Raw genomic sequence first — 288,358 nt, 5'->3', positions numbered from 1 at the left:
GATTCATTTATTACCAAAGTACACAATTCTGAGATTCTTCTTCTCCAGGTAGCCACGAAACCAAGAAAAATAATGAACAGCAAAGCGATCATCAACCCCCCCCCCCCCCAAACACCCCTGCCCCGCACAAAATGCAAAAAGAACGTCAGCTCCCAAAGCCCTCCCCCACGCGAAAACTCAAGGACATTGACCAAAACACAACAAGAACATCAACCGTCCCACCAGACACCCTCCCTCCTCACATGAAATGCAAAACGAACAACTGCCTCCAAATCCCCCGCTCCCCGCACAAAGAAACGAACTAAAAAAAGGCAACAAGAAGTTCGACATCCCCTCCCAGACCCCCTCCTCCACACAAAACACCACAAGAATATCGATCCCCGCTGCCCCCGCCCTCGCGCAAAGTAATGAGAAAGAACGGATGCAAAACACAGAACGTAAAAAACTATAAGACTGATAAAATAGTCCATAGTCGAAATCCATGTCCAAAACGCAGTAACGTCCTGTGCCACCACCACCTGAAAGATGGTGTGGAGATACTTTGTCCTGTTTCCAGGTGGCATACGTGGCCTCAGTGGGAACTGCAAACACTCCCACAGCCAGGGCAGGTGTGTCCTCAGGGTGAGGAGATGGTATGTTTGATGGTGATGTCCTCAGGGTGGGGAGGTGGTATGTTTGATGGTGATGTCCTCAGGGTGGGGAGATGGTATGTTTGATGGTGATGTCCTCAGGGTGGGGAGATGGTATGTTTGATGATGGTGTGTCCTCCGGGGGGGGGAGATGGTATGTTTGATGGTGGGGAGGTGGTATGTTTGATGGTGGTGTGTCCTCAGGGTGGGGAGATGGTATGTTTGATGGTGGTGTGTCCTCAGGGTGGGGAGATGGTATGTTTGATGATAATGATGTCCTCAGGGTGGGGAGGTGGTATGTTTGATGGTGGTGTGTCCTCAGGGTGGGGAGGTGGTATGTTTGATGGTGATGTGTCCTCAGGGTGGGGAGATGGTATGTTTGATGGTGGTGTGTCCTCAGGGTGGGGAGATGGTATGATTGATGATGGTGATGTCCTCAGGGTGGGGAGATGGTATGTTTGATGATAATGATGTCCTCAGGGTGGGGAGGTGGTATGTTTGATGGTGGTGTGTCCTCAGGGTGGGGAGGTGGTATGTTTGATGGTGATGTGTCCTCAGGGTGGGGAGATGGTATGTTTGATGATGGTGTGTCCTCAGGGTGGGGAGATGGTATGTTTGATGGTGTGTCCACAGGGTGGGGAGATGGTATGTTTGATGGTGATGTCCTCAGGGTGGGGAGGTGGTATGTTTGATGATGGGGAGATGGTATGTTTGATGATGGTGATGTCCTCAGGGTGGGGAGATGGTATGTTTGATGGTGGTGTGTCCTCAGGGTGGGGAGATGGTATGTTTGATGATGGTGATGTCCTCAGGGTGGGGAGATGGTATGTTTGATGATGGTGTGTCCTCAGGGTGGGGAGATGGTATGTTTGATGATGGGGAGATGGTATGTTTGATGATGGTGTGTCCTCAGGGTGGGGAGATGGTATGTTTGATGATGGTGTGTCCTCAGGGTGGGGAGATGGTATGTTTGATGATGGGGAGATGGTATGTTTGATGATGGTGTGTCCTCAGGGTGTGGAGGTGGTATGTTTGATGATGGTGATGTCCTCAGGGTGGGGAGATGGTATGTTTGATGGTGTGTCCTCAGGGTGGAGAGATGGTATGTTTGATGGTGGTGTGTCCTCAGGGTGGGGAGATGGTATGTTTGATGGTGTGTCCTCAGGGTGGGGAGATGGTATGTTTGATGGTGGTGTGTCCTCAGGGTGGGGAGATGGTATGTTTGATGATGGTGATGTCCTCAGGGTGGGGAGATGGCATGTTTGATGGTGGTGTGTCCTCAGGGTGGGGAGATGGTATGTTTGATGATGGTGATGTCCTCAGGGTGTGGAGATGGTATGTTTGATGGTGATGTCCTCAGGGTGGGGAGATGGTATGTTTGATGATGGTGTGTCCTCAGGGTGGGGAGATGGTATGTTTGATGATGGTGTATCCTCAGGGTGGGGAGATGGTATGTTTGATGATGGTGTGTCCTCAGGGTGGGGAGATGGTATGTTTGATGATGGGGAGATGGTATGTTTGATGGTGGTGTGTCCTCAGGGTGGGGAGGTGGTATGTTTGATGATGGTGATGTCCTCAGGGTGGGGAGATGGTATGTTTGATGATGGGGAGGTGGTATGTTTGATGATGGTGTGTCCTCAGGGTGGGGAGATGGTATGTTTGATGATGGGGAGGTGGTATGTTTGATGATGGTGTGTCCTCAGGGTGGGGAGATGGTATGTTTGATGATGGGGAGGTGGTATGTTTGATGATGGTGTGTCCTCAGGGTGGGGAGATGGTATGTTTGATGATGGGGAGGTGGTATGTTTGATGATGGTGTGTCCTCAGGGTGGGGAGATGGTATGTTTGATGATGATGTGTCCTCAGGGTGGGGAGATGGTATGTTTGATGATGGTGATGTCCTCAGGGTGGGGAGATGGTATGTTTGATGATGGTGTGTCCTCAGGGTGGGGAGATGGTATGTTTGATGATGGGGAGATGGTATGTTTGATGATGGTGTGTCCTCAGGGTGGGGAGATGGTATGTTTGATGATGGTGTGTCCTCAGGGTGGGGAGATGGTATGTTTGATGATGGGGAGATGGTATGTTTGATGATGGTGTGTCCTCAGGGTGTGGAGGTGGTATGTTTGATGATGGTGATGTCCTCAGGGTGGGGAGATGGTATGTTTGATGGTGTGTCCTCAGGGTGGAGAGATGGTATGTTTGATGGTGGTGTGTCCTCAGGGTGGGGAGATGGTATGTTTGATGGTGTGTCCTCAGGGTGGGGAGATGGTATGTTTGATGGTGGTGTGTCCTCAGGGTGGGGAGATGGTATGTTTGATGATGGTGATGTCCTCAGGGTGGGGAGATGGCATGTTTGATGGTGGTGTGTCCTCAGGGTGGGGAGATGGTATGTTTGATGATGGTGATGTCCTCAGGGTGTGGAGATGGTATGTTTGATGGTGATGTCCTCAGGGTGGGGAGATGGTATGTTTGATGATGGTGTGTCCTCAGGGTGGGGAGATGGTATGTTTGATGATGGTGTATCCTCAGGGTGGGGAGATGGTATGTTTGATGATGGTGTGTCCTCAGGGTGGGGAGATGGTATGTTTGATGATGGGGAGATGGTATGTTTGATGGTGGTGTGTCCTCAGGGTGGGGAGGTGGTATGTTTGATGATGGTGATGTCCTCAGGGTGGGGAGATGGTATGTTTGATGATGGGGAGGTGGTATGTTTGATGATGGTGTGTCCTCAGGGTGGGGAGATGGTATGTTTGATGATGGGGAGGTGGTATGTTTGATGATGGTGTGTCCTCAGGGTGGGGAGATGGTATGTTTGATGATGGGGAGGTGGTATGTTTGATGATGGTGTGTCCTCAGGGTGGGGAGATGGTATGTTTGATGATGGGGAGGTGGTATGTTTGATGATGGTGTGTCCTCAGGGTGGGGAGATGGTATGTTTGATGATGATGTGTCCTCAGGGTGGGGAGATGGTATGTTTGATGATGGGGAGGTGGTATGTTTGATGATGGTATGTCCTCAGGGTGGGGAGGTGGTATGTTTGATGGTGGGGAGATGGTATGTTTGATGATGGTGTGTCCTCAGGGTGGGGAGATGGTATGTTTGATGATGGTGTGTCCTCAGGGTGGGGAGATGGTATGTTTGATGATGGTGTGTCCTCAGGGTGGGGAGGTGGTATGTTTGATGTTGGGGAGATGGTATGTTTGATGGTGGTGTGTCCTCAGGGTGGGGAGGTGGTATGTTTGATGGTGGTGTGTCCTCAGTGTGGGGAGATGGTATGTTTGATGGTGGTGTGTCCTCAGGGTGGGGAGGTGGTATGTTTGATGGTGGTGTGTCCTCCGGGTGGGGAGGTGGTATGTTTGATGATGGTGATGTCCTCAGGGTGGGGAGATGGTATGTTTGATGATGGGGAGGTGGTATGTTTGATGATGGTGTGTCCTCAGGGTGGGGAGGTGGTATGTTTGATGGTGGGGAGATGGTATGTTTGATGGTGGTGTGTCCTCAGGGTGGGGAGGTGGTATGTTTGATGGTGGTGTGTCCTCAGTGTGGGGAGATGGTATGTTTGATGGTGGTGTGTCCTCAGGGTGGGGAGGTGGTATGTTTGATGGTGGTGTGTCCTCCGGGTGGGGAGGTGGTATGTTTGATGATGGTGTGTCCTCAGGGTGGGGAGATGGTATGTTTGATGGTGGGGAGATGGTATGTTTGATGGTGGTGTGTCCTCAGGGTGGGGAGGTGGTATGTTTGATGGTGATATGTCCCCAGGGTGGGGAGGTGGTATGTTTGATGGTGGTGTGTCCTCAGGGTGGGGAGGTGGTATGTTTGATGGTGATATGTCCTCAGGGTGGGGAGGTGGTATGTTTGATGATGGGGAGATGGTATGTTTGATGGTGATGTGTCCTCAGGGTGGGGAGATAGTATGTTTGATGATGGTGATGTCCTCAGGGTGGGGAGATGGTATGTTTGATGATGGTGTGTCCTCAGGGTGGGGAGATGGTATGTTTGATGATGGTGATGTCCTCAGGGTGGGGAGGTGGTATGTTTGATGATGGGGAGATGGTATGCTTGATGATGGTGTGTCCTCAGGGTGGGGAGGTGGTATGTTTGATGGTGGTGTGTCCTCAGGGTGGGGAGGTGGTATGTTTGATGATGGGGAGATGGTATGTTTGATGGTGGGGAGATGGTATGTTTGATGATGGTGATGTCCTCAGGGTGGGGAGGTGGTATGTTTGATGATGGGGAGATGGTATGTTTGATGATGGTGATGTCCTCAGGGTGGGGAGGTGCTATGTTTGATGATGGGGAGATGGTATGTTTGATGATGGTGATGTCCTCAGGGTGGGGAGGTGGTATGTTTGATGGTGGTGTATCCTCAGGGTGGGGAGGTGGTATGTTTGATGATGGGGAGATGGTATGTTTGATGATGGTGTGTCCTCAGGGTGGGGAGGTGGTATGTTTGATGGTGGTGTGTCCTCAGGGTGGGGAGGTGGTATGTTTGATGATGGGGAGATGGTATGTTTGATGATGGTGTGTCCTCAGGGTGGGGAGATGATATGTTTGATGGTGATGTGTCCTCAGGGTGGGGAGATGGTATGTTTGATGATGGTGTGTCCTCAGGGTGGGGAGATGGTATGTTTGATGGTGATGTGTCCTCAGGGTGGAGAGATGGTATGTTTGATGATGGTGATGTGTCCTCAGGGTGGGGAGATGATATGTTTGATGGTGGGGAGATGGTATGTTTGATGATGGTGTGTCCTCAGGGTGGGGAGATGGTATGTTTGATGGTGGGGAGATGGTATGTTTGATGATGGTGTGTCCTCAGGGTGGGGAGATGGTATGTTTGATGGTGGGGAGATGGTATGTTTGATGATGGTGATGTCCTCAGGGTGGGGAGGTGGTATGTTTGATGATGGGGAGATGGTATGTTTGATGGTGATGTGTCCTCAGGGTGGGGAGATGGTATGTTTGATGATGGTGTGTCCTCAGGGTGGGGAGATGGTATGTTTGATGGTGATGTGTCCTCATGGTGGAGAGATGGTATGTTTGATGATGGTGATGTGTCCTCAGGGTGGGGAGATGATATGTTTGATGGTGGGGAGATGGTATGTTTGATGATGGTGTGACCTCAGGGTGGGGAGATGGTATGTTTGATGGTGGGGAGATGGTATGTTTGATGATGGTGTGTCCTCAGGGTGGGGAGATGGTATGTTTGATGGTGGGGAGATGGTATGTTTGATGATGGTGATGTCCTCAGGGTGGGGAGGTGGTATGTTTGATGATGGGGAGATGGTATGTTTGATGATGGTGTGTCCTCAGGGTGGGGAGATGGTATGTTTGATGGTGGGGAGATGGTATGTTTGATGATGGTGATGTCCTCAGGGTGGGGAGGTGGTATGTTTGATGATATGGAGATGGTATGTTTGATGATGGTGTGTCCTCAGGGTGGGGAGGTGGTATGTTTGATGGTGGTGTGTCCTCAGGGTGGGGAGGTGGTATGTTTGATGATGGGGAGATGGTATGTTTGATGATGGTGTGTCCTCAGGGTGGGGAGATGGTATGTTTGATGGTGATGTGTCCTCAGGGTGGGGAGATGGTATGTTTGATGGTGATGTGTCCTCAGGGTGGAGAGATGGTATGTTTGATGATGGTGATGTGTCCTCAGGGTGGGGAGATGATATTTTTGATGGTGGGGAGATGGTATGTTTGATGGTGGTGTGTCCTCAGGGTGGGGAGATGATATGTTTGATGGTGGGGAGATGGTATGTTTGATGGTGGTGTGTCCTCAGGGTGGGGAGATGATATGTTTGATGATGGGGAGATGGTATGTTTGATGGTGGTGTGTCCTCAGGGTGGGGAGATGGTATGTTTGATGGTGGTGCGTCCTCAGGGTGGGGAGATGATATGTTTGATGATGGGGAGATGGTATGTTTGATGGTGGTGTGTCCTCAGGGTGGGGAGATGGTATGTTTGATGATGGTGATGTGTCCTCAGGGTGGGGAGATGATATGTTTGATGGTGGGGAGATGCTATGTTTGATGGTGGTGTGTCCTCAGGGTGGGGAGATGATATGTTTGATGATGGGGAGATGGTATGTTTGATGGTGGTGTGTCCTCAGGGTGGGGCGATGGTATGTTTGATGGTGGGGAGATGGTATGTTTGATGATGGTGTGTCCTCAGGGTGGGGAGATGGTATGTTTGATGATGGGGAGAATGTATGTTTGATGGTGATATGTCCTCAGGGTGGGGAGATGGTATGTTTGATGGTGGTGTGTCCTCAGGGTGGGGAGATGGTATGTTTGATGGTGATATGTCCTCAGGGTGGGGAGATGGTATGTTTGATGGTGGGGAGATGGTATGTTTGATGATGGTGTGACCTCAGGGTGGGGAGATGGTATGTTTGATGGTGGGGAGATGGTATGTTTGATGGTGGGGAGATGGTATGTTTGATGATGGTGATGTCCTCAGGGTGGGGAGGTGGTATGTTTGATGATGGGGAGATGGTATGTTTGATGATGGTGTGTCCTCAGGGTGGGGAGATGGTATGTTTGATGGTGGGGAGATGGTATGTTTGATGATGGTGATGTCCTCAGGGTGGGGAGGTGGTATGTTTGATGATGGGGAGATGGTATGTTTGATGATGGTGTGTCCTCAGGGTGGGGAGGTGGTATGTTTGATGGTGGTGTGTCCTCAGGGTGGGGAGGTGGTATGTTTGATGATGGGGAGATGGTATGTTTGATGATGGTGTGTCCTCAGGGTGGGGAGATGGTATGTTTGATGGTGATGTGTCCTCAGGGTGGGGAGATGGTATGTTTGTTGATGGTGTGTCCTCAGGGTGGGGAGATGGTATGTTTGATGGTGATGTGTCCTCAGGGTGGAGAGATGGTATGTTTGATGATGGTGATGTGTCCTCAGGGTGGGGAGATGATATGTTTGATGGTGGGGAGATGGTATGTTTGATGGTGGTGTGTCCTCAGGTTGGGGAGATGATATGTTTGATGGTGGGGAGATGGTATGTTTGATGGTGGTGTGTCCTCAGGGTGGGGAGATGATATGTTTCATGATGGGGAGATGGTATGTTTGATGGTGGTATGTCCTCAGGGTGGGGAAATGGTATGTTTGATGGTGGGGAGATGGTATGTTTGATGGTGGTGTGTCCTCAGGGTGGGGAGATGATATGTTTGATGATGGGGAGATGGTATGTTTGATGGTGGTGTGTCCTCAGGGTGGGGAGATGGTATGTTTGATGATGGTGATGTGTCCTCAGGGTGGGGAGATGATATGTTTGATGGTGGGGAGATGCTATGTTTGATGGTGGTGTGTCCTCAGGGTGGGGAGATGATATGTTTGATGATGGGGAGATGGTATGTTTGATGGTGGTGTGTCCTCAGGGTGGGGCGATGGTATGTTTGATGGTGGGGAGATGGTATGTTTGATGATGGTGTGTCCTCAGGGTGGGGAGATGGTATGTTTGATGATGGGGAGATGGTATGTTTGATGGTGATATGTCCTCAGGGTGGGGAGATGGTATGTTTGATGGTGGTGTGTCCTCAGGGTGGGGAGATGGTATGTTTGATGATGGTGTGTCCTCAGGGTGGGGAGTTGGTATGTTTGATAGTGGTGTGTCCTCAGGGTGGGGAGATGGTATGTTTGATGATGGGGAGATGGTATGTTTGATGGTGGTGTGTCCTCAGGGTGGGGAGATGGTATGTTTGATGGTGATATGTCCTCAGGTTGGGGAGATGGTATGTTTGATGGTGGTGTGTCCTCAGGGTGGGGAGATGGTATGTTTGATGATGGTGTGTCCTCAGGGTGGGGAGGTGGTATGTTTGATGGTGGTGTGTCCTCAGGGTGGGGAGATGGTATGTTTGATGATGGGGAGATGGTATGTTTGATGGTGGTGTGTCCACAGGGTGGGAAGATGGTATGTTTGATGGTGGGGAGGTGGTATGTTTGATGATGGTGTGTCCTCAGGGTGGGGAAATGGTATGTTTGATGGTGGGGAGATGGTATGTTTGATGGTGGTGTGTCCTCAGGGTGGGGAGGTGGTATGTTTGATGGTGATATGTCCTCAGGGTGGGGAGATGGTATGTTTGATGGTGGTGTGTCCTCAGGGTGGGGAGATGGTATGTTTGATGATGGGGAGATGGTATGTTTGATGGTGGTGTGTCCTCAGGGTGGGGAGATGGTATGTTTGATGGTGGTGTGTCCTCAGGGTGGGGAGGTGGTATGTTTGATGATGGGGAGATGGTATGTTTGATGGTGGTGTGTCCTCAGGGTGGGGAGATGGTATGTTTGATGGTGGTGTGTCCTCAGGGTGGGGAGGTGGTATGTTTGATGGTGATATGTCCTCAGGTTGGGGAGATGGTATGTTTGATGGTGGTGTGTCCTCAGGGTGGGGAGGTGGTATGTTTGATGGTGGTGTGTCCTCAGGTTGGGGAGATGGTATGTTTGATGGTGGTGTGTCCTCAGGGTGGGGAGATGGTATGTTTGATGGTGGTGTGTCCTCAGGGTGGGGAGATGGTATGTTTGATGGTGGGGAGATGGTATGTTTGATGATGGTGTGTCCTCAGGGTGTGGAGGTGGTATGTTTGATGATGGGGAGATGGTATGTTTGATGATGGTGTGTCCTCAGGGTGGGGAGATGGTATGTTTGATGGTGGTGTGTCCTCAGGGTGGGGAGATGGTATGTTTGATGGTGGTGTGTCCTCAGCGCGGGGAGATGGTATGTTTGATGGTGGTGTGTCCTCAGGGTGGGGAGATGGTATGTTTGATGGTGGGGAGATGGTATGTTTGATGATGGTGATGTCCTCAGGGTGGGGAGATGGTATGTTTGATGATGGGGAGGTGGTAAGTTTGATGATGGTGTGTCCTCAGGGTGGGGAGGTGGTATGTTTGATGGTGGGGAGATGGTATGTTTGATTATGGTGTGTCCTCAGGGTGGGGAGATGGTATGTTTGATGGTGGGGAGATGGTATGTTTGATGATGGTGATGTCCTCAGGGTGGGGAGGTGGTATGTTTGATGATGGGGAGATGGTATGTTTGATGATGGTGATGTCCTCAGGGTGGGGAGGTGGTATGTTTGATGATGGGGAGATGGTATGTTTGATGATGGTGATGTCCTCAGGGTGGGGAGGCGGTATGTTTGATGATGGGGAGATGGTATGTTTGATGATGGTGTGTCCTCAGGGTGGGGAGATGGTATGTTTGATGGTGGTGTGTCCTCAGGGTGGGGAGATGGTATGTTTGATGGTGGGGAGATGGTATGTTTGATGGTGGTGTGTCCTCAGGGTGGGGAGATCGTATGTTTGATGGTGGTAGTTTTAACATGGAGTCGTTTAAAGGATCAGCACATCATTATGGGCCAAAGGGCCTGTACTGTGATGTACTATTCCATATCCCGGGGAGAATTCACTAAGTATTTAAAACAACGTTGTTTGAGGCTTTATGAAGCATGTTTACAGATACCGTTTAAAATGTTTTTGTCTAGCAAAGGAGTTTAGAGTTGGGGTGACAATCATAGTGTTTATTTTGTACATGACGTTAACTGGTTCCTCTCATTGTCTTTTGTTCCAAGGATTCCACCAGAACGGGGTCCTCAAGGGTCCGCAGAACAGCTCACAACGGCAACCTGTAAGCAACCGAGCCACCCAGCGAACCCCCCACCAGAACACAGCAGCGACAGGACGACCGGCTTTGCCAAGACCGGGCACTCAGCTCAGAGACAGGAATGTCCGCGCCCAAAATAACCTGGATTTCTTGAATGTGCCTGAGCAGGGAGCTGCAGGGTAAGAGCTCCTGCTCCCTTTTCCTGACTCTGGGGGCATCCACGGCTTCTGATTGCATCTTGCTGCACCGTTGAATGTGTTAGGATCCCACTTATGGGAGAGACTCGAGCTGATGTAGAAACCTCTGCACACCAAGTGTTGAATACTCGCAGGTGCTCTCTCCATCCCTGGGGTATACCTGCTTCTCTGCAAACTGTGGCAGCCTCTGTCGACATTCCCGATGCAGCCTCCACTCCGTTAATGAGACTGCCGTGAGTTGAGGGACCACTTCGTCGAGCACCCCCGCACCATCCGCCACAAGCAGGGCCCCGGTGGCCAAACGTTTTATTTCCCATTCCCATTCTAACATGTCGGTCGATGGCCTCCTATTGTGCCAAGATGAGGCCACTCTTGGGGTGGAGGAACAACACCTTATATTCTGTCTGGTAGCCTCCAACTTGATGGCATGAACATTGATTTCTCCTTCCGATGAACAAACTTTCCTCCTCATTCCCCACTCTGACCTTTCCCTTCTCACCTGCCTATTATTTCCCCCAGGTCCCATTCTCCTTCCCTTTCTCCCCGGTCCACTTCCTCTCCTGTAAGATTTCTTCTTCTCCAACCAGAAGGGAGCCTCCTTCCCCTCCCCCACTTTTTCATTCTGGCATCTTTTCCCTTCCTTCTCAGTCCTGATGAAGGGCAAAACATCAACTGTTTACTCTCTTCCATGGATGCTGCCTGACCTGCTGAGTTCCTCCAGCATTTTGTGTGTGTTCCTTTCCTGTCACCACAGTATCTCTGTGTCACTGTCCTGCCCAGTGAAGACCCCTCATGCTGTGGGATCTGCGATACAGATGAGAGCTTCTGCAACATCGAAATGTGATATGTGGAACAAAACCTGTTATCAAAGCACAGACTCATCTCCCACCCCATACCCTCAAATTGCCTTGAGGAGGAAATGAGTTTCAGTGAACAATGTCATCATTCATACGAGCCGGTTTACTCCTGGTACCAGGAGGGTAGACACTAGTGTTTCCCCCTCTTCCTGTCCTGCAGACTCTTGGAACTAACTTTTACCAATGTCACTGGCATCAGTACAGACTTTATCCTGTCCCAGCCACAAGTGGAAGAATTGCGCCCCCTGCTGCTGTACTCCATTGGTACCGCTGCTAGACTGAGAGAGTCTGAAATCGGTGAAAGTCATCTTTAGAACCCTCATGTTAAATTAATCCAGTTAGTAGCAATGATGAGAGAATCTTTAATAGAAAGATATTTTTGTCTCATCACAAACAAGAGGAAATCTGCAGATTGCTGGAAATCCAAACAACACACACAGAATGCCAGAGGAAGTTGTTAGGCCAGGCAGCATCTATGGAAAAGAGTGTAGTCGACGTTTCAGGCCATGACCTTTCATCAGGACTGAAGGGTAAAAAGAGAGGAAGGGTCAGGATTAGAAGGTATGGGGGAGGGGAGGAGAAACACAGGGTGACTGGTGGAAATGGGAGGGGTGAAGTAAAGAGCTGGGAAGTTGATTGGTAAAAGAGATACAGGGCTGGAGAAGGGGGAGTCTAGTAGGTGAGGAGAGAAGAAAGAGAAGGGGGAGGAGCACCAGAGGGAGGTGATGGGCTGGTAAGGAGATAAGAAGATGGAATGGAGAGCGGTGAGGGGGGGGCATTACAGGAAGTTCAAGAAATCAATGTTCATGCCATCAGTTTGGAGACTGCCAGATGGAATATTAGGTGTTGCTTTTCCAACTTGAGTGTAGCCTCATTGCGACGGTAGAGGAGGCCATAGATTGACATGTCCGAATGGGAATGGGAAGTGGAATTAAAATTGGTGGCCAGTGGGAGATCCCGTTTTTTCTGGCGGGCAGAGTGTAGGTGCTCAGTGAAGCAGTCTCCCACTCTATGTCGATATACAGGAAGCCACACCGGGAGCACCAGATACAGCAGATGACTCCTACAGGTGAAGTGTCACTCACTTGGAAGGACTGTTTTGGGTCCTGAGTGGTAGTGAGGGAGGAGGTGTAAGGGCAGACGTAGCACTTGTTCTGCTTGCAAGGATAAGTGCCAGTATCAGTGGGGAGGGACGAATGGACAAGGGAGTCACATAGGGAGCGATCCCCGCGGAAAGCAGAAAGTTGTGTGGGGGGGGGGGGGGGGGGGGAGGAGCGTGCTTGGTGGTCGAATCCCGTTGGAGATGGCGGAAGTTATGGAGAATGACGCGCTGGATACGGAGGCAGGTGGAGTACTGGTAGGGTGGCGGGATGATGACGTGAGGGTAGACGTGCATGAAGTGGAAGAGATGTGGTTGAATACAGCATTGATGTTGGAGAAAGGGAAGCCCCTCTCTTTAAAGAAGGAGGACATCTCCTTCATTCTGGAATGAAAAGCCTCATCTTGAGAGCAGATGTGATGGAGACGGGGGAATTGAAAGAAGGGGATGGCATGTTTTTTTACAAGTAACAGGGTAGGAAGAGGTAGCTGTGAGAGTCCGTGGGTTTATAATAGATACCGGTAGATAAGCTGTCTCCAGAGACAGAAAGATAAGGGAGGTGTCAGAAGTGGGCCTGGTAAATTTGAGGGCAGAGTGGAAGTGGAAGAACTCAATGAGTTCTACATATGTGCAGGAAGCAGCGTCTGTGTAGTGTAGGAAAAATTGGGGAGTGAAACTAGTGCAGGCTTGGAACATAGACTGGTTCATGTAGCTGACAAACAGGCAGGCGTAGCTGGGAGCCATGCGAGTGCCCATGGCTATACCTTTTGTTTGAAAGAAGTGGGAGGAGGCAAAGGAGAAATTATTGAGATTGAGGACCAGTTCCGCCAGACGGAGGAGAGTGGGGGTGGAGGAGAACTGGTTAGGTTTGGTGTCCAAAAAGAAACGGAGGGCTTTGAGCCCTTCCTGGTGGGGGATGGAGGTGTATAGGGACTGAAATCCATAGTGAAAATAAGACGCTTGGGGCCAGAGAACTTGAAATCATTGTAAAGATCCAGAGTGTGTGAAGTGTCACGGACGTGGGTAGGAAGGGACCGAACCAGAGGGGATAAAGCTGAGTCACGGTATGCAGAAATGAGTTCAGTGGGGCAGGAGCAAGCTGAGACAATGGGTCTACCTGGACAGGCAGGTTTGTGGATCTTGGGTAGGAGGTAGAAACAGGAGGTGTGGGGTGCTGGGAACTGAGATTGGTTGCAGTGGATGGGAGATGCCCAGAGTTAATAAGACTGGTGATGGTGTGAGAGACAATAACCCAGTGCTGCTTCGTGGTGTCCTGTTCAAGAGGTAAGTAAGAGGAGGTGTTTGACAGTTGTCACTGGGCACGGATGTAGGCTGGGAGATTTTTGTCTCGTTAGTTTTGCTGTATTAACTTACAGCAGTTACAGGAGTGTGCATGTGTATATTAAAATCTCTTCCTTTTTATAGTAACCGCACTGGAGGGATGCGACCAAGTGAAGGAAAGTGAGTGAAGAATGATGTAATTGGGTGGTGGTTTGGGTGCTGTGCTTCAGGGATAAATTCTGCTCTTTTTTCCAAATTAATACTTACAATTGTGCAGCAGTTTGATTGTTGATCAAAGGTCGAATTTCTAATGGTGACATCAATTTTGATGCTACGTTAGACAGCCAGGAGAATAGAAGAGCAATATTTCTGATGTTAATGAAACACTAATATCAGTAGTAGCAATCATCAACAATATGATCACTTGTAGAGGAGATGGAGAATGTGTGAGTTTAGTTTAACAGTACTCTTCCTCCTCTACCCAGCTTCCTTTAAATAAAAACCATGAGGTCTTAAATGTAACATGAGAAAAGTACTAGAGATTGGTTCTGTAATGTCAGACAAATGTCCTTCTTAGTTTTGCCCTGGTAATGCAGTATTTATTGGCGTGATGCATCAAGCATAACGTTATTCAGGCTCCCCCCAGGAAACTGAAGGTTAAGATGAATGTAAAAGACTACAGGTTTACTTTGTGTGGGCTGGAAGGAACTGTTTCTCCCACAGAAAGCTTAGTCTCTAGGTTTACACTGTTTTCAGGTGAACTTATTAATAAAATAGAACATAGAACAGTACGGCACACAGTGTTGTAGCTAAAAGTAAATTTTAAAAATAAAAACGAATCCCTCCTACCTACACAATGTCCATATCCCTCCATTTTCTTCATATTCATGTGCCTCTCTTAAAAGCCTCTGCTGTGTTTGCCTCTGCCATCATCCACCACCTTTCCTCACATTCCCTTTGATCTCTCACCGTCAATGCCTGCCCTCTGGTATTAGACCAGGTTGAGAAAATGGACATGCATGGGAAGGGAAAAAAATACTTGCATCAATTTGCACAAACAGCGCCGATTAATATTAATAGTAAATAAGACAGTAGAACCTCGATTCAGCAGTTGAAGGAAAGTTTACTTTTTGTGTTTAAAGAGGACATTAACAATTCCACAGGAAGCTTCAGATATCAGTGTCAATGTTAGGAGTGAGAAAATGGAAGCTTTTGGGAGGCTTGAGTGTGTCAGAACATGTCTGGGTGTGGAGGGGGTTGAAAGGAACAACAAGGATCAAGAATTGCTCCGGTGGAAGTATTCAGGGAGTTGTGAGAAGAGGTGGAGCTGGAGTTGGGATTGGTCAAATATAATACAGTCCAAAATGCTTTTAGTCAAAGGCTTCATGCTTTGGGACTTGGTCACACTAGAGACTTGCTTTCTGTGTAGATTGTTGCTGATTGTTTGCAACTGGAGTGTCCAAACCCTTTGCCACAGTTGAATATAACAAAGCCAAACTCAAGCAGTTCTGCTTGCAGTTTGTAATTGTGCCTACTGACTCACTACAGATCAGGGCACCTCCACCACGTTGTCTCCAGCTGTGGTCTAGGAGTTGCTGGAGACCTTTGGAAACGACTGGGCATATTACTTAAATCTCTTATGGAGGGTGGGTGGCAAAGAGCTTGGACACTCTAGATCTGGAGTCGTTCCTTCCCTCGTCTTTCATTCTCACAAGTGGAGGCTCAGTGCGGAGAGCAGCAACCCCAGCCTTTCTGTTTTGCTTTGCTTTAGGGCGCACAGGCAGATGACAAATCGGCCACCCCCTGCAGGAGGCCGGCCAAAGCCCCAGCCCAAGCCCAAGCCTCAGGTACCACAGTGCAAGGCGCTGTATGCATACGACGCTCAGGACACAGATGAACTTAGCTTTAATGCTGACGACGTGATAGAAATCGTAAAAGAAGGTAAGTCCTTTAATGCAGCCACGCTCTCATTTCCCCAACTCATCCTTGGGGTGTCACTACTGTCTCAAGGTTAAAAGACCAGGCTCGGTCTCTCCTTTTTTAAGTGATTATTACCTGCAGACTGGACCCTCATGCACTGGCCCTCCTTAACCAACTCTAACAATGAGTATTATTTACACTTCCAATAAAGAAACATGGGCTGCCAGTGTCTTTGTAGTTTATTTACTGGGGTTACGGACAGATTTGACGCATCCTCCATATTTGATCTTGCGAAGCAATATCTCAAGGCCACCTTCACTTACCTCGATTTTAACCTGAAGAGCAGGAGGATAACTAGAGTGAGGGCAGGTCTGCTCAGGGATGGAAGGGGAAACGTGTGTCTGGGGTCGGAGAAGATGGAGAGGTCCTTACTGAATATGTTTCACCAGTGAGAGGGACCGTGCCATTTGTGAGGACAAGCTGATACGCAGGAGTGTGTCAGTGTTAGTAACGTGAATGTGCTGGAACTATTGAAAAACATTAGGATAGTTAATCCCCAGGGCTAGCCAGGAAGTAGAACACAGAACACAACAGCAAAGTACAGCCTACAATGTTGTGCCGACCTTTTAATCAATCTAGCCATTCCCTCCCACATAGCCCTTTATTTTTCTATCATCCAAGTGCCTATCTAAGAATTCCTTAAATGCCCCCTCATGTGCCTGCTCCACCACCTCCGGCAGGATGTTCCATGCACTCAGTGCTCCCTGTGTAACGAATCTTCCTCTAACATTTGCCCCCCCCCCCCCCCCCACCGTACTTTCCCCCAGTCTCCTTAAGATTATGCCCTCTTGTATTGGCCATTTCTGAACAGGTAAAAAGTCTTGGCTATCCACTCAATCTGTTCTTTTTATCATCTTGTATACCTCTATCAAGTCAAGAGAAAAGCCCTAGTTCTCTCAACCTATCTTGGACCTATCAACTCCCCCACTATAGAAAACTTCCTCTGCATATCCAGTCTGTCTAGGCCTTTCAATATTTGATAGATTTCAATGAGATCCCTCTTCATTCTTCTAAACTCCAGCAAGCACATGCCCAGAGCCATCGCACAGTCCTCATCTGTTAACCCTTTCATTCCTGGGCTCACTCTTGTGAACCTCCTCTGGACCCTCTCCCGTGCGAAAACGTCCTTTCATAGATAAGGGGCCCTTCATAAGACATGTTTTCTAATCCAAGCAGCATCCTGGTGAATCTCTTCTGCATCCTCTCCAAAACTTCTACAGAACCAATCAGAATTTTGCAAGTGTGGTCTACCCAGAGTTCTGTAGAGCCTCTATTCGTAGCTCTTGAACTCATTCTTCCAACCAAAGAAGGCCAACACACTAACCACCCACTCAACTTGAGTGGAAACTTCGAGGGATCTGTGGACATGGACCCTAAAATCCGTCTGTTCTTCCACACAGAATCCTGCCATTGCCCCTGTATTCTGCCTTCAAATTCGACTTTCCAAACTTCTCCAGTTTGAACTCCATCTGCTACTTTTCAGCCCAGCTCTTGTCAATGTCCCATTGTAATCTATGATAACCTTCTACACTATCCACAACTCCACCAACATTAATGTCATTGGCAAACTTACTATCCCTCCCTTCCACTTCCTCATCCAAATAATTTATGAAAATCACAAAGAGCAGGGATACTAAAACAACACTGGTCACTGATACATTCCATCTACAACCACTTTGCCTTTATTGGGCAAGCCAGTCTGGATCCACACACCCAAGATTCCCTGGATTCCTTGCCTCCTGACTTTCTGAATGAGTCTTATCAAACACTTTACTCAAATCCATAAACCCTGTTCTATCTTCATCAATGTCACTTCCTCAATGAATTCAGTCAGGCTCTTGAGGCCTCTCACAAAGCATTACTGACTATCCCTAATCGGACAATGCTTCTCCAAATACTTGCAAATCCTCTCTCTTAGAATCACTTGATTCACTTAAATAATTTTGGAAGGTTGAATTTGAAGGATACTTAGCAGTGTGGAGGAACAGATGGATGGATCTTGAGGTCAATTTCCATTGATCCCTCAAAGTTGCCGCACAAGTTGAGAGGGTGGTTAAGTTGTATGGTGTGCTGGACTTCATTACTCAGGAGCTACGAGGTAGCGTTACAGCTCTATAACACCCTGGTTAGACCACACTTGCAATATTGTGCTCAGTTCCCAGTTGTTACAATTTTACAAAATCACTTGAGCCCTAAACCACTGCAGTAGCTGAGAGATTTAGATTTTACGAAAGGAATGAGTCAAAGGATGAAACCATTTCTGAATATATTGCAGAACTGTGCAAACTTTCCCAGTACTGTGACTTTAGAGATGGATTTTCTGATGTATTAAGGGATAGGCGTAATATGATATGCATAGTCAAAGCATTCAAAAGAGACCTAACCTTAGAACGGGCATTGACCATTGCAATATTGTTAGAGATGGCAACAAAGGATGCAGCAGAACTACAGAAAAAGTATGTGAAATGCACAAAATGTCCCTGAATGGTGCAAAAAGCCAAAAATGTTACCAATGTGTGTGGCAAATCCTCCCAGGATGCAAATGACTGTAGGTTCAAAGAAAAGGTTTACAGGAAATGTCACAGACAAGGTCACATAGAGAGAGTGAGCAAGGCAGACAAAAAGCACAAGCACCGAGAAAATCCACACCGAGTGAGGAGTTTCAAGCACAAAACTAAGCAAATACATAAAGTGACCGAATGCGAAACAGAATCAGACAACACAGAGTCTGACAAAGGTGAGCTGTCATGCATTACTAAAGCCAATCTCAACATCACATGGATCTCAGTAGATGTATCTGGTGTAAGACTGAAAATGGTGCTCAATACAGGGTCAGCTTTGTCTATAATTTCAGAGGCTGACTGCAACAGACTGTTCTCTAAGATACCATTAGAGAAGACCTCAGTGATACTAAAGACCTGCACAAGCAAAAAAGTGTCTCCCAAAGGCTAACTGGAAGTGAATGTGGCATACGGAGGCCAAACACAGCTGTTAGAGCTTTATGTACTGAAAGGGCCAGCACTTTCAGACATGAATGTTTCAGAAAAACCCAACTAGACTGGCACACAAAGTTCTCAATGTGTCAACAGGCAACTGCAGCCCAAAAGCTGGCACTAGCCAGAGACTGTCACAGCTGCTTAATGCTTATGAGAATGTGTTTGAGAAGGGGATTGGTAAATTCAAAGGCATGAAGGCCAGAATTGAACTGGATGAAGTAGCAACACACCGAGATTCCATAAAGCGCATCCAGTGCCTTACGCACTATGTCCTAAAGTGGATGTGGAATTTCAGAGCTTGGAGGCTTCTGGAATTGAGTGCAACAGTTGGGTTGGGCCACGCCTATTATCCTGGTGATCAAGAAAGGGAAGGCTGGAGCCATTTGCGTATGAGGGGATTTCAACGTGAGTACCAACCCAGCGTTACACACTGTGATGTATCCCCTACCACGAAGAGAAGACATTTTGACATCTTCGGCAGGCAGGGAGAGGTTTACCAAGATTAATTTGTCACCAGCCTATCTGCAAATGGAGATTGAGGAGCCAAGCATGAAGTTCCTCACAATCAACACTCACAAGGGACTGTTCCAGTATTAACGTCTCATCTTTGGCATCACATCAGTTCCAGCAATTTGGCAAAGGGCAACGGACCAAATGCTCCAAGATGTCTCAGGAACACAATGTCACCCTGATGACAACATTGTGACCGGCAAGAATATTGAAGAGAACTTTGGTAAAGTGCTTACCAGGCTGACTCAGAATGGTCTCTGTGCAGAAAGAGAGAAATGTGAGTTTTTCAGGAATTAAATCTCATATCATGGACATCATTGACAAGCAGGGCTTCCATTAGTCACAAGAGAAGATTGAAGCAGTGCTACAGGCACAAAGCCGAAGAAGTGTCACAACTCGGATTATACTTGAGCCTTGTAAACTACTCCCACTGTTTTCTCCTAAACATTACTACAGTGCTGCACCCACTGAATGCACTGTCATAGACAGGAGCAAAGAGGGAATGGTCAGAAAGACATTCAAGGAAACCAAGAGACTAATAACATACAATGAACTGCTCACCCACTATGACCCATCCCCACCCATCAGACTGGTGTGTGTTGCATCCCCTGATGGCATTGGAGCCGCTTTGTCACACATTATGAAAGGTGGATCTGAATGCCCGATTGCATTTGCTTCAGGATCACTGTTGAGCGCAGAATGCAACTACACACAGATCGACCGAGAGGCTGTTAGTCTAATATGTGTAATAAAGAAGTTCCACCACTACCTCTACGGATAAAAGTTTACACTAGTGACAGATCACTTGTGTCCATTTTTAATCCCAGGAAGGGATTCCAGTGACGATTGCTACCCGGTTACAACGTTGGGCACTGTTCCTAGGAGAACACACTTATGACATAGAGTTCAAGGGTATCAAACAACACAGCACTGATGGCTTATAACGCCTTCCACCTTCGGTAACTGAATAAGAAAAGTCTTTGTACTCTGACACAGCAGAAGTGGGCCAGTTGTTGATAACAAATTCTGAAATACAAAGAGAAACAAGGAATTGTCAAAGGTCTATGAAATCACCATCAGCGAGATGAGACCTACTGTCTATATGTCAAAGAACACTGAGGTATGGTTCCCTCTAACCTGCACCAGAGTGTTAGAGAATCTGCATGAAGGACAGCTGGGTACAATCAAGAAGAAGAGTCTCGTCCGGAACTAAGTGTGGTGGCCGGGAATAATTAAACAGATTAAAGACTTGGCCAAAAGCTGTTTGGGATGCCAAAATGTTCAAAATGCACACCCATAGGCACCGTTACACCCGGAGGAGTGGCTGTAGTCACCGTGGTAAAAAGCACATCTTGACTTTGCTGGGCCTTTCATGGACTCCATGTTTCTGATTGCTGTGGATGCTCATTCGAAGTGGCCGGAGGTCAAACCAGTGAAGTCAACCACCTCAGCAAAGGCTGTCTCCGCTCTGAGAAATGTGAGTGACAACGGACCACAATACATGTCAGAAGAATTCAGACTGCTCATGAAGAAAAATGGCATCAGACATTTCAAGTCAGCTCCTCACCAACCAGCAGCAATTGGGTTAGCTGAAAGATTTATCCAAACCTTCAAGAAGTACATTAAAGCTATGACAAGGAGGACATTTTTCTTTAGCACGAGGTGGACAACATCCTTTTTGTGTATCGGAACTCTGTTCATGCGACGACAAATCAAACACCTGCATTGCTGTTCATGAGCTGTTCTGAGATCTCAAATAGACCTCCTGAATCCAGACCTCCAGACAGAAGTACAGAATAAACCGTTCAGCCAGTTGCCAAGTAAATCAGCAAGGAGTTTCAAGGTTGGACAAGAAGCCCCAGTGCATGACAAGTGGACACCAGTAGGATATCTACGAGAGCTGGATCACTGATGTACACAGAGGATGTTGGAGATCAGACACGGGACCGTCGTGTGGACCAGATACAGGACACACCCAAGTCGATTGATCCAACAAGGTGGATACTTTATAGCCACTAGACTTGCCTCTCAGTGACCATCATGTCACTGACAGCAACGTGACACTGGCAGTCAAGAGCCTTGTCTTTGACAGGACAGCTGCCAAACCTGATGTCACCTCACAGGACCAGAGGTGCTGTCAGTGCCACCGAAAGGAATGAATCTGTAGTATAGGGAAGCTAGTTATGGACCATTATTGTGGCAGCATGCTTATTTGGAATATGGCTTGTAAAAGGGAAATTGAATGTTTTGTACGTATACCGTTTTATATTACATTGATCTAAAGGGTAATATAAAGATATATTTAATGTAAGGGTAATTGTAATGTAAGGATATATTCCTCTAACACTACGTCTGGACGGTTTCTATACATGTGCATCGGACCCTCTGCCACTCTTTCACTGCAATGTGAATACACCAGTTAAGGCCATCTCTCATGTGCATATTTTTATTTAATTGATATGTAGTTGCAAAGACACAGCAAGATTCACCCTTCATTCCAAACTCCACCAAGTAAAGGCCCAGAGCCATCACTCACTCCTGATACGATAAGCCTTTCAATCTCGGAATCATTCTCGTGAACCTCCTTTCTTAATTAAGGGGCCCAAAATTTCCCACAATACTCCAGGTGAGGCTTCACCGGTGCCTTATAAAGCCTCAGCATTACAAACTTGCTTTTATATTCTAGTCCTCTCAAAATGAATGCTAACATTGCATTTGCCTTCCTCACTACCTATTCAACCTGCAAATGAACCTTTAGAGAATCCTGCACGAGGACTTCCAATTCCCTTTGCACCTCAGATCTTTGCATTTTCTCTGCACTTAGGAAATAGTCCACACTTTTACTCCTTCTTCCCATACACTTCCCAACACTGTACTCTTACCTACTACCTCTTTACCCATTCTCTTAACCTAAGTCCTTCTACAGCCTCCCTGTTTTCTCATCATGACCCGCCCCTCCACCTACCTTTGTATTGTCTGCAAACTTGGCCACAAAGCCATCAAATCCATCATTCAAATCATTGACATATAACATAAAGAGAAGTGGTCCCAACACTAACCCCCGCTGAGTAACACTAGTCTGTGGCAGCCAATCAGAAAAGAATCCCTTTATTCCCACTTCTTCCTGCCAAACAACCAATGCTCTATCCGTGCTACTATCTTTCCTGTAATACCATGTTGTATTTGTTATTTTGTTAAGCAGCCTCGTCACCTTGTCAAAGGTCTTCCAAGCACACAACATCCACCAATTCTTCTTTGTCTATCCTGCATGTTATTTCCTCAAAGAATTCTAACAGGTTTGTCAGGCAAGATTTTCCCTTAAGGAAATCGTGCTGACTTTGGCCTATTTTTTCTTGCACCTCCAAGTAGCTAGAAACCCCATCCTTAACAATCGACTCCAACACCTTCCCAACCAGCCCCTGATGGGAAGAAGTCACCAGAGATTCTTAGAATGCTCTCTACGGTAGAAATTTACAACTGCTTGCATTACCATCTGCACAAGATCGGAATAAGGTACAAAATGTTGCAAACTCAGTCAGCTCCGTCACGGGCACTAGCAATGAGGACATCTTCAAAAGGTGATTCCTTAAAAAGGTGGCATCCATCATCAAGGATCCCCATCACCCAGGACATGGCCTCCTCTCATTGCCACCATAAGGGAGAAGGTACAGGAGCCTGAAGAACAGCTTCTTCCCTCCGCTGAATGGACAATGAACCCATGTGATTTTCTTTTTTTCACTCTTTTTGCACAACTTATTTTGTTTAAATTTATATAAATATATATATTTATTATTGTAATTTGTAGTTTTTTTAAATTATGTATTGCACTGTACTACTGCTACAAAACAACAAATTTCACAACCTATGCCAGTGATAACAAACCTGAGTTTGGTTCTAAAACTCTGGGATCTGGCTAATATTTATCACTCAGCTAATCACAGAGAGAAACACCAACTGGTTATTTAATAGTTGTCTGTTTGTGGGCTCTTGCTGTTGGTCAGAGAAGTGCAAGCTTCATTGCAGATACATGATAGTATGGTGAGAGCTTAGCCCCAGAGTACAGCTTCATGCAAATGTTTTTTGTGTCAGCTCTCTAGCAGAATCAGGAATTAGAAAGGTATAAATGCCAAGCTTGTGCATACACAATCTGACCTTGTGACAGACTTTTTCTTTTGATACAAGGTCCTGGTCTATTTGTATGTACTGACGTTCTGACTCAATGCTCTCTTTTCATCATAGATCCCTCGGGATGGTGGATCGGACGACTGCGAGGGAAGCAAGGATTGTTCCCCAACAATTATGTTGCCAAGATATAAAACTGTCATTATTAGAATATACAGAGAAACCAAATGAAGTACAGTATATCACAGTCAGCAATCCTACAGTGACAAGGACTGTATATGGTTGTAAATGTATGAACCTGCACAAATCTGTAGTCTGGAGCTACACTCGCATTAGAACTGAAGGATCTGTAATTTATTGTATTTATACATTTTCCCCTCGATAAGATGTAGTGTAGAAGAATATTGCATAAAATACCTGTAAAGGATTCTTAATTTTGCTTTGTCTATTCACCAAATAGTTTTACTCTTTTATAATTTTAGTAATCTGCTATCTCTTCAGTAAGTTCTGAGTTGGGACAGACACTGAACTTTGCTGCTGACTCATGTACGAGGAATGTTTGCTGCACTTAAATGCCCAACAGAATGGGATGATTTGTTTTGAAAATAATTTAAAGCTATCAAATTTTCTAGCAGGGTCCTCAGGAGTACCGTAGGCTGCATTGGTGACCAATCTATATAAACAAAGCAATTGTATTTTAGTGCCTTATTACATAAATGTGGCTGGTCCATATTAAATACTGTATTGATGTAAAGTTGAGGTTAGAGAAATGTTTCACTTTCCCCGTTTTATTGTGTTAACCCAATTCAATGACTCGTGTCTATACACATACTCCACTGCACTGATTTTTTTGCTGTTAGAACCTGGAAACATTGTCAGATCTTCACTTTGCATTTTCTCTTTGGCCACCCTGTTAACTTTATAGATTTATATGTACAAACTCTTAAAATGTAGGATTGATAAATAAACAATATATCCAAAACAAACAATTATGATGAATTGTTTGACGCTGCTCAAGGTGGGAAAATTGGTTTAATACTCATTTCCTGCATTTCTGTTATAATTACACAACAGAAGCACATTGCCGATTCCCAACCACTGTTGCCCAAAGCTGTTTTAATCCTCCCCCGCCACCAACATTACAGAACCACATGCAGTATTCAAAGAAATTGTTTTCAAGATGTAGAGCTGGGCTGAGAGGTAGCAGGTGGAAGGTCAACCCAGGGAAATTTGTAAGGTTGAATTTGAAGGCAGGATGGGGTCCACAGCCATAGATCTCAGAAAGTTGCCAGACAAGTTGATAGAGCTGTTAGATGGTACATTGGCCTTCATTTGTCAGGGGAATTGATCTTAAGAGCCACAAGATAAAGTTGCAAATCTCCAAAACCTTTGTTGGACCACATTTGAAATATTGCATTCACTTCATCATAGCAAGGATGTGGAAACGTAAAGGGCGCAGAGATTTACCAGGATGCCGCTGGGATTGGAGTACGTTTGATGGGAAAGATGAGTGAGCTGGGGGAACACCAGGATGCCGGTCGGATTGGAGTATGTTTGATGGGAAAGATGAGTGAGCTGGGCGACACCAGGATGCCGCTCGGATTGGAGTACGTTTGATGGGAAAGATGAGTGAGCTGGGGGACACCAGGATGCCGGTCGGATTGGAGTACGTTTGATGGGAAAGATGAGTGAGCTGGGGGAACACCAGGATACCGCTGGGATTGGAGTACGTTTGATGGGAAAGATGAGTGAGCTGGGGGACACCAGGATGCCGGTCGGATTGGAGTACGTTTGATGGGAAAGACGAGTGAGCTGGGGACACCAGGATGCCGCTGGGATTGGAGTACGTTTGATGGGAAAGATGAGTGTCTATCCAATTGATCTTAGCATCTTGTACACCTCTATATAAAGTCACCTCATCCTCCTTTGTTCCCTAGCTCAGAGACATTTTCCCCACGGCAGAAAAAGTGATGAGTGAGTGTAAAGCTCTAGTGCGGGTGGTGATAGAAGCAAATACAGGAGGGGCATTTAAGAATTTCATAAATAGACACTGATTTTTTTTTAAACTGGAGGGGTATGTGAGAGGGAAGTGTTAGATTGATCTTGGAAAAGGTTAAAGGCTCAGCACACATTGTGGGCAGAGGACCTGCATGGGCTGTGATGTTTTAGAATGAAACAGTAGAAGCATTTGGCTTTCGAGATTTGGTCCTTGATTCCTGCTTTGGAAAGCAAGAATAACACACTGCTGCATCACACCGGTGACAAAATAGTTCACATTGTTGAGCTGACACGGTAATTTGGACAATAACTTACTACGCAAGTCATGAAAACCATCAAATGGACCCTTCTTGTATAGATTTCTACTGTTGAACCACAACTGAAGAGCCAGTGTGTAATTGCCGATACAATAGAGAGATTTAAGAGTCCCTTTGAGATCCATGAGCAGCAGGGTCGGAATCAAAAAGTACAACTCGACCTCCAATTGCAGAGAATTTAAGTGCAGGATGTGACATCAAGCTATGCAAACTAATGGAGAGGAAGGGAAGGGAAAAGAAATGGAAAGGACAGAAACCAACCAACTTCCTTAGTCCCCTGTGGCTAGAATTGTAATGTTGCATTACAAATAGAATTAATTGCCAATCAGCTAACAAATTGTTCATAAAAACCAAGGGACTATTTAGAGCAAGGATCATAAGCATAGACGCAAACAAATCCTAGATCTAAAACAATTGATTATGACACAAGTAATACAGTGAATTGAGACAGCCATTTATTTAAGACCACTCTTAAAGAACAAAATACCTGGGATTCCCTTTGTTTATTTGGAATGCTACACCACTTATTTGGGATAGGAGACAGTTTACAAACTTTCTAACTAGCATCAGACATGTGCTCTTGGGTGGCTTTTAACCACTACACCATACTTGGTGCAATCAGTTAATTAAGTAGCCATACGCCATGTGCATTTGTGCTCAAAAAACAATGATTGGCAAGAATTAAGCAGCAGGACATTTCAGAACTGGCATATTCACGGGTTTCAAGCATGAAATGGAGATGACAGTGAAAATGAAGTGCTTTCACTATTCCAAGTTAGAAATTACAGAAGGTACTGATGATCATCTTGAACTTTACAATAAAAATGAAGATTGAGGATGCAAACTTCTAAAGCATTATATGAAGGTAGTCCATTGTCTGTACGAGGTGTCTGCACTGTTCATTTACAAACCCCATTTCCAGAAAAGTTGGGATATTTTCCAAAATGCAATAAAAACAAAAATCTGTGATGTGTTAATTCATGTGAATCTTTATTTAACTGACAAAAGTACAAAGAAAACATTTTCAATAGTTTTACTGACCAACTTAGCTGTATTTTTTAAATATTCACAAATTTAGAATTTGATGGCTGCAACACACTCAACAAAAGTTGGGACAGAGGCATGTTTACCATTGTGTTACATCACCTTTCCTTTTAATAACACTTTTTAATCGTTTTGGAACTGAGGATACTAATTGTAGTAGATTTGCAATTGGAAATTTTGTCCATTCTTGCTTGATATAAGACTTCAGCTGCTCAACAGTCCGTGGTCTCCGTTGTCTGATTCTCCTCTTCATGATGCGCCATACATTTTCAATAGGAGATAGATCTGGACTGGCAGCAGGCCAGTCAAACACACGCACTGTGTCTACAAAGCCACACTGTTGTAGCCTGTGCAGATTGTGGTCTGGTATTATCCTGCTGAAATAAGCATGGACGTCCCAGGAAGAGACGTCGCCTTGATGGCAACATATGTCTCTCTAAAATCCTAATATACGCCTCAGAGTCAATGGTACCTTCACATACATGCAACTCACCCATGCCGTGGGCACTGATGCACCCCCATGCCATCACAGATGCTGGCTTTTGCACCTTTCGCTGATAACAATCAGGATGGTCGTTTTCATCTTTGGCACGGAGAACTCGACGCCCGTTTTTTCTGAAAACTAGCTGAAATGTGGACTCATCTGACCACAGCACATGGTTCCACAGTCTTTCAGTCCATCTGAGATGAGTTCGGGCCCAGAGAACTCGCTGGTGTTTCTGGATAGAGTTGATGTATGGCTTCCTCCTTGCATAATACAGTTTCAAGTTGCATTTCTGGATGCAGCGACGGACTGTGTTAAGTGACAATGGTTTTCCGAAGTACTCCTGAGCCCAGGTGGCTATAATTGTCACAGTAGCATGACTGTTTCTTAGGCAGTGCCGCCTGAGGGCTCGAAGATCACGCGTATTCAACAGTGGTTTCCAACCTTGCCCTTTACACACTGAGATGTCTCTGAATTCTCTGAATCTTTTCACAATATTATGTACTGTAGATGTTGAAAGACCTAAATTCTCTGCAATCTTGCGTTGGGAAATGTTCCTTTTGAACTGACAAACAATTCTCTCACTAATTTTGGCACAAAGGGGTGAGCCACGACCCATCCTTGCTTGCAAAGACTGAGCCTTTGATGGACGTTACTTTTATACCCAGTCATGATACCTCACCTGCTACCAATTAGCCTGCTTAATGTGGAGTCTTCCAAACCGAATATTCTGTGCACTTTTCAATCTTATTTTAACTCTGTCCCAACTTTAGTCGAGTGTGTTGCAGCCATCAAATTCTAAATTTGTGTATAGTTACAAAATACAATTAAGTTGGTCAGTAAAACTATTGAAAATGTTTTCTTTGTACTTTTGTCAGTTAAATAAAGATTCACATGAATTAACACATCACAGATTTTTGTTTTTACTGCATTTTGGAAAATATCCCAACTTTTCTGGAAATGGGGTCTGTACAATTAATCAAGACAGCAGCACAATTCCTACATTCATTACTTTAAAACTTGGTTCCTAATAGTTGAGGTATTGGTAGTGTTCTAATTTGTTTTATATTTTGTTTAAATATATGAACTATTGCTTAACTGAGTAACAAATTACTTTTTTTACATCTTAACTTTCTATTGAACTCTGGCTAATTGGGGTATCTACCAAATTGGGCCAAAATGTACTGGACCCAATGTGTCCCATTTGGCTCAGTGGGAAAGGATATCGGTTCACACCCATTGAGGGTGGAGATCAGATGGAGGTTTGAGGTACAAAATGAATGGACTCGTTAATTAAACATTGTCAACTGCAAACCAGCAAGTTTCTCCACGACTAAAGATTTTGAACTATTTGTGGACAGGAAGGTAGAGATGAAGACACTTTACATCTGCCGCAATAATTCATGTCCATGTTCAGGGTAACAACCATCAAGGAGTTGTTAACTATCCATGGCTCTGTAATGAAAAGGTCACTTACATTTCATTAAGATTATGCCCAGAGCCTGGATGAATGTGAACAGCTGTAATACCATTTCCTGCCACAGTATATAGCCATGCTCACTGGCTAACACTTAGAGCAACTTCAGGTTACTGGTGAAGCTCTGGAGCTGCTGGCAAGAACAGTTTTAGATGCCGTAGCTTTGAAGTTAAGCTAAGTACTAATGGCAATAAATATTGCCAGTTCCAGTTAAGGATCTATTGAGAAAGAATATCCCTGGTTTCCTTTAGGCTGCTTCACATTAAGAGCATCAGTTTTACTTTGAGCGTCTTCGAGCAAGGAGGAAGGCTTTGTCGCTGGTAACAGCAGTCTCGGTGCAGTACAAGTCATTATTACATCCCAAACTCATATTTATAACTTCAAGGAAGCACTTACGTTTGGGTATCTGAGCCCGAGTTTCAAAATTCCACAACTTAAATTTTATGAAATGTTTAGTTTATTAAACCTGTTACACCAATTTGGCACAAAATGAAACTTGGATTTTATGGCTATAGAAAACAAAGCAATTATGGTACAGTATAAATCTTATATGTTCAGGCTTAATATCCAGCAATACCACAAGAATCAAATGCCCAAAATTTTCACTGTAAAGCAAAAGATGAACTTGACCAACTAGCTTTGCTGATTTTCTTACAAAACCAAATTAATTTAGTATTGATAGTGACAGAATGACCGAAATAATTGCAAAATTAAGACAGTTTGGATTAAAATCTGCACTGGATGCTTGTTTAATAGGAAAAGTGCACTAGATTCCCTTCCAACCCAGTCATAAATTGAACATTTGACGGGCCCTGCCCGTTACAAATTTCATTCTGTCTAGCCCAGTTTGTAATTTCAAATTAATTCAGCTAGATAGGCAAATTGAATTCCATTCTGCACTTGTAGATTGAACACTAACACATGATGCAATTTCTGACTGGCCATATTCACCAAAACTGAATTACTACCAACATGATGAACTACTAGGCTGCAAAACTGAAATATATGGCTCTATAACCAATTCAAGTATCAAGTTCAAAACCTAAAAAATCAAGTAGCCAATATTTTACGACTGATTAAGATGCAGCCAATCTTGGCTTGGCAGTTTGTATTTAAAACATTCTACAGGTGAACACCAAAAGCAAGTGCTCCAACCATGGAAGGTATTTTAAGAATCACCCAAGCTTAAAATTAGAAGTTTTAATTTCTTACTGAAATAATCTATACAGGAGGCACAATTTTAGACCAATAAAATATTACATATGTTTAAAGCATTAAACTCCCAATACTTTAGTTATGATCAAGTGTCGTAACCATTGGGTCCATCGCTGATGAGACTGACCATGCAGGGAAACTCTTACAAGAGCTGAAGGTAAAGATCAGAAAACATATTGGAGTGACTAAAACAGACGAAGTTCACAGAGCACCTGATGTACGACAGTTCACATTTCTGAACAGTGTAAAATAGCAGCGATCCATTAATAGTCTCCAAAAGTGCAAAAAGAAAGTGTGTCCATTCTGATGGCTACAATAGAGAAGCAGCAAGCTCTTTGATCATTGGTGACTTTAGTTGAGGAATTGTGCTTATTTTCAGCAGTTTCGCACTTGCGTATTTGTTCTTTATAGCCTAAGATGGAAACAAAGATCATTACATTCAGGAAGATGCTCCATTTAAAAATATCAATTAGGTTTGTACTTACAACATGTTTGGTGAGCCCCTCATTCACTCTAACCACGTTCTTGGCCATGTGTTTCATAGTCGAAAGCAAGGATTCCTCCGAGTAGCCAGTGTAGTACTGTTGAACTGGAGTCTAAAAAAGTACAATCTAGATGTTAAAATTTATTAACTTAGATAGTCCAGGCCTCTTCAATATTATAGCAGTGACAAACTAATTCCAAGAGAATAGACAGGAAACTCCCATCTCTAGATAGGTAGCTCAAATTCTACTGTGGCAAGTGGGAGTAAAGTACTAGATTTTATAAAAGCTATGGTCCCCACTCTTCAAGGTCTCCTTAACCCACTGTGAAATCTTCAAGCAAACCACTGTTGCCAATACCCCATGTAAAATGGCACCCCTAATGGGAACCATTTGGTTAGGTCAAATTCAAACTACAGGGAAAGGTGTTAAGGCCAATTAAAGCATCAATTCTCCCAAAATAATTAAGGCATGGAAAGAAAAGGAAATGGTACTTCAGGCCTTCCACTGAAGGCCCTGGATTGACAAGTCTGTGGCATTTAAGCGTTCACTCAAATGCAAATCCATGGGAATACAACTGTAGATACAGACATTAAAACATGTTAAAACCCAAGCAAACCCACCCACTTACGAGGAAATCTGAAGATGCTGGAAATTCGAGCAACACACACACACAAAATGCTGATGGAACGCAACAGCCCAGGCAGCATCTATAGGGAGAAGCGCTGGCGACGTTTCAGGCCGAGACCCTTCGTCAGGGCTAAATGAAAGAAAAGATAGTAAGAGATTTGAAAGTGGGAGGGGGAGAGAAGAGGAAAATCCAAAATGATAAGAGAAGACAGGAGGGGGTGGGGTGAAGTTAAGAGCTGGAAAGGAGATGGGCAAAAGGGATACAGAGCTGGAGAAGGGAAAGGATTATGGGACGGGAGGCCTAGGGAGAAGAAAGGGGAAGGGGAGCCCCAGAGAGAGATGGAGAACAGGCAAAGAGTGATTGTGAGAGCAGCAGAGAGAGAAAAAAGGGGGGAGTAAATAAGGGATGGGGTAAGAAGAGGAGGAGGGGCATTAATAGAAGTTAGAGAAATCAATATTCATGCCATCAGGTTGGAGGCTACCCAGATGGAATATAAGGTGTTGTTCCACCGACCTGAGTGTGGCATATCAGAATGGGAATGGGACGTGGAATTAAAATGTGTGGCCACTGGGAGATCCTGCTTTCTCTGGCGGACAGGTCGTAGGTGTTCAGTGACACAGTCTCCCAGTCTGCATCAGGTCTATCCATGGCCGCCTCTACTGTCAAGATGAAGCCACGCTCAGGTTGGAGGAACAACACCTTGTATTCCTGGCCTGCTGCGTTCCACCAGCATTTTGTGTGTGTTGCTTAAACTTACCCATTTACTTTGATCCAGGACTTTGAGAGCAAGGCAAAGAGCAGCTGCAGCAATTTCAGAAGGGTAGATGTGCACCATACTGTAGTCTATAACTGTCAGCTCCATCAGGTATTTGGCAAGGGTGTGTTTTTCAGCATCAACCTGCTTATCAGAATAAAAACACTTAAAGCAGTGGCTTCTCCAAACCGAAGATTGTGAAATGATGATCAAATTAAAATTAGGTCCAAAATCTGATGCTGAGATGGTGTTTGTAGCCAAGTCAGACACCAGCTGCTGTACTTACATTAGCAGCCTTTGAAGCACGCCTCAAGAAATGCAGAGGAAGTGGACGGCCCAAATTAAACTCAAGCTCTTTGAGAATGAGGATTTCCATTTGTCTGATTTGGGCCTTGGTGTATGCATTGTCTGTGATGTAAACAAAGTCTCCAACGGTAGGTGAATACATCTCCTCGTACTTGGACGCTAGCAGCATGGCAGTCACAGCAACTAACTGGAGCTTCTTCCGAGAAACTGGCTGGCTCTGAAAAGATGGATGGCCAAATATTAAGGTCAGGAAGAACAACTCCAAATCAGACAGATTCAACAGGCTTCTTTTAGCATTCGATCTTTCTTCTAGGACAAGTTAAAGGTGTTTGCCAGAAATATGGAGTGAAGATGGAGACAACTGTCCCTGCCACTTCCATCCAGGAAACACACCACCACTCAAACCCACAAAATAAATGAATTGCCTTCAAACTTTAGTGTGGGCCTCAGCTCAGGAGGACAATGAAGACACTAGCTTAGCCTTGTGCCACTTAGATCACAGCTGATACCCCCACAATAAGTCATCGAGAGTAATGAGGACTTCTCGTGACTGAGTGTCATGGGGTGGATCCTAGACTCACTTTCATAGCCCCAAGACCACATCCAATTTAAGATCACATCTGCCAATACAATTAGCTCCAAATCCACCACCATTAAGAGTCAAGTCATACATTCAAAAATGGTATCTTAACAAAATCTGCAAACGCCAGCAATTCTGTCCAAAGGAAGGCTGGTACAATGGAAAGGTTAATTGCGCACAAGTGGTTTGTTAATTTGTGCAGTGACAATCCATTACAGCATGGTCTTCAAACAATCACGCAAGTACACGTGCAACCTCCAATGGCTGAGGTGTAGCAAGCTATTCAGTACATTTAGATTTAGAGCCCATAACCATGAGTGATTGACTTCATCCCCAGTGCCCAGATGATTACCATTGGTGTTCATGTGGTTCATATTTTCTAGTTTGGTAAGGAAAGCATCCAAACCACCTGATCAATTCACAAACCTATTTGACCCAGTGAAGTTCAGAACATGATACAAATGCACATGGCACTACAAAACTATCCCATCTCTGTTGCAGCATTTACTTGTAGAAAACGGTCCATTATAGCCAGGGTCATGTAGAGAGTTTCTTGGAGCAGGTGGAACCTTGAATGGACTTGAACCAGCCAGTCAACCAGGATGGCCCGCATGCGTTCGTTTATTTCTTGCCCCTCCAGGTAATGAGGTCTGATTGTTTGCTGCATCTGCCATGAAGGAAAATGACAAGAATTATGCAAAACCAAGCACCAAGGGAGATGGAAGTCAAATGCACACGCCAGCCAACATTTGAAACAACAGCTCATACTGCAAGTGGTCTTTATGATTGTAATGTGGCTTTCCGCTGGTAGCCACCACCCCATTTTCTCACTGGGTTTGACCCGGGAGGGAAACAGGCAGGATTCAACAGCTGAATGTATCCTTCGGTAGAAGGTACTCGATTATGGTTGGATAAGGGCTACAATTGACAACCAGCAGCGTGAGAATATTGATACATGTACCATGTTAGGGTAGCCTCGGTGTCCCAATGGGGTGGCTGCCTTGGGAAGAGAGTCTGTTTAGGTGGGCACTGCATCATTCTTAGTAGTAGCTGCAGGGATCTGTGTGGAACCGTAATCAAGTGAACTGCTTCACCCTTGATTGTTGAAGAGGCTGCACTTCATCCAGACAGATTTCCATCTCTTGAATGCTGCAGAAGGCAGCAAGTTTTAGTGAACTCAGACTCAAGCTAACCTGGGATTCTCAATAGACAATAGGTGCAGAAGTAGACCATTCGGCCCTTCGAGTCTGCACCGCCATTTTGAGATCATGGCTGATCATCTACTATCAATACCCGGTTCCTGCCTTGTCCTCATATCCCTTGATTCCCCTATCCACAAGATACTTATCTAGCTCCTTCTTGAAAGCATACAGAGAATTGGCCTCCACTGCCTTCCGAGGCAGTGCATTCCAGACCCCCACAACTCTCTGGGAGAAGAAGTTTTTCCTTAACTCTGTCCTAAATGACCTACCCCTTATTCTCAAACCATGCCCTCTGGTACTGGACTCTCCCAGCATCCGGAACATATTTCCTGCCTCTATCTTGTCCAATCCCTTAATAATCTTATATGTTTCAATCAGATCCCCTCTCAATCTCCTTAATTCCAGCGAATACAAGCCCAGTCTCTCTAACCTCTCTGCGTAAGACAGTCCTGACATCCCATGAATTAACCTCGTGAATCTACGCTGCATTTCCTCTACAGCCAGGATGTCCTTCCTTAACCCTGGAGACCAAAACTGTACACAATACTCCAGGTGTGATCTCACCAGGGCTCTGTACAAATGCAAGAGGATTTCCTTGCTCTTGTACTCAATTCCCTTTGTAATAAAGGCCAACATTCCATTAGCCTTCTTCACTGCCTGCTGCACTTGCTCATTCACCTTCAGTGACTGATGAACAAGGACTCCTAGATCTCTTTGTATTTCTCCCTTACCTAACTCTACACTGTTCAGATAATAATCTGCCTTCCAGTTCTTACTCCCAAAGTGGATAACCTCACACTTATTCACATTAAACGTCATCTGCCAAGTATCTGCCCACTCACCCAGCCTATCCAAGTCACCTGGAATTCTCCTAACATCCTCATCACATGTCACACTGCCACCCAGCTTAGTATCATCAGCAAACTTGCTGATGTTATTCTCAATGTCTTCATCTAAATCATAAACAGCTGTGGTCCCAATACCGAGCCCTGTGGCATCCCACTAGTCACCACCTGCCATTCCGAGAAACACCCATTCACTGTTACCCTTTGCTTTCTATCTGCCAACCAGTTTTCTATCCATGTCAATATCTTCCCCCCAATGCCATGAGCTCTGATTTTACCCACCAATCTCCTATGTGGGACCTTATCAAATGCCTTCTGAAAATCAAGGTACACTACATCCACTGGATCTTCCTTGTCTAACTTCCTGGTTACATCCTCGAAAAACTCCAATAGATTAGTCAAGCATGATTTACCCTTGGTAAATCCATGCTTGCTCGGCCCAATCCTATCACTGCTATCTAGATATGCCACTATTTCACCTTTAATAATGGACTCTAGCATCTTCCCCACTACTGATGTTAGGCTGACAGGTTGATAGTTCTCCTGCATTGATATCCTGAGCAGATGGAATGGACCCAACACATGCATGGTAAAATTCATACCAGGTTCCCTCTTTCAGAGAGGAGTTTAGGTATTCCAACCTGCCCATATTGTTCACATCAGGCTCCCCAATCCTCCATCTGTAGCCTTACCTTCCTGCAACTGCCATGCTACTAACCATCAGCTGGGGTTAACACTCCTGCACTCCAATCTAGTTCCATCGATCACTTCTTTCACTTGTATCTTGGCCATTTTCCCTCTTATGGTCCTGATGCAGGTCACAACCCAACACCATTGACCACCCCTTCCCCTGCCACCATCGCGGCCGATCTGCAGAGTTCTTTCGCTGGCTTGGCCCTTGCTCCAGATCTCAGCATCTACCATTCATCTCCAGTTTATCATCTCTATCTACTTCAACTTTGATTTGAAACGTGTTCCACGCCTGGGATTAAATCCTCACCTCTCAGTTCAAGGACTTCAAACAAAAGCTGGAATAAGATTCAGGCAGGGAGTCATGGTAAAGCTAGGAATAGTTGAACAAAACTGATTCCAAATTTCTAATTGATAGTCAGCACTCAATGCATGTGACAACACTGATTAATCAGATCAAAAGATCTGCTTTGGGCACAACACCCATGAATTTAAAGCCAATTTAACAGGTTGACCAAGAGGTGCATGTTGCTCCCCAACACACCAGCTTGGATGTTTATTCAGCTTCTCCTGTACCCCGCTCCACAGAAACCTTGCCCGTATCCTGTGTTGGCCAGTTCTCTACTCAAGATCTCAGACAAGTGAGTGATGAGCTACTCTTCCTCCAGCAGGCAGGATGAGTAGTAACCTGTCTGAGGAAAAGCATCTATCATGTTAGTCTATTATACTTGGACTCCATGTGGCAGGCAAGTAAAAATCAAATCTGAGGTGTTGATTGCAAGATGGCTGGGCTTTCTAGCCTTTAGTAAGATTGAAAGTGTGGATAGGCTATAAATGCAATCAGTTGGATGGGTTCATGTATTTTCTTTATGCAAGTATCTAGAACAGGCTTGGAGCATGGATCAGTACGTGGAATCATGTTGTGACCTTGGTTGTCAAGGATAGGGGCTGGCTGGTGTTCTAGGGTTTAGATGTTTCAAAAGGATAGCAGGGAGGCAAGGGTATTGCTGATCAGGGGCAGTGTCACAGTGTAGACCAGGAGGACATCATGGTAGGATTGTCTACTGAGTCTATGTGGGTGGACGTTAAACAGGAAGGGAGCTAGCACTCAATTGGGAGTAATCCATAGGCAGCACAATAGTATTAAGATATTGAAGAGCAGACAAGCAAGCAGATTTTGGAAAGGTATAAAGACAAAGGCTAAAGTCAAAGGTGACTTCAACTTCCCTAATATAATTGGCACCTCCTTCATGAAAAAGGCATAGATGGAGCATAGTTATGTCCCAAAAGAATGCGAACAGTATGTGGACAGGCCATACAAAGTACTAGGTAATAAACCTGGTCAGGTGGCAGATTTGTGGGAGTGCATTTCAGAAACAGTGACCATAACTACTTGGCCCTTAGCACAGCCATGGACAAAGATAAGTGCAGATGGAATGGAAAAAAAAACATTCAGTTGTATTAGGCAAGAAGCACAGACTGGAAAAGCACTCCCCAAAAAATAAATAAAACCATAAAAATATTTGAAGGTTGCAAAGGGTTTGCCCTATTGAGGCAAGGAAAGGCTGGTAGGATGAAGGAACCATAGTTGATAAGAGATGGAGCATTTAGTCAAAATGGAGGAAGCACAGGTTTAGGACTCAAGAGTTACAAGGTAGCCAGGAAGGACCTTAAGGGAGTTAGAAGGGGATGCGGAAAGGCCTTGGCAAGTGGGTTTAGGGAAAACCAAGGTACTCAACATATAAATGAATAACAGGATGATTAGAGGGAGGGCAGGAATGCTCAGCAATAACAGGGAAACTTGCCTGGAGCAGAGGAGATAGGTGAGTTCTTACTGAATGCTTTGCTTCAGCATTCACAGTGAGAAGGACTTTGATGGACAAGGTCAGCATAGAACAGGCACTGAAGAGACAATGTTTGAACTTTTGAAAAGCATGAGGATAGACGTGATTTAATCAAAGTAAATTTGATTATCAAAGTATATATGTGTCACTATATACAACACCCCAAGTCCATTTTCTTACGGGCATACTCAGTAAATCCATAATAGAATCAATGAAAGACCACACTAGCTGGGCATTCAGCCCAAGTGCAAAAGACATCAAACTGTGCAAATACACAAGGAAAAGAAAGAATAATAAATAGGCATTAAATAGAGAACATGAGATGAAGCATTCTTGAAAGCAAGTTACTACAGGAAGTAATGCAAAACTTCCGGAGTACTGACGATTTCCATATCCTCACTAGCCACAGAAGTAGTACCAGAGTTTTTGGAATATGGCGAATGTTATTCCATTGTTCAAGGTAATAGGGATAACCCTGATGTTCTGCAGGCATCTATTCTGAGACCCCTGTTTGTGATTTTTATTAATGAATTGGATGGGAAATTGAAGGGTGGGTTAGTAATTTCATAGATTACACAAAGGTTGGTGACAGCAGGACATAGACAGGTTAGAGTTCAATCCAGAAAATTGTCAAATGTTGAATGTGAGGAAAAGTTTAATGGCAGGATTCTTAGCAGTGCAGAGGAAGAGAGGGATCTTGGGGCCCCAGATCCATAGATCCCTCAAAGTTACCACGCTCTGGCAGCATTTGGTGTGTTGACCAATATTAATCAGGGGACTGAGTTCAAGAACCACAAGGTAATGCTTTCAGCTTGATGAAAGTATCTAGACTACACTTTAGACCACAATTTTTTGAGTTCCATTTATCTCACTAAAGGATGTGGAAGCATTAGGAAAGGTGCAGAGGATATTTACCAGTGCTGTCTGAATTATGACAGAAGATTCTTTTTCCTTTGAAGCAAAGCAGGACATAAGGAGTCTTGACACAAAGTATTAAAGATGCATAGATAGAATGGAAAGTCAGCACACTTTTCTCCCCCCACCAGTGCTGCATTGACTAATACTCAAGACATCTTAATTGGAGGTATGCTTAGAGATGTCAGGAGGTAGGTATATTTTTAGGTAAGGTTTAAAGATAAGTGGCTGGAATGCACTGCCAGGGGTGGTAGTAGAATGAAGAGGCTGTTACATTAGGGACATTTAAGGGACTCTTACTCTGTGCAATTCATTGCCATGGATGGTTATAGAGGCCAAGTCACTGAGTATATTTAAAGTAGAGGTTGATCGCTAGGGCATTAAAAGTTACAGGGAGAAGGCAGGAGAACGGGATTGAGAGGTGTTAAGAGTGATTTTTGAGTTTAGGTCATTACATTTAGCAAATGGCTTTGGCTACCAGTCTTCTGTTCCTTGATAATGTATTGTTGATTCAGTTTGGGACAATACATTCCTAAAAGCTGTGGATCCCAGTCCAGGCACTGCTGGCATCTGTGAGATGGATGCGAAGCAGAAGATGTGAAGTTTGTATGTAGCTTCAAAAAGAAAGCATTGTCTATACTTTGTAAATATGGAATTGTCCTTCGCGTTTAGCAAATAAATATTGAGCCCCACGTTGGGCCAGCAGACCTTTCCACTGAAAGCGTCTCCATATGATGCCTGCTGTACCTTGTTTTGTCGAATAAAGAAGCAGCTTTGTATCTACCAGTAAATCCCTCCGGCAATTTCATTCAAGCAACAAGAGGGATAATAAATCAGACATGATGGAATGCCAGAGCAGACAGCTTAATTTAGCTCCCATGTCTTTTCAAGATGACATCTTCACTCAACCAAGTCAGGATCACATTTCCATTGATTCAATTCTTATTAAATTCAGAAGAGGACTTGCTTATCATTGGCATCTACTAACCTCAAGTTGGTGCAAGTATTTGTAAATGTCCTTAATATATTGACTGCACAGCTGAGGATTACCACCATCTTCAGCATCAATATCTTCTATTTCCAATAGCGTGCCAGAAAAAGCCTGGCAGAGGTCTTCCTCCTTCATTGACACATCCATAGGCGTTGGAGAGAGAGGGACCTTTAAAAGAAAATAGAAATGGAAGCAAGGGACAGCTTAGCTTTTATTGAAGAGAGAGAAATAAAGGGCGTTTCTCATACCTCAGGAATTGGCTCCTGAACACACGATGTCACTTCTTGAACCATTGGTCTCAACTGCTGAACAGCAGGTTTTAAGATATTATTGTGCAAAACATTGTCTTTTGGTTTGGATGATACCGGCTTGGACGCCATAGGTTTGGATACCGGTTTGGACACTGGTTTGGACACCACAGGTTTGGACACCGGTTTGGACACCACAGGTTTGGACACTGGTTTGGACACCGGTTTGGACAGCTTCATATTGTTAGCTCTCTGCAAAACAAAAAGACAAAGTTAACATCTGGATGAACTGCCAGTGTCACGTTCTGTTGAAAGGACACTTTACCTGCTTAGCTCCCCGAGTTACAACGCAATTGGCCAGATCTCCCAAAGCAGGCCGGCAGGATGCCCCAGTCAGATTAGACGCTGGTTCCATGTTTTCCAAGTTTTGAAGAGCCTAACATTAAAAAAAAAATACAAGAGCTTAAATGGAGACCAGTTTCTCCCTACCCTTCCTCAATTTAGATCAATGGTCAAAACTAAACGAATCAAACTGTAGATGCTGGAACCCAGGTTAGTATTTGTGGAAAGGTTTATGATGAAAACACAACCAATAGCATCGAGGCATTTCTACTACAGTGAAGTACTCTGCTTTTTAATGACTTGTTAAATGACTGTCTAGTGGTTTTCAATTAGAAAGTACTGCAGAAGAATGCCAATAGCCAGTTAGTCTCCTGCCCCCCCCCCCCCCAATTCTAGTCAAGGAAGGATAGTAGAGGCTGAGGTAGGATTGTGTGTGTGTTGGGGGGGTGGGGGGGGAAGACCCGGGGCTCATGGTGACTTGACAAATTGATTATACTGATTAAGAGCCCCAAATTTACCTTTATATTCAGACTAGAACTGTAAACAGCTGCGTAACTCAAGTGCCGTAGGTGTCTATGGATCAGGGCAAACTTTCAAAACTAGTTGGAAATCAGCAACATTGGTGGGTATGGAACCAGACCTGATGAACATGGAAAACCTACAGCACAATACAGGCCCACTGGCCCACAATGCTGTGCCGAACATGTACTTACTTTAGGAATTACCTAGGGTTACCCATATACTTGTACCTATCCAGAAGTCTCTTAAAAGACCCTATTGTATCCACCTCCACCACCATCACCAGCAGCCCATTCCATGAACTCACCATCGGTGGCATCCGTCGGTCTCGAGAGACCATGGATCTGCGCCTGGAGTTTCCAGGGTGCAGGCCTGGGCAGGGTTGTATGGGAGACCAACAGTTGCCCAAGCTGCAGGCCTTCCCCTCTCCACGCCACCGATGTTGTCCAAGGCAAGGGCACTAGGACCCATGCAGCTTGGCACCGGTGACGTCGCAGAGCAATGTGTTGTTAAGTGTCTTGCTCAAGGACACAAACACGCTGCCTCAGCTGAGGCTCGAACCAGTGACCTTCAGGTTACTAGTCCGATGCCTTACCCACTAGGCCACACGCCAACTCACCACTCTCTGCGTAAAAAGAAACTTACTCCTGACATCTCCTCTGTACCTACTTCCAAGCACCTCAAAACCGTGCCCTCCCATGTTATGCTTAATAGCAGAATTACTCCCGAGAGGAACATCAGCAAACCTAGTTACAGATAAGTGATTAAAAACCAGATGTTAAATACCCAAACTGCAGAATCGGGTTTATTATCACCGGCATGTGTCCTGAAATTTGTTAACCTAGCAGCAGCAGTTCAATGCAACACATAATGTAGCAGAGTGAAAAAAATTTAATAAGTAATCAGTTACAGTATACATATATTTAATAGATCAAAGATCGTATAAAAACAAAAAATAATACACATTTTTAAAGTGAGAAAAGTGAAGTAGTGTTCAAGGGTTCAGTCTCCATCTCGGAATCAGAGTCAAAGTACAAGGCCAAGTAGAATTATAAAAGGAAGGGTTTACTCTTGACTTCAATGGCTGATGAGGAGGCTGAGTGCTGCCCAGGGCAACCCAGTAGTGGTGGTAAACTGAAAAGAGGTAGAGGTCCAAGTTTTTGTACCAAGACCAGAGTGGGTAGAATCATCGGAAAAGACGCGGATTTCAACGTGATTGGATCAGTAAACTTGAAGTTTGTACCATAAAGTCACAAACCAAATTAGCTCTAACTACAGTACCTAAACATAACCGTGAGGATGGGGTGGGAGGGAGGGTGGCAAGAGCCTTTGGTAACGTGGGCTAGCGGTCAAATACCTTATCACACACAAGTGTTTAAAGCAGAAGTTACCTTTAAATGCGTAATTACTAAGATTTGCCGCGAAACACTCAGGACATTAAAATCGAAACCATATTGAAAGAGACATCTGATTAAAAAGATCCTACACCGAAAGTTGAAATAGCAGTGAAAAATGGATCTTGCTCAGATAGGAAGGATTTAAAGACTCGAGGTTCGGCACGATTGGAACCATCAAGACCAGGGCCGTCCGGAAGGAAGAAGTACTTTGCGGGTGGGTGTAAAAGGAGCGTGCACTATAAGTAATTTACCATACACGGGGGAGAATGGGGGGAGAAGGGGGGGGAGAGAGTGGGGGGAGCAAGAGCTAACTTCGCCCAGTGAACTAACAGCTTCGCTGGACACTTACAACAGCCCGGCGGGTTAAAGCCATGGCCAGCAGCAAGAGCCGGGAAAACAGCGGGTTCAAAGCTTCGCTGCTCGCTCTCTAAGTGTGGCTGGTGGATCCCGGATCGCTCGTTGGCCTCCGGCAGTGAAACTCCCCAACTCGGAGGATGTGGCCCCGGCTCTGGGTCGCTGACGATCCGGCCCTTGCTTCGCTTTCCCTCCCGGCTCTGGCTTTCTCGGAGTCTGCAGTTCTACTTCCTTCCCCGCGAATCTTTCAAATATCTCTTCTCTGCTTCTCATTGGCCAAAACTTGAAAGGATGCGTCTTTCTGATTGGCTGTGGGTCGCACTTTGGAATGCGTTGCCCGGGTGACGCCTCGTTTGAGGACTGGACCTTTAACAAGTATAGAAATAAGAGATAGCGGAAAAGTTTGTACGGTGATGGGACGCCGGCGCCTGGTTGAATTGTTGAATGTGAGGTCTTCATGTTTTAAAATGTGCGAGAGCAGTCAGCGGACTGCAGGCCGGTGAATCTGACACTAGTGGTGGGCGAGTTACTAGAGGGGCAGGATCTATCAACGTTTGGAACTAATTAGGGATAGTCCGCATGGCTTTGTGTGTGGAAAATCATGTCTAACAAATTTCGCAGAGTTTTTTTTAAAAGAGGTAACCAAGAGGATAAATGAAGCAAACACGAGGAAATCTGCAGATGCTGGAAATTCAAACAACACACACAAAATGCTGGTGGAACACAGCGGGCCAGGCAGCATCTATAGGGAGAAGCACTGTCGACGTTTCGGGCCGAGACCCTTCGTTAGTCCTGACAAAGGGTCTCGGCCCGGAACGTCGACAATGTTGCTCCATAGATGCTGCCTGGCCTGCTGTGCTCCACCAGCATTTTGTGTGTGTTGTTAGGATAAGTGAAGGCAGGACAGTAGACTTCAGCAAGTGCTTTGTCAACATGGCCCCACAAACAAGATAAAATCTGCAGATGCTGGAAACCCAAGCAAAACTCAGCAGGCCAGGCAGCATCTATGGAAAAGAGTAAACAGTCGCTGTTTAGGGCCGAGACCCTTCATCAGGACTGGAAAAAAGATGAGAAGTCAAAGCAAGAAGGTGGGGGAGGGGAGGAAGAAGTACCACCAGAGGGAGTAGTGAGAGAAGGTTTCACTAAACACCCATTGAATTAGAGCTTCCACCTTGCTTACAATCGAATTCCAGTTCTTACTCACTAAGTAAGAATTGGAATTCGATCGTGAACATGGGAGAGCAGAAACCTAATTGGATGAGGACTAACCAATCAGAAGGGACAGACTACAGAGGTACAAAATACCACTGAGCAAGATGTGCCCAGGCATCATTGTTGATGAAGATGGCAGAGTCTGTCATTGAAACATCAGTTAAAATCGATACCTGTACCTGGCTGGAAGCACAAGAAGAGTTTATTCATCATGTTCTGGAGCATGTTGATATTAAGGGAGAGGAGGTGTTGGAGTTGTTAAAATACATTAGGACGGATAAGTCCCTGGGGCCTGAAGGAATATTCCCCAGGCTGCTCCACGAGGCAAGGGAAGAGATTGCTGAACCTCTGGCTAGGATCTTTATGTCCTCGTTGTCCACGGGAATGGTACCAGAGGATTGGAGGGAGGTGAATGTTGTCCCCTTGTTCAAAAAAGGTAGTAGGGATAGTCCAGGTAATTATAGACCAGTGAGCCTTATGTCTGTGGTGGGAAAGCTGTTGGAAAAGATTCTTAGAGATAGGATCTATGGGCATTTAGAGAATCATGGTCTGATCAGGGACAGTCAGTATGGCTTTGTGAATTGCAGATCGTGCCTAACAAGCCTGATAGAGTTCTTTGAGGAGGTGACCAGGCATATAGATGAGGGTAGTGCAGTGGATGTGATCTACATGGATTTTAATAAGGCATTTAACAAGGTTCCACACGGTAGGCTTACTCAGAAAGTCAGAAGGCATGGGATCCAGGGAAGTTTGGCCAAGTTGATTCAGAATTGGCTTGCCTGCAGAAAGCAGAGGGTCGTGGTGGAGGGAGTACATTCGGATTGGAGGGTTGTGACTAGTGGTGTCCCACAAGGATCTGTTCTGGGACCTCTACTTTTTGTGATTTTTATTAATGACCTGGATGTGGGGGTAGACGGGTAGGTTGGCAAGTTTGCAGACGACACAAAGGTTGTGGTGTTGTGGATTGTCGAAGATTGCAGAGAGACATTGATAGGATGCAGAAGTGGCAGATGGAGTTCAACCCGGAGAAATGTGAGGTGGTACACTTTGGAAGGACAAACTCCAAGGCAGCATACAAAGTAAATGGCAGGATACTTGGTAGCATGGAGGAGCAGAGGGATCTGGGGGTACATGTCCACAGATCCCTGAAAGTTGCCTCACAGGTAGATAGGGTAGTTAAGAAAGCTTATGGGATGCTAACTTTCATAAGTCGAGGGATAGAGTTTAAGAATCGCGGGGTAATGATGTAGCTCTATAAAACTCTGGTTAGGCTACACTTGGAGTACTGTGTCCAGTTCTGGTCACCTCACTGTAGGAAGGATGTGGAAGCATTGGAAAGGGTACAGAGGAGATTTACCAGAATGCTGCCTGGTTTAGAGAGTATGGATTATGATCAGAGATTAAGGGAGCTAGGGCTTTACTCTTTGGAGAGAAGGAGGATGAGAGGAGACATGATAGAGGTGTACAAGATATTAAGAGGAATAGAGAGAGTGGACAGCCAGCGCCTCTTCCCCAGGGCACCACTGCTCAGTACAAGAGGACATGGCTTTAAGGTAAGGGGTGGGAAGTTCAAGGGGGATATTAGAGGAAGGTTTTTCACTCAGAGTGTGGTTGGTGCATGGAATGCACTGCCTGAGTCAGTGGTGGAGGCAGATACACTAGTGAAATTTAAAAGACTACTAGACAGGTATATGGAAGAATTTAAGGTGGGGGGTTATATGGGAGTGTGGTAAACTATGTGTATACCTGTCTGGACACGCCCCTCTGCTGACTGCTCCTGTGGCTCCTCCCACAGACCCCTGTATAAAGGCGATTGGAGGCACTGCTCCTCCCTCAGTCTCCAAGATGTTGTGGTCACTTTTGCTGCTAATAAAAGCCTATCGTTCGCCTCCCGTCTCCGAGAGTTATTGATGGTGCATCAGGGAGGCAGGGTTTAAGGGTCAGCACAACATTGTGGGATGAAGGGCCTGTACTGTGCTGTATTGTTCTATGTTCTATGTACGCTGGGAAAGCAATAGATCCTTTTACCACAGTTAGTAAGTTTGTAGATGATATTAAATTTGATGCTATCATAGACAGTGAAGAAGTTTTTCAAAAACTACTGGACAATCTTGATCAGTTATTTTGATGGGCCAAATGGCCTGACTCTGCTCCTATATCTTATGGTCTTATGTTCTTAACTCGACATGACATCAAAGGTTATGGGGAGAAGGCAGGGAATGGGGTTGCAGAGAGGAAAAAAGGATCAACCATGATTGAATGCTGGAGCAGACTTGATGGGCCAAATGGCCTGACTCTGCTCCTATGTCTTATGGTCTTATGGTTATGTAAGTAGGCCAAGGACTGGCAAATAGATTTCATTTCTGATAAGTGCAAAATATCACATTTTGGGAAGTTAATCCAGGGTAGGACTTGCACAGTGAATGTTCAGACCTTGAAGAACGTTGTTGAACAGAGGGACCTGGGAGTACAAGAAGGTAGTTCACTCATCACAGGTAGACAGGCAGTAATGAAGGAGTTGAACACACTAACCTTCATCAGTCAGGAGACAGAGTATAGGAGTTGGACAGAAGTTGGTAAGACTACACTTGGTGGATCATAGACAGTTTGGTCAATCTTTTGAAGAAAGACATAATTAAATTAGAAAGCGTGCAGAGATTTATGAGGATACTGAAGGGACTGGCCTCCCAGATGACCACAACCTTGTCATGGTTTGGAGGCTTGCGTGCCTCAATGACCCAGAGAGCTGTGTTGGCTGGAATCAGAGTTTTATGCTTCAGCTCTTGGTAGGGTCACCCATGCCAAACAGGTCAAAGGGTATAGACCAGACTAAGAATGGTCCACGAATCCTCCTGAAAATAGCAATGAAGAATCCTTCTACATCTGAATGCAATGCTATTCCTGAGTCTTACATGGCGAAATCCTGAGAGGAAGCTATTGACATAATGACGGAAGCCCTAAACTTGGTCATAGATGGAGGATCCCATTGTTCCAGTGGTGTAGTGGGCTGTAAGTAAGTGAAGGAACTGAGTTCTGGGGTGAGGTGGAAGGACTTGATTCCTTGGAATGTAGGAAAATTTGGGAGTGATATGAAAGTGTATAAAACCATCAGGGATATATTTAGGATGAACACATATAGATTTTTTTTCATAGGGAAGGGAAACTAAAAATTAAAGAGATTGGTGAAAGATTTAAGAGACCTGAGAGGTAACACTTTCACAGAGTTCATATACAGAATGTGCTACCAGAGAAAGTGGTTCAGGCAGATACAATAAATAGAATTCGTAGGATATTTGGATAAGTACAATGCCCATAAAAAGTATCACCCTCTTGGAAATTTTCATATTTTATTGTTTTACAAGTTTGAATCACAGTGGATTTAATTTGGTTTATTTTTTGACACTGATCACCAGAAAAAGACTCTTTCATGTCAAAGTAAAAACATTTCTCTACAAAGTAATCTAGATTAATTACAAAGGTAAAGCACAAAATAATTGGTTGCATAAGTATTCACCCCTTCAAGTCAGTATTTAGTAGATACACCTTTGGCAGCAATTACAGCCTTGAGTCGTATGGATAGGTCTCTATCAGCTTTGCACATCTGGACACTGCAATGCTTCCCCATTCTCCTTTACAAAACTGCTCAAGCTCTGTCAGATTGCATGGGGATCGTGAATGAACAGCCTTTTCAAAGTCCTACTGGAAATTGTTGATTGGATTGAGGTCTTGCCCACTCCAGGACATTAACTTTGTCGCTATATTTAAATAATTCCTGTGTAGGATTGCTTTAAGTTTGTGGTCATTGTCTTGCTGGAAAACAAATCTTCGCCCAACTCACAGTTCTCCAGGATTTCCCTGTATTTTGCTGCATTCACTTTACGCTCTGTGTTCACTAGCCTTCCAGGATCTGCTGCAGGGAAGCATCCCCACAACATGATATAGCCACCACCATGATTCACAGTAGGAATGGTGTGTTTTTGATGATGTGCAGTGTTTGGCTTACATCAAACATAGCATTTAGTCTGATGGCCAAAAAGCTCAATTTTGGTTTCATCAGACAATAGAACCTTCTTTCAACTGACTTCAGAGTCTCCCATATGCCTTCTGGAAAACTCTAGCCAAGATTTCCTGCAAGGCCTTTTCAACAGTGGCTTTCTCTTTGCCACTCTCCCATAAGGCTGCAACTGGTAAAGCACCTGGGCAACAATCTCTCCCATTTCAGCCACTGAAGTTTGTAACACCTCCAGGATTGTCTTAGGTCTCTCGGTGGCTTCTGTCACTGGTTCCTTTCTTGCACGGTCACTCCGTTTTTGAGGACGGCCTGCCCTAAGCAGATTCACAGCTGTGCCATATTCTTTCCATTTCTTGATGATTGACTTAACTATTCTCCAAGGCATATTCAGTGACTTGGAAATTTTCTTGCATCCATCTCCTGACTTGTGCTTTTTGATAACCTTTTCGAGCAGTTGTTTGGAGTGTTCCTTTGTCTTCATGGTGTACTTTTTGCCAGGATACTGACTCACCAGCAGTTGGTCATAGAAACACAGAAAACCTACAGCACAATACAGGCCCTTCGGCCCACAAAGCTGTGCCGAACATGTACTTACTTTAGAAATTACCTAGGCTTACCCATAGCTCTCTATTTTCCTAAGCTCCATGTACCTATCCAGGAGCCTCTTAAAAGACCCAATTGTATCCGCCTCCACCACAGACGCCGACAGCCCATTCCACGCACTCACCACTCTCTGCGTAAAAAACTTACCCTTGACGTCCCCTCTGTACCTAATTCCAAGCACCTTAAAACGATGCCCTCTTATGTTACCCATTTCAGCCCTGGGAAAAAAAGCCTCTGATTATCCACATGATCAATGCCTATTGTCAAGTCAAACTAGAGTTTCTAGAAAGTATTGGGACCTAGAGGTAAAAGAAAATAAAATTTAAAAGTAATAGCAAGAATCCACTGATAGACCGGATAGAACCCATAGCCTGAGTACTGCTTCTGCCCGGATCATTGGGGGGACCCCGCAGTATCACAGCGGCAGTCCGGGAGCAGCGTTGGAATCTGCGGTAAGATGCTGAACTTTAAATAACTTGAGAGACTGTTTCATGAAAAAGAACACTGCTGTCACTATGTTTGGGTTAGCGCTAGCTTCGTCACGGGGCACTTCTGGGAAATGGCGCGAGGTTTAAAAAGAGCTCGCGAACCTTCGGGAGGGTTCACCGGTCTGAAAACATAACGGTCTATTAGAGAAACGGAGACTGTGCAGGTCGGAATCCGTCTACAAAGTCCGGAGAGACCGCCAGTTTTTTTTTTACCCAATGACTAATGACTGATGGAACTAATGGAACTATCAAACTGCCACACTTGCGAAAAATAAAAGGAGGAAAAAGGAAAAGTTGTTTGGTCATTGAGTGGAATCCAGTTAAAAAACCTTCGGGTAGACGCATTCAATCTCTTTCAAGTGGGGAAGCTGCACATGTCCAAAGAAGAAGAAATTCAACTTGACAGCTATCATAATCTTATACACCTCTATCAGGTCACCTCTCATCCTCTGTGCTCCAAAGAGAAAAGGTCGAGTTCACTCAACCTATCCTCATAAGGCATGCTCCCCAATCCAGGCAACATCCTTGTAAATCTCCTCTGCACCCTTTCTATGGCTTCCACATCCTTCCTGTAGTGAGGCGACCAGAACTGAGCACAGTACTCCAGGTGGGGTCTGACCAGGGTCCTATATAGCTGTAATATTACCTCTCTGCTCTTGAACTCATTCCCATGATTGATGAAGGCCAATGCACCGTGTGCCTTCTTAACCACAGAGTCAACCTGCGCAGCAGCTTTGAGTGTCCTATGGACTCGGACCCCAAGATCCCTCTGATCCTCCATACTGCCAAGAGTCTTACCATTAATACTATATTCTGCCATCATATTTGACCTACCAAAATGAACAACCTCACACTTAATCTGGGTTGAACTCCATCTGCCACTTCTCAGCCCAGTTTTGTATCCTATCAATGTTTCTGCTGTAACCTCTGACAGTCCTCCACACTATCCACAACATCCCCAACCTTTGTGTCATCAGCAAATTTACAAACCTATCCCTCCACTTCCTCATCCAGGTCATTTATAAAAATCATGAAGAGGAGGGGTCCCAGAACAGATCCCTGAGGCACACCAGTGGTTACCAACCTCCATGCAGAATATGACCCGTCTACAACCATTCTTTGCCTTCTGTGGGCAAGCCAATTCTGGATCCACAAAGCAAGGTCCCCTTGGATTCCATGCCTCCTTACTTTCTCAATAAGCCTTGCATGCATGGGGTACCTTATCAAATACCTTGCTGAAGTCCATATACACTGCATCTACTGCCCTACCTTTATCAATGTGTTTAGTCACATCCTCAAAAAATTCAATCAGGCTCATAAGTCACAACCTGCCTTTGACAAAGCCATGTTGACTATTCCTAATTATATTATGCTTCTCCAAATGTTCATAAATCCTGCCTCTCAGCATCTTTTCCATCAACTTACCAAACACTGAAGTAAGACTCACTGGTCTATAATTTCCTGGGTTATCTCTACTCCCTTTCTTGAATAAGGGAACGACATCCGCAACCCTCCATCCTCTGGAACCTCTCCTGTCCCCATTGAAGATGCAAAGATCATCACCAGAGGCTCAGCAATCTCCTCCACTGTCACACTTGATAGGTCCTATTCTCTCATGTCTTATCCTCTTGCTCTTCACATACTTGTAGAATGTGTTGGGGTTTTCCTTAATCCTGCTCTCCAAGGCCTTCCTGCTAGTCTTATAATTTTCTAGATCTCTATCATTACCTAGTTTTTTGTACCTTTCATAAGTTTTTCTTTTCTTCTTGACTAGATTTTCAACAGCCTTTGTACACCACGGTTCCTGCACCGTACTATCCTTTCCTTGTCTCATTGGAACATACCTATGTAGAACACCATGCAAATATCCCCTGACATTTGCCACATTTCTGCTATACATTTCCCTCAGAACATTTGTTCCCAATTTATGCTTCCAAGTTCCTGCCTGATAGCTTCATATTTCCCCTTACTCCAATTAAACACTTTCCTAACTTCTCTGTTCCTATCCCTCTCTAATGCTATGGTAAAGGAGATAGAATTGTGATCACTATCTCCAAAATGCTCTCCCACTGAGAGACCTGACACCTGACCAGGTTCATTTCCCAAAACCAGATCAAGTACAGCCTCTTCTCTTGTAGGCTTATCTCCTGCCCCTGAGACATCCAAGTCTTTGTAATGGCCACAACATCATAGCTCCAAGTACTGATCCAGGCTCTAAGCTCATCCACTTTGTTCATGATGCTTTTTGCATTAAAATAGACACATCTCAAACCATTGGTCTGAGCGCACCCCTTCTCTATCATCTGCCTATCCCCTCTCTCGCACTGTCTCCAAACTTTCTCTATTTGTGAGCCAACTGCCCCTCCTTCTGTCTCTTCAGTTCGGTTCCCACCCCCCCAGCAATTCTAGTTTAAACTCTCCCCAACAGCATTAGCAAATCTCCCTGCCAGGATATTGGTCCCCCTGGGATTCAAGTGCAACACGTCCTTTTTGTACAGGTCACTTCTGCCCCAAAAGAGGTCCCAATGATCTGAATCTCTATCCCCTGCTCCAATCCCGCAGCCACGTATTTAACCTCCACCTCATTCTATTCGTATACTCACTGTCATGTGGCACAGGAAGTAATCCTGAGATTACTACCTTTGTGATCCTGCTTCTCAACTTCCTTCCTAACTCCCTGTAGTCTGCTTTCAGGACCTTCTCCATTTTCCTACCTATGTTGGTACCAATATGTACCACGACCTCTGGCTGTTCACCTTCCCACTTCAGGATATATTGTGGACACAATCAGAAACATCCCAGACCCTGGCACCTAGGAGGCAAACTACCATCTGTGTTTCTTTCCTGCATCTGCAGAGTTGCCCGTCTGACCCCTAACTACAGAGTCCCCTATTGCTGCTGCCTTCTTCCTTTCCCAACTTGTCTGAGCCAGAGAGCCAGACCCTGTGCCAGAGGCGCAGCCATTGTTGCTTCCCCTAGGTAGGCTGTTCTCCACACCCCCCCCCCCCCAACAGTACTCAAACAGGAGTACTTATTGTTAAGGGTACAGCCACTGGAGTACTCTCTAGTATCTGACTCTTGCCCTTCCCTCTCCTGACTGTTACCCACTTACCTGTTTCCCGAGGTTCCATTGTGACTACTTGCCTATAGCTTCTCTCTATCACTCCTCACTTTCCCTGACCAGATGAAGGTCATTGAGCTGCATCTCCAGTTCCCTAACATGGTCCCTAAGGAGCTGCAGCTCGATGCACCTGGCACAGAGGTGGCCATCTGAGAGGCTGGGAATCTCCTGGACATCCCACATCTGATACCCAGTACAGAACACCTACCTCACAGACATACCTCCTGTTTCTATTCCTCACCTCGACCGAAGCCCCTTCATGCCAATGTCCTCTGACACTGACTCCTCTACTATGTTGCCCACTCTATAAAGCTGTCTTTAAACTCTTCCCGCCGGTCTAACTTGCTGACGTACACGTGCCTGTGCCTTCTAGATACAGGTGCATTTTTACTCCAATCAATTGAAGCTCCTTGACTGCATACAGATCTCCATTTAATTAATTATGTGACTTCTAAAACCAGTTAGTTGCACTGGTGATGATTTGATGTGTCATATTAAAGAGGGATGAATCATTATGCAATCAATTATTTTGTGTTTTATATTTGTAATTAATTTAGATCACTAATTTAGGGATCTGTTTCCACTTTGACACAAAAGTGTCTTCAATGTTGTAAAACAATAAAACATCAAAACTTTCTGGGGGGAATACTTTTTATAGGAACTGTGTATGGATAGGAGGGGTTGGGCCAAATGCAAAAGGGACTAGCTTGGTGGGTAGCAAAGTCAGTATTGATAAGATGGGCTGAGGGGTCTGTTTTAATGCTGTATTATTCTATAACTCGATGTTAGACCTATGACCAATTTCCAGTGGGCCAGGTAGATTGAACTGGTGAGCAAAGGAAGCAGAGAACTGGTTAGCCAGATTTCAAAGCAACGAAACGATCGGCGGGAGGAACTCAGCAGGTCAGACAGCTTCTTTAGGAGAAGAGGGACTGTTGACGTTTTGTGTTGAACCCCCACATCAGGATTCCATTCCATTCATAGATGCTGTTTGACCCACTGAGTTCTTCCAATCTGTTGTTCATTGCACCAGATTACAACAGCTCCAGTCTAGTGTATCTCTACTGGAATTTCTGAATGGTTGGATCGTGGTCTGTCTCCACTTGCAATACAAGAAAAGTCCAATATGAGACTATAGCCTTGCAACACCAGGTTCAGGGGCGGCTACTTTTCTACAACCATCAACCCTAAACCTAGCCTAGCAATAGAACATTACAGAACACCTTTTGTCTCTGACTGCCTCTTCTTTTGCATTAAGGTCTTGTTTCTATTTCTCTCTCTTTACTATCTTGTATAATTTATGTGTAATTTCATTGTCTGTACCTATGTGCCTATGATGTTTCTGCAGAAGTGGTAGTGGCAAAGCCTCTCACAACTTTCAAGATGCAAACTTGATTACCTCAGCTAAAGTTAATGTAGTTTAATCTGCTCTCTGTTTTCTGTCTGTTAACCCAATCCTCAGTCCATGCTTGCATATTACAGACCTCACCACCCCTCTCCATACTATGCTCCAATCTTGTTGGCATCGTGTACATGGTCTTCTTTAAGTCCAAGTTCAACCTATTGTAAAGTTTGCAAGGAGTTGAGGACCTGAGTTATAGAGAAAGGTTGAATAGGTTATTACTTTACTCCCTAGAGAATAGGAGAATGAGAAGCGATTTAATAGAGGTATAAAAATTTGAGGGGTATAGATAGAGTAAATGTAAGCAGGCTTTTTCCACTGAGGTTGGGTGAGACTAGAACTAGAAGTCATAGGTTAAAGGTGAAATGTTTAAAGGGAACATGAGGGGAAACTCCTTCACTCAGAGGGTGGAGCTTAGGAGGAGACAATGACGCTTAATGGCGACTCCTTTGCTTGCATCTTCAGAAACAGCACTATTTCTATCTTTAATATCTCTGTTTTTCCTTTTCAGGGTTCTTTTGAAGACACTGGCCTGGAGTCACACGCTGACTTCGGTTCTTTGCAGGAATGGGACCTGCTCTCGGGATCTCACGACTGGCTGTTATTCGATATGCTAAGGATGCAGCCTAAGAGATTAGCTCACCTTCAGAGTTCCAGGACCTGACGGCTCTGGAGACGGGCGGACCGAAGGTCGGTGTCTCTGCAGGAATCCAGTGTGTCATGGGAGGTAGAAGATCGAAAGCAGCGAGCTGAATGCTGGCTGTGTGCCCAAAGACCCGAGATCTTTGTCACAGAGCTCAGAAAAAATGACGCAGTGGACTTTTAACATCATAAATCAGCAAGTTGTTTAAGTGTCCCCTCTCGCTGTGAAACGGAGACATCTCTTTTTCTCTTATTAGGGGGAGAGAGAGGGCCTGTGGTATGTCGAATACCGGGTGAACAAGTAGTCTTTGGGGTACTGCAAGTCTGTGTCTTTGCTGTTGCTTTGCTGCAGGCTGGAGTGCTCGGTGGGTGGGTGCCGATGCTTTTTTTTGCTGGTGGGGGAGGAGGGATCGTCGCTTTGCCGCTGCTTATGCGTGGGACGGGGGAGCTTGGGGGAGGCTTTGGGGTTCTAACATTTAACTGTCTTTCATTCTTTGGGGGCACTCCTCTGTTTTCGTGGATAGCTGCAAAGAAAAAGTATTTCAGAATGTATACTGTATACATTTCTCTGACATCAAATTGAAACCTTTGGTGAGAGCTGAGCTGTCAGTGGAAGTAATGGATGTGAGTTTGATTTCAGCATTAAAGAGAAATTTGGATATGCACATAGATGAGATGGGTACAGGTCAATGGGACTAGACAGATTAATGGTTCAACATGGATTAGATGGGCCAAGGGTTGTAGTGTTCTATGGCGCTATGACGGTCTATCAACTGGAAGCAAAGGATGCTTCCAGTTGTGGCAGGGCTTGAACATGGTCATCTCTTATAAGGACAAATCAAGCAATATAGGCAACAGGGCTTCGCTTCCAGTTGAGCTCAGTACCTTCTATGCTTACTTTGACAGTAAAAACATGGAGGAACTGTCAGGAATCCCCACAGCCCATGATGATCCTGTGATGTCAGTCTCTGAAGTAGCCTTCAGGAGGGTGAACCCACAAAAACATCCAATCCCGACAGGGCACCTGGCCAAGTAGAAAAGACCCGTGCTGATCAACTGGCTGGAGTGTTCTCTGAGATCTTTAACCTCTCGCTCCAGCAGTCTGAGGTACCCACCCGCTTCAAATAGACTTCAGTTATACCGGTGCCGAAGAGGAATGTGGTAACCTGCCTCACTGACTATCATCCAGTAGCCCTTACAACCACAGTGATGAAGTGTTGTGAGAAGTTGGTGATTAAACATATCAGCTCCTCCCTGAGAATGACTTGGATTGCTTCAATTTGCCTAATGGTGCAACACTGGCTCTTCACTCACCCTTGGAATATCTGGGCATCAGGATGCTCTTTATTGACTACAGCTCAGCATTCAATACTATCATCACCTCTTAACTAATTCTCAAGCTTCAAGTCCTTGGCCTAACTACCTCCTTGTGCAATTAGATCCTCGATTTCCTCACTTGCAGACCCCAGTCAGTTTGGACTGGCAACATCTCCTCCACAGTCTACATCAGCACAAGCTTGTGTGCTCAGCATCCTGCTCTACTTGCTTTACATTTACAACTGGGAGGCTAAGCACAGCTCCAGAGCCATATTCAAGTTTGTTGATGACACCGTTCTAGTCGGCTGAATCGAAGGTGGTGATGAATCAGCATAAAGGAGTGAGATTGAAAATCTGGCTGAGTGGCGCCATAGCAACAACCTCTCACTCAATGTCAGCAAGTCCAAGGAACTGATAATTATTTTCAGGAGGAAGAAACCAGGGGTCCATGTGCCAGTCCTCATTGGAGGATCAGAGTGGAGAGGGTCAACAACTTTAAATTCCTCAGTGTTATTATTTCAGAAGACTTGTTCTGGGCCCAGCATGTAACTGTAATTAAAAAATAAAGCACGAGGTGGCTCTACTTCCTAAGGAGTTTGCAAAGATTTGGCATGACATCTAAAACTTCAACGAACTTCTACAGATGTGTGGTGGAAAGTATATTGACTGGTTGCATCACAGCTGGGTATGGAAACACCAATGCCCTTGAACTGAATATCTTGTGAAAGGTAGTGGATATGGCCCAGTATATCATGGGTAAAACCCTCCCCACCACTGAGCACATCTATATGAAATGCTGTCACCGGAAAGTAGCATCCATCTCAAGGACCCCCACTACCCATGCTCTCTTCTCACTGATGAAGGGTCTCAGCCCGAAACGTCAACAGCACTTCTCCCTATAGATGCTGCCTGGCCTGCTGTGTTCCACCAGCATTTTGTGTGTGTTGTTTGAATTTCCAGCATCCGCAGATTTCCTTGTGTTTGCTCTCTTCTCACTGTTGCCTTCAGGAAAGAGGCACAGGAGCCTCAGAACTCACACCAGCAGCTTCAGAAACAGTTACTACCCCTCAACCATTCAGGCTCTTGAACCAAAGAGGATAACTTCACTGAAATATCCCCACAACCAAAGACTCTCCATCTCGTGTTCTTGATATTTATTGCTAATTTATTTATTATTTCTTTCTGTTTGTATTTGCACTTTGTTGTCTTTTGCACACTGGTTGAACACCCAAATTGCTGCAGTCTTTCAGTGACTCTGTTACGGTCATTATTCTATGCAGTTAACAGAGGAATGTCATGGAACGAAACAGCTTAATTACTGTTCTCTGTAAAATGTATAAAAGTGGTTTGTTTGATAAGATTTAAGCTATTTTCTAGACGATAATGTGTGGAGTAGCTTCACTTGTAAGTGAATAAAATGTATCTATAATTTGATCCACTCTGAATTTGTTGTAGTTTCTTGCTGTATATTAGAAGACCTAGCTGAAGAGTACACAACAAATCCAAATGATTTCTCTAGTACTAATTGTTCACTCAGTGCTGTCTCACTCTGTGACTCAATACTTTGACCTTGCCACAACCACCCAAGGCACAAATTTTAAGGGTGTGTGCCCAATTTGGCGATAATCTTCTAAAACTCTCTCATGTGCCATGGTAATTTTGAGCAGAGATCATCACTGATACATAAATTAGTACAAAAAATTATGTATCTTTTTTAAAAGGCGAAAGGATGAGTTTTGTTTCTTTATTTACATGTTTTCATTGTTTTACTCTGGAAAATCTCTGCTATTTCTTTCATCATTTGAATGTTTTTGTTTCTTCACTGGTGAACAAGCAACATTCTGAACAAGCTGAAAAAGTAAACAATTTAAAAATATCTCTCTGATAAACTTAAATAAATTTTCCAGACTTTAAAATATTTATTGCAAGAAATAATCATGGAGGTGCTGAACTACACACAGTATTTCCTGTTGTTATCTCTGAATATCCAGAGCAGATGACACAAGAAAAAAAAATATAAGCAGAACAAAGCTGAGGTCAACTACCCCAGCCATTAACTATCCAAATACTGATGTGTACACCAGGTCTGCGAGAATTTCAAAATGTATCATTGAAAATAACTGCCCTTGCAACAGTCTAGCTGGTGCAAGCAGGCTTGAGACATTTCCTGTGAAAACATCCCCATGCTCGAGTTGTGAAAAAACACGGTGCTTTACTTAGCCCAAAAGATAATCATTTTGTATGTTCTTTATTAAAGCATAGAAAATCTACAGCACAATACAGGCCTTTCGGCTCACAAAACTGTGCCGAACAAGTCCTTATCTTAGAAATTGTTATTTAAAGTAAAATTGGATAGGTATATGGACAGGAAAGGAATGGAGGGTTATGGGCTGAGTGCAGGCCAGTGGGACTAGGTGAGTGTAAGCGTCCGCATGGACTAGAAGGGCTGAGATGGCCTGTTTCCATGCTGTAATTGTTATATGGTTATATGATTAAATTACCTAGGGTTACCCGTAGCCCTCTATTTTTCTGAGCTCCATGTACCTGTCCAGGAGCCTCTTAAAAGACCCTATCATATCCACCTCTACCACCATCGCTGGCAGCCCATTCCATGCACTCACCACTCTCTGCATAAAAAACTTACCCCTGACATCTCCTCTGTACCTACCTCCAAGCACTTTAAAACTGTGCCCTCTCATGCTAGCCATTTCAGCCCTGGGGAAAAGCCACACGATCAATGCCTCTCATCATCTTCTACACCTCTATTAGGTCACCTCTCATCCTCCGTTGCTCCAAGGATATTATGGGTGGTGCTTAAAGAATCAAGGGTTGGCACAACATGCCATGTGCCAACAAAATTTTGGTACGTGCCACTGATTCGCCACCCCTGACCTAAAGGGTGTTACCAGACATTTTGCTAAAAGTCATCTAGGTAAAATCACAGCATCAGAAACTTGGTTGGAAGAAGTCAAACAATATCTGGGAACATTGGGTGCATATTTGAGAAGTGACATATTTGAGGAAAAGGGGGTGCAAATGGAGCAGAGGTTTGCAAACAAGGAGTGATCAAGTATTTACAGTGCCTATAAAAACTATTCATCCCCCTTGGATGTCTTCATGTTTTATTGTGTTACAACATTGAATCACAGTGGATTTAATTGGGCTTTTTTTTTACCGTGATCAACAGAAAAAGGCTCTTTTGTGTCAAGGTGAAAACAGATCTCTACGAAGTGCTTTTATATTCTAGTCCTCTTGAAATGAGTGTTAACATTGTATTAGCCTTCTTCACCACCAATTCAACCTGCAAATGAACCTTTAGGGAATCTTGTACAAAGACTCCCAAATCACTTTGCATCTCGGATTTTTGAATTTTCTCACCATTTAGAAGATGGCCTCTGCTTTTATTCATTCTACCGAAGTGTATAACCATACACTTCCTGACATTGCACTCCATTTGCCACTTCTTTGCATATTCTCCTAACCTGTCTAAATCCTTCTGCTGCCTCAAAACTACCTGCCCCTTCAACTATGTTCATATTAACTGCAATTTAGCCACAAGGCTATCAATATCATCATCCACATCATTGACATGCAATGTAAGATAAGCGGTCCCAACCCAGACCCCCGTGGAACCCAGCCTCCAAATCTGGATGGGGAAGAAGCAGTTCCTAAAATGCTGAGATTGAGTCTTCAGGCTCCTGTACCATGTCTTTGATAGTAACAAAAGAGGGCATGTCCTAGATGCTAGGGATACTTAATGATGCCACCTTCTTGAGGCAGCAACTATCATTTCCTAAAATGATATTTTACCTTGAACACTATCTTGTTTTTCCTTTTTTTCACTATTTATTTTTATAGGAACTTACAGTAATTTGTTATGTCTGTTCTGCATTGCACCACTACAAATACCACTACACTGCAAAACAAATTTCACCACTAATGTAAATGAGATTAAACCTGATTCTGACTTCCATCAAGTTGCCTCCAGATTCTCCCACTCACCTCTACACCAGCAGCAATTTATAGCAGGCAATTAACCTGCCCAATTAGACATCTTTGAGATGTGGGAGGAAACTCGTGACCACAGAAGGACTATGTAAATTGTAGATGGCAGCAGATGTTAGGATTGAGCCAGGTTTGCCAGAGCTTCATCATGCCACCTCTTCTCAAAGGAATTGTGCTGATGTGATCTTTTTGAATTTTTCTCATCTGATCATCCTGCAGTCAGCCTTGGTCCAGTTGCTAGACTGCCACCTCTGAAGCAGATGGTTGCGGGTTTTAGTCCCACCTCATAATCTGCAGCAAAGATCTGGTCTCACTCACTCCTGCAGCACGGTATTGTCGGAGATTAGACCTCCCAGCTAAGATATTTGGTCAGACAGTGGCAAGGCTGACAGAGCTGGTCTCACAGCTCCAGCGAACTGGGTCTAATCCTGATTTGGCTGCTGTCTATGTGGAGTCTACACATTCTTCCTGCAACTACGTGGGTTCCCTCTCACATCACAAAGATTTGTGTAATGATAGATTAATTGGTCACTGTAAGTTGTCCCTAGTGCATTGATTGGTATTAGTGTATTGATAGGTTCCTATTGTATAGACAGGTTAATTGGTCACTGTAGGTCGTCACTTGTGCGTAGGTGAAAAGTAGAATCTGGGTGGATGGATGAGATGAAGGGACAGTTGATTTGCATGGAGGAAATAAAAATGGGATTGGCAAGGGTTCATGCATAATTGGATACTTGAAGATCAATGTTGACCTGTTCCATGCTGGATCACTCTTATAATGTAAATGGCTTCAGAGAAAGGAAGAGATCCCCAATGCTGTTTCAGAGCAGCACAGGGTCTTTCTCCCCATTATACCGGCCTATATTTTGAGGCTGCACATTTGCTGCAACAATAATTACCCTTCACTGCCTGTGAAATATTTCAGATGATTTGAGGTCCTGCCCATGGAAGGTGCAATAGAACACATGCACCTCCTTTCTCCTTGGGGTCAATTTGCAAATATTTATCAAATCCTTCGCTCCTTTATGTGAGTTTTGAATCACTGATTTCATTTCTAACTTCAGTCTAGGTGAGAGCCGAATGTCACGATACAGTGCTCTCAGCATAAAGTTAGTTGTGAGCAAAAGGTTCATCATCATCAGCTTGCACGTAACACAATTGCCCCAAGGTGATTTGAGTGGAATTATTACAAAAACAAGGCATGACATTGTCTTTATCACATAGAACAACTTTTTGTTGATTAATTTTTAACATTTTGTCTGTTGATTGGTGCCTGTAGTGTTGTCACAGTAACATTACAGTAATATACTGTAAGTGGAAGGACAGGTTAGTAAGCTTGCAGATGATACAAAGGTTGGGTGTTCTGGATAGTGTAGAAGGTTGTCATAGGTTACAACAGAATATTGGCAAGATGCAGAGCTGGGCTGAGAAGTGGCAGATGGAGTTCAACCTGGAAAAGTGGAAAATGATTCACTTTTGAAGGTTGAATTTGAAGGTAAAATACAGGATTAGTGGCAGAATTCTTGGCAGTGTAGAGGATCAGAGGGAAGGGTGGAGGTAGAAACAGAAGCTGGTAGGTCAATGGGCTGTAAATGATGGAATCTGTTAGGGAAGAAGGTGAAGCATTGAACCAAATAAGGGAGGTGGAGTGGGGACCCAGTGGGAGTAGCACATGGGTGAAAGCAGATGTTACTTGAAATAGGGTGGGGGGTTGAGAGTTGGAAAGAAGGTTGTGTAGGAAGATCTGGCTAGATCAGGAGGGAGAAAGGGACAGAGGGGGAAACAACAGGTAACTGAAGAGAATTCAGAGGTCATGCCATTCTGTTGACGACTCAAGTGGAATATAGGATGCCATTCCTCTATTTGGCTTTGGCCTCATCCTGATAATAGAAGTGGCTGAGGACACACATCAGTGTGGGAATGGAAAGAGTTAAAATGGCTAGAAACCAAAACATGAGATGATATTGACAGCTAGCATTTGGAAGCTGTTCTCATGCTAATCCAATATCATGGTGGTACTCATTTGATGTATTGTGAAATGGTATTAATTGGCAATGTTATGGTCTTTCAAGGTATGCCAGTGTACTTCATAATCACAGAAAATCTGCAACTTATCTGTGCGTGGCATGTTCCAAGAAAGGGAAGTGAGATAACTGATCAGACGATATTTAAATACTCCCAAAATGCTGGAGAAACTCAGCAGACGAGGCAGCACCTATGGAAAAGAGTAAACAGTTGATGTTTCAGGTCAGGACCCTTCCTCAGAACTAGAAAAAGTGATGCGTGAAACCAAGAGAGGGGGAGGGGTGAAGAGCTGGGAAGTTGATAGGTGAAAGTGATAAAGGGCTGGAGAAGGGGGAAATCTGGTAGGAGAGGATAGAAGACCATGGAAGAAAGGAGGAAGTATGCCAGAAGGAGGTAATGGACACATAAAGAGATAAGTGAGAGTGGTGTGGTCTTCGGTATATTGGTGAGACCCAAACAGATTAGAAGACTGCTTCACCGAGCACCTATGCTCTGTCCGTCAGGAAAAGCGGCATCTCCTAGTGGGAACACATTTCAATTCTTCCCATTCCAACATGCCTCTGCTGCTGTGATGAAGCCACACTCAGGTTGGAGGAGCAACACCTTACTTTCCATCTGGGTAGCTTCTAAACCTGATGGCATGAATATTGATTTCTCAAATCTCCAGTAATTTCCCCCACCCCCACCTTTACCATTCCCATTTCCCTCTCTCGTCTCATCTCCTTACCTGCCTGTCATCTCCCTCTGGTGCTCCTCCCCATTCTTCCATGGCCTCTACCCTCTATCAGATATCCCCTTCCCTAGCCCTTCAACTCTTTCCTTATCAAGTTCCCAGCTCTTTACTTCACCCCTTCGTCTCTTGCAGTTTCACCTGTCTCCTACCACCTTGTACCTTTTCCTTCCCTCCTCCCACCTTCTTGTTCATTTTTTCAGTCCTGATGAAGGGTCCCTGCCCAAAATATCCACTGTTCCCTCTTTTCCATAGATGCTACCTGGCCTGCTGAGTTCCTCCAACATTTTGTGTGTGTTGATTTGGATTTCCAGCATCTGCAGATTTTCTCAATGTTTAAATACTATTGCCTGCAAGATAGATATTGGCAAGAATATTTTTTAAAAATCATCTGTTTATTCACTGTCCAGTTCCATGATAGTTTATTCAAATCTTCTCTCAACCTTGTATTCCATCAAGAGAACCCTAACTCGTCCAATGCAATTTTATGGTTGAAATCTCTCATTCCTAGAAACATCCTAATGAATTGCCCTTATGATAAAACCCAAGGTCCTGCATCTGTACTCATTGTGCTTTCAACATTCTGTCATCTTCATAGACTTATACATGTATACATCTGGATATTCTTCAGAACTCTTTACTTAGAAAATTCTGTCCTCAGCTTCCTCCACTGTTATATTGAAGCCAGATACAAACTGGAAGAGAATGTCTCATATTCCATCTGGGTAGTCTCCAGTTTGATGGCACCAACATTGATTTATCTTCCAGTAACCCCTGCCCTGTGTTTCCTTATCCCAGTGGCCCAGTCCCTGCCCTCACGACTTGCTCATCTGTAGCGTTCCCTTAATCCATGGTTTATTAACCTCTCATCACATACCCTCTTGTTAAGCCCTTTGCCTTCCCACCCATCACCTGAATTCCTCCAGTATCTTGTGCGTTTACTTCACCTCTAAACTTTTACCTCATACCCTCATTAACAAAGTCATCAATATTTATTAAAGCCTCTGAGTAACCTGACATTGAACCACTCTAAGTGTCATCACCCGTCAAGCTGCAAAGTAGCCACAACACCGCTTTCCATCCTCAAGCCTTTGTCCATCTAACACAACTATCCCAACTTTCAATTCATCTATTAGACCAACTTCTGTATTTTTTGTAGGATTTTGTCTAACGATTTTAGAAAGTCCATGTAAAAAAAATCATCCATGCACTGCCTTCATCCAAAAAATTGAGTTAATCATAATTTTCCTTAAATTCATCAACTCAAAATTAATATTTTGCTGACACTTGGTCCTTAGTCTTCTATGCACAATTTTATCACCTTGTTACTTGAACTATTCACCTGAAGTGCACCATACTGTTGTCTGTTATTCTGTCATTCAGGGGAATTTGGTCCACCTATCTTTTCTCCATCCTATGGAAATGCACTTTGTTAGGACATCAAATATCTCTTTAAAGGTCTTCTATAATTTTAACCAAACCCATCAGTGTCATTTCAAACAGTTGCAATTCCCCTCATTTGAAGTTAATCCCCCTCCAATTAAGTAGATTGCTCCAGCTCTTTACTGTTCCCTGTCTAAACCTCGTATGTGATTACTGTTTTGCCAAATGTTCTCACGTTAACATTTTATCTACTTGGCTCATCTCATCCCCAGAACTAGCCCTCTTCCTCACTGAACCAAAAGTATAAGAATGTTCCCTAGTAGTTGTCAGAAGTAAACCTACTTGAAGTTCTCCAGTATCAACACTCCACGTATTTTCTGAGGTTTGCTTCATCTCCATCTGGCACAATAATGATTCACAACTCCAACTTAAAAGATAATGACAGAATGTTAAAACATCAAATTGAAACACTTCCTTATAAAAGATCCCATGCACTACTCAGTTAACACAACTAGAATCATTCAATTTACCCAAGTGGAGAATTGCATGTCAGAAGTCCGAAATTCTAGGAATAGCATGTGTGCCAACTGATAGTTTCTGCAATTAAATATGTGCACCTTTTCAGAAAGCATTACAGGATCACTTCCTACTGTCCATCCTGATGACACTGAATCCACCAAGGCATTTGTTTTCCAGCTTATAGTTAGAATAGTGATCTGGGAATTATGAACATCATTTAGATGTTGTAGTACGTTTAGATCACTAAAAAGCTATATTGCATGATATGTAGCAGGAAACTGTTGGTTGACAGCAAAACAAGGACTGTGAAATTGAATCTTTCAACCAAGCCAACCTCCCGGAATATTTCTTATTCAAACAAGTACATCTAAAGATCTATAATTTTCCCTTACAAATTTAAAAATATTTTCACTAAAACATCTAGTATTTCTGATAGATTAAACCACATCCATTTCAAAAGGGCAATACAATTTAATAGTCTACAATCCAGCCAAAAGGAAAACGAAACTTAAATTAGAAAATGGTCTTATAAAGAAAAAAAAATGTAGGTTTAGCCTACAAGTTTGATGACAGTTGCTGAAGTCTCCTTTTGTAAAGGAGAAATCAATCCAATCTGATTCACAATAGAACACAGAAATCTACAGCACATTATAGGCCCTTCGGCCCACAATGCTGTGCTGACCATGTAACCTACTTTAGAAACTGCCTAGATTTTCCCTACCATATAGCCCTCTATTTTTCAAAGCTCCATATATCTATCCAAGAGTCTCTTGTATCTGCCTCCACCACCATCTCTGGCAGCACACTCACCACTGTGTGAAAAACTTACCCCTGGCATCTCCTCTGTACCACCTCTACCACTGTTGCTGGCAGTGCGTTCCACGTACCCACCACTTTCTGTGTGAAAAACTTACCTCTGACACCTGCAATGTATTTATTTTAAAATTTGAAGGGATTATGAGCTGTGGGATTACATAGCCTTAAGCATTGTGTGCATTTCAAGTATCTGCAAAATTGTTGCAATGGAAATCTGCTCAAAATCTTAGTGCTGAGGATTACTTTTTTGATGATAATACAATATTTCAATTCAAAATTAAAATGGGAATGTCCACCACCTTTAGAGAAGAATTACCCAACTTATTAATTTACTTTTTTCCTTGTCCTCTCACTGAAGGCTGTGAAAGCTTCTAGACAGCGGCTTTGAAGAGTAAGCTCATTGATGTCAGCATGGTTAAAATTAATGAACTTTTACCTAGGAGGAACTGGCATGAATGATTCAAACCTCCATTTATTTCATATATTTTATACATTTTACTTTCCATTGACTATTATGGTTGATATATCATTATGGCCTTGATTTTATACTGTGGGAATACAATGGCTTAACCAAGCACTATGAAATACCATTGTTCACCATTCTAATAGGGCTTTATAAATGCTTTTGATATCAAGAGAAGTACAAACACAAATGGAGTTAACTATCTTTATTAACTTTAAAACTAAGTCACCCTGAAAAATGCATCCAGGGACCTTTACAAATCTGAGAATGCATGGATACCTGCCATTAGTACTGCATTCCAACATTTCACCTGAATCTTTAACAACCATTATTCTGAAATATGTCTTCAAATTCATTACCTAGGTGTGCTCATTGATGACTTCATCTGGAACCTTGTTCTACAATCTGACTAGCTCACCATTACAAATCATCAGATGTGCAAGTATACGCAATACAGCTAATTTACTTAACATTAGTGTTTGTTAGAGCTGTTTAATGGCAGCCAAACAGCTAAACTTGTAAAAAAAAAGGAAACCAAAATAAATCAGAATGAATGATACAAATTAAATTTGTGAGCCTGTTAGTCTCATAGAATATTGACATTCTTAAAAATTACATTTATCATTGTGCCAAACAAGAATGATTTTTTATCAAAAACTTAAAGAGTTTGTATGGTTGGAATACATATTTCTTGCAATGGCAATTGGTTGGGATATGATCCCATCAACTGATTGCTGTCTGATGAATTTCTACAATACAGCAGTGTTTTCCTAATCACGGAATGTCTTGATATTCCTTCTTAATGAACAGATCACAATCTATATACACAATCTAGTATAAATGTTTAAATTAAAGTCCAGGGTTAGAGATTGATGACTTATTCTATTCCAGTAAAGCAAGGCATCATGAAAATGACTTTGTTTCTATCTAGAGCAGCTAATCTTGCCTGCAAGTCTGAGGACACAAAGCCCATTATGTGCAAAGAAATGCAATCCAAGGAACCATGCAAAATAAAATGACCTGGAAAAACATAAAAAGCCACATAAAAAAGCTTCATAAATACATTAAAATTTAAACTCTATACTGAAGTATCATTGTAGGCCTAGCATAAATTGTACTATGTGGCTTAGCCGCACTCTAGGTTCAATGCTTTTGAATCTGCGCAGGTTATTCATGCCATCTTTGGTTGACTGCAGTACTGAGAAGAGTTAATGAGATGTCAACTATCTGCAGACAGCTGAGCTTCAATGTCCACTCTGCAAATGGGGCATTTCTTGTTGGTAGTCAGCCACTGGTCCACACACACTTGATGAAAAAGGTGCATGCAGGGTAGACGCCTGGTGGAAATAGGGAAAAAATATTAGAGATATCCATAATAATTAAATTGGCATTCAAAATATACTTTGCACAATTAAGATACATTAAAATAAAGAACCTTGCTCAATTTGTGAAAATATTAATTTAACATTGGATCCAGGTATAATCCAGAGACAACAGCTTTAACTATACTTAACTACCCCATTGCTATAGATTGAACAGTTTTCCTATTACTTTAAATAAGGCTTGCAATAATTTTCTATCAAATTATTTGATTATTTTTGGTAATGAATTTGGATATTAAAAATCAGTGTGATGACATAAACAGAATAATTTACAAATAATAACAAATTTAAAGAAAGTGCATTATTCAAATTGAGATAATAGTTTCTCAGAAATGAGAAAAAGCAGAAAAATTTAATCAAAAGCAGACAAAAAAATGTTGACCGTGACATTTCCATGGTTTAACAAGCATCATGTTTCATTAAAACAAGACAAGGCTCTATGACATCACAGGCATGCAGTTTTTAAAGTAGTTAATTACAAATATATTTAATTTCAGTCAAACACTGATATACATCAAGATCCAAGACGTGCAGAGAGGACACCATTGATATCACAAGGTACAGTGCCAGTAAAGGTCCAATTCACACACATTCTCCTTTTCTATCCATTTGTCAATTGATTGTATTAAATCATCAATAAAAGTGTATTGCAAACTATTCAAATTCTTAAAAACATTTGTTTGGATTATCCAAAGAGAGTATTTGTATTACAAAGACATCTTACCTAACATCTTCTCCTTCTTCTAGGATAGAGAGACAAATTGTACATTTCTCCTCTGTGTCATCCTCTATTCCATCCTCCTCTTCCTGTTTATACTGCAGTTTCCTCTGTAAGTCAGTTATCACCTTGTTACCACAAATTTAAATTGTCAGATGGTTTAATTGTAGAAATCACATAAAGAATAAGCAGTACAAATTTCAAATTGTTTGCTTAATATTACAATTTATGCAGTGAATATAAAGAAAATTTCTATAATACAAATTGAAGAATAAAATTAAACTAGATTTACCTTTTTATATTTATGTGGGTACGTACATCGCTCAATTGTACCCTGTGAGGCACCTCGATTAACATTACCCAGTCGTTCTTCTAAATGTAGTAAATCCTATGAATAAGAAAATATTTTCTCATACACATTAAAGAATTAGATGCTCATATTTAAATATATTATCACTCAACTTTAAATTAATGCACTTTATCCTGGTAGTACCAACCTCATAGGTGGCTCTGAAGCCTGGAATCCTTGAGGAAATGTAGCGAATATGAGGGTAACCTGCCATGTCTGGAGGCACAGCCTGTGTACGACAAAAAAAATCTTTGCTAAGCGAAATATCAGAAAATTCTGAATCTTTCTACATGTAACACTACTGCAGGAAAACAGACCATCAGCGATCCCCACCACCTAGGTCATGTTCTCTTTTTGCTGCTGCTATCAGGAAGGTACAAGTACCTTAGGACTCATACCACCAGTTCAGGAACAGTTACTACCCCTCAACCATCAGGCTCTAGAATAAAGGGGCTAACTTCACTCAACTCACTTGCCCCATATGTTCCCACAAACAATGAATGCATTTTCAAGGACTTCTCACCTCATGTTCTCGTTATCTATTGCTATTTATATTTGCATTTGCAGTTTGTTGTCTTCCACATTCTAATTGTAGTTACTATTCTATAGATTTGTTGGGTATGCCTACAAGAAAATGAATCTCACAGGGTTATACAGTGGCATGCAAAAGTTTGGGCACCCTGGTCAAAATAGTTAAGTGAGTAAAAGATGAACTGATCTCCAAAACTCATAAAGTAAAGATGAAACATTCTTTTCAACATTTTAAGCAAGATTAGTGTATTATTTTTGTTTTGTACAATTTTAGAGTAAAATAAAAGGAAAGGAGCACCATGCAAAAGTTTGGGTACCCCAAGAGATTTGAGCTCTCAGATAACTTTTACCAAGGTCTCAGACCTTAGTTAGCTTGTCAGGGCTATGGCTTATTCACAGTCATCGTTAGGAAAGGCCAGGTGGTGCAAATTTCTCAGTTTTATAAACACCCTGACTCCTCAAACCTTGTCCCATGGGCTCCTCTAAGCAGCTGCCTAGCACTCATGAAAATTAAAATAAATGATGCCCACAGATCAGAAGGCTACAAGAAGGTAGCAAAGCATTTTCAGGTAGCTGTTTCCTCAGTTCGTAATGTAATCGAAATGGCAGTTAACAAGAACGGTGGAGGTCAAGTTGAGGTCTGGAAGACCAAGAAAACTTTCTGAGAGAACTGCTTGTAGGATTGTTAGAAAGGCAAATCAAAACCCTCGTTTGACTGCAAAACACCTTCAGGAAGATTTAGTGGTGGTGGAGCACTGTTCTACTGTGCAGCGACACTTGCACAAATAAGACCCTCATGGAAGAGTCATCAGAAGAAAACCTTTCCTGCATCCTCACCACAAAATTCAGCATCAGGAGTTTGCAAAGGAACATCTAAACAAGCCTGTTGCATTTTGGAAACAAGTCCTGTGGACTGATGAAGTTAAAATAGAACTTCTTGACTGCAATGAGCAAAGCTATGTTTGGAGAAAGAAGGATGCAGAACTTCATGAAAAGAACTCCTCTCCAACTGTTAAGCACGGGGGTGGATCAATCATGCTTTGGGCTTGTGTTGCAGCCAGTGGCATGGGGAATATTTCACTGGTAGAGGGAAGAATGAATTCAATTAAATACCAGCAAATTCTGGAAGCAAACAACACTGTCTGTAAAAAAGCTGAAGATGAAAAGAGGATGGCTTCTACAACAGGATAATGATCCTAAACACACCTCAAAATCCACAATGGACTACCTCAAGAGGTGCAGGCTGAAGGTTTTGCCATGGCCCTCATAGTCCCCCAACCTAAACACCATCGAAGATCTGTGGATAGACCTCAAAAGAACAGTGCATGCAAGATGGCCCAAGAATCTCACAGAACTAAAGCCTTTTGCAGGGAAGAATGGGTGAAAATCCCCCAAACAAGAATTGAAAGACTCTTAGCTGGCTACAGAAAGTGTTTACAAGCTGTGATACTTGCCAAAGGGGGTGTTACTAAGTACTGACCATGCAGGGTGCCCAAACTTTTGCTTCGGGCCCTTTTCATTTTTTGTTATTTTGAAACTGTAAAAGATGGAAATAAAAAAGTAATCTTGCTTAAAATATTAAAGAAATGTGTCATCTTTAACTTTATGCCTTTTGGAAATCAGGTCATCTTTTACTCGCTTAGCTATTCACAGTAACAGAAATTTTGACCAGGGGTGTCCAAACTTTTGCATGCCACTGTATATGGTGATATACATGTATTTTGATAGTAACATTTACTTTGATGCAGTATCTATATATATATATTTTTAAAAAGCACCATGTTTGTTTTTGCTGCATATTTAAACATACATCGTTTCATTGAACAGTGAATGAAGAGAGTTTTTTTAAAGATGTACATAGAGTGGGAAGTGCATGAAACGCATTGCCAGGAGTGGTGGAAGAGGTGGATACTTTAGGAAGACCTTTAGATAGTCACATGGATGAAAGATGAATGGAGGACTTTGCAGGAGGGAAGAATTAGATTGATGTTGGAGTGGGTTAAAAGGTCTGCAGATCAACTGTGCTGACCTGCTCTATGTTCAAACTGCAGCTCCTTGCAGATTGGTGTCAGGCAGCAAATACCAAAACCCTCAGAACCAGCTGTCCACCTGTACTTGCTGATTTTAAGTTACTGTACACTGGCACCTCCATTTTACCAGATACATAGATAGGGCTGACTGAGTTGACCTACTGCACCCAAAAGATATTAGGTGACATGGAGTAGGCCCTGACCTCTGAGAAAGCATCAAATGGAATATATTGAGGCCCTTCAACCAAACGTCGTGACAGCTTGACCACCTGTTAGCTGTCAGATGCTGTGCACGTTATTTCAAGTTTTTAAACATCCTTTAAAGTTAGGTATATTAAAAATATTAAAGTGGTCATAAAAAATAAATGTAAAGCACAAATAATTAAATTAGAAGTAGGTAAAATCAGAATCCGAATTAATATCACTGGCATATATTGCGAAATCTGTTATGTGGCAGCAGTACACTGCAACACATAATAAAACTAAATTATAGTATGAGTATATATAAAATGTTAAATTATTCAAATAGTACAAAAAGAGAAAAAAAGTGAGGTAGTGTTCATGGTTTCAATGTCCATTCAGAAATCTAATGGCAGGGGGGAAGAAGCTGTTCCTGAAACGTTGAGTATACCTCTTCAGTGGAAATACCACTTCCTCATTTACATTTGTGTTGGGGGGGGGGGGGGGGGTGGATACTATACCATACTTGCAATAAAAATGACCTCAATGTCATTCAGCCAGCATCACCTAGCCCAATCAATAGTGGGAACAAATGCAGAAGGGAATTACCAGTCTACAATGTGTGATTACTTACAACGACAAGGGACACATTATATCAAATATGGCTTCAAAAGGTAATGCATTAGAAGTTTTCTATGCTGTCTCTCTAATACGTAGCATTTTGACCTTGTACAAAACCCTAACCAGATACTGCTAAGAACAGGATAGTCCTCCCAAATATGGAGACTCCCTGATGGAGAATTTTAAAATAAAATTAATTGTAAGCAAGCTTATTCTAATTAAATAGACCAGGGAAGCTGAGGTAACAATGCTGAGTTCTTCCAATGGATTGTTTGTTGTTCCAATTCCAGTGTCTGTAGTCTTGTGTCTCCATAGGTAACAATTTTAATTATACAATGACAGGTCCAGAACCGATGTGAAATGGCTCTTAGTGCAAAGAATAGAGGAAAATGAGTTCACATCACAAGCTCACGTGATGGACACAAATTCTTTAAACACCAGCTAAACCTGTTTTTGTCAGTTCCTTCAAGAATTAGACATTTTATAGGATTATCAGGATCAGACTAATCTTTTGAGTTGTTTTGAATTCAAGGGGTGATGAGGAGGATGATTCAAGGAATCACAAGAAACTTAACCAGGTTTTTCCCCTCAAAATTTTAACCTGGATTTGCACCGCTTCCAAGAGAAATGGATTTTGGATGGGTTAACGAGCAGACTTGATGGGTTGAATATATAATTCTGCTCTTATGTCTTATGGTTTAAAGAGTACACATTATTTTGTGTGACTGGATCTAGAGTCTTTTCCAAGCTGTCATTGCTCATAGAAATTGAGGTATCCTCAGTTTCAGGTTGCTTCATTCTTTTTCTATATCATTAATTTACTGCAATTCTGAAAATTTTAGGTATCCAGTTTTCTGGTTTGTGTTAAGTATATTTAGCACTAATTCTTTCTGACCTTCCCTGAAGGAATCTTGTGCTAGTGCTCAGTTAACTTCAGTGTTGAAACAACTGTAGCTCAATGGGTGAAATAATTCCTATCAATCAGCTCCTTATTTTGAAAGGTTTAAGAAACTTGCTTTAATAATGATAGAAGAGTTTTCAAATAATATTTAATGTAGAGCTTTTTTGATGGTAAATACCTCAAGAGCAAATATGGGAAGTACATTTAGCCTCTAATTTATCATGGTCTCTCCTTCACTCCCATAAAACTGTTGAATGCACCATAGCTTCAATCTGAAATTGATTGTTGTCTCTGGAATTTTTACGGATTTTGATTTCAGATAGGCAAATACATAAATGTAAGCAACGAATATAATAATTTAGCATCCTATGTACTCAGAGAACTCATTATTTGGCAACAAGTGCACTATTTGCTTTTGAGACCTTGATGGCAGCAGTATGAGGCCCAACCACTTTGCTCTCACCCTATCTGAATCCAGGCTGAATTTTCAATGTGCCAATGCTTGCTTGGACTATTTGCTGAAATCTTGTCAGTATGTCTAGCTACTTCAGTTCACTTGAACAATCAAATCAAAGTCCATCTGAATTGCTGCTGCCATGACCTATGACATCATTACCCCGTGGTTCATGTACTATACAGAGGGTCTTTACTGGTTGGCAGCCAGTAACTGATGGTGTTACGCTGGGGCAGCATTAGATCTGCTACTTTTCACTTTATACGTTAATGATTTGGATGACAGAACTGATGGCTTTGTGACCAAGTTTATGGATGATACCAAGGTAGAGGGGCAGGTAGTGTTGAAGAAGCAGAGTCGGAAGAAAGACTTGGGACAGATTAAGGGAAATGTGTAAAGTGGCAGATGGAACACAGTGTATGGAAGTATATTAGATTAGGTTAGATTCAACTTTATTGTCATTGTGCCAAAGACAGATACAAAGCCAAATGAAATGCAGTTAGCATCTAACCAGATAAGCAAAGAATAGTGTTATTTACAAAATAACTGAGAATAAAAAGTAAGTGCTATAGCACACAAATATAAAAATACTGAGACAGTACAATATGGGTGCAATACTGCTTAGCACTGTGATGTGAGGTTCAGCAGGGTCACAGCCTCAGGGAAGAAGCTCTTCCTGTGTCTGCTGGTGCAGGAGTGGAGGCTCCTGTAGCACCTACTGGATGGGAGGAGAGTAAAAAGTCCATGGTTAGGGTGAGATGCATCCTTGATAATGCTTTTCACCCTTCCCAGGCAGCGTTTATGGTAGATGTTCTCAATGGTGGGCAATTAGGTGCCAATAATCTGCTGGGCAGTTTTCACCACATGCTGGAGTGCTTTGCGCTCCGATACGGGACAATTGCCATACCACACTGAGAAGCAGTTGGTGAGTATGCTCTCAATGGTACAGCGGTAAAAGTCCGTCAGTATCCTGGGACAGAGGTGAGCTTTCTTGCTCCTCCGCAGGAAATAAAGGTGCTGTTGCACCTTTTTGCTCAGAATGGAGGAGTTCAGGGACCAGGTGAGATCCTCAGAAATGTGGACACCAAGGAATTTGAAACTTGATAACACACTCCACTACGGCTCCATTGATGTAGATGGGGACATGAGTGTGACTCCTAGCATGCCTGAAGTCCACAATGATCTCCTTGGTCTTCTGGGTGTTAAGGGCCAGGTTGTTGTCAACACACCACGCGGCCAGGTGCTGGACGTCATCCGCTCTGATCAGGCCAACCACCCTGGTGTCATCACAAACTTGATTATGGAGTTAGAACACAGTCATAGGTGAAAAGGGAGTACAGAAAAGGGCTCAGCACACAGCCTTGAGGCACACCAGTGTTCATGGTGAGAGTGGATGAGGAGAGGTTGTCTAACTTAACAGATTGGGGTCTGTTAGTCAGAAAGTCCAAGGTCCAATTGCAGAGGGATGAGTTGATACCAAGCTGGCGAAGTTTGGTGATCAGTTTGGAGGGGGTCACAGTATTGAATGCCAAAGTAAAGTCAATGAACAGCATCCTGACGTAAGAGTTGGGGTTATCCAGGTGGGTCAGGGCAGAGTGAAGTGCAGCGGAGACGGCGCCCTCCGTTGACCTGTTGGTGCGACAGGCAAATTGATGGGGGTCCAGGGTAGTGGGCAGACAGGATTTCAGATGTGACAGAACCAGTCTCTCAAAGCACTTTGCAATGATGGGGGTGAGTGCAACTGGGTAGAAGTCATTCAGGCCCGTGGTCATGCACAGAGGTAGAAGGAATAGAGACGTATACCATTTTCTAAATGAGGAGCAAATTCAGAAATCGAATACGCAGTGAGTTCTACAACAGGATTCCAAAAAGGCAATGCAATGTTAGCATTCATTTTAATAAGATGTAATGCTGAGGTTTTATAGGGCACTGGTCAGACCAAATTTGAAGTATTCTGAGCAGCTCCACATCTAAGGATGATATACGGGCATATGATAGGGTTCAGATGGAATTTACAAGAATGAAAGGGTTCATGAATGAGGAGCTCTGGACCTGTACTTAGAGGGGGATCTCATTGAAATCAATGAAGAATTGAACTGCCTAGACAGGACATGGAGAAGATGTTTCCAGTAGCAGGAGAGTCTAGAACCAGAGGGCACAGCTTCGGAATAGAAGAACATCCCTTTAGGACATAGGTGAAGAGGAATTTCTTTAGCCAGAAGGTGGCGAATCTGTGGAATTCATTGCAACAGGTCAAGTTATTGGGTGCATTTAAAGCGGAGATTGACAAGTTCTTGATTAGTAAGAACAAAGGTTATGAGGAGAAGGCAGGAAGATGAAGCTGAGAGGAAAATTGCATCAACTTTGATCAAATGGTGGAGAAGATTCGATGGGCCAAAAGTCCTATTCCTATGGTATGTGGTCTACATAGGTTCCTGGTTCCATATAAACCTTGACTCTTTACTTATTTCTAACACTCCTCCATGGCCCCACTCTTTCCCATGTCAAGTAAGCTCAAGCCTATATATAACCTTCCAGTAACTCCTTAATTTTCTAATTCCTGATTTACATACATCTACAGGTAACAATACTTTTAGAAAGCATTGCAAAGTGCTTTCATTTATTCTCCTCCAAAATTTTTGAAAAGCTTCTTTAAAACCTTCTGTATTACATTCCTTTAAATCTATATCTACATCAATAACCAAGCTTCTTTCTGTGGCTTTGATAACATCCCTGTAAAGGGCTAAAAGTGCTATATAAATAACTGACTAATTAATAAACCAGAATCCAAAATCAGATCTTCTCACATGTAAAATTATATTGTGTAAAATCCAAATGCACTCATTTTTATACTGTAATCTTTCAATGTCAAAGTATTCATTATGTTGCTATCCTGCAGTGCATCTCCCATTAATAAGAATTAGTTCAGCGAGATACTTCCAAAGTCTAGCAATGACATAGCTCAGAACTCACTGATGCCTGTTTTTGTTGGAGGTAATAGCTGAATAACATCTGTTCATTTATTTGGATATCAGCACTTTAATCAGCCTGGAACCATCTAATTGATTCTCCTAACTTCTGTAACATATGTTGCTGAATTAAATCTAGGCAGAGCAGAAACCTGAAATGAAAGTGTCAGATGGAAAAGAAATCCCTCTGGGCAACTTCTGATATAAACTGCTACATGATTCCAAAAATTATGTTCAAAATGGGGAGAGCCTTGTATTGAAAGAATACAGTGATGGCTATCTTTTGAACATGGCAGTGCGCTTTTTAAAAAAAAACTCACCTGATCTAGTAACTGAACTAGTAACCCACCTGAATTAGTAACTAATTACTTTATACCTGCTGTAGTCTACCAACAGCCTCCAGTGAAACCAGCAATGCATAACCAGCACCCACAAACCTTACCTAAATTAGGAAGCAAAGAGATTTTAGCTACACCACCATGCAATGTACTACGCCTGACATCTCTTTAAACAAAATTTTTACAATGCAAACTATATAGTTTCACACAAATCTAAAATTAAAACACTTCAACAAAACCTTCTAACACGGTGAATTCTATGAAGGAGAATTTAACATTAGAATAATGTTTGTTTTAATATCTTTGCATTGGAATGACTTTGAAAAAGAAACTGTTCTATCACATTTAGAATAATTTTAAAATTGGATCATCCATTAATTTGCTCACCATAAACGGCAATGCTCCAATTGGGAAATGATGTAGTCGAGGAGGTGGAGGTGGGTGGTAATGAGCCAAGTGAGGATGAAGGTGACTTGGTGGATATGGTGCTGCAGTCACCCCTGGTTCAATACCTAGATCCCTACACAAGTTAAACAAAAGTTTATTAATTTGTTACTCAATATTAAAGCTGCATTACAACACAAATATTCTACAATTCATAGTTTTAAAAATATTTAGCAAAAGAAATTAGCAACAATTCAGGAGGCCAACAATTATCATGACTAGAATCACCTGGCCAGCACTATAAACCTGCAATTTGATCTCATTTTTCAAATTCCAAAATCTATGGCCTCGTGCAAACAAGTTAAGGTGACATGCAGGAAAATTACTTTCCATTAAAATGACTAATAATTTATAATATTTCTCAGACCATGATTTTCTATTCAATGTCACAGTGCATCATTATAATCAGCAGATAAACATTATACAAACAGAGAAGACTGACAAAGCAATTCAGTTGTTGGCTGAAAATACAGATTAAAAGAATCTCTTTCCATCTCTGTGGGCAAATATAACTATTATTTACTCACTTCTAAATATACTCAAAATGTATTGATATTATCTTCAATACTTAAAAAAAATTTTCACCAAAGTATCATACTGTGCTAGCCCCAGTCGTTTCAAAAATAAGGCATTAAATGGTTGCTGGAATAAATGGGAGAATTTCCACTGACCATGTTGGCCTTTCTGGTTGCTGTCGTGGATGCGAGGACATTGTCTGAGGAACATGAATATGATGCCCATGACCATAGTTAGGATGCATACGATGTGGATGTGGTGGAGGACGCTCATGTGCTCGACTGGGGAAGAAACACAATAGCTTATACAAAATAAACCTTATGTTGATGACTTACTACAATTAAAAAAATGCATTTAGAGGTTATAAAGTATGGAACTTAAAGCACTATTTCTTTACTTCTTGATTAAATGGGATATGTAAATATAGTACCACTAAAAATATGTAAGGATATCTGAACCATTAAATGGGTTTTGAAAGTAACAATCTTTGGTTAAATTTGCAATTTTTTGCAGTTTTGAACCCCAAAGGGATCAGCCTGAAATTAGCATAGTAAATCACTGAAAAGGAGAGCAAGCCTTTATACGTTTACATAAACCAAAATCAAATAAAATAAAATAAAGTTTATTATCATTAAAACCATACATGGATACAGTCAAATAATCGCTAAGGTACGTAATATACATTAAGAATAGTGAGAGAAGGAAAAAACACATTGTCACACAAAAAACCAAGACCCTGAATGACATGCAAATTGACGGTACAGCTCCCGGCAGATCAGCCTGTCATTCCACTGGTCAATCACTAGAGGGCAGCACAAATGGGAGAGGCCAGCATCCAACCAAACACGGGTGTCACTACACCATTTCTTGTGTCTCCTGACCTAAATTGCAGCAGCAGGCAAGCCCATGGCTTGAGGCTTAGTCTTCGCTACAACCGAGGCCACGCCTCATCATTTGCCTCACCATCAAACAAGGGAAATAGGCCTACAGCATCTCACATTATCAATATCCAACAAGGTCTTACGATCGCAGGAGAAACACCCGAGACAGTCACTCATGGTTAAACTGTACACTGCTTTCATGCACCAACTCTGATGTCTTTGAGTAGCAGATATAAACATTGTCAGCAAACCGAACCCTCTTTGGCCCAACTGCCAGAACTCTCCTCCTGCCCGACCGTCGGAACCCTCCTTCTCCATCTCACCCGATGGCTCCTTTGACACCCTGGCTGGCTGCTGCCATCTTACGATCATAAAATCACATTTTAAAAATAAAAATGCATCTTTGGTTGTCCCGAGAGGCAGCTGCATTTGAAACCGCCACCACCTTACAGGAAGTTACCCCACAAAAAAAAGTCAAGATGCTAGCCATTTTGAGCACATAAAGAAAGTCAGTAATTTTAAAATTTCATAATATTGTATCAGTTACTATCCTTATTTGAGTTTTACCAAAAAAGGACTGAAAAGAGTATCATTACGTCCCAGACCACAGACTGGTGCAGCTAGTAAAGCTAATGCCTCAAAGGTCTGGCTACCAATCTTGACCCCTGATGCCATGTACTTGGCATATGTATGTTTACCCTGACCACAAGATTCAACTGGAAGCTCCAGTTTCCTACCACATCTAAAAGAAATTCACACTGGTACGTTAAATTGACTTAGTGTTTACATAAGTGGTAGAATCAGGGAAATATTGATGGGGATGTCAAAATAAATTGCAATTAATGTAGCATTATGACAAATAGACATTTGAAGGTCACTGAACTTGGCTGAAGGCCTATATTCATGCTATTGTAGCAATGTGCTACACACAGCGCTGAAATAACGACATGCAGTTGGTAAGTCGTTTCGAGACTAGTTTATTCAAACTTCGCGGCGCTGGCATTTAATCCCTAGCGCCCGCCCTCTCCGGGCAGAAATGATGTCAGAGGTGCATTACCAAATCTCCCCCCGCGCTCTGGCTATTTGTGAATCGGTTCGCCTGCGCAGAAAGTGGGTCGCCACACTATACAACTGTGTCAAACAACAACACTTAAAGTGGTATGCAAAAATTTAGGCACCCCTGGTCCAAGTTTCTGTTACTGTGGATAGCTAACCGAGTAAAAGAGGACCTGATTTCCAAAAGGCATAAAGTTAAAGATGACACATTTCTTTAATATTATAAGCAAGATTACTTTTTTTATTTCCATCTTTTACAGTTTCAAAATAACAAAAACGGAAAAGGGCCCGAAGCAAAAGTTTGGGCACCCTGCATGGTCAGTACGGTACTTAGTAGCACCCACTTTGGCAAGTATCACAGCTTGTAAATGCTTTCAGTAGCAGCTAAGAGACTTTCAATTCTTGTTTGGGGGATTTTCGCCCATTCTTCCTTGCAAAAGGTTTCCAGTTCTGTGACATTCTTGGGCTGTCTTGCATGCACTGCTCTTTTGAGGTCTATACACAGACTTTTGATGATGTTTAGGTTAGGGAACTCTGAGGGCCGTGGCAAAATATTCAGCTTGCGCCTCTTGAGGCAGTCCACTGTCGATTTTGAGGCATGTTTAGGATCATTATCCTGTTGTAGAAGCCATCCTCTTTTCATCTTCAGCTTTTTTTTTAAACAGACGGTGTGATGTTTGCTTCCAGAATTTGCTGGTATTTAATTCATTCTTCCCTCTACCAGTGAAATGCTCCCCATATCACTGGCTGCAACACAAGCCCAAAGCATGATCAATCCACCCCCGTGCTTAACAGTTGGAGAGGTGTACTTTTCATGAAATTCTGCACCCTTTTTTCTCCAAAAATACCTTTGCTCATTGCGGTCAAAAAGTTCTATTTTAACTTCATCAGTCCACAGGACTTGTTTCCAAATTGCATCAGGCTTGTTTAGATGTTCATTTTTGCAAACTTCTGACGCTGAATTTTGTGGTGAGCATGCAGGAAAGGTTTTTTTCTGATGACTCCTCCATGAAGGTCATATTTGTGCAGGTGTCACTGCATAGTTGAACAGTGCACCACCACTCCAGAGTCTGTTAAATCTTCCTGAAGGTCTTTTGCAGTCAAACGGGCTTTTTTCTTTGCTGTTCCAGCAATCCTATGAGCAGTTCTCTCAAAAAGTTTTCTTGGTCTTCCAGACCTCAACTTGACTTCCACCATTCTTATTAACTGCCACTTCTTAATTACATTACAATCTGAGGAAATGGTTACCTGAAAATGCTTTGCTATGTTCTTACAGCCTTCTCCTGCTTTGTGGGCATTTATTTTAATTTTCAGAGTGCTAGGCAGCTGCTCAGATGAGCCCATGGCTGCTGATTGTTAGGACAAGGTTTGAGGAGTCAGGGTATTTATAAAGCTTTGAAATTTGCATCACCTGGCCTTTCCTAACAATGACTGTGAACAAGCCATAGCCCTAACAAGCTAATTAAGGTCTGAGACCTTGGTAGAAGTTATCGGAGAACTCAAATCTCTTGGGGTGTCCAAACTTTTGCATGGTGCTCCTTACTTTTTTTCACTCTAAAATTGTACAAAACAAGAATAATACACTAACACGAGGAAATCTGCAGATGCTGGAAATTCAAGTAACACACACAAAATGCTGATGGAACACAGCAGGCCAGGCAGCATCTATAGGAAGAAGCACTGTCGACGTTTCGGGCCCACTAATCTTGCTTAAAATGTTGAAAAGAACATTTCATCTTTAACTTTATGACTTTTGGAGATCAGTTCATCTTCTACTCACTAAACTATTCATAGTAACAGAAATTTTGACCGGGGTGCCCAAACTTCTGCATGCCACTTTATGGTACAGATGTTTCTTTGTTAGTAAAAGGTTCTGGGATCGTCTTTTCCATTGCTTAGTACACAGCTAGTTCAGAATTCAGAACTCTATGGTTACATTAATTGACAAAAGATTCAATAAGCCGTTGTGGGTATTGTTGACTATTCTTCAAATTTGCATCAGATTATGAAGGTCCGAAAGTAGTTCTTGCTGCAGCAGCTTAACAAGATGGAAGCTTCATTAAATAAAAACCTTCAGTAATGGTATATTTTAATCAATTATCCTACAATCAACTTAAGTGACTGTTGTGGCCATTTGTTTTTTGATATCTGGTGCAGCTTGCAGGATATGCAGATATTCTCAAAGGCCACTGAAACAAAAGCACTAATGAAACACATATGAAGTTCTTTCAGCTCCTTTGTGATTCTAGAAAATGTGGTGGTTAGCACTCTGTTTATCTAATGGAGGATGTAACAACACTAAGAAAACATGTTTAGTTTTATCAGACAGGGTGTTAACTGTTCATGTTTTGAATTGTGGATTGTGATGGTTTAATTTAAACTGATGAAAATAAACACACAAGCTTAACCATAGCATGGGCTATGTGTATTTCAGCTTAGAAAACCAAATGTTAAAACAAGATAATATATTTTTAACTTTTGAAGGGCTATATGGAAATTTGCAAGCATTTATGACTTAAAATAAATGCCCCATTTTTATTGTGCAATAAAAATTCGGTGCAAACAAAACATTCAACTTACGTTGGGTGCTGCATCATTCTTCTTCGCTGAACTTCCATTCTCTGAAGCATTTCATGATGGTGTAGTCTCTGAGAAGAAGGTGGTGCAGTAGGGATATGGTGTGACATGGTTGCTGCTGTTGCAGGAAGATGCGGAGGTGGGGGAGCAGCTGGTGGTACAGTATGAGTTGAAGGATGAGAGGAAAGCTGTGGATGGAAAGGGTGCACCGGGTGTGGAATAGCATACTCTGGTTGGGGAGGAGGCTGTGGCGGAGGGGGAGGATTTCCATGTGCATGAGGGCATGTGGGAGCTTGGTGGTGCAGTGCTCTTGACAATGGGGCATCTGGGGGGGAAAAGACAATAAACAGAATCAAGAATGGCCATTAACCTGAAATATCCTCTGTAAAAAAAGCAGAATTTCCAAAAACACTATTGGGATACAATGAATAATCAAAGGAACTTTAGAAAATTCTATTTAATATTGCTGACTATTCTAACTATTTATCATCAACTCCCTTTTAAAAGAACAGAGCCCATGTTGTTGAAAATTCTTTATCTGACATTTATTTAGCCATTTATTATGTTTTAACTCCGAGAATAAAATTTCATGGATCAGAGCAGAATGAGCTTGCATGTCATCAAGGAGAGCAGCATTCGCTTTGGAACATGCGAGTCCACAACATTAAAAAAGGCACAGTAGAATAAGAATATTAACAAAATGGTATAAGAGCTAATTTTGTGCAGCAGGTTCAAAGCCAGTTGGTGGATTCAGTGGTATTTTTTCCACTGGTTAACTCACTGCATCATTTAATCCGCACATCGTCACCAGAAACACTCATGCTCACATTGTGGATTACTGAACAAAGCAGAAAGCAGATGACAAACAAATTTATTGGTGGTACCATTAGCAGCTCGTTCCACATCTCAATGGAATCCGCTAATTATCTCAAAACTTTTTCTTTCATGACTAGTTCTAAAACAATAACTAGGATGTTCACAATTCAGCAATAATTTGAAAAAGTGCAGAATTTGCTCTGCAGAACTAGTAACAGAAAGATAATCAGGCACTGTGCAATGTAAAAGGGAATTTGCTCTCTTATTTTCCAGGAGTAAAGTTCAAATCTTTGCCTAATTTGCGTAGGAAGTGGTCTTCCTTACCAAGGAAAACAAGCCAATCTATTTCTCAGATTTGAAAAATCCTGGAAATCAATGTAACTCTAAAGAGGCATTAAATATGAAGAACCAAGACAGATTTAATGAAAGGTCATCGACCACAAATATTAACAGTTTCTATCTTCACAGAGCCATTTGACCTGCTGAATATCCTGCCATTTCCTGATTTTATCTCAAAGCCTTACCCAACCTTAAAGGTAACTCGGTGATCGTACAAAAAATTGTAGTCAGGTAAATTTAGCCTCATAATAACTGCAACTAAAAATACCCATTTATTTAAAGAACCATAACATTTATATTGTACATATGACTAATTTTATCATTACTACATTTTTCAGATAAAGTTTGCTGTCCACACAGAACAATAAATGCTTAGACTCTAAGTGAACTTTACAAGATGGCATTTCAAAAAAACCCATAAAAACCGAGGCTTACAGGTAGGGTGAATATAATGTCGACAAGAAGCAAGTGGAGGCTGTGGTTGACCTTGAGACTGTCCTACCATCCCAGAACTATATCCTTCAACAGTCACAGGCTGGCTTGTTCCAGGTGTTGCTTGTGCGCCATAGACTGTAGTTCGTGAGGAATTTCCAGGACAGCAAGGATCAAATGCAGAAGTACCATGGAAACTCCCATTTCCATGGCTTCTAACAGCACCGCTACTTAAATCAACAGGCACAGTCTGTTTAAAGAGAAGATTTAAATTACAGAATTACACAACATATTGTCTATAATTTCCATTATTATAGAAACACAGAAATACAGAAAACCTACAGCACAATACAGGCCCTTCGGCCCACAATGCTGTGCCGAACACATACTTACATTAGAAATTACCTAAGGTTACCTATAGCCCTCTATTTTTCTAAGCTCCTGGAGTCTCTTAAGTGACCCTACTGTTATGTTCAGCATTTATTGTTCTCTACCAAGTAAGGCCTTAGACATTGTAAAACAGCAACAAATGATTAGTTAAAGGTCCTTCAACTCCTCCATGGACGTTCCCAGGCCTGGCTGCTGGAGGAGGAGGGTTGGGCATGGGGCTAGCAACCCCATCCCATAAAAACCCAGCACTACAGAAAAGTCAACAGAAACTTCAAAGACCTCATCCCTGAGAGACTATTGTCCATTAATGGGCTACACCTTGAAAGACTGGCCAGTACAGAGGACTCTTGCCCCAGTAGGGGTTATGGGTTTAAGAAGAAGCCTTTTGCCATCTTCTCTCTCAAATAAAACTTAAAATGTACAAATCAAAACTGACTTTCCTGACGTAAACTACATCACTATGAATATTATGAGCTCAACATATTGGAATACATATCACAAATTATCCTAGCTTCTTCTGTTGGAATTTATTTTCCTCTCTTAAGTCTTTCAATGATGGTCATCTTTACTGGATTATTCTTTGCATATCTACATTATTCATGGCTATTTCACCTTAACATATCAGTTTAGTTAATCTCCTCAGATTTCCTCATATTCACTTGATTATCTTTAGTACTATTAGCCATAGCTCCTTCATGTGTTTATGCCTCATCTTAATGTTAATTAATTCAAGAAACTGTTACCGTTAATGTATCCCCATTACTATTTATAGGAATGTAGGGGTTTTTCCATGCTGTTGTAACCACATACACAATGTGGTAAAGGATGGTAAAAGATGGGTCAGAGTCCAAGATTCTTGCAGTGAGTAATTCAGCTCCTGACTCTTCACAGCCTATCCACCATCTACATCCATAAGACCATAAAATATAGGACTAGAAGTAGGCCATTCAGCCCTTGAGTCTGCTCCACATTCAATCATGGGCTGATCCAATTCTTCCAATCATCCCCACTCCTGCCTTCTTCCCATACCCTTTGATGCCCTGGCTAATCAAGAACCTATCTATCTCTGCCTTAAATGCACCCAATGACTTGGCCTCTACAGCTGCTCGTGGCAACAAATTCCACAGATTTATCACCCTCTGGCTAAAGTAATTTATCTGCATCTCTGTTCTAAACGGACGTATTTCAACTCTGAAGTCGTGCCCTCTTGTCCTGGACTCCCCTACCGTGGGAAATAACTTTGCCATATCTAAACTGTTCAGGCCTTTTAACATTTGCAATGTTTCTATGAGATCCCCCCTCATTCTCCTGAACTCCAGGGAATACAGCCCAAAAGCTGCCAGAAGTTCCTCATATGGTAACCCTTTCATTCCTGTAATCATTCTTGTGAATCTTCTCTGAACCCTCTCAGTATATTCTTTCTAAAATAAGGAGCCCAAAACTCCACACAAAATTCTTAGTGTAGTCTCACGAGTGCCTTATAGAGCCTCAAAATCACATCCCTGCTCTTATATTCTATACCTCTAGAAATGAATGCCAACGTTGCATTTGTCTTCTTCACAACCAACTCAACCTGGAGGTTACTCAACCTTTAGGGTATCTTGCACAAGGATCCCAAGTCCTTTGCATCTCTGCATTTTGAATTCTCTCCCCATCTCAATAATAGTCTGCCCTTTTATTTCTTCCACCAAAGTGCATGACTTTCCCAACACTATTTCATTTGCCACTTCTTTGCCCATTCCCCTAAACTATGTTTCCTCAACACTACCTGCTCCTCTACCTATCTTTGTATCATCGGCAAATTTAGCCACAAATCCATTAATCTCAGTCATTGACATACATCATAAAAAGCAGCAGACCCATCACTGACCCCTGTGGAACTCCACTGGTAACCGGCAGCCAGCCAGAATAGGATCCCTTTATTCCCACTCTGTTTTCTGCGAGTCAGGAGTGTAATAGAATACTCTCCACTTTCCATGATGATTGCATCTTCAACAATTGAGACCATATGGGACAAAGTAACTTGATTGATAGGGACCCTATCCACAACTATACATTCACTCTGTCACCGATACATAAATTGTACCATCTACAGAATGCACCACCAGCAAGTTGCCCAAACTTCTCAGAGAGCACCTTCTAGCTTGCAGATGTCATGAGTTTAGAAGGACAAGGGCAGTAAAAGCATAGGAACACCACTATCTGGAAGTTGCCCTCCAAGCATCACAGCCTTCTGATTTGGAAATCTATCACCAGTCTTTTGCTGTCAATGGGTCAAAATAGCTTCCCCAACACTATTGTGGGCACATCCACACCTTGGGGACTGCAGTGTTTCAAAGCAGCAGCTCACCACCAATTTAAGCAGGACAGACAAAGGAGAATTAGTGGACGTTGTGTACTTGGATTTTCAAAAGGCTTTGACAAGGCACCACACTAGGCTGCTACAAGCTACGAGTTTAGGGTATCACAGGAAAGATTCCAGCATGGATAAAGCGGAGGCTGATTGGCAGGAGGCAAAGAGTGGGAATAAAGGAAGCCTTTTTTGGTTGGCTGCCAGTGACGAGTGGTGTTCCACAGGGGTCTGTGTTAGAACATAGAAATTTACAAAACATTACAGGCACTTTGGCTCACAATGTCGTGCCGACCATATAACCTACTCTGGAAACAGTCTAGAATTTCCCTAGCCCTGGGAAACAACCTCTGGCTATTCACACAATCTATGCCCCTCATCATCTTGAACACCTTTATCAGGTTACCTCTCATCCTCTGTCGCTACCAGGAGAAAAGGCCAAGTATACTCAACCAATTCCCATAAGGTATGCCCTCCAATCCAGGCAACATCCTTGTAAATTTCCTCTGCACTCTCTCTATGGTATCCACATCCTTCCTGTGGTGAGGTGACCAGAACTGGACACAGTACTCCAAGTGGGGCCTGACCAAGGTCTTATATAGTTGTAATATTATCTCATAGCTCTTGAACTCAATCCCACAGTTAATGAATGCTACCATACCATACGCCTTCTTAACAACACTGTCAACTGGCGCAGCAGCTTTGAGTGTCCAATGGACACGAACCCCAAGATCTCTCAGATCCTGCACACTGCCAAGAGTCTTTACATTTATATTATATTTTTTCTTCAAGTTGGACCTTCTAAAATGAACCACTTCACACTTACCTGTGTTGAAGTCCATCTGCCACTTCTCAGCCCAGTTCTGCATCCTATTGATGTCCTGCTGTAACTTCTGACAACCCTCCAGACTATCCACAACACCAACCTTTGTGTCATCAGCAAACTTACTAACCTATCCTTCTACTACTTCATCCAAGTTTATAAAAGTCACAAAGAGGAGGGGTTCCTGTGGAACACCACTGGTCACCAACCTCCATGCAGAATGTTGGGACAGATTCTTTTAAAGTTATATATTAATTGCTTGGATGATGGAATTGATGGTTTTGTAGCACAGTTTACAGATAATATGAAGATAGGTGGAGGGCCAGGTAGTTTTGAGGAAATAGAGAGGCGACAGAAAGGCTTAGATGACGAGAATGGACAAAGAAATGGCAGATGGAATACAGTGTTGGGAAACGTAGTCATGCACTTTGGTAGACGAAATGAAAGGATTGACTATTTTCTAAATGGAGGGAAATTACAGAAAACAGGTGCAAAGGGATTTGGGAATCTTTGTGCAGGATTCCCTAAAGGTTAATTTGTAAGTAGACTATGTGGTGGGAAGGCAAAATGCAATATTAGCATTCATTTCAAGAGGACTAGAATATAAAGCAAGGAGATAATGCTGAGAATTTATAAAGCACTTGTGAAGCCTCTCTTGGGAGTACTGTGAGCAGTTTTGGGTCCCTTTCTTAGAAAGGATGTGCTGAAACTGGAGAGGATTCAAAGGAGGTTCATGAAAATGATTCCAGGATTGAATGGTTTGTTGTATGAAGAGGGTTTGCCTGCCTACGCCCACCTGGACAAACCAGCGAGCACTGTGAGGGTCATGTTTTTTGACTTCTCCAGTGCGTTCAACACCATCCGCCCTGCTCTGCTGGGTGAGAAGCTGACAGTGATGCAGGTGGATGCTTCCCTGGTGTCATGGATTATTGATTACCTGACTGGCAGACCTCAGTACATGCGCTTGTAACACTGTGTGAGCACAGTGGTCAGCAGCACTGGGGCTCCACAGGGGACTGTCCTGTTTCCCTTTCTCTTCACCATCTACACCTCAGACTTCAACTACTACACAGAGTCTTGCCATCTTCAGAAGTTTTCTGATGACTCTGCCATAGTTGGATGCATCAGCAAGGGAGATGAGGCTGAGTACAGGGCTACGGTGGGAAACTTTGTCACATGGTGCGAGCAGAATCATCTGCAGCTTAATGTGAAAAAGACTAAGGAACTGGTGGTGGACCTGAGGAGGGCTAAGGCACCAGTGACCCCTGCTTCCATCCAAGGGGTCAGTGTGGACATGGTGGAGGATTATAAATACCTGGGGATACGAATTGACAATAAACTGGACTGGTCAAAGAACACTGAGGCTGTCTACAAGAAGAGGCAGAGCCGTCTCTACTTCTTGAGGAGACTGAGGTTCTTTAACATCTGCCGGACGATGCTGAGGATGTTCTACGAGTGTGTGGTAGCCAGTGCTATCATGTTTACTGTTGTGTGCTGGGGCAGCAGGCTGAGGGTAGCAGACACCAGCAGAATCAACAAACTCATTAAATAGGCCAGTGATGTTGTGGGGGTGGAACTGGACTCTCTGACGGTGGTGTCTGAAAAGAGGATGCTGTCCAAGTTGCATACCATCTTGGACAATGATCCCCATCCACTCCATAATGTACTGGTTAGGCACAGGAGTACATTCAGCCAGAGACTCATTCCACCGAGATGTAACACTGAGCGTCATAGGAAGTCATTCCTACCTGTGGCCATCAAGCTTTACAACTCCTCCCTCGGAGTGTCAGACACCCTGAGCCAATAGGCTGGTCCTGCACTTATTTCCACTTGGCATGTTGAACTTATTATTATTTAATTATTTATGGTTTTATATTGCTATATTTCTTCACTATTTTTGGTGTGGCTGTAATGAAACCCAATTTCTCTCGAGATCAATAATGTGTCTGTCTGTCTCATGGCTCTGAGCCTGTATTCACTAGAATTCAGAAGAATGAGGGGTGACCTAACTGAAAGCTTTTGAACAGTGAAAGGCCTTGATAGAGTGGATGGGGAGAGGACGTTTCCTATGGTGGAAGTGTCTAAGGCCAGAGGACACAGTTTCAGAATAGAGGGGTATCCTTTTAGAACAGAGATGAGGAGGAATTTCTTTATGGTGTATCTGTGCAATTTGTTGCTACAGGCAGCTGTGGTGGCCAAGTCTTATGTATATTTAAGGCAGAGGTTGATAGATTCTCAATTGGTCGGGGCATGAAGGAATATGGGGAGAAGGCAGAAGATTGGGGCTGAGAGGAAAATTCGATCAGTCATGAAGAAATGGTGGAGCAGACCTGATGGGCCAAATAGCCTAATTTTGCTCTTATATCTTACGATCTTAAGAGGAAGTAGAGATGTACAAATACTCAGTCTACAAAAGCTTGAATGAACATAAAATTTTTCTTCTGTTCAATGGGTAATAAACATTTACATAGTTCAGATAATTGCACAGCATGTGCAAGAGTTCAGTGTGGTCAACTTTCTTTTAAAGAAATTATTGAAATTGTAAGTGCAGAACACTAACACTTTGGTTTTCAACAGCATCACACTCAAACATCAGAATTATTTTAATAATTGAGGGTGTAATTGTTTAAAACAGCTGTATTTAAAACAGAATATGAATGTATAAATGAATATTTTAATTCTATTTACAAATTTCAATTAGAACAACCTTAAACATAAATTCAATTTAGAAATTAGCCATTTTAATAGTCAGTTTTCATCAAATATTCCAAGATAAGTGAGTTGCATGATAAGCTGCATCTTTTGCATCATCAAAACAATATTTATTAGCACCCCAGGTATTTGATGATCCTTTTTCTTACTCTATTATTTTTATTAAAACAGCAGAAAACATACCTGATATAGGCCACCTGTATTTCCACTAGCTCCACAAGGAGCGGGCACTACAGCAGGTCTCTCCAAAGGACAGCTTGATTCAGGAAACGAAGGCATTGCTGGTGGCACTGTAGAGTGGGCACCAGGGTGGTGCTGAAATTGGTGACTATGTTGCTGAAGACAGTTTGGATGAGGGTGGGCTAATGAGTTGTGTCCTTGCAAAGATCCGCCACATGGTGAATGCTGAGGGCAGCAGGATGGGAGCCTTGGCATTGCCCCAGGACCAGCTTCTGGCACTGTACTTAACCCAGCTCTCCGGACATCATCTTTGATGAAAAGTAACAAAGATCAAACTTGAGTCTGGCAATTTTTTTTTAGCATTGCTACATTATAAATATAGTTTTATATAAGAACATAGGAAATAGGAGCAGATGTAGGCCATCTGGCCTGTCAAGCCTGCTCTGCCATTCAATAAGATCATGGCTGATCTGACCATGGATGAATCTTCAGCTACCTGCCTCTTCCCCATAGCTCTTAATTCCACTACTATGCAAAAATCTATCCAAACTAGTCTTAAATATATTCACTGAGGTATCTTTCACTGCTTCATTGCCAGAGAATTCCACAGATTCACAACATTCTGGGAAAAATGGTTCCTCCTCATCTCCATCCTAAATATACTCTCCCGAATCTTGAGGCTATGTTCCCTAGTTCTCGTCTCACCTACCAGTGGAAATGACTTTCCTGTCTCTATTTTATCTATCACTATCATCATTTTATATGTTTCTATAAGATCTTATCTCATTCTTCTGAATTCCATCGAGTACAGTCCCAGACAATTCAACCTCATCTCATAGTCTAACTCTCTCATCTTTGGAATCAACCTGGTGAACCTCACCTGCACCACCTCCAAAACCTGTATATGGTTCTTCAAGTAAGAAGACCAGAACTGCAGGCAGTACTCCAGGTGCGGCCTCAACAGTACTCTGTATAGTTGCAGCATGATCTCCTTGTTCTTAAATTAAATTCCTCTAGTAATGAAGGCCAACATTCCATTTGCCTACGTGATAGACTGCTGCACCTGCAAACCAGCCTTTTGCGATTCATGCACAAGCACTCCCAAGTCCCTCTACACAGCAGCATGCTGCAGTCCTTCACTATTTAAATAATAATCTGATCTTCCATATTTCCTTCCAAAGTGGATGACCTTGCACTTACCAACATTGTACTCCATCTGCCAGACCCTTGCCCATTCACTTAACCTATCTATATCTCTCTGCAGATTCTCCATATCCTCTGCACAATTTGCCTTTCCACTCAATTTATTATCAGCAGCAAAATTAGATACACTACATTCTATCTCCTCGTCCAGATCATTAATGTATATTGTGAACAGTTGAGGGCCCAGCCCCGACCGTGGCACACCACTCACCATTGATTGCACAGCCAGGGAAACATCCATGTATCCCAATCTCTCTGCTTTCTATTGGTTAACCAATCCTCTACCCATCCTAATACATCACCCCAACTCTATACATCCTTATCTTATGGATAAGTCTTTTATGTGGCACCTTCATGAATGTCTTCTGGAAATCCAAGTAAATAACATCCATCTGTTCTCCTCTATCCACTGCACTCATTATATCCTCAAAGCAGTCCAGTCCATTTGTCAAATAGGACCTGCCTTTGTTGAACCCATGCTGTGTCTGCCTGATGGGTCCATTTCTATCCATTTGCCTCGCTATTTCTTCTTTAATTTAATGATGGCTTCAAGCATTTTCCCACCTACAGATGTTAAACTAACTGGCCTATATGTGCCTTTTGCCTACAACCTTTTTTGAACAGTGGTGTGACATTCACCGTCTTCTAATCTGCCAGGTCCTGCCCAGAGTCCAGAGAATTTTAGTAAATCATCAACAAAGCCTCTACTATAACCTTTGCCATTTCCTTCAGTACCCTGGGATGCATTCCATTAGGACCATTGGACTTGTCTAATTTTATGCCCACAAGTTTGCTCAGTACTACCTCGTTAGTGATAGCTATTGTATTGAGGTTTTCACCTCCCATCGCAGCCATATCATCTTTCTTTGGCATGTCTAATGTGTCCTCCACTGTGAAGACCAACACAAAATAGTCAATCAAAGCCTCTGCCATTTCCTTATTACCCAAAATCAATTCCCCCTTTTCGTCCTCCAAGGGACCAACATTCTCTTTAGCCACCCTTTTCTGCTTTATATAACTATAAAAACTTCTACTGTTTGTTTTTATATTTTGAGATAGTTTATTTTCATAATCTATCTTCTCTTTCTTTATTGCTCACTTTGTGGTTCTTGGTTGCTTTTTAAAGTTTTGCCAATCTTCCAGTTTGTCCCACTACTCTTGGCGACTTTGAACACACAAGCTTTAAGTTTGATGCCTTCTTTTATGCTTGGCTGGCTCTCCCCACCCTTACTGACCTTGCTTTGAGCTGGAGTATACCTCTGTTGAACACCGTGAAAAATCTCTTTGTGGGTCTTTCAACCACCCCACCATATAGCCTGTGTTCCCAGTCTACCCTATCCAACTCCTCCCTCACCCCATTATAGTCTCCCTTGTTTAGACATAATACACTGGTTTTAGATCGAATTACTGCACCCTCCATTTGTATGAGAAACTCAATCATACTGTGATCACTCTTTCTAAGAGGATCACTAACTACAAGATCACTAATTTTACCTGTCTCATTGCACAGAACCAGATCTAAGATAGCATGTTCCCTTGTAGGTTTAGTAACATGCTGTTCAAGAAAGCCATCATGGATGCATTCTATGAAATCCTCCTCAAGATGGCCTTGACCAACTTGATTCATCCAATCTATGTAAAAGTCAAAGTCTCCCATGATAACTGCCGTTCCATTCTTCCACGCTTCAGATATGTCTCAGTTTATTGCCTGTGCCACTGTAATCTTATTATTTGGTAGACTATAGATAACTCCCACCAGTGATCCTTTTCACATCTACTATTTCTAATCTCTACCCAGATGGATTCAACATTCTGCTCCTTAGATCTTATGTCATCTCTATCACCCTGATCTCACCCTTAATTAAGAGTGCTATCCCACCTGCCTATCCTTTGGTATTACCTGATATCCTTCGATATTTAATTCCCAATCGTCTCCATCAGGCAACTAAGTTTCTGTAATGACCACTAAATCATATTCCTTTATACAGATTTGTGCATGCTCACTGACCTTGTTTCGAATACTAAGGGCATTCAGATAAAGTGCCCTTACACTCATTGTGCTTTTAAAATCTAGAAATCTTTGTCTCTATTGCACTTGACTCTCTATTCTGCATTCCACCCTTACTTTTCTTTTTTTAATTTTTACTCTTACTTTATCGTTATCCACACTTTTCTTTTTATCTATACTTCTCCAATTTGCTGAACCCACGCCCCCACCCACTATTTAATTTAAAGCTCTATCCACAACCCAAGTTATGTGATTCGCCAGGATCCGGGTCCCATCAAGGCTCAGGTGGAGCCCATCCCAATGGAACAACTCCCTCCTTCCCCAATACTGGTGTCAGTTTCCCATGAGTTCAAACCCATTTCTCCCACACCAATCCTTGAGCCACGCATTTAACTCTCTAATCTTCTTGACCCTGTGCCAATTTGCATGTGGCTCAGGTCATAATCCAGAGATTACCACATTTTTGGTTCTGCTTTTTAATTCAGTCCCTAGCTGCTCAAATTCCCTCAGCAGAACCTCTTTCTTTGTTCTACCTACGTCATTGATACTCACTTGGACCACAACAACTGAATCTTCCAACTCCCACTGCAAATTCCTCTGTAGGTCAGATAAGATGTCCCAAACCCGGGCACCAGGCAGGCAACACAGCCTTCGGGATACTCTATCCCAGCAACAGAGAACTTTGTCTATTCCCTTGACAATACTATCCTCAATTACCGCTGCATTTCACTTTTCTGCCCCCCCCCCCCCCAAAAGGCACAGTTACGTTGCTCATCCTTCCTAGAGCCCCCACCCTCATCCATACGGGGAGCAGGAATTTCAGACCTGATGGACAAGCTCAAGGCCTGAGACTCCTTTAGCACTGTCACTTAGATCCCACTTCCTGAGTCACTTGCAGTCACACTTTCTTGCCTCTGACAACAGTCCAAATTTGAGGCAGCTTTATTAAAACAGACATGTGACATTTTTACATCACTTTCCAGCATTTATGTTCATTTCTGCTACTGATCAAAGTCATAATTGGGAAATCAAAAATTAGAACTGAGAGGGAAATTAGTTTAAAAATCCAAATGTGAATAAGAACATAAGAAATAGGAGCAGGAGCAGACAATCCGGCCGATCGACCCTGCCCCGCTTTTCAATAAGATCATGGCTGATCTGTCCGTAGACTCAGCTCCATCTACCTGCCATTTTCCAATAACCCTTAATTCCCCTACTATGTAAAAAGAATTCCACAGATTCACCACTGTCTGGGAAAGACAGTTTCTCCTCATCTCTGTCCTAAATCTTCTCCTCTGAATCTTGAGGCAAAGACCCCTAGTTCTAGTCTCACCTACCAATGGAAACAACTTTCCTACTTCTATCTTATCTATCCCTTTCAAAACTTTGTATGTTTCTATAAGATCCCCTTTCATTATGCTGAATTCCAGACAGTATAGTCCCAGGCGACTCAATCTCTCCTCATTGGTTAACCCTTTCATCTCTGGAATCAACCTGGTGAACCTCCTTCTGCACTGCCTCCAAAGCCAGTATATCCTTCCTCAAGTACGGAGACCAAAACTGCACACAGTACTCCAGGTGCGTCCTCACCGGTACCCTGTATATTTGCGGCATGACCTCTCTGCTCTTGAATTCAAACCCTCCAGCACTGAAGTCCAACATTCTGTTTGCCTTAATAACCTGTTGTACCTGCAAGCCAACTTTCTGCGATTTATGCACAAGCTCCATGTTATTAGTATTTACAGAATGGAATAATAAGACAGCTTATACACAATTTTCTAATAACATCGACAGTGGTTCACATCACAATAAGAAATGCATGGCACAAAATGAAGAGAGCATTTACTTGCATTCTGTATCAAATGCAACAGTGATATGCTTGCCTAGAGCATTTTTTAAAAAAACAACCTCCTGCAGATTTGAAGTCTTTTTGTTAATCTCAATAACCAGCTGGAGAGTGTGAAACAAGTCACTTTGATGCACAATTTGGCTGTTTCCACCCACCTGATGCCTGCACATAATTTGAGCAACTTTCATTCAAACTCACCCTGCACTGTCCTTATTTCCCAGGTAACTGGTTTACAATGCAATTCTTTTTCAATCAAATTTGTATCTTCTTGTTTTGCAACAGATGTTGCCAGTGTGCATGTCTACTGTGATGCACTCCATGTAGAAAATCTAGCACTGCTTGCCATACTTGCTCTCCCTACTTCATATGAAATACTCATTTTCAAAAGTTTCCTCAAAACTCCTTTCTTTAACTCCTCCCTCAAAACTGTTTCAGAGATCTGGGACTCCTTGCAAACTGTGGTGGATATCCAAGTATTATTTATTCCTTTTGTCAATCAAGGATACATTGGTCTGGTAGAATTTTACAGAAATAATATAAGAAATAGGTGCAGCAGCAGGCATTTGACCCTCAGAGCCTGCTATGCCATTCATTAAGATCATGACTAATCTGGCCATGGCCCACTTGCCTTTTCCTCATAACCCTTAATTCTACTGCTATGTGAAAACTTTTCTGCATCTTAAATATACTTGATGAAGTAAAATCTGTAGCTGTCCCTCAATACAGAAAACTGTATGGGACCTGCCTAACTGTCTAAATAATTTATCATGTTTTGGCTGCAGTAGCACATTGATCAAAATGAAAAATGTCATTAGAAAGTCAAAATACTTGTATTTTTGATATTTAATGTTTGCATTCAACACTCCTACATTGTATACATAAAAGTGCCCTAGTTCAATACTAACGGCTGTGCTTGCCTCTCCAACCTCAGCATTCATTATTATAATATTAATGGTTTTGCAAATCATTAGTTAATATTCTGGGTAGATTGTTTGTTATCTCATCAAATAACACTTGGTATGTATTGATGTCCACATATTCTAATCTGGAGTTTAATCTAATCTAATCAGATCTGAACAATCTGGAGCTGAACACACTCAAGACAAAGGAGATGATAGTGGATTTCAGGAGACATCCCCCCGCTATGTCTCCCCTCACAGTCCTCAGCAGCCCTGTGTCCACCGTGGAGAACTTCAGGTTTCTGGGAACCACCATCTCTCAGGATCTGAAGTGGGAGCAGAACATCAGCTCCATCCTGAAGAAGGCCCAGCAGCGGATGTATTTCCTGCAGCTCTTGAGGAAATATGGTCCGCCTCAGGAATTGCTGCTGCAGTTCTACACTGCAGTCATTGAGTCTGTCCTGTGCACCTCCATCATTGTGTGGTTTAGAGCCGCCACCAAGCAGGATAGAACCAGACTACAGCGCACAGTGAGGACTGCCGAGCGCATTATTGGAGCCTCCCTGCCCTCTATTGTGGACCTGTACTCTTCCAGGTTGAAGAAGAAGGCGGGGAACATCATAAAGGACTCCTCCCATCCTGCGCACGGACTGTTTGATCTGCTTCCGTCTGGTAGGCGCTTCAGATCCCTCCAGGCTAAGACTAATAGGCACTGGAGAAGTTTTTTCCCTACTGCGGTGACTTTGCTGAACAGTTAACTGCCGGTTAACTGTCGGCTAACTATTACTTGGATTGCACTACCTGTATGTATAATTTATATTTTCATTTATATCTATCATTATTATTGTTATGAGCAGAGAGACAACATCTGCCGGAAGTAAATTCCTTGTATGTGCATAGGTACTTGGCGATTAAAGTCTGATTCTGATTCTACACCAGAGGTATTTCCCCATAAACTTGAACTGTCTGGAGATAAAAGGACTTAGACAACTCGCTAACAGACTTCATGCCAGAACAAGTGATAACATATTGTGGCTTTTTTATTAGGTGTGAAGTATTTCAATCTCAACAAGACCCAATATTTACACTCCAGGTCATATACCTTACATCACCCAACTTAGGAAAGACTCCACTGTTACATTTTTCAATACTCATTTTCCTTTCAGTATCTCTCTTCCCCCCCCCCCCTTTATTTATTTGGAGAACAATTCTCTTTCCATTTTACAGGCAAGCGATTTGTTGTTAGGCCACTAAAGTATTTATTACTGAGCATCTCATAAAAGAGACTTAACAATTAACTACAAACTAAATTCTGCAAAGTAGTGTAATTCAAACATGAGACATCTAAAGTTGCTTGTGTTAGCAAAGTATTGGGATATCTTCTTCGGAATATGTAGTTTGATCAAATTACTTCAGGAAAAAAAATTTATGTATGTACCTCCTGCCGAAGTACCTGCTGCAGGAGCTCCTGAAGACTGTGTCACAGAGGCAGGCTGAGCAGTAGAGGGACCGGAAGTTGTATTTAGGACCTGGCCCGAGGTAGGTACATTAGCAACAGGTTGTGACCTAGTAGCAGAGGTTGTTGGCACCACTGTGGGTTCTGTGATCAAAGTACAAACAAATATCAAACTTCCATTATGTTTTTAAATGTGAAGAATAAACACAAGGTTGAGAAAGTGGTCAAATTTCAATCTTAATAATAAGCAAACACATTCATAGAGCAGGAGTATACTGTATATGATCGCTGCCAGCCAAAGGCTGGAACTGGAGAACAGCACATGGCTCTCAGCAGTCAGTTTAGTAGTTAGACTATTTAAAAAGTAGAGGAAATAATGTGCAATAAATTCTTTGTGTAAAACAAAGTAATTTCTCTCAAAAAATGCTGTGTGAGCTTACAAGGAAATCATGTATCTACAACTGTTTGCAGCCACTGACTGTTGTTCTGTGGTGACCAAGCTTGACTGACTGAGGTGTTAACCAATCGTCTCACCACAGCTGCCTGTGTCTTTGCCATTATATGCAACCTTTTCAAAAACCAGATTAATAGATATGGCACCTTGTGGCAGTACTGTATTCCAATTAACTGTCCCAAAAACTGGAGCAGAATATATTTTATGAAAAGTAGAAAATAAAAGGTAGAGTTAAAATTTATAATCAAAATAATACCAAAGAATTTTAAAAGCAGTTTGTACCTTCACATCATAATCAGATCAACAAGTATTCAAAATTGATATTAAGACACATATGCAAAAACTATATTGATCTATAGCTGATTTAAGCATTTGATCATACGCTGCCTATTGAACAACTGAAGTTTCATTAAATTCTCCACCTATAGAAGCAAAACACAAATGAGTAATGATCAAAATACCACATAATAGGTGGAGAGCAGGGTTGCAGAGATAAAACAAAAAAGATAAAAATTCAAAATGTTAACTTCCTGCTCCTTAACCACACTGATGGAACTTGTACAGTAATGTGGCTGCCACTGACAAACAATTTTGGTGAAATGTCCCTTTTGATTAATACCACGCAACAAACAAGCTTAAAACTGTGTGTTAGTCACAAGGATTACTGCTGCAACAATACTTTGGTGAAATAGGTTAAAAAAGTTAATTTAATGAACACTGCATTTGTCACATTCTGATCAGACTCAAACAAGGAATTCTTCACATAATTCTTCTGCTTTTAATCTTTAGCAATACCAGAAAACTAAACACCTGATAATACATCTGATTTGTGTCCAGATTCTTTAACAGTTCCTGGTATCAACCATTGCTTCCAGGTTGGGCAAGTGAGAGTAGACTGGAGACAAATATCCTTCTCCAACAAAATGAACTCACTGGTTGATGGTGGACAGCTTTTCTTTGATGTTTGATAACCAATTGCATAGTGACGAACATAGAAGGTCAACTATTAAGGACGAAGAATAGTTCAGACTGCTGAAATTTTCACTAATTTGACTTCATTGTTTAAAGTTAAAAGTAAATGTATTACCAAAGTACATATATATCACCATACACAACCCTAAATTCACTTTCTTGTAGGCATACACAATAAGCCCATAATAGAATCAATGAAAGACCGCACCAACTTGGGCATTCAAACAGTGTACAAAAGACAACAAACTTGTGCAAATACTAAAATAAAGAAATAATAGCAATAAATATCGAGAATGAAGTGAAGAGTCCTTGAAAGTGAGTCCATAGGTTGTGGGAACATTTCAATGATGGGGCAAGTGAAGCTGAGTGATGCTATCACGTTTGGTTCAAGAGCCTGATGGCTGAGGGGGTAATAACTGTTACTGGACCAGGTGGTGTGAGTACTGAAGCTCCTGCACCTTCTTCCTGATGGCAGCAGCATCTGAGTGGTGGGGGGCCCTAATGATGGATGCTGCTTTTCTGCAATAATGCTTTGTGTAGATGTGCTCAGTGGTGGGGAGGGTTTTATCCATGAAGGACTGGGACATATGCACTACTTTTTGTGGGATTTTCCATTCAAGGGTATTAATGTTTCCATACCAGGCTGTGATGCAGCCAGTCAGTATGCTGTCCACTATATGTCTATAGAAGCTTGTTAAAGTTTCAGTGTCAAGCCAAACCTTGGCAAATTCCTAAGCAAGTAGAGGCACTGCTGTGCCTTCATCATAATTGCACTTAACTGCTGGGCCCAGGGAAGGTCCTCTGAAATAATAACACTTAGTGACTGACCCTCTCCACTTCTGATCCTCTGATGATGACTGACTCATGGATCCATGGTCCCCTCCTCCTGAAGTCAATAATCACTCAGTCAGATTTCAATCTCCCACCGATATGCTGATTCATCACCACCTTTGATTCTGCCTATGACAGTGAAGTCACCAGCAAGCTGGAATAATGATATTGGAGCAGTGTTTAGCCACATAGCCATAACTGTAAATTGAGTAGAACAAAGGGCTAAGCACACAGCCTTGTGCTGCACCAGGCTGATGGAAATTGTAGAGATTTACCAATCTAAACTGTGAGGAAATTGAGGATCCAACTGCCCAAGAAGGTATTGATGCTAAGGCCTTGAAGCTTATTGATTAGTTTTGAGGGGATGATGGTATTGATAGTTGTAATTGATAAAGAGCATCTTTGCTGTCCAGGGTTGAGTGAAAGCCAATGAGACAACATCCACTGTAGACCTCTTCCTCCGATTGGCAAACTGCAGTGGATCCTAGTCGCTTCTCAGCAAGGAGATGTTTCATCACCAACCTCAAAACACTTCATCACTGAGGATGCAAGTGCTGCTGGATGGTAGTTATTGAGGCAGGTTACCATGTTCTTCTTAGGTATTGTTATAATTAAAGGCTGTTTGAAGAAGGTGGGTACCTCAGACTACTGAAGTGAGAGGCTAAAGATCTCAGTGAACATTTCAGCTCGTTGAAGAACAGGTCTTTAGTAACCCATCTGGGGTGGATGTTTTTCGTGGGTTCAACCTCCAGAAGGTTGATTGCATGTCAGCATCAGAGATTGAAATCACAGGATCATTGGGGGCTGTGGGAGTTTGTTATAATTCCTCCATGTTTTGATAGTCAAAGGAAGCATAGAAGGCACTGAGCTCATCTGAAAATGAAGACTTGTTGTCACCTGTGTTGCTTGATTTAAATTTACAAGAGGTGATATCATTCAAGCCTTGCTACAACTGTTGAGCATTGTTCATTGATTCAAGTTTAGTCTGAATTGCCATGTTGCCCATGAGCTAGCTTTCCGGAGATCATATGTGGACCACCTGTAACTTCCTTGGTCACCAGACTTGAATACCTCTGATCAGACCCTCAGCAGATTGCGGATCTCATGGATCATCAGGGTTTCTGATTGGGGAAGGCGCTGAATGATTTTGTGGGGACACACTCATCTACAACTGTTTTAATAATGTCTTGACAACCATGGTGCATTTATTCAGATCCACAGATGAGTCCTTCAACATGGCCCAATCTACCGACTGAAAGCAATCCCATAGCTGTTCCTCTGCCTCCCGCGACCAACTCTTTGTTGTCCTAATCTCTCTGGAGGTTTACTCTTTAGCCTCTGCCTCTATGCAGACAGAAGGACAGCCAAGTGTTCAGATTTACTGCAATGCAGTCTGGGCATGGAGTGTTGGTATTCCTTACCTTAGTATAACAGTGGCCAAGTGTGTTGCGATCTCTGGTGCTACAAGTTATACAGTGCTGCTAGAAAATTTGTGAACTATGCAGAATTTTCTTTATTTCTGCATAAATATGACCTAAAACGTGATCAAGATCTTCATACGAGTCCTGAAACTAAATAAAGGGAACCCAGCTAAATAAATAACACAATAAACATTGTGCTTGTTCGTTTATTTATTGAGAAAAATGATACAATATTATATGTATTTGCTGGAAAAAGTATGCGAACCTTGGCTTTCAGTAACTGGTGTAACCCCCTTGTTCAGCAATAACTTCAACCAAACATTTCCGGTAACTGTTGATCAGTCCTGCACATCAGCTTGGAGGAACTTTAGGCCATTCCTTCTTACAAAACTGCTTCAACTCTGGAATGTTGATGGGCTTCCTTGCATGAACTGCTTGCTTCAGGTCCTTCCACACATTTTAAGGTTAGGACTTTGACTAACTAGGCCATTTCAAAACACAAAGTTTCTTTTTTTGTAAACCATTCTATTGTTAACTTACTCTTGTCTTTCCAATCACTGTCTTGATGCATCATCCAACTTCTATTTAGCTTCAGGTGACAGACTACCACCTGACATTCTCCTGCAAAATGTCTTGACATTTTGAATATATTGTTCCCTCAGCTGTCCAGGCCCTGAGGCAGCAAAGCGCCTTCCATCATGCTTCACAGTTGATATGAGGTTTTGGTGTTGGTGCGCATTGCCCCTTTTCCTCCAAACATAGCAAAAATCCACATTGCCAAAAAGTTAAACTTTTGTCTCATCTGTCCACAGAACATTGTCCCAGAAGCGTTATAGAACATCCAGGTGGTCTTTTGTAAACTTGAAACTTGCAGCAATGTTTTATTTTGGAGAACCATGATTTCCTTTCATGAACACCATTCTTGTTCAGTGTTTTTCTTGTAGAGATTTCTGCAGGTCTTTTGCTGTTACCCTTGGATTCTTTTTCACCTCCTTCAGCATTGCATGTTGTGCCTGGTGTGATCTTTGCAGGATGCCCATTCCTAGGGAGAGTAGCGACAGTACTGAATTTCCTCCATTTGCATCCAATTTCTCTTACTGTGGACTGAGTAACACTCAGGTCTTTAGAAATGCTTTTGTAGCCTTTTTCAGCCTGATGCACCTCTACAATTCATCTTCTAAGGTGCTCTGGAAGTTGTTTTGATCGAGGCATGGTGCACATAAACAGATCTTTCTTGAGAAAAGCAGTCTCTGTCAGTAACCTTTCTGTATCTTTTTTTTATATATAGGGCAGGGCTCTTCTACAACCTGCACCTTCAATCTCATCTCATTGAGTAGAACACCTGACTCCAAATATCTTTTGTACAAGGGGTTAACCAGAGGTTAACATACTTTTTCCAACAAATACATGGAACATTGGATCATTTTTCTCAAAAAATAAATGAACAAATATAATGTTTTTGTGTTATTTATTTAATTGTGTTTTCTTTTATCTAGTTTTAGGACTTACATGAAGATCTGATCACATTTTCGGTCATACTTATGCAGAAATAGAGAAAATTCTACAGGGTTCTTAAACTTTCTAGCACCACTCTATGCTGATGGTAATTGGGTAGGGGTTTTCTTCAAACAAGCCTGCTTGAAGTCCCTGATCATGATATGAAATGCATTGGGATGGACTACTTCTTGCTTAGAGACAGCATCAAGCAGTATCTCAAGCATTTGATTATAGTCAGCCACTGGTGGGATGCAAACTGTGGTTAGGAATATGGAGGAGATCTCACTAAGTAGATAGAATGTATGGCATTTGATCGTTAGGTGCTTAAGGTTGGGGGAACATGAGTTTGACAAAACTGCCACACTGGAGCACCACCGAGTTTATCATGAAACATAAGCCTCCACCTTTTGCCTGTTCCAAAGCCGCAGTTCAGTCCATTTTATGAATCAAGAAGCCTTCAGATCTGATTGCCGTACTTGGCGTGCTAGGAATAAGCCAGCACAAGTTTAAGCATAGAACACAACAATCTCTCATTTCCCTCCAATACAGCAATCTTGCCCTCAGGTCTTTAATTCTGTTCTCCAGCAACAGCAAATTTTCTAACAAAGATGCTGGGTAGAGGGGGCCTCATCCCCTCTGCATTTCAGCCCAGCTTGGTGACAACACCCCACCCTCCTGTATTGCTTCCGGTCATGGCATGAACCTTTGTCCGTTTAAAGGTGCCATACCTTGAGTTATATCTGCCATGTCCTTCCTAAGATTATAAAGTATATAGATCATTAAGTTGATTTAAAAGTACACTACTGAAAGGGGAATGCCATACCCTTTTCAGGAACTATTCCACGTGTGAAAAGAGAACCAGATTTTAATTGATAAAACACTGGGGAAATATTAAATTTATTAAGTTAAAACTCTATGTAGACTAATCTGAATAAAATATAAATCCATCCTGCTTTTTTGATTGGTGAAAAAGATGCTTGTTCCCCAAAGGATTTATTCTTTGCTTCTCTGATAAATCTGAGGTCAATCATTAGGCTTTAAGAATTCTTACCAAATGAAATGAAGATGCAAGGCTCACAGAATGTAAATAATTCACCATTCTCTGTTGTCACAGAACTAATAAAGAAAACTCTTATACTATAAAAACAATCCGACATCACTCTAATTCAAACAGCCTGAAGAATTACAACTTCAATACTCTATGAAACTGCACAACAGTCAAATGTGAAAATACACTCTAGAACTTTCATAAACTTTGCATCGCATCACAAAGCTTAAAGTCAATGTTTTGTTGAATAACATTCTGGATTAGTATTCTGACCAATGTAATAAATTTAGCAAAATGATAAAGTTTATGCCTGTCTGAGATTTTTATGTAACTAAAAGCTAACTTTTCTTATGTTTTCCTTCCAAACTCAATCATACCATGTTGAAGAAATAAAGACTCCATTAGCATTTTAAAGTTAGCTGACAAACGAAAATTGATCTAATACAAGTAATCTTTCAAATTGCCATATTTACAACAATAATCCATATTCACCTTTAGTGATGTTAAAAGCATGGAGGATATCTTTTAAAGTGTTGACGTTTCTCTCAAACAAATGGAACAATGTCAACTTTAATATAGAATGCTATCTTATTTAAATAATAAATTATACTTCAGATTTACTCAATTTCAAAATAGAGGTTCATAAAAATAAAATGCAATGTATTTACTTAATTTGTAGTTACATATTGCCTTTTCACACACTCAGTGAACAACATTCATTAAACTGTGACTTTCTCAAATAACTGCCATGTTTATGCACAGGAAAGTCTCACAACAAACTGGATATGCTGTATTTTTGAATGGAATTGAAGAATTGTGCTGCCCTTAAGGCATTTATTTAGTTTTATTACATTTTCGCTTTAGTAATTCGTTTGTAACTATTTTCTAGTTAAAGTTAAGGTTGATAACTACGTTGCAGTTGTTGAAGGTAAATTCATTATCTGTGATGTATCGCGACAGGTGATGATGTCACACCCATTTTCCCCGTGTCTTGTGGGTAAATACCAGTTTGGAGAAATGGGAACTTGGGGGCTTGAGTATGCAGGATCAGCACGAGAAAAGTTCTATTCTATGCACTAAGAAACATCATAGAAGCAATGCCGTAAGTTCATATGACAATCGATATGTTGAAGTAAAAATGTTAACGCTGTTTCTGTTAAAAGTAATGACAGATGATAAAGTTTATTTTCTTGAGCTATTGAAAGCGTTGCTGGAAAGTTTGTGTTGAAGTGTATTTAAAGTTGTTGATGGCGTAGGTAGAGTCTGACTGTATGTTGTACTTTAATGAGACTTTAATGTAATATAGTTTGTTATAGCTTTACTTTTACAAGTATTTATGATGTAAATGTGATGCCAAGAAGGAAACAGATACTTTATATATTGTTTTATCAACAGTTTTCACCATATGTTAATGTGGAAGAGTGAAAAGTAAACGATTAATCTTACTGTGATCTTGCCTTCACTGACGATGGTTTAACTCGGTGTTTAGTTCAGACTTTCTACACCTGCACGAGAACACTACAAGAATAATGGCCTAAACATTATAAACTATTGTTCAACCACTTTTAACATTTATCATACATGTTATTGTACAAGTCATGGCTTGAGCTTAACATCCAAAAAAGCAGTACCTTTTCATTTGAAAATATCGTGTCCATAGTGATTGGAGCAGCAACTGTAATTACTTACTAAAATTTAGTTATGAATTATGAACCTACAACTTCCAACTCCATCTAACTGATACTAGTTTATAGGTAAAGCATTACCTATTTAGCTTTATTATTAATCCACTGTGTGGATTAATGTTTCAGGATGCCTCATCAAGTGTAAATTTAGAACAACTTGAAGCTCGAATTAACTAGTTCAGAGCAACTTCCATGCTATGTGCTACTGAGAGAAACGGGCCAAAAACAGACCTGCCAAGTATATCACTTATTGTCTAGACTCTTAAAATTGATTTCCCTGTCCCGATGATAAAAAATTAAGATAGGTAAAAAATTAAAGTAACTTCTTTTTGAGGATGAATCTAATTGCTCTCAGTAACCATGGAAAAATAGATTTAAAATGTTATGGCTGCTTGGTTCAGATTATAATCAGGAAACAGCTAAACACTATAGTCATATTTAAAATCCAGATTGTAAAAAGAAAACTTGATACTGAGTGACAGTGAAACCAATTCAAGGTTGGGACATTGACAATGACAACTAATTTAAAAGTCAACTTATCCTTTCATCTATTTGCACAGAAATTCATGAAATCAATTAATGGCTTTGCATCACAAATTTATTATGAACTCTGTTCTTTACCCAAGTGCAGAACCAAAACATACTTACCATCTTCATCCACAGTAAGATCTACCACTTCTGCAGTGCTTTGTCTCAATGGCTGGATAACTGTAGATATTCTGTTTCGGCTCCATTGCTCCTGAGGTCTGTTCTGGGAGCTTGAGCTTTGGCCCCAGTGAACCCTTGAGTGACCCACAAGTGTGGTGTAAGACCTAGAATCACAACAACTGAAATATTATTTCATCTCCACTATAATACAGGTTGCTTTGCTAAAAGCCTGTATCATGATTTCTGTAATCTGAAGCTGCGGCATCTGCCTATGTGCCAAGGAATCAGAGTTGGAAAAAAATTTAACGAGTTTATTTACAGATTTCCCACAAATTGTTTGAGTGAATTTTATTTTGAACCTCAATTCTGAGTAATGATATGTAAATTCTGTAAGGGAAAATTTCTATTACCCAAATGGCCACAATTCAGGAGTCAACTGTATTTGGAAAAGGAAAACTGATCATAGTCAACTGGAACTGCATATCTGGACCTGCTGAGAAAACTATGATAATTTTGATATATTCTAATATCGTTTACTGGGAGAGGAACATTCTTTGTCTAATTAAATTTTAATTTTAAAACATACTACATAAGCTTGGTATTACCTCACAGGTTTCAGATTGATCAAGAACTTTCAAATTTAGCTGTTTAAAGAGATAATGTTGTCTTCTAAGGGAGATGCAGAGAAACTATTTCTACAAGTGTGGAAATGACTAATCAAGCAGCACATTCTTTACTTATATCCAGATGACTTACAACTTCAAATATCTTTACACAAATCTAGACCTTGTTGTAAGATTGTGAACGATGCTCAAGTTAATATTTCAGGCAGATCCATAATTATCTTTCGATCAATATAATGCAAAACGGAGGCAAATCATTAATTAACTTTAACCTAAATGAATAGCAGAACAGGCTTCAAAAGTTAAGTCCACTGCACCTTTATGTTTAAATTGCTGAATGTTAGAACCTTCATATATTCATTCACTAAGATTATAATGCCCAATAATATAATGCTTCCCCAAATCTGAACAACAATATCTACCCAAGTTATATTTTAAAGTCCTTGCATGGTATGTGAAAATAAAGAGAATATTTGCACATAATTTATCAAGCCACAGGTGATCAAATACAGTAGGAATTTCTGAAAGCCAGTTATGTTTCAGGAAAAATATAATAAGAACTGAATGAACAGATTTTAAAATAGATCTGTAGAAATAAGAGTTTATTTTCATTAGTACTGCTGCGGAACTAATTGCAGTATCTACAAAATTCATTTCGAAGTGAGTAGATTAAACATACGGTGTTATTTGAAGATACTGCAAATCAAAAGTTGTAAAGAAATAAGTCAGAGAATATATATGTTAAGAACTCTTAATTTGGATATAGGGAATATAAATTAATAATTAAAGTATTTTTATCTTCAAATGGTCCCAGACATGCACATCCTGCAATGGACATAATAAAGGGGAAGCCCTAATGCTGAGGACCAGCTCCTCTCCACATTACAATGGTTTGGGCTGTAAACTTTTGGCCAACAGCTTCTTTACTATTTTATAGAAGATTCAGTAGTATCCAGAGATACTGTAACAGATGCTCCTAAAATATTGAAGCCACATTACTAACTTGTCAACAGAAAATCTAATGTAGAAATTACTGCTTCACAATACAAAACATCACTGAAGTTGGTTTGAGCCTGTCTGTACACTTTGCTTTCATAATTCACTTAAACTGAAATTGTAAGGATTCTAATTCTCAATTTTGTCCATCTTTTCGGTTTCACTCAAAGATCTCCAACAAGGCCATATGGGAGACTTGTCTAAAGACTAGGGCCCATTTGATTCAGGAAGATTGGCAAATTGGATCCAAAACTGGCTTGGCAACAGAAGACAGAGGGGTAGGGCAGAGAATTATCTTCGTGATAGGATGTCAACAGGAATTAATGTTGGGACCTTGGTGTTTGTAATATGTGTGACTGATTGGATCTAGATGTAGGCAGCACAGTCAATAAGTTTGCAAATGATGAGAAGATTGGTGGAGTTGTTGACAGTGTTGAGAGATGGTAGTCTTAGGTTACAGAATTATATCAATGTATTAATGAAATGGAATGTGAAATAGCAGATGGAATTAATGCATTTTAGGAGTACAATTGAGTCTAGTACTGGCCTACTTAGTTGAAACACTGAATACAAGAACATCCCAATTTGATAAAACTTAGTCCAGATCTCAGCTCAAGTACTGAGTTCTAGTCACCACACTATATGCAAAATATGGAAGCACTGGATAGGCTGCAGGATAGATTCACCAAGATGTTGCCTGTAACTGTGCAGTTGAATTAAGAGGAGAGATTAGAGCAGCTAGGTCTGTTGAAATGTAATATACCCAAGCAGAAAGTGAGATTTTTTTGCTTCCAATTTGTGTTTAGCCTCTCCACAGCAAAACATGTTGATGAGAGGAGAATTAACTGGATGTGCAACTATAGGTGCTCTACAAAATTACCTCCTAATTTTCACCTGGCTCCACCAATGTAGAAGACACATCTACAGAAAACAAGCAACATGTTTGGTGTTGAATCTCACTGTGAATGTGCGCGTTTGTGCAGTTAGACTAGAAAAAGTTAAAACGAAATGGTTAAAAGACGGACAGCTGTTGGCTCTGGTGTAGGAGGACTTAAAACTAAAAAAAAAACATACTAGAGCATATGGAGGCAACCGACAGGGAATTCACGGACAGTATGACCCAGCTGACGACGAACATTGGAAAAACTGACCAACTCTGTAGCATTAATAAAGCACTTTGTTAAATGTATAAAACATATCTGCATCAGTGTTATCTTGTATTTCTATACAATGTTACATTAGGTTGTTACACCTCTATTGTCAGAGAAGTACTTACATAAATAGGTAAACTACCTTCATATAAGGACCGGGCAAAGTGAGTATACTTATTTATTCAGTAAGTCATGGATCAAAGTATTTGGTGAGTACATTTCTAATTCTTCTGGCTTCAGTCTCGTTGCCGTCTGTTCTGAAATTGTTAGGTTGTGGAGGGGTTACGTTCAGGAAAACAATGAAATGCTGCCATCTGTTCCGGCACTTCATGACAGTGTTTTTAGAACTTTCCGGTTACCCTATCCACTCTACTCTTGCCCAAGCGGCGTTTTCAAATTTATGCACTCTGAAGGGTGTTTTAGAAAAGCTCCATTTTCAGGGGCAGAAAACGCCAATTCAGTGTGGACGGAGGGTCAAAATGAAGAGGAAAATCTTTGGCTATGGATTTATCTGGTCTAGTGTGGACGTAGCCTAAAGGTACTATTGACCAAACAATCACATGTTGCAACATTCTATATTCAACTACAAGCTTCTACTTATTTCACAAACATATTCATCCTGCAGTGAAATTCTATTCATAAGTTCCCATAGTTCAGCATCTACTCAGCAGTTAATGCTTGTCGCACTTACCTTTCTGATCACTAAAGCACTGGAGGTTATGTTCCATTTAAACAGCTGGTTCACTGGATAATTTGTTATAATACCATCTACTTCTTTTTTTAAAAAAAACAATTGAGTTAATGTGTTGGGGTATTAGTTTCAAAATAACATCCTATATTTCTGAAAACCTGTCATTCCAGCACCAAAGTCCCAAGTGTAACAAAATGCTGGATGTACTCAGAGGGTCAGGCAGCATCTATGGAGGGAAAGGGACAGTCAACACTTTTGGTGGAGACACTTCACCAAGCATTCAAAATGTGAGCAGTCTAATTCTCTCCAGGGATGCCAACTGACCTGCTGTGAATTTGCTATTTGTTGCCTCAGATTCCAGCATCTGCAGTAGCGGTCTCCAAATCCCAAGTGTGCTGGATTCTAGGAGCTCTACTATATAGGGCATACGCTCTGTAACTACATCTTGAATGCTCAATGCATCCAAGAATATGTTTAATGAAACATATTCAGTTAACATATTTTTTATATTTTTAACATATTTTTTAACATATATTTTAGTTAATAATTTTCAATTATTAACTGAAAATTAAGAAGGCTGATTCTTGACTTTCAGCTTGGGTAGACAAAAGCATTACCATGAAAGAAAATACTGTTGAATGAAATATAAGAATACTTGACAGACGAAAGTCTAAAATCACAATGAACAACAATAGTAAATTGACTGGGGTATGATCCTTTGCATCAGATGCTTTAACAACTGCAATATTCATATGCTCTATAACCTCCACTATAACAATATTTTTCCTCTATGAACTTTCAACCTTTTAATATTACACATTAACATGAACCATTCAACAAATCCTGTCTTTAGCACTGGAATGTTCTTAATGCTCTGTGAAAGATAATGTTTTGAAGGTACTAAAAATCCTAATACCTCATCAGACAGTTTTTGCTGAGAAGCAGTGAGGAATTCAACTCTGCAGCACAGCATCTTTCACTGCCTTCATTAGATCAAAGTTCAAAGCAAATTTATTATCAAAGTACATTTATGTCACCAAATAGAAACCTGAGATTTATTTTCTTGCAGGCATATTTAATAAATCCATAATAGAATAATCATAACAGAATCAATGAAAAACTGCACTAACTTGGGCGTTCAAACAGTATGTAAAAGACAACACACTGCACATATACGAAAAGAAAGAAATAATAAATAAGCAATAGGTAACAAGAACATGAGATAAAGAGTCATTGAAAGTGAGTCCAAAAGTTGTGGGAACATTTTATTGATGGGGCCAAATGGAGTTGTCCCTCGGGTTCAAGAGCTTGATGGTTGAGGGGCAATAACTTTCTGGACCTAGTGGTGAGAGCCCTGAGGCACCTGAACCTCCCTCCTGAAGGCAGCAGCAAGAAGACAGCATGACCTTGGAAGTGGGGATCCCTAATGATGGATGCTACATTCCTGAGATAACGCACTGTACAGATATGCTCAGTGGTGGGGAGGAATATCCCTTCAAGGGCATTGGTGTTTCCATACCAGGCTGTGACGCAGCCAGTCGTTGTATTCTCCACCACACATCTATAGAAGTTTGTCAAAGTTTTAGATGTCATGTCGAATCTTCACAAACTCCTAAGGAAATAGAGGTGCTGCTGCTTCGTAATTGCAGTTATGTGCTAGGCCCAGGACAGGTCCTCCAAGACAACACGGAGAATTTAAAGTTACTGACCCTCTCCACCTCTGATAAGGACTGGCTCATGGACTTCTTGTTTCCTCTTCCTAAAGTCAATAATCAGCTTCTTGGTCGTGCTGACATTGAGTGAGAGGCTGTTACTGTGGCACAACTCAGCCAGATTTTCAATCTCTCTCCTATATGCTGATTCATCAACACCTTTGATTCAGACAGTGTTGTCAGCAAACTTAAATACAGCATTGGAGTTGTATTGTCAAGATGTTCCAGGGGTGAGTGAAGAGCCAATGAGATGGCACCTACTGAGGGCATGTTATACCGGTAAGCAAATTGGAGAGGATCCAAGTCACTTCTCAGGTAGGAGTTGATATGTTTCAATGCAAACCTCTCAAGACACTTCATCACTGATCAATAGTCATTCAGGTAGGTTAGCATGTTCTTCTTAGGCACTGACATAAGTTAAGTCAGACTCTCAAAGTGGGAGGTTAAAGATCTTAGTGACTATTTCAGCCAGTTGTTCAGCACAGGTCTTTAATACTTGGCCAAGTATCCAGTCTGGGCTGGATGTTTTTCATGGTTTCACTCCTCTGAAGGTTGTTCGCGCATCAGCCGCAGAGAATGAAATCAGAGGTTCATCGAGGGCTATGGGAGTTTGTGATGATTTCCCCATGTTTTGACAGTCAAAGTGAGTATAGAAGCCATTGAGCTCATCTAGAAGCGAAGCCTTGGTGTTGCCTATGTCACTTGGTTATACTTTATAAGAGGTGATAGCATTCAAGCCCTGCCACAACTTTTGGCATCCTTCGATAATTCAAGTTAAAGCAGAGGTTGATACGTGGAGAAGGTGAAGTCCCTTCTTCACCTCCTTCATTCTAGAATGAATAGCATCATCCTGAGAGCAGATGCAGCAGAGACAGAAGGGTTTGGCAATTTTACAAGTAACAAGGTAGGACGAGGTATGGTCCAGGTAGCCATGAGGGTCTATGGGTTTATAATAGACATTGGTGGATAAGCTGTCTCTGGAGATAGAGACAGTGAGATAGAGAAAGGGGAGTGAGGTGGCAGAAATATACCAGATAAATCTGATGGCAGGGTGTAAGCTGGATGCAAAGTGGATAAAGTCGAGAAGTTCTGCACGAGTGCAAAAGCAGCATCAAAGCAGTCGTCGATGTAGCATAGGAAAAGTGCGGGATGGTCACCAGTGTAGGCTTGGACATACACTGCTCCACATTGCTGACAAACAGGCAGGCATAGCTGGGACCCAAGTGAGTGCCTGTGGCTACCTCTTTTGTTTGAAGGAAGTTGGAGGAGTCAAATGAGAAATTATTTAGAGTGAGGACATTTTGCTAGGAGGAAAATGGTGGTGGAGGGGAACTGGTTAGGTCTGGTGTCCAGAAAAAAAAAGAGCTTTAAGGCCTTTCTTGGGGGGTGGGGGGGGGGGGGGGAGGGTGGAGGTGCACAGGGGCTGGACATCCATAGCAAAACTAAGATGATGGGGGCCAGGGAACCTAAAATCATTGAAAAGATCCACAGAGTGTGCAGTGTTATGAATGAAGGTAGGAAAGGACTGAACTAGGGCGGATAAGACAGTGGGGCAGGAACAAGCTGAAATGACATTTCTACCTGGACAAGCGGGTTTGCGCATCTTGGGTAGGAGGTAGAAATGGGAAGTGCAGGGTGCGGGAACTACGAGGTTGGTAGCGGTGGATGGGAGATCCCCAGAGTCAATAAGGTTGCTGATGGCCTGGCGTTCCTTAGTGGGGTCCTGTTCAAGTGGCAAGTAAGAGAAGATGCCTGAGAGTTGGCGCTGGGCCTTAGCCGTGTAGCGGTCTAGACCATTACAACATCTCTCTTATCTGTGGGTTTGATAGTGAGGTTAGGGTTGGTGCAGAGGGAGTAGAGAGCTACTCATTCAGAAGGAGTGAGGTTGGAATAGGAGAAAGGAGTGTTGAAGTCTAGACGGTTAATGCCCTGTCAACAGTTGGCAATGAAAAGGTCGTTATTGGGTCAGGTATGGGCAGTGGACAGAACCCTTCTCTCATACAAATGACACAGAGACCAAATGTGATGATCAGATGCTTTTGCCAAGAGCCAGAAATATCACAGAATGGGAAAGGATGATAAGAACATTTCTTAGTGAAACTATACATTTCTGTTCTTTTATAAATGGCACAACTTTAAATCCTTGCAAACTAAAACAGGGACAAAAAGGTGGATTTGACTCCAAAACAAGTGCCTTAAGTACAACATTTAAAGTAGCCTATTATTTTAAAACATAAATAGAGTGGATGCACAAATAATGAATAAAACTCAAGCCTCCAGTTTCTTGGTAAGTCTCCAAAAATGCACCTTTGAGGAAAATACAGATTGATGTTGGTTCCATTTAGTATTAATAGATGAAACAAGATGTTTTAAAAATGCTGATCTGGGGGACTTCCGGTAAGATTTCGATTGTTTAGCTGCTCCGAACTTTTGTTCCGTTACTGTCGCTATCTTTGCACTAAACATCTCCATTTTTTAAACCTTAGTTAGGAATTTTTTTGGTATCTCTTACTTGCCTGTGAACATATCTAACTTACAATGTCTAGCAAGAGTTCTAAATCCGGGAGAAAGGAAGCTATCACTCCCTCAGACGAGACCCTGGTTGCGCTCGGAAAGCTCCGAGACGAAATTTTAAAGGAATTTAAAACCGCTTTCAAACAGTTGGAAGACAAACTGGATCGGATCAACGATAAAGTGGACAAGCATGCCGAACACCTATCTCGCATCGATTCGACTTCTGAAGATTTAGAAAGTCGTGTTCGATACTTGGAGACTCTCTGTTCCAGCTTAGAGGAAAAATCTAACAAACTTCTTTCCAAAATGGTGGATCTCGAAAATCGCAGCAGACGCTGCAACCTCAGAATTCTTGGATTGCCAGAGGCGACCGAACAGGGATCAACCGTGAAGTTTTTTGCCAAGTTTCTCTGTGAGATATTCGGGAAAGATTTGCTTCCGAACCCGCCCGAGCTCGAACGGGCACACAGAGTCTACGTTCCCCCCGGAATTCTGGGCTCCCGTCCGCGACCAGTAATCTTGTGTTTCCATCAATACCAGGTAAAACACAGTCTGATTGTAGAGGCACGTCGCAGGGGTTTTTTTCCTTTCCAGGATACAACCATTCGCTTTGTGGAAGATTTTGCACCCCAGACCTTAAAGATGCGCGCTGAGTTTAAAGGAGCAATGAAAGTGCTTTTTGATCGTGGTTTTAAACCCTCTCTTCGCAACCCTGCCGATCTACGAATCAAGCTTAATGCCGGAAAATACAATTGTTTCAAATCAGTGAAGGAAGCTGAAGCATTTGTGGCAAGTCTTCCGGCTATCCAGTCATCTTCGGAATCTGATCGGACCTCCTAAAATGGTGGATAAGTACTCCTCGTAGTAAAATTACTTTTTCTGGACTCAGACTTCACTTGAATCACTCAGACATTATTCATTGAAACTCTAAGGGCTGTTGACAATCTCTCCTGGGATTTGATGTGTGTGTAATCTATTTTTATTCTTGTATAACTTTATCTACAGAGTTCTACAACTGACTCTAACTTGTTTTGGAGGTTCGAAGTCTTTAGTGAAGGCCTCCCTGTTTGTTGGTTCACAGTTTAATTGCTGATTTATTTTTCCCTTTTTTAAAATATTTATTTATTTAATCTTTTTTTTCTTTTCTTCACCCTTTTTTTCTAATCTCTGAATTTTTTTCTCTCCTCTGTAAATGGTTGATAAATACTCGTCTTGAATTTATAATTTTCTCCTTCCTCTCTTTTTTTTTTACCTTTTTTTCCCCTTTCTCTTACTTTATTCTTCTACAATTTTTCGCGGGTAGGTTAGTTTTGGTTTTCTTTCGATTTTCTCTGTATTAAGTTTTATATTTCTGCAGAAGGTGTTCTAATCTGTAGTTATGTTTTCTAGTGCATAAACTAGTTACTATTTGCTATAGTATTTATACGGAACTGTTGTTAATGACACAGATCTGGAAGTTGTATTTGGGTTAATTTTTTTGGTAGAGCTAGCTACTTGTTTTGGTAGCCGTCTAGTTTTGGGTTGTGTGGGTGGGGTGAATTTTCCAGTTCCAACATCACTCACTGTATTTATTGTTTCTCTTTATTGCTCAGGACATGTATATGTTTTGATTTTACGAATCTATGCTTACATCTCTGCTCCCAGACTGCTATTGTACTGCTTGACTTTTTATATGCCTGCTGCCTTTTATGCATTAGTAATTGATAATGGCTAGTGCACTTAAATTCGTGAGCTGGAATGTAAAGGGATTGAATCACCCTGTTAAAAGGAGGAAGGTATTCTCACATATCAAACAACTCAAAGCTGACATTGCTTTCCTTCAAGAAACTCATATTCGTTGTTTTGATAACTCCCGGCTTCTGTCAAAGTCAGCATTTTCATTCATCCTTTGCCGCTAAAGCTAGGGGAGTCTCCATTCTTATTAACTCAAATATTCCTTTTGAACTCCATAATAAAATATCTGATACAAATGGCCGTTTTATTATTGTTTCTGGTAAACTATATAACACTAAAGTTGCACTAGCAAACCTGTATGTCCCCAACTTTGATGATGTTAACTTTTTTGAACGGTTTTTTTCCTCACTACCAGACTTAAACTCATACTCTCTTATACTGGGTGGTGACTTCAACTGTTGGTTGGATCCTAAACTGGATTGATCATCCTCTGTTACCAGATCACCTACTAAATCTGCCTTAGCTATCCAATCGTTTCTCTCTAATTTTGGTATCTCTGATATATGGCGTTTCCTCCATCCTACGGAGAGAGATTATTCTTTTTTCTCACATGTTCACCATACCTTCACTAGAATTGACTATTTCTTACTCAATAACCAACTTATCCCATTTGCCCACTCTTGTGACTATCAGAGTATACTGATTTCTGACCATGCCCCAATTACCCTCTCTCTGAACTTTCCTGGTCTCCCTCAGAGGAATAAACACTGGCGGTTTGATTCAACTTTATTATCGGATGATGATTTTGTAAAATTTATTAAGGATCAGATAACCTTTTATTTTAACACTAATACATCACCTGAAGTGCCATCCCAGATTGTCTGGGATGCCATGAAAGCATATCTGAGGGGTCAAATAATCTCTTACACAGCAAATCTCAACAGAAGATCCCGTGCAGATCGATCAGACCTCATTAACCAGATTAAAGATTTGGATCAATTATATGCCCAAACTAAGAACCCTGAATTATACATGAAGCGCGTTGAACTCCAAACTAAATTTAACCTTTTGTCCACTCAACCTGTCGAACACCAACTTCTCGAAAGCAAGAGTCGCTTTTACATTCATGGGGATAAGTCTGGTAAATTCCTAGCCAATCAGCTGAGGCGTTCCAAAGCCAAACAACATATTACAAAGATCCGGAAGGAGAACGGAGACTTTACATCGGATCATTTAGAAATTAATGACGCATTTAAAAATTTTTATTCTCGGCTTTATTCCTCTGAATCTCTGAATGACAATATCTCTGTTGATCAATTTTTACAGAATCTGAATATCCCCTCACTTTCATCTGATTTCAAAGCCAAACTCAATGCGCCTATATCATCAGAAGAAATATCTTTTGCAATTTCTGCACTGTCCTCAGGGAAATCTCCTGGACCTGATGGGTTCCCTGTAGAATTTTATAAATCATTCTCTTCACTTCTTTCTCCTCAGTTACTTTCAGTATTATCTGACTCGTTTAATTACGGCAAATTGCCACCCTCTTTCAATGAGGCATCTATTATTCTTCTTCTTTTAAAAAAGGGCAAAGACCCAACAGAGTGTTCCTCGTACAGGCCGATCTCTCTGTTCAATGTTGATGTAAAGATCTTAGCTAAAGTGTTGGCTCATAGATTAGAAACCGTTATTCCCTCCATTATCTCTGATGACCAAACAGGTTTTATTAAAAACCGTCTCCCTTTTTTTAACATTCGGCGTCTATTTAATATTTTATACTCAGCTCCAACTGGGACTCCTGAATGTGTTATTTCCCTCGATGCAGAGAAAGCATTTGATCGTATAGAGTGGAACTACCTTTTTGCAGTCTTAGAAAAATTTGACCTCGGCCAAAGTTTCATCTCTTGGATCCAATTGCTGTACCTGTGTCCTACTGCTTCTGTTTTAACTAATTTTCAGAAATCCCAAGTATTTAATCTCAAACGTGGCACCCGTCAGGGATGCCCCTTAAGTCCCTTTCTCTTTGATTTGGCTATAGAACCTCTGGCGATAGCATTTCGAAACTGTCCTGAATTGACCGGGATTTGGAGAGGGGGTGTTGAGCATAAAGTTTCTCTCTATGCTGATGACTTATTACTCTTTCTCTCAAATCCATCTACATCCTTACCTCTAATGTTTTCACTTCTTGACCAGTTTAGCCAGATCTCTGGCTATAAACTTAATTTACATAAGAGTGAACTTTTCCCAATTAATAAAGAAGCACAAGAACTAATATTTCGTGATCTCCCTTTTAAAGTAGTCCACAATCAATTTACTTTTCTTGGAATTACAGTCACAAGGAAGTTTAAAGATCTCTTCCGTGAAAACTCTGTCAATTTTTCATATGCTATAAAACAGAGTCTGGTACAATGGTCACCTCTATCTATGTCTTTGGTAGGTCGTATTAATGTTGTTAAAATGTATGTTCTCCCCAAATTTTTATACTTATTTCAATCTATCCCAATTTTTATTCCTAAATCTTTTTTTGATTCCTTAGATTCTATTATTTTGTCATATCTGTGGCAGAATAAGCGCTCTAGAATTAATAAAATCCACCTCCAAAAATCTAAAAAAGAGGGTGGCATGGCTTTACCTAACTTTCGCTTATATTATTGGGCAGCTAATATACGTTGTGCTACCTTCTGGTCTTTCTTCCACGGCCAACCCGAGTGCCCTAACTGGGTGGCAATGGAGCTGAGCTCCACTAAAGAATTATCTATATCTGCACTTCTTGGCTCTGCACTCCCTAGTAGTCTGCCCAGATCAATAGCTAATCCTCTTGTTAGACACACTTTGCGTATATGGGCTCAGTTCAGGAAATGCTATGGTTTCCAGGGGTTTTCCGTTTCTAGCCCTGTCGCACATAATCACCTTTTTTTACCTACTACGTACGATTCAGCATTCCATGTTTGGTATAGGAAGGACATTAGACATTTTGAAGATCTCTTCATTGATAATCGCTTCGCTTCTTTTCAGCAGCTCTCTGTTAAGTTCAACCTGCCTAACGCTCACTTTTTCAGATATCTCCAAATCCGACACTTTATTGCTCCTTTAATTCCTAACTTTCCTGAAATGCCTGCGAAAAATGCTATGGACCTATTTCTTTCCATTAATCCACTAGGTAAAGGTTTAATATCAATTATCCGAGATAAACTAGCAGCCTTACGACAGGCCCCTGTGGATAAAATTAAATTGGCCTGGGAGCAGGATTTAAATATCTCCTTATCCGAGGAGAGCTGGGACTCAGTTCTCAAATCGGTTAACTCAACCTCTCTTTGTGCTCGCCATTGCCTTTTACAGTTTAAGATTGTTCATAGAGCCCATATGTCTAAATCTAAACTATCTCGATTCTACCCTGGCATCAGTCCGCTCTGTGATAAATGCAAGAGGGGCGTGGCCTCTCTCATCCATATGTACTGGCTCTGTCCTAGCTTGGAGAAATTCTGGAAAGATGTCTTCACTACATTATCGGGTATTCTGCATCAGCACCTAGAACCAAACTCCTTAATTGCTCTGTTCGGTTTTTGGGGCGAGACAAATTTATGTCTGGGTCCGACCAAATGCTGAATACTATCCTTTGCCTCTCTCCTGGCTAGACGCTTGATCCTCCTTAGATGGAGAGATGTTGCCCCGCCCACTCATGCACAATGGCTTAACGACATTATGGCCTGCTTGGACCTCGAAAAAATTCATTATTCAGTTCTTAATTCGGATCTAAAGTTCCATAAGGTCTGGGGACCTTTTATCAAGTACTTTCATAACCTTCCTCTTGACTAGGGTTTTTTTTCCAGTTTTTTTCTTCTTCTTTTCGGTCCCTTGCTTTTAGCTCCTTTTTTTTCTGGTAGTAGGCATTATTATCCTCTGTTGCTAAGTGTATTCACAGTCTGGGAGTTTGACTGTCCTGACCTATACTCTTTATATTGTGTTGTGGTCGGTCTGGAGTTGTTGTTGTTTTTTTTTTCTTGTGTTGTGGGGCTTGGAGAGGACACTAAGCTTACTTGTCTTTAATTTAGGTGCTTTTTTGTTAAATTCTCTTCCTTTGTAGCAGATTGTTATTGTATGCTTAATTTTGCACTGTATTAATGCTCCTCATTGGGATTTGGGGTTTTTAATTTGTAAAATTTTTTGAAAAACTAATAAAAAAATTAAATAAAAAAAAATGCTGATCTGAATTTACCTGTACATCATATCAATTGGTAGGTACTTATCATATTTATAGCCATTTCATTGCTAAACTATAATTCCTGGAAATGATCTAATGGCTGTTTTAAGTATTACCGTAGATTCCGGACTACAGAGCGCACCTGATTAAAAGCCGCTGGCTCTAATTTTAGAAATAAAATCAATTTTTTACTTGTACAGGCCACACTGGATTTTAGGCCGCACCGGATTTTCGGCCGCAGGTGTCCCACGTTGTAATATGAGATATTTACACAGAAAGATATTACACGTGAGGATTTTTTAACTTTTAATTAAATCCATATGGTAACATAAACAAATACATATTGCAAATGCTTTTTTTCGAACCGTGCCTGTAACGCGGCTACTTTTAAATATACGTTGCGTATACTTCTTTACTGAACAACATTCCAATATCTCCTAACGACTGGTAAAAAATATATATACTGTAGCCTACCAGGAAAAGTTATTGATCGCCTTTAACTTAAAAGCAGCGTTTTCGCTCCGCCGCTCGTCCCCCTCCTTCCCGTTTATCGCAAACCGGTATCCCACAAGACGCGGCGAAACCGGGTGTGACGTCATAGCATCCCGCGATGTAGTACAGAAAACAAATATAGTTAAAACAGTTCTAACTTTAACTAACAAATGAATTACTAAGCGAAAATATTATAAACTAAATAACTGCCATAAAGGCAGCACAATGCTTTTCTTCGAGTGTTTTCCATGTTGATGAGGGTGAGTACAAATGACTGATTTACAATAATTTAATTGTGAAAGTGCGCTTGATTTATCGTACAATTTCATTGGACCTCTGTGAACTACTCATCAATTTTATTGGTCTACTGTTACGAGGCAAAATGTTTTTGGCGGCATGAAAAAAAATAATGCATTAGCCGCTCCGTATTAAAGGCCGCAGAGTTCAAAGCTGTTCAAAATGTGGGAAAAAAGTAGCGGCTTAAAATCCAGAATCTACGGTACTCTATTTGGGTTTCTCAGGTCACCAGATAAAGATCAGGAGCTCCACAATGTTTTGTTATAATAAATTTCTGATAAACATCCTTCATTTTCAATCAGTACAGACCCGTCCATAGTCACTTACGATACAGTAATTTAAAAAAATCCTATTAGTGAAAGAATGGCTGCTTTTCTTTGAGCCAGTCGCATTAGAATACTACATACAAAATCAGTTACTTTTGTCCAAAACAATTCCTATCTTCTTTTGCATATCAAACTCACAGATGCTCCAACAGTTACTTTTCAGATATTTTCAGTTACATAGAAGTAGTACAATAAATATTCCACTAATGTATATTGCCAGAGTGTTACTGAAGACATTTTGAAGAGCACTGTTTGAATTGTAGCAGAAAAGCAGCTGCTGAGAGGTCTGGCAAAATGGTCATCTGTTATTCATGCATTTAATCAATGAAAACAGCTGCCTATTGCATAATTTATTTTTATAAATCAACAAGTAGCATTCCCTTCATCTTTTCAACAATGTACATTAAGGCTACGTCCACACTACACCAGATAAATCCATAACTGAAGCTTTTTCTCTTCATTTTTACCCTTCATCCACACTAAAACAGTGTTTTCGTCCCCCGAAACCGGAGCTTTTCAGAAACGCTCTCTAAAGTGTGTATTTTTGAAAATACTTGATTGGTCGGATCAGTGTGGACAGGGTAACTGGAGAAATCTGAAAACGCTGTCAGACGGCAGGGCGCTATTTCATTGTTTTCTTGAACGCAACCTAACAATTTCAGAACAGACGGCAACAAAACTGACACCAGAAGAGTTAGAAATGTATTCAACAAATACTTTGACCCATAACTTACTGAATAAATAAGTATACTCACTTTGCCCTGTATTCTGTCCTTGCTCGTATGAAGGTAGTTTACCTATTTATGCAAGTACTTCTCTGACAATAGATATGTAACAGCCTAATGTAACATTGTATGGAAATACAAGATAACACTGATGCAGACATGTTTTATACATTTAACAAAGTGCTTTATTAATGCAACAGAGTTAGTCAGTTTTTCCAGTGTTCGTCGTCAGCCAGGTCAATCTGTCCGTGAACTCCCTGTCCTTTGCCTCCATACACTCCAGTATTTGTTTTTTTTTAACTTTTATGTTCTTCTGTGCGAAAGCCAACAGCTGTCCATCGTTTTAAGTTTTTCTAGTCTGTAACTACACAAATGCGCACTTTTACGGCGAGATTCGCCAAAATCTCCGTTTCAATGTGGATAGAGATATTTTTTAAAATGCATAGTGTGGATGCCTATTGTTTTTATGCAAAATCGGCGTTTTCAGGATTATCCAGTCTAGTGTGGATGTAGCCTAACTTGGACTTCACATTACCATATTGATGTGAGGACCAATTGAAACTGTGCTTCCTGTTTTACCAAGTAATCAAATTCATGTTTCAGAGCAGGAAACAAGGATCAGACACAGGGCTCTGGAGTGTTACAAGGTAGCCAGGAAGCAGCTGAAGAATGAACTTTGAAGAGTTTGAAGGGGGCATGAGAAGGCCTTGGCAAAAAACATTGAGGAAAACCCCAAGTTGTTCTCTTTGTATGAAAATATCAGGGGAATGATTAGAGTGAGGATAGAACCAATCAGGAATAGTAGAGGAAACATGTGCCTGGAGTTGGAGGTGATAAGGGAGATCCTTAATGGCAGAATTTCAGATGAGATGAGGCGGCATACAGGAATGAGATATATTAGCTGGTTGAGTGGTGTCATAACAACACTCAATATCAGTGAGACCAAGGAATTGATTGTGGACTTCAGGAACCTCATCGAGAGATCTGCAGTAGAAAATGTGAGCAGTTTCAAGTTCCTGGTATCTGAAGATCTATACTGAGCCCAACATGTTGATATAATTACGAAGAAGGCATGTCAGCGGCTGTACTTCACTAGCAGTTTAAGGAGACTTGGTATGTCACCAAAAACTAACAAATTTCTACAGCGTATCAATCATGGAGATCATTGTAACTAGTTGCATCACCATCCAATATGATAGGGCCACTACACAGGAATAGAAAAAGCTGCAAAGGATTGCAAATTCAGCCAGCTCCATTATAGACACTACCTTCCCCAGCATCGATAACATTTTCAAAAGGTGATGCCTCAAAAAGGTGGCATCCATCATTAAGGAACCCTATGATCCAGGACATTACCATCAGAGAGGTGGTACAGGGGCCTGAAGGCAAACTCTCAACATTTCTGGAACAGCTCCCCTCTCGTTCTGAATGGGCAATGAACTGCCTATGAACACTACCTTATTACTTTTCTGGATACTTGGATTTATGAAGGCCAATGAGCCAAAAGCTTTCTTTAAAACTCTATCCACTTGTGACACCACTTTTAATGAATTATGGACCTCTATTACCAATTCCCTTTGGTCTCCTCAGTACCTAACGTTGACTGTGTAAGTCCTACACTGGTTGGTCCCTACCGAACTGTAACACATTTATCTGCATTAAACTCTATCTGCCATTTTTCAGTCCATTTTTCCAGCTGATCCAGATCCCAATGAAAGCCATGTTCATCTTTCTCACTACCCACTACACTTCCAATATTCACAACATGCTGGTGGAACACAGCAGGCCAGGCAGCATCTATAAGGAGAAGTACTGTCGACGTTTCGGGCCGAGACCCTTCGTCAGGACGAAGGACGAAGGGTCTCGGCCCGAAATGTCGACAGTGCTTCTCCTTATAGATGCTGCCTGGCCTGCTGTGTTCCACCAGCATTTTGTGTGTGTTGTTTGAATTTCCAGCATCTGCAGATTTCCTCATGTTTACACTTCCAATATTGGTGTCTTCTGCAAATTTACTAATCTAGTTAACCACGTTATCATCCAGACCACTGATATAGATGACAAACAACAATGGACCCAGCACCAATCTCTGTGGCACTCCACTAGTCACATCTCTCCAGTCAGAGAGGCAACTATCTACTACCACTCTGTGGCTTCTCCCACAATTTAGCTCATTCTGAATGCCAAGCATCTGAACCTTCTTGACCAACCTCCCACGTGGGACCTTGTCAAATGCCTTGCTGAAGTCCACGTAGACAATATCCACTGCCTTGCCTTCATCTACTTTCCTGGTAACCTCCTCGAAAAACTAAAATTGGTTAGACACAACCTATCACGCTGAAAGTCATAGTAACTATCCTTAATCAGTCCGGGTCTACCCAAATATTCATCTATCCAATCCTTTAGAACGCCTTCCAATAACTTTCCTACTACTGATGCCAGGCTCACCAGCCTATAATTTCCTGGTTTATGTTTAGAACCTTTCTTAAACAGTGGAACAACACTGGTTATCCTCCAATCCTCTGGTACCTCTCCTGTTGCTAAGGATGATTTAAATATCTCTGCTTGGGCTGCAGCAATTTATGTACTTGCCTCCCACAGGATCCGAAGGAAAACCCTGTCAGGCCCTGGGGATATATCTACCCTAATTTGCCTCAAGTCAGCAAACACCTCATTCTCTGTAATCTGTATAGGGCCCTTGAAGTTGATGCTGCTTTGCTTCATTTCAGTATCTGTCTCCCTCCTGATTAAATACAGATGAAGAAAATTCATTTAAGACCTTTCCCATCTCTTTTGGCTCCTAGCATAGATTACCATGCTAGGAGGACCAATTTTGTCCCTTCCAATTCTTTTGCTCCTAACATATCTGTAGAATTCCTTAGGATTCTGGGTAAACTTCATGCCTTCTTTTAGCTCTTCTGGTTTATTTCTTAAGTGTTCTCTTGCACTTCTTACACTCCATAAGCATCTCATATGTTCCTACATGTCTATACCTGCTAAGCACCTTTCTTTAAAACTAGAGCCTCAATATCTCTTGAAAATCAAGGTTCTCTACACCTGCTATCTTTACCTTTTATTCTGATAGGTACAGACAAGCTCTGTACTCTTAAGATTTTGCTTTTGAAGACCTCCTGCTGACTAAGTACTCCTTTGCCAGAAAACAGCCTGTTCCAATCCACACTTGCCAGATCATTTCTGATACCATCAAAATTGGCCATTCTTCAATTTAGAATCTAACCCACACAGCAGACCTATCTTTTTGCATATTTATTTTGAAACTAATGACATTGTGATCTCTAGATGCAAAGTGTTCCTCTACATCACATTCTGTCATCTGCCCTGTCTCATTTCCTAATGGCAAATCAAGTATTGCACACTCCATTGGGATTTCTATGTCCTGATTAAGGAAACTTTCCTGTACATACTTGATAAACCCTATTCCATTTCCTCTCCCGTTCTCAGAAAATACTGCTGTAACTTTATTTTTATTTTATTTTATTCTTTTGTCTCTAACTGCTAACATTTAAAGTAGCATGGCAACTTTGTCTCTACACTACTAAAGACATCTCCACTGCTTTCTCTGCTACATCAGCATTGTCTGATTCTGATGAAGGGTTCTCAACATGAAACACCAAGCGCATTTCTCCCCATGGATGCTACATGACCTGCTGTAGGCAAGCAACACTTTCAACATTTGTTTTGGATTGACAGCATCTGTACTTTCTGTGTTTCGAATAATTCAATGGTTTTTACAGCAAGAATGTGAGAACTAATAAAATTCACATCAATTCACTGATACTGCTTCAGAAGCTGGCACAGCACACCCCATTAGGGCCAGAATTTCTGACATCAAACCTAGTACAGCATGCAATACACACACTGGCCACATTATTAGGTACACCAGCTCGTTAATGCAAATATCTAATCAGCTAATCATGTGGCAGCAACTCCATGCATTAAAAACTTGCAGATATGGTCAAGAGGTTCAGACCAGACATCAGTATAGGGAAGAAATGTAATCTAAGTGACTTTCACCGTGGAATGACTGATGGTGCCAGAGTGGCTTCAGAATCTCAGAAACTGCTGATCTGGTATTTTCTCACAGCGTTTATAGAGAATGATGCAAAAAACAATTCACTGAGGTGTGTGGAGGAAAATACCTTGTTAATTAGAGAGGTCAGAGGAGAATGGCTAAGACTGTTTTCAGCTGACATGAAGGAGTCAGTAACTCAAATAATCATGTGTTATAACAGAGGTGTGAGGAAGAGCACCTCTGAACACACGTCAAACCTTAAAGTGGATGGGTTACAGCAGAAGACCATGAACAAGCACTCAACCTGCCATATTCCTGTGATATGTTGATACATTTAAATATAATCAGCAGAGAGGAATCAGTCTACTCAAAACCTTTTTAAGTCTTTCCTTCCCCCATTAGTTGGCAAACCAACCATTGTCAAAGAATAAAATTTTAAGCATACACATCTTAATATTCTTAATTTCTAACCACATTGTTAAAACAAGAAACTAATTTCAAGTTAGCTTTCTTCATGAAATAGAGGGGAAGTATTTAATTGTAATTTTCTTGAATTAACAGAAGCAAAATAAGTGCATGGAGTTGTCAATTCAGAGATGCAAAATCGCAAGTCAAAGTAAATTCATATGAAGTACTGTTGCTGTCACATCTTTACATCTGGTAATTATGTTTTATTTCAAATATTCCTCCTGGATATTTAAAGAATCTCTGAGAGTACTACTTTGAAACAAATCAACATTCTCAACTCCAACTTACCTGCAACTGTCCCCAACAGTGACGATTTCCACTTCACTGTCCGTTGAGGTAACATTGATTTCTTCATTGGCAGTAACCTGGGGAGCTGAGGTGGCCTCAATCACCACAACATCCTCATCAATATTTCCTGGAAACGGCATAAAATTCATAATCAGCAACAATCTAGCATGCATACAAAGTATGTGGTCTTGAAATTTCAGTTACACCCAATGTGACCTACATTCAGAGGAATCAAAGGCGAGATCATTGCAAGTGACCTATTGTTATTATCTGGTTATTAATGTTTATACATCACTAAAATAAGAGTTCAAACCTCTTGTACATTTGTAATCCACTAAATGAAATTTGTTTTTCCCAGAATTAAACTGTGCTCTAGTTATAGATATATATTATTATCGTACTTAATTAGACAAGAAATGCTAAGATTTCAAGTTCACAACTTAAAATGTTAGTTTTACCTCCTCCCTTGCCTCCATTCAGGGTCCCACACAGCCCTTCCAGGTGAGGCAACTCATCAGCAACAAATCTGTTCTGGTCATCCTTCATATCAATGCTCCTCTACAATGGTGAGACCCAACGCAAGTTGGGGGACCACTTTGTTGAGCACTTCTGCTCCATCTGCCAAAAGTAGAATTTTCTGGTGGCCCACCACTTTAATTCTTATCCTCATTCCCATTTTGATATGTCAGTCCACGGCCTCCCCTTTTGCCACAATGAGGCCACTCTCAAGATGGAGGGGCAACACCTCATATTCTGTCTAGGTAGCCTCCAACCTGATAGAATGAACATTGATTTCTCCTTCCAGTAATTTTAAAATTTTTTCTCTTTTCCTTCCAGCGTTGTGTACGTATTCTTTGATCCACAGCATCTGCAGTTGTATTTTTGTGTTATGCCCCCACTCTAGCCTCCACACTCATCACCTACCCCTGGTACCCCTTCCCTTTCTCCTATGGTCCATTCTCCTCCTACCAGATTCCTTCTTCCCCAGCTCTTTACTTTTACCACCCAGCTGGCTTCGCTTATTGCCTTCTAGCTTGTCCTCCTTCCCCTCCTCCCACCTTTTTATTCTGGTGTCTTCCCCTTCCATTTCAGTCCTGATGGAGTCTCAGCCAAAATTGTCCACTGTTTATTCATTTCCATAGCCTGACCTGCTAAGTTTCTCCAGCATCTTGTGTGTGTTGCTCTGGATTTTTAACATCTGCAGAATCTCTTATATTTAAAGTACTGGTTTCCCTTTTCTTTATAACAAGTGGACACACTTGCTGTATATTTTCCATTCTTACCTGGATGGTATCTGTGGCACCTATCACAGACAAACCTGGAAATTTCAAAAAAAATTTTGTGGGTACTTACATCAAAGCCATGTTATTAATCTCGTTATAATTCTCTCTCTGTAAAGATTTCTACAATATTCAGTTCTGTGGAAGTAAACAGCACAACTAGTCCAAATCAGTTTCAAAGAAATTCTGCCTCATTATATGGGGGCAAGAAATCTGAGGCAAATGAAGTAATCTTTACATCAGGAGGTAGAGCTGTGTTCAATAATAACAACAATAACTTTATTTATATAGCATCTTTCATACATTTAAGATGCAGACTCAAAGTGCTCAACACTAATTGTAAAAATAAATCAATATTGTCATAAAAATGAGACAAAATTAACAATCATAAGACAAATGTAACATATTTGTCAATATAACAGCATAAAATGTTATCAAATATACCAAATTATATAATTTACATCAACAGGCATCAAGTAGTCCTATAAGTCAGCCAAATTAAAAAAAAATAGAAGTGTTTTGAAACATTCCACAGTACTAGCCTGGCTTATTTCAGTCTGTAGATTATTTGAGATTTTTCGTGCATAAGAGCAAAAGGACACATCACCAGTCCTTTCATGCTTGGTTCCAGGAACACCAAGCAAACGAGAATCCGTGGATCTAATATCGCAAGTTTGGATAGACACTCCAAAATATATGGAGGTGCTAGATTATTCAGAGCTCATATGCTATTAAGAGTATTTTAAAATTGATCCTAAAGGACACAGGTAGCCAGTGTAATGATGCCAAAACTGCTGTAATGTGCTCAGATTTTCTTGTTTTGGTTAAGATTCTTGCTGCTGCATTTTGAACAAGCTGCAGCTGATTTACATCTTTCTTAGGCAGTCCTCCACAAAGGCTGGTTATAGTTAACAAATAGCTGTAAGGTGAGTTTGCACCTTAAATAAAATTTGAAAAACAATGCAAGAAACTCAATGCAACACACACAAAAGGCTGAAGGAACTCAGTACGGCAGGCAGCATCCATGGAAGAGTCAATGTTTTGGGCCGGGTCTCTTCTTCAGGACAGAAAATTATTATTCGTGGTTAAATTACATCAACAAACACCATTTTTTAAATTATTCAAAATACCTAACACAAGAGTCAAGTGAACTAGAATTAACACATCTATTGTTTAAATATTCAAATAGTTCATTTCCTTTGGGGAAGGATATTTGTTGTCCTTGTCCAAAACTCATCATCATCAGCGATCACTTGTAGTCAAGTACGATTCTTCTCTTGGTGGTTGATCTGACCTGTGGGTCTTCAGATGACTGAAGAGGTTGATTTGTGATCCACAAGGCCTACTGCAATGTTGGTAGGTGTAGGTCATTGAAGTGGTGGTAGATGTAGCTGGTTGAGCATTTCCCAGTATCTCTTTATGCTGAAGCCGTTTAGTCTCAGTGGCACGGTAGAGTTATTCTTTGAGCTGTGCAGTCCCCTCAGAGGGTACTTCTCCAGCTTCCCCTATTCTGTGCTAATTTCTCCCATCCATTCAGGTTGATGTGGCACTTCCTCAGGCGGGTCTTGATATTGTCCTTGAACCGCTTTTTCTGCCCTCCAGGAGCACGCCTTGCATCCTTGAGTTGGCCGAACAAGAGTTGTTTAGAGAGGTGGAAGTCAGGCATATGGATGATGTGGCTGATCCACTGCAATTGGTGTTGAGTCACAACTGTGGTTGTGGAGTTAATGTTAGCTTCCCCTAGGATGCTGGAGTTAGTATACCTGTTCTTCCAGCAAACTCTTAGAATCTTTCACAGATACCTTTGATGGCAAGTTTCTAGGGATTTTATGTGCCTGCTGTATGTTGTCAATGACTCTGCTCCATACAGCAAGGAGGGGAGGACTTTAGCTTTATAGACTGAAAGCTTAGTGTCGGTCTTGATATCCCAATTTTCAAAAAAACCCTCTTTCTCAGCCTGAAGCTCCACTTGCACAGCCTTTTCTGCAATTTATTTCAAGGTCAATATTGGCTCTTGAAGAAAGGTTACCAAAATATGGGAAATGATCAGTGTTTTCCAGAGGAATTACATCAGCTAGATAGTAAGCACAAAGTACACTGCAGATGCTGTGGTCAAATCAAGAAGTACAAAAAAGCTGGATGAACTCAGCAGGTCGGGCAGCATCCGTTGACAAAGGGTCTCGACCCGAAACGTTGACTGCTTCTTTCAATGGATGCTGCCCGACCTGCTGAGTTCATCCAGCTTTTTTGTACGTCTTGACATCAACTAGATGGTTGGAGGTTTAGGAGCTTGATCTAGAGCAGGTTGGTGCAGGACTTGGGATTTCTTGATGTTTAGATCAAGTCCCAGGAACATATATGCTCTGGCAAAAGCATCCATTATGCATTGCTGATCCTCCTCAGAGTGAGCTATGATGGTGTTGTCGTCTGCATACTGGAGCTCCATGATGAAAGTAATTGACACCTTGCTCTTTGCCTTGAACCTGTTAAGGTTAAAGACCTCCCCCCCCACTCTCCTTCTGTCCTACAAAGAATCTGGACTCCCTGTGGGAGGTCTTGGCCTGTGATGTGAAAAATGGTTGCAATGAAAATGGCAAAAAGAGTGGGGCAATGATGTACCCCTGTTTGACTCTGGTCTCCACCTTAGAAGGTGCTGTTATTGCTGATGACTGTTGCACTCATATCACTGTGCAAGAATTGCAGAATCTTCAGGTACTTCTCTGGGCACCCAATTTTGGACAGTATTTGCCAAAGGGCAGGACAATGTACAAAATCAAATGCTTTTGTAAGGTCTATGAAAGCCATATAAAGTGGGAGATTTTGTTCCTGGGCTTTCTCCTGCAATTGATGTGCTGTAAAAATCATGTCAAATGTTCCTCTGACTGGACTGAAGCCACACTGAAACTCAGCAGGAGATCTTCTGCCAGAGGTGAAAGCCGGTCTCATAAAACTCGGGCGAGTACCTTTCTCTATAATTTCAGCAGTCAGTTTTGTCAACTTTTTTTTTTGAAGAGTGTGACAATCAGGGCATCCCTGAGTTCAGCTGGAATCTTCTCCTGGTCCCAGATCTTGACAAGCAAGTCATAAATATGATTTAAAAGTTCCATGCCACCTTCCTTGAGGGTTTCTGCTGGAATTCATCAAGCCCAGTGGCCTTGTTGTTCCTTGGTTTCTTGCAAGCTGCCTGCACCTCTTTGATACAAGTAGGATTACTCATGTCTTCCTCTGTGTTGTTGTGGGAGCTGGTTGATGATTTTAATGTCAACGGTGGTGTTACAATTAAATAGCTCCAGAAAGTATTCTTTCCACTGAGAATTGATGGCATCATTGTCCTTTAGCAACCTTTGTCCATCTTTGGAGCGAAGAGGGGTTAGGCCACAAAGGTTTGGCGCATACATGGGGCTTTGGTGGCAATGATATCACCAGAGTCAGCAAGCTGCTGTATTTCTAAGGCTCGCTCAGTCCGTCACAGATTTTTTCTTACCTTTACTTTATGCTGGACTATGGCCTTAGCTTTGGTGTGGGCTTCTCCTTTTGCCTTGCAGTTGATGTCCTTCTGCCTGGCATAGAAAACTTTGCTTTTGTTTAGCTCTTCTATTTCATTGTCATTTTCATCAAGCCAATCTCTGTGTATTTCCTGGTCTTGTATCCAATGATGTTTTTCCAAGTAACAAGGATGTTGGTCTTCAGTGTGGTCAGTGTGCTTCAATGCCCTCCAGCTACTGCTTTGGGAGTGACCGCAGTGATAAAGTCAAGGGGGAGGATCCAGACGAAGCGTGGTCCAAGATCTCAACAGTAGAACAGGTGGAAGATGGTGGTAAATTAGTCTCTGGAATCTCGGAACTACGAGGACCATCACAATGACTATGAAGACGGAGGAATGTTGCAGCAGAAAAGGGCCCCAAATCATTTTGGTCTCCATGCCATTGGATTCTGGCCCTTTCTCTGTCAAAGACTCACAGCATGCCTTTGTTAATTCCAAAATGATCTCCTGATCAAGCTATTCAGTTGCAACAAAGCACAAAAAAGTATTGTGGGAGTATATTGTGCAAGCTTCTTCATCAGACAGACAGCACTGATTTAAGCATCCACACCACCACCTCTTCAGTACAACTACAGATCAACAATACTCAGATTCTCAGTATCCAAACACATTAAGCAGTACTGGAAATCTGAATTTGGACTTTGGGACTTTCTGGCTTGTATGACTCAGTTCTAATGAGTTATCAACTGAGCAATGAAGAGTGTTTAAGTGGAAAATTCTGACATTTTAATGGTGAGAAAAGGTCACAGGGCTGTTCAAAATGGTTGAGTGTTGAATAAATTGCAAACGAACAGGGACATAGTAAAAAGTAAAACCAAGGAAAAGTAAAACCAAATAGTAAGCACAATCTCAGCAGCTGTCTTTATCCCAACTCTCAATAAGGTAAGTGAAAAAAATATTACTTTTGCCAAAACCAGTTAAAAGTACTGAAGTATTATCAGCTTGCAACTGAAGAATACGTTCTGTACAGCTGCAATAAATGGAATTTCCAAAACAAATATAGAATGAGCTCATCGTCAACATCACATTAGAATCTCCACATACTAAATAGTTAGTCTTGATCCCCTTCAGACAATCCAATACTCAATAGGTAATTACATTACAAATTATTACAGAGTTAATCAATGGACTGTCCTAATAAACATTTCCAAAGCTGTTTTTTGAGAAGTACTTTCTGAATTACTTTCCAGAAGTTAGAAGAATCCAGATTAGGCATTTAACAGCTTAAACTGTTTTTACTGCTCCCTCCCCCTCCATACTACTCAAAATGGACAAACTTAAAATAGTTTTCATAATCGAATATAGGAATGCAATACTTTGTAGTTCGTTTTCACTTCAACTTGCATATCCTGAAGCAAAAAGCATCTATATTTTGCTGCTTAAAGACACCTTAAAACATTTCACAGCCAAGCAAAACCTTCTGTTATTATGCAAACACAAGGAAATCTGCAGATGCTGGAAATTCAAGCAACACACACAAAATGCTGGTGGAATGCAGCAGGTCAGGCAGCATCTATAGGGAGAAGCACTGTCGACGTTTTGGGCCGAGACCCTTTGTCAGGATGAAGGGTCGCGGCCCGAAACCTCAACAGCGCTTCTCCCTATAGATGCTGCCTGACCTGCTGCATTCCACCAGCATTTTGTATGTGATGCTTTTGTTATTATGTTGAAATCAACAAAATGGTATATAGATTTTGCACATCTAGCACCCTGAAACTGCTTGTAGGTTTAAAGGTTATTTATTGAGTTTTCTGCTCCTATTACTCAGAAAATAATGCTAATTAAATACTTTATAAAACTCATCTTTTTCATGTTTGTAATTTTAGGTTAAAATACGATACCTGATGGTATGACTGAGACTAAGACTATTTTATGTTGCTACTGATCAGATCCAAAGAGAAATATTGCCAAAAAATTGTTAAAACTGATCAGCTGCAAAGATCTTTTCAAACAGTTGATTTCATCAGTAAGGCAACATTCAATAGAGTACTTTGCTATTTTTTTGCCTAAATTAAAACATTACATTAAAATAATACATTAAATTGAAAATTAAAATTAAAAAAGTCAGCACCTATGTCATACACATTGCAATTCAACTTAATTGCTAAAATACAACTAAGTTTAGGCTCTGTAGTAGCCTGCACAAAATATGGCTATATAATATGTTGTGATTCACTCTGATACAAGCCTAGTTTTAATATGCTGTTTACTTTTTTTGTTAAGTTTGTTTATTAAATCTTCAATTTTATAATAATAAACTTAATTAATATGTTGCACATTCTATCTATACAATATTAATACCTATACTATACAATATTGATGCAGATGTCACTCAAAGATCCAAACAAAATACAAAAAAAAAGTCATTTTTAAACAATGCCAGGTCACATCTTTCATGTTTGATTTGAAGGGACATTTCAACATTTCCAACCTCCCCATCATTAAAAACATTCATGAATAGACTCCTTAATAATCTTTGAAAGGATTGCTTTAACTGAAGTGAAGTACTCCAAATTGCTAATATATTCTTATATTAAGTCCAAAGATGGGTAAAATTCTAGTGATTGCATTTATATTGCAATTAATAACTCCAAATAACCTGCATTTTTCTACATACCTTGTCAACTTGCTGTGCCTTTTAAAAGAAAGTATTTTAATACCTTTTTTAAGACAGCATATGATTTCAAAATCTGAGTTTTACAAAATAAAATGCCAACATTATAGTTTCCTCTCATTCTAATTTCAATATTCGCTAAATACCTGCAGAAAGGGACGTTTTAATTATTTTAGGTGATCGAGCATCATTGGCAAGGCCAACATTTATAGGATTTAGATCCAGTGATGGAAGAAGATTGGATCATCAAGTTTCAAGTCAAGATGGTGTGTGATCTGGAGGATAAACTTCACGAATGATGACAGGATCATGGAGTTCTTTGATCACAAGTTATATGTCACCAAAGGCAGTTGTTAAACAATATACTGAATAGCAAACAAGAAACAGCCTACCCTGACACTTTTCATATCCATACCAGGGCTTCAATCCAATTTCTATCAGCACATAACCTACAGCACCAGGGATCCATCAGACTTGGCCACTGCTACACCACCATCAGGAATACCTACCACTCCATCCCTAGACTGCCTTTCAGGAGCTGAGCACTTCCGGTATGCCAATGTACATAACTACTCTTCTAATTTCTTAAAAGTTTGTGCGGATTCGGCATGTTACCTAAAACTATGAGAAACTTCTATAGATGCACAATGGAGAGTATTCTGGCTGGTTGCATCATGACCAAGTGTGAAAACACCAGTACCCAAGAACAGAAAAGTCTACAAAAGGTAGTGGATGCAGCCTAGTTCATCACAGGAAAACTTCTCCCACCACTGAGCACAAAGAGCACTGCCTCAAAAAATCCATCAAGGACCCCCACCATCCAGGTCATGCACACTTCTTGCTGCTATACTACCAAATTCAACAATTATTACCCTTCAACCGCCAAGCTCCTGAACTAGCGTGGACAACTTCACTCATCATAACATTGAAATTATCACTGAACACACCTATAAACTCACTTTCAAGAACTCTACAACTCATGTTCTCAGTATTATTTATTTTGTGCAATTTGTCTTTTGCACATTGGTTGCTTGCCAGACTTTGTGTATAGCTTTTCATTAATCCTGTTGTATTTCTTTGTTCTATTGTGAATGCCTGCAAGAAAATGAATCTCAGGATAGAATTTGGTGACATACACATACTTCAATAATAAATTTACTTTGAACTTTAGTGCATCTGCTGCCTTTGCTCTTCTTGGTACTAGAGTTTGCGAGTTGCTATTAGGTTACCTTTGATTAATAACTGCAGTGCATTTTATATACAGAAGACATTACAGCCACAGATAGCTTAACACATAGGGCATCAATGTAAAGGATGGTGGAAGGTACCAATCAAGCACGCTGCTTTGCTATAACAATTGCTGGTCTTGAATCTTTCCAGCTAAATGGAGGGCATTCTATCACTTGAGGATGATGGAGATACAGTACACTGTCACTTGCTATGAGGTAACAAGGTCTGCATTTGTATGGCCGATGCATCTGAGCCTCTGGCTTATGGTGACCTGTAGAAAGCTGATCTCGTTTCCTATAATGGAGGATAAATTAATTTGCCCTTAAATCAATGCTGGCTTTCAGAGTTCCACTGTCTTTTCTCTATCATATGATTATCTACTTCCCCAGTTCTCCTACCAAACACTAAACATTTTGGGGCAATTTGCAATAGTCACCATCTCGCACCACTATCACTTGAAGTGAGAACAAACAGGAAAACATACAGTCACAGAGAGACCTTGCAATCGCAGAGGACCTGAGGTTTTTGAAGCTTGAAACTATATTACCAATATTCGTCAAAATTAGGCTATTGGACTTTCAATGGCTGGAGACAGTCACTGTTTGGCACAGTGGTGAAATTTTTAATTGCCATTGATCAATCTATATGTAAATGTTATCTAAATCTTGCTGCACATAGGTATGGATGAGTTCATTTGATGAGGCATTACAAATTGAAATTAATAATTTTCATGAATTAAAAATTAACATATCAGCAAACACCATTATGTGACAATATGACTGAAGAATATTGATAATGCAGCTTAAAAGGTTTGTGTCAAGAACAGACGTGAGGAAAGTATGCAGTATTTTTCTTGGCCTGCAATGATTGGAACCACAACCATCTTCCTTAGTGTGAAGCATGACAACAAGCACTGGAGTGTTTGTGCATCGATACCCATCAACATAATCTTCATGCCTGTTATAACTGTGGAACCTAGCTCTACATTTCTCTGGGACTTTGTGGCTACTGCTGCCTCCAAGTGGTCCCTCTTGCCACCTCCAAGACCGTTTACCTGTTACTCATGTTTCCGCTTTGATGCCAGAAGAGAAGTGTCTGGTGGGGCTCAAGGAAATATGTAACAAATAATGAATGCATCAACAGAGATCTTTACTTATTTTACATACCTCTTCATATATTACAGATAAGCACTGAGGTAGGGGGAAAGTAGTGTATGTTTTATTTTAAGTAAAGCTGTATCAACACTTCCTGTCAGGATTTATGTACAAGAATACCAAGTGGTACACTGCTTTTCTTCTGTCATGGTACCCATATCTCCACACAATGCTGTTATTCAGATAATCATCTTGTTTATGTCATTCTGAAGTTTATAACTATTCCCACTAACTGCTTCAACAAGTTTCACATTAGTTCTGAACTTCATAATTCTGTTTTGCATAATACAACACAAGCTTATACTAAAACTTACAAAACTGAGCTCTGGGCTACAGAACTGCAAACCACATGTGATATCACATGTGAAACCACATGGAATGTGATATCATTCCACCACAATATTCTGCCTTACATAGCATTTCCAGTACCTACCAACAAATTTCAAGGGCAGCCACCTGCTTAATGGAGCTTTGTTTGTTATTATCAACCGGAGCTGCTCAAGCTCAGACAATTCATTCCTCTCAACTACCTAGCTTGCTTTATATTTTGCAATCATGTAGGTTTACAAGTGGACATTTTAAAAACTGTTGCTCAATGCATATAAGATATGATAATACTTTTTAATGTGTTATTAATTTAGGAATTTTAGCTTCCAGCTTTAGCATTCGATAGATCCAAGCTGGCCTTGGCTACTATCTTGAATGCTTCAAAACTGAGAGTTTATAAATATACCATATGAACATGGGTTCCCAAACTTCTGCACTTAGAGAGTCATTTTCGGATTATAGATGAAAACTCCAGTGTGAAATTATTGTTACTTCAATATGTTGGTGCTTGGAAACTACTGGTAATGTCACATGGCATATATTATTTGGTATCAGCATCATTTAAGCTAAGTTTCAATATACATTAAAGGTCTGTTAATAGTTTGAGTTGCAAGTGCCAAAACAGGTCTTAGTTGGAGAAGTGATGAATCCTCTCTCCAATCCACAATAGCATCCTAACATTAGGCATTCTCGGTGATGATAATCCACCCTCCCTAGTCTTCTACCAACTCCTCCACACCCCACCACTAAGCGATCTCTCACCTCCAATCCAATGTTCAACATTTTCTTTGCATCTAGCAATTTCCTAAAATGGGAAATTGCATAATAAATTACATTTACGTGATGTTTTCACCCTCGTGTATAGTTAAAATTAAATGATACCAGCGGGCCAAATCAAGACTTTCTGTAGGTCAATACTCAGGGCATCATCAGTTTAAAAAAATTCTAAGCAGTTAATTTTTCCAAATACAGTGCCTATAAGAAGTATTCACCCCTCGCATCCCCGGAAGTTTTCATGTTTTATTGTTTTACAACATTGAATCCCAGTGGATTTAATTTGGCTTTTTTGACACTGATCAACAGAAAATACTCTTTTGTGTCAAAGTGAAAACAGATCTCTACAAAGTGATCTAAATTAATTACAAACATAAAACACAAAATAATTGATTGTATAAGTATTCACCCCCTTTAATGTGACACACTAAATCATTACTGGAGCAGCCAATTGATTTTAGAAGTCACATGATAAGTTAAATGGAGATCACTTATGTGCAGTCAAGGTGTTTCAATTGATTGTAATAAAAATACACCTGTAACTGGGAGGAGTCAGTATCCTGGCAAAAACTACACAATGAAGACTAAAGAACTAACCAAGAAACTCCACAAGGTTATTGAAAAGCACAAGTCAGGAGATGGATACAAATACATTTCCAAGTTACTAATTATCCCTTGGAATACAGTTAAGTCAATCATCCAGAAATGGAAAGAATATGGCACAGCTGTAAATTTGCCTAGAGCAGTCTGTCCTCAAAAACTGAGTGACCGTGCAAGAACAGGACTAGTGAGGGAGAGACTGCGCATATAACTGTTGTCTGGGTGCTTCACTAGTTGCAGCTTTATGGGAGAGTGGCAAAGAGAAAAAATCTCACATGAAATCTCAGCTAGAGTTTGCAAGAAGGCATGTGATAGACTCTGAAAACAGCTAGAAACATAGAAAACCTACCTACAGATCCTTCGGCCCACAATGCTGTATCCACATAAGGTTCTATGGTCTGATGAAACCAAAATTGAGCCTTTTGGTTATCAGACTATATGCTGCTTGCATAAGCCAAACACTGCACGTTATCAAAACACAACATCCCTACCGTGAAGCTTGGTGGTGGCTGCACCATGCTGTGGAGATGCTTCACTGCAGCAGGCCCTGGAAGGCTTGTGAAGAGAGAGGCATGTGGGAGACTCTGAAGTCAGCTGGAAGAAGGTTCTATGGTCTGATGAAGCCAAAATTGAGCTTTTTGGAAATCAGACTAAACGCTAGGTTTGGCGTAAGCCAAACACCGTACATCATCAAAAACATGCCATCCCTACTGTGAAGCATGGTTGTGGCTGCCTCATGCTGTGGAGTTATTTCACTGCAGCAGGGCCTGGAAGTCTTGTGAAGGTAGAGGGTAAAATGAATGCAGCAAAACACAGGGAAATCCTGGAGGAAAACCTGACACAATCTGCAAAAGAACAGTGACTTGGAGAAGATTTGTTTTCCAGCAACACAATGACCCCAAGCACTAAGTCAAAGTTACACAGGAATGGCTTAAAAGTAACAAAATTAATGTCCTGGAGTGGCCAAGTCAGAGTCCAGACCTCAATCCAATTGACAATTTCTGGCAGGACTTGAAAAGGGCTGTTCATTCACAATCCCCATGCAATCTGACAGAGCTTGAGCAGTTTTGTAAAGGAGAATGGGGAAGCATTGCAGTGTCCAGATGTGCAAAGCTGATAGAGACCTATCCATACGATTCAAGGCTGTAATTGCTGCCAAAGGTGTATCTACTAAATACTGACTTGAAGGGGGTGAATACTTATGCAACAAATTATTTTGTGTTTAATTATTGTAATAAATTTAGATCAATTTGTAGAAATTTGCTTTCACTTTGACACAAAAGTCTTTTCTGTTGATCAGTATCAAAAATGCCAAACTAAATCCACTGTGATTCAATGTTTTATTTTTTACATCATGAAAACTTCCGGGGGGAGAGGGTGAATATTCTTTATAGGCACTCTATATGCCTACATCTATTGTCCCTTAGAAGCTGAAAGTGCAAGGGGATAACAAGGCGTTTAAAGGCACTCAAAACCAAAATCCCAGCACTTATCTTAAACTTACCTAGTCTTGTTTGCTAGTGTGGATACGAGGTTTAGAAGGAAACATCATGATTTGATGTAACAACTGAAGGACAAATCCCAGTGCAGACCATTAACTCGAAAAAGGCTGCCCATATTTCCATGTTGAACACCCATGTTTTTGCGTCCTTGTGATTTTCTTCACTTCTGATGCCAAGCATTCTTTACAAATTTACCGAAACTGTTAATCTGAAATACTAGTAGCTTTGCAATTTAGTGCATGTCAAAATTCCTGAAATTCATTTGATGCTGGAACCTCTCAGTCAAAATTATGTGGGTTGTACTTAAATTATGGTCACAGATGAAAGGAAACAAAACCAAAACAAATTAATGAATCTATCCCAGGTTACAAATTTAAAAGAAAAATTTGTTTTACTCCTTGTATACAGCCAGAACACATGAACATGTGAGAGACTGGCAGGATGGGTACGTCATTACTGTAGGGTTGTTGGCATCTTCTGGCTGCCTGGGAACAGTGTCAGCTACACTTCTGTAACTTGGGGAGGACCCGTTAGCTGACAATAGCAACTTAACTGAAATGGGATCAGCTGGTAACCAAAAAAAAACTCCAGCAAGTCTTCATCTTTATGCATGAAAATCTTTAATTTTGAGCTGCTGGCCCAACCAATCAGACTCAATGTTACAAGACTGCATTGGGAGGTACTTCGAGCTGAGAATCTCTCTGAATACATGGAGGTGGCCACAAGCTTCATTCATAAGTGCATTAAAGACATTGTTCCCAAAAATCAGTCTGGGTCCACCCAAACCAGAAGCTTTAGATAAAACAGTTCAGTGTATGTTGTTCTCAGCGCAAGGAATAAAGCCTTAGCCTCTGGAGACCAACAGGAGCTCAAGAGATGCCACTATGATTTACGTAGAGCGATCAAGGTGGCAAAACAGCAACACAGACAAAATCCAGTCACAACTCTGCGAGTATGGCAAGGACTGCACACCTTCGTGGACTTGGAAGAGAAAACAAAGTCCAGCCAACACTGCCGCCTCACTCCCAGACAAGCTAAACGTTCTTTATGCTCGATTTGAGGTTGATACGACTGAACCCCCGAGGAGAGCTGCTGATGAGACCTGCACCTTTGTCATCTTCGAGGCTGAGGTACGTTAAACATTCTAACATTCAACAGTTGCAAAGCAGCGGGGCCAGACAGCATCCCAAGGCGTGTACTCAAAGTGTGTGCTGAACAGCTGGCTGGTATGTTTACAGACATTTTTAATCTCTCTCTCTCCCCCCCCCCCCCCCCAGTGTGAAGTGCCCTCCTGTTTCAAATTGTCCATCTTGCCCCTGTACCTAAGAAAACCAAGGTAGCATGCCTGAACGATTGGCGCTGTCTCACACTCACCTCAATTATATTTAAATGCTTTGTCAGGCTGGTTAAAGACTACATCTGCAGCATGCTACCACCCACACTGGACCCTTATAATTCGTCTACTGGACACCATAGCCACAGCGCTACACATCATCCTCACTCACCTGGAAAAGAGGGATGCATATGTTAGAATGCTGTTCCTGGACTACAGTTCAGCATTCAACATCATAATTCGCTGTAGACTTGACAGGAAGCTCAGAGACCTCAGCCTGCATCCCACCTTGTGCAGCATGATCCTAGACTTCCTATTGGATCACCGACAGATGGTAAGGATGGGCTCCCTCACCTGTGCACCTCAACACAGGTGCCCCCCAGGGTTGTGTACTGAGTCCCCTTCTCTACTGTCTTTACAATCATGACTGAACTGCCACACACAGCTCAAATCTGCTGATCAAATTCGCAGATGACGCAACTTTGTTAGGCATCTTTTCTAGCAGTAATGAGACAGCCTACAGAGGGGAGGTTGACACCCTGACACAGAGGTGCCAGGATAACAACTTCTCCCTCATGTCCAAAAAAACAAAAGAGCTGAATATGGATTACAGGAGGAATGGAGACAGGCTCAGCCTAATCAACATCAATGGAAGGGTCTCGGCCCGAAACGTCGACAGCCCTATAGATGCTGCCTAGCCTGCTGTGTACTATCAGCATTTTGTGTGTGTTTGAATTTTCAGCATCTGCAGATTTCCTCGTGTTTGCAACGTCAATGAGTCTGCAATTGAGAGGATGAGTAATTTCAAGTTCCACGGTATACACATTAATGATGATCTCACCTGGATGTACACACTGACTTTGTGGCACAAAAAAAGAACAGCTTTTCTTTCACCCGAGGTGACTGAAGAAATTCTGCATGGGCGAATATCTCAGTACCTTCTATAGGGGCACCATTGAGAGTGTACTGACTGGCTGTGTAACCACCTGATACGGGAACTGCACCAGCCTTGATCACTGGGCACTGCAGAGTGGTACAAACAGCCCAGCGCATCTGTGGATGTGAACTTCCTTTATTTGAGGACATTTATAGCAGCAGGTGCAGAAAGAAGGCCTGGAAGATCATCAGGAACACCAGTCACCCCACCATAAACTATTTCAGCTGCTTCCATCGGGCAAACACTCATGTAGCATTAAAGCCAGGACCAAAAGCCTACGGGACTTAGGCTACGGGGTAGTTATGGAAACTATGATGATTAAAGAAGAGGAAGTACTAGAGCTTTTAAAGAATATAAAAGTGGGTAAGTCTCCGGGTCCTGACAGGATATTCCCTAGGACCTTGAGGGAAGTTAGTGTAGAAATAACAGGGGCTCTGACAGAAATATTTCAAATGTCATTAGAAACAGGAATGGTGCCTGAGGATTGGTGTATTGCTCATGTGGTTCCTTTGTTTAAAAAGGGTTCTAAGAGTAAACCTAGCAATTATCAGCCTGTAAGTTTGATGTCAGTTGTGGGTAAATTAATGTAAAGTATTCTTAGAGATGGTATATATAATTATCTGGATAGACAGGGTCTGATTAGTAACAGTCAACATGGTTTTGTGCGTGGAAGGTCATGTTTGACAAATCTTATTGAATTTTTTTGAAGAGGTTACTAGGAAAGTTGACGAGGGTAAAGCAGTGGATGTTGTCTATATGGACTTCAGTAAGGCCTTTGACAAGGTTCCACACGGAAGGTTAGTTAGGAAGGTTCAATCATTAGGTATTAATATTGAAGTAGTAAAATGGATTCAACAGTAGCTGGATGGGAGATGCCAGAGAGTAGTGGTGGATAACTGTTTGTCAGGTTGTAGGCCGGTGACTAGTGGTGTGCCTCAGGGATCTGTACTGAGTCCAATGCTGTTTGTCATTTACATTAATGATCTGGATGATGAGGTGGTAAATTGGATTAGTAAGTATGCAGATGATACTAAGATAGGTGGCATTGTGGATAATGAAGTAGGTTTTCAAAGCTTGCAGAGAGATTTAGGCCAGTTAGAAGAGTGGGCTGAAAGATGGCAGATCGAGTTTAATGCTGATAAGTGTGAGGTGCTACATTTTGGTAGGACTAATCCAAATAGGACATACGTGGTAAATGGTAGGGCATTGAGGAATGCAGTAGAACAGAGTGATCTAGGGATAATGGTGCATAGTTCCCTGAAGGTGGAATTTCATGTGGATAGAGTGGTGAAGAAAGCTTTTGGTATGCTGGCCTTTATAAATCAGAGCATTGAGTATAGGAGTTGGGATGTAATGTTAAAATTGTACAAGGCATTGGTGAGGCCAAATTTGGAGTATTGTGTACAGTTCTGGTCACCAAATTATAGGAAAGATGTCAACAAAATAGAGAGAGTACAGAGGACATTTACTAGAATGTTGCCTGGGTTTCAGCACCTAAGTTGAAAGATTGAACAAGTTAGGTCTTTGAAGCATAGAAGGTTGAGGGGGGAATTGATAGAGGTATTTAAAATTATGAGGGGGATAGATAGAGTTGACATGGATAGGCTTTTTCCATTGAGAGTAGGGGAGATTCAAACAAGAGGACATAATTTGAGAGTTAGGGGGCAAAAAGTTTAGGGGTAACACGAGGGGAACTTCTTTACTCAGAGTGGTAGCTGTGTGGAACGAGCTTCCAGTAGAAGTGGCAGAGGCAGGTTCGATTTTATCATTTAAAAAAAAATTGGATACGCTTATGGACAGGAAAGGAATGGAGGGTTATGGGCTGAGTGCAGGTCAGTCGGACTAGGTGAGAGTAACCGTTCGGCATGGACTAGAAAGGCCGAGATGTCCTGTTTCCGTGCTGCAATTGTTATACAGTTATATGGGACAGCTTCTAACTACAAGCCATTAGACTTTTAAATTCACATGTCTGTAAATTGCAATGAAGTCATAATGGAAAGATTTTTACTCACTCACGTTGTGGGACGGATGTAAGATTTAAATAAATTCTAATTTTACTGCATTTAAGTTGCATTGAATTTAACAGACTGGAAATATGAAAAATTCAACAAATTAAAATTTCAACGTCTGTTCAAGCTGTGGTATAGAGCATTTGCAAACAATTACAGAAGATTTAATCTAATTCTACAATTATTGAGATAAGAAAATATTTACATTTATCTTTGAACTATTTCAAAAATAACATGCAAATTACTTCAAAAATGTTTTAAAAATTACCAGTATCCATTTCACAATTCTGCCCATAAATTAGAATAAACAAAACATTTATTCTTGTACCAATGATATCTGGCTTTGCACTGATGATTTCCATCCGTATTTGCAAAAACAAAATCCCACAATCATATCACTCTTGGTTACAGCATCCCAAACAATCCTGTTTTCCAGACATGATTGATAACAATCTAATGGATGAGCTACTGAAAACAGCCCAGAGAGTAATATTTAAGTTATGGCAAAAGGTAGTATACCAGAGGGATGAAGGATAACCACAGAGTGGGGGGGAGGAGAGAAAAAGAAAAAAATAGGACAAGTTTTTACACAACTTTGACACACTCTCCTGAAGACTTGATTTACTGTATTATATTACACTGAACTACCCTAGTTAGCAGAGGAACAAGCTATTAACAGCGAGAATTTTCTGATGTTCCAAAATACTACTTAACAGAACAGCATTCATCATCCTGTTGTGGGGCTGCCTATGCCAACTGCATTATACCAGCATCTCAACATGACATCTATTTAAATTAGACAGTCCTACACATCATGCACATAGCCTAGAATCATGTAACCTTTCTATGGACTCTTTTCAAAATGTACAGGTTTTTCATTCACCAATTATGGCCATTTGGTTATTGTAACTCATCCTAAAAGAATTCACAAATCACTATGCAGAAATTTGAAACATGGAATAATATTCACTCTCACACAATTTGTGGTAAAAATATTTTAAAACTACACAGTCCTGCTGGTCACAGTCTCTAAAGCTGAAAATGACGCATTTATTGATTTCTGTGTGTTGGCCAACCATTGGTCCATATTAAGATGGTACTTCTAATCCCAGATGTTAATTGGTCATTGTAAATTGTCCAGTAATTAGGCTAGGGTTAAATCAGTGGGATGCTGAGTGGCAAGGCTCGGTAGGCCAGACAGGTCTGTACCTCGCTGATCTCTCAGTAAAACAAATAAAATGCAATAAAAAAATTCCTCTTGAATAATTTACATTTCACCTTAAACCTGTAATTTCTAGTTCTAATCTCACCCAACCTGAGGAGAAAAAGCCTGCATGCATTCACCCATCTAAACCTCTATTGGATCAGTCCTCACTCCACCAATATGACTAATAAATTTGTGGATGAAAAATTAGCAGTGATAATGAGGAAGATAGTGATAGGTTGCTGAGCATTGTTGGTAAATTGGGCAGATGCAATTTAATCCGTGTGAATTGATGCATTTTGAGAGGTCTAAGGGACATACACCGAGAATAGTAGGATCGTGGGGAGTTCTGAAGAACAGAAGGACCTTGGAGTGCTGGATCATAAATACCCAAAGATGGCAGCACAGATCGATGAGATGTGAATAAGGCAGATGGGATGCTGAGCTTCAGTACCTGGAATACCGATAGATTATAAAAGTGTAAAGGCTATGGTACAACTTAATTGGTAAAGCCATGGTTGGAACATTATGCACATCAGTATGATTGCTACGCAATAAATAATACGTGACTGCACTAGTGGGGGCAATACAGAGGAGATTTACTAGACTGTTGCCTGGGATAGAGCATTCCATTTGTATGGAGAGATTGGATAGGATGTATTTGTTTTCTTTTGCAACAGGGGAGAGTGATTTGATAAAGGCATATACAATTATGAAGTTGTAGATGGGGTACATAGTGAAAATTGCTTCTCGTGAGAGATGTCTGAAAAGAGAGGGCATAGGTTCCAGGTGAGGAGTAAGAGGGCTTGAGGGAAATTGAGGATTTTTTTCCACCCAAAGAGTAGTTGGAAACTGAATTGCATTGCTTAAGTGCTGATAGAGGCAAAAATTCTTACAACAGTCTACAAAAATTATGATGAACACCTGAATCATGAAGCCATAGAAGGTTTATGGTTCAGGTGTTGGTGAGTTTGAGATAAATGAGTATTTGATAGATGGCACGAACATGGCGGGCTGGAGGCAGTTTCTGTTCTGTATAACATGATACTCTCCTGTTTCCCAATCCCACCCATAATTCTTTTGCCATCTCACATCCATTTACACAGGGGGCAATTTATAGCAACAAATTAGGCTCCAATACAGCATCTGGAAGGAAATCCATTGGAGTACCGCTATTTCACAGGGAGAACATGCAAAATCCACACAGACAGTACAGAAGGTTGGGATCCATCCAGGTCTCTGGTAATTTGAGATAACAGCTATTTCACTGCATTGAGCTACCTAAAGAACTTTTTGCCCATGCTAATTTTAACTTGCCCATCACTTTTTTTTTGTAGTCTTGAAATAGTTAATATTTGCTCATCATTGTTTTGGAAAAATTATCTAGGTCTACTTACAATGAAAACTAAATACATTTATTCTGAATATTGTTTTCAATATTTTAACTCTTTTATGTTCCACAATATATCCACAGATATCCATAATCTCCATCAATTATTTGGATAAGGAGACCAAGACAACTTGTCCAAAACTGGGTTGTCTAAATGAGTTCTGAAGAGGATGCAGAGCAGCTTGAAAGGGATTACAGATAAACTAAGTCAAAGGACAACACATAGCACAACACATATAAAGTGGAATATTTTGTAATCTATTTTGGCATAAAATACAGAATATATTTTTAAAATAATAAGATATTACAAAGCCATGTTTTGAATTAACATGCAGATACATCAAGCAATTACGAAGGAAAATAGTATGTTCTCCTTTACTATGAGGGGATTTGAATGTAGAAATATGTCTAGTAATTACGTAGAGCATGGTGAGACAGCACATGGAATAGGCTAGATATGAGTTCTGTGTACACGAGTTCAGATGGGGCACTGAAAGTTTGGGAGGTTTGTGCTCTGTTTATCATTTACACTGGTCTACTCTGTATAGCCTGCCAAAGGATTTACTATTCTGAATCTGAATGTTCTATTTTGAATAGTGTGAACAAGGAATTCCTGCAAGTTGGTGGGAATATTACAAGTTTTTGAATAGGTCTTGAGGACAAAAACTACAAACCAAGTGAAGAACTCAGCAGGCCAGGCAGCATCCATAGAGGCAAAGGAATAGTCAATGTTTCAGGTCAGGACCCAGAACTATAAATGAGTAGACAACAAAGATATGAAGAGGGGTTAGCAGGCAGTAGGTAGAACCAGATGAAGGAGATGACGGGGAGATGGAGTCAGATAGGGGTAGGGGAACGTGGAAGTGGAGTCAAAGGTGGAAGGTGATGTGGAGACAACAGAGAACTGGAATCTGATGAAGGTGGTAAGTGGCAACAGACAAAGAAAGGGATGATGGGCAGATGGAACCAATAGGCACAACGACTTGGGACATGGGGCCAGAGTACTTGGATAGATTGGTATGAGATTTGAAATGGCATGCAGTCAGGAGCTCAAGATGACCATTGCAGACAGAGCAGAAATGCTCAGCAAAGTGGTCACTGAGTATATATTTGCCAACATAGTGGATGCAAAATACAAAGTTAGAAGTGTATTTGTTTTGTTGCATCACCTTGAAGGGTTCTTTAGGACTTTGGATGGTGGTGAGGGAGGAAGTATAGAGAAGGTTCGACTCTTCTCGCCATGTTCACTCTTCTCAACAGAAGGTTCCAATGCAGAAGAAAATGCCAGAGAAGGTGGGGTGGGGGGTAACGAAAGGGGAAAATGACACCATGGAAAGTAAATGTAGGGGAAGATGCAGAATTGCACAGAAGCTGGTGAAAATGCCAAAAAAGGACACACTAGATGCAGAGGCCATTAGGAAAATTAAAGACAAAGCAAACTCTATCTTCGTTGTGTCTGGAGGGAGGCAGGGAGAGCAGAAGAGTAGGAAATGATGGAGATGCACTGAGGACAAAAAATAAACTTCTGATCTGATATTTGTTTGCTTATTCTGTCATTGGTTTTAAAGCAACCAAATCACATGTATAAAAGGGAAATGTCATATAATTACTTTCTACTGGTTTCAGAGCAAGTTATTTTCTAATGCAGAAATGAAAAGGTTTGAAGAGTCATAACCACACAGAGTCACTTAATGCAAGAGATCAAGGAGAACCAGCAAGAATGATCACTGACCTAAAAGGCTGGTCTCTGCACAGATTCTATCTTAACAGGTTTTTTTTTAAGCATTTGTGTTCTATTATGGATTTATTAACATCATAGCAAATAAGGCAGACCAAGATGGCGTAGTTGCTAGATATTGTATAATCAACATTCAGAGAGGATTTAACAAAATAAACTTCAAAGTCACTAAGTTAGAATCTAGAAAAATCGAATAGAAAATGATTCCACTAAAACCAAGTCAACTCTTGGGCAAAGACAGATGAATTTCTTCAGACTTATTTTAATTTTATCAATCTTGTGCTTATCCTAGCAAAGCTGTTAGATAGCAATGAAGACGACCTTACCAACTTTCTGGCAGTAGATCTATAGCCCTGTAGATCACAAGTACATATTCCAAGTACTTTTGTATACGTGCTAAGGTCTTTGGCTAATACCACACCTTCAGCCAGTACGTTTTAGACCATTACAAGTCTCTGGGTAAATAATATTTTTCTCGTATATCAAGAACAGGAGGGTGACTACAGCTAAGGTACAATCGATCAGGAATAACAAGGAAATGTGCCTGGAGTTGGAGGAGGTAGGGGAGCCCCTCAAATGAATACTTTGATTCAGCATTCACCAGAGAGAGGGACCTTGATGAATGTGAGATCAGTGTAGAACAGGCTGTTATGCTGGAACATGTCATCGTTAAGAAAGAGGAAGTGCTGGATCTTTTGAAAATTATTATGATAGATAAGACTCCATGGCAAGACCGGATAGACACTAGGTTATTATAAGAAGTGAGTCTTCAGCAATGATCTTTGCGCCCTCATTGCCACAGGAGGAGTACCAGAAGATTGGAGATGGCAAACATTATTCCTTTGTTCAAGTAACAGGGATACACTGGGAATTATAGACCAGTAAGACTTTTGTCAGTGGTGGGCAAACTATTGGAGAGTACTCTTACAGGCAGAATTTACAAGCATTTGGAGAAACATAGTCTGATTAGAGATAGGTAACATGGCTTTGTGAGGGACAGGTCGTGCCTTATGAGCCTGACTGAATTCTGAGGAAGTTACAAAACAATTTGATGAAGGTAGAGCAGGGATGTAGCATATATGGATTTTAGTAAGGCATTTGATGAGGTTCCCCAAGGTAGGCTCATTCAGAAAGCCAGGAAGTATGGGATCCATGGAAACGTAACTGATGGATTGAGAATTTATTTGCCCAGAGAAGGTAGAGAGTGGCAATAAACAGAGTGTGTTCTGCTTGCAGATCAGTGATCAGTGATGTTCTACCGGGATCTGTTCTGGAATTTTTCTGCTCTTTGTGATTTTTATAAATGACTTGGATAAGAAAATGGAAGTGTTAGTAAGTTTGCAGATGACACAAAGGTTGGTGTTATGGATAGTGCCGAAGGTTGTCATAGGTTACAATGGGATACTGACAGAATGCAGAGCTGAGCTGAGATGTGGCAAATGAAGTTCAATCCGGAAAAGTGTGAAGTGATCCACTTTGGAAGGTTGAACTTGAAGGCAAAATACAGGGTTAATGGTAGGATTCATAACAATGTAGAAACAGAGAAATCTTGGGGTCCATATCCATAGATCTCTCAAAGTTGCTGTGCAAGTTAATAGGTTGTTAAGAAGGCATATGCTGTGTAGGCCTTCATTTTTCGGGGATGAGTTCAAGAAGCCAGAGGTAATGTTACAACTCTCTAAAACTCTGGTTAGACCAAACATGGTGGAGGATTACAAATACCTGGGGATACGAATTGACAATAAACTGGACTGGTCAAAGAACACTGAGGTTGTCTACAAGAAGGGTCAGAGCCTTCTCTATTTCCTGAGGAGACTGAGGTCCTTTAACATCTGCTGGACGATGCTGAGGATGTTCTACGAGTCTGTGGTAGCCAGTGCTATCATGTTTGCTGTTGTGTGCTGGGGCAGTAGGCTGAGGGTAACAGACACCAACAGAATCAACAAACTCATTCGTAAGGCCAGTGATGATGTGGGGGTGGAACTGGACTCTCTGACGGTGGTGTCTGAAAAGAGGATGCTGTCCAAGTTGCATGCCATCTTGGACAATGACTCCCATCCACTCCATTATGTACTGGTTAGGCACAGGAGTACATTCAGCCAGAGACTCATTTCACCGAGATGTAACACTGAGCGTCATAGGAAGTCATTCCTGCCTGTGGCTATCAAACTTTACAACTCCTCCCTCGGAGTGTCAGACACCCTGAGCAATAGGCTGGTCCTGGACTTATTTCCACTTGGCATAATTAACTTATTATTATTTAATTATTTATGGTTTTATATTGCTATATTTCTACACTATTCTTGGTGGTGTGGCTGTAACGAAACCCAATTTCCCTAGGGATCAATACAGTCTGTCTGTCTGTTGATTATGTTCAGTTTGGGTCACCTCATTATTAGAAAGATGTGGATTCTTTTGTCAAGTCAAGACAACTTTTATTGTCATTTCGACCATAACTGCTGGTACAGTGCAGAGTAAAAATGAGACAACGTTTTTCAGGACCATGGTGTTACATGACACAGTACCAAAAAAAACTAGACCGAATTACATAATAAAAAACAACACAGAGAAAGCTACACTAGACTACAGACCTACACTTGACTGCAAAAAGTGCACAAAAACAGTGCAGGCATTACAATAAATAATAAACAGGACAGTAGGGCAAGGTGTCAGTCCAGGTTTCGGGTATTGAGGAGTCTGATAGCTTGGGGGAAGAAACTGTTACATAGTCTGGTCGTGAGAGCCCAAATGCTTCGGAGCCTTTTCCTAGACGGCAGGACGGAGAAGAGATTGTATGAGGGGTACATGGGGTCCTTCATAATGCTGTTTCCTTTGCGGATGCAGCGTGTAGTGTAAATGTCCGTGATGGCAGGGAGAGAGACCCCGATGATCTTCTCAGCTGACCTCACTATCTGCTGCAGGGTCTTGCGATCCGAGATGGTGCAATTTCTGAACCAGGCAGTGATGCAGCTGCTCAGGATGCTCTCAATATAACCCCTGTAGAATGTGATGAGGATGGGGGGTGGGAGATGGACTTTCCTCAGTCTTCGCAAAAAGTAGAGACACTGCTGGGCTTTCTTTGCTATGGAGCTGGTGTTGAGGGACCAGTGAAGATTCTTCATCAGGTGAACACCAAGAAATTTGGTGCTCTTTATGATCTCTTCCGAGGAGCTGTCGATGTTCAGCGGGGAGTGCCCTCCTGAAGTCAACAACCACCTCTTTTGTTTTGTTCACATTAAGAGACAGGTTGTTGGCTCTGCACCAGTCTGTTAGCCGCTGCACCTCCGTTCTGTAAGATGACTCGTCGTTCTTGCTGATGAGACCCACCACGGTCGTGTCATCGGTGAACTTGATGATATGGTTCGAGCTGTGTGTTGCAGCACAGTCGTGGGTCAGCAGAGTGAACAGCAGTGGACTGAGCATGCAACCCTGGGAAGCCCCCATGCTCAGTGTGATGGTGTTGGAGATGCTGCTCCCGATCCGGACTGACTGAGGTCTCCCAGTCAGGAAGTCTAGGATCCAGTTGCAGAGGGAGGTGTTCAGGCTCAGTAGGCTCAGCTTTGCAATCAGTTTCTGAGGGATGATTGTGTTGAATGCTGAACAATCATCCCAGTCTACGAACAGCATCCGAACGTATGTGTCTTTTTTGTCCAGGTGGGTTAGGGCCAGGTGGAGGGTGGTGGCAATGGCGTCATCTGTTGAGTGGTTGGGACTGTACGCAAACTGCAGGGGGTCCAGTGCGGGGGGCAGTAGGGTTTTGATATGCATCATGACGAGCCTCTCGAAACACTTCATGATGATGGATGTAAGTGCAACGGGACAGTAGTCATTTAGGCAGGACACTGAAGACTCCTTCGGCATGGGGACGATGGTGGTGGCCTTGAAGCAGGTTGGAATGGTGGCACTGCTCAGGGAGATGTTGAAGATGTCAGTGAGAACATCTGCTAGCTGGTCTGCACATCCTCTGAGCACTCTACCAGGGATGTTGTCTGGTCCAGCATCCTTCCATGGGTTGACCCTGCACAGGGTTCTTCTCACGTCGGCCACGGAGAGACACAGCACCTGGTCATTTGTAGGAGGGGTGGACTTCCTCACCGCCATGTCATTTTCCACCTCAAACCAGGCGTAGAAGTTATTCAGCGCATTTGGGAGGGAGGCATCACCTGCACAGTCAGGTGATTGATGTCTTGTAATTGGTGATGTCCTGGATTCCCTTCCACATGCGCCGCGTGTCACCGCTGTCCTAGAAGTGACTGTGGATTAGCTGGGCATGTGCACGCTTTGCCCCTCTGATGGCTCGGGACAGTTTGGCCCTTGCTGTTGTTAGAGCTGCCTTGTCGCCTGCTCTGAAGGCGGAGTCGCGGGACCTCAGCAGAGCACGTACCTCTGCGGTCATCCATGGCTTCTGGTTGGCACGTATAGTGATGGTCTTGGACAGAGTAACATCATCAATGCACTTCCTGATGTAGCTGGTCACTGATGCTGTGTACTTCTCTAAGTTGGTAGAGTCGCCATCGGTTGCAGCCTCCCTTAACATGTGCCAGTCAGTGTTCTCAAAGCAATATTGAAGAGTAGAGATGGCCCCTGCTGGCCAGGTTTTCACCTGCTTCTGAACCGGCCTGAAGCACCTGATGAGCGGTCTGTATGCTGGGATTAGCATAACAGAGATGTGGACTGAGTATCTGAGGTGGGGGCGGGGCTTTGCCTGGTACACATCAGGGATGTTTGTGTTTAGAGCAGATTTACCAGGTTGGTGCCAGATTAGAGAGCATGTCTTATAAGCAAGCAAGGGCTTTTCTCTTTGGAGAGGATGAGAGGTGACTTGTTAGAGGTATATAAAATAAAAGGCATAGAGTGATCAAAAGAGACTTTATCCCACGGTAAAACTAACATGAGCAGGAATAACTTTATGTTGTTTGGAGCAAAGTATGGGGGGAGGGGAATTTACACAGAGAGTGCATGTACATGTATTGCGCTGCCAGAAGTGGTGATGGAGGCAGATACTTAACAGATATTTAAGAGTTTCTTTGATGGACAGAAGAAAAAATTGAGGGCTATGATCTTAGAGTAGATTAAAGGGTTGGCACAGCATCATGGGCTGAAAGGCCTGTGCTGTGCTGCTCTCTTCTAATCCTTTAAAACTGAACATCTGTACTTCCTTAATTTTTAACTCATCTGTAAACAGAATATACTTTATCTCACTTCAGTCTCCCAGCTTAACCTCTTCCCACCCCAACTCATCAAATCTTTGCAAAAACTGATTTTTCATTCCTTGAAACTGCTATGCACTCATTTCAGTGTAATCATATCTTTACTGAGTGGAAATCATCACACTTGATTTTAACAATAGTCTAACAAGTGTTCCAGAGTCAGTGTTGTGCACCAAAGAAATGGGACTCTCCCCCTCTCCCACAGCTCTGGTTTCACCTTTTCCCCAATATGTCTTGTTCCACAATTCTTTTTCAGCCCGAGGCTGAAATACAGAGGGATTTAGCCCCTTCTATCCAGAACCTTGTTAACAAATGCGCAGCCACGAGAGAACAAGATTGGGTATCCAAGGGCAAGGGTGCTGTACCGCAGGGAAATGAGGAATTGTTGTGTTCTGCATTTTACCAAAATGTGGCTTACTCAGAGCACACCAGATATGGTGATCAGATCTGAAGGCTTCCTGATACACAGAATGGACCAAAACTGCTGATTCGGAAAAGGCTAATGGTGGAAATGTGCGTTTCATGATAAACTTTCTCTGATGTGGCAATTCTGACATACTCGTGTTCTCCAGACCTTGAACACCTAACGGCCAAATGCCAACTGTCCTATTTACCAAGAGTTCTCCTACTTTATCCTGACCACAGTTTACATACCACCAGTGGCTGACTATAATCAAGCGCTCGAGATACTGCATGATATCATCACTAAACAAGAACAGTTCACCCAGGCGTATTTTATATCATAGTCAGGAATTTCAATCAGGCTTATTTGAAGAAAACACTGCTCAATTACTATCAGCATATAACCTGTAGCTCCAGAGGTCCCAACACACTACACCACTGCTATACTAAGATAAGGAATGCTTACTGTTCTATGCCCAGGTCACAAATCTAATCATTCAGCTGTCCTTCTACTTGCATACAGGCAGAAGCTAAAGAGCAAGTCTCAAGAGATTAGGACAACAAAGAGGTAGTTACAGGAGTGGATAGGGGATAGGGGAGTCACTGGACTGGGCCATGTTTAAGGACTCATTAGTGAATCTGAATGAATACATCATGATTGTCATTGACTTTACAAAAACAGTTGCAGACAAGTATCCCCACAAAATCATTCAGTCTTCCCCCAACCAGAAGCCCTGAATGAACCAATGAACTAGATTAACAATCTGCTGAGGACCAGATCAGAGGCATTCAAGTCTGGCGACCAAGAAAATTACAAGAGGTTCAGGTACAATCTCCAGAGAACCATCTCATAGTGGAACTGGCTATTCCAGACCAAACTTGAATCAATGAAGGATGCCCCACAACTATAGCATGGCTTGAATGCTATCGCCTCTTGCAAAGTGAAATCAAGCAACAAAGGTGACAACAGGGCTTTGTTTCCAGATGAGCTCAATGCCTTCTATGTTTGCTTTAACTGTCAAAACATGGAGAAACCATCACAAACTCCCAAAGACCTGATGACCTTATGATTTCAGGCCGACATGAGAGCATCTTTCAGGAGGGTGAATCCACGGAAAGCATCCGACTCAGGTAGTCTACCTGACCGAGTATTAAAGACCTGTGCTGATCAATTGACCGGAACTAATCTTTAACCTCAGCCTTCGGCAGTTTGAGGTACCCATCTGCTTCCAGCAGGCTTCAATTATATTGTTGCCAAAGGACATGGAGAAAATGGAGAAACCTTTTTCTGCCTTATTAGGGAGAGCGAGAACTTGTGGTATGTCAAATACCGGGTGAACATGCAGTCTTTAGAGTAACTGCAAGTCTGTGTCTTTGCTGTAGCTTTGCTCACGCTTGACAGCTCGATGACAGGTGCCAATGCTTTTGTTTGCTGGTGGGGGGATGGGGGATTGTTGCTTTGTTACTGCTTACGCGTGGGGGGAGCTGGGGGAGACTTTGGGGTTCTAACATTTAACTGTCATTCATTCTTCAGGGCACTCCTCTGTTTTTGTGGATGGTTGTGAAGAAAATACATTTCAGGATGTATATTGTATACATTTCTCTGACATTAAATGTATCTTTGAAATCTTTGAAACCTTAAGGACTATTGTCCTAAAGCAATTACATCCAGAATGAAGTGTTTTGACAGGCTGACAATGAAACACATCAACTCCTGCCTGAGAAGTGACTTGGATCTGCTTCAGTTTGCCTACTGGCACAACAGGTCCACAGCAGATGCCATTTAATTGGCTCCTCACTCAACCCTGGAACATCTGGACAGCAACAATGTATATATTAGGATGCTCTTTATCAACTACTGGTTGGCATTCAATACTACCATTCCTTCAAAACTAATCAATAAGCTTCAAGACCCAGGCCTCAATACCTCCTTGTGCAAGTGGATCCTCGATTTCTTAACATACAGACCCCAGTCAGTTCGGGTGACATCATCTCTTCCAAAACCCTTAAGTGCAACACGTTGTGTGCTTAGCCCTCTGCTCTACTCGTTTCACACTTATGACTGAGATACTAAGCACAGGTCCAATGCCAGATTAAAGTTTGCTGATGATATCACTGTTGTTGGCCAAATCAAAGGTGGTTATGAATCAGCATATAGGAGGGAGATTGAAAATCTGGCTGAGTGGTGCCACAACAACAATGTCACTCTCACTTAATGTCAGCAAGACCAAGGAGCTGATTACTGACTTCAGGAGGAGGAAACCAGAGGTCCATGATCCAGTCTTCTTGGGGGATCAGAGGAGGAGTGGGTCAGCAACTTTAAATTCCTCTGTGTTATCACTTCAGGACTTTTCCTGGACCCAGCAAGCAAGTGCAATTACAAAGAAGGTACAGCAGAGTCTCTTTTTCCTTGGAAGTTTGTGAAGATTCAGCATGACCTATAAAACTTTGACAAACTTCTATAGATACATGGTGGACAGTATATTGACTGGCTGCATCACTGTCTGGTATGGAAATGCCCTTGTACAGAAAATCCTATAATAGTGGACATAGCTCAGTCCATCATGGGTAAAGCCCTCCCCACCAATGAGTACATCTACACGGAGCGTTGTTACAAGAAAGCAGCATTCATCATCAGGGACCACCATCATTCTGGTTATGTTCTCTTTCCAGCCATCAGGAGGGTGGTACAGGTGCCTCAGGACTCACACCAACAGGTTCAGGAAAAGTTAGTACCCCACAACCATCAGTCACTTGAACTAGAGGGGTAATCTCACTCAACTTCACTTGCCTCCTCACTAAACTGTTTCCACAACCTATGGACTCCCTATCAAAGACTTCTCAGCTCATGTTTTTATAATTGCTTATTTAATTTTCTTTTCATATTTGTACTTTTTTTTGTCTTTTGCACATTGGTTGTCCACCCTGTTGGTGTGGTCTTTCATTGATTCTATTATGATTGGATTTATTGAGTATGACTGCAAAAAAATGAATCTCAGTACTGTATATGCTGACATATGCACTTTGATCATAAGTTTACTTTGAACTTTAAATTAGCTTGTCGCCAGCTTGTCCAAGGTGGGGGTTACCAGTTCTGTTTTCAGACGAGTTTAGCCCTAGGCAGGTTCTTGGGTACAATCAATTCACCGCTCTTCTCGGGAGTTTTCCCTCCACATCCTACAATCTACCATCTTTATTGTGAATCAGTACCTTTTGTCTTTTTCTCCATGTCCCACAGCTCCAGGCTTCAATTTTTCAAATGTGCCACTATCAGCAATTCATTTTTGTCCTTTATTTTTGCCTATTACTCTATCCCCCTATTATCCAGCATATCACTCTTCATTCTTCTAACAGCTGCAACAGGATCCCACCAATAGCTACATCTTCCCCTTCCCCCCACTCTGCATTTCATAAGACCCAGTCTCTCTGCCACTCCCTGGTCTGTACATACTTCTCTATACACCTCACTGTTTCATTCCACCCCTAGTAGGTGCTGCAGTACATGTTCCTGCACCTCCTCCCTCACCACTATTGAAGGATTAGTTCTTCCATGTTAGATTCACATGCACCTCTTCTAATGTGGTGCAATGCATTTGGTGCTAATGATGTGACGTCCCCTACGTCAGAAAGATCAGCATAGACTAGGCAACTGTTTTGTGGGGCACCTGCAATATGCCCAAAATGGCTATCTTAAGTATTTTCAAGCCAGACCTTAAGCCTTACAAGGCATTATACCCCAATGGAGTGTCAGGCAGGTTACTGAAAATCTGTGCTGATCAAATGGCTGGAGTGTTCAAGGACATCTTCAACCTGTCACTCCAGTAGTCAGAGATTCCCACTCACTTCAAAATGGCAGCAATCATACTGATGCCCAAGACGACTAGGGTGAACTGTTTCAACAACTTTTGCCCGGTAGCATTGACTTCTCCTGTCTTTGGTGACATACCAAGTCTCCTCTATTAAGAACTGAGGACACTTGGTATGTCACCAAAGTCTGCTCACTTATTTTTTGTTAATTGTCATTTTTATAACTTGCACTATACTGTTGCCACAAGGCAATACATTTCACAACATATGTCGGTGATAATAAACCTAATTCTGACCCACTTCAGTTCACCGCTCCATTCTTACACTGACTTGTCTGTCTTTGACCATGAAGTCAACACAAATGAGAGTAACACCTCGTATTTCACTTGGATAACATATATAACATATAATTCAATGGAACGAACAAGAAGTTTTCCAATTTACAGTAACCCACACTCCTACCAGTCCACCAAATTTCTCTCCCCCTTTGTTCACTTTTTCCCATCCCTTCTCCCACTCTGTTAGATTATTCTCCCCCTCCTGGCTTCACCTGCCCATTATGAATTCACCCATCCACCTGGGTTTCTTCTCCCTTAGGTTTACTTCCCTATCCCCCAACTCAATAGGTTCCACCCCATCCTTATTTAGTTTTACTTACTACATTCCAGCCTTTATTCTTACATTTCCCCACCTGGTTCCATCTTTTCAATTTTTTTCCCGTATGCTTCCATCCATCAGCCACCAACTTGTCTCAGAATTGCCTCTCTTCCTCACCAACTAGCTCCATTTGTCCATCATTCGCAGTCCTCCACTGCCTCATCTAGTCCACCTATTATCAACCAGCCTCTATCGCACCTTTCTCTCTCATTTCCAAATATTGCCTTTCTTCTGTCTGTAGTCCTGATGCAGGGTCTTGATCTGAAACACTGACAATCTCTTTGCTTCCACATATACTGCTTGACCTACCGAGTTCTTAGAGTAGTTTTTTCCTACAGAAATTGGCCCTTTGGTACCTGTCTAAATGCCTCTTAAATATAGTGATTGGATCAAATCAAGGATCAACTTCATTCACTATATGCAATTACACGTATTAGCAATTTGCTATGGCATGACATTCAACAATTCTAAGAGTTATATAAAGGTAAGTTAGAGGTTAAAATACAGATATGGGATAGAATGTGCATAAATACATAAATGCTAGGCATGCATTTATAATATAAACAGCATTATAAAAAGTAGTTTAAAGTGTTTACAGTGCTGTACAGTAACCAACGCAATAGATAGAGGTGATGGGGAGGGAGCTAACTAAAATGAGTGATAAGACTAACTGCCTGGTGGAATAACTTTTCAGATGGCATGAAGATTTTGTTTCAATAACCCTATAGTGTTTTCCAGAAGAGAACATTTGGAAAAGGCAATTTGCAGGGTGGATAGTGTATATAATGATTTTACCTGTCCACTTGTGTCCAGGACACATACACTCAGTGGCCACTTTAAAAGGTACACCTACTCCTAATGCAATTATCTAAAATCAGCCAATCGTGGCAGCAACTCAATGCATAAGAACATGCAGTCATAGTCCAGAGGTTCAGCTTTTATTTAGACGAAACATCAGAATGGAGAAGAAATGTGCTTGAAGTGATTTTGACCATGAAAAATGATTGTTGGTTCCAAACAGGGTGGATTGAGTATTTCAGAAACCGCTGATCTCCTGGGATTTTCACACACAGCAGTCTCTAGAGTTTATAGAGAATGATGTGAAAAACAAAATACATCCAGTGAGTGACAGTTCTGTGGGCAAAAATACTTTGTTTAGGAGAGAGGTCAGAAGAGAATGACCAGATTGGTTCAAGCTGACAGGAAGGTGACAGTAACCTAGATAACCATACATTACACCAGTGGTGTGCAGAAGAGCATCGCTGAATGCACAATACATCTAGCCTTGACATGATGGGCTACAGAAGCAGAAGACCATACCAGGTTCCACTCCTGTCAGCTAAAAACTGGAAATTGAAGCTACAGTGGGTACAAGCTCAGCAAAACTGGATAGTTGAAGATTGGAAAAAAAACATGTGGTCTGACGAATCTCATTTTCTGTTGCAACATGCAGACTGTAGGGGGCAGAACTTGGTGTAAACAACATGAATCCATACCCTGCCCTGTGAAAACTGTTCAGGCTGCTGTTGGTGGTATAATGGAGCAGGGAATGTTTTTTGGCACACACTGGGCTCCTTTAATACAAACTGAGCACTGTTAAAGTGTTACAGCCTACTTAAGTATCGCTGCTGATTAGAATATAGAGTACAGCACAGGAACAGTCCATTTAGCCCAAAATGTTGTGCAGAATCAGCTAAAAAGCAAATCTAGAACACCCAAACCCTAACCCCTCCTATTTACACCATGTCCATGTTCATTATATCCATTTGCATCCCTTTATGGCCATAGACTGTCTATCTTCTAATGCTACTTTCAGCAAGATAACTTGCCACGTTACAAAGCATGCCATCTCAAGTGATTCCATGAACATGACAATGAGTTCAGTGTGCTCTAAAGTCCTCCACAGTCACCAGATCTCAATCCAATAGAGCATCTTTGGCAAGTGGTGGTATGGAAGATTCACAGAATGCCATGAATACAAAAAGGTGCAAGAAACATTCCTTAGAGTTTCTGGTCCACGTTGACATGATAGCAGCACACAGTTGCTGCAGATCTGTCAGGTTGCGACTTTAATTTGTGGACCAGTCCCATTTTTCTCTATTACTGCTTTAAAATTAATAGAATTATGGTTATTGGTCCCAAAGTACTACCCCATTGACACTTCACCACTTATCCAGCTCATTTCCTGAAAGGAAGTTGAATGTTGCCCCGCCACACACACCCCAATGAGGATAATCTAAATATAAAAAACTTTCCTGGTCTATTCAAATCCCTCAGCATTAAGGCAGTCCTATGAACTATGAAGAATTTGAAGGCATCAACAATCTTGAATGTTACAATGAAAATTTGGAAGATGCAATTGTCAATAATATTGTATGAAAGCAGTTGGATTATCTGCAGTTGACATCTATGCTGATTTTATCCATTGTAAACACTGGCTCACCATTAGTATGCAAGACGAGACTTCGGAGTCCAAGCAGGGCACAGCTAGAAGACCAGGTTTGCAACTTGAATGGGGTACACATTACTTGTGTATTTCCAACTCCAGCTAAACTCCAATAGTCTGGAAAATCTGCTTGTCCAACATCAAAGTACTGAAATTGCCAGATTATTGAAGTTTTACTATACTCAAAACTTTTATGTTTTTTATATCAAACTATCTGTCAGTTATGCTCGTCTTTGACTACTCAATCTCTCCCTCCAAATGTAGGCTCAAATGCATAATTTGCAGCTTTGCTGATTAAAAGCTGATCTCTATATAAAATTTGGGACTTAGAATTTAAAAATTACCAGATTGAGCACCATATTAGTATTTTAGCAATGACTGGAGGCACCACAATGTATTAATGGAAGTAGTTTCAGTGTTGCATAACTCATTTATAAGGCTTAAACTTCTGTGTACAGCATGTTTTTAGCAGTGTTCATCCTTCTGCTTATGGGATGAAAAGAATGGTCACCAGGCAGAGGAAGGGAGGCAGGCAGGCTCATGAACAGCTTCTGTAGGTTAGAAATTGGGAGACCAAATCTCAGGCCACAGATGCGAATCAACAAACAGTTGAGTGGAATGGGAGAGTAAACAGCACGGGGTGGAGTGGGGATAGACATTTGTATTAACTGCATAAATAGAGATGCGAATCCTACAAAATGAATTTAGGGAACTAGGTCAGATTAAAGAGCAGCAACTCTAAAGCTGCAATCTTTAGAATCCTTCCCAAGTTATGTGATAGTGGGTAAAGGTCAGGTGAATATGTGGCCAAAAGGTCTGTGAGGGGTTCCGGTGACATCATCGTCGAGAATGGCAGCATGAGTCACTAGCTGCTCCGGAAAAACGCGCATTAAGCCCCGTTAACCCATCAAATATAATATTTTTTGAAAAATCTTTGAACTGAAAAGGGGCAAGAATGGGGAAAAAGGAATGGAAATAAAAAAAGCGACACTGCGGAGACTGCAGCCGAGAGGAGTGCAGCGAGCAGCTCTCCTACCCGACTGCGTGCTAGCGAGGCAGACGCTGGGCCTCGTTCAGGCGAAGCGGCGAATGTGATTGAAATCCTGAAAGAAATAGAGTTCCAGAAAGATATAAAACAGCAGCTTCGTGATATTAAGTCAGAGCTCACCAGCATCAATCAAAAAATAGCGGTGGCAGAGACTCACATTGAGAAGGTGGAAGATCGCGTTCAAAACGTGGAACGGATACTGAATAAGACAATAAAAATATTACATCACCAAGAAGGTAAACTACTTGACCTGGAGGGAAGATTACGGCGAAAAAATATCAGAATCTACAACGTTCCTGAAGGAGCGGAGGGCTCGTCTATGACGGAGTTTGTCGGAAAGTTACTGCGGGATGCGCTGGATCTTCCCTCAGCTATGAAGCTGGAAGTCAAAAGAGCCCATCGTGCGCACATCCCGAAACCTACCCGGGATAGAAAGCCACGCTCAATAATAATTAAATTCCTTCGGTACAGCACCAAGGCGGAGATTCTATGAAGGGCCTGGGGTAAGAAGAGAGTGTTTTTCGACGATAAATTAATATATTTCGACCAAGATTACCCCCCCCCCCCCCCCCGCGGTCCTGCAGAAACACAAAGAATATTCCGAAGTAAAGCGAGCACTAAAGCAAAAAAGGATTAGATTTCAAACTCCATACCCTGCTAAACTTCGAGTGTTTTATGACAACAGGACGTGGTTGTACCAGACAGTGGAAGAGGCGAATACAGACATGTAGACAGAAGCCCAGAGGGTTGCCCGTCAGAGTGACCAAAACGAGGGAAAGAGTGACTAAGGAATTATCCCACTCCGCTAGGGAAATAGTGCGAGAATCGAGAAGGCAGGAGATGGGAGGAGGCCGAGAGAAATATATCAGGAAGAGACCGGGAGTTTCCCAAAGACAGTCCTCACCCTCTTCAGAAAAGCCATAAGGTTTGGCTAACTTTAAAAATGTTGAGAAGCTAAACGGAAGCAAAAGTACACGGTGATATACCTATCTCGAGAAATACTTATTATAATGTGGAATTTATATTACTTAGTTGTTATTATTTATTCACTCACTTACTTCTTTTTCCCACCAAAATGAGAATATATATGTAATATAATAATATATGTAATATATATGTGTGTGTGTGTAATGTGTGTCTGTCTGTATTATATATATACACACACACACATACACACATATATACGTGTGTGTGTATGTATGTGTGTGTGTGTGTGTGTGTATGTGTGTATATATATATATAGACAATAGGTGCAGAAGTAGACCATTCAGCCCTTCGAGCCTGCACCGCCATTCTGAGATCATGGCTGATCAACTACTATCAATACCCGGTTCCTGCCTTGTCCCCATATCACTTGATTCCCCTATCCATAAGATACCTATCTAGCTCCTCCTTGAAAGCATCCAGAGAATTGGCCTCCACTACCTTCCGAGGCAGTGCATTCCAGACCCCCACAACTCTCTGGGAGAAGAAGTTTTTCCTTAACTCTGTCCTAAATGACCTACCCCTTATTCTCAAACCATGCCCTCTGGTACTGGACTGTCCCAGCATCTGGAACATATTTCCTGCCTCTATCTTGTCCAATCCCTTAATAATCTTATATGTTTCAATCAGATCCCCTCTCAATCTCCTTAATTCCAGCGTGTACAAGCCCAGTCTCTCTAACCTCTCTGCGTAAGACAGTCCAGACATCCCAGGAATTAACCTCGTGAATCTACACTGCACTTCCTCTACAGCCAGGATGTCCTTCCTTAACCCTGGAGACCAAAACTGTACACAATACTCCAGGTGTGGTCTCACCAGGGCTCTGTACAAATGCAAGAGGATTTCCTTGCTCTTGTACTCAATTCCCTTTGTAATAAAGGCCAACATTCCATTAGCCTTCTTCACTGCCTGCTGCACTTGCTCATTCACCTTCAGTGACTGATGAACAAGGACTCCTAGATCTCTTTGTATTTCTCCCTTACCTAACTCTATACCGTTCAGATAATAATCTGCCTTCCTGTTCTTACTCCCAAAGTGGATAACCTCACACTTATTCACATTAAACGTCATCTGCCAAGTCTCTGCCCACTCACTCAGCCTATCCAAGTCACCCTGAATTCTCCTAACATCCTCATCACATGTCACACTGCCACCCAGCTTAGTATCATCAGCAAACTTGCGGATGTTATTCTCAATGCCTTCATCTAAATCGTTGATGTAAATTGTTAACAGCTGTGGTCCCAATACCGAGCCCTGTGGCATCCCACTAGTCACCACCTGCCATTTCGAGAAACACCCATTCACTGTTACCCTTTGCTTCCTATCTGCCAACCAGTTTTCTATCCATGTCAATATCTTCCCCCCAATGCCATGAGCTCTGATTTTACCCACCAATCTCCTATGTGGGACCTTATCAAATGCCTTCTGAAAATCGAGGTACACTACATCCACTGGATCTCCCTTGTCTAACTTCCTGGTTACATCCTCGAAAAATTCCAATAGATTAGTCAAGCATGATTTGCCCTTGGTAAATCCATGCTGGCTCGGCCCAATCCTATCACTGCTATCTAGATATGCCACTATTACATCTTTAATAATGGACTCTAGCATCTTCCCCACCACTGATGTCAGGCTGACAGGTCGATGATAGTTCTCTGTTTTCTCCCTCCCTCCTTTCTTAAAAAGTGGGATAACATTAGCCATTCTCCAATCCTCAGGAACTGATCCTGAATCTAAGGAACATTGGAAAATGATTACCAATGCATCTGCAATTTCCAGGGCCACCTCCTTTAGTACCCAGGATGCAGACCATCTGGACCTGGGGAATTGTCAGCCTTCAGTCCCATCAGTCTACTCATCACCGTTTCCTTCCTAATGTCAATCTGTTTCATTTCCTCTGTTACCCTATGTCCTTGGCCCATCCATACATCTGAGAGATTGCTTGTGTCTTCCCTAGTGAAGACAGATCTAAAGTACTTATTAAATTCTTCTGCTATTTCTCTGTTTCCCATAACAATTTCACCCAATTCATTCTTCAAGGGCCCAACATTGTTCTTAACTATCTTCTTTCTCCTCACATACCTAAAAAAGCTTTTGCTATCCTCCTTTATTTTCCTGGCTAGCTTGCGTTCATACCTAATTTCTTCTCCCCATATTGCCCTTTTAGTTAAGTTCTGTTGTTCCTTAAAAACTTCCCAATCCTCTGTCCTCCCACTCACCTTAGCTCTGTCATACTTCCTTTTTTTTAAAAAATGCTATGCAATCTCTGACTTCCTTTGTCAACCACTGTGGCCCCTTTCCCCCCTTTGAATCCTTCCTTCTCTGGGTGATGAACTGATTTTGCACCTTGTGCATTATTCCCAAGAATACCTGCCATTGCTGTTCCTCTGTCTTTTCTGCTAGGATATCCATCCATTTAACTTTGGCCAGTTCCTCCCTCATGGCTCATAGTCTCCTTTGTTCAACTGCAACACTGACACCTCCGATCTGCCCTTATCCTTCTCAAATTGCAGATAAAAACTTATCATATTATGGTCACTACCTCCTAATGGCTCCTTTACTTCAAGATCGCTTATCAAATCCTGTTCATTACACAACACTAAATCCAGAATAGCCTTGTCCCTGGTCGGCTCTCGTACAAGCTGTTCCAAGAATGCATCCCGTAGGCACTCTACAAACTCCCGATCCTGATTCTCCCAGTTCACCTGCATGTTGAAATCCCCCATAACTACTGCGACATTACCTTTGCCACATGCCAATGTTAACTCCCTATTCAACTTGCACCCTATCCATGCTACTGTTTGGTGGCCTGTAGACAACACCCATTTGGGTCCTTTTGCCCTTACTGTTCCTCAGTTCTATCCACACAGACTCTACTTCTCCTGATCCTATGTCCCCCCTTGCAAAGGACTGAATCTCATTCCTCACCAACAGGGCCACCCCACCCCCTCTATGGAGGAGTACACAAGGAAATCTTTTTTGTGTAATGGATTTGTTCACTGACTTTTATGAATACTGCAATGGGGGCCCTCAACTCACAAGTAGGAGGGGTTATCCCCCACAGCTAGACATTTCCTCTAGCTCAACGCAGGGTCATCTACTAGAGACCTCAGCCTTGGAATCACACGTTCGTTGCCATTTTTGTTATTATTTGTGTTTCTTGGTTCTTATTTGTTCAGGGAGTAGATCAACTAAGTTTTATTCTAATTTCAATGATACATTGACAGATAAATACAGATGGCTAAGGACAAGGTAAAATTCATTTCTTTTAATGTCAATGGGCTATTAAATCCAATCAAATGTAAGAGAATTTTATCCAATTTGGAACAATTTGATTCATACTGGGAAAAATGCTTTAACTACATAATGCCTCATAGGCCTGATTTTATTCTCACAAATCAATGAATCTGTTGTAAAAAAAAAAGATCACTCCCTACTTGTACATAGTTCTTTCCTTTTGCTTGTTTTTTCTTTCCACTCTTTTCTATAAGTGTATACCTCAGATAAATACTTTGTGGAGATTTGTGATATATATGATTATATGATATATATGTACAATGTCTGAAATACATTTTATGGAAATGTTTGTTTGATGATGAACTTCAATAAAAAAATAAATTACAAAAGGTCTGTGAAAGAAGGAGAGCTTTAGGGTTTTGGATTACTTGTACAGGTGCTGGGGAAGGTAAAACTAGTACAAGATGGACAAGTTATACTTGATCCAGAACAGGTCATACATTCCTGCAAAGATGTTTGGCAGAACTGTTGACTGCTGTGAAGAGGTTAAACAAAGTTGATAGGAGAAAGAAACAAAATAGATGGGGGGTGTTGGGGTGGGGGGAGGTAAGATGCAGTCAAACATCAAAGGAAAACTAAGTCAGTCCAGAAGGCAGAGCAGACATGAGTGAAACGTAGCATGTATACAATGCAAAGTCTAATTTTCAATGCAAGGAGTTCAGCTGAATTTAAGAGCATTAATCAGACATAGGAATGTTTCTGTTGCTGGCAAAAGAGATATGAGTGAAAGGAAGACAGGAGTGGTAACTCAACATTCCAGAGTTCAGAATCTACAAGTGAGAGAAGGTATGCAATCCTGATTAGTGAAGCCACTATGATAATGAGGGAGGATATCATAGAAGCTCTTCAAATGTTCAGTGAGGACAAATCTGCATTCATTTTTGGTTCAGACCAAAAATAATAGAGAATTTGCAAAGCCCATAGAATTTACCAATTACGTTCAAGATGGCCAAAAAATTTACAAAGCATTACAAAAGGATTTTGCCTGAAAATGAGCTTTTTTTATAACAAGTTTTTATTATACCTATTAACAAATAAATAATTAGCAAAAGATAGTAAGCAGAGAGACAAGATCTACACAGTTCTGATTAGACCTTTCAGGTGGAAGTTGGCACCTGCACATTGACAAATGTGTCGCAAAGGAAAGGCACTGAAATATGGACTTGGTCACAAGAGGAAACTGGATTGGGTAAATTTAGGTCAAGGTTTAGACATATTTAGGTACTTCATCACCATTTTGCTTCAGTATCCTTAAAACACCTTCTCCTTTTGCATTTCTTTTAAAACAAGCTAAGGAAGCACAAACTGTACTGAATAACAATTATTATTTATAGATGTAGCAAGTATATTTTCACAGGTTCCTTAAGGTTGTTATAACTGGAGTTGGTATTGGGGATAAGCTCGTATCACCTGTTAAATACTCCCAATGACTCACATCTCAAATAGCCTCTGACAACGAAGTCCAGCTACTGGCCTTCACATGTGGCCTAGCTACTATGCCTAGCAGAATTGTTTCTACTGACAGAAGGGGTAAAGGTGGGCTACTGGTGCCTTAAAACCAGTCACTTCAGACAGGTAGGAGCTCGTCAGCCATGGTTGGCAGCTCATCCAGAAGGGAAACTTATCTCGAACTTGCACTGCCTTGTAGCTATACCCACTCATGGGGGAAGGCTTTGGGAGTAAACCCCGAGGAAAAATCTGGAGCTCGAGTCCATCAGACCATAATACATTGGAGCAGAACTAAGCCATTCATGCCATCGAGTCTGCTCCAGCATTATATCATGGTTGATCCAGGATCCCACTCAACCCCATACACCTGCCTTCTTTGATGTCCTGACCAATCAAGAAATGATCAACTTTCACCTTAAATATATACGCATGGACTTGGCCTCCACTGCAGTTTGTGGCAGCACATTCTGCAGATTCACTACTTTCTGGCTAAAAAAAATAAAAAAAATTCCTTTTTACCTCTGTTCTAAAAGGTTGCCCCTCAATTTTGAGGCTGTGCTCTCTAGTTCTGGATACCCCCCCCTCACAGGAACATCCTCTCCACATTCACCCTATCTAGTCCTTTCAACATTTAGTAGGTTTCAATGAGATCCCCATGAATTCTTCTAAATTCCAGCGAGTACAGGCCCAAAGCTGCCAAACGCTCTTCCTTCATTCCTAGAATCATCCTTGTGAACCTGCTCTGGAATCTCTCCAATGACAACACATCCTTTCTGAAACATGGGGCCCAAAATTTTTGACAATACTCCAAGTGCGGCCTGACAAGTGTCTTGTAAAGGCTCAGTATTATCTCTTTGCTTTTATATTCTATTCTCCCTGAAATAAGTGCCAACATTGCATTTGCCTTCTTTACCACAGATTCAACCTGTAAATTAACATTCTGGGAGTCTTGCACGAGGACTCTCAAGTCCCTCTGCACCTCTGATGTTTGAACTTTCTCCCCATTTAGATAACAGTCCTCACTATTGTTCCTTTTACCAAAATGTATTATCATACATTTCCAACACTGTATTCAATCTGCCACTATTTTGCCCATTCTTCCAATTTGTCTAGGTCCTGCTGCACTACCTACCCCTCCACCTAATCACAGAGCCATCAATTCCATTATCCAACTCATTGACAAACAACGTGAAAAGTAGCAGTCCCAATACTGACCACTGAAGAATACCACTAATCACTGGTGGCCAACCAGAAAAGGCCCCTTTACTCCTACTCAAGGTCTCCTGCCTGTCAGCCATTCCTCTATGCATCCAGTATCTTTCCTGTAATGCCACAGAATTTTATCTTGTTAACCAGCCTCATGTGTGGCACCTTATCAAATGCCTTCTGAAAATTCAACTAAATGACATTCACTATTACTTCTTTCTTCACCCTGCTTGTTACTTCCTTGAAGAACTCTGAACAGATTTTTCAGGCAAGATTTCCCTTCGCAGATACCATGCGATTGTGAAATGCACGGTACCATGCAGGAATCTGCGTGCTATCTTTAGGCTGCACAAGCTGCAGCTCTGGTTCAGCAGGGATGTCCATTTAAGCTGTCTTTTGTTCCTACAATGTTTGGCACAAGAGTCAAGGATTAATATCCCTAAGGCAGTCCTACCTTGAGTTCAACACTGACTGGCAACTCCTGTGATGCTACTGGTGCCAAATTAAATTGTTCTCTGCCATTCGTTTGGATTCATTAACTGCATGGAGAGGGTGAGCCTGGTACATGGACAATAGCTTCATACTGCCTTGGCTTACGTGGCTTGTGTTTAACATAGACAGCGGGGATGCAACATCCATTATCAACTCTGACCAACTGAAGCCCTCAGCAATATTTGCAGAATGCCATTTTGTTTCTGAATTGTGTACCTTATTGTGTGCAACAACTTATTCTGAATATAAACACATTATTGTATATGTATTTAGGTTATGTAGCAGGCAACTTTTCCATGAACCTGAACTGAATCATGCTGGATTATCATACAACAAAATCAATTAAGTATAATCTGAAAGACACTACCACATCTTGATTTATTCATCATTCACAATTTAAACATCTTCCTGAGAAGGCCAGCATTTATTGCCCTACATGATTTTTGATAGGATGATGATAAACTGATTTCCTGAATTACTGCAGCACTTTTGATAAAGGCAATTTTACAATGCTTTTGGTCAGGAGATTACGCAGTAACAATGAATAAAAAGCAATGCGATTCCAAGCCAGGATGCAAATTTATGGGAAATTTTAAGGTAGTGGTGGTGGTGGTGCTCTTGTATACCTGCAGTTTTTTCTCATTCTTAGTGATCAAATGCAATTAGGCTTCAAGATTCATTATTTGAATATCAATTTGCATCAATGGTAGAACTTGTGCCATTGTTTCAGTTAGATAATTGTTGGACAAAAGATTTGCAGCATAACAATTGTCTATACTAAAATTACCACTTTTAGAAAGAGTTAAATTAACAATTGCTCAAATGCTAATAATAGTTATATCACTGCAGTTAATTGGAAGTAAATCTTTCTAGTGAATCAAGAAGTTTTCTTCAGCACAAACTTATTATTTTTCTAATTTATAAAAGCTGAAAATTTTACCTGAGGCAACTGTTGTATTATTTTGGTGGCTTTCATTCCTTGTCATATATAAATCATCATCCCCTTCAGTGGAAGAGCTGGAGGAGGATTCACTGCTCAGGTCATTATCACCTGAACTGCTAGAACTTGACAGTAAGGCATACTTCTTACGAGCAAAAACTTCCCTTTTCTTCCTCTGCAATAAAATACGCTCCTTTTGTTTTTGTGTCCGTTGAGAAACATTAGGTTTATTAAATTTCTTTCTCTGTTGAGACCTCCGTAGACTGCTATTTGGGAGACAAGGTCGCTTAATTAAAATCCCTGATATAGATTCCTGTTCAGACCTTGGCCACTTGTGCATTTTTGAATCAATTGTTCTACTTGTGCCACTCAATACTGTTTGGGAATGTCTATCTGGAATCTCCTCTTCTTCTGAAGTCATTGTATCAGAGTCTCCAAAATGTAGACTTGAAGAAGGTGATGAAACACACTCACTAAAAGAAGAATCATCTGCATGGTCTTGTGACTGCATATGAGGCCTCAAACCAATGTTACTTGGGTGATCTTTCAAATTAGAGTTTTGAGTTTCTGATGGACCAGCCTGCTGGCTCTTACGCTTTTTTCTAGCAACAACCATTTTCTCCTGTTCTAATCTGTTCTCATTCATGCCTTTGATTGGCTTTCCAGAATCACAAATATGAGTGAAGTCATTTCCAACTTTACTTGCAATCATTTCAACGTCTGTACTAAAACTTTTTGTTGCCAGGATTGGCTCAGGGTTCATTAATGACTCCTTGGAACTCTCCTGTCTTCTGGGTGCATCAGAAGTTATCTCAGTCTTCATATCCAGGTTGAAAGTCAAATTTATATGAGTTACATCCGGAAGTCTATTAAGGGATTGGATGATCTTATTCTTGCACTAATGTCTGGAGGTAAAAAAAGGAGAAAAATATTAGTAATGATATTACAAAACATTTATCCGAATGGACAATTAATTATCAAAGTAAAAACAGAATATGAAAGCAATAGAGAAAGTGCAATGAAAATATTTACAAAGGTGATATCAGTAATGAGATAATCATCATAATGATAAAAGGGTCATTTTCCATTAAGTTAAAAGCTGAGTACTAGACCACTGAAATCAGCAGTCTCACTGTTTGCAAGTTCCACTTTGGAGGTATCCTCGGGAGCTGAACATTGAAGAATACACACCGTATCAAAAGGACAGGCAGATGGGCAGAGTGGGTATGGTGGCTTTGTTGGTCAAAAATGAAATCAAATCCTTAAAAAGAAATGACATTGGATCAAAAGATGTAGAATTTTTGTGGGTAGAGTTAAGAAACTGCAAGGGTAAAAAGACCCTGATAAGAGTTAAATACAGGCCTCCAGTAGCTGGAATGTGGGCTACAAATTACAACAGGAGATAGAAAATGAATGAATAAAAAAAACACAATGTTATGATAATAGAGGGACGTCTGTTTAGAACAAAGGTAAGGAGAAATTTCTTTAGCCAGAGGATGCTGAATCTGTGGGATTAATTGCCTCACAAGGCTGTGGAAGCCAAGTCACTGGATATATTTAAAGCAGAGGTTAATAGGTTCTTGATTAGTCAGGGCATCAAAGGTTATGGGGAGAAGGTAGGGTAATGGAGTTGAGAGAGGTAATAAGTCAGCCAGGATAGAATGGTGGAGCAGACTTGATGGGCTAAATGGCCTAATACTGCTTCTATGTCTTATGATCATGGGGGTAGATTTCAACATGCAGGTAGATTGGGGAAAATCAGGTTGATGCTGAACCCCAAGAGAAGGAATTTGTAAACTGCCTGTAAGTTGGCTTTTTAGAGCAACTTGTGTTCAAACCCACTACGCAAAACACAATTCTGGATTGGGTATTGTGTAATGAAGGGAACTTAGGGTAAAAGAACCCTTAAGAGACAGCATTCAGAATATAATAGAATTCACCTTACAGTTTGAAAGGGAGAAGCTAAAAATCAGATGTATCAGTATTACAGTGCATTAACGGGAGTTTCAGAGAGAGAAGCTGGCCAAAGTTGATTGGAAAGGGACACTAGCAGAACTGATGGTAGAGCAGCAAGCTGAAGTATCTGGGAGTAATTCAAAAGACAAAGGATCGATTCATCCCAAAGAATCAGCAGTTTCTAAAAGGGGGGGAGGGGGTAAGAGAGAAATAAAGCAACCATGGCAACCAAGTGAAAGACAGTGTAAAAGAAAAAGGGCACAAGGTATAGTAAAAATTAGTGGGAAGTTAGAAGATTAGTAAGCTTTGAAAAACCAACAAGGCGGCAAAATAGCGAGATAAGATGAAATATGAAGGAAAGCTAGCTAATAAAACAAAGCAGGATGTGCGTGTGTGTGTGTGTGTGTGTGTGTGTGTGTGTGTCTGTGTGTGTGTCTGTGTGTGTGTCTGTGTGTGTGTCTGTGTGTGTGTCTGTGTGTGTGTCTGTGTGTGTGTGTCTGTGTGTGTGTGTCTGTGTGTGTGTGTCTGTGTGTGTCTGTGTGTGTAGCAAGAGTGAATTTCAGACCACTGGAAAATGTCACTGGAGGTAGTAATGGGGGCCAAAGAGGCAGATGAACTTGCTAAGTTTTTTACATCATTCTTCACGGTGGAAGACACCAGCACAGTATATCAGATTTTCAAAAGAGTCAGGGCCAGAAAATAGTGTAGTTGCTATTAATAAGGAGCAGGCATTTAGAAAGCTGAAAGGTCTAAAGGCAAATTAGGTAGATATGACACCTGGACAAGAGGAACTACATCTGATATTTATTCAATTTAGCTTTCGGTATTATCCCTTCAGTATCGCCTAATAAAAATAATATTGGGCTATGTGGGAGTTGTATTCCAATAATTTGTTCCAGTAAAAGTCTTAAATTTATCCAAAAAGGTTGAATTTTAAAACAAGACCAAGTAGAGTGTAAAAAAGTACCGATTTCTTGATTACATCGGAAACATTGGTCAGATAAATTTGGGTTTAATCTATTTATTTTTTGTGGTGTAATATATAATTGATGTAAAAATTGTATTGTACTAATCTAAGTCGGACATTTATTGTATTGTATTGACCAATTTTTTTCACCAATTTTAATATTCAAATCAGTTTCCCATTTTTGTCTTGATTTATGAATTCCTGGTTTAATTGTCTGTTTTTGAATCAAATTATACAAGACGTAAATTTTTTAATTTTTCCTTTTTGAATTAAAGTTTCTATTTCATTAGGTTTTGGCATTAACATTGTTTGACCCGGTTTATCTCTTAAATAGGCCTTTAATTGAAAATAACAGAAAAGAGGGTTATTTGATATTTTATATTTATTCTTTAATTGATCAAATGACATCAATATACCTCCTTCAAAACAGTCACCTATATATCTGATCCCTTTTTGAAACCAGTTATATAAAAGTTGATTATCCATTGTAAAAGGAATAAGTCTATTTTGAATTAGGGTTCTCTTTGCTAATAAAGATTTCTTTATCTCATCATCCATATTTACCTTATTCCATAAATCAATCAAATGTTTTAATATAAGAGATTCTTTCTTTTCCCGTATCCATTTGGATTCCCATTTATATATAAAATCTTCTGGTATATTTTCTCCTATCTTATCTACTTCTATTCTAATCCATGCCGGTTTTTCTCCATCAAAAAAAGATGCGATAAATCCAAGTTGATTTGCTTTATACTAATTCTTAAAATTTGGGAGTTGTAACCCTCCTAGGTCAAATTTACATGTCAATTTTTCCAACGATATTCTTGACATCTTACCTTTCCAAAGAAACTTCCTCACACATTTATTCAACTCTTGAAAAAACTTCTGGGGCAGTTGTATAGGTAATGTTTGGAATAAATATTGTAATCTAGGAAATATATTCATTTTTACAGCATTAACTCTACCTACTAATGTTATTGGTAACATCATCCATTTATCAAGATCTTCTTGTATTTTTTTCAATAATGGCAAATAATTTAATTTATATAAATTCTTTATATCATTATCGACTCTTATACCTAAATATTTTATACCATTTGTCGGCCATCTAAATTGAGTAACTAATCGACATTGACTATAATCTCCTTTAGTAAGGGGTAAAATTTCACTTTTATCCCAGCTTACTTTATACCCTGATATTTTCCCATATTCTTCCAATTTAAAAGATAATTTATGCAATGAATGCAATGGATTTGTTAAATAAATCAGAACATCATCAGCAAATAAATTAATCTTATATTCCTCCTGGTTAACTCTGAAGCCCACCATATCTGGATCCATTCTAATTAATTCAGCTAAAGGTTCTATCACCAATACAAATAGGGCAGGTGATAATGGACAGCCTTGTCTAGTTGACCTTGTTAAGTGGAATGATGTTGAAATTTGACCATTTGTCACTACTTTAGCTTTGGGACTAGTATTTAAGGCTTTAATCCATTTTATAAAAGATTTTCCTAACCCATATTTTTCTAATACCTTAAATAAAAAGTCCCATTCCAATCAGTCAAATGCTTTTTCTGCATCCAAAGCAACTGCCACACTCATTTCCTCCTTTTGTGCCCGATGAATTATGCTAAGTAACCGAGTTACATTAGCCGCCGATTGTCTATTTTTGATAAAGCCTGTTTGATCCATATGTATTAATTTTGGTAAATATTTAGATAATCTATTAGATAAAATTTTTGCTATTATTTTATAATCTGTATTCAATAAAGAGATAGGCCTATATGATGTTGGTTTTAAAGGATCTCTATCTTTTTTTGGCAATACTATTAGGATCGCTGTCGAAAAAGATTGTGGAAGTTTATGTGTTCTTTCTGCTTGATATATTAACTCCATAAAAGGAGGGATTAATAAATCTTTAAATTTTTTATAAAATTCAGGCGGAAAACCGTCTTCTCCTGGAGATTTGTTACTCTGGAGTGATCCTAAAGCTTCTTCAACCTCTTTTAATGTAAAGGGCATATCTAATCCTTTCTGTTCTTCCGAATTCAATTTTGGAAGAGTTATTTGTGATAAAAAAAAAATTCTATCTCAGCAACCTCATTCTGTGATTCTGATTGATATTATTTGGGAGTAAAATTTTTTAAAAGTTTCATTAATTTCTAAAGGTTTATAAGTAATTTTATTTGCACTTGTTCTAATTGCATTTATTGTTTTGGAAGCCTGCTCTGTTTTCAACTGCCAAGCAAAAATCTTGTGTGATCTTTCACCTAATTCATAATATCTCTGTTTAGTTCTCATAATTACTTTTTCTGTTCGATATTTCTGGAGTGTATTATATTGTAGCTTCTTATTGACAAGTCGTCTCCGTTTTTCTTCTGTCATATATCTTTGGGATTATTTTTCTAATTTTGTAATCTCTTTTTCTAATTGATCTATTTCTACCATATATTCCTTCTTAATTTTAGAAGCATAACTTATTATCTGACCCCTCAAATATGCTTTCATCACTTCCCATAATATAAATTTATCAACTGAATATGAGTTTGTATCCAAAAAAAATTGGATCTGTTTTTTCATAAAATCACAAAAATCTTGACGTTTTAATAAAATTGAATTAAATCTCCATCTGTAAATCAATTCCTCCTTATCCATCATTATCATTGTCATTATCAAGGGGGAATGGTCTGACAGTATTCTCGCTTTATATTCCACACTTTTCACTCTATCCTGAATATTCATTGATAATAGGAAAAAATCAATCCTTGAATAAGTTTTATGTCTATGTGAATAAAATGAATAATCTCGTTCTCTTGAATTAATTCTTCTCCATATATCAATCAAATTTAAGTCTTTCATCAATGATAAAGTTAACTTTATTACTTTTGATTTTGTAACAGCCTTAGTTGACCTATCTAGAACTGGGTCTAAACAAAAGTTAAAATCTCCACCTATTAATATTTTATCATGTGCATCGGCCAAATTCAAAAAAACTTCTTGTATGAATTTTGCATCATTTTCATTTGGTGCATAAATGTTCATAAGAGTCCATAATTCCAAAAAGATTTGACAATGTATAATCACATATCTCCCCACAGAATCAATTAGTACATTTTGTATTTTAATTGGTAAGGTTTTATTAACCAAAATTGCAACTCCCTTCGACTTTGAATTAAATGAAGCTGCAATAACGCTTCCAACCCAATCTCTCTTTAATTTCTAATGTTCTGTCTCTGTTAAATGTGTTTCCTACAAAAAAGCTATATCTCCTTTCATTTTCTTAATATATGTTAAAACTCTTTCTTTTCACAGGTCCATTAAGCCCATTAACATTAAAAATTAAAAAATTAAAAAACATTAAACCTGATTCTGATTCATTCAATGGCTCTGGGTGTGGAAAAGAGATCTCATTGAAACCTACCAAATACTGAAAGGCCTAGATAGAGTGGATGTGAAAAGAGTGTTTCCAATATTGGGACAGTCAAGGACTAGAGGACACAGTCTCAGAATAGAAAGATGTCCTTTTAGAACAAAGCCGAAGAGGAATTTCTTTAGCCAGAGGGCGGTGAATTTGTCAAATTCATTCCTACACAGTCGTGTAGCAGTAGTAAGGATGATAATAAATCAGCCATGATGAATGACAGAGTAGATTTGATGGGCCTAATAGCCTAATTCTATTCCCTTGTCTTATGGAGTACTGACCTAACACGTTAGGACATACAAAACTAGTAGTGATCATTTCCAAATAGTTACTGATAAATCCAATAGTGAAGAGAAAGCTCTGTCTCCATAACTGTTACATAATTTATCATTTTAACTACATAGAAAACAAAAGCAGAAGGCTTGCAGATGATGGAAACGTGAAATAAGACACACAGGTTAAGTCAATGATTGCATCAGAAATAGAAAGCTGAGAAAACAGGTTGCAGAGAGGGATGGGGAGTGCATAGACCTGCACCTACCTTCATCTGGACCACAGCCCTCTAAACCTCTCTCATCCATACCTATCTGAACTTCTCTAAAATGTTACCTTTGACCCTGCATCTACCACATTCATTGGCAGCTCATTCCACACTCACACTATCCTCTGAATGAAGTAGTTCCCTCATATTTTACCCTAAACCTAAAGCATCTAATTCTAGTTTCACCCAGAAGGAAACAAAAAGCTTTTTTGATGATCCTATATCAGACCTGGTCACTTCTGATACAAATAGGAAAGGCTGATTAAGTCAAATTGTTGAATTCAGAGTCCCATGCACCTAGATGGAAAACGAGGTGCTGCTCAATGTTAACATTGCACTTCATTGAAACAGAAAGAGACCAAAGCCAGGAGGACAAAACTGTCAGGTAGCTCACATTCTGTATCTCCATTCCAGCAAGCAGTTTCCCCACTCTCTTACTACCCCTTTTCCTCCTTGTTTATCGATAGAACTCAAGATAGACCAGCCATGCTCAACAGATAGCACCTAAGGCACAAGCAGAAGAAACTGCAGATGCCGGAATGTGGAGCAACAAATTATCTACTGTAGGAATTCAGGAGGTACAGTTGCTTGTGTCAAAAGCAAATACGGTAGGTCGTTTGCAGAAACTCAGCCTGCACCGTCCATTCTTTCCACTCTTCCTCAGAGTTGTAGAGCATGGAAACAGGCCCTTCAGCTTCACTAGTCACCCTCCCTGTTAATCCATTTGTCTGCATCCAGCCCATAATCCTTTAAACTCCTATCCTCCATGTACCCTAAATGTCTCTTAAATGCTGCAATTGTACCCGCCTCAACCTCCTCTTCTGGTAGTTCATTCCAGGTTATCCTTACCCTCTGTGTGAAGTTACCTCCCAGGCCTCTTAAATCTATCCTTTTTTATGTATCTGTGCCCCTGAGCTTTAGACTCACAAAGCTGGGGAAAAGATTATGACCCCTTATGATTTTATAAATTGAGTTTCACCCTCATTCTCTTGTGCTTAAAAGAATAAAGACCAAGGTGGTCAAGCTTTCCCTCTAACTCAGGTAGCAGCTTTGTAAATCTCTCTTGCACTCTTCTAGTTTGACAAAAATCATTCCTATAACAGGATAACCACAAGAGTACACAATTCTTCAAATGCAGTATCACCAACAACTTATGTAACTGCAACATTATGTTCCTACTCCTAAACTCTGTTCTGACTGATGGACAGCATGCTAAATACCTTCTTCACCACTTTCTACTTACACAACCACTTTCAGCAAATTGTGCCTTTTAGCTTCAACTGTTCCACTGCACTCAACTGTGCTTTGTCATTCATAAAAGTTCTACCATGGCTTGATTACCTAAAATGAATCTCTTCACACTTATCTAAATTGAAACCCATTTGCTATTCCTTGGTTCATCTCGGTAACTGATCAAGATCTCTTTGTAATTCTATGTAACCTGCTTCACTATCAACACGACCCCCAATTTAGTATCACCAGCAAGATTGCTAATTACACCATGTGCATATTTATCCAAATCCTTTACATACCTATTGCATAACACTAACTTCTGAGACCTCTGATCAGAAAATTAAGCTTCATCCATCACCTTCTCAGGAGCTTCAGATATAAAAGTTTTGTCATTTTTCCAGTTCTGAAGGAAATGTGATCTACTGTTTCTACAGATGTTGCTTGCCTGCTGAATATCTCCAGCATTTTTTTTTTGCTTTATAGATAATGTGAAGATCGTCAACATATTTGAGAGAGAAATTAAGTAATTATACCAAATTAAAAAATACTGGAAATACTCATCAAGTCAGGTAGCATCAGTGGAAAGGGGAAAATAATGTGTTTCACATTAAAGATCCTTTGTCAGAACTGGAAAAGCACGAAACTAAGTTGTTTTTAAGTTGCAGAAAAGAATATGTTTGGGTTAGAGAAAGTGAAGCAGCCCATGGGGAAAACAAACATTTTTAACTTAGTTATAACTTATGTAGCGATACAATACGGTAACAGCCCTTCTGGCCCAACAAGCCCACACCACCCAATTACACCCATGTGACCAATTAACCAAACAACCTAAACCGGAACACCTCAAAGAAACTCACTGTCACATGGAGAATGTAAAAACTCCTTATAAACAGCAGAACCCATAATCTATTAAAGCTAGTACTGTAATACAGGTGGGCCAAATTAAATTTAATGTACAGTAAAAGGATAGGTAGAAGTACTAGGAAGGTATCAACACAATTTAATATGAAGATTGATATTTCAAGATCTAAGTACATAGTCTAGATCTCTCCTATTCTGCTTTCTTCAAAATTATTCATAATTATTAGCCATTTTCAACTGCACTTTTGCAGTCACCAGATATAATTTTGCATCCACTTCAATTGATGTACTTCAGCTTATACTGCAAATTGAACACATGCCAAATGCCAATAAACACTATTATTGCACATGACTGGCATGGGCATTGAGGGCTTGAGGATCCATTTGTGCTGTGTAGATCTTCTAAAACAACCAACAGAAAGTGGACCAAAAACTACCGTAAGCCTCAAGTTACAAACTACATCACAGCCTGCAGTTAATGTACTTAACTCTATAGATTCAGCAGTTCTACAAGCAAATGTAACAACTTAGAATTCCATGCTAATGAAGACTGGTTTTTATCCTTCATTCTGTTATGAACAATTCAATTTAACTGATAGATAGATACTTCATTCATCCCCATGGGGAAATTCAACATTTTTTCCAATGTCCCATACACTTGTTGTAGCAAAACTAATTACATACAATACTTAACTCAGTAAAAATATGATATGCATCTAAATCACTCTCTCAAAAAGCATTAATAATAGCTTTTAAAAAGTTCTTAAGTAGTTTACTTAAATACATTAAATACAATCAACCCCGGCACTTTAACATATCTTACTCCTGGCGGTTGAATTGTAAAGCCTAATGGCATTGGGGAGTATTGACCTCTTCATCCTGTCTGAGGAGCATTGCATCGATAGCAACCTGTCGCTGAAACTGCTTCTCTGTCTCTGGATGGTGCTATGTAGAGGATGTTCAGGGTTTTCCATAATTGACCGTAGCCTACTCAGCGCCCTTCGCTCAGCTACCGATGTTATACTCTCCAGTACTTTGCCCACGACAGAGCCCGCCTTCCTTACCAGCTTATTAAGACGTGAGGCGTTCCTCTTCTTAATGCTGCCTCCCCAACACGCCACCACAAAGAAGTGTTTATATAGAGTTGAGGACCAAATAGGTCTGATAGGGCTATTTACTATGATGCACAACACCACTCTGCCTATTGAGTCCAGGCTGCCACCTAGCAGAGAAACCCCAACAATTCCATTCCCTCGTCCTTCCTTCAGTAAAGCCTACAACCTCCCTCTCTCATGACTTCAATTTTATTCTTTTATCTCTTTCCCACACAAAGAATTAAATTAATTCTACTGTAATTGGTTGTGCATATAAAACAGATCTCGATCTTTGTGCAACTTATGACTTTATAAGAACCTTGGATATTGTGAAAAATATTGACAGCTAATATTCCCTAATCAATAGGCATCCATTAGTTTCAAGAGACTATGGATTTGTGCCTTGGAAAGTTTCCAGGGCGCAGGCCTGGGCAGGGTTGTATGGGAGACCATGATGCAAGTCTCCCCTCTCCACACCACCAATGTTGTCCAAGGGCTGATACAGCTTGGCACCGGTATTGTCACAGAGCAATGTGTGGCTAAGTGCCTTACTCAAGGACACAGCATGCTACCTTAGCTGAGGCTCCAACCAGCGACCTTCAGATCACTAGACCAACGCCTTGACCACTTGGCCACTAACCAACAGTACCACAGGAATTTCTGTGCAAAGTTGCAAGGCTTAATCCTGGATTATTCCCCATGTACTTTAAGTGCAGGACAAATGTTGCCACAAATTTTGGTGGAGATGAACGACAGTGAGTTTGAGGCAAGGATTAACCAATTTTAAACCCAAGTGATTTTTGCAGAGGCTGGAAATCTAGATCGTGACACAAAACACTAGAGGAATGTAGCAGGTCAAGCCATATCAATGCAGAAGAATAAAGAGTTAACTTTTTGGGCCAAAACCCTGTCCTGATTAAACATCACCTCTATTTCTCTCCAGAGATGTTGCCTGACCAGCTGAGTTCCTCAAGTACTGTGTTAAAACAAAACTTGCTCAAATTTTATAACTGCATTTTATAAGCATCTTTTAAGCAGTTCAGAATCTTTGGGAAATGCAAGCATTTTTATTTTTTTTTAATGGTGTCATTATTTTAAAGGGAAATTTAATAACATTATGGTACAATGCTAATATTTATCTAATTCGGCTCAATAGTGGGTGTGCTGGTGTGCTACTGCCATATAGCTTCATAAACCTGGATAGAGTCCTGGCCTTGGGTGCTGTCCAGGTTAAGTTTCTATGGCTGCATAGGCTTCACTGTCATCTTCCAAAGCTGCACTAATAGTTTAATGGGTTACTCTAAATTGCCCTCAATTAGGTGGATGGCAGGAAATCAGGGATGGAGAGGAGGGGGAATGAATGGGCATGAGAGATAAATAGAATGGGAGAGATAAGAAAGCACTAACAGCAAGCACAGATGCAAATCGACCAAAAAGCTTGTTTACATCATGAAAAAAAGAAATGTTGAGGTAGCTAATTGCCAGTGCTTTGCCCTAACATCCACAGAACTCAAACGTCCCATCTGCTCTGCTACATTAATTCATTCATGTTAAGTTATTTATCGCATTTCGTGAAATTATGCAAATTTGTTACCAGTGGGTGTTGCATTTCATTTCCTGGGATAACAGTAGGAAAAGTAAAACTATGAAGTTGTTTCTGTATGACAGGCAAGGATCATTCCAAATTTGAGCAATTACAAGATGATACATCTTAGAATCTGAAAGCTTTCTCTTCTGCTCAGAAAGATTAGAGATTTGAAAGTTGCTCATAATTACAAAAGAATGTAAAGCAAATAGTTGACAAATAGAAGACACAGATTTAAAATGTGAAGAAATTTGTGCTGCAAGTGTTAGATAGTTAATGTAGATTTAATAGAGGCCTCTAAGAAACACATTCAGAAGGAAATATGCTATGGGGAAATGCAGGAAAATGGGACTGCACTAAGAAGCAGCATTTTTCCAATGGGCAGAGTGGCCTCCTGCATCATGTGAAAATGAAAATAAAACACCCACTGGAGACGAATTAAATGTGCAAACTCCACAAAGAGAGAACCTGAAATCAGAATCAAACCAGGGCTAGGCAACAACAGCACAAACCGCTGAGACCTCCCCCCCCCCTCTTTATAAAACTCAGTTTTGAAGAAAGACCTTAAGTTCCACTGCAACTTTAAAATTCATTTTAGAGCCCTATTATGAAGAAAATAAGTCGCTATGGTTGTGTTATTGGCTGACTATTTTAAAGGTCTTAGCTTAACAATCCAAGGGAAAGCATTTAATTTCTAACAAGGCAGTTTGAGACAAATTTAGCTTAAAAAGAATTGCAGTTAGCTATAATGACAACTATGAAACTTTCCAGGGAAGAAAATATACGTATCATCCCTGCTTCATATGATCAATTTGGCTTTCAGTCCTAGGCCAGGATGGACTGTTTATAACACGTCATCCCCATGGTCAGCAAGAACCAATTATTATTGAAAATTACACAATTTCAACAACCTACAGAATGGTTGTGCATGAGACAGACCAATATTGCAAATCCTGCTAATATTTTGATTGGCTTACAACAGTAGCAATAAGTCCTTCAAAAGCTGACTTTTTGAGGCATCTTTTCTTCACAAATAGCACTACACTTATTTTCTTTCACATTACCTACACTAGTCTGATTTTAAAATCATCCCCTTCACCAAATAGACATGGAATTTGGTTTATTATTGTCACATGAAACACTTTTCTGGCAAACAGTTCAAGTACAATTACACAATGTATTGAGATAGTAAATTGTAAGAAAAACAGAATGCAGTGTAAGAGCTACAGAGAAAGCGTAGTGCAGGCAGACAGTAAGGCACAAAGTACACTGTGAGGTCAAGAGCCCATCCTATTGTACCAGTGAACCAGTCTATAGTGTTATAACAGCAAGACAGAAACTGCCCTTAAGCCTGGTGGTATTTGCTTTCAAGTTTTTGTATCTTCTGCCCAATGGGAGGGGGAGAAGAATGACCTGGCTGTGTGGACGCAGCAAGAAGTATCAAATCCATATTGTCCAAAATGAGAAGGCTGGTTTCCGTGTTGTGTTGAGCTGTGTTCACAACCTCCTGCAGTTTCTTGTCATGTCAAGCCATGATGCATTCAGATAGGATGCTTTCTATGATACATCAATAAAAAAATTGGCAAGAGTCAACAGGAACATGCCAAATTTTGCCTATGAAAGTAGAGGCATTAGGCTATTTTGTGATGTTCACCAACAGAGCTTCCAATCTCATCCAAATTTGGACAGTGAAAGATTGTGTAGTTTCATTTTGATTCACCCAATCTGCTTTCTGGACTTCTACAGATTCATAAACTTCATACAGACTAATAAAGGGATATTGTTCAGTCTACTTAATGGTCTAATAAAAAGTGGCTTTGTTGTAACCTAGGTATTGATGTAACTGGAAGCACAACATCTAGCAGCAATATTCTTAGTGGGAATAAAGTAATTTATAAAATGCTACATAACTGGATCCACTCTAGATTGCCTACCATCACAACAGGGTCAGCAGCAGATGCAAACCTCAGTATACTCTTCAATGAGTACAACTCAACATCCAACACTATCAACTCCTTGAAAGTCATCACTAAGCTCCAAGGCTTGGGCTCAGTATCTCCCTATGAAACTGGATCCTTGATTTCCTCACTGGAAGACCAATGTAAGTATGGATCTCCTCCACACTCACCATTAGCCCAAGTGCACCATAGAACTGTGTGCGTAGCCCCCTGCTCTGCTCACTTTGCACTTATGATTGTGTGGCTAAGTACAGCTTAAGTACAGCCATACTTAAGTTTGTGACGATACTACTGTTACTGGCTGAATCAAAAATGGTGAGGAATTGACATATAGGAGGGTGACTGAAAATCTGATTGAGTGGTGCCACAATAATCTCTCATTCGAAGCCACAAAGGGCTGATGATTGACTACAGCAGGAAGAAGCCAGAGGTCTATAAGTCAATCCTCATTAAGGGAACAGAGTATCTTTAAACTTATTGGTGCTAACATATCAAAAGATCTGTCTTGGGATCAAAATAAAGGTATCATCACTAAAGGTGGCACAACAGTGCCCCTACTTTCATAGAAATTAGTGGTAAATTTGGCACGTCGTCAAAAAAGTTGACAAACTTCCATAGAAATACAGTGCAGAGTATCTGAACTGGTTACATCACAACCAAGTGCAGAAAAGGCTACAGAAAATAGTGAATACAGCCCTAATCATCACACACAAAGTCTTCTCCATCATTGGAGCTCTGCCACAAGAAAACAGTGTCTAAAGATCCCCACCATTAAAGACTGCCCTCTTCTCACTACTAACATCATGAAGGAGGCATAAAAGCCTCAGCCTCACATCACTGGGTTCATGAATAGTTATTACCTGACAACCATCAGGCTCCCAAACAAAAATGGATAACTTCAATAACCACTACTCTAAACTGATTCTACAAACTGGACTTACTTTCAATGATTCTTTACAACTCATTTGAAGTATTTTATTTGCAGTTTGTCTTTTTGTCTAAATATAGTTTTTAATTAAATTCTATTGTATTTCTATTTTAATCCCTCTGTAAATGCCTGCAAGAAAATTAATTTCAAGGCAGTATATGGCAACATACATGTACTTTAAATGAATTTATTTTAAATGTTCTGTGATACATTACCTCCTCAGCTTAAGGGTACAAGATACCATAAAAATAATTTTTTAAATGTGTTCCAACTTAAAGTGTAATAAAGATTTTAAATGATCCAATCATGGAATTATATTTACAAGCTGTTAGGCAGTATATTTAATTTATTGTTAATTACATTATCAGCACATCATAATCAGCTTTAGGTTTAATGTAACTGGCTTATGTTGTGAAATATGTTGTTAAGTAGCATTTAGCTTCAGTATAGACATGCTAATTTATTTTTTCAACATAAAGGTGTTGTTCATTATCCTTCAGATAATGTATGGCTAGAAAACTAAGTAGTATGTGGGAATTCAGTAGATGTGGGAAATGTGCCAGGCACCTGATCGTGTACTGAAAACCTTTGCTGAATTTCAAGATGTCCTTGAACACTGGCTTCAACCTCTCACTGCTGCAATAAGGACCCCAAAAGATAAGCTATCTGTTTACTGCTTGAATTTTCTCAGCTTTAACAAGGGATAAGATGTTAAATTATAAACTCTATCTTATAAATTACCTTGGCAGAGGCAAAATGACTGTGGTATTGAGAGATCTAAATGACAAAACCATTCATCTAATATAATACTAAATCTGACGGTTTATGCAGTGTGCACACAAGAAACTATCCAGAAAGCCATTGTCCAATCCTTACGGGCAATGAAGTAACTATACTTAATGATGCAATTATCAGAAAACAGTGTCCAAACTTCCTAAGTCACTGATCACCACATGATTCATATTCTGCACATCTGCTTAAAAAGCCTACACGATTCATGATGAGAAAAAATAATGTACACAGTAATTTCTAAATTTCCGATTTAGATCCAATTTCAGATTACAACTAGGACAGAATTGCTTTCATAAGTTTCAAGATTTAGTTTTAGAGTTGAATAAATGTTACAATACTTTCAAAAATTAATTCTCCAAAACATACTTATAATATTGTTGCCTCTAGCAGGAGGTCTGTGATTGGTGGTGTGCCACAAAGATTGTTGTTTGTAACCTATATAAATGATCCAGATGATAATGTGGTAAAATGGATCAAATTTGCGGATGACATCAAGATGGTGGTTGGGGGGGGCGGGGGGGGGCATTAGTGGGCAGTGAGGAAGGCCATCAAAGCTTGCAGCCTGATCTGGACCAGCTAGAAAAATGGGTATCCCCAAACCAAAATCATGATACATGATTCTGACAGATGAGCACTCAGCTTTGGACCACCTGGATAATCACAAGATATACGTCTTCTAAGTCAATAGCAGGCAGGAATAGAACATTTGGACACTACCCACTCTACAAACTACCTTTTCCAAACACTCCCCTCTGGAAAGCACGAAAGGGCTATAAACACAAAAACTTCATGCCACTTTAAAAGTTTCTTCCCCAGATAGCTAATCTGATCAATTGCCTGGGGGAAGATAGAGGGGACAGTTGATCAGATTAGCTATATATAATCTCAGTAAGTGCACTGTACTATTATCATAATGCTGTTTACATTGGAAACACATGCTACTATTTATGTAGCAAACACGAGGAAATCTGCAGATGCTGGAAATTCAAACAACACACACAAAATGCTGGTAGAACACAGCAGGCCAGGCAGCATCTATAGAGAGAAGCGCTGTCGACGTTTCAGGCCGAGACCCTTCGTCAGGACTACTATTTATGTACATTTTATTCCATATCTGTACTTTAACCTCTAACTTTGTTTATAATTCTTTATAATTGTTGAACAATATTTTTGTTGCAAGTTGTGTCAACAAACTACAGCAAACTCTTAATACAGTGGACTTTGGTTAATTGGGAAAATTGGTTATTTGGGGTAGCCACTGATTTGGGACAGGAAAACACTTCACTGGGACAGAAGGCGGCAGTTGCCGAATAGTTTCTAACTAGCATCAGTCATATGTATGTGAGGCTGTAAAAGCTGATTTATATTTGTGTGTTGCATCTATGCCATAGGTACCGCATACCTCCCCCAAAAAGTAACTCAAGCATTGTGGTGACACAGACCGCAACAACTGTGATTGGTCTGCTTGGTAGCATCTCATTTCCTCCTAACCATTCCTGGTTGCTTCTTCTCTGCTATGTCTGTACACCGATGCGAAATAGATGAACCAAATCATCAAATCTACCTGCTGACATGCGAAAATGTTTGAAATGCACTTCCGCGTCCATGTCTCTCACGAAGAAATGTAACACAGTGGCATAGAAACCCCACCGCCAACTAGCATTTTGGCGCACACCAATGCATGCTCGCTACAGCGTAGAGCGACGCAGAAGTGAAAATCAGGGCTACGGTGTAGCCCGTACGCACAACTATAAATCAGCCTTTAGACACTACACCGTGCTTAGAACAGTTTTTAAATAGTCACAATCAAGAGAAAATCTGCAAATGCTGGAAATCAAAGTAATCCACACAAAACACTGGAGGAACTCACCAGGCAGCATTAAAGGAAAAGAGTAACCAGTCAATATTTCGGGCCAAGACCCTTCATCAGTCCTGGCCTGGAGAGTTCCTCAAACATTTTGTATTTAAATAGTGTCAGTTGCATGTGTTTCTGTTCAAAAAGCAGCAAAACCACTCAGAACTGTTTTTGCTCACTGTGGTACCAAACACTGAGGCTTGGAAGTATCAGAAATGGTTAGGAGTTAAAATGAAATTAATTTACTATTACAAGTTAGGAACTACAAAGAATTAAGGTATCAGCAATCAACTTGAGTCCGACAATGAAAGTGAAGATTCAGAGGATGCAGTCGTCGAAAGCATTGTATGAAGGCAGTCCATCAACTGTCACCTACCAGCCCATCAGCCTCCATATCCAACACATTATCCTCCATAACTTCAGACATCACCAAAAGGATGCTTCCATAAACTCCCTCCCACTTTCCTCTATTCCCTCCCTGACCTTTCACTTCCTACCTGCTTATTATTTCCCCGTGTCCCTTTCTCCTATAGTCCTCTCTCCTCTCCTGTCAGATTCTTTCTTCTATAGCCCTTGACCTTTCCCACCCAACTGGCTTCACCTATCAGTTTCCAGCTAGCCTCTTCCCCCTCCGACCTTTTTATTCTGACTTATTCCCCCTTCCTTTTCAGTCCTGAAGAAGGGTCTCGGCTCAAAACGTTTATTATTTTGCATATAGTGGCATGTAAAAGTTTGGGCACCCCAAGAGATTTGAGCTCTCAGATAACTTTTACCAAGGTCTCAGACCTTAATTAGCTTGTTAGGGCTATGGCTTATTCACAGTCATCGTTAGGAAAGGCCAGCCAATGCAAATTTCAAAGCTTTATAAAGCTTCTTAATAAAACTCCTCAAACCTTGCCCCATGGGGTCCTCTGAGCAGCTGCCTAGCACTCTGAAAATTAAAACAATTCGTAATAGTTCGTAACGTAATTAAGAAATGGCAGTTAACAGGAACGGTGGAGGTCAAGTTGAGGTCTGGAAGACCAAGAAAACTTTCCGAGAGAACTGCTCGTAGGATAGTTAGAAAAGCAAAAAAAAACGTTTGACTGCAAAAGACCTTCAGGAAGATTTAGCAGACTCTGGAGTGGTGATACACTGTTCTACTGTGCAGCGACACCTGCACAAATATGACCTTCATGGAAGAGTCATCAGAACAAAACCTTTTCTGTGTCCTCACCACAAAATTCAGTGTCAGAAGTTTGCAAAGGAACAGCTAAACAAGCCTGATGCATTTTGGAAACAAGTCCTGTGGACTGATGAAGCTAAAATAGAACATTTTGGCCACATTGAGCAAAGGTATGTTTGGAGAAGAAAGGGTGCTGAATTTCATGAAAAGAACACCTCTCCAACTGTTAAGACCAGGGGGTGGATCGATCATGCTTTGGGCTTGTGTTGCAGTCAATGGCAAGGGAACATTTCACTAGTAGAGGAAAGAATGAATTCAATTAAATACAGGTAGTTCCCGAGTTACGAACGTCCAACTTACAGACAATTCATACTTACGAACCAGGGAAAGAGAACGCCGTCCACCATTTTAAGTCGTTACCATTGACACTGTGTTGAGTGTGTAACTTTGTATTTGGCTTAAATTTTTCTTAACAAGATTCACCTTGACCCCAGCCCCCCGTTCCAGTCGGCTGGTGGCGCAGTGAGATCAGTGCTGGGCTGGAGAATGGAGTTTCCTGAGTTCAATCCAGTGACAGACCGCTCCCGTGCTGGGTTGATGTTGATCTAGTGACTCCCGTACCATCTGTGTCGAGTTGATGTCGAGCGCGCAACTCGACCTCATAAAAAAAACACTGCCACCCCCAGTTTAAATTCCCATGCGGAATATTGTGGAGGATCAAATACAGTATCCAAACCCAGCACAGCCCCTACCTGTCCCATTTAACCTGTCTCAGTGCAGTGGACTTTCGGACCCAGGGAATTCAGTGTGGTGGTCCTTAGGACCCAGCAGACCTCGGGAGCTGGCGGAGGTCGGGACCCGCCGTCCACAGTGTTTCTGTTCCGTTGATGGGAAGCGAACATGATTGAAAATAAAGTGGAAATAATAAAGCATTTGGAAAGAGTTGAAACGCCATCGCTCATTGGAAAAGTGTTAGGCTATAGTCGGTCAACGATCGGAACAATTTTAAAGGATAAAGTGAAAATAATGGAGCATGGGAAAGGCCCTGCCCTGATGAAAGCTACAATTATTACTAAGCTACGCAGTGGTTTAATTATTGGAATACATACTTTTCTTAAGTGTTTTATATGCATAGAAAGGTAAAATATATACTATATACTAAGACAAATGTTTGGCTAACTGACGCTAAATAATACCGAATGTACTTGTTCCAACTTATGCACAAATCCGACTTAAAGATGGATTCAGGAACGGAACTCATCCGTAACCAGGGGATTGCCTGTACCAGCAAATTCTCAAAGCAAACATCACACCGTCTGTAAAAAAGCTGAAGATGAAAAGAGGATGGCTTCTACAACAGGATAGTGATCCTAAACACACCTCAAAATCCACAATAGACTACCTCAATAGGCACAAGCTGAAGGTTTTGCCACGGCCCTCACAGTCCCTGACCTAAACATCATCGAAAATCTGTGGATAGACCCCAAAAGAGCAGTATGTGCAAGACGGCCAAGAATCTCACAGAATTAGAAGCTTTTTGCAAGGAAGAATGGGCGATAATCCCTCAAACAAGAAATGAAAGACTCTTAGCTGGCTACAGAAAGCATTTACAAGCTGTGATACTTGCCAAAGGGGGTGCTACTAAGTAATGACCATGAAGGGTGCCCAAACTTTTGCTTCGGGACCTTTTCCTTTTTTGTTATTTTGAAACTGTAAATGATGGAAATAAAAAAGTAATCTTGCTTAAAATATTGAAGAAATGTGTCATCTTTAACTTTATGCCTTTTGGAAATCAGGTCATCTTTTATCTGCTTAGCTATTCACAATAACAGAAATTTTGACCGGGGTGCCCAAACTTTTGCATGCCACTGTAGATGCTGCCTGACCGGAGTTCCTCCAACATTTTGTGTGTGTTGAGCTGCACCAGGTGACTGAGCTGATCTTGTTTATTTACAGTCAAAAGAACATGGCAAGGTATACCAGATGAATTCTTCCATTGCTAATTACTGTATAAGGAATCAATACATTTTTATAGTTGTGTAGCAGTATTGGTAATGTTCTAATATGCTCTGTATTTCATTTAAATAAGTAATTTGTTACCCAGTTAAACTGCAATTTGTCTTTTTTTTTAAATACCTCTAACTATTTCTAGGAAACTTCAGCTAGATGGGGCAACTGCTTAATTGGGCCAAAATGTACTGATCCCGATGAGTCCTCATTCACTGGAATTCACTTTACATGTAAATGTATATGGCAAAATAAGTTGATCCTTTCAGTGTGCCTCAAGTTCACATATGAATCAACAGTCCTGAACTCTGACTACTATTTCACCAAATCAACTACTCACCCACCGTACCCCAAGAGAGGTTAAGGCTAAAATAAAAGCAAAAGAGATGGCGTACAAGGAAGCAAAAATTAGTGGGAAAACTGAGGACTGGACAACTTTTAAAAATTTACAGAAGAAAACTAAGAAAATCATTAGGACAGAAAAGATGAATTATGAAAGGAAGTTGACAATTAACATAAAAAAGGACACTAAGAGTTTTTAAAAAATATATGAGTAAAACAGTGACATGGATAGATATAGGACCGATTGAAAATGATGCTGTAGAAATTATAATGGGTAACAAAGAGATGGCAGAGGAACTAAATGAGTATTTTGCATCAGTCTTCACAATGGAAGACGTTAGCAACATACCTGATAGCCAGAGGTCTCAGGGATTAGAATTAACTACAGTCAAGATTACTAGATAGAAAGTGCTTGGGAAGCTAAATGGACTAAGGATAGATAAGTCTCCCAGGCTGGATGAGGTGCACCCATGGGTCCTGAAGGAGGTGGCTTTGGAGATTGTGGAGGCATTGGAAATGATCTTCCAGGAATCAATAGACTCTGGCATGGTTCCGGAGGACTGGAAGGTTGCAAATGTAGTTCTGCTGTTTAAAAAAGGAGGGAGGCAGCAAAAAGAAAATTACGGACATATTAGTCTGACATTGGTAGTTGGAAAGTTATTGGAGTTGATCTTCAAGGACGAGGTTATGAAATACCTTGAGGTGCATGACAAGATAGGCCCTAGCAAGCATGGTTTCATGAAGGGAAGATCCTGCCTTACCAACCTTTTGGAATTTTTTGAGGTAATCTCAAATAACATTGACAAGGGAAAGGCTGTGGATGTTGGGTATTTGGATTTTCAAAAAGCCTTCGATAAAGTGCCGCATAAGAAACTACTTAATAAGATGAGAGCCCATGGAATTACAGGAAAGATATTGGAATGGGCGGAGCATTGGCTGATAGGCAGCAAGCAAAGGGTGGGAATAATAGGATCCTATTCTGATTGATTGCCGGTTACTAGTAGTGTTCTGCAGGGGTCGGTGTTGGGGCCGCTTCTTTTTACACCGTATATCGATGATTTAGATTATGGATTAAATGGTTTTGTGGCTAAGTTTGCGGATGCCACCAAGATAGTGGAGGAGCAGGAAGTGTTGAAGAAACGGAAAGGTCGCAGAGAGACTTGGTCAGTTCAGGAGAGTGGGCAAAGAAATGGCAGTGAGATACAATGTTGAGAAATGTATGGTTGTATATTCTTGGAAGAAGAAATAATCGGACAGATTATTATTTAGATGGGGAGAAAATTCAAAAATCGGAAGTGCAAAGGGACTTGGGGGTCCTCGTGCAGGATACCCTACAGGTTAACCACCAGGTTGGATCGGCAGTAAGGAAAGCAAATGCTATGTTGGCATTCATTTCAAGAGGAATAATGTATAAGAGTAAGGAGGTGTTGATGAGGCTCTATGGGGCACTGGTGAGACCTCATTTGGAATACTGTGTGCAGTTTTGGGCCCCCTATCTTAGAAGGGTTGGAGAGAGTTCAGAAAAGATTTACGAGGAAGATTCCTGGAATGCAGGGGCTAACATATGAGGAGCGTTTGTCGGCTCTTGGACTGTATTCATTAGAATACAGAAGAATGAGAGGGATCTCATAGAAACATTTTGAATGTTGAAAGGGTTGGACAGAGCAGATGTGGAAAGGCTACTTCCCTTGGTGGGTGAGTCCAGGACAAGAGGCCAGTCTTAGAATTAGAGGCTACCCATTTAAAACAGAGATGAGGAGAAATTTTTTTAGCCAGAGGGTCGTGGATTTATGGAATTCGCTGCCACATACAGCTGTGGAGGTCCGATCATTAAGGGTGTTTAAGGAGGAGATTGATAGGTATCTAATTAGTCAGGGTATCATGGTGGAGTGGCAGAGCAGACTCAATGAGCCGAATGGCCTACTTCTGCTCCTTTGTCTTGTGATCTTGTCTTGTGACCCCGCCTTGACAGACTTGCTCCAGTCACATCTTCCAGGAGTTTCATCCAATTAAATAATAGCATAATCATGCATATTTTACCAAGAAGAGACTGACTTCTGACATATGATGACCAGTAACATCATACACCTATGTTAGAGCAATACTGCACCAACACCTGCTAGCTCTATTATGGTATACAGCAGCCATATTTGTTTAATGCCCACTGACCATCTTTATTAATCTGTAGGACTTGGATGAAGAGATCACAGTTAACAAATCCAATTTTCTAATTACACAGATCTAGACGGCAACTTGGGATGAGATACAGGCGAACTGATTAAACAAGAACATGATCAATGGTATGTAAAATTGAATGCAGTGGAAAAATGTTAAGATACCAACATTTGTAGAAAACACAAAAGGGATCTAATATCCTTGTACAATAACCACTAAAAATTAAAATACAGCCTTAGTATTTCATGGTATTAAAATGCAAATAAACATATTATGGCAAAAAAAAATACAGCCTTAGTAACCAATTAGAAAGGCAATACATGTAACAACTATAGACAAAATTGATTTTTTGGATGTAAATTTGTCATAGGAGAGATTTTGTATACTAACAACCTCTCATCGGAGTTTGAAATATAAAATATAAAAACATACATACACAAGAGACTGCAGATGCTGGAATCTACAGCAAGAGGTACATAGTGGAGGAAGTCAGTAGGTTAGGCAGCATCTTTTGGAGAGAAATAAAAAGATGACATTTCAGGTTGAGACCCTTCATTACGTTCAGATGGGGTGAGGCTAGAGTGGGTGTCCCACCCCCTCAAACAGAACAGAGATTGAGTTCCCTGGTTCTCAACTACCAACCCACCAATCTACATATTCATCCTTATTCACAACTTTTCTCAGCTACAATTAGATTCTACCATTCTCATAGTGACTCCGTAATCTGCTCACATCACCAGACCCATCTTCTCACTCACTTTGCCCTGAAACTGTAAGACATATAACACCTGTTCCTACACCACCACCATCCGGTGCCCTAAAAAACCACTCCACATGAGGCAGTCATTCACTTGCATATCCTCTGGCCTTATTTATTACATCTGATGCTCCAGTTGTGGCCCGCTCCACTTTGGTGAGACTAAACACTGACCACTTCACTGAGCACCATGGCTCCCAGTTGCCAGCAATTTAACTCACAATTCTCCTTCCCACCCCCACCAATTCCCACACTGATATCCATCCTCTGCTTCTTCTACTGCCAAAATGGAGGCTAAACACAAATGAAATACCACCTTATATTCTGCCTGGTAGCATGAAAATTGAATTATCTATGTAATCAGCTTCCCCAGCCCTTTTTTCTTTCCTCATCTAACTCCCATCATCCTGTCTCTTTCCCTTCCTCCACCCACTCATCATCTACACACTCCTCTCACTGGCACCCTTCCCCTACTGTTCCCATCTCTTCTCCCCACTCCCACCCCCCCAGATGATTCCATGCTCCACCTTTTCCTATCATATTCCATCAACTTGAACCCTTTGTCACTTCCCAGCTTCTAGCACTATTCCCACTCTCCCCTCCTGCATCTCAACCGCTCCTCACCTGGATCCAACTTTTTATACTGGTTATCTCCTTTCCTTCAGTGTAGATGAGGGTCTTGACCAGATAAGTCATCTATTTCCCTCCACAGATGCTGCTCAACATACTGAGATCCTCCAGCAGCTTTTGTTTCTACGTTATAAAATACAACTTTCCTTAAAAAGGGACTGACAGGGAGAGTTGGAGTTGATGGCCAAGGTATCTAGAAGCAGGGCAGTCCACGATAAACAAGTCTTTCAAAAAAGGCAGTGAATCCTTGGAATTCTTTACACTGTTTGAGAAACTGACATGTCAGGAAGGAGAAGAATCATTTCCTGACTCTACCCTAGTAATGCTGGAAGGTAATATCCTTATGAATGATGTCCTTTGCACAAGCAGTGAGAAACCCAACACTGTCCTGTGAAAGTAAGGCACATGCTTTTAGTTTGTTAAACAGGACATATACTATAAACAGCAGGGACCTCAGAGTGCTGACATATAGGGAGCACGGGTGCAAACTTATGGCTCCCCAAAAATGGCTGCACAGGTGGCATTCACTATGTTTGCCTTCATAGGCTAAATGGAATGTCATATTGCAGCTATACAAAACATTGGGCAGTCTACAAGTAGGAGAAAAGTGTACAATTCCAATCGCTACAATACTGTTTTAAATGGAGCATTTATTGTAAGGAGAGACTGGATAGACTCATTCAATTTTCAGTGGAATTTAGGATACTAAAGGATGACCTTATGGAGGTTTATAAAATTACCAGGGGCACAGAAAGGGTAGAGATTTCTTTCCTGAGATGGAAGACCAAAACTACAGGTAATTGGTTTGAAGCAAAGGGGAGAAATTTTAAGTCTGAGGATCAGACACAGAAGGTGGTGGATTTGGACAACACCTTGAATAGAAAAAGTGCAGGAATACATGCCAAAAGTAGCAAATAGGAGTAGTGTAGACAGCCATCACAGTCAGCATGGACAAATTTAGCTGAAGGGACCATTTCTGTGCTTTACAACAAAGAAATTTCTCAGTGTTATCATTTCAGAGGATCTATCCTAGGTTCAGCATGTAAGTTCTATAACATAAAAAGCACAGCAGCACCTCTACTTTCTTTTTTTTTAAATGCATTTTCTACAACACTACAGATAAGAAAAACCCCAAACCAAAATAAAAAAAATTAATACAGTGCAAAAATAAACATACAATACAAAAAAGATAATTGAAAAAGCACCCAAATTGAAGTCATGTAAAGTTAGTATCCTCCCCAAGCCCCACAACAAAAAAAAAACTCCAGACCAACCACAACACAATATAGAGAATATAAATCAGGACATTCAAACCCCCAAAACTGTAAATACACTTGAAAACAGAAAATAATAATGCCTACTACCAAAAAAAAGAGCTGAAAGTAAGGGACTGAAAAAAAAACCTTAATTAAGAGGAAGGTTATGAAAGTACTCAATAAAAGGTCCCCAGACCTTATGAAACTTTATATCCGAATTAAGAATTGAATAATGAATTTTTTTCAAGGCCTAAACTGGACATAATATCATTAAGCCATTGAGCATGCGTGGGCGGGGCAACATCTCTCCATCTAAGGAGGATTAAACGTCTAGCCAGGAGAGAAGCAAAAGATAATATTCAACACTTAGTCGAACTCAAACGTATATCTGTCTCACCCAAAAAACCAAACAGAGCAATTAAAGGGTTAGGTTCTAAGTGGTGATTCAGAATACAGGACAAAGTTATAAAAACATCTTACCAAAATTTCTCTAAGCTAGGACAGGACCAGTACATATGAATAAGAGAAGCCTCACCCCTTTTGCATTTATCACAAAGAGACCTCTACTTTCTTAGAAATTTGCTAAGATTCAGTATGTCATCTAAAACTTTCTTCTATAGATGTACGGTGGAAAGTACAATGACTGGTTGAATCACAGCCTGGTATGTAAACATCAGTGCCCTTGAGTGGAAAAGCCTACAAAAAGTAGTAGATACAGCCCAGTCCGTCATGGGTAAAACCCTCCCCACCACTGAGTGATGTTGCAGGAGAACCGCATGCCCCACCAACAACCCCCACCTTCAAGGTCGTGCTGTCTTCTCGCTGCTGCCATCAGGATCCGCACCATGTTCAGGAACAGCTATTACACCTCAACCATCAGGCTCTTGAAGCAAAGGGGATAACTTCACTCACTCCAAAACTGAACTGGTTTCCGCAACCTATGGACTCTTCATCTCATGTTCTCAATATTTATTGTTTACTTATTTTCTTTTTGTATTTATACAGTTTGTTGTCTTTTGCACATTGGTATTTTGTCTTGCTGTACATGTTTTTTTTCATATATTTTACTGTGTTTCTTTGCAGTTACTGTGGATTCATGCAAGAAAATGATTCTCATGTTTGTAAATGATGACATTTATGTACTTTGACATTAAATTTACTTTGAACCTTGATTATGACTTCTAGCATTATTGGTCCTCATCTATAATCCATAAACTTGAACTTTGTTTTGGTGAAATCTAAAAGTAGTTCAAAATAAATTTATTATCAAAGTACACAAGTCACCATATACAACCCTGAGACTCATTTTCTTGTGGGCAATCACAATAAATACAACAGAATCAATTAAATCCATTCCAACAGGATGGACAACAACCAATGTACAAAAAAACCCAACAAAATGTGCAAATCCATAAAGAATAAGCAAAAGATATTGAGAACATGGGATGAACAGTCCTTGAAAGTGAGTCCATAGGTTGTGGGAACATTTTAATGATGGGGCAAGTGAAGTTGAGTGAAGTCATCCCCTTTGTTTCAAAAGCCTATGGTTGAGGGGTTGTAACTATCCCTGAACCTGGTGATGTGAATGCTGAGATGGCAGCAGCAAGAGAGCATGGCTGGATGCTGGGGGTCCTTGATGATGGATGCTGCTTTCCTGAGACAGTGCTCCGTGTAGATGTGCTTAATGATGTGGACGGTGTTTACATGTGACAGACTGGGCTGTATTCATTACTTACTGTAGGCGTTTCCATGCAAGGCTGTGATGCAGTCAGTCAATATACACTCCACCACACATCTATAAAAGTCAGTCAAAGTTATAGGTGTACTGTTAAATCTTTGCAAATTCCTAAAGAATGCCATGCTTTCTTCATAATTGCACTTACATGCCAGGCCCAGGATAGATCCTCTGAATTGATGACACTGAGGAATTTAAAATTACTGACCTTCTTCACCTCTTGATTCCTCGATGAGGACTGGCTCTTGGACCACTGGTTTCCACCTTCTGAAATCAATAATCAGCTCACTGGGCTTGGTGACACTGAGTAAGAGGTCTTGCTGTGACACCACTCGACAGATTTTCAATCTCCCTCCTATATGCTGATTTGTCATCACCTTTGATTTAGACAATGATAATGGTATTGTCGGCAAACTTAAATATGGCATTGGAGATGTGCTTTGTCTCACAGTCATAGATATAAAGTGAGTAGAGAGGGGTTTAAGCACACAGCCTTGTATAAACAACACACACAAAATGCTGGTGGAACACAGCAGGCCAGGCAGCATCTATAAGGAGAAGCACTGTCGACGTTTCGGGCCGAGACCCTTTGTCAGGAAGGGTCTGTTGTTGGGTTTTGTGTGTGTTGTTTGAATTTCCAGCATCTGCAGATTTCCTCGTGTCAGCCTTGCATAATGTATCTATGCTGAGGGAGATTGTGGAGGAATTGTTGTTGCATATCCAGAGTCTGCAGGTAAGGGAATCAAGGATCCATTTGCACAAGGAGGTATTATGGCCTAGGATTTCAAGCTTATTGATTAGTTTTGAGGGGATGATAGTATGGAATGCCATCTATGGAATGAGTAGTATAACATTTTGACATTTGACAATTGGAAATCCACCTTTAAAAGCTTCAGTTTCAAATCAGACAGTGAAAAAACACAAAAATTATGACTGGAGATAAAACATTTACTGACTGATGACAACCTTTTTTTAAAAAGTCCTCAAAACAATTATTTTATAATTATCTGAAGAGTTCAATAAGAGGTATTCTAATATTTGAAAGACTTATATTGAACATAGCTAAAGAGCAGAGTTCTGGATTAGTTGAAATCACAGAATATTCATTTGCTCAAGAACCTACAAACGTGGGAGGAGGCATGGAAAATCTAACAAACTCATGCCCCTGATATTTATTCAGTGATTGTATTTCAGTGGATTGAACTGAGAGAATTCCACTCTCTAAAAGACTGCTATAGACACTACAAAAAAAGAATTACAGGTGCAAGAGAGAAAAAAACGAGTGCGAAACATACGTTCAAATAATCTGCCTGTATTGTTCAGATGCAAAAGCAAATAATCAGTTAGCTAGCACACTGCAAGGACCAAATAGCAGATTGCTTTTTTCAGGAGGGGGCAGGCATGTACAAAAACAAGCAAAGCACAATTCAACAATCTGTTAGGTCGGTGGTGGTGAGATACAGTAGGGTAATGTTGAGACAAAGAACAGAATTGGGAATTTTTGAATAAGCTGAACTAATCATTCAAAACAATTTTAAACAGGTCAAAACCAAGTTACTGACCACAATGCATCTGCAGATCCTTCTTCAACAAATGCCAGTTACTATCAGAATAAGATCTAAATAAAACAATAAGAAACTAAAGCAACATAAACCCAAGTATTATTTCAAAAGTAATTCAACATGCATTTCCTGATTTCCATGAAACCAAGATTGCCATGGTTGAAATAAAGTTGAAAATGTTTAGAAAGTTCATTGATTGGTTTTGTAATAGTTGCTGCTTACTCACTGGCAATTCTTTTGTATTTTTGCTGTTTAGGATTTGTTAATTTTGCCATGTAGTTGCATTATATTAAGATCATAGGACATGATTAAGAAAATAAGTAAAAATATGTTAGTCTCCTGCCAAAACATGGACTATATATTCCTTTCCTTTGATGCTGCCTGACTTCAGACAGAGTCAGGAATCAAAAAGTTCAGCATGGTGCAACTAGTGTCTTGAGCTACATATAATTCAATGCAAGGAGTATCATGCAAAAGAAAGATAACTCAGGGCATGAATCAACATCTGAAATTATGACATTGTAGCCATAAGTGAGATTTGGTTGGAGGAGAGGCAGGACTGGCAGCTCAGTATTCCAAGGGTCTGTTGTTTTAGATGTGACAGAACGGGAAGAATTAAAGGAGGGGGAAAAATGCAGATAATGGGTTGCCTTCATACAATGTTTTCAACGATTGCAGCATGCAAACCTTCATTTTTATTATAACATTCAAGATAATTGCTCATACCTTCAAATTCTTTGTAGAATCCAACTTGAAGTTGGCCTTTTCTGGCATCTTCAAGCCTGAATGCTTGAAATCGTACTAAGTACTGCTCATTTCTCGCCAACCATCAGTGACAAAAATCACTGCATTTTGAACACCAACAACATGTAACTGACACTAATTTAAAATGTTTGCTCCAAGCATGGTGTAGTGTCTACTCAACAAGTGCACAAACTGACTCTAGTTAGAAACTGCTTGGCAATGGTCTCCTGTCCCAATTAATCTACATAATGTCCTAACTAAATGAAGAGTATTTTTTAAGAATGGTCCCAAATAAGCAGCTGTCCCAATTAATTAGAATATACTGTATACCATCAGAAATCAATGTGGAAAACAATAGGCAGATTGCTTGAGGGTGAATCAAATATCAAATGCTTAACAGCTGAGTAATTTCTTCAGCTGTATTTTCAAAACTCAGGGTGATAATAGTTTGGTATACTCTACCATAAACACTTGCAGACCTTCTCCGAATCCAGGCACATTTCCTCTTTTATCCCTGATTGGTCCTCCCTTCACTCTCGTCATCCTCCTAGTCTTCACAAGGCCTCATTTCTCCTAGCTCTCTGAAGTTTCTTAAACTCCTTCCTGACTACCTTGTAACTCTCAAGATCCCTATGTAATTTTTTCTCAACTATGTTTCCTAAACCTTAACTATGCTTCCTTCCTCCTCTTGACTAAACGTTCCACCTTTCATCAAGCATGGTTCCTTCACCCTAACATCCTTTCCCTGCTTCAACATTTAAATCTCTTGCATCAAGGATTGGCAAAATGGGAAGTTGAAGTCACCCATGAGAACAACCCTTTTATTTTTGCACCTTTCCAAAATCTGCCTATTGATCTGCTCCTCAGTATTGCTGTTACTGTTGGGGGGGGTGGGGGGGCTATAAAATACTCCCAATAGAGTGATTACTCCTTTCTAGTTTCTGACTTACACAGAGACTCAGGTGACAATCCCTCCACGACATCCTCCCTTTCTGTAACTGTAACCTTTTAACTCCCTTGCTGTCTCTTTCGAAACACCTAAAATCCAAACATCCAGCAGCCACTCCTGCTCTTGTGACAGCCAAGCCTGCTTTGACCACAACTTTACAGTACCATGTACTGATCCACAGTTTAATCGAAGCTTAATGATGATCAACATTAGTGTTTTCTGAAATAATCTTCAAATCCTACATCACTATCCCTCCCTCAAACTTAGATCACAAATACTGTAGTAACTACAGCATACGAGATGATAAGCATAGAGTGGATAACTGGGCACAAATGACTAATACAAGGAAGCACAATTTTAAGGTGATTGGAGTACAGGGGGAATGAAGAGGGAAGTTCTTTACACAGAGAGTGGTGGGTATGAGGAATACCCTGCCAGCGGTGGTGGTAGACGCAGAGATGCATTAGAATCATTTAAGAAACTCTGACAGAGGCACACGGATGACAGAAAAAAAAGGGCAATCTAGGAGGATTGTTCTTCGAGTAGGTTAAAGAGTTGACACATAATGGGCCAAAAAATCCAGACTGAACTGTAATGTTCTTTGTTCTCCGTTATGACAACCTGTCAATACCATTTCTGATATGAAATAACTTTACAAAATTTGACCGACAAAAACTACTAGGCCAACATTCATGTTCACTAACAGCAAATTTACACAAAGGAAAATGTAGTGAAAGATTATTGCAAGATACACTAGAACTCAGTAAGCTCCTTATTTTCTAATAAAACCAACTTCATATGAGACATATGCCATAGGTTTATAATAGACCTTAACAAAACTATAGAATAAGCTTAGACATATTTTCTTCTTTAACCTAACAGTTTTACTTTCTTATTAATGCTGCCAATTTATTTGTTTTCACTTATGCAGCACCTCTTTCAGAAACAAAGACTGTGGTTACAACAAACATGCAAAAATGCACAGAACTTTCATGGCAGAACCTTAGAACTGGTATATGCAAGTACACAACAACACACACAAAATGCTGGTGGAATACAGCAGGCCACGCAGCATTTATAAGGAGAAGCACTGTTGACGTTTCGGGCTGAGCCCCTTCGTCAGGACACGGTGCTTCTCCTTATAGATGCTGCCTGACCTGCTGTGTTCCACCAGCATTTTGTGTGTGTTGTTGTTTGAATTTCCAGCATCTGCAGATTTCCTCGTGTTTGCTATGCAAGTACACATGTATTTCATAGCAAGTGAATTTTGATTTCCACACCACTCCCAAAGCACAGCTATTAACATCCACTGTTTGGAAACACTAAAATATTAACATACACTTTCAAACTATTATAACTCAAAATATCTACCTTAGAAGTAGAAATGCACACTTCACAATGCCAAGTCTCAGTGTCAAAAGAGTTAGTCAAACACATTGCTTGTGGGCCACTACACACACACTAGACTGGGCAAGTTTGAACCAGTTTAATGAAGATGCTATTTTTGTATGTGACAGAGTCTTTTTTTTTGCTAAATGCAAATTTCACTAAATCTGAATTTAAATTCCTCCAAATTAAGATCAGTAACCTGGGTTTCTAGATGCTTGTTTAATAACAATCATTCTACTATTATGCCACTAATAATGTTGAAGCAATAAAGCATTATATCTTTTTAAAAGCAAGATATTTGAAATAAAAATGTCTCTGTACATTTTTAGCCCCATTTCAAATAAGTCTAGATGAAGGGCCTGAATCTGAAACATCAATTGTCTATTTCCCTCCACTGCCTGAGTTTCTCTATCAACTTTTTTTTGCTGTGTGCCTGCGTCTAAGGTTGTAAATAATAGCAGGATATGAAGAGAAAAAGAAACAAGGAACAACAGTTCCCTAGATTATACAATTCTGTGAAAATTTTCAATTGTTACACATATGAACAGCTAAGGAGAGATAAATAAAGGACAAGTGATGTAAAATGAACAGATGGAGGTGGTGACTTAAATATTAAACAAAAGAGCTCGAAGGGTTTTAAGGATGCAGAGGAACTTACAAAAGACAGGATCTCTATTTGAAAAGTAAGGAGACATCCACTTAAAGATATGGCAACTTTATCCCAGTTAGTTATGAATCATTGAAACCCCTTTTCTTAAATGACAGTGGAAACAGTGCCTGAATTTTTTAAAGACAGATGCAGGGAAGTTCTTGGTATTCAAGAGAGCACAAGGTTACTGGGGAAGCGCAAATGTGGGGGTGGGAGTTAGAATCAGATCAGCCATGATCATATTAGGTGTCAATGCATGTTCAAAGGACCATGTGAACCTCTGATATTCATGATCCATATGTATAAAAATGTATTAATATTATACACTACATGCCAATTCTTAGCTGTAAAGACCAACCATATTCAAGCACTATATTCAGTAACTTAAAATCTAAAATTTAAGTCAAAGCCACCTATTTGGCAGGATTGTCAAAATACATAACCTTAGTGGAAGTATTTTCAGTATTATGTAGTTTTCAAACCTGTATTTCCTTTAAAAATTCTGTATTGTGCACACATCTGAAATGTCAACGGATAAACAATGCAACTCTATTCACAGCAGATGTAGCATTAAAGTTACACATGCTGTTAATGCATTTTCATAACACTGTTATATAGATAAAGTTTATTTGTGCTGGAGTCTCTCTACTGGTTCATTATAGGGCAATCCATTCAGTCCTCATCTCCAACAGCAGATGCTGGAATCTGAAGAGAGAAGGAAAATGCTCTTGAAATGGCAGATCCTTAATGAATACTTTGCTTCACTGAGCTTCACTCACTAATGAGTGGGACCTTGACATTCACGAGGACAATGCAAAATAGGCTGATATGCTAGAACATGCTGAAATTAAGAAAGAGGATGTGCTGGAACTTTTGTAAAACATTAGGACAAATAAGTCCACAGAGCCAAACAAAATACAGCCTAGGTTACTATGGGAAGAGACTGCTGTGCCTTTGGCAATGATCTTTGCCTCCTCATTGGCCACAGGAGTCTTACTTCAGTGGTGGGCAAATTACTGGAGAAATTCTTAGAGACAGGATTTACGAGCATTTGGACAGGCATAGTCTGATTATGGATAGTCATCATGACTTTGAGGGACACTTGGCTGTCTGGATTCAGAATTGCATGTCCATAAATGGCAATGGGTAGTTGTAGATGAAGTGTATTCTGCCTGGAGATCAGTGATCAGTGGTGTTCCACAGGAATCTGTTTTAAGACCCCTACCTGCTCCTTGTGGAAAGGTTGGTTAACAAGTTTTCAGATGACATGAAGGTTGGTGAAGTTGTGGCTAATGTAGAAAGCTGTGGTAGTTCCCAACAGGACATTGACAGGATGCATAGCTAGGCTGAGAAATGGCAGATGGAATTTAGTCCAAAAAAGTACGAAGTGATTCATTTTGAAAGGGTGAACTTGAAGGCAAAAAACAGAGTTAATGTAAGGATTCTTAGCAATGTGGAGGAACAGAGGGATCTTGGGGTCCACATCCATAGATTCTTCAAAGTTCCTGTGCAAGTTAATAGGGTTGTTAGGAAGGCCATATGGTGTTTTGGCCTTCATTAGCTAGTTGGGGATTGAGTTTAAGAGGTAATGTTGTAGCTTTATAAAACCCTGGTTAGACCACACTTGGAATATTGAGTTTGGTTCTGGTCATCTCATTATAGGAAGGTGCAGAAGCTTTGGAGAGGGTTCAGAGGAGATTTACCAAGATACTGTCTGGATTAAAGAGCATGTCTTATGAGGATAGGTTAAGCAAGCTAGATCTCTCTTTAGAGCAAAGGAGGATAAGAGATGACTTGATAAAGATGTCTAAAGTCCAGATCAGAGGCAGCATCTCCAACACCATCACCATCACACTGAGCACGGGGTGCCCCCAGGGCTGTGTGCTCAGTTCACTGCTGTTCACTCTGCTGACCCATGACTGTGCTGCAACACACAGCTCGAACCACATCAAGTTCGCCTACAGAAAGGAGGTGCACCGGCTAACAGACTGGTGCAAAGCTAACAACCTCTCTGACTGCGAACAAAAGAGATGGTTGTTGTCTTCAGGAGGGCACGGAGCCACCACTCCACGCTGAACACTGATGGCTCCTCGGTAGAGATCGTTAAGATCACCAAATTTCTTGGTGTTCACCTGGTAGAGAATCTCACCTGGTCCCTCAACATCAGCTCCATAGCAAAGAAAGCCCAGCAGTGTCTCTACTTTCTGTGAAGGATGAGGAAAGTCCATCTCCCACCCCCCCATCCTCATCACATTCTACAGGGGTTGTACTGAGAACATTCTGTGCAGCTGCATCACTGCCTGGTTTGGAAATTGCACCATCTTGGATCGCAAGACCCTGCAGCAGATAGTGGGGTCAGCTGAGAAGATCATCAGGGTCTCTCTTCCCGCCATTACAGACATTTACACTACATGCTGCATCCGCAAGGCAAACAGCATTATGAAGGACCCCACGCAACCCTCATACAAACTCTTCTCCCTCCTGCCATCTGGGAAAAGGCACTGGAGCATTCGGGCTGTCACGACCAGACTATGTAACAGTTTCTTCCCCCAAGCTATCAGACTCCTCAATACCTAGAGCCTGGACTGACACCAACTTACTGCCCTCTACTGTGCCTATTGTCTTGTTTATTATTAACTGCAATGCCTGCACTGTTTTGTGCACTTTATGCAGTCCTGGGTAGGTATGTAGTCTAGTGTAGTTTTTTTTTGTGTTGTTTTCATCTAGTTCAGTGTAGTTTTTGTACTGTTTCATGTAGCACCATGGTCCTGAAAAGTGTTGTCTCGTTTTTACTGTGTACTGTACCAGCAGTTATGGTCGAAATGACAATAAAAAGTGACTTGACTTGATAAGAGGCATAGTTCAAGTGGATAGTCAGAAACCTTTTTCTCAGAACGGAAATGGCTAATTCAAGGGGTCATAATTTTAAAGGCGTTTGAAGGAAACTATATGGTGGATGTCAGTGTTAAGTTCTTAAAAAGAACTGTGGATGCACAGAATGTCCTTCCAGGGGTGATGGCAAAGACAGATACATTAGGAGCAATTAAAAAACTTTTAGATAGGTACATGGATGATAGAAAAATGGAGGATTATAAAGGAGGGAAAGGTTAAATTGACCTGACAGTAGGGTAAAAGGTCAACATATTATCTTGGGCTGAAGGGCCTACACTGGGCTGTAATGTTTTACAGTATGTTCGTTTTTTGGCAGTCCTCATTCTGCAGAAGTTCAAATTATTTACTTTAAATATTTATCCATTTCCCCTTGAAAGGCACAATTGAATTTACATTCACTACACTTCAAGGCAGTGTCTCCATTTGACACTTGCTGTGGAAAGGTCTTTTTGCCGAGTACTTCAAATCTTGTACTCTTTCGTCTTTTCCTAGAAATGGGACCAGCTGCTCCATTTGTCCTGAACCTTGATTTTGCAATTGTAAGAAGCACAAGTACACAATGATAATTAAGGTTCATTTAGTCCTGATATTACTTTGCTCAAACCAATATGTGTTTGTTAAGGAATAGTAAACAAGTAATCCACCGTAGAGATTTCTGCCACATTACATCCTGAATTCAAGACAATATTCAGAAAGAATAAAACAAAGGATGGAAAATAAGACAATTTTTTGAGTTCTTGGAAAATGCTGCATGACTAAGTTTAGTAAAGCATGAACAGTCTGTTTAAAACCTATTATGATTACTATCATTTGCAAAAAGGATAATAAATTAGAGGGAGGGAGAGTGAAAGCAGGTGTGATCACATTCAAAAGAGCAGAAGTGAAAGTGAACAAAAAAGGGATCAGATGAAAATAATTAGCTATGAAAATAATATTTTATTCCCATTACTATTGTCTAATTTATAGTCATTTTTATATTTTTACATTGTACTGCTGCTGCAGAACAACAAATTTTACGTCATACAAGTCAGTGATAATAAACCCAGTGAATTTAAATCTGTGGGCTTATGAGAAGCTATGTTCTTGAATACTGAATCATTTAATCTGGTACTTCCTTTTTGGAATTAAGGAACTACATCATTTTTGAATTAAATATATATTTTACTTACCTATTTAAAGCTTCAGATGAAGGTGGCTATATTTTGCTTTCTTTGACATGCATTTAATGAACAACACTATTTTGAATACCTTCATTATATTCATGCAATACAAGGCCTGAGCAAATCAGTACTCAGTTGAGTTTTTGTATCTTGTGAAAAGATTTTATTTGCATTAAAATGAAGTCTCATAATATTGTTCTTGTTTTCTTGTTATTTGACTTGACAGGATAAAATTATATTGAAATCAATTGTAATCTTTATTCTGAGATTGCTTCCAATATATTGAAGCATGCAAAATTCAAAATAGCCTAGCATTTCCCAAATTATGCACTCTTTAGATTATGCACCAACAGAAAAATTGGAGTAAAGACAGATCTGAAATTGATAACAGGAGGCCTCCTCTGGAGCACTTCTGAGTGAGAGGAATATGCTTTGAATGGGGATTGAGAACAGAGCCTTACTGCATTCACCTAAGCTCAGACTATTGTTGCTCAGCTGCAACTTCAAGAAAGACGTACAGTGGATTCGGTAAATTGGAACACATTGGGATCAGTATATTTTGACCATTTAAGCAGCTGCCCCAATTAGACGAACTTTCATGCAAATAGTTAAAATTGTGTAAAAAGACAAGCTACATATAACTGAGTAATATTTTTTTAAAATGAAATACAGAACAAATTAGAACACTGCCAATGCCACTACAGCACTATAAAATTGTGTATTAGTTCCTAATAGTTGTCAATGGAGTAATTAATCCAATGTATGCTGCCATATATGGTGTGTCCAGGGAGGGGCAACACCTCTGGTGAAGGGGTTTGTCATGTCCCCTCTGGGGCAACTCACTCACCTTTGGTTCCCACCATTCAGCTCTCCCTCATGGCTCCAAGTAGCTGTTTGCTTGCAATAGCAGCCACACCCCAGTACTCTGCTTTGACGCGTGAGCTAAACAAGGTGAGGGTAGCCAGCCGGCCTCATACCCTGGTGAAATAGGGACATGCCTGTCCTAGCTTGTAAAGTCAGCTCCAGCAGACTGGGCGAGTAAGATCAACAGTGAGACCCAATGGCCAAAAGGGTGGTTCTACAATGTTCAGTGGAGAGTGAAGGGCATGATAAGGCACAGAACTAGTTATGACCATTCACTGCAACCAAGGAAGGACCCAGTGTGTGATGACTACTCGTACCCAGCTTTCTGAGGTCTAGAGAGTGGAACAGTCCCAGTGCAACAACTTTTCCCACTTTAAAAACTCACCCACAAAGGTTTCACTCTCATTATTGGATACAACGAACAAACAACATATTGCTGTGTTCTTTTGACTGTAAATGAACAAAAGCCACCCCGTGCAGATAAAGGCAATGTTTTCAACAATTGCATCCTCCTAAACCTTCAATTTCATTGTGACATTCAAGATGACTGTCAATATTTTTAAATTCTTCATAACTTGAAGTAGTGAAGTCATTTCACTCCCGGCTGTTTCTGGGATCTCCAAGCCTGAATGCTTGAAACCACAGTGAACATAACAGTTCTGAATTGTCTTACTGCTTATTTCTGGCTAACTGTCAGTGACAAAAACCACTGACTTTTGAACAGAAGCAGAGACAACTGACTAAAAACTGTTTGCTTGAGCACAGTGTAGCGTCTCGTGCACGCGGATGATGCTAGTTAGAAATTGTTCAGTAACAGACTCCTGTCTTAATTAAGCAGCATATTGTCCCAAATAAACAAAGGAAATCATGGCTATATTTTTGATTAGCTTTTGTTCTTTAAAAGTTGTCCAAAATAAGTGGCTGTCCCAATTGTTAAAAGTGAAAATATCCCGATCTTATCTGATTTTTTGAGTGGCCTCTGGTTAGGCATGATGACAAATGTAGCATCTGTTCAGTGTACCAAAAAGTCGACAAAATCCAATTTCCAGCTAAAAGAACCCTTAATTGTGGTCAAGATACATATTGTTTTCTGTTACCTCTCCCACCAAATATATATTGCTTCTGCTATTTGGTCTTCAATATAAATGAATGTATTTTGTTATGCAATCTAAGTTAAAAAACATAAAGAATATATTGCTTTATCTTTTCCTCAACAAGTGCTATCTCTAATGACACATTGATTGTTAATAAATATATTAAATAAAATGGTACATTGTTGATTTAAACCTGTTTTTCGCCAAAAGATTCATCATACTTATACCATGACTTCCAATTTTGAATGACCAATCACTTCCCAGTAACCAAAATTCAGCTTCAAGAATAGCAGACATTCCTTTATTATTCAGTTTAGATAGGTACAAATAAGATACATCCAAATGTTGTTCCATGCAGACTTGTAGTTACTCTCAATAATTAAGTGACTTTCAAGACTGATGGCCCCCCAAAAAATTGTTAGACACAGCAAATTAAGCTTGATTTCTACACCAACTGCGTATTAATTTACCAAAATTTCAACATTTCTTCTGAGCAAATAATTCATTTGTTTCAGTACTAAGATGCAGTCAAGTGAAGAAAATTTGATACCAAAACAAATTTGTCACTCTCCTGACTTTTTACTGCACCATTTAAGTACACCTGTAATTGTGCTATCTCCATATAGTAATCAAGTATGAAGAGAGAGGAGCAGCTACAATCGTTGATTTGAATCAGTTAGATCCTAGTCATCAACACTGGCCAAGTCTTTTGTAGTTGAAATCTTTGATTCTATCAATTACAATACCTAATGAATTACAGAGGATCTAAAAAACTGAACAGTCCATGGCAGTGTTTAGACTCCACACAAGCCTTCTCCAAAGCCATTCCAAACTTAGTAGCGCTTGCTTTTGCTTCTTTCCCTCTCACATACTTAAATACATTACTCACATAGATATGCTCAGATACCCTCCCCTGACAAATGTTACGGCAAATGTTGGAGACACAAATGTCAACTACTGGAATCTACAACAAAATATCAGCACCTGTGGAAGCTACTGAATGTTTTGGGTTCAAACGCAAGATGGATTAATTTAACAATGGACTCACTATAGTTTACAGCAGCTTCAGGTATTATTGTTTTCTGGAGAGAACTGAATATAGAAATATTAAGATGACTTAATAAAAAATCATAAATCAATAAAAAGCAAAAGCTGCAAACACAAAATACCTGTTCTTCAAAAGTCTAATATTAAAATGCATTAACTTTTTAAATCTTTTTATATACCGACAGAACAGTTTTAACAGCCTCGATATTCAGTAATGAATATAGTTTAAATATTCTGCATTGTTTGTCGGACTGAATAGACTTGTAAGATTGTTTTCTCTATGCAAGAAAAAATTCATTTGATAAAAAAATGAAACTCATTTATCTTTGTGTATGCCCATAGGATATTTCAGCCTGAGCGTTTTAGAGAAAATATTGTGCAAAAACCTGAATGGTTCAAACAATATTATCTTTCATAACAGTAATTAATGTGTAATCAACAGTAAGATTATGGGCCCATGTTTCATCTTGAAAGTCCAAGGCACTCAGAAATCTACTTTACAACAAAATTGTGTAAGAATTTACTGTAAAACTACACAATTTTCTGGAAAGCTTAATTTTGATCATTTTAAAAGTTTATTTTCATTTCTTTAACAATGCTTGTCAAACAATTTCAAAAGATAAAATACATCTTGAACAATAAAAAGATTAAAGCCTTAAAATCAAGTCTTGACAGAATACTTTGAAACATTCACTTTAATGATCGAATCTAATGTTGACTATACCTTACAAAAACAACTCAGCTGATTATATAGAAAAGAAAAAAAATCACTAAGACTGAATAACAATCTCCTTAATGAGGCATTTAAAATCAACACAAATAGTTCAACTGCTGTAGAGAATTCTGTATCACTCCCTGGTAACCATCACCTAGTTAGAAAGAACACACTTAAAATAATTTCCACTGCGTATCTGTTAAAATTTCGACAAGACTTGCAAGAGAATATCTCTGGGTTTCAAACTTCTCCCCACCCCCCACACCTTCCTTCCAAGTACTATTGAATAAACAGTGCGGAGGCGAGGGTAGAGCCTCACTCAAGCCTACAAACGTCAGCAGCTCCAAATGAGCTGACCAGGCCAGGACTTTACAGTCACTTTTTACCCGGCCGGGAAGGCGCTGAAAATAGGATTCCAATTTTTAAAATAAATGACAAGTGACATAAAGAGGAGCTTACCGAAGCTTCAGTGGAAGGTGCTAGCCGCCTCGTACAATCGGGATAGACGTTTATCCGGCGCTTTCTGTGAGGAACTCGCCCCTTGTTTACAGCCGTCCCGCATCGACGGCCCGCCGAGACTCGCGCGAGCCTTACTCAATCCACCGCACGGCACTCCCCCGGCTTTGCGACAGGCATCGTCTTACGACACCGGCTTTGTTTGCTGGCGCCCAGCATCGCCTCTCTCAGAAGAGAGTGACGTTCATTCCAACCCTCGCCCCACTTCGTCTATTAATGAAATTAAAGTCAACCAAACGTTCGCTGAGAATCGCCGGAAGCAGGGAGGAGGAGGGGGTGTCGATGTTACAGCACATACGTGGTTGAGCAGCAAACCAACTCCTCCTTCCCCCTCCTCCTCTCACACCTCCAATGTTATGTCAAGAAATGTAACATCCACTCAGAAAACACCCCGAGAAACCGCAGTCAACTTGTGAATCGGTTCCGAGGTGAAGTCGGTTACCAGAATTGCAATGCTCCCGTGAAACTGTTTAGAACTGAAGAATAAAATTGTGCATCCGCGTAGGAACAGTCAGGTCCATGACCTCCCGCCCAGGGGGCTCATAGTCCCAAATTATATGTTTACTTTCAACGTATAGAAACAGTGAGGGCTACGACCTTCCTGTTGTGTTGTCATATGTTTAAACAATAAAACATTCGTCCCTCCCAGTTACCAGGAAAGGTTCCCCACAGTTAATCCCATAGGAAGTTATGTGAAGATGTTCTCCTCTGGCAGCCAGAGGCAAAGCCCCTACCTCCTCCTCTGTTACCCTCCCACCTCCCCCGTCACCCCCAGGCTCTGCCCGGGCCGGGTCGGGCCGGGCCACAGCTCCTTTGCGGCAGCAGCTGACTACATCCGGGGACAGGCCGAGCGTGGGGGTGGGGCTGGGGCTGGGCGTTGGAGCTCGCTCGGATCGGTGGAGACGCGTAAAATGGCCGCTGCTGCCAGCACCGTCGAGGCACGGTGCATCACAGATTTGCGTGTGGTAGATCTCAAGTCAGAACTCAAGCGGCGGAATCTAGACATAAGTGGGGTCAAAACCGTGCTCATTGCGAGACTGAAGCAGGTGCGAGAAACCGACATGAAATGAAAGAGGAGGGAGGGTGTCATGAGGCCGCGGTTGATCGTCACCGCCGCCTTTAGTGGGCCTCCCTCCACAGTAACTGTTGTAAGCGGGTTTAATGTTTCATCGGCTCAACGCGAATAGATCACAGTGAATTAGGTTTCCTCTTATCGATGAAAAGATTTCAAACCTTATTTTTGTGCCAGAAGGTCGTATGTTTTCTCTTTACTTGTGAAGCTGAACGATCCAAGGAATGTCGGTTTAAAACATATATTTTTGTCGTCTTCGTTAAAGGTTTTATATTATCGATTACGATCAGTTTCCTTTAACAAATAGACAGGGATTTGATTCTGTTAGTTTTTTTTAAATCAAAAGGTTTTCTGACTTCAGATTTTCAAGATTAAATTGTGTGGGATTAAAATGAATAATTCAAGTTTGTAATGAAACCTATTTGCATTTTCCTTTCTAACTTGTATTTGTGTATGTTTTTTTTGAAAGCAACCAGTGTGAGAATTATTGATACATACTGGAAATCTGAAATAAAAAGAGTTCTGTAAGTTCCCAGCAGGTCAAGCAGCATCTGTAGACAAAACTGTTCATGTTTCATGTTGTAGTCTGTTTAACAGGTGAATGTTTCAAAGATGAATGGTCTTTGACACGAAATGTTAACTATTTTTGTGCTACAGATGCTGCCTGGCTGAGATTTCTGATAAAAATAAGGATCCTTGTTTGTAGTGATGCAGACAATGAGTCTGGTGTACATTTATGACTACAGTATTTAATATTAACTTGCGGTTATTCAAAGTTTTTGAAATTTAAAGTAGTTGAAAAAGAGGATAGGTATTAAAATATAGATCACTGAATTTGGAAATTTACAATTTTTTTGTTTATCTTGGAAGTATGCTGATTATCAAAATTATCTTGCTTTCTATCTTTAGAATTTCTGTGATTACTAATGTATTGGTGCCTGATCTAGGTTTTGAAAAAACCTTGTTTTATTTTACCAAAACAGGCAATAGAAGAGGAGGGAGGAGATCCTGATAACATTCAGCTTTATGAAACACCTTCAAAGAAAACATCTAAAAGCAAAGGTTATCCCCATATTGCTATTTATCGTAATCATTTACAAAAGGAAAACTGATACATTTCATAACATAACTGAAGTTTTGTATTTTATCAACAATGATCTTGATCATTGTCTCTTTACGTTGGGTTATCATTGTCATAGGTTTATTATTTATTATCCCTGAATACATTCAAGGAGAAATTTAAATGCTTTATCTTTGAAGAATTTTGATCAGTATGTTTACAAAGTTGTAAAATAGTATGTTTCAGCATTTTGACTCCAGTGGCAGAGAAGACTTGATATTTTGTTAGTGAAGGGTATTAATTGTTGAAGGAAGCTCACTGTCTGACACCAGCAAGCCGCATCATCTGCACATGGGATTGTGCTTTTGCATGATTTCAGGAAAACTTTATATCCTGGTATTTGCACATCCTGCGTTGAACAATTTTGCCAGGGCATTGGCAGTTCTGTCCTTGGGAGTTACATTTTCAAAGTTTGAAGTCATATATGTCACCATTTATAACCTTGAGATTTGCATAATCAAAATATCCATGATACATTTTGGAATCAATGAAAGATTGCACCCAACAGGACAGACAACAAACTGCAAAAGACAAACTCTGCAAATACAAAAGAAGAAAGAAAAATAAATAATAAATAAGCAATGAGTATCAGATGAAGAGTCCTTGAAAATTAGTCTATAAGTTGTGGGAAGAGTTCAATGCTGGGGTGAGTGAAGTTATCCCCATTGGTTTAGGAGCCTAATGGTTGAGGGGTAATAACAGTTCCAGAACATGGTGGTGTGGGTTCTGAGGCTCCTGTATCAGCTTCTTGATGGCAGCAGCGAGAAGACGGCATGACCGGGGTGGTGAGGATCCTTGACAGAAGCTGCTTTCCCGGAATAGTGCTCCGTGTAGATAAATGGATAAATACATGAGATGTGCTCAGTGGTAGGGAGGGATTTACCTGTGATGGACTGAACTATGTCACCTAGGGTTTTCAATTCAACGGCATTGGTGTTCCCATCACTAGGCAGTGATGCAACCAATCAGGATACTCTCCACCACACGTCTATAGAATTTTCTTAAAGTTTTAGGTGTCATGCCAAATCTTGCAAACTTCTAAGAAAGTAGAGGCGCTGTTGTGCTTTCTTCATAATAGCACTTGTGTGCTGGGACCAAGACAGATCCTCTGAAATGACAAAAATGAGGAACTGAGCTGACCTTCTCCACCTCTGATCTTCTGATAAGGACTGGCTCATTGACCTTTTTGATGTCATTGGGTTTGTGTCCAGTTTCTTGAGGTCACAACGAATTAGTTTAGTTGAAAACTATCTTCCAGGGGAATATGAAAATCAAGATCAACCATCTTTTTGGTGCACTTACTGGATATATTTTTGTGGTGAGATATGCAATATTGTCTACTGCTTGAAATTATGTGGTAGCGACACAAAAGTAGTACAGTGAAATAAAATCAGTTGTTAAAAATAGGATAGAAAACATGAAAGTAACTTTACATTTATTTCTTTGCATTGTTTTAAGATAATAGTTTTACAGTAGAGAATGAATAGAAAAACAATTACAAAAGTTTGGGCTCATCCCTCAGTAGGACGAGAAAAAGACAACTTTGGGTGTAATACTGTATATGAATTACTTGAGTTTTGATGTGTAACCAGTGCTGCATGTTTGAAAATAACTCCATAAGATATTGGCACAGAATTAGGTCATTTAACCTATTGAGCCTGCTCAGTCATTCAAACATGGCTGATACATTTTCCCTCCAAACTCCATTTCTGTAACCTTTGATGCCCTTACTAATCAAGAACATTTCGACCTCCTCTTTGAATGCATCCTATGACTTGGTCTCTGCATCTGTCCGGCAATGAATTTCACAGATTCACCACCCTCTAACTAAAGAAATTGCTTTTCAGCTCTTCTAAAGGGACGTTCTTCCATTCTGAGGCTGTGCCCTTTTGTCCTTGAATCTTCCACTATTGGAAACCATTCTCTCCAAGTACACTTTTATCTAGGCTTTTCAATATTTGGTAGGTTTTAATGAGACCCGTCCCCTTTCATTCTTCTGAACTCAAATGAATGCAGGCCCAGAGCCATCAAATGCTCTTCATATATTAACCCTTTCATTCTCAGGATTGTTCTAGTAAACCACTGGACCTTCTCCAATGTCAGCTCATTTCTTAAATACAGGGCTGTCTATTATACCCCAAATAATGGTCTGACCAATGCCTTGTAAAACCTCAACATTACATCCTTGCTCTATATAGTCCTCTCAAAATAAATGCTAATGGTGCATTTGCCTTCCTTACTATTGACTCAACCTGCGAGTTAACCTTTAGGGAATTCTGGACTAGGACTCCAAATTCTGAATTAGGTCCCTGTTTAGAAAATAGTGTCTACCTTTATTCCTTTTAACAAAGAGCATGATGACCATACATTTCCTACAATGTATTCCATCTGCTACTTCCTTGTCCCTTCTCCTAATCTGAAAAGAATAGATTGCTTTGGATATGTATTTTCTGATTTGGTTAACCAATTGGATTTCCTCACCATGATGTTGAAAATTGTTGTAGGTTGAGATTGACCCGAAAGTGAATAGACACATTGTCATGTGAATATCAGAATGGGACTTAAATTTTCTGAAGTTTAGAAGTGTCCATGTTTCATTCTACTACTTTGTGAAATTGTGGGAGCACTTAAGACTTTTGAGATTATTTGTAGTATCCTCAGATTTGTTGGTTATCCAACTTCAATAGTGCACATGTGAGGAGCATAAGACAATATTACAGGAATAGCCCTTTCACCCCACAATGTCTATGCCAATCATGATGCTAAATTAAAATAGATCTGCCTGTACATGATTCAGGTCCCTCCATTCCCTGTATTATCATGTGTCTTATGTAAAAACCTCAAGTCTCACAATCAGATTTGCTTCCCCCACAACCCTGGCATAAGTTCCAGGCACTTATGATTGTGATTTAAAACAAAATGGCTGACTTACCCTACCTATATATCTCCTAATTTTATATACTTTTATCAGGTCTCACCTGCCCCCTCCCCCACTTCTGCCCCAGAGAGAACAACTCAAGTTTGTCCAATGTCTTTATAGCTCATACCCTCTAATCCATGCAGCATCCTGGTGAACAACATCTGAATTGATTTGAAGTGACTTTACTTCTTACATCCTTCACACATGAGTAAAGATTTTTATGTTACATCTCCGTTTAAATGTGCAATCTTTGTAATTTATAATAAACAGGATTGTCAATGTAATATAGACTTCTGTAAAGTTTTCAAGTGTTTCAGCTGACAAACCAAATCTCCTCAAACTCAGTCATGAAGTATCGTATAGATGCTGTCTTGCCAACTTTATAGCTGCATCAATATGTTGCGACCAGGTTAGGTCCTCAGAGATACAGACACCTAGAAACTTGTATTTGCTCACTCTTTTCACTTCTGATCCCTCTGTTCCCTTGTCTTGCCCTTTTGGAAGTCCACAAGCAGCTCTTTGGTCTAATGTTGAGTGCAAGGTTGTTACTGTGGCATCACTCAGCTAGCTGATATAGCTGTACATGGCAAATAAACATCAGGTAATATTCTGTTAACTTGCCAGATAATGACCATCTCCAACCATGTGTCACTGATGTTCAGTGGTATTACTGGTGGAGAGTCACCCAGTAATTGCTATATTCTGAGGTTGCCATGAACTGGAAAATCGACTGCATCAATCGTATAATTACTATGACTTCAAGTGCTATCAAATGCTAGTTATCTTGCAGTGAGCTCCTCACCTGATGGCATTCTTTCTGTCATGTTCAGAGACCAAGTCCCTACGCTGTCAGCAGACACAATATGCAACTGTATTAACACTTGACAACATCAAGGACAAAGCAATATGTTTGATCAGCTCCCTATTCACCACCATAAACATGATATTCCCAATAACACCACCATATTGTGTACCATTTGCAAAATGCACTACTGTTACTAATCTAGGTTATTCCCACAGTTCCTCACAAAACTGAAAATCCTCGATGATCGCTACAAGGAAATGTCAATACATGCAGTTCCTCTCCAAGTTATGCATCATGTTATATAATGCTGTTACTTGGTCTTAACCCTGGTCCTGCTTACCCAGCAGCATTTTGACCTTGCTAGCAAAGCCAGCATCCTGGAAAATTGATAAAAAATTATGGTGGATCATATCTTGGTTTTGCTCATCTGCCTCCTCCACCCCCCACCCCCATAATCGTCAATTCCTCTACAGACCAAAAATTCTGTGTGTTTTTGTCTTGAATGTGTTTAGTTTCACTTAAATGTTTCTATGATAGGAGACTGCCATTGATTCTTCCTTGTCTTGTTTTAAATTGGCAATGCCTTCTTTTAAAACTGCTCCTTAGTTCTAGATTTCTCCAAAAAGAAAATTGCTGTTACATTGTTAAGTCCCCTTGGACTGTTATATTTCAATAAAATTATCTTATTATTCCAATACTTCAGTGACTTTAGGTCTAACTAAATCTTTCCTATTGAGATGATCCTTCCATTCAGGCATCAATACTGGTGAGCATTCTCTGAACTGCCTTCAAATAACTTATGTGCCTTGTCAGTAAAAGATCAAACAATGGCACAATATTCCAAAATGGGACATCAGCAATGCCTTTAAAGGTGCAGAAAGACCTTTATTGCAATATATATTGGTAATAAAAGGCAACATTCCATTTAACTACCAAATTACTGTGTCTGCATACTACCTTAGAGTTTATTGTACAAGGACACCCAAATCCCTTTTTTTCTTTTTATCTGTATCTGCTTAAGCAAATCTCTGTTTTTCTTCTCCTGTGCCCAAAATGGATCTCCATTTACTTTCCTAAATTATACACAACTTGCCTTTTTTTTTGGTTAATGCACTTGATCCTTGTGTAGAGCTGACAAGTTGCTTTCCAACAAAATCTAACTGCAGTCTCTTATAAGACCATAAGACATGGGTGTAAAATTAGGCCACTTGGCCTGTCATGTCTGCTCCACCATTCCGTCATAGATAAATTGATTATCCCTCTCAACCCCATTCTCCTGCCTTTTCCCAGTAACTTTGGACATCTTGACTAATCAACCTCTGCTTTAAATGTACTCAATGACTTGGCCTCCACAACAGTCCGTGGTAATGAATTCCACAGATTCGCCACCCTCTGCTTAAATAAATATTTTCTCATCTCTATTCTAAATGGATGTTCCTCTATTCTGAGGTTGTACCCTTTGCTCCGAGTGTCTTCCACTATAGGAAACATTTTTCCACATCTACTCTAACTAGGCTTTTCAATATTTGATAGGTTTCAATGAGACCCCCCCCCCCCCCCAAATACTTCTGAACTCCAGCAAGTACAGGCCCAGAACCATCTAATGATCCTCATATTAACCCTTTCATTCCCAAAATACTCATGCACCTCCTCTGGACCCTCTCCAATGACAGCACATCTTTTCTTAGATTAGGGGCCCAAAATTGTTTACAGTGCTCCAAGTATGATCTGACCAATGCCTTATAAAGCTTCAGCATCACATTCTTGCTTATAAATTCTAACTCACTTATAATGAATGTTATAACATCCCATTTGCCTTCCTCACTACTGCTTCAACTTGCAAGATAACCTTTAGGAAATCCTGCACAAGGACTCCGGAGTCCCTTTGCACTTCTAATCTTTGAATTTTCTCTCTGTTCTGAAAATCATCTACACCTTTATTCCTTAACTGAGATAATACTTACAATAGAGATTCGGCTGCCCAGTTGGTGCTGGAAATTGGTGTGCACGATCAAATGACTGCTCTGCTGTTGAACCTATTAACTTTGTAAGTGGCCATACGAGTTGCTGCTTATTCACAAAATAGTTATGATTTTCAAACTTTAAAGATGTTCTCTCTTCCACATCAAATCCAGAAATTAACAAGTTATCAAATTGGATGTTATCAGTCGAGTGGTCAGATTTGCTTTGTTAATCCTGAACATTGGCAAAATATTTTAGTGCTGTAAAGTCCAACAGCATATAAAAAGCTTTTCAGTCCATTTAGTCGTATACTGGTCATCAAGTATTTATCAAAACTAATCCCATTTTCCAGTAATTGGTCCAGTTTGCAAAACTGCCCTTTATGATGTCAAATGGGTAATCTGACGTTATTATGACTGATGTATGAAATAATTATTTTTCTTAGTAAATTGCTTCGAATAACTTGTATGGATAATGATCAGAGTTGTGACTGATAAATGATTTGAATTCTCTACTTGGAAAGGATGCTGATTATTAATTCAGAAAATTTTGACTTAGCTTGGCAATGGTGAATTTTACAAACTTGATTTTTTCTGTTATTCCAGAGTTGGTCAGCTTTATTTTGAGTACCTTCCGGGGCTTTTCCCTATAATTGAGAAAACATGATAGAATGTGAACTTGCACTGTTTTTGATTAAATCAAAGAATCGGGCTGTTAATTTAAATTTCTTAACCAAACTGTCTAATAGAAACAATAATAGTGAATTCTTGTTAGGGAGTTGTAAGAAAAAAATAGTATCAGTGAAAATAATCTTCCACTAATCTGCCACTCGATCAACATAAATGTATACTAATGTAAAAGCAGTTGAATGAAGTTTTTAAATTGTGATACTTTAGTCAGAAACTGAGAATATTTACTTCAGATGGACTTGCATTAGTTTGATTGCACTGTTTTATTTTTAAGGGAAGAAACAGGATACTGATGAAGCTGGTGGTGATGTCAGCACAGAAGAAGATGGCAATAGCAAGGTTCGTAAGAAGTTCACCTTTTTTATGTGATTAAAATCTGAACCATGAAACCAGATATTTTTGATATTTATTCATGATTGAACTCCAGATACTATTTAATATAGATATAAGTTGTTGGGCCCTGTCTGGCATTTAAATTGAGCCTAGTTCTGAGTTCTTTTTTGTATTCATTGTATTTTGATATTCTTAACATTCAAAAGAATCTGTCAGTGTCATCTATAAATATTTTCAGTAACTGAACATACACAGCTCTGTGGTGTTTGAAGAAATGTTTTCCTCTTCTCAACCTCTTTCCTCCTCTTCTCCTGAGGCAGTACCCCTAGATCTAGACAGCAACTAGAGGAAACTGTCACACTGCATCCATCATGTCACTAACTTTTAGTATTTAGTATATCTCAATGAGATAACCTCGTTTCTCTAAATGCAAGCTCATTTTAGCCAATTTTCCAGAATCTAGACCTGTCTCGTCCTTAGAAGCAATGAGTAAATCTATGCTTCACTGACTCAGAGACAATTGTAACCTCTTAACTACACAGTCCAGAACAGCACTAGAAAAACTCTATAAAATCTCTGCAATATTTTGTACTCCACTCCCTCCAGTAAAGACATCATAGCTTGACATCCTATAAAAACGCAAAATGCTGGCAGAACTCAGCAGGCCAGACAGCATCTATGGGAGGAGGTAGTGACAACGTTTTGGGCCGAAACCCTTCATCAGGAGTGAAGTAACATGGGATGGTCGGGGGGGGGGGGGTGGGGGATAAGACTATTCCTCCTCCCACCCTGTCTCCTGCAAAAATGCTATCCCTTTCTCTCAATTCCTCCACCTCTGCCGCATCTGCTCTCAGGATGAGGCCTTTCATTCTAGGACAAAGGAGATGTCTTCCTTTTTTAAAGAAAGGGGCTTCCCTTCGTCCACTATCAACTCTGCTCCATCGCATCTCCTGTATTTCACGCACCTCTGTCCTCACCCCATCCCCCTGTCAGCCCACCAGGGATAGAGTCCCCCTGGTCCTCACCTATCACCCTACCAGCCTACAGATCCAACGTATAATCCTCTGTAACTTCCACCACCTCCTATGGGATCCCACCACCAGCCACATCTTCCCCTCCCCCCCACTCTTGGCTTTCTGCAGGGATCACTCCCTACGTGACTCCCTTGTCCATTCATTCCCTCCCCACCGACCTCCCTCCAGGCACTTATACCTGCAAATGGAAGAAGTGCTACACCTGCTCCCACACTTCTTCCCTCAACACCATCCTAGGTCCCAGACAGTCCTTTCAGGTGAGGCACCGAGTCAACTGGGGTGATGTACTGTATCTGGTGCTCCCGATGTGGCCATTTATATATTGGGGAGACCCGCCGCAGATTGGGAGACCGTTTCGCCAAACACCAGCGCTCAGTCCTCCAGCAGTGGCGGGATCTCCTTGTGGCCACACACTTCAATTCCACAGACCACTCTCACTCCGATATGTCTGTCCATGGCCTCCTCTACCGTCAAGATGAGGCCACACGCAGGTTGATGGAGCAATACCTTATCTCCCGCATAGATAGCCTCCTACCCGCCGGCATGAACATTCAACTCACAGACCTCCGTTGATACCCCTGCCCCCCTCCACCCCATCCCTATCTATAATTTTAGTCTGGTTCTCTTTCTCTCTCTTTTCCCCCCTCACTATAATCTCCCCCCAGCCCTACTTTTCTTTCTCTTTTATTTCCCATAATTCTCCACCTTCCCCCTAGCCCATTTCCCTCCAGCCTATCACTTCCCAGCTCTCTACTTCATCCCTCCCCCCACTTCTTATCCCCCCTCAACCATCCCATGTTACTTCACCCCTGATGAAGGGTTTTGGCCCGAAACGTTGTCACTACCTCCTCCCATAGATGCTGTCTGGCCTGCTGAGTTCTGCCAGCATTTTGTGTTTTTATTTATTTCCAGCATCTGCAGATTCACTGGTGATAGCTTGACATCCTGTTTGTTTCCTCTATCTTAACGTTTATTTTGTGTTTGATGCATTTGCTCACCAGATGTCTCTGTATTGCAGTGTTTGCTGTTGCTTTTCCAGTATTTTCAAATGTATTCTCTTAAGTTGTCAAACCATTTCATGTCAGCCATACATTTATTCTTGGTGTTAATTCTATCATGTATGCCATTACAGTTAAAATCATTTTACTTTATCCAACAGATGTTTATATATGGTTTCTTGTGCAGGTTACCTAAGAACAAAACTGCAATTTTGCTAGACTCTTCGTAATCCTTTGGTTGTAAATCGAAATATCTACATTTAAGTATTGTTTATTGCAAATGTTTTTAAGGTATTGGTCAGCATTGTACTAGGAAGAACATGTTTTCCTGAGTTTTGTTTTCACTTAATATACTTAACGGGATATGTAGCAATGATGACTGTAGAGGTGGTCATTTGACAAACAATTCTAGTTGACGAGAAAACGGGAAAAGTTGACTTGCCCACATTCCATCTTATTTTTATTTAATTGTGGCTAATTATGAAGTTAATGATCTAATAAGTTTAGAACTGTATGATGAAATTGTTTAGATTTTGTATGCTAGCTTGCTGTAAACTGAAATGAAGTTTTTTTGATTAGTATTGATTGGGATACCGTTAGAATAAAAGGGAGGTATTACTGAATTACGTTCATGATCAATCAGCATAACCAGAGACACCACACACCCCGGCCACTCCCTGTCTGACCCGCTGCCGTCCAGCAAAAGGTTCAGGACACTAAAAGCCAGAACAAATAGACTGAGGAACAGCTTCTACCCCAGAGCTGTGGCCTCCATCACACCACTCCCACAGAACAATGACTGAAACTGTGAGCACACACAAGGACTCAAATACCTGCACTAACGGTACTTTGTGCATTACTGTGATATTCTGGTGCTGCTGCAACTTATTTTCTGCTACTTATCTATTTAATACTGTTTTTCTATTACTGTCTTGTTTTTATCTACCGCTTTGTTTGATTGCCTGAGAGGAAGCCAAACAGAGTTTCATTGTACCTATGTATAATGACAATAAAGATCATTCAGTGAGAACCATCTTGATGAGTATGTTCTGAGTTGGACTAAGTTGACAGAGTGACAGTGGAGAAATCTGATTACAATATCATAATATTTGCTTTATATGTGGGAAAGGGCAATAAGCAGTCTAGAGCAGGACTTAGAGGAGGGCCAACTACAATGGGATGAGAGAGTAACAAGTGCAGAGAGACAGAGGGGTGTAAAATGAGGGTAGAAGCAAAAAGTAGTAAGGTGAAAAGTAAACGTGGCAGGCAGGCAAATCCAGGGCAAAAAGCAAAAAGAGCCACTTTTCAACATAATTGTATAAGGGCTAAGAGTGTTATAAAAACAAGCCTGAAGGCTTTGTGTGTCAATGCGAGGAGCATTCGTAACAAGGTGGATGAATTGAATGTGCAGATAGTTATTAATGAATATGATATAGTTGGGATCACAGAGATATGGCTCCAGGGTGACCAAGGATGGGAGCTCAACATCCAGGGATATTCAATATTCAGGAGGGATAGACAGGAAAGAAAAGGAGATGGGGTAGCATTGCTGGTTAGAGAGGAGATTAAAGCAATAGAAAGGAAGGACATTAGCCTGGAGGATGTGGAATCGATATGGGGAGAGCTGCATAACACTAAGGGGCAGAAAATGCTGGTGGGAGTTATGTACAGGCCACCTAACAGTAGTAGTGAGGTTGGGGATGGCATTAAACAGGAAATTAGAAATGCATGCAGTAAAGGAACAGTAGTTATAATGGGTGACTTCAATCTACATATAGATTGGGTGAACCAAATTGGTAAGGGTGCTGAGGAAGAAGATTTCTTGGAATGTATGCGGGATGGTTTTCTGAACCAACACGTCGAGGAACCAACGAGAGAGCAGGCCATTCTAGATTGGGTATTGAGCAATGAGGAAGGGTTAGTTAGCAATCTTGTCGTGCGAGGCCCCTTGGGTAAGAGTGACCATAATATGGTGGAATTCTTCATTAAGATGGAGAGTGACATAGTTAATTCAGAAACAAAGGTTCTGAACTTAAAGAAGGGTAACTTTGAAGGTATGAGCCGTGAATTAGCTAAGATAGACTGGCAAATGGTACTTAAAGGGTTGACGGTGGATATGCAATGGCAAGCATTTAAAGATCACATGGATGAACTACAACAATTGTTCATCCCAGTTTGGCAAAAGAATAAACCAGGGAAGGTAGTGCACCTGTGGCTGACAAGGGAAATTAGGGATAGTGTCAAGTCCAAAGAAGAAACATATAAATTAGCAAAAAAAAAGCAGCACACCTGAGGACTGGGAGAAATTCAGAGACCAGCAGAGGAGGACAAAGGGCTTAATTAGGAAAGGGAAAAAAGATTATGAGAGAAAGCTGGCAGGGAACATAAAAACTGACTGTAAAAGCTTTTATAGATACGTGAAAAGAAAAAGATTGGTCAAGACAAATGTAGGTCCTTTACAGTCAGAAACAGGTGAATTGATCATAGGGAACAAAGACATGGCAGACCAATTGAATAACTACTTTGGTTCTGTCTTCACTAAGGAGGACATAAATAATCTTCCGGAAATAGTAAGGGACTGAGGGTCTAGTGAGATGGAGGAACTGAGGGAAATACATGTTAGTAGGGAAGTGGTGTTAGGTAAATTGAAGGGATTAAAGGCAGATAAATCTCCAGGGCCAGATGGTCTGCATCCCAGAGTGCTTAAGGAAGTAGCCCAAGAAATAGTGGATGCATTAGTGATAACTTTTCAAAACTCCTTAGATTCTGGATTAGTTCCTGAGGATTGGAGGGTGGCTAATGTAACCCCACTTTTTAAAAAAAGGAGGGAGAGAGAAACAGGGGAATTATATCGGTGGTGGGGAAAATGCTAGAGTCGGTTATCAAAGATGTGATAACAGCACATTTGGAAAGAGGTGAAATCATCGGACAAAGTCAGCATGGATTTGTGAAAAGAAAATCATGTCTGACGAATCTTATAGAATTTTTTGAAGATGTAACTAGTAGAGTGGATGGGGAGAGCCAGTGGATGTGGTATATTTAGATTTTCAAAAGGCTTTTGACAAGGTCCCACACAGGAGATTAGTGTGCAAACTTAAAGCACACGGTATTGGGGGTATGGTATTGATGTGGATAGAGAATTGGTTGGCAGACAGGAAGCAAAGAGTGGGAGTAAACGGGACCTTTTCAGAATGGCAGGCAGTGACTAGTGGGGTACCGCAAGGCTCAGTGCTGGGACCCCAGTTGTTTACAATATATATTAATGATTTAGACAAGGGAATTAAATGCAGCATCTCCAAATTTGCGGATGACACGAAGCTGGGTGGCGGTGTTAGCTGTGAGGAGGATGCAGGGTGACTTGGATAGGTTAGGTGAGTGGGCAAATTCATGGCAGATGCAATTTAATGTGGATAAATGTGAGGTTATCCACTTTGGTTGCAAGAACAGGAAAATAGATTATTATCTGAACGGTAGCCGATTAGGAAAAGGGGAGATGCAATGAGACCTGGGTGTCATTGTACACCAGTCATTGAAGGTGGGCATGCAGGTACAGCAGGCGGTGAAAAAGGCAAATGGTATGTTGGCATTCATAGCAAAAGGATTTGAGTACAGGAGCAGGGAGGTTCTACTGCAGTTGTACAAGGCCTTGGTGAAACCGCACCTAGAATATTGTGTGCAGTTTTGGTCCCCTAATCTGAGGAAAGGCATTCTTGCCATAGAGGGAGTACAGAGAAGGTTCACCAGATTGATTCCTGGGATGGCAGGACTTTCATATGAAGAAAGATTGGATCACTCGAATTTAGAAGATTGAGGGGGGATCTTATTGAAACGTATAAAATTCTAAAGGGATTGGACAGGCTAGATGCAGGAAGATTGTTTCCGATGTTGGGGAAGTCCAGAACGAGGGGTCATAGTTTAAGGATAAAGGGGAAGCCTTTTAGGACCGAGATGAGGAAAAACTTCTTCGCACAGAGAGTGGTGAATCTGTGGAATTCTCTGCCACAGGAAACAGTTGAGGCCGGTTCATTGGCTATATTTAAGAGGAAGTTAGAAATGGCCCTTGTGGCTAAAGGGATCAGGAGGTATGGAGAGAAAGCAGGTACAGGTTTCTGAGTTGGATGATCAGCCATGATCATACTGAATGGCGGTGCAGGCTTGAAGGGCCGAATGGCCTACTCCTGCACCTATTTTCTATGTTTCGATGTTAACTGGGTTACGTGAACTACAATGAAGATTTACAAGCAAACTGTAAGTAACATTGGAAGACTTTGAGCAGTTTGGTTGAATGATATTTACATTTCACATTTCTTCAGATTTCCCTGCAATGCAGTAGGTGCCCATTTGGCCATCAAGTTTATGCTGGCTCTGAATATGTTGGCATCAGTCTCATTCCCTCACTAATAACCTACTTTCCCTAATTTATGTTTTATCAACCATATTAAAAGTTTCAATATTTAGATATGCTGCTAAAGCTTTCTAATTTTTAATGAAAATTATTCTCCAGATTGATATGAAATGTGGGAAAGCTATCATAGTTTAGTGTAGGGTTACTGAATGTATGAACAATTTTGAACTGATCAAAAATAAACACCAGTGGTAAGTGTACGTTCCATTGGACTACTGGTGTGGTAATGGATGTTACCTAGATGGTCTTTGTGAGTGTATTCAAATATGTTTGATTCTTAAGATTTTAATAAAAAAGAGGTTGTACAGAACTGCTAGCCATTTGACTTCATTGAAAGTTGGGAGGTGTGAGAGTAGTTAAATAAATCTAATTCTGATGATGATTGGAAATTTGGAAATTGGTGAACAGAAGGGATTAGAATGAGCCATGGGCCAGAATATGGAAAATGGAAAGTAAGTTCAAGTAAATTATGTGATTGGCAAAGTATGGGACTGTTTACTTGAGCTCAAAGATAAACCTAAATATTGCCCACTGAGAGGAGAGGAAAAATGATTGAGTTCTTGGAATATTGTAGTTCAAGCATTTTGGAATATTAAGTGTTGATTCAGTTGAGCATAAAAGATTTTAACATTATTTTGCTTAAGATGCCAGAATGTTAAATGAGGTGATGGGGAAACAGATGAAAAGCAATCTTCGATTGCGTGTTGTGTAATAATTCAGATCTTATAGGGAAGCTTAATGTAAAGGAACCCTTAGGAGGCAGTGGTCATAATATGACTGAATTCATACTGCAGTTTGATAGGGAGAAGCATAAGTCACATGCTCCAGTGGAACAAAGGAAATTACAGAGGCATGAGAGAGGAGCTTTCCCAGGGGATACTGGCGAGGATTACGGCAGAGCAAAGATGGCCGAAGTTTCTGGTATATATATGTCCTGCAAAGGATGAAGTTATCAAATGGCAGGGATCGGCAAGAGTGGCTGTCCAGGGAAGTTAAGAACTGCATAAAAGCCAAGGAAAGGGCATGTGAGGTAGCAAAAGTGAGTGGGAAATTAGATGATTGGGAATCTTTGAAAATCCAACAAAAGGCAACTAAAAAAGCTATAAAAAGGGAAAAGACGAAGTATGAAGGCAAACCAATGATATAACGCAAGATACCAAAGGTTTTTCAATTATGTAAAGAATAGAAGGAAGGTGAGAGTTGATATTGGACCATTGGAAAATGATGGTAGTGAGGTAGTAATGTGGGACAAAGAAATGGCAGATGAATTTAACGGGTACTTTATATCGGTCTTCACTGTGGAACACACTAGCAGTGTGCCAGAGGTGCATGAGTGTCAGGGTGCAGGCGTGGGTGCCAAGGAAAAGTGCTAGGCAAACTGCAAGGTCTTAAGGTGGATAAGTCACCTGGACCAAATGGACTACATCCCAGAGTCCTGTGAGAGATTGCTGAAGAGATAATGGATGCATTGGTCATGATCTTTCAAGAATCACTTGATTCTGTCATGGATCCAGAGGACTGGAAGATTGCAAATGTCACTCCACTCTTTAAGAGGGAGGAAGGTAAAAGAAAGGAAATTATAGGCCAGTTGGAATAGGAATTTTTTTTTTGGCCAGTGAGTACTGAACCACTGCCACAGACTGTGGTGGAAGCCAAGTCCATTGGTATATTTAACACAGAAGTTGATTGTTTCCAGAAGTCAGGTCATCAAAGGAAATGACAAGAAGGCCAGTGTATGGGGTTGAGGGGGATCCGGGATCAGCCATAATGGAATGACACAGCAGGCTCGATGGGGTGAATGGTTTAATTCTGCTCCAATATCTTAATAGTTTTATGATGGAACTCTTTTCTCTGCTATGAAATGCGTGTAATGGAATCATACCTAAGCTGCTGTGAGGCAAGGTTCAGAGTAAGCAGAGGATGTCAAGGCAACTGGTTCTTTAAGATGACAGCTCTTTTATTAGTTGAGTGTATCAAGGTACACTCATGGAATCAGAATGACATCAGTCAGCCGTGGTATAACACAATGGTGAAGTAGCCTTAAAGAACTTGGGTGGGGTACTCTTGTTTCACTCAAAAGTGTGAGACTAGAACGGAATGATATTGTGCATTAATTGCTAATTGTGCCTTTATTGTTGAAAGATCATCTTAAATTTTGAGTAATATTGAGAATTAGCAATGTCTTGCAACAGATGGACGCTGATATGGAAGCAAGCCAGAATGATATTCAGGAAACAAATGATCAGTATGGACTTGATGAGCAAAAAATCGGACAAACCAAGCAAATGGATAAAAATGGTGATGCATTCAATGAACAGCTGCCTGTGAGTGCAGATGAACCTAGTGGCGAAGGTCTGGATGATGGAGAACCAGAAGACCAGGTATAGAAATAGCTGACTATTATAAAAAATAGCTAAAGCAATTGATAATCTAAAGTTAAACAGAATATAAGCAGTATTATGTGTAAATGTGATTTTTCCAGGCGCAAGTTGCAGTAGTTTTAGTGCTTAATTTTCACTGTATAAGAGTATGTAGATTTACTTGCACCGATTAGTTTAAGTAACTACATGTGTTGGACTCCTTAGAAAGCCTTGTGTCTTCAGAAGCTTTTCTTCTGTTTATTCAAATACTAATGCATCAGTAATTTGAAAGTTCAAAATAAATCTATTATCCGAGTATTTGTATGTCACCATATACAACCCTGGACCTCTTGTAACATTCTTGGTCACCAGACTTGAATGCCTTGGATCTGGCCCTCATCAGATTGAGGATCTCATGCTTCATGCGAATCTTCTGGTTGGGAAAGACACTGGATGATTTTATAAGGACGTGCTTGTTTACAACTTTTTTTATAAAGTCAGTGACAATTGCAGTATTTTCATTCAGATTCACATACGAGTCCTTGAACACAGCCCGGTCCACCAATGCAAAACAATCTTGTTGTCGCTGCTCTCCCTCTCACGACCAACTCTTTGTCGTCCTATTCTCTAGTTTTTGTTCTTTAGCCTTTGCCTGTGTGAAGGCAGGTGCAGGACAGCCAAGGGATTTGATTTACTGAAATACTGTTTGGACATGGAAGAGTAGACATTCCTTATCATCATATAACAGTGTTCCCTCTTGGGATCTCTGGTGCTACAGGTTATATGCTGATGGTAATTTGGGCAGGGTTTTCTTCGAACAAGCCTGTTTGAAGTCCCTGACTGTGATTTGAAATGTGTCAAGATGGACTGTTTTTTGTTTGGAGGCAGCATCATGCAATATCTCAATCACTCGATTATAGTCGGCCACTAGTGGTATGTAAACTGCGGTCAGGATTATGATGAACTCCCTAGGTAAATAGAATGGGTAGCATTTGACTGTGACATGTTCAAGAAAGGAGGAACAAAACAACACCATCTGAGTTCCACTGAAAGTTTGTCATGAAACACATACCTCCACCTTTTGCTGCAAGTTGTAGTGAGAGTAACTCAGAAGAGGTATATTTAGAAGTATTATACATCATCACCCACGGAATATTGCTGTGGTTCACTGGTACGGTTTTGCTCTCTTTCTAAAGATTTTCTCTTACTAGGTCTTTAATAGAATGAGATGACATATTTCAGAATCACGCAGAATCTGCTGATGAGGAAACAGTGAATAATGCTCATTGCATTTGTGTGTAAAAAAAAAAGTAGCATTTACTAGATTTGCATGTTGCAAATTAGTTAATGAAGGAACTGCTTCAATTAATAGAAGATAAATACATACTTATTTTTTTGGTAACCATCAGTTTAACTTGTTCTGGAACTGCAAGTGAACAATTCTTTGTTTCAGCAGATGCTAACTGACTACATTTCCAAAATCGCAATGAAGTTTGAAATTGGTTTGTTTGACGGCTTTATTCTCAAGTGCAGATCAGATGAGAGCATCAAATGGTTATGGAATTATAGCTATTTTACCAGCTTTTAAGTGATACAGGAATGTGTATGGTTCATTAGAATGGCACTACACTAAAAGGAGGTATTTTAAGTTAAAATGAATGAATTGTTACATTATACATTTTGGATTGAATAAATTGAAACATTTTCTGAAGTGTAAAAAAATCTAGAAGTTATAAGAGCCAAGGGTTTTGGCTATTTGTCTACAAACTGGTGAGCAATAATGTATCAATGAGTTAAAGGAATGGTGGAGAATAAACTTAATCATTGCTCAGGATGCCTTTTAGGAATGAGAATACTAATAGAATCAATAATAAAAGGGGCCATGAGAGATTTTTATATGGGGTGGGGTTTGTTATTGATAGCACAGTTTGCCGACACTTGCCACTACCCACCTTACATCATTATTTATAGATCTTGGCAGAAATCTAGCAATTAATCGCCAGTGGGTATAGAGATCCTGCCTGTGAGGGTAAGTGCTAGATGGACCAGGGCAACTGTGAGCTGCTATCTCCTTCTCTTTGACTACGTGGCTCTTCTCGACCCAGATATTTCTCCTTGGTTAACACATTCCATGTTGTCACTGTTAACATGTTAACAAACAACAAATAGTCCAAGTTAAGGAGGATATTGCAGCTTCCATGCTGTCTAACAGGCAGCGATGTGAGAGCTCATAGGATCTGGGTCATTCAACGACGTGGAGCAGCTGCATTGACTCCCAACAACAAGTCTTGGGAACTCCCTATATCAATATTCAGAGCTTGCACCACTGAAGTCCTTATAGACAGCGTTTCCACACTGTGCCATGGTGTGTCATTGCTGTAAGAGCACCTTTTGAGGGTACAGTTTTGGCAACGGTTTGGCAATGTTTCTTGAATACAATTCTATGATTCAGAAATATTGTATCTATTTGGATTTTATTTATCTGAATGAACAGAGCTCAATGTTAATAATGGAAAATAAAATAACAGTGGAGTGGGAGTGCTCTTTGCTATACATCTATATGTATATATACGTATATTAAATCGTTAAAAATAGCGCAAAAACAAATAATTTTTTAAAAGTGAGATAGTGTTTAAAAATTGGATGGCAGAGGGGGAGAAGCTGTTCCTGAATTGCTGAGTGTATGCCTTCAGGCTTCTGTATCTCCTACCTGATGGTAACAATGAAAAGAGGGCATGCCCTGGTTGATGGGGTCTTTAATAATGGGTGCCACCTTTCTGATGCACTGCTCCTTGAAGATGTCTTGAATACTACAGAGGCTAGTACCCATGATGGAGCTGAGTAATTTTACAACTCTATAGTTTTTTTCGATCCTGTGCAGTAGCGCCCCCCCCCCGGCACCCCGTTCCTGAAGATGACATCAGGATGCTCTCCAAAAGTATATTCCAGTTAAAATTAAGGACAGTAAGGGTGGGGAAAGCCAGCCTTTGATAACTAAGGAAATAAAAGAAGGCATCACACTACAAGCTCGTGCATATGAAGTTGCCAGAGTAGTGGGAAACTGGAAAATTGGGGAAACTAAAAAGCAACACAGATCGACTGAGTTCTAAATAAAGATGGATTATGAAAGTAAACTAGCACAAAATATAAAAATAGTAAAAGTGTTTTAAATTATATAAAGCAGAAAAGGGTGGCTAAAGTAAACATAGGTCCCTTGGAGGACGAGAAGGGGGAAATGATATTGGGTAATGAGGAAGTGGCAGAGGCTTTGAATGACTATTTTATGTCGGTCTTCATGGTGAAGGACACATCTAACATACCAAAGAGGGGTATTATGGATGCAATCGGATTATTATGAGGACCTCGATACAATAGCTATCACTAAAGAGGTGCTGGGAATGCATCCCAGGGTACTGAAAGAAATGGTAGTAGTTATAGTTGAGGTTTTGGTGATAATTTACTAAAATTCTCTGGAGTCTGGGTAGGTCCCAACAAATTGGAAGATGGTGAATGTCACACCACTGTTCAAAAAATGATGTAGGCAAAGGCAGGTAACTGTAGACCAGTTAGTTTAACATTTGTGATTGGGAAGATGCTTGAAGTTATCATTAAAGAAGAAATAGCAAGCAATCTGGAAAGAAATAGATCCATCAGGCAGACACAGCATGGATTCAGCAAAGGCAGGTCCTACTTGCAGTGGATAGAAGGGAACAGATGGACGTTATTTACTTGGATTTCCAGAAGGCGTACACTAAGGTGCAGCATAAAAGACTTGTCCATAAGTCAACGATGCATAGAGTTGCGGGTGATGTATTAGCATGGATAGAGGATTTGTTACAAGTAGAAAGCAGAGAGTTGGTATACTCTGGTTGGCGATCATTGGTGAGTGGTGTGCCACAGGGGTCGGTGCTGTTCACGATATACATTTAACAGTCTGGAAGAAGGGACTGAGTGTAGTTTATCTAAGTTTACTGATGGTACTAAATTGAGTGGAAAAGCAAATTGTGCAGAAAATGCAGACAGATATAGATAGGTTAAGTGAATGTGTAAGGGTCTGGCAGGTGGAATACAATGTTGGTAAATGCAAGGTCATCCACTATAGAAGGAAAAATGGAAGAGCAGGTTATTATTTAAATAGTAAAAAATTGCAGCATGCTGCTGTGTAGAGGGACTTGGTATCTGCAAGAATCACAGAAGGTTGGTTTGCAGTTGCAGTAGGCTATCCAGAAGGCAAACAGAATGTTGGGCTTCATTGCTAGAGGGATTGAATTTAAGAGCAGGGAGGTTATGCTGCAGCTGTACAGGGTGAGGCCACACCTGGAGTATTGCGTGCAGTTCTGGTCTCCTTACTTGAGGAAGGATATACTGGCTTTGGAGGTGGTACAGAGGAGGTTCACCAGGTTGTTTCCAGACATGAGGGGGTTAGATTATGAGGTGAGATTGAGTCGCCTGGGACTGTACTCGCTGCAGTTGAGGAGGATGAAAGGAGATTTTATAGAAACATAACATTATGAAAGTGTTACGGATTCAGCAACAATAAATATGAGTGAGGCAGGGTTTTGATAACAAACAAAACGTTTATTAAACACTGAAAAACAAACCCCCCAAAAGTAAACAAACAACTAACATAACCGGAAATCAGCTGCTGTGCGGCAGCTTAAATAGTTCTTAAAGCAATGAAGCTTAAACAGTTTGTAAAGCGATGTTGCAAAAACAGTTCAAAGTAGTATTGCAAAAGTTCAAAATGCTTACAGTCCATTTAAGGGAGAGACTTTTTAAGACGATTTAAATTCTCTTTCACGTCGTGTTGCTGCGATTCCCAGTCGAACTACTTTTCCCATGAAGAATTTACGAAGATGGAAAATGAAATGGCTTAAAGGCACTGACCTTTCCTTTACAAAACTGTACCCCAATCCTTTCTGCTATTCACAGGGATTAACATGGGGACAGCCAACAAATTCCTTCTGAATGAGGATCTAACAAGGTTGAACCTGTTTCACCGTCGAAATCGACTTTCCTCGATCTTTTAACTCCCGAACCCCGATCTTCACTCTCCACTGATTCTCAACTAGCCGTATTATAAAGAACCTGCCGGCAATGACCTTTTAAACTTTAGGCATTAAATAAAACTCCATCTTTCAACCAAACTGCGTCATAACATTAAACCACGCAGTGGCATGAAGTCAAAATGGCAAATCCAGCCACGAACTGCCCCTCCTCACAGGGAGGGGTCCTCCTTTTATACCCTGTAAAAAAAATTTTTAAAATCCTGTCACATGACCTCTAGTGGCGGGAAAATGACATCACTCCACCATCACAAGACCACTACCTTAAGTCCAGTATAGCTTCAACACCACTCACGTGACAAGCACACCACTGTCACGTCTCACGGGTACGTAACAAAAGGGATAGATATAATAGAGGCAGGAAAGTTGTTTCCGCTGGTAGTTGAGATTAGAACTAGGTGTCCATAGTCTTAAGATTCAGGGGAGTAGATTTAGAATGGAGGTGAGGAGGAACTGCTTTTCCCAAAGGGTAGTGAATCTGTGGAATTCTCTGCCCCATAAAGCAATAGAGACTACCTCAGTAAATATATTTAAGACAAGGTTGGATAGATTTTGTGCATAGTTGGAGAATTAAGGGTTATGGGGTAAAGGCAGGTAGGTGGAGATGAGTCCATGGCCAGATCAGTCATGATCTTTTTGAGTGGCGGAACAGGCTCAATGGGTCAGGTGGCTTATTCCTGCTCCTAATTCTTATGTTGTGTTCTCCACAGTACATCTGTAGAAGTTGACATGTATTGCGAAATTTGTTTTGTGGCAGCAGTACATAAAAAATATATAAAAAGAACAAATTGTGCAAAAGTGGAATAGTGAGGTAGTGTTCTTGGCTTCATGGATCATTCAGAAATCTGATAGAGGAGAAGAAACTGTTCTTAAAACGTTGAGTGTACATCTTCAGGCTCCTGTACTTCCTCCCTGATGGTAGAAATGAGAAGAGGGCATGTCCTGGACAGTGAGACATCACTTCTTGAAAATGTCCTTGATAGTGGGGAGGCTCGTACACATGATGGAGCTGACTGTCTACAATCCTCTGCAACCTATTTCGTTGGCACCACCAACCACTCGAAATGCTCTCTACGCTACATCTCTAAAATTTGTTAGAGTCTTTGACATATCAAATCACTTAAAACTCTAAATGAAGTAGAGGTGCTGGTGTGTCCTCATGATTTCATCAATATATTGGGCCCAGGAGAGAGCCTCTGAGAAATTGAAGTCCAGGAGCTTGAAGCTATTGACAGTTTCTGACTTCCCTTCCTGAAGTCCACAATCAGTTCTTTATTTTGCTGACTTTGAGTGCAAGGTTGTGATGCTACTCAGTCAGCCAACCTATCTCATCCTTGTACTCCTTGTTGCTGTCTGAGACTGCCAACAACAATGGTGTTATTGGTGAACTTATAGATGGCATTTGAACCTTGCCTAGCCACATAATCATGAGTGTAGATGAAATAAGCAGTGGACTAAACATGTATCCATGAGGTGCATCTTCACTTTTGTCAGGAGAAAATTTATTACTGATCTCCACTGACTAGTCTGCCGATGAGCAAGTCAAGGATCTAATTGCATACAGAGGTACAGAGGGCTAGGTTTTGAAGCTTACTGATCAGTATTGAGGAGGAAGTGGTGATGTTGAACTTTGGGTTATAATCAATAAGCAGCATCCTAACATAGCTGTCAGTTGTCTAGCTGGTCCAAGGTCAATGAGTAGGCAAATTCCACCAGGTCAGGATCCTTGCTTGGGTAGGAGTTAATTCTAGCCATCACCAACTTCTCTAAGCACTTCATGACGCTATAGCTGAGTGCTACTGGCTGATAGTCATTGAGGTAGCTGGTCCTGCTCTTCTTGGGCACTGATATGATTGATACCCTTTTGAAGTTAAGTATGAACCTCCAGCTGCAGCAGTGAAAGGTTGAAGATGTCCTTGAGCAGTTGATCGGCACAAATGTTCAGTACCTTGCGAGGTTCACTGTCTCGAAAATTGTTCTGACATCAGCCTCCAAGTCAGAGGTCACAGGCTTGTCAGATGCCGGGGGGATTCACACAGGTGTAATTTTATTCTCCTTTTCAAAGCATGCATAAAAGGCACTGAGCTCCTTGGGGACTGAAGCATAATCGCCATTTATGCTGTTAGGTTTTGTGTTATAAGAAGTAATGACATGCAAACCCTGCTTTTACTGTTGTGTATGCAGTGTACCTCTAAACTTCACATTCTTTATTATGATTCGTTTCACATAGAAACTGATGTGAATGCTTTTTCAGTTTATTAATTTTGCTTAAATGTTTTCCCAGTAAGTAACCCATTTTCTAAATTGAATAATAGCTTCACAGACTTAAGAACACAAATCATATTGAGCATGTAGAGACCGACTTGAGGGGCAGAACAGCCAACGTGTGTTGCCATGTTCCAAATGTCGGTACATTAAATGACAAAAAAGGATAAATGATAAAAGTACTCTAAGTGCTCACAGTCCTCTTGAAGCTCTTCCAGCCATAATGTATCTTAGTGCTCTAGGGCTCATCTACTTGTCTTTATTCAGCAGTACGGAAGATAAATGGCTTTAATAATGTGTAAGAATTCTAAGTACATTACATTTTGAATAGTAAGAAATTTTGCCAAATATGCTGAGACAAAAGGACGTTTTTAAAAATTTGTCAGCTGAGTGTAGTTAAAGGCTGTTGATAATGTTCATTTTATTTACAATGTTAATATTTGAATGAAGCAAACTGAACTGTGTAGGTAATTAGAGAATCCTCAATGAAGCTGATGTGTACTACTTAAACTGGAGTGTGTTGGGATTTCATGAGTTACTCATGTGGTTGTATCAGTCTTCAGTACCACAACAATATTCCATTGCTACTGAAGATTTAAGAGTGGGCTTGGACAGTTAATTTATAAAGATAAATTTTGATTATGTAATGTTTGAGCTGTTTGAAGTATAATTGAATTACGATTCAATATTTTTATTCAGGCTGAGGAAGAAAATGAAGATCTTGTTCTTGAAGAAGTGGATGTCCTTATACCTGAAGAGGTTAGAACTTCTAATTGGCTGAGGTTTTCCTCTATATTTAATTAATTTTCTCCTTTTTCCCCCCAAAGTCGTGACTTCTTATTGGGTCTATAGGTGTTAGTCACTTTTACATTTTATCCAGGTGATCTGGAGCACTGTACAACAGATAAATGGCAGTGGATGGTGTGGAGTGGGGCATGCAGATAACCCTTTATATTCATTCATAATTATTGGCAAGCCCAGCATTTATTATGCTCCTTTAATTCTCCTTGACGAGGTAGCAATGAGTTTCACCCTCTTTGAAAGTATTTAGATCTGTTAAGAACAGAGTTGCAGGCCCTGGTTGGTTATCCATGAATGAATGGTAGTATATTTCAATCAAGCTTCAGTTGACCAATGTACCTGCTGTCTTTGGGTTATAAAGATAATAGTTTGGGAAGATTGGCAAAGAAGCAATAGTCTGATGCAGGTTACTCGATAACCATTAATTTACTATTTCAAATTCTCCTTGAGATAGGAAGACTGTAGAGACCCATGTAAGCATTACTTGCTGCAAAAGATTGTTTGGATTAGAGCTTCAAACTGCAGTGAGATAAGAACAGTGTACAAGTAATGAATAATCTTAATGGAATGGTATGCAAATAACATAATTTAATAATGGATAAGTTATTAGGATGAAGACCTGGTATAACTTGAGCATGACTTTTCTGTGCACAGGTTCACCCTGATGATCAAAAGCCTTGAATTGCAACAGAGTTAATTGACTAGTGATCAAGAATGGAAAGCTTGACAAAGTCTTCCATGGCTGTTGCCTTTGTAGTTATTAACTCAAAGTGCCTTTTTCATTGGTATAGTTTAACTCTTCACTATATAGTCCACCAATCACGCTGGTGGATGTAGACATACTTTTGTTTAGCACCCATTAGGTTCAATAGGTACAATTAATGTATACATTTCTCAGACAATATACATCCTGAAATACTTTCTCTTTGCAAACAACCACAAAAACAGAAGTGCCCCAAAGAATGAATGACAGTTAAATGTTAGAACCCCAAAGCCTTCCCCTCCCACACATGCAGCAGGAGAGTGACGACCCCCACATGCAAAAAAGCATCTGCACCCTCCATCGAGCACTCAAACGTGCAGCAAAGCATCAGAGACACAGACTTGCAGTACCCCAAAGACTACTCATGTACCCAGTAATTCAACATACCGCAGGCGCGCGCCTTCTCTCCCTCTCCCCCCCTCTCGTATAAGGGAAAAGAGGTATCCCTGTTTCACAGTGAGAGGAGAGACATAACAAAATAACTCGCTTTTTCTAAGCTCTGTGCCCAAACAACATGGGTCTCTTGCTGCTTTTGGTCTTCCATGTATTATCATGACACATCAGGCCGTGACACCAACCTCAAATCCACCAGCCCTCAGAGCAACGAAAATCTGGCACACCGAAGGTGCACTAGTATTCCAGGCCATGTTTTTATATGATTCTGAAAACTAGTGCTATTTGTGCTTGGGGTTTGATTTTTATGAGCACTGAATAATTGTTGGTGCCATCATGTAATTTTTTTTATTCTTCAGGTATCCTTTTGTTAGACTGTTAATAAAATGCACTTTCCCTAATGCTCTGCAATATCATACATAGGATTCATAAACTATATTGTTTCATAACTATGTTTTTCTAAAAATGAAACTTGATCACTTCAGCAATTTCATGTTTTTTAAAAAAAAATGTTTTAAACTGATATTTCAGGAAGCCGAAGAGGATGAGAATGAAAAAGGTATGTTGCAGTCGCCACACCTTTTGCAAAGTTTGTATATTCCCTTTAATTTACCGTGATTTGTACTGTATCTTATGAGTAGATGAAGGTTGGAAAGCCATTACAAGGCACTGGAACTTGCATAAAAAGGAATTAATGAACTACTATTTTGTGGAAAGTTTATATTTTTAAAAACCTAATTGTGACTTGTAAAAAGGTGCAAACCTAGACTTGCCGGTTACAGTAGTGCATGTATGACTATGCACAGCACAAATTAAGGCATAATGATTTCCATTTATTTCTGCCAATCAAAAGCTACCAATGCTTTTCATTTGCTTCAGAAAATCTAGTGTATCCTCTCCTCATCACAATTTGGATGGTCAAATCATGTTAATATTAAACAGATGGGATAATACCAGATAATTTGTTTTCTTTCCCTTGATGCTGGAGCAGTTTTTGTACTGGAGAAACTGAATTTCATTTCATCAAATTGTCCATCAGTTCTTTGCTTTCACAATTGAGGAAAAGCATGGTTATTACTACTGATGGTCATATGCATTTCTTTTACTTGCACTACTAGAATTGGTAGTCTGGAATCTGAAGAGTAGAGAATCTGATTTTTTTTGTAGTAAGCATAGATAAGCAGTGAAACATTAAATAGAGGCAAATCGATGAACGTTGATTGGCTTTGGAACTGTGGAGGACTCAATACCGATGTAACATTTTGGACAAAAGAACTGTTGAAGATTGTCACTGCTGTGTAATTTACATGGGAAATGAAAAGTGATGTTTATTTCACCGAAGACTAACATCCTGATCATTTGACATCCATTATCCATAATGTGTGATACGAAGATGGACAGTTGAATTCTGTGAGATGTGGTATAGAGTGTGGAACTATTTTGAAGATGGTGGATGCCCTTCAGAATGTGGATGAACACAATGGACAGCATGGCTTGCATGGACCATTTCATAAAGTGAATTCTGTCAGAAACACATGAATGCCAAATCGAAGATCTTGTTGGACATTGACACTTTTCTGGAGTGATGAATGCAACCAGAAACAAACCTTGGCTGGATAAAGACAGAGTGCATCATATGGAAAGGATTGCAAATGGGATTCATTCGCCAAAGAATATCTCCTCCTAAGGATGTTTGTATTACAATGGAAAACTTTGTGTTAAAGGTATTGAACTTAACAACTTTGTCAATGAAGAATTCAGATTTACATGCACCTTGTAGTTTTCTAACCTTCTCATTTTAGGTTATTTGTATTTTTTGATATCAATGATAAGGTCACCTACTAGGTAAACGTTTTGACATTTAAACCTGTATTTTGCCATGTTTATTCCTGTTAAATCCCTCAGATGTAGATGATATAGATGACGGTTCTCGTGAAGTGTCTAAATTTCTACCTTCAGAGCAAGGCCTTGCTGAGGCTCAACAAACAATTCAAGATGAAACTGAACTTAATGCATCTTTGAAGGAAGTGGATGATGACAATATATCAGTCACAATCCAAGCTGAAGATGCCATCACATTGGACTTCGATGGTGATGACCTCTTGGAAACAGGTAAAACACTGAAAATTCCAGAATGTGAGAATAAAACCATTGCTGAAAAGGAGTGCCAGTCCCAGGAGGATATGAAGGGAGAAGTCAAAAATGATGGAAAGAAAGAAAAAATCCACAAGGAAGGAAGAAAGGAGGAAGGAGCTAAAGCAGAGTCAGCGAAGAAGGAGACCAGAGAAGGGTCCAGAAAAGTTGAAGCTGGAGAGAAAGAGAAAGATTCTTCAAAGAAAGGCCCCTCATCTTCTGGGGCATCCAGTCAAGCAAAGAGGTTTGTTTTTCTATGTCAATTTATGATACTGAGTACCAACAGTAAGATCAGTCTGCATTTGTGAGTAATCATGGTTCTTATACTGAGAACTAACAGTATCTTGCAGTTCATTTTAAAAGGATTTACATGTTTTTTTTTCAAGACACATGCAAGACTGACATTTTTTGCTATTGTATTTTTTATTCTCTACACATGTTAGTTTTTGTAATGTCAGGTTTTTTTGTTTTTGTTGAAAATTTACAAGAATTTTTTTTAAAAGCCTTGTTGATCCTGAACAATCGGCACATTGGTGTGAAAATTTTACAATCAAGTAAGGAGAATTCTTGCATAAGGAATCAAATCCACCACTCCTGATTTACTGGAGAAGATTGTGATTTGCTTACTGAGTAGAATTGGCACAAATCTAGATCTTCATTCAGCTTTGGAAAGGCAATGCAAGAGTCGATTTTGGAACCATTCTGTTCAAATGTAGGCCTTGTGGCTTCGGTATATCTGTGACCAAAAATGCTTAATTTTATAATTTTGTCTGTAATCATTTTAGTTTTGGTGCTTTTTAGGGGAAAATTGTGTTGTTTTGTGCTAATAAATACTTCTAGTACTACTTTGAAAATTACCTCCACTTTTTTTTATTTGATCTAGTGTTTCCTTTATTCTAACATTATTTTGTGTTCATAGTTCAAGTAAGGATTCGAAAGATAAGAACACTTCTAAAGATGAAAGAGGTAAGACAATATTAACCAAAGTGTTTTCAAATTATGCTGAAAATGTTAATTTCTGTGAAATTTTGGAACTTAGGATGGAGCAAGGTGAAAATATGACCACTATTGTAAAGAATAAATGTCAGAATTGGAAGACCACATCTGAGGGTTTGGAGGTACTTCAGATTGGTGATGGGTTGTGCGATTTGAAAATGAGGATGAGAAGTCAAAAGCAGATGTTACTGACCAGGGAGTCATTGTGGGTCAGTGGACATATTGTAGATGTGTGGATATGAACTGCAGTTCAGAGATGTAAAACAAAACCTGGATGCTTTGAACATGCTCAAATAATTTAGTCTCAAGATAATTTTATTTTTTGATTCGTATCATAGGAGCTGGTAATAGCAATACTGGGACCAGCAGCGGCAGCACTAGCAGCTCTTCCAAAAACCTCTGGATTAGTGGCTTGTCCTCGAATACAAAAGCAGCTGATCTAAAAAATCTGTTTAGTAAATATGGCAAGGTATATACTTGTTTTTCTCTCGAGTAAACTTTTTTTAAGTATCGTGAAATTGGGGTTCATTGTTTGTATTTCTTACTTTTTAATATAGGTTCTGAGTGCCAAAGTAGTAACCAATGCACGGAGTCCTGGTGCTCGATGTTACGGATTTGTGACCATGTCTTCAAGTACAGAAGTGACTAGGTGTATTTCTCATCTTCATCGCACAGAGCTTGATGGACAGCAGATTTCTGTTGAAAAGGTAATTATTCAAGATGATTTTTTTAAATCTATGACATAAGTAAGTGATTACATTTCTTAAAAAAAACAAAAATTAAAGATGAAATACATATATATTTCCAAACTGCCAGTACCTCCAAATATTAATGGACCCAGATGTGTTTAATGTGTGTATGTCAGACTTTATACAAGTCCGTTAAGACCATAAGGCTTGTCATAAATCTTCTGACTCCTCTATTATAGAGTTCCATTGTTGCAAAAAGAACAATTTGTATTTGGAGAATATTTAATTTCAGCACAAGTTATGAAAGCAGTGCCGTTGATTTGTCAGTGGAGAATAGTGACAAAAGTTTTGAAAAGCCATGTGCTGAGGATTTTAGTATGGTTGATGTAACAAAATGAGGCCAAAGGATCAATAAATCAAATGAATTACAGTGGATTCCAGTTAATTGGGGCACATCAGGCCAAGTATATTTTACCCCAGTTAGCCAAAGTTTCATGGAAATAGTTTAAGGTATAGAAAAAGACAAACTACTGTTTTACTGAATAGCGAATTAGAACACAACCAATACTATTTCAGTACTATAAAACTGTGTATTAGTGCCTAATAGATATCAGCAGAGGAATTCATCCAGTGTACATTGCTGTGTTCTTTTGAATGACTGCAAATTAACAAAATCAGCAAACACCTAGTGGAAGTAATAGACTGCCTTCATACTCATGGTAACATTCAAGGTGATTGTTGATACCTTCAAATTCTTCATAGTTCCTGAATTGTTGAAGTCGTGAAATTGTTACTTTTTCACTTCCAGCCATTTCTGACATCTCCAAGTCTGAATGTTTGAAACTGCAGTAAGCAAAGTTGTCTGAATTGTCTTTCTGCTTATTTCTCGCCAAGTATTAGTGAGAAAAATCTCTGCTTTTTGAACAATTGACTGTAATTAGAAAACTAAGCTTGATGCGGTGTCTATAACGGTCACACAAGTGCTTGTCACTGACACTAGTTTAAAACCTGTTTGTAAACAGTCTCCTGTCCCAATTAAGTGGCATAGTGTCCCAAATAAATGAAGGGAATCCTGGCTATTTTCTCTAGTAATTTTTGTTCTTCTCAAGTTATCCCAAATAAGTGGCTGCCCAGGTTAACTGACGGCCCAATTAACTGGAATCCACAGTATAATATGGAGAATGACGAGTTCATTTTTTTTAACTGTGCTATAGTATATCTGAATCTATTAAAAGTAATCTGAAGCAACAAGGTGGTACAGGCATCCGGAATGGAATATGATTTTGTCGACTAGCTTTTAGTGACTTCATTTTAAGATGCCTTTGTGTTCCTGAGAAAAATGATGGTCATTGGAACAGAATTTATGTTTCTTTGAGTGTAGACTAAATGAAGTTCATAAGTAATGCACTAGTTCCACCAGCCTTCCCTACTCCACTTCCACCCCTTGCATTTGAACATTTTGCCAGCATTCATAGTTAAGGTTGATTTGGGAACATCTGCATTTAAGGCAATAAAAATTCTGATTCAAAAGTTTTAATTTAAAATTGCCTACTTTAGAAATCCAGGACTATCAGAGATGATATACCTCTAAAAGTATTGATTTTGTAAAGTACAAATAGTTTTATTTTTAAGCAGAATGAATAATGAGTACTAATTGATCATTTGTGTTGTGAAAATTTAAAAGTAAGAATATTAGTATAGATGACTGGTAAAGGTTATAGTGAAATATAGATTAATGGCAGATATGGGCAGAGAAATGGCAGATGGAGTTTAATCCACCTAAATGTGAAGTGTCAAATGTCAAGAGAAGTACATTTTTAAGGGCTAGACCCTTGATAGTGTTCAATGAGCAAAGAAATCTTGGGGTCAAGGTTCATAGTTCCCTGAAAGTGGTGTACAGGTGGATAAGGCTTGTGACATGCTTGCTTTTATTATTTGAGACATTGAGTTCAAAAGTTGGGAAATGTTGCAGCTTTATAAAACTCTAGTTAGGCCACATCTCGAGTATTACATACAGTCTTGGTTGCCGCATTGTAAGAAGGATGTCAAGGCATTGGAGAGGGTGCAGAGGTGGTTTACCAGCATGTTGTCTGGATTGGAGGGCATGTGCTACTACGAGAGGTTGGACAAATGTGGGTTGTTTTCTCTGGAGTGGCAGAGGCTAATAAGGGTTGATAAAGGTTTATAAGATTAAGAGGCATAGATAGAGTGGGTAGACAGGAATCTTTTTCCCAGTGTTAAAATGTCTAATACCAGAGGGTATGCATTTAAAGTGAGAGGGAGTAATTCAAAGGAGGTATAGGGGGCAAGTTTTTAGACAGCATGGTGGGTGCTTGGAATGCACTGCCTGAAGTGTGGTAGAGGCAGATAGATGGGCTGTTTGAAATATTTGAAGCAGAGGTCAGGGTGTCCAAGGTTTCAGGGAGGAGGCAGGAGAATGAGGTTGAGAGGGATAATAAATGAAATATGGTGGAATGGCAAAGTAGACTTGATGGGCCAAATGGCCTAATTCTGCTCCTGTCTTATGGTCTTTGTAGCGCAAACCTGTGAGAAATGAGCAGAAGTATGAATAAATTGATGTGTAGTCCACTGAAGATGGCCTGAAAGCAGACATTATCAGGATGGTCAGGGTAACAAAAACAAATTGGAATGAACCTAATATTTCATCCAGTCAGATAGAAAATATCACAAAACTAGTGGAATGAGACTTGGAAGTTCCTTGTAAGAGCATTTACAAGGATTACCTATTGAACAAATATAAAAGTGAGTAAGTCCCTAAAGGATAGATACTTTATTGATCCCAAAGGAAATTATAGTGTCATAGTAACATTACAAGGGCACAGAAATACAAATATAGGAATGTTAGAAGAGAAGAAAGAAAGAATAAAAAAAGTAAGTTATCTCAAACAATTTTAACAGTCTTCCCCAGCTATAGATTGACTCATTTTAGAGCCTTATGGCTGAGGGTAAGAATGACCTCATATAGTACTCTTTGGAGCAGCGCAGTTGTCTTAGTCTGTTACTAAAAGTGCTCCTCTGTTCAGCCAAGGTGGCATGGAGAAGGTGAGAAACATTGTCCAGAATTGCCAGGATTTTCCATAGGGTCCTTTGATCTACCATAGCCTCCATTGTGTCCAGTTTGATTCCTATAACAGAGCCAGCCTTTCTTACCAGTTTATTGAGCTTGTTGGCATCACCCATGTTGATGCCATTGCCCCAGCATGCCACCACATAGAAGATTGTACTGATGACAACAGACTGCTAGAACATCTTTGCATACTCCAAAAGACCTTGGTCTCCTCAGAAAGAACAGTCAACCACATCTCTTGTAAAATGGGCCAGAAAACAAGGTAGTTAGTAGAGACTGGTTTAACCACCAGCTCAACCATCTACTCCAACAATTTGTAAAGACTTGATAGTAGTTTCAGCAATTCAAACTTTTTGATGCAATTAACACAATATCAAAGTAAAGGAAAATCTTAACTCTTTCCTGCAGTACTTGCTCACCTTGATAGAGCAAAGTATGTTACACTACTGACTGAAAATAAACATGCTGAATTCTTTTTAGGTGATGGAGCTGAGCTAATATACAGTGCCTATAAAAAGTATTTCCCCCCCCCCCCCCCCCGGAAGTTTTCAGATCTTATTGTTTCGCCACATTGAATCACAGTGTATTTAATTTGACTTTTTTTGACACTGATCAACAGAAAGACTCTTTCATGCCGAAGTGAAAAAAAATCTCTATAAAGTTATCTAAATTAATTACAAATATAAAACACAAAATAATTGATTGCATAAGCATTTAATCCCCTTCAAGTCTGTGTTTAGTATATGCACCCTTGGCAGCAATTACATCCTTGAGTCTGTGTGGATAGGTCTCTTATCAGCTTGGACGCTTCAATTTTTCCCAATTTTTCTTTACAAAACTGCTGAAGCTCTGTCAGATTGCATAGGGATCATGAGTGAACAGCCCTTTTCAGGTCCAGCAACAAATTGTCATTTGGATTGAGGTCTGGACTCTGAGTTGGTCATTCCAGGACATTGACTTTATACTTTTTAAGCTACTCCTGTGTAGATTTGGCTTTATGCATGGGGTCATTGTCTTGCTGGAAAACAAATCTTCTCCAAAGTCGCAGTTCTCTTGCAGACTGGATCAGGTTGACCTCCAGGATTTCCCTGTATTTTGCTGCATTCATTTTACCCTCTACCTTCTCAAGCCTTCCAGGGCCTGCTGCTGTGAAGCATCTCCACAGCATGATGCAACCACCACCAATCTTCATGGTAGGTATGGTATGTTTTTGATGATGTATGGTGTTTGGTTTACACCAAACATAGCATTTAGTCTAATGGCCAAAAAACTCAATTTTAGTGTCATCAGACCATAGAACCTTCTTTCAGCTGACATCGGAGTCTTCCACATGCCTTCTGGCAAACTCCAGCCAAGATTTCATGTGAGTTGTTTTCCAACAGTGGTTTTTTCTTTGCCACTCTCCTATAAATCTGCAACTAACTGGTGAACTGATTGAACATGAAGATAAAGAGGGCAACATGTGCCTGGAGGCGGAGGAGATTGGGGAGGTCCTAAATGAATACTTTGCTTCAGTATTCACAAGTGAAAAGGATCTTGATCAGGGTGAAGTCGAAATAGAGCAGGCCTCTGCTGGACAATGTGGAGTTTACGGAAGAAGAAGTGCTGGATCTTCTTTAAAAACATCAAGATTGATAAATCCCCAGGGCTGGATATGATACACCCCAGGTTGTTGTGGGAATTGAGAGAAGAAATCGCTGGAGCATTAGCTATGATCTTTGAATCCTCTTTGGCTACAGGGGAAGTGCCAGAGGACTGGAGAATGGCAAATGTAGTTTCCTTGTTTAAAAAAGGTAATAGGGAGAAACCTGGAACTATAGACCGGTGAGTCTTACATCAGTGGTCTGCAAACTACTGGAAAGGATTCTTAAGGATAGGATCTACGAACATTTGGAGAAGTACAGTCTACTCATGGATAGTCAGCTTGGATTTGTGAAGAGAAGATTGTGCCTCACAAGCCTGATTGAGTTTTTTGAAGAAGTAACAAAAGAAATTAGTAAATGAGGGTAGGGCACTGGATGTGGTCTACATGGACTTCAGCAAGGCATTTGACAAGGTGTCTCTCATGAGAGACTCATCCAGAAAGTCATGAGGCATGGGATAAGTGGAACCTTGGCTGTTTGGATAAAAAATAGGCTTAAAGGAAGAAAGCAGAGGGTAGTTGTGGAAGGAAAGTATTCTGCCTGGAGGTCGGTGACTAGTGGAGTGCCGCAGGGATCTGTCCTGGGACACCTGCTATTTGTGATTTTTATAAATGACCTGGATGTAGAGGCGGAAGAATGGGTGAGTAAGTTTGCGGATGACACGAAGATTGGTGGGGTTGTGGATGGAGCTGTAGGTTGTCGAAGGATACAAGAGGATAGAGACAGGTTGCAGACTTGGGCAGAAAAATGGCAGATGGAGTTCAATCCGGACAAGTGTGAGGTGATGCATTTTGGAAGGACAAACCAGAAGACTGAATACAGGATTAATGGTCAGTTACTTAAGAGTGTGGATGAACAAAGGGACCTTGGGGTTCAAATCCATACATCCCTCAGGGTTGCTGTGCAGGTTGATAGTGTAGTTAAGAAGGCCTATGGGATGCTAGGCTTCATTAACAGGGGGATTGAGTTCAAGAGTAGAGAGGTCATGTTGCAACTCTACAAATCTCTGGTGAGATCACACTTAAAGTATTGTGTTCAATTCTGGTCACCTCTATAGGAAGGATGTGGAAGCTATGGAGAAGGTGCAGAGGAGATTTACCAGGATGTTGCCTGGTTTAGAGAACAAGTCATATGAAGCAAGGTTAGCAGAGCTGGGACTTTTCTCTTTGGAGCGTAGAAGAATGAGAGGGGACTTGATAAAGGTCTACAAGATTATGAGAGGCATAGATAGGGTGGATAGTCAGTACCTGTTTCCCAGGGCACCAATTGCAAACACCAGAGGGCATATGTAGGGAGAGAATATTAAGGGAGTGAAGTTTAGGGGATACATCAGGGGTAAGTTTTTTTTACTCAGAGGGTTGTGAGTGCCTGGAATGACTTGCCAGGGCTGGTGGTGGAGGCTAAAACATTAGGGGTATTTAAGAACCTCCTGGACAGGCACATGGATGAAAGAAAAATGGAGGGTTACGGGGTAGTGTGGGTTTAGTACTTTTTTTAAGGATTATATGGGTTGGCACAACATGGAGGGCTGAAGGGTCTGTACTGTGCTGTAATGTTCTATGGAAGTAATAACCGTAAAAAACACTAAGTATAAATACATAAGATTAGCTTTAACTGTATGTACGTAAAGCGATGCTAGGTGCAGGAGTATCTATACTATGGTGACTCTGGCAGGAAATGATAAAATAGTGGTGTGGGGAGGGTTAATGGTTGGAGGTGTGTTGATCAACCTGATGGCTCATCTTTAGTCTGGTTGTCCTGCCATGGATGCTGATGCTGTGCCACCTCTTCCTCGATAAGAGTAGGGCAAACAGTACCTAAGCAGGGTGGGTGGGATCCTTCATGATATTGCTGGCCTTTTTCCAGCCCCTTTCTGTATATGTGTTTTGATTGCAGGTGGGTTGGTGTGGTGATTTGTCAGGCAGTTTTAACTAACCATTGAAGAGCTATCTTGCCCACTGCTGTGCAGTTTTTGTACCATAAAGTGATACAACATCTGGCAGTCAAAACTGTATCTAGTGTTTTGCTTGATCAAGTCTTGAATATCTGATGTCCTTGCTCCCCACATATCTCACTGACAACAGGGCTTCTTAAGTAGTAGCTACCATGTGGTCTAAATGATCTGCTGTTCCTGCTGTTGCAGCCAACATTGTCATCCAGCAAAGAGGTCCAATGAATCCAGCTACACTGTTGCCATTGGACACAGAAGATTATGATAACCGTGACACTGCAAAGTTAATAACGTGCCAAGCAGATGCAAGCCACCACAAGTAAATGCCCCTACCAAACCCAGATCTGATTCTGTTCACAGATGCTGCTCAGCAGTTGAAAGGAGTTAGAATTGCTGGTTTTTGTCTCTGAAACAGAAGTGTTAGCATCAGGAAGTATGACTCTTGGTATCTCTGTGGAACTGGTGGAACTGAATGCCCTGATTGGGGACTGTTACAACAGCAGAAGAAAAATCAGCTGACATTGACGCAGACTCCAATATGCTTTTACTGTTTATGATTTTGGAAAGTTATTAAGGCAAAGGGGATTTCTTAAAAACTCAGGAACCACAATCAAGGATGGCCAGTTAGTACAAGAATTAATGGATGTTATACAGTTGCCATCAGTAATGGCTGTACTGGAATGTAAAAGCCACGACAAAATGAACAGAGTCAAAAACCTCAAAAATGTAGTAGCAGATGAGGCAGCATGGGAAGTGATAAAAGGAATAAATAAAGTGAATTCGACAACATAAGTTGTGAGAACAAAGGAACATTCTATCACACCCAAACATGGAGGATTATCAAGAAATGCAAGCTCAATGCTTTAATGCAGTTGTCCTGGATGAAGAATGGTGGGAAACGAGACCACAATGAATCATGGAGGTAATGGCATTGATCACAGGTAGCCCCAACCATGTTGTTTCCTTATTTGGCACAACAGATAGACTCCCTAGGACATACAGTACTGGAGTGGTAAAGATGATCAGCAGATTCTCAGTGCGGTGGAATTTAAACTTTAGATCACAAGTTCTACAAGGAAATGAACTCTGAAGCAACAGACAAGTTTTCTCAGTTTGGTGGTCTGGCCCTCCCTAAATCAGTTTTGCACCTACAAGTGGATTATATTACCAAAATGCCAAGAACACTAAGACAATCTCCATCTCAGGATGAGTGGAGGCTGCTCCAGCAAAGAAAGCCATAGAGAGAGAGATATGCACACACACGCGCACAACCACATCCCAAGATGAGGATTGTTAAATTAACCCTGGACACACTTCACTAAAAGTGTATGTCAGGAAAAACGCTGACTGAACATTGAATGGGACTACCAAACAAAGATTAAGTTTCACATAGAGGGTTATCATGACCTCCAGCCATTCCTGTGGTCTTATACAGTATCACAGCAACCGCAGACAAAAAGACAAGATTAAGCCCAATTAAGGTGATGACAGGACAACCCATGGCACTATCTGGAGAGGCCAATTCAACACATTATGACATACAGAATAGTTGACTTGTGTGAAACTTACTCAGCTTGTTCAGTGTGCTTCTCAACAGGTTTCTGCTGTCTAGAGCAATCCAGCAGAAAGAAGGAAGACACTCCTTGATTTCTGATGAGTGGGTTCTAATCAAGAAGCCATTGTACGCTTGGTGGGAAGAACACTATTAGGTGCTGTTCATCAGTAAAAGTTGAAGGGAAAAGTTAGTGATACACGCTGGCTACTGCATTTGAGCTAAAGTAGCACCAGGAGGTGAAGGAGGAGACCACAAGCTCTGAGGTTAATTTGCTACTAACCTCTGATTCAGTTTGTATGTCACTAGGCTACAGTGATTAAATTACTAAGCACGCAGGGGATATCAAATGAAGGCATTAAGTACTGGGCATGAAGAAACACATTCTGATGCTGGCTGTTCTTGGATTGTTCTTGCTTTTTTTTTTCTCTCATGCACACTCCATGTGCCAATTGAAATGACCCATAATTTGCTTTTACAAGTATCGCATGAATTTGCAGATGCTGTTAATGCCTCTGGCTGTTGGGTATGCCATTATGTACCACACATCTCAGTGCTCAGCAATGTTGGGCATTCCTGTAGACTCTGCACAAACATGTTCTCTTTTCATCAAACAAAGTTTAACATTACGATCCAATGATGACTTCCTTGGTTCAAAGAAAACATGGATATACAATGATTATGATCACAGCACAACATCTTTGTCCAGATCAAGGGTTCCCAACGGTTTTCATGCATGGACCCCTAACATTAACCAAGGGGCCTGTTGAAGCCAGGTTGGGAACTCTGTGTCTAGATGATCTGTGCCATCAAACTATCAATTTGTGTCAGGTCCAGTCCTACTCATGTTTTTACCTAGGAAACCCCAATACTCATACACGGTATATACAGTTGCAAGAAAAAGTTTGCAAACCCTTTGCAATTACCAGGTTTCCTGTATTACAATTACTCTTAATTTAAGTCTGTTTCTTGCAACTGTACGTAGACTGATTGTATGTACATAAAGTGACTCTAGGTGCAGAAATAACTATACCAAAGGTGACTGACAGAAAATTACAAAGTGACAAAATGACAGTTGGCAAGAGGAACTTTTATAGGTAGCAGCAGGCCTTGTGAAAAGACTGTAGGGCAGAGCCCCTCAGTGTAGGTATGAGGTGCGGAGTGTAAGTGTAAAGTGGTAGTACATGGAGAGATGAAGGGTGCTGAGTGGCTGTGGAGAGGTGCGACAGATGTGTATGTAGCAGTGACGGGTAGGTGAATGGGAGGAGGTCAGCCTGATGGCTTGGGGAAGTAGCTGTCCTTTGTGGATTTAGTGCATATACATAATGCTAAATGGAATAATGATTTGAGAATTTTTATTGACCATGTCCAGTGCAAGAATGGTCACAGTCCAGCAAGATCCCTGTCGTTCAATAAGAAACTCCTTGAATTCATGGAACAGCACATATAAAATATGTGTAAATGGAGCTTGTATCTCCCTTCTACGTAATTGGTAATTTTTTTCCTTCCTATGAGAAACATGCAAACTTTACTAAATGGGACAACAGAGAACAAAGTTGTTTTGCAGCAATCTTATTCTTAACGTGCAGTGTTGTAAGATCTGTATTATTACTGACATTGCTTCTTCTCTAGAAAAAGCAAAAATAGTTGATATGTGTAAGATGGTTCTTTAAAATTGTATGGCATTAGTTTATTTTTAGCCATTAAAGGGAGGGTGGTGTGGGAACGTGCACAGTTATAGACAAAGACTGTTGTACCTACATACCTGATGAGTCTGGAAGCTGATCATTTGTTTAAAAAAGCAGCCAAGATTCATCAATCCTATGGATGGGATTTCTTTGACTAGATAGATGAGCCCTAGGGAGCTGGGGTTACTCAGTGTTCAGTCTGATTTGTCTTATTGTAGTTTATATATAACCATATATATAACAATTACAGCATGGAAACAGGCCATCTCGGCCCTTCTAGTCCGTGCCGAACGCTTACTCTCACCTAGTCCCACTGGCCCGCACTCGGCCCATAACCCTCCATTCCTTTCCTGTCCATATACCTATCCAATTTTACTTTAAATGACAATACCGAACCTGCCTCTATCACTTCTACTGGAAGCTCGTTTCGTTCCAGTTACATCTTCATTGTATAAGGGCCATCATCTATTGAGCTGTTCGGACTTTCCATATTCGTAAGGACAATCCAGCTGGTTATGACATAGCTGTGTAAGTCTACATTTTTATAACAGTTGATTAAGTCTTATAATCCATGCTGTTTTGCAGATTTTTCTACCTCTGAATTTTCAGATGTAATGGTTCACGCTGTTGATTTTGGAATCTGAGGGGGAAATTTCGGATTAATGTTTAAATTGAAATTTCCTATAGTTTATCATCTTGAGTTTGCTTATATGTTTGTATAATCACCTGTTTGTAATTTTTAGTAGATTTTTAAATTTCTTTGTAAGCCTGAAATGGTATGGCAGCATAAATACAATCCTGGGTGTTCACAGACTATTCTTATCAGAGAAGGCTCCCTTCTTTAACTAGTTTGCACTACAAAGGGAAAACATGGGTTCCCAGTCATTTGATTCTTGCCTTTCTTGTCTGCTTTTTCTTTGTGTTGCTTGCTGTTTCAAGCTGACACTACTTGACCTATATTTTAAACAGCTAATAAAATGGCTTTGACCCTAAGATTTGCACAGCGTTCTTGACCCCCAAAGAAACTTCTGGACAACATAGTTTTCAGATTGAGCACCATACACTGCTATATGATGTTATTGGTCCAATCCCTCAACTATGTTGAGAGCTTTCCTGCTGTGGCAAGCTTCCATTATTATATATGTGAATATAAGGACTTAAAATAGAAAATAATTTTAAGAATTGCATGCAGTCTCAGATCCTTCACTGTGGAATAGATAATGGTTGGGATGTTGGATCTTAAGGAGGGCGTTAGCTCTCCAGATAACAATTGTTAATGTTCAAAATAATTAAAATACATGTGCTCACCCTGGAATCTGCTTGTTAGTTCACTTACGTAATTTTAATTTTTCTTGGAAAGCAGTTCCGGAACTGAGGATTTTAATCTTTACCAAAATAATTTCATTTTTCATTTGTCCATGTAGGTTAAAAATGATCCATTTAAAAAAGAATCTACAACAAAAGATGGGTTTGGGAAGATGAGTTCAAGCAGAAGCAGTAGTGATAAAAAGAGTTCAACTAGTGGAAAGGCCAGTAGCAAGTAAGTCTATGGTGACTAATGGTTTAGATTTGTGAGAAGAAGGCTCCTCTCAATGTTTATCTATTGTTCCTATCAACTTTCTTCTTCACTGAACCAATTTACATTTTCTGAAAACGTTCACCAGGCTTGAAAGGGTTGTCACCTTTGAGTAGTACTTATTGACTTCCTGATTCTCAGGTGTTATTTTTCATACCTGAACCTGATTAGCAAACATGCCTGTTTATCAAACACTGAAATATCAAAGTCAAGCCTGACTCTCCCAAAACATAAACACTTAAATTGGAATTTCTGGTCAGCAATCTGAAAAATAACCCTGACTGCTTTCTTCCTTTTCAACTCTAGTCCTCAGTGGCCAATTATGCAATGATATATGCCAGCTGAGATCAATTAGTCTAATACTTAAGCAATAAAAAATGTTATCTGCACAACATTTGCAAGTAATGCAGCTTCATTGCTTTTAAACTTGAACAGGATCAAAAGAACCCAATAATTGGCCATGGGCAATTTTGTATGGTTTGTAAGAGGAGTCATCGACATCTGCTGAAAGTTGATTTGGTGAGGGCAGTGCAGTTTTGTAGATTGCATGATTTGTTTGGCATTCAATTGAAGGAACCTGGTGGCATTTTAAATTTACAGATTAAGATGGCTTTCCTATTTCTTTTGTACCAAAGTATACTGGACAGATTTAAATGTCTGTGGTAGAGTTTGTTTTTTGGAACAAAGTGAAATTTTGTTGAAGAGATAACAGATGCATCACTTGATTCTAGCATGGTCCTAGAGGACTGGAAGATTACAAACTTTACTCTTAAAGGGAGGAAGGCAATAGAAAGGAAATTATAGGTCCGTTAGCCTAACTTCAATGATTGGGAAAGTGTTGGAGTCTATTATTTTAAAGGATGAGGTTTTGGTGTACTTGGGGATCAATGATAAAATAAGTCTGTCAGAATGGTTTCTGGAAGTTCTTTAAGGAGGTAACAAACAGGGTGGACAAAGGAGAGGCAGTGGATGTTATTTACTTGGATTTTCAGAAGGTGTTTGATAAGGTGTCACACATTAGTCTGCTTAACAAGATAAAATCCTATGCTGTTACAGGAAAGATACTGGCATAGATAGAGGAATGGCTAACAGGCAGAAGGTAGCAAGCTGGAATAAAGGGGGGCCTTTTTTGGTTGGCTGCCAGTGACTAGTGGTGTTCATCAGGGGTCAGTATTGAAACTTCTATTTTTCACATTGTCAGTGATTTGGATAATGGAATTGATGGCTTTGTGGGAAAGTTTGCAGATGATATGAAGATGGGTGGAGGGGTAGGTAGTGCCGAGGAAACAATACAATTGCAGCAGGACTTAGACAAATTGGAAGAATGGGCAAAAAAGTGGCAGATTGAATACACTTTGGGAAATGTATGATAATGCATTTTGCTTAAAGGAACAATAGTGAGGACTATTATCTTAATGGGGAGAAGGTTCGAACTCAGAGTCCTCGTGCAGGACTCCCAGAAGGTTAATTTACAGGTTGAGTCTGTGGTAAAGGAGGCAATTGCAATGTTAGTATTTATTTCAAGTGGAATAGAATATAAAAGCAAGGAGATAATGCTGAGCCTTTATAAGACACTAGTCAGGGTGCACTTGGAGTATTATCAACAGTTTTGGGCCCCATATCTCAGCAAGGATGTGTTATCATTGGAGAGAGTCTAGGGGAGGTTCACAAGGATAATAGTGGAAATATCCAGAACTAGTAGGTGCAGCCTCAAAATTGAGGGGCGACCTTTTAGAACAGAGGTAAGGAAAAAGAGATACACTACTCTCTGAGTAGGGCTGAATGGTCTAATACCGTCTTACAACCATAATGTAAGAGCTTTAAGTCAACAATACCCACTGGGTATTGCAATTAATTTGGTTATGTCAGCTGTCAGGTTTTAGATTTGTTTCAAGATCATGGGCAATGACTCTGCAGTGTCTTTCAATTTCACTGCCACAGACCACAAGCAATACCTTGGGGAATTTTTGAGTGTAAGAACTAATCAGGTTATTTCTACATTATGTACTTGATAGTGAACAGTTTTATTGTTGGTGCTGGGCTGCGTGGTGACACTTGCAGGCTGTGCTAGCACACCCTCCAGTATATTGGTGGGCTGGCTGGTGGTGTAGTGGCATCAGCAATGGTCCTGAGTTCAAACCCAACCTGGGCAGCAGCAGTATCTGCCTGGAAAAAAGTACTGGCAATCTACTTCAGTATCTCACCATGAAAACCCTATGGGCCCTATGATCCATGAGGTCATGACGAGTCGGACTCGACTAAATGACTGAACAACATCAAACCGCAAACAGTGCATTTCGCTGTATGTTTCAATGTACACGTGATAAATAAATTTGAATCTTGTAACTTCAGATTAACATTCAGTCTGATTTTAGAAGATTCTGTAATGTGATTGAGCCTTTTAATATTAAGTATTTAACTTGTCTTAACTCTTAACTATAAAGGACTCAAGTTTCTTCCAAAAAAGAGGATAAGAAAACTGACAAACCTGGGGAAAGAAAAGAAAGCAAGGACGGATCAAGTTCCACAAAGAAGCCAGAAAATAAAAAGGATGAGAAGGAAAGCACAATGAATATTAACCATGGCCATTCCAAAAAAATGGAAGAGAAAAGGCGAAAGAGTATGTATCTGGGTGTATAATGTGAAATAATTTGAATACTATCATTTTTGTGACTAAAGATTATGTCCAGAGTTGAAACTTTTTTTTTTGTTGCCTGGTTATTTGCCTTGAATTTCAGAAAGAATTAATAGTTTTAAGTTTGCTGGATAATTGATAGTTGTCATATTTCATAATTTTTTTCTATCAATATTCAAAATATCTTTTTAGATGTGAAAAGTCCTCATCGGATGGTGGTTATAGACATGGCTAAAGGTGAACCAGTTGTTAGTGTGAAAACTGCAAAGAAAGTCAAGAGTGACCAGGTAACGATCTATGGGGAGAGGGGGAAACAATGAATCTATTAGTTTATCCGTAATACATTGTTAACAATTTTATTTATATATATATATATATATATATATATTTTTTTTTTTCAAATGTTTGGCTAGTCACTTTCCATATCTTTTTATGGGATATATTTTCAAAACCAATTATGAAAGGCAACTTTAAACTTACAATTCTCAAATTATTAGATAGGAATTTACTGTTCTATGATGCTTAAACCTCATGTTTGGTGCCATTATAACGGACAGTGACTTTTGTGGAATGCCTAAAGATAGTTAATATGTAAATTCAGTGGGTGCTGACATTGGTTCCCTGCTTCTCCACAGATCTTCTGTTTTTCAGTGGGGATTTCTAGAAATCAGCAAATTAACAAATTATTTACAACCTATCCTTACTCCAAAATACCCTACATATGTTAATTTTTTTGTGAGGTGTAGAGGAATTTTAATGGTATAATTCTGCTTGTTGGTTTTCTAGTTCTATGAAAAGTAACTTACAATCCACATACAGTTATTTCAATTTGCTGTGGTAATGAAATTTAGGATATTATGGTCAGTATTTTTAAACATCAGACGAAGAACAGAGGCATATTGAAATTTTTACCTAGTGCTCTACAATGACAAGATGGCACCAGTGATCATCGGCAACATTCTGTATGCTCCAGAACATCTGGATGGCAAAGATGCATACATCAGGATGCTCTTTATCAACTACCGCTCAGCATTCAATACCAGCATCCCCTCAAAACTAATCAATACGCTTCAAGACCTGGGCCTCAATACCTTCTTGTGTAGTTGGATCTTGGATTTCATCACTTGCAGGCCCCAGTCAGGTTGGATTCCAACAATCTCCTTCAGCACAGCACCAATACCACATTAAAGTTTGTTGATGACACCGTCATAGGCTGAATCAAAGGTGATGAATCAGCATATAAAATGGAGATTAAAAATCTAGCTGAATGTTGTCATAACAACAGCTTTTTACTCAAGTCAGCAAGACCAAGGAGCTGATTATAGACCTTGGGAAAATCCAGATGTCTATGAGCCAGTCCTCATCGGAGGATCAGAGTTGAAGAGGGTTAGCAACTTTAAATTCCTAAGTACTGTTATTTTGGAAGACCTGTCCTGGTTCCAGCGCTTAAGTGCAATTATGAAGAAATCACAGTAGAGCCTCTTATTCCTTAGGAGTTTGTAGAGATTCTGCATTCAAAACTTTGGCGAACTTCTATAGATGTGTAGTGAAGAATATATTGACTGGCTGCATCACAGCCTGGCATAGAAATACCAATGCCCTTGAACAGAAAACCCTACAAAATGTAGTGTATGTGGCCCAGTCCATCATGTGTAAAGCCCTCCCCACCATTGAACACATCTACATGAAACGCTGTTGCAGAAAAACAGCATCCATCATCAGGGTCCCTCACCACCCAGGGCATGCTCTTTTCTTGCTGTTGCCATCGTGAAGAGAGTGTAAGGGCCTCAGGACTCTCACCACCAGCTTCAGGAACAGTCATTACCCCTCAACATCAGGCCCTTGAATCGAAGGGAATAACTTCATTCAGCTTCACTTCATCATTGAAGTATTTCCACAACCTGTGGACTCACTTTCAAGGACTTTATCACATGTTTTCAAAATTTATTGATTTTTTAAAAAATTATTATTTTTGTACTTGCAGCTTGTTGTTTATGGTGACATATATGTACTTTGAACTTTTACAGTTTAACCTAACTGAAAACCAATAGTTTACTTTTTAGCTTACAATTGGAGCTCTTCAGTGTGTGCTTGATGATATTAAATGACAAAGTCCCATGCTATAGTAACTGCGAGATGTTTGTAGGCTGTTTCCTGTGACGTCTATTAACTGAAAGTTTCAGGCCAGTTAATTCCAAAAGTCCTCAATGCTATTTAGCAGGAATGAAATGATAAGGACAAGCTTTTATTTTTTTAAAATCCATTTTGTTTGTCCTTGGAAGAACCTCAAAAGATTTTCATCTGTATATACTCCCAGCCACAGACCTGAGTGAAAAAAGATAGCTGAAAACATAAAATAATACTAAGTCTTGCATGTCCTCAAAAGGAGTTCCTGAATTTTCTGTAAAGAATTGATCTTTCAAGATTGTTCTTGACAACAGTATTTGAAACATCTGAATTATTCAACATTTGAATGAGCTGAAAGACACTTCCGTTCTACCCTTGATTGTTCGTGTCATCTGTCTGCTTCACTGATGTTAATGCTGCTTCGTTGGCAGAATATACCAAAGTAGTGGATTTATCTACATTGACTGGATTTACTAGTGGCATAGGAGCCTACATTAAGAAAATTATTGTTTTGAAGGTATGGTGATTAAGAAATATGTCATCTTTACCAATTTTATAGACATCGACTTCTAGAAATAGAGAGAAACGTTTTCCAACTAGACCGGATGCTAAGGAGAGAAAGGATATTCTGCCTTTTGAGAAAATAAAACAGCAAAAAATTCGTGAGCGTCTAATTCGACTGGAGCGCATACGTCGTGCAATAGAATTAAGAAGGTACTTGAAAGTTTACAACTCATTAGAGGAAATTTTAATGTCAAAAACTTTAATATGTTTGGACTGTTTGTATTTATTACACTTATTCAGCTAATTTCTAGTGGCATCAGACATCACTCTGTGATTGTACTCCTTCAGCTCAATCAGAATCCAAGGCCAAATACGAGACTTAAGCATAACATTAGCAGCATTTTGACAGGATGTTCATTTGCTTGAAAAAATGCTTTGTATGTTCTGAAATCATACAATTTTTCATACTGACATCCAAACACTGACTCTCATGCCCCTTAATCTTGGTTGGATTTGAACTTGAGTTCATCACACTATTAGAGTGAGAGTTGTACAGCCCTTTAGCCCATCATGTCCATACTGACCATTCTACCTGTCAACACTAACCCCATTTGTCCTCAATAAGCTTGTAGCTTTATACTATATAGACAATAGGTGCAGAAGTAGACCATTCAGCCCTTCGAGCTTGCACCGCCATTTTGAGATCTATCAATGCTATCAATACTACTATCAATACCCGGTTCCTGCCTTGTCCCCATATCCCTTGATTCCCCTATCCATAAGATACCTATCTAGCTCCTCCTTGAAAACATCCAGAGAATTGGCCTCCACTACCTTCCGAGGCAGTGCATTCCAGACCCCCACAACTCTCTGGGAGAAGAAGTTTTTCCTTAACTCTGTCCTAAATGACCTACCCCTTATTCTCAAACCATGCCCTCTGGTACTGGACTGTCCCAGCATCTGGAACATATTTCCTGCCTCTATCTTGTCCAATCCCTTAATAATCTTATATGTTTCAATCAGATCCCCTCTCAATCTCCTTAATTCCAGCGTGTACAAGCCCAGTCTCTCTAACGTCTCTGCGTAAGACAGTCCAGACATCCCAGGAATTAACCTCGTGAATCTGCACTGCACTTCCTCTACAGCCACGATGTCCTTCCTTAACCCTGGAGACCAAAACTGTACACAGTACTCCAGGTGTGGTCTCACCAGGGCTCTGTACAAATGCAAGAGGATTTCCTTGCTCTTGTACTCAATTCCCTTTGTAATAAAGGCCAACATTCCATTAGCCTTCTTCACTGCCTGCTGCACTTGCTCATTCACCTTCAGTGACTGATGAACAAGGACTCCTAGATCTCTTTGTATTTCTCCCTTACCTAACTCTACACCGTTCAGATAATAATCTGCCTTCCTGTTCTTACTCCCAAAGTGGATAACCTCACACTTATTCACATTAAACGGTATCTGCCCACTCACCCAGCCTATCCAAGTCACCCTGAATTCTCCAAACATCCTCATCACATGTCACACTGCCACCCAGCTTAGTATCATCAGCAAATTTGCTGATGTTATTTTCAATGCCTTCATCTAAATCGTTGACGTAAATTGTAAACAGCTGTGGTCCCAGTACCAAGCCCTGTGGCACCCCACTAGTCACCACCTGCCATTTCGAGAAACACCCATTCACCGCTACCCTTTGCTTTCTATCTGCCAACCAGTTTGCTATCCATGTCAATGTCTTCCCCCCGATGCCCTGAGCTGTGATTTTACCCACCAATCTCCTATGTGGGACCTTATCAAATGCCTTCTGAAAATCGAGGTACACTACATCCACTGGATCTCCCTTGTCTAACTTCCTGGTTACATCCTCGAAAAACTCCAACAGATTAGTCAAGCATGATTTACCCTTGGTAAATCCATGCTGGCTCGGCCCAATCCTATCACTCCTATCTAGATATGCCACTATTCCATCCTTAATAATGGACTCTAGCATCTTCCCCACCACCGATGTCAGGCTGACAGGTCGATAGTTCTCTGTTTTCTCCCTCCCTCCTTTCTTAAAAAGTGGGATAACATTAGCCATTCTCCAATCCTCAGGAACTGATGCTGAATCTAAGGAACATTGGAAAATGATTACCAATGCATCTGCAATTTCCAGGGCCACCTTCTTTAGTACCCTAGGATGCAGACCATCTGGACCTGGGGATTTGTCAGCATTCAGTCCCATCAGTCTTCTCATCACCGTTTCCTTCGTAATGTCAATCTGTTTCATTTCCTCTGTTACCCTATGTCCTTGGCCCATCCATACATCTGGGAGATTGCTTGTGTCTTCCTTAGTGAAAACAGATCTAAAGTACTCATTAAATTCTTCTGCCATTTCTCTGTTTCCCAGAACAATTTCACCCAATTCATTCTTCAAGGGCCCAACGTTGTTCTTAACTATCTTCTTTCTCTTCACATACCTAAAAAAGCTTTTTCTATCTTCCTTTATATTCCTGGCTAGCTTGCGTTCGTACCTCATTTTTTTCTCCCCGTATTGTCTTTTTAGTTAAGTTCTGTTGTTCCTTAAAAACTTCCCAATCATCTGTCCTCCCACTCACCTTAGCTCTGTCATACTTCCTTTTTTTTTAATGCTATACAATCTCTGACTTCCTTTGTCAACCACTGTGGCCCCTTTCCCCCCTTTGAATTCTTCCTTCTCTGGGGGATGAACTGATTTTGCACCTTGTGCATTATTCCCAAGAATACCTGCCATTGCTGTTCCACTGTCTTTTCTGCTAGGCTATCCGTCCAGTCAACTTTGGCCAGCTCCTCCCTCATGGCTCCATCGTTTCCCCTGTTCAACTGCAACACTGACACCTCCGAGCTGCCCTTATCCTTCTCAAATTGCAGATAAAAACTTATCATATTATGATCACTACCTCCTAATGGCTCCCTTACTGCAAGATCGCTTATCAAATCCTGTTCATTACATAACACTAAATCCAGAATAGTCTTGTCCCTGGTCGGCTCTCGTACAAGCTGTTCCAAGAATGCATCCCATAGGCACTCTACAAACTCCCTATCCTGTGGTCCAGCACCAACCTGATTCTCCCAGTTCACCTGCATGTTGAAATCCCCCATAACTACTGCGACATTACCTTTGCCACATGCCAATGTTAACTCCCTATTCAACTTGCACCCAATATCCATGCTACTGCTTTGCTTATTCAAGTAGTTTTCTAGCCATCTCTTAATGATTGCATCTGATTTCACCGCTGCCTGTAAAAGTTCCACAAATGAAACCTTCTGTTTCTTAAAATAAAACTTAATTCTCAAATCCCCCTTTAAACCTCTTCCCTCATATTAAACGTCTATCCTTCATGATAAATTTTCTCTACACTCTTCTTAGCAGCATTCAAACAGTTGGACACAGTATTCTTAAGAGTTCTCTAACCAATGTTTAAAGTTGCAACAAAACATCTTAACTTTTTTGTCTATTCTTATGAAAGCAGGTAGGCCACATTACTGCCTTTAGCACTCTATATTTACTTGTGTTGTCACTTTGAGGGAGGTATTCCCCAAGTTCTTTCTGTTCATCAGCAATCCTTAAGGCTCTACTATTTACTATACAAGCCCTACCCCTATTTAATGTCCCAAAATGCATCATCTCACACCTTATTCCACCTGATCTCTAGAAAATTTTCCTTGCTATCTATAACACCAGTTACTGTGTCATTTGAAAATTTACTTATCATTCCTCCATCCTTCATGTCCAAGTGATTATCAAAGATCACAAACAAAAAGAGTTCCCACACTGATCCTGTGGTGCATCACTAGTCCCAGACTTCCAATCAGAAAAGCAACCTTCCACTACCCCTACCACCAAGCCTGCAAGTCTGCCTTGGATCCTATGTGTCTTAACCTTCTGGACCAGCCTGCTATATGAGATTTGTCGTAATTTCAAACTTGTTTCAATTTTTCCATCAAAATCTTGTGTTAAAAGAAGTTGCAGAGGGCCATGCAGGACCATAGCAACAAATCCAAAATAATAATCAGATATCAGGATACAAGTCGGGAGGCCATGGACAAGAGCAATACTTAGTGACTTTTAGTCTGGATTCCAAAAGAGCTCAAGTTTTAAATTTTCATTTGCACGAGTTAATAATTACCAAGCCACTTATTCTGTCTAAATTATTTTTGAACACCGTGTAGACTGCCTTGCTTGGAACAAGTGATCTTTTCTGCCTACTCTGCATTTGTAAAGTATGTGCTTATTGTTAACAAGGCGCCGTGAAATAGCCGAGAGACAGCGTCGTGAGCGGGAACGCATCCGGATGATTCGCGAACGTGAGGAACGTGATCGTTTGCAGCGAGAAAGAGAACGATTAGAAATTGAGAAACAAAAGCTTGAAAGGGAAAGGATGGAACGGGAACGACTGGAACGAGAACGCATACGTATAGAACAGGTGAACATTGTTTTCTGGTGATATATTTAAATGATTTGCGTAACAATGTGGATGGGCTGATCAGTAAGTTTGCAGTCAAGAAAAAAAAATGGCCTTGTGGAAGGAAATTGTCAAAGGCTATGGCAGGATAGAGATATATTGGAATATGGGCAGACAGATGGCTAATGGAGTTTAATCTGGACAATTGTGAGTTGTTCCCATTTGGGAGGTCAAATCTAATTACTAAATGTCAGGACCCTTAAGAAGCTTTGATATGCAGAAGGTTCTTGGGGTACAACTCACACTTGTGTTGCCACTTTCAGTGAACTGTGGTGGAAGGTGGCAACACAGATAAGAGTGGTTAAAAAAGCATGGCAGGTTTCCTTTCATAGACAGGATGCTGTTAGCTGGGTAGCCATGTTTTTTGATGCATTAACCGCTGGTTAGGCTGCTAGCTGGGTAGCCATGTTTTTTGATGCATTAACCGCTGGTTAGGCTGCATTTGAAGTATTGTGTAGTGTTCTGGTCGCTGTATGTACTGGAATGATGTGGAGGTTGTAGAGAAAGTACAGAAGTTCATCAGGATTAACTTGGATTGGAATACGTTAGCGATAATCCTTTGTGTTCCAGGATGGATAAATTTAGATTGTATTCACTGAAGTGTCAGAGACTGAGGGGTGAACAGATGAAAGTATATAAAATTGAGAGGCACGGCTAGTTGTATAGTCGGAATCTTTTTCCCAGGGTCGATGTGACATGTATTAGAGATCATAGGTTGAAGGTATGAGGGGGAAGGGATCACAAGAAACCACACGCACCCACACCCTGCTAGAGGTAGTGGAAGCAGATACGATAGCAAAATTTAAGTTGCATTTAGACAGACAGATGAACATGTAGGGGAAGGTGGAATATGGAACGTTTACAAGCAGATGGGTTTAATTTAATTTAACATCATCATCAGCACAGATATTGAGGGTCCTAGAGCTGTATTGATCCATGTTCTGCACAGCAGTATTTGATTTGGTAGTTTATTGTAGAAAGGGTGTGAAGCAAGATGTGGGCTTTTGCATTTTAACTAATCTCTGATCATTGCAAGATGGATGAAAAAGCTATCAAAAATCATTTTAGCTGGATAGGTTCATGGAATCATGGGAAAAATTCTTCAATGTTTTATTCTTGATGAGAAGCTGACAAGGAAATACAAATTTGACAAAGAATGCTACAGGAGAGAAACAGGTTCTTTGACCTATTTATTCCATGCCAAATGATTAATCTACCTAGTTCCATCGGCCTGCATCTGGACCATAGCCTCCTATACCTCTCCTATCTATATGCCTACCGAAACTTCTCTTAAATGTTAAAGTTGAACCCATATCCACCACTTCTGTTGGCAGATCTTGCACAACCCTCTGAGTAAAGAAATTCCCCCTCATGCTCCCCTTGACCTGTGACCTCTCGTAATCTCGCCCAACCTCAGTGGGTAAAAGCCTGCTTGTGTTTACCCTGTTAGGATCCGTCGTAACTTTGTGTACCTTTATCAAATCTCCACTAGTTCTCTACGCTCTAGAGAATAAAGTCTTAACATTTCTAGTCTTTCCCTATAACTCTGGTCCGCAAGTTCTGGCAACATCCTTGTAAATTTTCTTTGCATTCATGTCAATCTTATTGACGTCTTTCCTCAGGTGGGTGAGCAGAACTGCACACAGTACTCCAAATTGGGCTTCAACAACATTTTTTTAATAAAAAAAAATTAATGAATTTTCAAATAGGTTACAGAAGGGGAAAAAATTATCTTAAAAAAAATTGTCAACCCTTCCCCCCTCCCCTTAACCACTCCCCCCTAACATATCCCTATAGAAAAAGGAAAAAAAAGAGAAGAAAAAAGAAAGAATGAATGAATGCCTGGATATCGGAAGATCCCCACATGCTCCATGGAGTTCATAATAGCTTTAGTGTATATATTTATTTCTTTCCCCAGATAACCAATAATTTTATCTTCGGAGCACCTATATATTTAATCCTATCTTTGTAAATAAGGGTGCCAAATTTTCAGAAATATTTCATATTTATCTCTTAAATTATAAGTAATTTTTTCAAGTGGAATGCAGATAAAAATTTCATTCTTCCAACGATCTATACTTAAGTATGAATCTGATTTCCAAGTAACTGCAGTAGCCTTTTTGGCTACTGCCAATGCAATTTTTATGAATTTTTTCTGATATTTATTCAGCTTGGATTTTGGTTTTATCCCTTCAATATCACTTAGTAAAAATAATGTTGGATTATGTGGAAGTTGTGTTCCAATAAAATTCTTAAATTTGTCCAAAAAGGTTGAATTTTAAAACAAGACCAAGTAGAGTGTAAAAAAGTACCAATTTCTTGATTACATCGGAAACATTGATCAGATAAATTTGGATTTAATTTATTTATTTTTTTGTGGTGTAATATATAATTGATGTAAAAAAATTATATTGCACTAATCTTAACCGAACATTTGTTGTATTAGTCATAATGTCAAGACATAGTCTTGACCAACTTGTTTCTTCAATTTTAATATTCAAATCAGTTTCCCATTTTTGTCTTGACTTATGAATTCCTTGCCTGTTTTTGAATCAAACTATACATACAAGAAATAATTTTTTTAATTTTTCCTTTTTGAATTAAAAGTTTCTATTTCATTAGGTTTCGGCAATAACATTGTTTGACCCAATTTATCTCTTAAATAAGCACTTAATTGGAAATAACAAAAAAAAGAGTGTTGTTTGATATTTTGTATTTATTCTTTGATTGATCAAATGACATTAATATACCTCCTTCAAAACAATCTCCTATATATCTAATCCCTTTTTGAAACAAATTGTATAAAAGTTGGTTATCCATTGTAAAAGGAATAAGTTTATTTTGAATTAAAGGTCTCTTTGCTAATAAAGATTTCTTTATCTCATCATCAACATTTATCTTATCCCATAAATCAATCAAATGTTTTAATATAGGAGATTCTTTCTTTTCCCGTATCCATTTAGATTCCCACTTATGTATAAAATTTTCTGGTATATTTTCTCCTATTTTATCTAATTCTATTCTAATCCATGCCGGTTTATCTTCATCAAAAAAAGATGCAATAAATCTAAGTTGATTTGCTTTATAATAATTCTTAAAGTTTGTAAGTTGTAACCCTCCTAGGTCAAATTTCCGTGTCAATTTTCCCAACGATATTCTTGACATCTTACCTTTCCAAAGGAACTTCCTCACACATTTATTTAACTCTTGAAAGAACTTCTGCGGTAATTGTATTGGTAGTGTTTGGAATAAATATTGTAATCTAGGGAATATATTCATTTTTACAGCATTTACTCTGCCTACTAATGTTATTGGTAACATCATCCATTTATCAAGATCTTCTAGAATTTTTTTCAATAATGGTTTTATACATTTAAACGTCCTAACTCCAATGTGTCAAAAATTCTCTTTACAATGCTATCTGTGACACTACTTTCAACAAATTATGGATCTGTATTTTCAGCTCCCTCTTTACCACACCCCTCTGTACACTACCACTCAAGCAAGTCCTACCCTGGTTTGTCCTCATAACGCACAACATCTCAAACTTGTCTGCATTAAATTCCAGCTGGTCTAGATCCTACTGCAAGCTCTGGTTGTCTTTCTTGCGGTCCTCTACACCCTCGGTGTTGGTGTCACCCACAAATTTGTTGATCCAGTTTAGCCCTTTATCATCCAGGTCGCTGATATAGATAACAACAGACCCAGCACCAATCTCTGTGGCACACCACTAGTCACAGCCCTTCAGACAGAGAATCAACCATCTACTAGCACTATCGCTTTGTGAGAGAAATCAATATCAAATCTAATTTCCTACTCATCCTAAATGCCAAATGATTGAGCCGCCTTGATCATCCTCTCACGTGGGACTTTGTCAAAGGGCTTACTAAAGTCCATGTGAACAACATCCATTGCCTTGCCTTCAACCTTCCTGGTAACTTCCTCAAGAAACTCTATAAGATTTGGTAAGATACCGCCTACCATACACAAAACCATGTTGATTATCCCTAATCAGCCTGTCTATCCAAATGCTTACATATTTGGGCCCTTAGAATAATGTCCAATAACCTACCACTGCTGATGTCAATCTCACTGATCTGTAATTTCCTGGTTTATTCTTATAGCCTCCAATTTTCCAATGCCTCGCCCATGGATAAGGATGTTTTAAATATCTCTGCTAGACCCCTCGCAATTTTTGCACTTGCCTCCCACAAGTTCCGCCCTGGGGATTTATCCACCCTTATTTGCTTTAAGATAGCAAACACCTCCGTATCTGTAACCTGTATACGATCCATGACCTCACTGCTGTTTTGCCTCACTTCTATAGACTCTATCTGTCTCATGAGTAAATATAGATGTAAATAATCCATTTAAAATCTCTTCCCCCCACCCCCCCCCAATCTCTTTTGGCGCCAAGCATAGAGTATTCAAGTCAAGTCATTAACTTTATTGTCATTTTGACCATAACTGCTGGTACAGTGCATAGTAAAAATGAGACAACGTTTTTCAGGACCATGCCACAGTACAAAAAACTAGACTGAACTACGTAATTAAAAAAAACAGAGAAAGCTACACTAGACTACAGACCTACACTGGACTGCATAAAGTGCACAAAAACAGTGCAGGCGTTACAATAAATAATAAACAGGACAGTAGGGCAAGGTGTCAGTCCAGGCTTTGGGTATTGAGGAGTCGGATAGCTTGGGGGAAGAAACTGTTACATAGTCTGGTCCTGAGAGCTCAAATGCTTCGGAGCCTTTTCCCAGAAGGCTGGAGGGAGAAGAGATTGTATGAGGGGTGCATGGGGTCCTTCATAATGCTGTTTCCTTTGCGGATGCAGCGTGTAGTGTAAATGTGCGTGATGGCAGGAAGAGAGACCCCAATGATGTTCTCAGCTGACCTCATTATCCGCTGCAGGGTCTTGTGATCCGAGATGGTGCAATATCCGAACCAGGCAGTGATGCAGCTGCTCAGGATGCTCTCAATACAACCCCTGTAGAATGTGATGCGGATGGGGGGTGGGAGATGGACTTTCCTCAGCCTTCACAGAAAGTAGAGACGCTGCTGGGCTTTCTTTGCTATGGAGCTGGTGTTGAGGGACCATGTGAGATTCTCCGTCAGGTGAACACCAAGAAATTTGGTGCTCTTTACGATCTCTACCGAGGAGCCGTTGATGTTCAGTGGGGAGTGGTCGCTCCATGCCCTCCTGAAGTCAACAACCATCTCTTTTGTTCACATTAAGAGACAGGTTGTTGGCTCTGCACCAGTTCGTTAGCCGCTGCACCTCCTCTCTGTAAGCTGACTTGTCGTTCTTGCTGATGAAACCCACCACGGTTGTGTCATCAGCGAACTTGATGATATGGTTCGAGCTGTGTGTTGCAGCACAATCATGGGTCAGCAGAGTGAACAGCAGTGAACTGAGCACACAGCCCTGGGGAGCCCCCGTGCTCAGTGTGATGGTGTTGGAGCTGCTGCTCCCGATCTGGACTAACTGAGGTCTCCCAGTCAGGAGGTCTAGGATCCATTTGCAGAGGGAGGTGTTCAAGCTTCTTGCTGTTTCTTCAAACACTGTCTTTCCTTTTATTTAAAATTTTCTACACTCGGTGGCTACTATATTACACCTTTCTAGTACTGGGTAGGACCACCCTTCCCCCACCCCCCACCTTTGCCTCCAGAACAGCTGAATTCTTTGTGGCATGGATTCAACAAGGTTACAGTGATGCTCAGTTGGGATTAAGGGGTTAATGTGTGCCAAAAAAACCTTCCCCATACCACTACCAACACCAGTCTGAAGCATTGACACAAGGCAGGATAGATCCATGGATTCATGTTGTTAATGCCAAATTCTGACCCCACCAGCTGCATATCACAGCAGAAATTGAGATTCATCAAACCAGGAAATACTTTACCTATCTTTAACTGTCCAGTTTTGGTCAGCCTGTGTCCACCATAGCCCAAATATTTCAAGGTTCGACGTGTTGTGGTTCAGAGATGCTCTTCTGCACACCACTGTTGTAATATAGTTAGTTGAGTTACTGTTGCCTTCCTGTCAGCTTGAACTAGTCAGGCCATTTTCCATTGACCTACTCCTTAACAAGGTGTTTTCACCCACAGATTTTTTGTTTTGTATTATTTCCTGTAAACACTATTGTGGGTGAAAACCTCAGGAAATCAGCAGCAGTTCCTGAAATACTTAAATCACCCTGTCTGGCACCAACAATCATTCATAGTCAAAGTCATTTAGATCTCATTTCTTCCCCATTTCTTGTTCAGCTTGAACAGCAACTGAATCTGTTGACCAAGTCTGCATGTTTTTATATGCTACGTTGTTGCCACATAATTGGCTGATTAGATGTTTGCATTAATAAACAGTTGTGCGTAATAAAGTGGGCACTGAGTGTAGATGAGCATGGATTTTGTTTTAAACTTTTGTGCTTTCTTCTTTACCACTTGCTGAAATAGTAGGCCATGCTGGGACTTTCTTAAGCAAAGTCAGACAAGAGTTTCAGCATAAGAAGATGTGTGTACTATCCTTCCCCTTTTACTCTGGCACAAATGCAACATACAACTCTTCAGGTCTAATTTAATTTGAATTGTATTGAGTTTATCAGCCTTGAGTTGGTTGCTAATTTCTGAGATTTCTTTCTGGGTGCTATACGAGTTCAGGCTGGCTGGGTTTCAAATTGACACATTGCAATTGAATCTGACTTCATGGATTTTTAGATCAAATTCCAGATTATAATATTGGGTCTATCACAACTGAGAATTGTTAGTTTCAAATGATAAAGTAAATCTCTGATAATCTACCACCTTTTTATTTCTTTTATACGTTACACAGTTTATTAAGTTATCCAGTAAATATATTTTGTTTAAAAGGTGTGAGAAATAAACAAGCACACCAGACCCCCCCCCCCCCCCCCACTCTGATTGCAAACCTCTCTACATTCTTAACCGTGGGTTCTGGACTCAAATCATGGCTGCAAGCTCTGGTGCACTAGCTCCAGTTGCACACCCGACTTGCCCTGGGGCTCTGGGTTCACATTCCATAATAATGACTGATCCAGTTGCAGGACCATCAAGGTTTTCATACAATGAATGTTTAATTGTCAGTTCTATGAAATCTAAGCTGGTGGATAGGATTTCAATTTCCTCCATGGTTCTCAGTTTATTTAATTTTCTCCATCCTTTTCATATGTTTGGTCTCATACATGCCAGCCTTTTAAAATCCCTGAATTTATTAACTTTACCAGTGGTGGTCATACATTCAGCTGTCAAGTCTCTACATGTTGAAATTCCTTATGAACAAACACTAGCACTGATGTTACGGTAAAACTATCTATTGGGTCAATTATTTGCTTAATTGCCCTAATCTGTTGATTGGTTCTTTATCAAATTTTGTTTGTGATGCATTGGGCCCTTCCATCAGTATTGAAGGTTCCTCTCTCACAGCTCTTTTTCCTGCTTGCTCATCATGAAGGTAAACTGTTCCCTTTGTGGGCATAGCTTCTTGTAACGACTTTTTCATTTATCCTCTTACTGCCGTGCACCAGTGCCTAAGTGCCTTTTCAGTATTTTCAATCTGTGTATTAGTCAATTATTGTTGACTTGCAAAATCTGAAAACAGTATGATATTAAAACTGAAATTGTTTTTTTTATTGAATTCTGAAAAAACTTAAGGGCATAATTTCATCCTCTGTATGTGAGTGAGAATTTTCAGAGCTGCTTCAGTAGTATTGAACCTCTGGGACTAGAACTTTTCATTCCATAAAAGTGTCTCCCCTTTGTTAATGTCACTATAGATATCAATAGTTTCAAGGGTGGAGAATAGTGTGTTGACAGGACAGTAAATAGTTATGGTTCAGGAAAACAAATGAAACTTTTGCTTATTTAGGAACGTCGTAAGGAAATAGAGCGCATTGCTCGGGAACGTGAAGAACTCCGTAGGCAACACGAGCAGCTTCGGTTTGAACAAGAAAGAAGGAACTCTTTAAAGAGGCCACATGATGTAGACAATAGGTATGTTTTAATGTGACAGAATTATTGGATAAACCTTTGGGTACTCATTGGCTATATGAAAAATCCTGCTTCAATAACAGCATGAATTTGATTACTTACTCTGTAGTTTGATGGATAAACTTTTGCTGATTTTGATTTGTAAGTGTTATACTTGAAGGCATTATTGTCCTTTTTGCAATGTTGTTAGAGTTGCAGAAATAATAGTGTAAATACATATAATGTTTTGCTTACTTTGCTCTTATTCTTTGATTTCATTCAGAAACCTTGATATCTATCTTTTAAAATCATTTAGTCTCATATTGTGGTATGAAGCTTCATTCGTTTAACTCTGAATCATTTTGTATTCTTTTTAGTTCCTCTCCATTATGTGTATGGTTAATTAAATGATACTATAAGACATAGGAGTAAATTAGGCCATCAAGTCTGCTCTGCTGTTCCATCTCTCTCAACCCTATTCACCTGTCTTCTCCCCGTAACTAATCAAGAACTATCAACCTCCACGTTAAATATACCCAGTAACTTGCCCTCAGCCATCTATGACAATGATCCATAGATCTCCATCCATGAATGAATGTTATGCTTGGTTTTTGTTTTTGGAAAAGGAAAGTTTATTCTTGACATGTTTTAACCAGGCTCTTCCAGCTTTAAATCTCTCAATGTCATGTAATCTAGGCGTGATGAACCCTATTGGAGTGATCATAAAAGGAGAGCCATGGACAATGATGTCCGCTTTGGTCACAATTCAGAATACGGTCGTCAAGAGCCAAACCGTTACAATGATTTTGATCATAGGATGCCATCTGCATTTGAGAGGTGAGTGCTCCCTTTCTATCTGGTTTTTGACCATACCAAATGAAACCTGATGTCGCTATGTAATTGATTTGAACAATACTTCTTTTCAAAAAGGGGTGGAGACAGAAAGCAGGAAACTCCAAACCAGTTGGTTTATCATCTCTTGTTGGAAAAATGTTAGAAGCTGTTTTCAAAAATTACAGCAGGGCATTTGGGTTAATGGAAGATTTCATAAAAAGTCAGCATGGTTTTGTGAAAGAAAATGAATATTTGAGTGATGCAAGTTCTATGAAAAGGTTAGCAAGTCCTGTGTTGAGGGCTCATGATTAGATTTTCAGAAGGCATTTGGTGAGGTGCTACATTGAAAATTATTAGGGAAGATAAGGCTTCTAGTGCAGGAAGCAACTTATTGGTGACAATGGATCAATTAATAAGAAACTGCAGATAGGCAGAAATAGATCTTGTGATGTAACTAGTGGTAGGCATGAATGTTGCAACCTACTCATCAGTTTGTAGCTTGGGTGAAGTCACTTGAAGACTGGTTTGGCATTTTGCTGCTGACGTAAAGATGGAAGGAAAGGTAAGCTGCAGAGGAGCCTTTAGAAATAAAATATTTTATCTTGCCTGGTCATCTCTCTACATCCATCCTGCTCCCTCCCCAGGCACTGTCCCATGCAACTACAAAAAGTATCATACCTATTCCTACAATTCCCCCCTTACTACTGTTTGAGATAGAAGCAGCTCTTCCAGCTGAAGCAGGCGTTACATGCGAGTCCTGAAGTGTTGCTTATTGCATTCATTGCTCTGACTACAGCCTCTGTGTCAATGAGACTAGACTCGAATGGGGTGAGTACTTCACCGAGCATCTTCACTCCATCTGCCATGCCAGTCAGGATCTCCAATGGCCAGCTATTCTACTTCCACTCTGTATTCCGACGTCAGTATGTTTATCCATTGACAGGTGTAGGCTTATCTCTATATAGGAATAGTGCCTCATACTCCACTTGGACAGATTTCAACCCCGCAACCTGAATACTGAATTGCCTAACTTGAGGTAATCATTTCCCCTCTGTTCACTTTCCCTTTTCCTGATCCACCTGCTACCTTTCACCAGTCTTTTCCTCTTATCTACCCATTATCCACACACTCCTCCCACTGTTTCCCCTTCCCACCTCCCTCCCACAAATCCATTTTCCATCCTTCTATCCATCAGATTCCTGTCAACCCTTTGTCACTTCCCAGTTTCTGGCATCATTGTCACTCTCCTCCTCACTCATTTGCTTATCACCCTCACCTCCCCACCTAGACCACCTTTCATTTACTAGCTGTTTCTGTATCTCTTCTCTCCACCTTCTTATACTGACTATCTCCCCTTTTTTCAGTTCAGATGAGAGATCTCAACTCAAAACATCATCTGTCCACTACCTTATGTTGATGCTCCCTGATGCATGGAGTTCCTCCAGGTTCTAGCATTTGAAATTTATTGTGTCTTCAAATATTTTATCTAAATGGTGAGCGATAGCTAAGTCAAGATGCAGAGATATCTGGTTATACTAGTACACGATGTGCAAAAGATTAGAAAGTTATTTCTGCAGTTAATACAGAAGGTGAGGAGAATTGAATACAAATGTAGGGTGGCTATACCTCTTGTATAAGGCATTGATGATATCTCATTTGCTGTGCAGAGAATTGGTCTCCTGACTCAAATCTAGAATGGGCTGGTTGTTTTATGAGGAAAAGCTGGACAGGCTAGGCTTGTATCAAGTGAGAGAAAGCTTGCTGAAACATGGAACATATTCAGGAGTTTTGACAGTGGAAGTGGAGAGGACACTGGAGATGGGGCAGGTTTCACAAGTCTTTGGAACCCTGTTCCTCAAAGCAAGTAGAAACAATGTATTTGAATGTTTTTCAGGGATTGTATCATGTCTATAGATGATAGGAATGGACAGAGGATGGAGGGAGGTGGGAAAGAGAAGGAACCCTTCTACTTCCAACAATTACTTTGATCCCTGAAAGGGTTTATTCATGCACAAACATCCCTGTTTCCAAACTAAGAAGGCTGGCTGGTTCTTGAAGCTAAAACATGATGTTATTCCCTAAACTTTACAGGAGAGGAGATCGTTACAACAGTCAAGGAGATGGAAAGAAGAATCGAGCTGGTAGTCGCAGAGAGGATCCTGGGTATAACCGGTATCCAAAACCATATGGTGATTCCCGAAGACCAAGTTCTCAACAAAGAAATGAACTTCATGGAAATAGTGAGCGGAGAGAAATCCGGGATCGAGATGACCGTCGAACAGTAACAATTGAGGATCGTTCAGGAGGCACCAGGGGTCATAACCATCTGGAAAAGATGTCACCATCAAGAAACTTTCCTGATAGAGATAGGATGGGTGACCATGGGGTCCACCATGGTCGACCAAACCAAAATTCTTCTAGACCCAATGATTGGAAGTCAAGTAGTGGTATGGGCTCTACCAAACGTGAATTAAGGTAATGTTGCAATTCTTTGCATTGTTTCTTTGGGTTGTGCACATAATAGTTTCCATTTTCACAAATGTAGAATAATTTTGGCTCATTTTGAGATTTTAAAAAACTTGTCATTTAAAAAAGGAATTGCAAATTCTGAGAATAAAAAAATAATTTCCCATGGATGATCAGTCATATTTATTTTTATCAGTAACCAAAAAGTTTAAATACATGTAGATGTGACTGACTAGCCATTTGCTTTTATTTATGGGTTTACTTTAGTCAGTGAGGTTGCTGCAGTGAGAATTTCTCTTTTGAATTAGAGTTCAGAATGATGAATTTCATTGGGACTCATTGATATATTCAGTTCAAAATGATGTTACTTGGGATCATTATCTTCCTAGTTTGAGAAAACAAAATTGGTTTAAGAATGAAAAGTTTGGATTTCAATCTGCTGTTATTGTCATCTTGGTTCTTTTGCATTCCTTTGAAAAATGATCAATTTAATGCTGCATTCTTTTCCATTAGTCTTAATAAGACTCAAATCACACTTTCTCCAAAACGTAGACTACGATTGATAGATTTTTGAATTAATTGGATTAGACTTTGTTCTGAACTATTATTCCTTACCTGTTAGGTGGTTTTGAACATTTTGAGGACTGTTGGCTGTTTTGCTGTTAAATTTAACTTGTCATTTAGAAATCAAGGGAAAATGTTAACTGATTTTTGACATTGAAGGAATTCGAGAGAGAGAGAGCGAATACGGCCAGAGAGGTCTGGACCGAATGTGCGAAGTGGCCCACCGAGTGGTCACGGCAGTATGACTGGTTACAGTAGCCGAGATGGAGGACGGCCTGCTATTGGTGACAGAAGTAATAATCCTCAGGTAGAGAACAATTAATTAGACTTAATAATGCATGTGGAGCAGTTTTGTTCCATATAATTTCCCTTAAATTTTAAATTGGTGTCTTCAAATAAGGCTTTCATTTGAGATGGTTGTTCCATAGAAAATAGATTCCACATTGTCTACGTAATGTAATTACTGGGAGAGGTGGTAAATATCACTCTCAGTTTTCCACCAGTAGAATTTTAAAGGGTATAATTTTGTGGTGATGCAAAAGAATTGCAATTAATTAATTTGAAATTATATTGTTGCATTCATATTTATGAAATCTCACTTCCCAGGCATCTCATTATCATGAAAACAGACATGTGGTGATAGAACGCCATGGCCGAGATGCAGGAGGACCAAGAAACAGTTGGCATTCTGGGCCCAGTTCTCAAGGCAGTGGATATCAAGAGGTGCGGCGAATGAGTGATGGTCGTGGTCCTGGCATGATGCCACCGTCCAGGTACTAAAGTTGCATTCTGTCAGCTATTCTGGTTGCCAGTAACTTGGAACATGTATTGTAAATAATCTAATATTATGTATGGTATTGCATTTTTGACTGGTTTTATATTAAACACTTGCTCTTTCTGACAACCTATTTGAATTAAGTGTATTACTAGTGTTGATTTTTTTTTGGGTAGGTACTTTTGTGATCCCTAATAGCTATAAATACTGAAAGATTTGTTCATAAATGAATATAAATTCAACATCAAAGAAGACAAATCCGGGAAGATAGTTTGTTAAATCATTCAGTTAAATGTTAAGGAGATGATAATTGTATCTATATCAGTTAAAATTACATTAAGCTTGTGTTTTACTGTATTAAAAATTCTTGTTTCCAGTCCATTAAAACCATTCTCAACTAATAGTGTGTATTGTTTCCATTTTTATGTCTTTTTGCTTGCGTAATATGAAAGTAGTTGTGCTGAACAAGAGCGTGTATATTGTGCCATATAGTAGTCTGGAAACATACAGTTGTACTTAATTATAGGAGGCTATAATTGTTCTCTTCATGCATTGACAGCTGTATTACACAATACATCTTGGAAGAGATAGGCTAAGAAAATGATTTTACACTGATTTTCTGTTTCCTGTTTATGATTAATACTACTGTCCTCTCCTTACATTTCTTAGATTTTGTAGGCTGTAATTTGTAGATTGTTTCATTCCACCATATCTCTTCACTCCTGATTAATTTTTTGTTTGGGACTATCACTAACCACAACTGGTGTCTCTTACCTTGTTCAGACACAAAAGGCTGTGGAAATATTCCAGTAAAATCATCCCCTAATTTCTCTTTCACTTTGCACCCTTCCCAGCCTAACTACAACCATTGTGGTTGTAGTTGGGCTGCACTCTCCTCTGGACCACCCTTCTCTGTGTGATATTTAATCTATTCATTCTTACAAAGATTATCTGAAATGATTTTGGTACCTACTACCAAAATGTGACCTTTTTTGTTTTCTCCAAGGGTATATTCTTGACTACCTTTTTTTTCTCAAATACTACTCAAGGGTTTGACCAAGGTTCTTCAACATGGCAGAATGATTAAAGACAATGGAATATACAAAGATAAGGGCAAATAAAATTAATTTAGTACTAATAAGAGAAGTGTAAAGGTTGATGTGACTAGAAGAAAATTTCAGTGGTACTCTGTAGGGCTTGGAATTAATTCTATAACTCGAGATATTATTAATAATACCAGAATGATTTTTTTTTAAAGAAGCCATAATTTAAAGTTGCATTTGAATTTTTTAAAACGTATTGTTATTCACAGGGAGGCAGTAGTATACAGCATCAGTAAACTAAGTCAGGTTGGCTTAGTTCTCTTGCGATAATGAGAGGGATTTGTTCTATAGGGAATCCATTTTATTAGGGCAAATGACAACAAAAACTAAGAAATGTAGAGGAACATAAGGTAGTTGGAATGCACATTGACAGATCCCTGAAGATGGTAGTATAAGTGGATATAGTTGAGTATGCAATACTTTTCTTGTAATGTGCCTTGGCAATAAAGCAATGAGTTGCAATCCTTTATCAGGGACCTTTCCTCAATGTCTGAAGTGGGGACTGAATGGAAATGGGCAACTCCTCCCAAAAAAAGGTGAAACTATTCATGCCTGTGTATGGCAAGATAGGGATACTACTTAGACATGATGTGTAACAAATAACAATGGTACCACAGAAATGCCACTGCATAGACCATCTTCAGCCAGAGAAAACCGAATAACAACCTGAGTGTTCAGTGGCGTTGAGACTCACCTTCAGTATTTTTGATGGCCTTTGTTGAACATAAATTTAACTGAATGAGCAATAACACCTGTAGCCATAAGTGGTTTGAAGGCATAACTTTTCCCATTGTATATGGGGCATGTCTGGAATACTTTGGAATACCATTATGTGCTTTAATGAATGCAGCTCCAATAACATTCAAGCTATGCCTCAGCTTCAGGTTCCCCTCCAAACCATATACGTACTGACTTGGGAAATATTTTGCTGCTCCTTCATTATTGCTTGCTGAACCCTGGAATTTCCTACTCAGTAACCATAATAAGACTACCATCACATGATGGTGTGCTGCAGTTGAAAAGGACATCTTGTTGTCAGCTCAGTGGTAGCAAGTGACAGTGATCAGAATCAGAATTATTATTAACGTTTTGAAATTTTGGTTGCAGCAATACAGTGCAATGCATAAAAATATAATAAGCATATAAAAAATAAAGAGAGCAAAATAGTGAGGTCGTGTTAATGAGTTTGTGGACCATTCAGAAATCTGATGGCGCAGGGGAAAAAGCTGTAACCAAAACATCGAGTGTGCATCTGCAGGCTCCTGCACTTCCTCTCTGATGGTAGTAATGAGAAGAGGACATGCCCTCTGTGGTCCTTCATAAAATAGGCCAAAGTCAGCATGGTTTCCTTAAGAAAAATCTTGTCTGAGGAATCTTGAAATTGTGGAAATAACAAACAGGATAGACAAAGGAGAATCAGTGGATGTAGTGTACTTCAAATTTCAGAAGGCCTTTTGACAAGGTGCCGCATATAAGATTGCTTAAAGGATTAGCTGATTGGCAGGAGGCAAAGAGTGTAAATAAAGGTAGCCTTTTCTGATTGGCTGCTGAGAAGTATTGGCGTTCTGCAGGGGTTGGTGTTGGGACTACTTTTTACATTATATGTTAATAATTTGGATGCTAGAATTGATGGCTTTGAACCCAGTTTTTCAGAGGATAACAGAGAAGGGTGGAGGGGCTGGTAATGTTGAAGCAGGGAGGCTATAGAAGGACTTAGAAACATTAGGAAAGGGGGAAGAAATGGTAGATGGAATATAATGTCAGGAAGTGTATGGTCATGTATTCTGGGCAGAAGGAACAAAATTGCAGACTTTTATAAATGGGCATAAAATTTAAAAATCTGAGGTACAGAGAGACTTGAGAGTCCTCATGTAAGATTTTGTAAAGGTCAATTTGCAGGTTGAGTCAGTGGCGAGGGAAGTAAATATTAGCATTCATTTTGAGAGACCTAGAGCAGGGATGTAATGGTGAGGCTTCACCTGGAGTATCGTGACTGGCTTATGTCCTCTTATCTAAGAAAAGATGTGCAGACATTGGAGAGGGTTGAGAGGAGTTTCACAAGAGTGATTCTGGGAATGAAAGGGTTATCATATGAAGAATGTTTGATGGCTTTGGGCCTGTACTTGCTGGAATTTAGAGGAATGTGGAGGAATCTCATTGAAACTTATTGAATGCTGAAAGGCAAAAGATAGAGTGGATGTGGAGAGGATATTTCCTATAGTGGGTGAACCTAGGTCTAAAGGGCACAGCTTCAGAACAGAGGGATGTCTATTTAGAATGGAAATGAGGCAGAATTTCTGTAGCCAGAGGGTGGTGAATCTGGAATTCGTTGCCACAGGTGGAGGTGAAGCCTAGGTCACTGGGTGAGGTTAATAGGTTCTTGATTAGTCAGAGCGTGAAAGGTTCTAGGGAGAAGGCTGAAGAATGGGGTTGAGAAGGAAAATGGATCAGCCTTGATGAAGTGACGGAGCAGATTCGATGGGCCAAATGGCCTGACTACTCCTATCTCTTATGGTCTACAGGGATTGTCAAATGGTGGATGCCATCATCTCGAGGCATTGCCTTTTAGAAGTTGTTCTTGATGTTAGGCAGGCTACTTTGAAAACTGCAACACAGCACTGGCCCTCTGGCCTACTGTTGTTCTGACTAACCTACTCTGAGATCAATCTAACCCATTCCTCCTACATAACCCTCCATTTTTTTACATTCCATGTGCCTATCTGAGAGTTTCTTAAATGCGCCTAATGTATTCATCACTGCTACCACCCTGCCAGGGCATTCTATGCATTCAACACTTGTTTAAAAAAAAATTACCGCAGACATTCTTTCCTTAAAATGATGCCATTATTTATTGGCCATTTCCACCCTGGGAAAAAGTCTGGTTATCCACTTAATCTATGCCACTCATTGTCTTGCACATCTGTATTATATCACCTGCCATCCTTCGCTCCAAAGAGAAAACTCCTAGCTCACTCAACCTATCCTCATAAGGCATGCTCTTTGGTTCAGGCATCATCCTGGTATATCTCCTCTGCACCCTCTCTAAAGTTTCCATATCCCTTCCTATAATGAGGCCACCAGAACTGAACACAATATGCCAAATGTGGTCCAAATAGGGTTTTATAGAGTTGGAACATTACCTCACAGTCCTTGAACTCAAGTGCCCATGATCAATCTGGCTGAGTCTACACCCTCTGCAGCTTTTTTCCAGACCTGTGCATTACCAGGTCATAATCTTCTCCATTGTGCCTATGTAGAAATTTGCTAGCGTCATTAGTGACATACCAAATCTCCTCAAACTCCTTTGGCAAGCTGCCTTCCTTCCTAATTGCATCAGTGTATTGGGCCGAGGATAGATCCTCTGAGATGTTGATACCCAGGGCTTGAAATTGCTTAACCTTTCCACTGCTGACCTCTCGATGAGACAGGTGTGTTCTCCTGCTTCCCCCTTCCTGAAGTCCAACAGAAATTCCTTGATGCTGTCGTGCCAGTGACAGCTACGTGCTGCAAATGAAATAATTACTGGTTTAACACTAGTTTGGCCACAGATGGTAACCACCTTTACCGGAAAGTTATTTTAATATTTCATTATCTGGGCATCACTGGCAAGAATGGGCATTTATTGACCATGCCTCTTGCCTTGTGAAGGTGGTGGTGAGTCACTGCTTTGAACTGTTACTGTCCTGGTTGAAGGTACTGTTGGGGAAGGTGTTCCAGTTTAGACCTGGCGACAATCAGTGTGTTTACCTGTTAGGTTAGATTGCAACTAGAAGAATGCCAGCCCTTGTGGTGGATGGCGTAGATTTAGCGGATAGCCGGCTGAGTATTACTGATGGTGAACAATGTTGTCATTATGTGCTGGCAGGGGAAGAAATGCATGCTGCCATTAGACTGGGCTTAAGAAAAGTTCAGATAATTTTCTCTGGACTAGAATACTCATGACGAAAGAAGGTTAAAGGCAGAGATTTAATCAAGGTTTATAAAATTGAAGCTAAGAATTATAAAGCAATAGAACACTACAGCACAAAACAGGCCATTTGGTCCATCTAGTCCATGCTGAACTATTAACCTGCCTTGTCCTATCTACCTGCACCTGAAACACAGCCCTCCATACCCTCCCATCCATGTACCTATCCAAATTTCTCTTAACATCATACAACTTCAACATAACATCCCAAATCCTGTACTCAATACTCGAGTTCTAGTCTCACCAACTTATCCAGTAGGAGTTAAATGAAAGCAAACATTATACCCCAAATAATTTTGTATATTTCTATCAAATCTCCCCTTATTCTTCTACACTCTAGGGAATAAAGTCTTAACCTATTCAACCTTTCCCTATAACTCAGGTCCTCAAGTCCTGGCAACATCCTTGTAAATTTTCTCTGCACTCTTTCAATCTATTTGACATCTTGTAGGTAGGTAACCAAAACTTCACATAATACTCCAAATTAGGCATCACTAGCATCTTAACAACTTCAACAGTACCCAACTCCTTTACTCAGTCTTGTGATTTCATGAAAGCCAATGTGCCAAAAGCTTTCTTTCCAACCCTATTTACCTCTGGTGTATTTTCTTTCTGTTTGTCCTTTGCAGAGCTGAGTACCTAAGGGCCTTATAGGTAAGGTAATTGTAATTGAGATTGGAGATAGCTGGTGGAGGTACCAAAAGAAGTGACGGAAGCAAAGATGTCAGCAAAACAAAGTATCTGGGTGAACTCCTGAAGTGTAGAGAAAGAAGGTGGAAGTCCTGATGAAGGGTCTCAGCCCGAAACATCAACATTTCTTCTCCCTATAGATGCTGCCTGGCCTGCTGCATTCCAGCATTTTGTATGTGTTGGTTGAAGCTGGTTATTAGTTCAGCTGACATGGATATTTGAGCCAAATAGTTGCTACTGCTGCACACTTCTGATTTTTTTTTCCTGTAATCTGTCAAGAGTCTGTATCTCTATGTTTGCTAGAAGCAGCTGCACAGTGCAAATGAATTAAAAACCATAAAGGCAGCAAAAAGTCCAGGTCCTGGTCTTCATTGGCCAGGTGAGAATTTATTGCCCTTGTATGTACACTATATACAACCTTGAGATTCATCTACTTAGAGGCAGTCACAAGAAGGGAACCCAATAGGACCAATTCCAAACAAAGAGACTGTCAAACAGCCAGTATGCTGGGGGGGAAAAACAAATAGTGCAAACGATAAAAGTAAGCAACTAACATTCAGAACTTAAGTTCACAAAAGCAAGTCCTCAGCCACAAAGCACCTCCCCTCCCTGCTGGTAGTAATGAGGGCATGTCCTACTCAGCCTGTGACAACAGCCTGATGGACTGGCTGTTATTGTTTCCTCTTATGTACAGCTGGCTGTCTCTATTTCCTTTTTACTGTTTCCTTCATATTTAGAATATGGTGCCTGTCCAATTGAAGTGGATGAGATTATTCAAATTAGTTGTCCATAAAGCAGTTATACTAAAGAGAATTACATTTGTGAACTGTGTGAACGTGTTCTTCCCACAGGATGGGAACAGACCATTCAGTTGGCTCAGGCCTATTACCCCAATCATGATTGATTTTGTCAACCAAACTCTATTGGTATCAGAGATTAACATCCTTTCACTCTCTATGTAAAAGCCTTTCTAACCTTTCTGAAAACTCAGTAATACTTGAAACCATGGTGCCCCACACATAGTTTGTGAAAATGCTTTCTCACTACCTTGCTAGTTCCTCTTTCTTCAAATGAATCACCTGTCAATGAATGGAGCCTGGTATGTATAATTTTTCTTCGTAATGTAACCCTTGTCCAGGCATAATTCTGGTAAGTCTGATGGCTGTCTTCCTGAGGTCAATATATTATTCTCAAGGAGAATATAACAAATTGCTTACATTGCTGCATATGACTGTAATATCCCTCTTGCCCACCTTTACTATTATTCTCTCATATGATGACCAACATTACATTGCTTCCTTTTTTTAATCGCTCTTTAATATTTTAATAATCTATGCATATATCTCTAAACTTGTTTCTTCTACCTTTTCATCACAAATTTTGATGAGACAGATAAAGCCATGTTTGTGTAATTTACTATCATGCACGTGGTATTTATCTGATAGTTAAAAGGACACGTAGCTTGACATCTGAAGCTTCAAACCAAAGCATTCAATTTAAATAACTACCAGTTATGTCAGAAGTATGATGCTTTTGCTTTTCAAAGGTTGTCAGTGGTGCTATCAATATATCTTTTTGTTTCTGCCACACAATAATTGGGATCTCATGATTGCTTGGTATTACATTTATTCACTATCTAAAGTATTGAGATTTACATGTATGGCAACATAATTTAGAAGTGAAAGTCTTGCACATTGTACCAAGGCCCAAGTGATTTATTTTTCTTTTCAGGTTGTTTACACGCTAACATTGATTTCATTTTCAAAAACCTTTTACAAATATTATGTTGCTAAGTTCCTTCTTAGTATGTTTTGCCCATTTTCAGATAGAGTATCTTGAGATTTTAGCCATTGCTGGCTTCAAAGGTTTCTTACTATTTTCTTTTATTGCCCTCTGTAGTCCTGTAGCAAACAGAATTGTGCAGATCACGAACAACACAATACAAGGAGGCAATGTTTCAGGCTCCAAAGGACTGCATGGATCAGGAGATGCTCGCTTTAAGCCATTCAAAGGGGGTGCTCCACGAAGACACTAATCCACATTGTTTGCAGTAGATTAATTTTTTTGTTTCTAGATGTACCTGTATTTGTAGTTATATTCAATCAATTCAACCTATGTTTTCCCTGTGCCACAGACATTATTACGTCTGTTTTTTAGCACATTGTTTTACCACTGACCTTTTTGCTGTTGGTTTTATTTATGTAGCAGTACGGCCATTGAACATGAAGAAAAGCCACTTTTGTTTTCAGTCTGATTTGTGTAAATGTCTTGCTTTGGAAGAGAGCATGGCAGTGGAACCCCAATTATCTGTTAGTATAGAGATTGGGTAGGGAATTCCCTCTCCATAGATAATGGAACTTGGATGTCTGTGCTCAGTGAGCCTTAGGTTTGGTGTATCCTCTGGATGCTACTAGCACCATGTCATTACAGCCAAAAATGGAGCAATTCTTGATTATTGGCAGCCTTGACTCCATTCATATACTGAACTAATTCAAGAATGGTTTAAAAGATTAATTTGTAAACTGTAATTGCTATCCTGTGAATAATTGAAAAATGCATAAAGCAAGGACAGACAGATAACTGAGACTCCACTGTATGGTTAATTATTCAAAGCTTCTTAGAAGACAATTGTGCAATTCACTATTATCTGTAGTAATGCAGTTAACTTTCTACATTAATAAACAGGACACAGGGAGGGGCAGCAGGCTCCACCATTTTGCAAAATAGCATATTTATTGACAATTAATTTTCTACATTTACCAGCCACAGTTTAGAATATTAGTAACTTTTCTCAAAGGATTGTTCTTTACAAGTGTATAAATGTGGCACCAATGCTGGGAAGATGTATTCTTGGATTTTGGAATAAATCTTCATGACATTGTTATTTGAAGTTAAGTCACTTTTTTTATTTCCATCTCCTGCTTTGTTAAAATATTTTGATTTATCAACACTGAATTATTAATGTATGTATGATCAAATAAATAGTTTTAGTCAGGTTTACTTGAAATGATATTATGCACCTGTTATTTTAAGTACTTCTCTGGAGATAGTAAATTCCCTGAAATTCATCCTGGACAGTGGTTTTAAAGGCATTCTACGTCTTACAGAGGAACAGAGAAGAAATACTTCAAATGATTTCTCAACTTTGATACTCTTGATGCCATTCCATGGGAATCCATCCAGTCCAGCCTTGCTCCTACATGATCAACAAGTTAAAGGCTATGTGCCAACCAAAATAAAAAATCTTGGGTGTAGTTGATATCCTGGTTGATCTCTAAAATTTCACTGGAGAAACTTTAATCTCAAACTCACTACCTTAACCACAACAGAACATGCTAGGACACTGTAACTGTGACCATCTTCAAGACAGGAAACAGCTGAATGTGCTAACTACTGAGGATTCACCCAATTCCAATTATTTGCCAAGGGAAAGTCAATGCCACTAGCTTTTTCAGCCAGCTTCTTCCAGTGGATAAAGAGCTAGTTCCCAATTCTCAAACTGGATTCCATCCATCTGAAGGCACAAAGAACTTGATCATTACCTTGTGCCAAATCCAAAAAAGATGTGGGTAGCACCACAAACTCTCACTCATATTCTAAACTCCACTTGCAGGATAAATGGATGAATAGTGTCTCTTGCAGACCATATTACCATGGCCAATACCAGACTGTTGGAACTAGCATTCTATTCCAAATTCTATTGATGCAAGATGGTGACAGGAACAGATTTGTTTGTTCTCAAACCCCCCCCCCCCCTTGAAAAAATTATAACATCCCCACTGATCTACTGTAATCTATTACCCTTTAATACCCAAATTTTAGAGGGATCATTCAGAATGGCATGCATTTGTGAGGACCATTCAGAAGTTTGTTGTCTTATGTTGGAAGCACTGCATTGCCTCCCAAACTATTCACACAATTTCAAATCACATTCCCAAACACAAGACATTCTGCAGAAGCAGGAAATCCAAAGCAACACACAAAAACACTGGAGGAGCTCAGCAGGTCAGATCTGTGGAAATGATTAAAAAGGTGATGTTTCAAGCTAACACCCATCATCAGGACTGGAAAGGAAGGGAGAAGAAGCCAGAATAAGGTGGGGAGTGGGAGTGGGGCAAGTAATACAAGATAGAAGGTGATAGGTGAAGCCAGGGGGCTGGAGTGGGGGGGAGGGATGAAGTAAGAAGCTGGGAGGTGCGAGGTGGAAAAGGTAAAGGGCTGGAGAAGGAATCTGATGAGAGGAGAAAGGAGTTGACACTGGGGGAAGGTGATAGGTGAGAAGAGGAGGTATGGGGGGCAGAGTGGGGAATGAAATTAGTGGAGGGGGTTAATTACCAGAAGTTGGAGAAATAAATGTCATGCCATCAGTATGGAGGCTACCCATACAGAAAACTATTGCTCATCGAGGCAGTAGGGAAGGGATGGACCAACGTGTTGGAATAGGAATGAAGATTGGAAATAAAATGGTTGGCCACTGGGAAATCCTGCTTTTTGCAGATTGAGCTCCAACTCAGTGATTAACACCCATCTCAGCCCTCAAATGGAAACATGTCACCCTCCGTACCCGACTTCCAAAATTCTGAGAACTAGCTGAAAATTAATGACAGCTCTAAAAAAAATGTACACCAAATAATACTGTACATCTCAAAACCACCCATTTCTATTAATGGACATTACCTAAACACTCATTTGATTTTGATGTACAAATGCAGGTGGTAAAATGTCAAACAGAAATAGTGTCAATTCAAAATTAAGATAAAGCTACTACATACTAGGTGGTGTAATGCTCACGGTTGGAGATGGGCATTTGGACACTGGTTGATGCATTTTATCAATTAAGTCCTTTAGGGAAGTGCATGTTATGGTGATGAATGTGGTTTTGCTACGCAAAAAAACTGGTAAGTAGGGTTTGTTGTGGGAAAATGCAAGGACATGCACTTAAGTAAGAGGAATCAAAAGGCAAATTATCTAGAATGGAGGGAGAGTTCAAATGAGGTTCAGTGGAAGTTAAGAGGAATCTAAGTGTCCCAGTGCATTAATAACAAAGTTACCAGTTGGATCCAACAAGCAACAAAGGTGGCAAACAGCATTTAAGCTTTCACCAAGAAAAGGTTGGAGTTCAAGAACAGGATGGTTTTGCCACAATTGTATAGGGTGTTGCAAATGCACACCTGGAATACTGTGTAAAGTTTTGGTCCCCTTATCTAAATAAGGCCATAAATAATCAGTCCAAAGGAGATTCCCCAGATTAATTCCTCATATAAGATGGCTTTCCTACCAAGTGAGACTGTCTAGGATTCTTTGGAGTCTGGAAGAATGAGGACTAGCCTTATTCTTAGTGTGGGGGGGGGGGTCTTGGCTGGATAGATGTTGAGATGGTCTCACTAGTGGAAGAGACACATAGAAGACAACATTCTCACAAAGTAATGGGCTGGTCTTTTAAACCTGAGATGCATAGAAACCTTACCTCAGAGGATGGTGAATATCTGGAATTCTTTTCAATTGGTAGTGGAGACCAAATGATTAGATGTATTTTAGGAAGGAAAAGATAAGTTTTAGAAAGGTTGAGAGTTATGGGGAACCAGCACAGATGATGATTTGAGGCCAGCATAGATCAGCTACAAGACCGTAAGACAAAGGAGCAGAATTGTGCCATTTGGCCCATAGAGTCTGCCTCACCATTTCATCATGGCTGATCCATTTCCCTCTCAACCCCATTCTCCTTTCTTCTCCCTGCAACCTTGCATGACTAATCAAAGAACCTATCAACCTCCTCCTTAAATACACTCAATGATGTGGCCTTCCTAGGAGTTACACAGATTCAGCATCCTCTGGCTAAAGAAATTCCTGCTATGCCCTCTGCCCCTAGATTCCCCCACTATAAACATCCTATCTAGACCTTGTAACATTCAATGGGTTTCATGATACCCCATCATTCTTCTAAATTCCAGCGAATAAAGGCCCATAGCCTTCAATCACTCCTTGTGATGATATGCCTTTCATTCCCAGAATCATTCTCATGAACTCCTGAACCCTCTCCAATGTCAGCAGATCCTTTCTTAAATAAGGGTCCCAAAACTACTTACAATTTCTCTGAATGAGACCTCACCAGTGCCTTATAAAGCCTCAGTGTTACATCATTGCTTTCATATTCTAGTCCTCTCAAAATGAATGCGAACATTGTATTTGCCTTCCTCAATACTGACTCAACCTTTAGTGAATCCTGCACGAGGACCCAAGTCTCTTTCAACCTCAGGTTTGAATTTTCTCCCTGTTCAGAAAATATTTTCTTTTATTCCTTCTACCAAAATGCATGACCATACACTCCTGGCACGATTCCATCTGACACTTCTTTGCATATTCTTCTAATCTGTCCAAGTCCTTCTGCAATTTCTCCGCTTCCTCAACACTACCTGCCCCTCCACCCATCTTCATTTTGCCTGCAAACTTGGCCACAAAGCCATCAATTACATTATCCAAAACACTCACATAACATAAAAAGAAGTGGTTGCAACACTGACCCTTGCAGAACACCACTAGTCAGTGTCAGCCAGTGCTCCAACCATGCTAGTATTTTTCCTGTAATCATGGGCTCTTATTAACCACTCTCACATGCTGCACTTTGTCAAAGGCCCTCTGAAAATCCAAATGCACAACATCCACTGATTCTCCTTTGTCTATTGTGCTTATTATTTCCTCAAATAATTCTAACAGGTTGGTAAGGAAATCTTTGGCCTATTTTATTGACTAACTTTTCTTCACTTAAACATTAATTTACTGATTTTTTACGGGAGAGCTGGGTTCCAGCGTCTCGATCCTACGTCATCACGTGGCGTCCCCCGGCCTATTTTATCATGTGTCTCTAAGTACCCCAAAACCACATCCTTAACAATGGATTCCAACATCTTCCCAACCACCGAGGTTGGGCTAACTAGCCTATAATTTCCTTTCTTCTGCACCCCTCCCTTCTTGAAGAGTGGAGAGACATAATGCAGTTTTCCAGTCCTCCAGAACCATTTGGTATCTACTGATTCCTGAAAGCAATTACCAATGCCTTTACAATCTCTTCAGCTACCTCTTTTAGAACCCTGGGGTGTAGCTATCTGGTCCAGACAGAGAAAAGAAATGGATTAGTCTTTCATCAGAGGAAAAGTCTCAGACCTGAAACATTAACTCCATTTCTCTCTCTGCAGACACTGGCTGACCTCCTGAGTGATTCCACCACTTTCTCTTTTTATATCAGATATCCAGCACCAGAATTGCTGTACCTTCGGTCAATGATGTCTGTGTTGACCATTATACAAACCTAAACTATCCCATCCATCCTTGAGTGGTCTATTCCCTTCCTATTCACCTGCCAATATTGTATCTGCTCACCACTTCCCTAGCAGCACAATCTCAGTGCCTACCATTCTGTGTAAAAGTACAATTTCCCCATACAAGGTTGGCATGGTAGTGTAGTGGTTAGCACCACACTTTACAATTTAGGCAACCCAGGTTCAATTCCCACCACTGCCTGCAAGGAGTTTGTACGTTTCTCCTCGTGACAGCTTGGGTTTCTTCTGGATGCTCCGGTTTCCTCCCACAGTCCAAAAACGTAGCAGTCGTTAGGTTAATTGGTCATTGCAAATTGTGCTGTGATTGGTCAAAGATTAAATAGGGCAATTGCTGGGCAGTGTGGTTTTGAGAGCCAGAATATTACATGCTGTATCTCAATAAATTAATTAAATGATTAAGTATTCTTTGTATCTTCCATAAAGATAAACCTCATAGCGTTTGACATTTCTACCCTGGGAAAACAAGACTCTGACCATCTACCCTATCTATGCTTCTCATTTTATATGTATTTCCAGATCACCTCTCAGCTTCGAATGCTCCAGAAAACAAACCAAAGTTTGTCTTCCAGGCAACATCACTGTGAACAACTTCTACATGCTCTCCAAGAGGCTCTAATTCCTTCCTGTAATGTGGTGATAAGGACTGCAAATGCAGAGTTAACAGGTTTTATATAGCTGCAATATAACTTCCAGACTTTTATAATCTACAACCTCACCACCTTTTTTACCACCTTGTAACCCGAGGTAATTTCTAAAGTATGTACGTGTTCAGCACAGCATTGTGGGCCGAAGGGCCTGTATTATGCTGTAGGCTTTCTGTTTCTATGTTAACTACCTGTGTTTCCAATTTTGGAGAGCTATAAACTTGCACCACAAGATCCCTCTGTACATCAATGTTGTTAAAATTCCTGCCATCTACTGTGTACATGTGCATTTGACCTCCCAAAGGTCTCCAACTTGTCCAGTTTAAATTATATCTGCCATTTCTGTCTATATTTCCAACTTTTCTATATCCTTCTAAATATTTTGACACCAACCACAACTCCTCTATAATTTGTTTCGTCTGCAAGCTTAATCGGTCCACAATATTTTTGTCCAAAACACTTCTACATATCATAAACAATATAGATCTTAGTACGATTCTTGCAGAACACCACTTCCAGCCCCACCTCCATGAAGCCTGTACACTTTCGGGATTCGCTTATATCGGGATCCATGCAGATAACGTCCACTGCCCTAACTTCACCACTCCTCGTCGACCTGCTCAAAAAACCATCAGGCCTTTTGGTTTATAAGATATGACTTCCCACACAAAAGTTATCCAGGCAATCCCTAATAAGTCTCTACTTTTCCAAAAGCGGAG

At 40.6% G+C, this 288,358-nt stretch overlaps 4 protein-coding genes across 8 annotated transcripts in view; 2 read left to right on the top strand and 2 right to left on the bottom strand.

The window, feature by feature from the left end:
• Nucleotides 1-24,264, top strand: part of myo1ea (myosin IEa) — a 221,810-nt gene extending 197,546 nt beyond the window's left edge. Inside the window, exons 26-29 of one of the 2 annotated variants that reach the window (XM_073032933.1) lie at nt 10,202-10,412; nt 13,812-13,847; nt 15,439-15,608; nt 23,393-24,264. In XM_073032933.1, coding sequence (XP_072889034.1) covers nt 10,202-10,412; nt 13,812-13,847; nt 15,439-15,608; nt 23,393-23,469 — 494 coding nt within the window. In that variant the 3' untranslated portion in view covers nt 23,470-24,264. The remainder of the gene's footprint in view (nt 1-10,201; nt 10,413-13,811; nt 13,848-15,438; nt 15,609-23,392) is intronic. The other variant, XM_073032934.1, reaches the window with a different exon arrangement.
• A 4,777-nt stretch (nt 24,265-29,041) lies between these two features.
• Nucleotides 29,042-42,142, bottom strand: ccnb2 (cyclin B2). Its single transcript, XM_073032932.1, has 9 exons — nt 41,906-42,142; nt 39,624-39,734; nt 39,299-39,550; nt 39,048-39,218; nt 33,072-33,230; nt 31,964-32,200; nt 31,681-31,821; nt 30,296-30,406; nt 29,042-30,222 (listed from the first exon to the last, which is right to left on the bottom strand). The coding sequence occupies exons 1-9, from the start codon at nt 41,927-41,929 to the stop codon at nt 30,121-30,123; spliced, it is 1,308 nt and encodes a 435-aa protein (XP_072889033.1). The 5' UTR covers nt 41,930-42,142; the 3' UTR covers nt 29,042-30,120.
• A 22,696-nt stretch (nt 42,143-64,838) lies between these two features.
• On the bottom strand, nt 64,839-209,451 carry rnf111 (ring finger protein 111). Of its 3 annotated transcripts, none has more exons than XM_073032930.1 (14): nt 209,156-209,451; nt 168,371-169,275; nt 124,797-124,923; nt 104,609-104,772; nt 96,050-96,196; nt 88,641-88,945; nt 82,186-82,432; nt 80,599-80,920; nt 76,237-76,362; nt 75,509-75,641; nt 67,246-67,326; nt 67,041-67,136; nt 66,755-66,876; nt 64,839-65,985 (listed from the first exon to the last, which is right to left on the bottom strand). In XM_073032930.1, exons 2-14 carry the CDS (start codon nt 169,191-169,193, stop codon nt 65,868-65,870), a joined length of 2,811 nt encoding a protein of 936 aa, XP_072889031.1. In that variant the 5' UTR covers nt 169,194-169,275; nt 209,156-209,451; the 3' UTR covers nt 64,839-65,867. The 3 variants fall into 3 exon arrangements, with proteins under 3 accessions (XP_072889031.1, XP_072889030.1, XP_072889032.1); XM_073032929.1 differs by having other exon boundaries at nt 96,035-96,196; nt 209,156-209,449; XM_073032931.1 differs by having other exon boundaries at nt 66,755-66,858; nt 96,035-96,196; nt 209,156-209,449.
• Nucleotides 209,452-210,072: 621 nt separating this feature from the next.
• sltm (SAFB-like, transcription modulator) lies at nt 210,073-282,542 on the top strand. Of its 2 annotated transcripts, none has more exons than XM_073032924.1 (21): nt 210,073-210,258; nt 211,268-211,346; nt 218,055-218,119; nt 226,743-226,931; nt 234,941-235,000; nt 236,730-236,757; nt 238,158-238,575; nt 239,251-239,297; nt 239,666-239,796; nt 239,885-240,034; nt 251,363-251,478; nt 253,959-254,134; nt 254,342-254,436; nt 256,836-256,990; nt 261,048-261,228; nt 269,159-269,283; nt 269,956-270,096; nt 272,185-272,568; nt 273,283-273,430; nt 273,730-273,896; nt 281,558-282,542. In XM_073032924.1, the coding sequence occupies exons 1-21, from the start codon at nt 210,124-210,126 to the stop codon at nt 281,691-281,693; spliced, it is 3,126 nt and encodes a 1,041-aa protein (XP_072889025.1). In that variant the 5' UTR covers nt 210,073-210,123; the 3' UTR covers nt 281,694-282,542. The 2 variants fall into 2 exon arrangements, with proteins under 2 accessions (XP_072889025.1, XP_072889024.1); XM_073032923.1 differs by having other exon boundaries at nt 238,104-238,575.
• The last annotated feature ends 5,816 nt before the right edge of the window (nt 282,543-288,358 follow it).

This window comes from Hemitrygon akajei, chromosome 30 (assembly GCF_048418815.1).
Source record: "Hemitrygon akajei chromosome 30, sHemAka1.3, whole genome shotgun sequence".
In the NCBI taxonomy this organism is placed as follows: Eukaryota; Metazoa; Chordata; class Chondrichthyes; order Myliobatiformes; family Dasyatidae; genus Hemitrygon; species Hemitrygon akajei.
Note: the sequence above shows the minus strand (reverse complement) of the source record. Positions and strands in the feature narration are given on the sequence as shown.

Bases quoted from the DNA above. Each gene is read 5' to 3' on its own strand.
- rnf111 (XM_073032929.1), bottom strand. From the start codon at position 169,193: ATGAAGACTGAGATAACTTCTGATGCACCCAGAAGACAGGAGAGTTCC. The intron at 88,946-96,034 runs GTACATACATAA...TTTTCATCAAAG, and splicing joins AGCAGGTACTTCGGCAGGAG to ATGATGTCCGGAGAGCTGGG. The intron at 80,921-82,185 runs GTAAGCCTCGGT...TTTCCCCCCCAG, and splicing joins ACATTATATTCACCCTACCT to ATGCCCCATTGTCAAGAGCA.
- sltm (XM_073032923.1), top strand. From the start codon at position 210,124: ATGGCCGCTGCTGCCAGCACCGTCGAGGCACGGTGCATCACAGATTTG. The intron at 254,437-256,835 runs GTAACGATCTAT...CCAATTTTATAG, and splicing joins AGAAAGTCAAGAGTGACCAG to ACATCGACTTCTAGAAATAG. The intron at 256,991-261,047 runs GTACTTGAAAGT...ATTGTTAACAAG, and splicing joins CGTGCAATAGAATTAAGAAG to GCGCCGTGAAATAGCCGAGA.
- ccnb2 (XM_073032932.1), bottom strand. From the start codon at position 41,929: ATGGCTTTAACCCGCCGGGCTGTT. The intron at 39,735-41,905 runs GTAAGTGTCCAG...TTTTAATGTTAG, and splicing joins CTTTAACCCGCCGGGCTGTT to GCTCTTCAAAACTTGGAAAA. The intron at 30,407-31,680 runs GTAAGTTTAAGC...GTACTTTTTTAG, and splicing joins TCCTGGATCAAAGTAAATGG to ACTCCAGTTCAACAGTACTA.